The sequence below is a fragment of the Oryx dammah genome, unplaced genomic scaffold (genome assembly GCF_014754425.2).
Source record: "Oryx dammah isolate SB20612 unplaced genomic scaffold, SCBI_Odam_1.1 HiC_scaffold_23, whole genome shotgun sequence".
Taxonomy (NCBI): Eukaryota; Metazoa; Chordata; class Mammalia; order Artiodactyla; family Bovidae; genus Oryx; species Oryx dammah.
Genome location: NW_024070207.1, coordinates 75692402 through 75980759, shown reverse-complemented (window position 1 = coordinate 75980759; position 288358 = coordinate 75692402). Strand labels below are relative to the sequence as shown.

At 38.9% G+C, this 288358-nt stretch overlaps 1 protein-coding gene across 1 annotated transcript; it reads left to right on the top strand.

The window, feature by feature from the left end:
* The first annotated feature begins 67745 nt into the window (after nucleotides 1-67745).
* Nucleotides 67746-265685, top strand: AR (androgen receptor). Its single transcript, XM_040265774.1, has 8 exons — nucleotides 67746-70467; nucleotides 186899-187050; nucleotides 229299-229415; nucleotides 251157-251444; nucleotides 257509-257653; nucleotides 263624-263754; nucleotides 264575-264732; nucleotides 265381-265685. The coding sequence occupies exons 1-8, from the start codon at nucleotides 68939-68941 to the stop codon at nucleotides 265534-265536; spliced, it is 2676 nt and encodes an 891-aa protein (XP_040121708.1). The 5' UTR covers nucleotides 67746-68938; the 3' UTR covers nucleotides 265537-265685.
* The last annotated feature ends 22673 nt before the right edge of the window (nucleotides 265686-288358 follow it).

Below are 288358 nucleotides of genomic sequence, written 5' to 3'. Positions count from 1 at the left end.
TGAGTCAGTTGTAGTGAGGTGGATGGACCTAGAGCTTGTTACAGAGTTAAGAAAGTCAGAAAGAGAAAAATAAATATCATATATTAATGCATCTAAAAATGATACTGATGAACCTATTTTCAGGGCAGGAATAGAGACCCAGACACAGAGAATAAACTTATGAACACAGTAGGTGAAAGAGAAGATGGGACTAAATGAGAGTAGCACTGAAATATAAACTTTCCCATATGTAAAATACATAGCTAGTGGGCAGCTGCTATATAACACAGGGAACTCAACCTGGTGCTCTTTGACAATTTAGAGGGGTTGATGGTGTGGCAGATGGGAAGAAGGTTCAAGAAGGAGAGAATATATGTATGCCTATGGCTGATACATCCTGATGTGTGGGAGAAACAAACACAACATTGTAAAACAATTATCTTCCAATGAAAATAAATACATTTTTAAAAATCTCAAATAAACAATCTTTCATCTAAACCAACTAGAGAAGTAAGAATCAAAAATGCTCAAAGTTAGTAGAAAGAAAGAAATCAAATAAGACATGAAGAAAACAATTGCAAAAATCAATAAAATTCAAAGCTGGTTCATTGAGAAGATAAACAAAGTGGATAAACCTTTAAGCAGGCTGATTAAGAAGAAAGGAAGAGGACACAAATCAATAAAATTATAAAGGAAAAAGGAGAAGTTAACAGTGACATCACAAGAATAGAAAGGATCATAAGAGACACTGAAAGGACTTATGTGTGAAGAAAATGGACAATCTCGAAGAAACAGACAAATTGTTAGAGTGGTACAACATTCCAAGGCTGAACCAGGGTGAAATAGAGGAAAAAACGCACACAACAATCAGAAGTAATGAAACTGAAACTTTGATTTAAAATCTTCCAACAAAATCCAGGACGAGATAACTTCACAAGGAAATTTTATCAAACACTTAGAGAAAACCTAACACCCAATCTTCACAAACTCTTCCAAAATAAACTACAGAGGGAGGAAAATTTCCAGACTCATTCTATGAGGACACTATCACCCTGAAACCAAAACCAGACAAAGATATCACAAGAAAAGAATATTACAGACTTATATAACTGATTTATATAGACACAAAAATCTTGAGTAAAATACTAGCACACCGAATCCAACAATACATTAAAAGCATATGAAAGTGAAAGTGTTAGATGCTCAGTCGTGTGTGTCTGACTTTTTGTGACCCCATGGACTCTATCCCGCCAGACTTCTCTGTCCATAGAATTCTCTAGGCAAGAATACTGGAGTGGGTTGCCATTTCGTCCTCCAGGGGATCTTCCCAACCGAGAGATCAAACTCAGGTCTCCTACATTGCAGGCAGATTCTTTACCATCTGAACCACCAGGGAAGCCTGTATCATCCACCATGACCAAATGGGACTTTTCCCAAAGATGCAAGGATTTTTTAATATACACAAGTCAATCAATGTGATACAGCATATTAACAAATTTGATAAAAAAAACACATGATCATCTCAACAGATGTAGAAAAAGCTTTTGACAAACTCAACACCCATTTGTGGTAAAAATTCTCCAGCAGTCTTCATACAGGAAACCTACTTGAACACAATAAAAGCCATATATGAAAAACTCACAGCAAACATTATTCTCATGGTGTAAAACGAAAAGTATTTCCTCTAAGATCAAGGACAAAACAAGAGTGTCCACTCTTGCCACTAATATTCAACACAATTTTGGAAGTCCTAGTCATGGCAATCAGAAAAGTAAAATGAGTAAAAGGAATCCAAATTGAGAAAGAAATAACAATTTTAGTGTTTGCAGATGACATAATACCTTATATAGAAAATCCTAAAGATGCCACCAGAAAAATACTAGAGTTTATCAATGAATTTAGTAATGTTGCAGGATTCAAAATTAATGCACAGAAATCTCTTGCATTCCAATATACTAACAGTGAAAATCAGAAAGAGGAATTAAGAAAACAATTACATTTACCACTGGAACAACAACAATAACAACAAAACTAGGTATAAACCTACTTAGGGAGGCTAAAGAGCTGTTACTAGAAAACTGTCAGATACTGATGAAAGAGGTTGAAGTTGACACAAATAGGTGGTGAAATATATGTTCTTGGATTGAAAGAATCAATACTGTGAAAATGACTCTACTACCCAGAGCAATCTGCCGATTCAATGCAATCCCTATAAAATTGCCAAAGGCATTTTTCACAGAATGTATCAGATAAATGTATAATTTATATGAGAACCAGAATCAGAATACCCAAAGCAATCTTGAGAAAGAATACCAGATGAAGGAATTAGGCTCCCTGACTTCAGATTATACTACAAAGCTACAGTAATCAAGACAGTATGGCACTGGCACAAAGAAAAGAAAGAAAGAAAAAAGATCAATGGGACAGGTATGGAAAGCCCAGAGATAAACCCATGTACATATGTCACCTAATCTGTGACAAAGGAGGCAAAAAAATTATCTTATATAAATGGTGCTGGGGAAACTGGAGGGCTATATCTAAAAGAATGAAATTAGAACACTCTCTAATACCATACACAAAAATAACCACAAAATAGATTAAACACTTGAATGTAAGGCCAGGGAATTTGAAATTTTTAGAAGAAAACATAGGCAGAGCACTCACTGACATAAATTGCAGCAGGATCTTTTTTGACCTATCTCCTACAGCAATAAAAATAAAAACAGAAATTAACGAAGTGGACCTAATTATCTTATAAAGCTTTTGCACAGCAAGGGAAACCATAAACCTGACAAAAAGACTAGCCTCAAAATAAGAGAAAATATTCTATGAAATACAATGTATTTTATAATCTATAAATTACAACTATATTTCAAAAAATACAAATGAAGCAACCAACAAAGCATTGACCTCCAAAATATAGAAACAGTTCATAAAGCTCAATATAAAAGAAATTAACAATGGGCAGAAGACCTAAAGAGACATTTTTTTTTTCCCAAAGAAGACATATAAATGGCCCAGAGGAAGATGAAAAGATGCTCAACATTTCTCAGTATTAGAGAAATGCAAATCAAGACTACAATGAGGTATTATCTCACATACGTAAGAATGCCATCATCACAATATCTACAAGCAACAGTAAATGCTGGAGAGGGTGTGGACAAAAAGGAATCCACTTGCACTTGTCAATTTGAGAATGGAAATTGACACAGCCACTATGTAGAACACTATGCAAGTTGATTAAAAAAAAAAAAAATAGAACCCCCATAAGACTCAGCAATCCTATTACTGGGTTTATACCAAGAGAAAACCATAATACAAATTATATTTTCCCCCAATGTTCTTTGTAGCACCATTTGCTGCAAGCACACTTGGCAGCGAGGACAGGAAGCAATCTAAATGTCTATTAACAGAGGAATGGATAAAGAGGATGTGGTACAAACATACAATGGAAAATTAGTCCGCAAAAAAAAGAATTAAATTTTTCATTTGTGGAGACGTGCATGAACATAAAGACTGTCATATAGAGTAGAAGTAATTCAAAAAATGAAAAACAATTATTATATATTAACACATATATATGAATTTAGAAAAATTATATAGAATATCTTATTTGCAAAACAGAAAAAAAGACACATGTAGAGAACAAACAAGGATATCAAAGTGGGGAAGGGAGGGTGGAATGAATTGGGAGATGAAGACTGACATCTATACACTATTCATTATAGTTATAAAACTGATAACTAATGAGAACCTACTGTATAACCCAGGAAATCCTGCTCTATGTCCTGGGGGACCTAAATGGGAAGGAAACCCCCAAAACGAGGAGATATAGATATATATGCATATTGTTGATTCAATTTGTTGTACAGTAGAATCTAACACAACATTATAAAACAACTATATTTCAAAAAAATTAATTAAAATACACAACTGGATAGCAAGTATATGAATAGAGTTCAATATCACTAACCATTCAGTTCAGTTCAGCTTAGTTGCTCAGTCATGTCTGACTCTTTGCAACCCCATGAACCGAAGCACGCCAGGCCTCCCTGTCTATCACCAACTCCCGGAGTTCACCCAAACACATGTCCATCTAGTCAGTGATGCAATCCAACCATCTAATCCTCTGTCATCCCCTTCTTCTCCTGCCCTCAATCTTTCCCAGCATCAGGGTCTTTACAAATGAGCTACCTCTTTGCAACAGGTGGCCAAAGAGTTTCAGCTTTCAATGAACACCCAGGACTGATCTCCTTTAGGATGGACTGGTTGGATCTCCTTGCAGTCCAAGGGACTCTCAAGAGTCTTCTCCAACAGCACAGTTCAAAAGCATCAATTCTTCGGTGCTCAGCTTTCTTCACAGTCCAACTGTCACATCCATACATGACCACTGGAAAAAACCATGGCCTTGACTAGATGGACCTTTGTTGGCAAAGTAATGTCTCTGCTTTTTAATATGCTGTCTAGGTTGGTCATACCTTTCCTTGCAAGAAGTAAGCATCTTTTCATTTCACGGCTGCAGTCACCATCTGCAGTGATTTTGGAGCCCAGAAAAATAAAGTCAGCCACTGTTTCCACTGTTTCCCCATCTATTTACCATGAAGTGATGGGATGGGATGCCATGATCTTAGTTTTCTGAATATTGAGCTTTAAGCCAACTTTTTCACTCTCCTCTTTCACTTTCACCAAGAGGCTCTTTATTTCTTCTTCACTTCCTGCCATAAGAGTGGTGTCATCTGCATATCTGAGGTTATTGATATTTCTCCTGGCAATCTTGAATCCAGCTTGTGCTTCTTCCAGCCCAGCTTTTCTCATGATGTACTCTGCATAGAAGTTAAATAAGCAGGGTGACAATATACAGCCTTGACGTACTCCTTTTCCTATTTGGAACCAGTCTGTTGTTCCATGTCCAGTTCTAACTGTTGCTTCCTGACCTGCATATAGGTTTCTCAAGAGGCAGGTCAGGTGCTCTGGTACTCCCATCTTTCAGAATTTTCCACAGTTTATTGTGATCCACACAGTCAAAGGCTTTGGCATAGTCAATAAAGCAGAAATAGATGTTTTTTTGGAACTCTCTTGCTTTTTCAATTATCCAACGGATGTTGGCAATTTGATCTTTGGTTCCTCTGCCTTTTTTAAAATCAGCTTGAATGTCTGGAAGTTCACAGATCACGTATTGCTGAAGCCTGGCTTGGAGAATTTTAAGTATTACTTTACTAGCGTGTGAGATGAGTGCAATTGTGCAGTAGTTTGATCATTCTTTGGCATTTACTTTCTTTTGGATTGGAATGAAAACTGTCCTTTTCCAGTCCTGTGGCCACTGCTGAGTTTTCCAAATTTGCTGGCATATTGAGTGCAGCACTTTCACAGCATCATCTTTCAGGATTTGAAATAGCTCAACTGGAATTCCATCACCTCCATTAGCTTTGTTCGTAGTGATGCTTCCTAAGGCCCACTTGACTTCACATTCCAGGATTTCTGGCTCTAGGTGAGTGATCACACCATCGTGATTATCTGGGTCGTGAAGATCTTTTTTGTACAGTTCCTCTGTGTATTCTTGCCACCTCTTCTTAATATCTTCTGCTTCTGTTAGGTCCCTACCATTTCTGTCCTTTATCGAGCCCATCTCTGCATGAAATGTTCCCTTGGTATCTCTAATTTTCTTGAAGAGATCTCTAGTCTTTCCCATTCTGTTGTTTTCCTCTATTTCTTTGCATTGTTCACTGAGGAAGGCTTTCTTATCTCTCCTTGCTATTCTTTGGAACTCTGCATTCAAAATGGTATATCTTTCCTTTTTTCCTTTGCTTTTCACTTTCCTCTTTTCACAGCTCTTTGTAAGACCTCCTCAGACAGCCATTTTGCTTTTTTTGCATTTCTGTTTCTTGGGGAGATCTTGATTCCTGTCTCCTGTACAATGTCATGAACCTCCATCCATAGTTCATCAGGCACTCTCTCAGATCTAGTCCCTTTCAGTTCAGTTCTGTTCAGTCACTCAGTCGTGTCCTACTTTTTGCGACCCCATGAATTGTAGCACACCAGGCCTCCCTGTCCATCAACAACTCCCAGAGGTCACTCAGATTCCCGTTCATCGAGTCAGTGATGCCATCCAGGCAATCTCATCCTTTGTCGTCCCCTTCTCCTCCTGCTCCCAATCCCTCCCAGCATCAGAGACCTTTCCAATGAGTCAACTCTTCACATGAGGTGGCCAAAGTATTGGAGTTTCAGCTTTAGCATCATTCCTTCCAAAGAAATCCCAAGGCTGATCTCCTTCAGAATGAACTGGTTGGATCTCCTTGCAGTCCAAGGGACTCTCAAGAGTCTTCTCCAACACCATAGTTCAAAAGCATCAATTCTTCGGTGCTCAGCTTTCTTCACAGTCCAACTCTCACATCCATACATGACCACAGGATAAACCATAGCCTTGAGTAGACAGACCTTAGTCGGCAAAGTAATGTCTCTGCTTTTGAATATGCTATCTAGGTTGGTCATAACTTTTCTTCCAAGGAGTAAGCGTCTTTTAATTTCATGACTGCAATCACCATCTTCAGTGATTTTGGAGCCCCAAAAATAAAGTCTGACACCATTTCCACTGTTTCCCCATCTATTTCCCAGGAAGTGATTGGACCGGATGCCATGATCTTTGTTTTCTGAATGTTGAGCTTTAAGCCAGCTTTTTCACTCTCCTCTTTCACTTTCATCAAGAGGCTTTTTAGTTCCTCTTCGCTTTCTGCCATAAGGGTGGTGTCATCTGCATATCTGAGGTTATTGATATTTCTCCCAGTGAAATGCAAGTCAAAGTCCCACTGAGATATTACCCCGTACCCATTAGGATGACTGCTATCAGGAACAAAAGTGAATAAGTAGAAAAATAACAAGTGTTGGTCAGGATGTAGAGAAATTGAAACCCATAGGCACTGTTGGCAGTAATGTAAAGTGGTGCAACTGCTCTAAAATGCAATGTAGTAATTCCTCAAAAATTAAAATATGAAAAAATTAGTATTGTCACCATTTAACCCATGCAATACTGGCTTCCCTGGTGGCTCATCTGGTAAAGAGCTTGCCTGCCAATGCAGGAAATGCAAGAGACAGGGGTTCAATACCTGGGTTGGCAATATCCCTTGAAGAAGGAAATGGCAATCTGCTCCAGTATTCTTGTCTGAAAAATTCCATGGAAAGAGTAGCCTGGCGGGCTGTAGTCTATGGTGTTTCAAAGAGCTGGATATCACTGAGAATGTATGCATAGGACAGCACAACTCCTGCAATACCATTTATGGTTTTATATATATATATTTATATATAGGCACTGAAAGTAGAGTCTCAAAGAGATATTTGTGCATCCATGTTCATAAAAGCATTATTTACAACTGCCAAAAGGTAGAAGAAATTCAAAGTATATTGGCCAATGAATTGATAAACAAAATGTGCTACATATATACAGTGGAATATTAAATTTAAAATATAAACTACAAAGGGAGGAAATTCTAACATATGATACAATGTGAATGTATATTGCAAACATTATCCTAATTGAAATAACCCAGTTACAAAAAAGTCACGTACTATATTTCATTTATATGAGGTATTGAGTAACATCAAACTCTTAAAAATAGAAACTAGAATTGTAGTTGTCAGGAGCTAAGGGAAGGGGGAAATGGGGTGTTGATGTTTAATGAATAAAGAAATTATGTTTTGAAAGATGAAATTTTTCTGGATATTGGTTGCACAGTAATGCAAATTTACTTAAATTTCTAAACAGTACATTTAAAAATGGTTAAGATGGTAAATTTTATATGCTACATGTATTTTATCTCAAGTTTTAAAAAGAAGAAATGTCTCAAAACAACAACCTAACATTTTGCCTGAAGTAACTAGAAAGTGCAAATCTAGCAGAAAACAAAGAAAATAATAAATATAAAAAAAGAATAAATGGAAAAGAAAATAGACACAGAAAACAGACAAAAATCACTGAAATATAGTTAGTCTTTAGAAAGTATCCACAAAATTGATAAATCTTTAGTTAATTAAGTGTAAGATTTGTAGTTATGTCCCAGCTTTTCTAGTTTTAGTTGATTATGTTTTCTCCACCTATTTCTTAAGTCATTCTAAGCTAATTGCTCTACAATTGTGCTGATCTTTTCAGAGTCATCATTCTTTTTAACCCATTCGATTAGTATTATCCTAATACCAAAATCAGGTAGAAATGACACAAATAACAAACTACTGATCAATACTGGCTTCCCAGGTGTCGCTAGTTGTAAAGAACCCCTCTGCAAGTGAAGGAGATGTAAGAGATGTGGGTTAGATCCCTGGGTCAGGAAGATCCCGTGGAGGAAGGCATGGCAACCCACTCCAATATTCTTGCCTGGAGAATTCCCATGGACAGAGGAACCTGGTGGGCTACAGTTCATGACGTTGCAAAGAGTCAGGCATGTTTGAAGCGACTGAGCTCACACACACTGACCAACATGCTTTATGAACCCTTGAACAATATGGGCTTGAACTGCAGTATGGGTCCACTTACATGCAGATATTTTTTCAATAAACATTATAGTACTACTTTATTTGCAAGTGGTTGAATCCATGAATGCAGGACCATGGATTCAGAGGGCCAACTATGAGATTTAAGGCTTCATGGATTTTGGTACCTGCAGATTAATTCTGGTGCCTGAGGATTAGTTTTGGTATCTGAGGTTAATCCCCTGTGGATATCAAGGAATGACTGTGGATACAACAGTTCTTAACAAAATCCTAACAAATGGAATCCAACAGAATATTAAAGGATCATAAACCATGACAAGTGAGATTTATCCCAGCATTGTTAAGGTTATTCAAAATATGAAAATCAAAGTAGTATTTGACACTAATAAAAGGAAGGGAAAAAACACACAATCATCTCAACTGACACACAAAAAAGGCATTTGGCAAAATCCGACATGTCTTCGTAATAAAAACACTCAGAAACCTAGCAGAACCAAAAAAAAAAAAAAGTGAAACTTCTTCGTTGATAACAGACATTTTAATGAAAAGCACATAGCTAACATCACATTCAATTCTGAAAAACTAAAATTTTTCCCTCTAAAACCAGGAGCTATTAAAGGAATCCTGCTTTTGACACTGCTATTTGACATTGAAGGCAGAAGAAGAAGACAACAGAAGATGAGATGTTTGGATGGCATCACCAATTGAATGTACATGAATGAACTTAGGCAAACTCCAGGAGATGGTGAGGGTTAGGGAAGCTTGGCATTCTGCAGCCCATGGGGTCCCAAAGAGTCGGACACAAGTTGCTGACTGAACAACAAAATTTGACGTTGTACAGGAACTTCTAGTCACTGTACTTAGGCAAGATAAAGAAATGAGATATTAAATTTTTGAATGAAGAAGTAAAAACTATCTCTATTCACAGATTACATTGTACTATATATTTGAAATCATAAGGAATATACACACAAAAGTCTATCAGTGTTAATACCTGGATTCAGCAAACGTTTCAGGGTATAAGATAAACATGCAAAAATCAGTTGTATTTCAATACACTGACAATGAACAATCTGAAATGAAAACTAATAAAATAACTCTACTTACAATAGCATAAAAAAGAATAAAATACTTAGGGATACATTGAATAAATGAGGTGCAAGACTTGAAACTATAATACATTGCTGAAATAATTTAAAGAAAGGCTATTCAAATAAATTGGAAAACAATATTTTAAGATGGCAATTCTTCCCTAAAGTAATCTGCAGAGTCAATGTTCTCCCTATCAAAATTGTCAACTCAATGGACATGAGTTTGTACAAACTCCAGGAGATAATGAGGAACAGTGAAGCCTGGCATGCTGCAATCCACGGAGTTGTAAAGATTTGGAAATGACTAAGCTACTGAACAGTGACATCAAAATCCTGAAAATGTGTTTTTCAGAAATTAAAAAGTTGATTATACATTTATGTGAAATTGCAAAAAGATCCTAGGTAGTCAAAACATTCTTGAAAGAGAGGAACAAAATGGGAGGACTCATGTTTCCCAATTTCAAACTTTACTATAAGGACACAATAAAAAAAATTGACCTAAATAAAATCCTTTATGATTACACAGTGGAAGTGACAAATAGATTCAAAGGATTAGATCTGATAGACAGAGTGCCTGGAAAACTATGGATGGAGGTTTGTAACATTGTACAGGAGGTGGTGATTGAAATCATCCCCAAGAAAAGGAATTGCCAAAAGGTAAAATGGTTGTCTGAGGAGGCCTTATGAATACATGAGAAACTAAGAGAAGCTAAAGGCAAAGGAGAAAAGGAAAGATATACCCAACTTAATGCAGAGTTCCAAAGAATAGCAAGGAGAGGTTAAAAAAAAAAAAAGACTTCCTAAGTGAACAATGCAAACAAATAGAGGAAAACAGCAGAATGGGAAACACTAGAGGTCTCTTCAAGAAAAGGGAATAGTTAATGCAAAGATGGGCACAATAAAGAACAGAAATGGTATGGGCCTAAAAGAAGCAGAAGATATTAAGGAGAGGTGGAAAGAATATAAAGAAAACTATATAAAAACAGATCTTAATGACCCAGATAACCACGATGGTGTGATCACTCACCTAGAGCCAGATATTGTGGAGTGGGAAGTCAGTGGGCCTTAGGAAGCATCACTAGGAACAAAGCTAGTGGAGGTGATGGAATTCAGGTTAAACTATTTCAAATACTAGAAAATGATGCTGTTAAAGTGCTGCACTCAATATGTCAGGAAAATTGGAAAACTCAGCAGTGGCCAGGGGCTGGAAAAGGTCAGTTTTCATTCCAATCTCAAAGAAGGGCAATGACAATAAATTTTCAAACTACTGCACAGTTGCAATCATTTCACATGCTAGCAAAGTAATGCTCAAAATTCTCCAAGCCAGGCTTCAACAGTATGTAAACTGAGAACGTCCACATGTTCAAACTGAATTTAGAAAAGGCAGAGGAAACAGAGATCAATTTGCCAACATCTGTCGGTCATAAAAAATGCAAGGAAAAAAATTGAAGGCACTAGGAGAAGGGGATGACAGAGGATGAGATGATTGGATGGCATCCCCAACTCAATGGGCATGAGTTTCAGCAAGGTCTGGGAGATGGTGAAAAACAGGGAAGCTTGGCATGCTGCAGTCTATGGGGTTACAAAGAGATGGACATGACTAAGTGATTGAACAACAAAACCTAGGGTGGACATATAGATCAATAGGATAGAGAGCCCAGAAATAAACCCAAACATTGATGATCAATTAATTTTTGACAATGGTGTGGAGATACTTCAATGGGGAAAAATAGTCTTTTCAACAAATGGTTTTATGGCAAATGGATATCCAGATTGGAGAATAATGTTGGATCTCACCTTATGCCATATAAAAATTGAAGTAGATCAATTAATTAGAAGAGTTAAAATAATAAAACTCTAATACCACTAGAAAAAATGGGTGTCCACATGTAAAAGAATGATGCTGGACGCTGACATTACATCATATACAAAAAAATTCTAAAAGCTCTCAAAGTGGATCAAAATTCTAGACAAAAGGCTAATTTTATATATATATATATATATATATATATATATATATATATATGTATATCAGAAAAGGACTAAAACTATAAACTTTTAGAAGAAAATATAGTAATATGTTCTCATAACTTTGGATTTGTTGATGGTTTCTTAGATATGACATCAAATGAATAATGGGAATATCAGACCACCTTACCTGCCTCCTGAGAAATCTGTATGCAGGTCAAGAAGCAATAATTAGAATTGGACATGAACAACAGACTGATTTCAAATCAGGAAAGGAGGAAGTCAAGGCTGTATATTGTCCCCTACTTATTTAATTTATATGCAGAGTACATCATGTGAAATGCCACGCTGGATGAAGCACATGCTGGAATCAAGATTGCCAGGAGAAATATCAGTAACCTCAGATATGCAGATGACACCATACTTATGGCAGAAAGTGAAGAAGAACTAAAAAGCCTCTTGATGAAAGTGAAAGAGGAGAGTGAAAATGTTGGCTTAAAACTCAGTAGTCAGAAAACTAAGATCATGGCATCCAGTCCCACCACTTCACAGCAAATAGATGGGGGAAACAATGGAAACAGTGAGAAATTTTATTTGGAGGGGCTCCAAAATCACTGCAGATGGTCACTGCAGCCATGAAATAAAAAAACTCTTGCTCCTTGGCAGAAAAGCTATGACCAACCTAGACAGCATATTCAAAAGCAGAGACATTACTTTGCCAACAATGGTCCATCTAGTCAAAGCTATGGTTTTCCCAGTAGTCATGTATGGTTGTGAGAGCTGGACTATAAAGAAAGCTGAGTGCCAAAAATTGATGCTTTTGAACTGTGGTGTTGGAGAAGACTCTTGAGAGTCTCTTGGACTGCAAGGAGATCCAACCACTCAATCCTAAAGGAAATCAGTTCTGAATATTCATTGGAAGGATTGATGCTGAAGCTGCAACTTCAGTAATTTGGCCACCTGATGTGAAGAACTGACTCACTGGAAAAGACCTTTATGCTGGAAAAGATTGAAGGAGGGAGGAGAAGGGGAATGCAGAGGATGAGATGGTTGGATGGCATCACTGACTCAATGGACATAAGTTTGAGTAAACTCCTGGAGTTGGTGATGGACAGGTAGGCCTGACATGCTGCAGTCCATGGGGTCGCAAAGAGTCAGACATGAATGAGCAACTGAACTTAGTTGAATAAGTAACAAAGGAAAAATAGATAAATTGTGCATCCTCAAAATTAAATTTTTTTTGTGCTGCAAAGAATGCTACTGAGAAAAATAGAAGATAATGCACAGAATTGAACAACATACTTTTAACTATATATCTGATGAGTGTGTAGTACCCAGCATAAAGAACTCTTACCACTCAATGAGAAAAAAGACAAACAACTCAATTTAAAAATAAGCAAAAGACTTGAATTGACATTTCTCAGGAAAAGGTACAAGTGGCCAATAAATACATGAAAATATTCAATATAATTAGTCATAAGGGAAATGCAAATCCAAATCACAATGATATACCACTTCATGTACACCAGAATGACAATAATAAAAAATAGAAAACAGTGAGTATTGGCCAAGACATGAGGACACTGGAACCACAATATATTGCTGGTGGGAATGTAAAATAAAGCAGGTGCAATAGAAGACAGTTTGGGTTCTTCAAAGGGTTAAACACAGCATTTTAAGTGTTAAACTTAGGCTTCCCTTATGGCTCAGCTGGTAAAGAATCCACATGCAATGCAGGCAACATGGGTTGGGAAGATCCCCTGGAGAAAGGAAAGGCTACCCACTCCAGTGTTCTCGCCTGGGGAATTCCATGGACTGTATAGTCCATAGGGTCACAAAGAGTCAGACACTACTGAAAGACCTTCATTCAATCACTTAGCATTTCCACACTTAGATATATATCCATAAGAATTAAAACAGGTATTCAAGATAAATGTGTGCACAGATGTTAACTTCAACATTAGTCACAATTACCAATGTCAGAGAATGTTCAAACGATCACAAAATTGTTCTCTTCTCACATGCTAGCAAAGTAATGCTCAAAATTCTCTAAGCCAGGCTTTAATAGTACATGAACCAAGAACCCCCAGATGTTTAAGCTGGATTAAAAAAAAAAAAAAAACAGAGGAACCAGAAATTAAATTGCCAACATCCATTGGCTCATTGAAAAAGCAAGAGAATTCCAAAAGAACATCTACTTCTGCTTCATTGACTACGCTAAAGCCTTTGACTGTATGGATCACAACAAACTGTGGAAAATTCTTAAAGAGATGGGAATACCAGGCCACCTTACTTGCCTCCTGTGAGACCTGTATGCAGGTCAAGAAATGACAGTTAGAACCAGATATGGAACAACACACTGGTTCCAAATTGGGAAAGGAGTACATCAAGGCTGTATATTGTCACCCTGATTGTTTAACATATATGCAGAGTACATCATGAGAAATACTGGGCTGGAGTAAGCACAGGCTTGAATCAAGATTGCCAGGAGAAATATTAATAACCTCAGATATGCAGATGACATCACCTTTATGGCAGAAAGTGAAGAGGTGCTAAAGAGCCTCTTGATGAACATGAAAGAGGAGAATGAAAAAGCTGGCTTAAAAGTCAATATTCGAAAAATGAAGATCATGGAAATCGGTCACTTCATGGCAAATAGATGGGGGAACTATGGAAACAGTGACAGACATTATATTCTTGGGCTCCAAAATCACTGTAGATGGTGACTGCAGCCATGAAATTAAAAGACACTTGCTGTGTGGAGGAAAAGTTATGACAAACCTAGATAGCATATTAAAAAGCAGAGACATCACTTTGCCAGCATAGGTCCGTCTATTCAAAGCTATGGTTTTCCCAGTAGTCACATATGGTTGTGAGAGCTGGACCATAAAGAAGGCCAAGTGCTGAAGAACTGATGCTTTTGAGCTGTGGTGTTGGAGAAGACTCTTGAGAGTCTCTTGAACAGCAATGAGATCAAACCAGTCATTCCTAAAGGAAATCAACCTTGAATATTCATTGGAAGGACGGATGCTGAAGCTGAAGCTCCAAAACTTCAGCCACCTGATGCAATGAGCTGAATCATTACAAAAGACCCTGATGCTGGGCAAGATTGAAGGCAGGAGGAAAAAGGCATGGCAGAGGATGAGATAGTGGGATAGCATCATTGACATGACTGAGCAACTGAACAGCATCCAAAACCAACCCAAATACTTGTTAACATATAAATGAACCAAAAAATGTGGTATATTCAGGCAATAAAGTATTTTTTAATAGCAAGGAATTAAGTAATGATACATGCTTCAACATGGACAAACCTTGATAACATCAATATAAGTGAAAGAAATTGGATACCAAAAGCCACATATAAGATTCCACTTATGTGAAATATTCAGAATAGGTAAATCCATAGAGACTGAAAGTGGATTAATTGTATCTGGGGTCAGAAGGAGGGGGGTTGTTGAGTGACTAATTAATATGTAGTTTCCTTTTGGAGTGATGAAAATGTTCTGGGACACCATAGTTTTGATGTTTGCACAGCATTGTTGGTATACTAAGTGTACTCAATTGCACAATTTAAAATGGTTGTATGTGATTTTATATTGCAAATATTCAGCCATAACAACCAAAAATGTTAAGGAATATAGAAAGATTCACATGCTAACACTAATCAAAGGAAAGTTGGAGTAGCTACTTTAATTTCAGACAAAGTTGACTTCAGAGAAATGAAAATGTTCGGGGATGGAGAAAAATATTACATAATGCTAAAGGGGTCAATTCTCCAAGGAAATAAAACAATCCTTCATACTGTTCTCCTATGCTGGTAAAGTAATGCTCTAAATTCTCTAAGCCAGGCTTCAATCATGTGTGAAAGGCAGAGGAACCAGAGATCAAATTGCCAACATCTGCTGGATCATTGAAAAAGCAAGATAGCTCCAGAAAAACATCTATTTCTGCCTTATTGACTATGCCAAAGCCTTTGACTGTGTGGATCACAACAAACTGTGGGAAATTCTTCAAGAGATGGGAATACTAGACCACCTGACCTGCTTCTTGAAAAATCTGTATGCAGGTCAGGAAGCAACAATGAGAACTATACATGGAAGAACAGACTGGTTCCAAATAGACAAAGGAGTACAATCAAGGCTGTATATTGTCACCCCGATTATTTAATTTATATGCAGAGTACATCATGAGAAACGCTGGGCTGGATGAAGCACAAGCTGGAATCAAGATTGCCGGGAGAAATATCAGTAACTTCAGATGTACAGATGACACCACCCTTATGGCAGAAAACGAAGAAAAACTAAAGAGCCTCTTGATGAAAGTGAAAGAGGAGAGTGAAAAAGTTGATATAAAGCTCAACATTCAGAAAACGAAGATCATGGCATCTGGTCCCATCACTTCATGGCAAATAGATGGGGAAACAGTGGAAACAGAGGCAGTGAGAGAGTCTATTCCTAGCCTGGTTGATAAGAAGTCCAGGGGTCCCCAAGGATATAGGGGTCTGGAATTCCCAAGGAGAAGGAAAAGACAAACTTGTTTTTCCTCTACATTCCTTAGGGTTATATAACAATAATGTATCCTGCTTGAGGACGGTTTCTGGAAAAAACCTCCTGGGTAATCCTGTTATCTTAAAATGTAAATTATGAGAGTGGGTCTAGTAAGATCTTTACAACCTCCACACATTATTTTGATTCATTGTAATAGCTAATTAAAAGGTATATAACTCCATTGCTAACATGAGCAAGGGGGCACTTTTTCTGCCCCCTTCTGATGTCTATGTCAGAAGCTTTCTCTATCTCTTTTATACTTTAATAAAACTTCATTGCACAAAAGCTCTGAGTGATCAAGTCTCGTCTCTGGCCCCAGATTGAATTCTTCTCTTCTGGAGGCCAAGAATCCCAGCGACTTTCATGGTTCAGATGATTCAGCTGGTAAAGAACAACCTTTCAGCAGACTTTATTTTGGGGGGCTTCAAAAATCACTGCAGCCATGTGACTGCAGCCATGAAACTAAAAGATGCTTACTCCTTGGATGGAAAGCTATGACCACCTAGACAGCATATTAAAAAGCAGAGACATTACTTTGCCAACAAAGGTCCGTCTAATCAAATCTATGGTTTTTCCAGTAGTCATGTATGAATGTGAGAGTTGGACTATAAAGAAAGCTGAGTGTTGAAAAACTGAACTGCTTTTGAACTGTGTTGTTGGAGAAGACACTTGAGAGTCCCTTACACTGCAAGGATCAAACCAGTCCCTCCTAAAGGAGATCAGTCCTGAATGATCATTGGAAGGACTGATGCTGAATCTGAAACCCCAGTACTTTGGCCACCTGATGCAAAGAACTGACACATTTGAAAAGACCCTGATGCTAGGAAAAATTGAAGGTGGGAAGAGAAGCGGATGACAGAGGATGAGATGGTTGGATGGCATCACCGACTCAATGGACATGAATTTGAGTAAATTCCAGGAGTTGGTGAGGTACAGGGAGGAGGCCTGGCATGCTGCAGTCAATGGGGTCATAAAGAGTCAGACATGACTGAGCGACTGGACTGAACTGAACCACCACCAAAAAAAAAAAAAAATTACTTGAGAGAAAAGCTAATAGAACTGCAAGGAAAATATACAAAGCTACTATTATAATTCAAGTTGTCAGCATTCTTTTTTCAGTAATTAATATATCAAGCAAGCATAAAATTCATAAGTATACAGTTGAGCTCAATAGCCCCATTAATTAGCTGGATCTCATTGACATATCTAGAACATTTCATCCAACCACAGCAATAGCTGTTGAGAAGCATTTCTCTCAAGCTCACATGGAACATTCACCAAGACAGATCACATTTTGAACCATACAAAATACCTTTACAAATTTAAAAATTATACGTTCTTAAAGTACAAAGGAACAAAACTAGAAAGCAATAACAAGAAAGATAGCTGGAAATCCTCAAAATATTTCAAGATGAAAAAAACATTTTCAAATAATGTATGGGTCAAAGAAGAAGTATTTAAATATTTTTTTAAAAAATATTCTGAACTAAATGAATATGGAAATACAGCTTATGTGGGATACCAGGAGAAATAATATTTAGTGGAAAATTTAAAGCATTAAATTCATATATCAGAAAAGATAAAAGATAATAATAACCAATAATTTAAGCTTTCAACTATGAAACTAGAGATGGAAGAGCAACTTAAGCATGGAAGAAAAGAAATCGAATTGAAAACAGGAAGACAAAGAAACAGGAAAAGATAGAGAAACAGAGAAAAGTATAGTAAAATTGTCAACAGCTAGACAGGCTAACTCAGAGAAAGCAATGGCACCCTACTCCAGTACTCTTGCCTAGAAAATCCCATGGATGGAGGAGCCTGGTAGGCTACAGTCCATGGGGTTGCTGAGGGTCAGACACGACTGAGCAACTTCACTTTCACTCTTCACTTTCATGCATTGGAGAAGGAAATGGCAACCCACTCCAATGTTCTTGCCTGGAGAATCCCAGGGATGGAGGAGCCTGTTGGGCTGCCGTCTATGGGGTCACACAGAGTTGGACACGACTGAAGTGACTTAGCAGCAGCAGACAGGCTAACTAAGGAGAAAAGAGAAAAGACACAAATTACTAATATGACAAATAGAAAAGGGCACATCACTACTGAGCCCATGAGTTTTAAAAAGATAATAATGGAATATTATGAAAATTTATATGCCCACAAATATGATAATTTGGATGAAATGGACCAATTCCTTGAAAGACACAAATAACCAAAACTCTGAATAGGTCTATATCTGAAATAGTCCTATATCTTTTAAAGAAATTATCTGCATAATGTTTTATCTATTAAAGAAATTGAATGAAGAATTCATAATTAAAAGTAAATAATTTAAAACAATTAAACATTAGTTTTCTTTTTTCCTCCCCTCAAAGAAATCACTAGGCCCAGAGGTTTCATTGGTGAATTCTACCAAATATTTAAGGAAGAAATGATAACTATTCTCTACAATCTCTTCCAGAAAATAAAAGAAAACAAGTTTCTTACTCATTCTATGAAACCAGCATTACTGTAATACTAAATCCAGTTAAATGCATTGCAAGAATGGAAAGCTACAGACCAACATGTCTCAAGAATTTAGATACAAAAATCCCTAAAAATTATCAAAATTGAATTAAATGATGTAGTTTAATCATCATACACCAAAGCCAACCATACCCATACCACAACCAAGTGGGATTTATCAAAGAATACAAGGCTGCTTCAGCGTTTAAAGACCATTCAAGGTATTCAATAAGCTGAATAAGAAAAATTCTATAATCATTTAAATTTATACAGAAAAGCATCACAAAATCTAACATTCACTCACAGGAAAAAAAAAAACTTCTCAGCAAACTGGACACTTCCTCTACTTGATAGAGTATCTAAAGAAAACCTGCAGCTAGCATCATACTTAAAGGTAGGAAATTAAATGTTTTTCCCCCATGATCAAAACCAAGGCAAAAATGTCTCCTCTCATTACTCTTATTCAACACTGCACTGCCTGTCATATTTCAGAAATATGAGAAAAGTAAATAAAAGTTTACAGATTTGGAAGGAAGAAACAAAACTCTCCTTTCAGATTGCATTCCTGTCTATGTAGAAAATCCCAAGGGTTCTAAAAAATAAGTAATAATTCCAAAAATTCCTTCTCAGTGCATCATATCAAGAGGTTCATGATGTCAATATGCCTTACTGCTGCTGCTGATTACCTTTACCACTTGGTTAAGTTGATGTATTTAGTGTCTTTAAAGTTTTTTCCACTATAAATTTACTGCATTTCTCTTTGATATACTGTATAGTTGGCAAATATCTTGAAGAAAATACATTGATACTATGCAAGTCCTTTTTCTCTTCAAACATTCACCCACTAATTTTAACATTCATTAATGAATCTTTAGAGTCCCTTGTACTGCAAGTAGATCCAACCAGTCAAACCTGAAGGAACCCAATCTTGAATATTCATTGGAGAGACTGATGCTGAAGCTTCAATACTTTAGCTACCTGCTGAGAACAGCCGACTCATTGGATAAGACCTTGATGCTGGGAAAGATTGAAGGCAGAAAGAGAAGGGGATGACAGAGGATGAGATGGTTCGATGGCATCACCGACTCAATGGACATGAGTTTGAGCAAGCTCTGGGATATGGTGAAGGACAGGGAAGCCTGGCATGTTGTCCATGGGGTAGCAAAGAGTCAGACATGACTGAGAGTGGCTGAACAACAAAGTGGATCTTTTCTGCAACACCTATTACTGTGGTACTTTCTGGATGGTCATGTTCTATTTCTCTCTTCATTTCCATATGTAATAGTTAAAAGCTTGCTCTAAGGAGAAGGTAGTGATGGACACGGAAACCTGGTGTGCTGTTGTCCATGGGGTCACAAAGAATTGGACACAACTAAGTGACTGAAATGAACTGAAAGAGAAGATATTCCACCCATCCCATTTACTTAATTATTGAATTATTTATTTAAATCAGGGCTTCCTTGGTGGTTCAGCTGGTAAAGAATCCACCTGCCAATGCAGGCGACACAAGAGACATGGGTTCAGTCCCTGGGACTTGAAGATGCCCTGGAGAAGAAAATAGCAACCTATTCCAGTATTCTTCCCTCAAAAATTCCATGGACATGGAGGACATGACCGAGCATGCACACACATGCACATATATTTATATTGGTAAAGAATAATGGGTACTTAATGTATTCAATGGGCTAAAATCCCTCCCTCAGAGTGGTATAATATAACTCCTTACTCCTTAAGTATGGGACATCCTTCCAAAGTGGACAACATAGAGTCAGGTGTGGAAGTAACAGGGAGAAACCTGACAAATACTGCTCAAGACAGACGATCACAGTAAACATCAGTGAAAGTATGTATCATTGATATGATGTCTTGTGAATTGCACTTCATCTCTTTGCCTGCTTTACAAAACTTATATCACAGTTTAATCATGAAAACATGGTTTTCCAAACTTAAATTGAAGGACAGTCTATAAAATATCCAACTGATACTCCTTAAAATTACTAAGGTCATGAGAAACAAAGTCTGAGAATCTGTCATAGCCAACGTAAGGAGAAAAGACATATGTAATGTGATATCTTAAAGGAGGTCCTGGAACAGAGAAGGACATTACATAAAATCTAAGAAAATCTGAATGGACTTTAACTAATAATAATGTATCAATATTTGTTTCTTAATTGTAACAAATGTTCAGTGTTAATGTAGAACATTAATAATAAGGAATCCTGGGTGCTGGCTATACAGGAACATTGTATTATTTTCTCAATTGTTTGGAAATCCAAAATAGTTTAAAAATGAAGTCTAATGGGATAGTTAGGGAGTTTGGTATGGACATATACACACTGTTATATTTAAAATGGATAACCAACAAGGGCCTACTGTATAGCATACACAAAAAATAAAGCTAATACTCTGGAAAAAAATACAATCTAGTGGAGGTGGGGAATAAATGGGAAATCTCTGTACCTTCTGCTGAACCTTGCTGTTAATCTAAAACTGCTCCAAAAAATGTTCTCTATTAATTTTTTAAAGTCAAGTCAATCAAAAGAAATTACCTCAAGACCACAAATGAGTCTTCCCCATGGAAATGTATATTATGTGCCTAGGGTTTCTGAAGGCAGTAAGTGATAGTAGTTATCCTTAAGGAGCTTCCAATAAAACAGAAGAGAAACATGGTAAATACAATATAAGGCAGATTATGACAAGTTCTGGGTTTCCACATGTTGGAGAGAGAATAAGAGAGTAGTTTGACATAGACTGAATTTCAAAATATCTCTAGCTGAGGGGACAGTCCCAAGATGGTGGAGGAATAGGATGGGAAGACCACTTTCTCCCCAACAAATTCATCAAAGATCATTTGAATGTTGAGCAACTTCCACAAAAACAACCACTGAACGTTGGCTGAGGACACCAGGCACCCAGAAAGGCAGCCTGATTTCTTCAAAAGGAGGGATTTGATCACTGGCTCTATTGATCTCTCCCCTTTTGGCTCTCTTTTTTCTCCTCCAGGTCACCCCTATCTCCTTCCCTCTTCTCTTCTCTACATAACTCTGTGAATCTCTATGGGTGTTCCAGGCTGTGGAGAGCATTTAGGGATTTAATTACTAGCTAGAGTGTTCTCTCTTTTGATTCCCCCTTTTATCCTCCTGGTCACCTGTATCTCCCACCTCCCTCTTCTTTTCTCTATATAACTCTGTGAATCTCTCTGGGTGTACCTGGCTGTGAAGAATTGTTTCACCGTTAGCCTAGGAGTTTTATCTTCTGTACTGTATGGATGGATAAGTTTGAGGCTACTGTAAGAGAAGGGCTGAAAGCCAGAGGCAGGAGGCTTACCTCCAGAACTTTAGAACATCAGAGAATTCCTGACTCCCGGGGACATTAATTGATGAGAGCACACCTAAAAGTCTCCATACCAACACTGAAACCAAGCTCTACCCGAACGCCAACAAGTTCCAGTGCAAGACACACCACACTAATTCTACAGCAAAATAGGAACACAACAGTGAACATTAAAAGAAGGACTGCCAAAGGCCATGCCAAACCTATTGACACCACAAAACTCACTACTGGACACTTCATTGCATTCCAGAGAGAAGAAATCCAGCTCCATCCACCAGAACACAGATACAAGCTCCTCCAAACAGAAAATCTTGACAGGCCACTGCTCCAACCCCATCCACAGAGAACAGACTCCACAATTAAGAGGAACCAGAAGCTTCCAGGCTTCAGAAAGGGCACCCCAAACACAGAAATCTAAACAAAATGAAAAAGCAGGGAAATATTCAGCAGGTGAAGGAACAGGATAAAAACCCACCAAACCAAACAAAAAAGGAGGCGATAGGGAGTCTACCTGAAAAAGAATTCAGAATAATGATAGTAAAGATGATCCAATATCTTGAAAAAAAATTGGAATTACATAGACTAGAGACAAGGATTGAGCAGATGCAAGAAATGTTTAACAAGGACCTAGAAGAAATAAAGAAGAGGCAATCGATAATGAACAATACAATAACTGAAATGAAAAATGCTCTGGAGGGAACCAACAGTAGAATAACAGAGGCAGAAGAGAGGATAAGTGAGGTGAAAGATAGAATGGTGGAAATGAATGAAGCAGAGAGCAAAAAAGAAAAAAAAAGAATTAAAAGCAAAGAGAACAACCTCAGAGACCTCTGGGAAAATGTTAAACACCACAACATTCGAATCATCGGTTGGTGTCCCAGAAGAAGACAAAAAGAAAGGGCATGAGAAAATCCTTGAAGATGTACTAGTCAAAAACTTCCCTAAAATGGGGAAAGAAATAGCCACTCAAGCCCAGGAAACACAGAGAGTCCCAAACGGGATAAACCCAAGGTGAAACACCCCAAGACACATACTAATGAAATGAACAAAGATCAAACACAAACAACAAATATTAAAAGCAGCAAGGGAAAAGCAACAAATAACACACAAGGGGATCCCCGTAAGGATAATAGCTGATCTTTCAATAGAAACTCTTCAGGCCAGAAGAGAATGTGGCAGAACACACTTAAAGTGATAAAAGAGAAAACCTACAACCAAGATTACTCTACCCAGCATGGATTTCACTGATATGAAGGAAAAATGAAAAGCTTTACAGACAAACAAAAGCTTAGAGAATTCAGCACCACCAAACCAGCTCTTCAACAAATGCTAAAGGATCTCTAGACAGAAACACAGAAAAGATAAAAATGAACCTAAAACAAAAAAGTAAATGGTAACAGGATTATCAGTTCAGTTCAGTAACTCAGACATTTCTGACTCTTTGCAACACCATGGATTGCAGCAAGCCAGGCCTCCTTGACCATCACCAACTCCAGGAGTTTACTCAAACTCATGTCCATTGAGTTGGTGATGCCATCCAACCATCTCATCCTTTGTTGTCTCCTTCTCCTCCCTCCTTCAATCTTTCCAAGCATCACTTATCAATAATTACCTCAAATGTAAATGGGTTAAATGCTAAAACCAAAAGACAAAGACTTGCTGAATGGATACAAAAACAAGGCCCCTATATGTGCTGTCTACAAGAGACCCACTTCAAACCTAGGGTCACATACAGACTGAAAGTGTGTGTTAGTCGCTCAGTCGTGTCTGACTCATTGTGACCCCACAGACTGTAGCCTGCCAGGCTTCTCCATCCATAGAATTCTCCAAGCAAGAATGCTGGACTGGATTGTCATTTTCTTCTCCAGAGCAACTTCCCAACCAAGGGATCAAACCCTGGCCTCCAGCCTCACAAGCAGACTTTTTACCATTTGAGCTACAGGAAGTCCTAGCCTGAAAGTGAGGGGTTGGAAAAAAGATATTTCATGCAAATGGAGACCAAAAGAAAGCAAGAGTAGCAATACTTATATCAGATAAACTAGACTTTGAAATAAAGGCCATGATAAGAGACAAAGAAGGACACTACATAATGATCCAAAGGATCAATCTGAGAATTATAAATATATATGCACCCAGCATAGGAGTGCCTAAATACATAAAGTGAATGCTAACAAGCATGAAAGGGAAATTAACAGTAACAATAATAGTGGGGGACTTTAATATTCCACTGATACCTATGGATAGATGAAGCAAACAGAAAATTAGCAAGAAAACATAAGCTTTAAATGATACAATGAACCAGTTAGACCTAATTGATATATATAGGATATTTCACCAAAAAACAATGGATTTCACCTTTTTCTCAAGTGCACACAGAACATTCTCCAGGATCAATCATGTCCTGGGCCATAAATCTAGCCTTGGCAAATTAAAAGAAATTGAAATCATTTCAAGCATCTTTTTTGGTCACAATGCGGTAAGATTAGATGTCAACTACAGGGGAAAAATATTAAAAATACAAACGTGGAGGCTAGACAACACCTTTCTGACTAACAAACAGATCATGGAAGAAATCACAAAGAAAATCAAAGTATGCATAGAAACAAATGAAAATGAAAACACAACAACCCAAAACCTACGGGATTCAGTAAAAGCAGTGCTAAGAGGGACGTTCATAGCAATACAAGTTTATCCCAAGAAACAAGAGAAACATCAAATAAACAACCTAACTGTACACTTAAAGCAATATGAAAAAAAGAAAAGAAGAACCCCAAAGTTAGTAGAAGGAAAGAAATCATAAAAATCTGAGCAGAAATACATGAAAAAGAAACGAAAGAGACTATAACAAACATCAACAAAATTAAATCTGGTTCTTAAAGAAAATAAATAAAATAGACAAACCGTTAGCCAGACTCATCAAGCAAAAAGAGGGGAAAGAATCAATCAACAAAATTAGAAATGAAAATGGAAACACCTCAACACAGAAATACAAAAGATCATAAGAGACTACTATGAGCAGTTATATACCAATAAAATGGACAACTTGGATGAAATGCAAAAATTCTTAGAAAAGTATAACCTTCCAAAATTGAACCAGGAAGAAATATAAAATTTTAACAGACCCATCACAAACATGGAAATTGAAACTGTATGCAAAATTCTTCCAACAACAAACAAAATCCCAGGACCAGATGGCTTCACAGGTGAATTCTACCAAAAATTTAGAGAAGAGTGAATACCTATCACACTCAAACTCTTTTACAAAATTGACGAGGAATGCAAACTCCAAAACTCATTCTATGAAGCCAACATCACCCTAATAACAAAACCAGACAAAGATGCCAAAAAAAAAAAGAGAAAACTACAGGCCAATATCACTGATGAACATAGATGCACAAATCCTCAACAAAATCCTAGCAAACTGAATCCAACAACATATTGAAAAGATCATACATCATGATGAAGTGGGCTTTATCCCAGGGATGCAAGGATTCTTCAATATTCACAAATCAATCAATACTTTACACCATATTAATGAATTGAAGTATAAAAACCATATGATTATTTCAATAGATCCAGAGAAAACCTCTGACAAAACTCAACACCCATTTATGATCAAAACTGTCCAAAAAGGAGCCATAGAAGGAACATATCTCAACATAATAAAAGCTATATATGACAAACCAACAGCAAACATTATCCTCAATAGCGAAAAATTGAAAGCATTTCCTCTAAAATCAGGAACAAGACAAGGCTGCCCACACTCACCACTACTATTCAACATGGTTTTGGATGTCCTAGACAGAGCAATCAAAGAAGAAAAAGAAATAAAAGGAATCCAGATTGTAAAAGAAGAAATAAAACTTTTGCTGTTTGCAGATTACATGCTCCTCTACATAGAAAATCTTTAAATCCACCAGCTAATTACTGGATCTAATCAACGAATATGGTAAAGTTGTGGGATATAAAATTAATACACAGAAATCTTTTGCATTCCTATACATGAAAATTGAAAAAAGAAAAGAAACATTAAGGAAACAATAACATTCACCATTGCAACAAAAAGAATAAATTACTTAGGAATAAATTTTCCTAAATAAACAAAAGACTTATATATAGAAAACTATAAGACGCTGATGAAAAAAATTAAAGATGACACAAATAGATGGAAAAATATATCATGTTTGTAGATTGGAATAATCAATGCAGTGAAGATGGGCATACTACCCAAAGCAATCCATATATTCAAACCAATCCGTATCAAGCCAACAGTGGCATTTTTCACAGAACTAGAACAAATAATTTCATAATTTGTATGGAAACACAAAAAACTTCAAATAGCCAAAGCAATCTTGAGAAAGAAGAATGGAACTGGAGGAATCATCCTGCCTGACTTCAGACTATACTACAAAAACACAGTCATCAGGGCAGTATGGTACTGGCACAAAGACAGAAATATAGATCAATGGAACAAAATAGAAAGTCCAGAGATAAATCCACACACCTTACCTTTGACAAAGGAGGCAAAAATACACAATGGAGAAAAAACAATCTCTTTAACAAGTGGTGCTGGGGAAACTGGTCAACTATTTGTAAAAGAATGAAACTAGAACACTTTTTAACACCACACACAAAAATAAACTCAAAATGGATTAAAGATCGAAATATAAGACAAAAACTATAAAACTGCTAGAGGAAAACATAGGCAAAACACTCTCTAACATAAATCACAGCAAGATCCTCTATGACCCACCTCCCAGAGTAATGGAAATAAAAGCAAAAATAAACAAATGGGACCTAATTAAACTTAAAAGTTTTTGCACAACAGTGGAAGCTATAAGCAAGTGGAAAAGGCAGCTTTCAGAATGGGAGAAAATAATAGCAAATGAAACAACTGACAAAGAATTATTTTCCAAAATATACAAGCAGCTCATGCAGCTCAATATCAGAAAAATGAACAACCGAATCAAAAAGTGGGTCAAAGAACTAAACAGAAATCTCTCCAAAGAAGACATACAGATGGCTAATAAACACATGAAAAGATGCTCAACATCACTCATTATCAGAGAAATGTAAATCAAATTCACAATGTGGTACCATCTCAGACTAGTCAGAATGGCTGCTATCAAAAAGACTACAAACAATAAGTGCTGGAGAAGGTGTGGAGAAACAGGAAGCCTCTAACACTGTTGGGGGGAATGAAAACTAATATAGCCACTATGGAGAATAGTGTGGAGATTCCTTAAAAAAACTGGAAATAGAACTGCCATATGACCCAGCAATCCTAGTGCTGGGCATACATATTGAGGAAATTGGAATTGAGAGAGACACATGTACCCCAGTGTTCACTGCAGCACTGTTTACAATAGCTAGGACATGGAAGCAACCTAGACATTTGTCAGCAGATGAATGGATAAGGACGTTGTGGTGCATGTACACAATTGAATATTACACAGTATAAAAAATAACACATTTGAGTCAGTTCTAATGAGGTGGATGAAACTGGAGCCTATTATACAGTGAAATAAGTCAGAGTGAGAAACACCAATACAGAATATTAACGCATACATGTATAATTTAGAAAGACAGTAATGGCGACCTTATATGTAAGACAGCAAAAGAGACAGATGCAAAGATCAGACTTTTGGACTATGTGAGAGAAGGAAAGGATGGGATGATTTGAGCGAATAAAATTGAAAGATGTATTGTACCATATGTAAAATGACCAATGCAAGTTCAATGCATGAAGCAGGGCACTCAAAGCTGGTGCTCTTGGACAACCCAGAGGGATGGGATGGGGAAGGGGGTGGAAGGGAGTTTCATGATGGTGGACATATGTACACCCATGGCTGATCCATGTTGATATATGGCAAAAACCACCACAACATTGTAAAGTAATTAGCTTCCAATTAAAATAACTAAATTAATTTTTAAAATTCAAAATAAAGAATGATAATTGGAACTCACAGTACCATGTGTTTAAAATTATCATAGTGTTAAACATTATTATAATGTTATACTAATTAAAGACTTTTGATACTGATAAAAGAATACATAGACACAGTAAAAATACATAAAAAAAGACTAGAAACATACCTTTAGCTTTATAAAAATATAATATATGTAAATCTGGCATTTTGAAAATGCCATTAGAACAACTGTTGGTTAAATGTTCCCTAACTCAAATAATAAATCAAAATAAATTCCAGAGTTATTAAAAGAAACAATGAAATTTAAAAAAAGGTAAAAGAAAACACAGAGGAATATTTATTTAGTCATCAGAAAGTAAAGGAGAAACTTATAAAAGAAAATATTGATAGATTTAATTTCATGGTAAATTTAGATTTTCTAACATTAAAACATATCCTGAAGAAAATTAAATGGCAAATGACAAACTCACGGGGAAGGTTTTTCATATCATATACTATAGACAAGAGGTTTATATGAAATAAAAATCGATTGATCCATTTTACATGGAATTAATATTTATGTTAATCTTTATGAGACAAATGCTTCATAGATGAACTTTTTTGGAAGCACAGATATAATGTCAAGAAATTAAGATGGAAACTGAATTGCATGTCCCAAGCCAACCTTTAGCAACACTGATGCAGGGAAGTTTTGACAGCACCTTTGTCTTATCTATTGGTGTTTCTTCTCCTCACAGAAAGGACTCACTGTGTGCAATTTTGTAAGTTACTCACTGCACAAGGGAGCCTGGTGAAGAGCATGAGAGAGGGCTGGAATCCAGTTCCTTTTCCTCTTGTCCTATGTGCCCTGGTTTCAAGCTACATCATCTTCCCAAAGGAAGTTTTCTCTTGCATAACTGGGACTGTTAGGGGTATGAGGGGTCAAGGAGAGTGTGAGGATGACTTTTTCTAATTCACAAAATTTTGCCACATGGAGCAGCAGTCTCCCTATTGATAAACTATTAGAGAAAATTTTCAGAGATTTTATAGACTTGTTACACTATCTCACAGTTCAGGGTACTGCACTCTTCTGGGAGATAACTAGCTAATCTGAGAAATTATTTCCTACTTCCAGTACTAAATAAAGTGACGAGAAGAATGGTCCTCAGGCCTAAATATGAACATTGGTTAGACACGAGCCTAGACATAAACATTGATTAGAAGTATTTGAAACACAATGATATGAGGTGACTGTAAAAGAAGATGTAATTACTTAAAATGAGTTCAAGGCTCCTAAATCAGAAAAATCACATACCAAGAAATTGTGAGAAAGGTTAAACCAATGAGTATTAAACAGCCCTGGAGGATTGCAGAGAAGCTTGAAAGCTAAACATAGTTTACCAGAGTAAGCATTATCAGAAAGAGGAAGAGGGTGCTTTTGATAAAACACAAATGAACGTTTTGAACTCAGGTGAGATTCAAACAATGGCTTGTTTAAGGAATGATCCTTGAAAACTTATAAAAAGTATATACTTGAAGCCAACACACATTCACTAAAAACAACTGATGATAAATCAACTTTGTTTTTGCTTGTGTTATTAACAAGGTATCTATGCAAGAGAATAGAGTGTGAGACTTCAGTAAGCTTTCTCATTCTAATCTTTTATAGATAGAGGCTATAGTGGAATATGGCTCACAAATGACTCAGGGCCAACTATTAAAGGTGATGAGTAACTAAATAAAAGGCTGACATAAACATAAATAAAAAGCCTCATCCTTTTCCCATTCACTGATTTATCAATGGTCTAAGTGAAGAGTGGGAAGATATACTGGTATAATTTGCAACTTGGGATATGGTAAAAGGAAGCAAATGACTCAGTTTTTTTTTAGAACAGGCCTGATTTCAGATATCATCTTCCAAGACACCACCAAAATGGTCAAAATGTCCAAGAAATTCTGAAATTTTGGTAACCAGAATATACCCACCAGACTTCCATTTTACAACTGAACATAGCACAAAATACCTTTGTAGATTGTTTGTGCCAGTTCAGAATTAGGAAAATACCATTATTAGTAAGGAAAATGATCATGTCACCAGTTATGTGTCATGCTGTTCTTAGTCGCTCAGTCGTGTCTGACTCTTTGCAACCCCATGGACTGTAGCCTGCCAAGCTCCTCTGTCCATGGGGATTCTTCAGGTAAGAATACTGGAGTGAGTTGCCATGCTTTCCTCCAGGGGATCTTCCCAACCCAGGGAGCAAACTGAGGTCTCCCACATTGCAGGTGGGTCTTTACCATCTGAGCCACCAGGGAAGCACAAAGAAGCCCGTCACCAGTTATATGGAAGGACAAATCAGAGGAGCAATAGTGCCAGCAGGAAAGCTGACTTTCCTAGTGGTGATCGGGCAATGTTAGGTGGAATGGAAAGCTACTTGTATTGAATTTTCTCCATTGATTTGGTTTCTCAAGTTTCCCACCCTTTCTAGCTTGCAAAATCGGAGCTTACTTCATAATCGTGGAAATTTTACTTACATTTAAGGGCTTTATTTTAGTCATTGAGGCAGATATTGAGAAATAGATCAAGGAAGAGTTCAGGGATTTGGTGCTGGTTGGAGTTGAAAAGGGTGATCCAAGTCATTATCTGAAACTATGGAGAAATATGGAATTAACACGGGCTTAAAGGGTCAGACAGGCCCTGTTTCACATCCCAACTTTGCCATTTATTTAGCTATGCCACCTTGAGAAAGTTATTTAACCTCTCTAAGCCTTGATTTCATAATCTGAAAAAGACTAATTAGTGTAAAATTATAATGCTCATCTCACAGGGCTGCTAAATATTGATAATGCATACAAACATATAATATGATACTTAGCACATATTAATAAATCAGCAACAGAACTCATTTATTTTCCCTATGAATTACCTTCTCCATCATAGTTTTATTTACTCATTGAATGGTCTCATTATTCATCTAGTTACTAAAAGACTTGATTATTATCCTTAATTCCTCCATCTCTCTCATCACTACCTTTCTCACTGATAAATACACACACACACACACATACACACACACACACACACACTAAATTACTTAGCTCTTAAGCTATTTATTCAATTTCTACCTCTTGAATATTTCTCAGATCTATTCAAGTCTCTTCATTCCAGTTGATATTATGAATCCAGTTGATTCATTCCTTATTTCCAGTCACCATAACTTTCATCCATATATTGCCACTGCCTCTTAACTAGTATCTTTATTTCTAGCTTTCTCCCATTCTAATCTATTTTCATTTCAAACATGAATAGCACAGGAAACTCTACTCAGTGGTCTGTGGTGATGTAAATGGGAAGGAGATCTAAAAAAGAGTGTATATATGTATAACTGATTCACTTTTTTGCACAGCAGAAACTAATACATCATAAATCAACTATACTCCAATAAAAATTAATTAAAAAGTGACTTTTCCAATATACAAAGTTTATACCACTCACCCACTTAAAATATGTCAATGGCCTCCCATTTCTTTATGACAAAGATCAGTCTGTTTAAACCAGCTCTCAAGGACCTGGCATCACAAACTCCTACTGTTGTTTCAGAAGTGTCAACTTTCATGTCCCTTCTTTTAAAAAGGTTTCCCTAATGCAGATGTTAGCTTAATCATCACATCCTCAGGAATCTTTTCCTAAATTCCCAAACTAAGTTGTCCCTTCCCCTTGTTATATGCTATGTGCTTCCAAGTCTCACAGTATTTCTTCTTTTCTGTACTTTGTGCATAAATACCTATATATCACTTGCTATGGGCTAGGAACTATTTCAAGATTTTAGATTATTATTCAATGCAGTCTTCATAACAATCCAATGAAGTGGGTGCTATTTTTGTTCCCATTTTTTCAGATGAAGTACAAAGTACAAAGAAGTACAAAAAAAGTTATTTACATAAAGTCATACATCTGGTAAGTAGTAGAACTGGGAATTTGTAACCAGATAGTCTGGTGTTAAAATCCATGCTTTTAAAGCACTGTATTATGTTGACACCCACTTTTAATAAGTTACTTAATAACTTGTAATTATTCAATTATTTTAGACACTAAGTTCCATGTCTGTGTGATTTACTACTGAAACTCCAAATGTGGATGCCAGGAATATGATCAACATTTAACAATTCATCATTACATAAGTTGGTCAGTATTTATTGAATGAATATTAGAGAATAATAGTGCCTATTATCATCATTATCAAATCTGGCCTAAAATATCATCTGCTTTGTGAAGATTCTCTTATCTCACACCTCACTCTGGACATATTTAGTTGTTTCTACCTTTTTGCTTTCAAATTTATTATGAATAATTAGTCTTATCCAAGAGCATGAGGAGTCTTTGAAGGCAGCAGATATTTAATTCATTTTTGGATCTCTAATATCCACATCAAGAATGCCTGGTATACAGTAGGTGCTTGATTAATGTTAAGAAATAGGAAAAACAGAAAAAAAAGGTCACTTAAGTAGATGATACATGATAGATAAATAGATTATTATATAACCAACAGAGAATCCAAAAATAAGCTTAAATCTAATGAGATAAAATTTAATTGTAATAACTATATAGTTCTGTTGAGGAGTCCAATAACTAATTGCATGAGATGGCAGGAAAATGATGCTTTCCAGCAATACACACTAAAAGACTTGGTTTTAGTGAATAATGATAAACTGCTTGTTAATCAACAATGTGCTATTGCCGGCAAATGTAATGTGATGTTAGGCCATTTCAAAGGAAACAGTGTCCAGAAAGAGAGTTGACACCTATATCTTATGTGTTCAATCTGCCCATGAAAGAAAAGAAAGTGAAAGTGAAGTCGCTTAGTTGTGTCTGACTCTTTGCAACCACATGGACTGTAGCCTACCAGGCTTCTTTGTCCATGGGATTTTCCAGGCTGTACCAACATTATATGCTTAGTTCTGGGCCCCAACCTCTAAGAAGGAAGTTGCATGATTGGGAGTGTGGCTATGGCTACAGTTCTTCATAGCCACAGTTCTTCATAAACATAAACTCATTTTTGGAGACAAATAACCGTTCCTTCATTTAACTTTTACAAGTTAAGATTGTCATATCCTTTCTTTTTCTGTATAATAGCAATATAATAGCACTCCTCCATATAGGTGCTATAAGGAGTAAATGAGATCATATTTGTGGAACACTTTTGCCCATGCCTGGCTCTCTGACTCTAAAATTATTAAACACTACCTTGTATAACACAGATACATCATATTATTTGATTGTCACATCACATTCAATTGTCACAGCACATCTGTAAAATGCATCTTTTTTATGGTCACTTTTGTTGCTATTGTTCAGTCGCTCAGTCATGTCCAACTCTTTGTGACCCTCACAGACTGCAGCATGCCAGGCTTCCCTGTCCTTCATCATCTTCCAGAGGTTGCTCAAACTCATGTCCATTGAATCAGTGATGCCATTCAACCATCTTGTCCTCTGTCATCTCTTTCTCCTCCTGCCTTCAATTTTTCCCAGCATCAAGGTCTTTTCCAATGAGTTGGCTCTTTGCAGCAGGTGGCCAAAGTATTGGAGCTTCAGCTTCAGCATCAGTCCTTCCAATGAATATTCAGGATTGATTTCCTTAGAATTGACTGGTTTGATCTCCTTGCAGTCCAAGGGATTCTCAAGAGTCTTTTCCAACACCATAGCTCAAAAGCGTCAGTTCTTTGGCACTCAGCCTTCTTTACGGTCCAACTCTCACATCCATACATGACTATTGGAAAAACCATAACTTTGACTATACAGACCTTTTTTGGCAAAGTAATGTCTCTGCTTTTTAATATGATGCCTAGGTTCATCATAGTTTTTCTTCCAAGGAGCAAGTGGCTTTCAATTTCATGGCTGCAGTCACCATCATCTGCAGTGGTTTTGGAACCCAAGAAAATAAAGTCTGTCACTGTTTCCTTTGTTTTCCTGGTAAAAATGGGTCATTTTATTGATGATAAAACTGAGGATCAAAAAACACAAGGACACTCTAGTAAGTGATATTAAGTGATAGCTCTGAAATTCAAACCCAATTCCAGAGTCCATGGCCTTTCCGCTAAACCACACTGTCACCCTGGCAGATATGTAAATTGTCATTTAGAAATCCATTATGAAGGAGATAGAGAACATGTGCATCTATCCTTCATTCTCCAACTGAAAAAAAATTACAGCTCTATCAAGAATCACTGCTTTTCGTGAGTGAACAACATATCTATTGAGCAACTAGGAAGTCTCTTGCTTTTTGAGCATATGGGAAGATTACTTTTTGGTCTCTAGCCACAGGTATTCACAGAGTATTTTTTCAACAGTTAAACTGCTGTAGGCCTTTGTTCCAGGAATCATACACACACACACACACACTTACACACACACATAAGCCCCTTCACCTTCCCCTCATTGGAACTCCTGTTTCTCAACAGGTCACTACTTAAGTTTTGGAATTGTAAATCAATCTTGAGGAATCCTCGGGCCAAAGGAGTTTTTTCACTGAATAAGTGTTATTCAAGTCACTGCTAGTCTACACCCTTTAATATATAACAGTGTTGATTTTAAGTCCATAAAAGAGAGACTTCATTTATCCATCCTTTTATTTATTCAACAAATATTAATAATAATAGCTAATACAGATAGCACCTACTAAGTTCCTTTTCACCATTCTATGGACTTTGCACCTATTAACTCATTTATTTCATATAACAACCCTATGAGACAGGTACTATTATTATCTTTTTTTAAAGATAAAAACCTTAGGCATAAGAGAGGTTATATAAATCATGTAAGGTCACACAGTTTAAAAAAATGATAGCTAGGATTAAAACACAGGCTGTCTGGCTTTAGCATATGTCTCTCTAAACTTCCCTAAATACATGCTGAGCACTAGAATAGTTTAAGTGTTCAACTGACTCCAAAATAAATATTGAGCACCCAATATGTGCTTTACACAGTGCTAATCACTACATTGAGGATAAAAGAAACATTAGACACTTTCCTTGCCTTCAAAGATTCTACAGACTATCAAAGGAGAAAAAATGAACACATGTAAAACAACATATAAAAACATGGTCACTAGAGTACTGGAATTCAGGATAACACTGACTGTGAATAGTCTCTCCTAATATCTTTATAAACCCTTGAATTGTACCAGAAATTCAATATTTTATCATCCAAACTGTACCACCCAAACCACATGTCAACCCTTTCTCCCACATCTGAAGTGGCATAGAGCTTTGGTGACACATACATGCTCAAATACATCAATAACCTTATTTTGACTAATTTTGAGATAAATTCACAAATCATTTCCTGGACTGACCCTGGTGAGCCTCTCATAAGGAAATATAAAGCACAGTATTGCTATTTGGCCCGAATGAGCACCAGGAAATACCAAGGGTTTTTTGAAACTGATGTTATTCTTCTACTTTCACTTGGCATTCTGTGTAATTCATATATGCCAGAGCCTACAATAACAGAAGGATCGTGACACACAAGGCAAGACTAGGTATGGGTGTGTAAACTTTATCATAAATTATACCCTTTATCTATCAGGAAATTGTGTCAGAAGATAATTTAATTAAAATGCAGAATTGTTTCCAAAACTATACATTTAAAATATTTTCCCTTTTAAATGCTTAAAACTAAAAGACTTTGATGGTATTTATAACTACTGAGCATTTTGCTAAGTATTCTATGTTTTTAGAGTTTATTATCAACTATTTCAGGGTTTGGAGATCTACAGGCACTGCTTGTTTTATACATAAAGGTTCATTGGAATACAGCCACACTCTTTACATATTGTCTCTGACTGCTTTTGTGCTGCACTAGTAGTGTTGAGTAGTTGAAACAGAGACTGAACAGCCCAAAATATTCAAAGCCTAAAATATTCATTATTGAGCCCTATACAGAAAAGTTTGCCAGCTACAGAACTATTTAATTGAAAGTGTTATTATAAATCTAATAGTAACAGAGTTCAAGGCAGAAAAAGCATTGAAAATTTATCAGGATATATATATACACACACACACATAAATACTGACAGCTCATTTTTATTAAATAAATTTATTTGAAGGTTAAATCCTATAATATTGAACTGGGCAAACATTACAAAATGTGTCCATAGATGTTCAATTTTATTTTTTTTTAATATTATTGTACACTTAGGAAAAAAGTCTCAAATATTTTGAACACAGTTATTTAAATCAGTCTGAGTCCTACTCTGATTCTGGGCAGTGCTCACACATACACATTTACAGAATTACTCATGTACAGGTGAATTTTATGATCTACTTTCTTCATTTAACATTATTGCGCAAATTCAAAGGATGTCAGTGCTTAGAGGTATTCATAGATTCTTGAGTTCAACCCAACCCCACTCCCACTCCAGTGTCACAATGAGGACAATGAGGCTCAGAGAGGGGAAGGGACTTGCCCAAGACCTAACAGTAACAGACTGAAGTGAACTCCATGTTTCCACTGCAATTACCTCAACTCTGTTTATATATATATATATTCCTTATATTGATAAATCATTTGAATTTAGACTTTAATGAAATTTCATGCTTAACCATTCTCTTACTTTTGTAACACACTTGGTTTCCAGATGAGAAAAATAAAAGACCCAGAAAGGCAAAGTATCTTGTCCAAGATCTCACAATAAATTAGAGGTAGAATTGGGACTAATTGAATATCTATCATCTGCAGAAAATGACAAAAGGTGACATTTGGTCCAAGCCTGCTGAGAAGAAACTAGTGGCACTCTGGGACCCATCATGTTCATAAATGAATGTCTATTTTTCATGTGATATTAAGAAACTATAGATTGTACTACTCAACCTGGCTTCTTGCCTCCTTGTGGGCAGAATAAGTAAAGAACAGGTAGTTCCCAGGCAGTTTCTCTTGACAGACATGAGTGAAACAGACAAACAGAAGACCTGATGACTATAGGAATCATGAGATGGTACAGGATTACTATTGCTCCATGTTTTCTCTAAAGCCAGGGCTTCTTTCATAGCTCAGTTGGTAAAGAATCTGCCTGCAATGCAGGAGACCCCGGTTCGATTCCTGGGTCGGGAAGGTCCCCGCTGGTTAAGGGAAAGGCTACCCACTCCAGGATTTTGGCCTGGAGAATTCCATGGACTGTGTAGTCCATGGGATTGCAGAGAGTTGGACATGACCAGGTGACTTTCACTTTCACTTTCCTTAAAGCCAGGGATCCAGACAGTAAGAGAGAAAAAACTAGGTAGTTGAAGTTTTTGACATATTGGCTTTGGCTTTGGGACTTGGAACAAGTCTGGCCTTTCACTTTGTGCTCTGTTAGATCTGAATTGCCCAGTATTTCTCCCCACCCCACCCCCTCTCTCCCTCTCTCTTTCATTCTCTCTCTCTCACATACAGACACACACACTATCTGTGCTTTCCAGAAGAGCCTATTCTTTCCACAGTTACCCCTTGCCCCATCTTCTCCTGGATAACTCTGATCATTTTTCAATGTCAGCTTTAGTCTTCTTGCTCATGAAACCTTCCAAGATTCCTGCAGCTAAAAATAAGTTCTACTTCATGTGAAGCCTCATAGCTCTTTCTTCTATAATTCTTTATCCTTCAGCCCTATATTTCTAAGATTGTATCTTGTACATGTGCATGTGTGCTCAGTCACTTCATTCATGTCTAGCTCTTTGCAGCTCTATGGATTGTAGCCCACCAAACCCCTCTGTCCATGGGATTCTCCAAGCAAGAATACTGGAGTGGGTTGCCATGCCCTCCTCCAGGGGATCTTCCTGATCCAGGGATCTAACCTGAGTCTCCTGCATCTCCTGCATTGCAGGCAGATTCTTTACTGCTGAGCCACTGGGGAAGCCCCTGTATCTTGTACAACTAGGTCTAAATATTTATTGAAAAACATTAATGATAGTATTTCATCTTTACAAATACTGACATCATAGGTAGTACAAGGGTCATCATTCCCATCTGATAGATAACAAATTTGAGGTTTTGAGAGGTGAAAAGCCACATAGCTACTATGGGGCAGAGACTAGGCACAAGCCTACTCTTTTACTTTTCTTTATTGCTCTATCTGGAGATGAACAGAAATAAGGTTTTTCTCTTCAGCAAAACCTTTGTCAAGATTATCCCAGAACTCTGAACACACACTAAATCTCTTAAAATTTTGGAAATATGGCTTGGAACCCAAAGCTTGGGTATGGACTCAGGGATTTTTCAAGCCAGGTTGTGTTTTCTTGTCATTCTTTTTTACAGATAGTATCAGGGTTGCATGGCCTGAAATGACTCTCAAGGTTATCTAGGACAAGTTTGTAGACAGAAAAACTGTAAATTAAAGCTGACAAAAACTGAAAGTTGTGAGAGTGTTAACTGACTCTCCTCCCCCTTCCTGTTACATGTAATAAAGCCTATATAACTACACTCCCAGGGGAAAATACCTTCAAACTTCCACATGAATTAATAGTTCCACTCCAAGAGATGGGAATACCAGACAACCTTACCTGCCTCCTGAGAAATCTGTATGCAGGTCAGGAAGCAACAGTGAGAACTGTACATGGAACAACAGACTGTTTCCAAATAGGGAAAGGAATTTATCAAGGTTGTATATTGTCACCTGGCTTATTTAACTTATATGCAGAGTTCATCATGTGAAATGCCAGGCTGGATGAAGCACAAACTGGAATCAAGATTGCCAGGAGAAATATTAATAACCTCAGATACACAGATGACACCACCCTTATGTCAGAAAGTGAAGAAGAACTAAAGAGCCTCTTGATGAAAATGAAAGAGGAGAGTGAAAAAGTTGGTTTAAACTCAGTGTTCAGAAAACTAAGATCATGGTATCCAGTCCCATTACTTCATAGCAAATAGATGGGGAAACAATGGAAACAGTGAGAGATTTTATGTTTGGGGGCTCCAAAATCACTGCAGGTGGTGACTGAAGCCATGAAATTAAAAGATACTTGCTCCTTGGAAGAAAACCTATGACCAACCTAAACAGCACATTAAAAAGCAGAGACATCACTTTGCCAATGAAGGTCAGTCTAGTCAAAGCTATGGTTTTTCTAGTAGTCATATATGGATATGAGAGTTGGACTATAAAAAAAGCTGAGTGCCAAAGAATTGATGCTTTTGAACTGTGATGTTGGAGAAGACTCTTGAGAGTCCCTTGGACTTCAAGGGGATCAAACTAGTTAATCCTAAAGGAAATTAGTCCTGGATATTCATTCAAAGGACTTATGCTGAAGCTGAAACTCTGATACTTTGGCCAGCGAAGAACTGACTGATTGGAAAAGACTGTGATTCTGAGAAAGATTGAAAGCAGGAGGAGAAGAGGATGACAGAAGATGAGATGGTTGGATGGCATCACTGGCTCCATGGATATGAGTTTGAGCAAGCTCTGGGAGTTGGTGATGGACAGGGAAGCCTGGCGTGCTGCAGTCCATGGTGTTGCAAAGAATCGGACACGACTGAGTGATTGAACTGAACTGAACTGAAGCCTCTCATGCTGCTGCTTTGTTGCCCTAGGAAATAAGCCAAGCAGCACTAGTTTAACTAACAAGTTTAGAATGAACATTTTCTGATGAAGAACTATCAACCATTGAGGGGTCTTGTGGTCAAGAAATAAAAGCTATGCAACTGGCTTCCCAGGTACCTCTTTCTTCTGAGGCCTGTTTAGAATCAGAGCTGCATACTTGACAAAAACTAATTTTTGCAGCTGTTAGAAGCCAGGACAGCTGTGAAAAGAGTGAGCTGGATTGGGTTCTGCCTCGCGTACCACACTAAAACTCTGCCAACACCAGTTTCTAGAACCTTTCCCACAAATGAAAGTACAAAGAGAAAAAAGTCATGTGTGCTTTTCACAGGCCTGGCAGAGACTAGAAGCTTGGCACTTAGGTACATCTTGTTTCAACATGTACCCTGAATACATTCAAAATGGAATGGCTAGAGGTTAAATGTGAGGCACTGGGGTAGTCTTTTTTTTTTTTTTTTAAGATCCATTTTTTTGACCATCACTTCCCTAAATTGTATCTAAATTCAAATCACCAACACCTGTTCTCTTGGCAGCATGCAATTTGGGAGAGATTTACAGTGTCCTTAGACATGACTTTAAAGTTTCATAATACCAGTTCCTGTATTTCCCATGCCCTATGGACTCAGAATTGTCAGTATATGTTTTCAGAAATGCGAAAGAAGATGTGAAGCTGCCAGGAGTGGCAGAAGCCCAGTACTATATAAAAATGTATGAACCTTTCCTAAAATTATTACAATTTCATGATTGGGACTACAGATAATTAAGCCAATCCTAGGTCCTTCTAAATATAGGGTTCTTTGTGACTGCAGAGGTCACACACTCATGAAGCCATCCTTCAGTTCAGTTCAGTTCAGTCACTCAGTCGTGTCCGACTCTGCGACCCCATGAATCGCAGCATGCCAGGCCTCCCTGTCCATCACCATCTCCTGGAGTTCACTCAGACTCACGTCCATCGAGTCCATGATGCCATCCAGCCATCTCATCCTCTGTCATCCCCTTCTCCTCCTGCCCCCAATCCTTCCCAGCATCAGAGTCTTTTCAAATGAGTCAACTCTTCGCATGAGGTGTCCAAAGTACCAGAGCTTCAGCTTCAGCATCATTCCTTCCAAAGAAATCCCAGGGTTGACCTCCTTCAGAATGGACTGGTTGGATCTCCTTGCAGTCCAAGGACTCTCAAGAGTCTTCTCCAACACCACAGTTCAAGAGCATCAATTCCTTGGCGCTCAGCCTTCTTCACAGTCCAACTCTCACATCCATACATGACCACAGGAAAAACCATAGCCTTGACTAGATGGAACTTAGTCAGCAAAGTAATGTCTCTGCTTTTGAATATGCTATCTAGATTGGTCATAACTTTTCTTCCAAGGAGTAAGTGTCTTTTAATTTCATGGCTGCACTCACAATCTGCAGTGATTTTGCAGCCCCAAAAAATAAAGTCTGACACTGTTTCTACTGTTTCCCCGTCTATTTCCCATGAAGTGATGGGACCAGATGACCTAAATCAAATCCCTTATGATTATACAGTGGAAGTGAGAAATAGATTTAAGGGTCTAGATCTGATAGATAGAGTGCCTGATGAACTATGGAATGAGGTTCGTGACATTGTACAGGAGACAGGGATCAAGACCATCCCCATGGAAAAGAAATGCAAAAAAGCAAAACGACTGTCTGGAGAGGCCTTACAAATAGCTGTGAAAAGAAGAGAGGTGAAAAGCAAAGGAGAAAAGGAAAGATATAAGCATCTGAATGCAGAGTTCCAAAGAATAGCAAGAAGAGATAAGAAAGCCTTCTTCAGTGATCAATGCAAAGAAATAGAGGAAAACAACAGAATGGGAAAGACTAGAGATCTCTTCAAGAAAATTAGAGATACCAAGGGAACATTTCATGCAAAGATGGGCTTGATAAAGGACAGAAATGGTCTGGACCCAACAGAAGCAGAAGATATTAAGAAGAGGTGACAAGAATACATGGAAGAACTGTACAAAAAAGATCTTCATGACCCAGATAATCATGATGATGTGATCACTAATCTAGAGCCAGACATCTTGGAATGTGAAGTCAAGTGGGCCTTAGAAAGAATCACTACGAGCAAAGCTAGTGGAGGTGATGGAATTCCAGTGGAGCTGTTTCAAATCCTGAAAGATGATGCTGTGAAAGTGCTGCACTCAATATGCCAGCAAATTTGGAAAACTCAGCAATGGCCACAGGACTGGAAAAGGTCAGTTTTCATTCCAATTTCAAAGAAAGGCAATGCAAAAGAATGCTCAAACTACCGCACAACTGCACTCATCTCACATGCTGGTAAAGTAATGCTCAAAATTCTCCAAGCCAGGCTTCAGCAATACATGAACCGTGAACTTCCTGATGTTCAAGCTGGTTTTAGGAAAGGCAGAGGAACCAGAGATCAAATTGCCAACATCTGCTGGATCATGGAAAAAGCAAGAGAGTTCCAGAAAAACATCTTTCTGCTTTGTTGAGGATGCTAAAGCCTTTGACTGTGTGGATCACAATCAACTGTGGAAAATTCTGAAAGAGATGGGAATACCAGACCACCTGACCTGTCTCTTGAGAAATCTGTACACAGGTCAGGAAGCAACAGTTAGAACTGGACATGAAACAACAGACTAGTTCCAAATAGGAAAAGGAGTACGTCAAGGCTGTATATTGTCACCCTGTTTATTTAACTTATATGCAGAGTACATCATGAGAAACACTGGAGTGGAAGAAACACAAGCTGGAATCAAGATTGCCAGGAGAAATATCAATAACCTCAGATATGCAGATGACACCACCGTTATGGCAGAAAGGAAAAAGGAGCTAAAAAGCCTCTTGATGAAAGTGAAGTCATCTTTACTTCCTGTTTATACAGAAACCAGAACGTGTGATTCTCACATTTAAAATGTCCCTTGACAGAAAACCTGATAGGCATAATGGGTAATAAACTATCATCTCCTATGTGATGATTATATTTTGGAATGTTGCAAGAAGAGAAAATACAAGTCTCCTAATGATGCTGAAGAACCATTCAGAGACTTTGCTAGTTGAGACGGTGACTTCCTAGAGACAGAGGAATTGATTAAATGACCTTTTATCAATCTTTTAAAATGATACGATTTCTGTGACCTTCGTTGACTTCTGTGATACTGACAAAGCCCAGAATCTCTTTTGAACATAATTAATAGCTCATATTGGCTTCTTGCCACTTCACATTTATTCACTGGATCAGTGCATGGCTGCTCCTCTCATCCCACACAGTTGGGTCAAAGCCTTCACTAGTTAATATTTATAAAAATACTTTGAAGATGAATCCTTGGTGAAGAGAAGAAACACTAGAGTTGGATAGAACAGAGAGTTTTGGGGTGTGGACCTCCTCACAGAACTACCTCTACCACACAATGCAATCTTTGACAGATTTTTTGTAGCTGAGTGGCTGTACTTTCCTTTGGGTGAAATAGCAAAAGCCAAGTAAAGAGACTATAACAACTGGTGAGGCTTTCCCCAGCTCCAATACTGCATGCCTGGGTTGCTTTAGAAGAGAAGTGTTGGCTGTCTTGTCTCTCTGGCCCATAGTGCCTACCCCCTCCCTTTCCCCCACACACACCATATTCTGAAGATGGTTCTTAGTAGGGAAGTACTTCATATTATTAAGTGAAGTATACTCAGCAATACTTTGTCTGTGGGCTGGCATTTAGTCTTTGTCTACACACAGAAACTGGTTTGACTGAAACCTGAAAAAAACAAACAGACACAGATTAAAAATAATAATCACAGTAGTTTTACACATACCTTTGGTTTCGATGGCTAAATAATTGATTTAACTGATTTTGTTAGTATTTTCTATCTTATTATTCTGATGATGTGAAGGCACTTGCTAGAAGCGGTGCTTGTGGGGGAATTAAGAAGTTGATTCTGAGCTTATTTTCCCCCAGGGGACACTATCTTCTCCCCTGAAAGGAAGGAAAAGGGGATCTACACTTTTAATTCCATGTAAGGTATGACTGTGGGTTACTCAGAATGCCCCTCTTTGCATTAGTACCCTAACAGCAGAGAGCTGCAGCAGTATAAGCTAGACTGGGCTCTGCTTGGGGCTCTAGCTTCAGCCCAAGCCTTGGACTGGGAATATGTCCACTCAACTCTGGCTTGTCTCACCTCCCTGACCTGCCTCCTGTGTGAACTGTAGGCCAGGTTAAGCCAGGCCACCTCAGTACTTGTGTCATGGGGCAAAGGCGAGGAATCTTTGTTTCTTCAGCTCCTGGATTTTTAGCAATGTCTGGCTGCCTGCATACTGTTGAAATTCAGCTGCTAGCTGTACCTTAACCAAGACCAGTTGATGCTCTTAAAATAATCTGATTTCAGAAGCTCCTCGGGCATGGCTTAAGGTCTTATTTTGCCTTTGGCCCTTGGCTCTGGGGCACTGGAGACCTGAATTGATTTCAAAGTCATGAGAGCCTAAATAGGCTACTAAAGGCTTTTAACTGGCCAACTCACAGCCTAGTTCAACATGCACTTATGGAGCCAATTGCTCTGTGCCAAGGTCAGTACCAAGAACTAAAGGTACAAAATGGACTGGACCTAGTCCTTGCCCTTCAGGAGTTCACAGCCTATTTACAAAGCCAGAGGAGTAAACAGATTATTTCAATGTATTGTGATTAATGATAGTCAAGAGATGAGAACTTGATGTCTTGAAAGCACTGAGGAGAAGCACTCAAACCAGCCTAGAGGCATCAGGGAAGATTTCCTGATGGAGAGTTCAACATGTAGGTTTCAGAGGAGTTAGTGAGAAAAAAAGATGAGAAATAAATATTAAAGAATGGACAGCAATAGCAATGGCAAAGGAGTGTCTAATAACACTCTATGCTCAGGGAACCATGGAGAGTCAAGAAAATTAAAAGTACAAGATTTAGAGTGGTAAGAAATGAGAGTAGAGAGGGAGATGAATGGGGAAGTAGTCATGGAGTATTGAATATCACATTAAGGAGTTTAGCTTATATCCTAAAGGCAAAGGGAGTTAGGAGTGCTAAGCTGAGAAGATTTGTCAAAGATCACTTGGAGTGCACTGAATATATGAATGAATAAACACATCTATGTCACAACTTTACCTGAAAATGTGCAGTTTTCCCAGGAGCCCACAGAATAAAGCCAGAATTCATTTGCTTTCATTCAGTTTCTATTCTCAATTCACTCTGTTCTCTAGCCACATGAAAGTCAGTCTTTTTACTCATTTAAAGCTAATGCTATTCCTTATTACTAATTGGTACCTTTATGCTTCCCTTCTCAGGTGAATTCATAATAATTCTTTGAGAATAAGGTCAATTAATATTTTCTCTAAGAAGTATTCCTTGACTACTACTCTATTTTTCCTCTGTCTTCCTGTAGGACCCTACTCATACTTTATAGCTTTTAACACAAAGTGTTGTAACATTGCTGTTTCCCTGAGTATTCCCCACTTGGCATGAGCTTCCTGAAAACAAAGAAGATGCCTTAATTATTTCTACATTCTCGACTTTACATAATTATCACTCAATAAATGTTGATTGAAAGAATGTAAAGATCAACCAGTTAAAATAGAAGGTTAGAAACAAACCTTTCTAATCACTTTGGCACTGAAAGGATTTAATTGTGGGGTCTAGCAGAAAAAGCACCAATCACCAAGGTGTAAGGTGTGAGATAGGACTTGAGATTTCACTCCATGTCCCGATGTCTACTTATTGTAGTCATCTTTTTCTATCTCTGTACCTTGGTATTCCCAAGCTATGTATGTACCCCAACTGCATCCCTAAAAGTTTATCAATCTCTCTCCCAATCCAGATCCAATTCTCTAGGATTATATTACTCATATGATCCTCATTCCTATATCTTAGAGGTCTAGAGAGGATATGGCAAGAGGATATATAAAACACCTGGGTTGAGAAGAAAAAAATGTGAAGTACTGTGATAAATGAACACTAGGAAAAATATCTAAGAGATACTTTAGAAAGCCTCACTCAGAATGGAAACAGCTTCCTCTCCCTTCCTTTCTGTCACATCTAAAGAATGATGCACAGTGGCATTTAGAGTTGTGTTGAGTTGACTTTGCTTAGCTGCAGTAGCCCATGAAAGCCCATACAAAATAGTGTACAAAGTGAGTCTTGTAAATTAAATTCCAATAGGGTACATACTTTTTCATTTGCAGTTTTCTTACATCAAGAGATCTGCTGATATACTCCAGTCTAAAAAAGCTAGATGTTTTCCTGGATTTGGTTGTGAAATCAAAGCCACAGTAACACAAGCCAGGCAAGAAAAAAAGGAATTAAATATATTAACAGGACCTTTCCTAGCTGCCTGGAAGTAAAGGGGAAAAGCTTAATAACATTTGCAAAAGGATGGCTAATAGAATGTGTTGCTATTTAATTTGCATATTTTTTTATTTAATGTGAAAATGGAGTCCTGATTCTTTTCTGATTCCTTTATCACTACTTCCAAACTGTAACTCTAGCCATTTGTCCTCCCAAGTTTGGACAATATTGGTTTGGCTGAGCCCAGAGAAGTGAGTGTCAGGGTTCCAGGACAGAGTGTGAAGATAAATAATAATGACAATTTAAAATGATAGTATTTGCATAGTGCTTTACTATGAAAAATCCCTTTTTGCACAAATTATCTTAATTGATTCTTATAATAACTATGCTTAAGTGAACCACAGAGCTTTTGCACCTGCTTTTCTTTTTGTTTGAATAGTTCTTCCCACTTATTAATATCTTTGCCTAGTTGTACTAATGCTTCAGGTCTCAACTCAATGATTACTTTAAGGTAACTTTTCTCAACTTCATTGTTTATGTTAATCCTCTCTGTTACACACTCATGACAACTGGTATCTTTCTTTGTTTCTCTTATCATAATTGCAATTTTACATGAGTGGACATGATTATTTAATAATGATAAGTGTATAATATAAAGTTGTTGAGAGGTGGCTGCCTAGCCAGAGACTATCAGCTCTCCTAACATCCTGGGGAAAGGACAGGTTCGTATGACCAGTTCTTACTAATGCAATATGAACAGACATATGTCATTTCTGGGCCACAGAAGTTAAAAAGCAGGTATGCCTTCTTTATCTTCTCTTTGTACTCTTCCTGCCTAGATTCTTCTGAGGCCCTAGGGCAGTGGTTTTTAAAGTTAACTGCAATGTTAGAATCACCTAGAAACTTAAAAATTTCTGACAGCCAAATCAATTAAATCTCTGTATGTGGACAGCCAGGCATCAGTACTTTTTAAGCTCCTTAGGATATTCTAGTGGGTAGTCAAAGCTGAGAATCACTGCCTAGACATGGCTTCTGAATCACTGAAACACTTTGGAGAAATGCTGTCTGTTGAGTAAGAATATCTGTATTTCTCTCTTATGTGAACAAAAAGTAAGCTTATGTTGGTGGTGGTGAAAGTCACAGAAATTTGGGTAGTTTGTTATATCAGCTATTTTACTGTAGCTAATATGTTCCTCATTGTATCTCTAGTGCCTAGCACAGAGTCAAGTATAAATTAGTGCATAAGTTAAGTCGCTCAGTCATGTCCGACTCTTTGTGACCCCATGGACTGTAACCCACCAGGTTCCTCCGTCCATGGGATTCTCTAGGCAAGAATACTGGAGTGGGTTGCCATTTCCTTCTCCAGGGGATCTTCCTGACCCAGGGATCGAACCCAAGTCTCCCATATGAGAGGCAGACGCTTTAACCTCTGAGTCACCAGGGAAGCCCCTAAATTAGTGCATAATTACTATTTATTGAAAACAGGGTATTATCTTTCTCACCTTTACACTGAAGCTCAAAGTGGTTAAATAAGTTACCCAAGTTTGCATAGCTAGAAAGCAGAAGCCTGATTTTGAGCCCAGGTCTCCTTGATTACAAAATGGATATTCTTCCCACTTTATTATGATATTCTACTTTGCAGATGAGGAAACCATAAGTTTTCCGAAACACAGGCACTAACTTTACTATCCCTTATAAGTAGCAATTAGTGATGGCCTCAGGGTGGTGGGGCTACTAGTACTTAATTAGTGGTAAAAGAACAAAAAGACACTGATGGGAGTTGGCAGAAGTTGGTAGGTGTTAAGACCCTTATCTGGATCTTAGGTTGCCTGTTTCAAGATCAAGCCTGAAACTTCAAGACCCTTTTTCATGAGATGAAAAAAATTAGAATATAGTATTTTGTAGTAGAAAAACAAAGACCTTGGACCTAGACCAAATTAAGATCTGCTTAAATGATCTCATTGACTTCAGTTTCCCTGTATCTTCCAACTTTGTCTAACGTGGCTTTCTAAAGACCATGTGCATCCTATCACCTCCATAGCTCAAAAATAAGTAATAACTTCCTTTCCCTCCCCATATCAATTCCACATCATTCTGCCCAAACCACTACAAGACTCTTCATAAACTGTCACTGTCATATCCAGCCAACTTTTTCTGTCAGCCCTCCTCTACACAGACTTTTCTTAAGCAGAGTGCCCTTTTCACACTTTGTACCCCATCCATACCAACTTCAGCATTCTTTCAAACTTTTCTGTATGCTGAGGCTTGCTATCTACACCACTTTGCTGATGTTCCGTAACTCCAAGAAATCATTTTATACTACTCTGACCCATATAGTATTTTTCTAGTTGCTATGTTTTGTGTGTTGGTTCCATCTCCCTGAACGAGTTTATCAAAAACTTGGTTAGCCGGATACCATACCAAGTCTTCTTCATTTATGGAATTGTGGTCATTGATAATTTTCTTTACAAAGGTAGTTAGCAAGGCACTCTTTAATACATGATCCCATTTGACAGCTACACTCACCCTATGAAATATATATATATTGATTCCCTATTTTGCAAAATAATTACTGCAAGTCTGCTACCTGCCAGGCGCTGTGCAAGGAAGTTACTTCTAGCCTCTGTTTATAGATGAAGAAGCTGAAAACTTTGATAGAGACAGATAAATTCACACAGTTGAAAGACAACTGATTTAGGCCTCCTCAAGTTTATCACTATACATGCAAGGCTTTCTCTATTACATGTTAGATCTCCTCTAGAGTAAGCATTCAGTATTTCTTAATTGAAATGAACTAAATTTTATTTTTATACATTTGGGGGATCTCAGTTCAGTTCAGTCGCTCAGTAATGTCCAACTCTTTGTGACCCCATGGACTGCATCACACCAAGCCTCCCTGTCCATCACTAACTCCTGGAGTTTACTCAAACTCATGTCCATTGAGTCAGTGATGCCATCCATCCATATCATCCTCTGTTGTCCCCTTCTCCTCCCACCTTCAATCTTTCCAGGATCAGGGTCTTTTCAAATGAGTCAGCTCTTGGCATCAGGTGGCCAAAGTATTGGAGTCTCAGCTTCTGCATCAGTCCTTGGAATGAATATTCAAGACTGATTTCCTTTAGGATTGACTAGTTGGATCACCTTGCTGTCCAAGGGACTCTCAAGAGTCTTCTGCAACACCACAGTTCAAGAGCATCAATTCTTCAGCACTCAGCTTTCTTTATAGTCCAACTCTCACATCCCTACATGACTACTAGAAAAACCATAGCTTTGACCAGATGGAACTTTGTTGGTAAAGTAACGTCTATGCTTTTTAATATGCTGTTTAGGTTGGTCATAACTTTTTGTTGGGGGGGAAATTAATGGTATATTATTAGGAGCATTAGCAATATTGGACACCAATTGCTTGCTGGGTAGGAAGGATGTATACATAAAAATTAATAACATTGTTTATGCTCTGTTAAGTTCCAACTGAACGGCAGTTTCCCAAGCCTTCTGTAAAGAAGAAGAGCACTGTAAGAGCTTTAGAATGAATGTTCAAATCCTTGCCCTGTCACTTACTAACCATGAGAACTTATACTGAGGCTTGGAGAGAAAGAATAATCCCTACTTTGTAGAATTTTCATGAGGATTGAATAAAGTATGTATCTATAATGCCTGGAATGCTTCTCGCGTGTCAATTCTTATTTGGTTCTCTGGCATTATAGAGTGTACTTTTGAGGGTCAGAGAAGATATAGACCCAAGTGAAGAGAAATTCATTGAGAAAATTGCAATTAAGTTCCTCTTAAGTGTCAGGCTCAGTGCTAGGAGCTGGAGAAAGAACAGTGAACAAAGCAAACGATACTTTTATTTTTTACAGAGAGTACAAGCAAGGGCTTTATGAAATATAAGCTATGTGCCTATATTTAATTCCATTGAGCCTCAGTTTGCTCAATGGAATGGTAGTCATTCCCCAATATACTATATCAGGAAGTTGTGAGAACCAGATTAGATGATGTACATGGAAGCATTCTTGTGAACTGTAAATTATTGTACTAATAAGATTATTAGTATTTGTGTTCCTATTTGATAGCAAGAGGGGCTAGGAAAAAAAAAAAAAAAACATTAAGTTGATAGGTATAGATACCAGAGAATACATTATCACAAAATCCTGACCAGACTAGCAAGAGTTGCTACTTATGCATACCAGAGTGCATATTGTCATAGAATCCTGATCAAGAGCCTGACCAGACTGGAGTGACTATGAGAAAGTCATCAACATCAAGGGCCAGCTGTTGGAGGTACTCAGGCACTTTGTACAGGCAGGAAGGTCTGACTGTCTGTAATAGTGAAAGAGAAAGCCTTTGTCCTGGCATCTAGCCACTCTTTCTTATACTCATGTTCCCACTTTCCCTATCAGAAAGTCTATATCCCCATTGTCTTCCCAATTTTTCCCCTTTTCCCCACTCTAAGTGAATCTGCTGTAGGGACAATATCTGATCAATGAATTCATATCAATGCGTCAATGACTGAAAGGTCTTCATGGATGATCACTTCCAAGGAAAGGGACATTGAGTTGGGGGCTAAGTCTTAAGATAAAGAAATAGAATACTAATTGGTAGAATTCTCAGGAGTATCAATAAAGCTGGAGTTCCTCTGAAGTCAGGTGTATAGGAGACTTAACAATAGAACCAGAAAATATAGGCACTAAAAGATTTCTCAAGTATGTTCACTAAAACACTACTCATTCATCTGTTCTTCTAGAAGAGAATGGAGAAGTGATGCCTAATATCCCTGGAAATGTTCAAAGCATAGGTCTTTCAGGAATCATTGTTAGCAATGGGGAATGACACAGATCTGTCAGCACATAAAGAGAGAACCATCTTTAAATATCACTAGTAAGGAGAAGGCAATGGCAACCCACTCCAGTACTCTTGCCTGGAAAATCCCATGGAAGGAGGAGCCTGGTAGGCTGCAGTCCATGGGGTTGCTAAGAGTCGGACACGACTGAGCATCTTCAATTTCACTTTTCACTTTCTTGCATTGGAGAAGGCCATGGCAACCCATTCCAGTGTTCTTGCCTGGAGAATCCCAGGGACGGGGGAGCCTGGTGGGCTGCTGTCTATGGGGTCGCACAGATTCGGACATGACTGAAGCGACTTAGCAGCAGCAGTAAGGTCCTCAGGCTGCATTAGTTGGCAAAAATGTATATTCTTTGCTTCTGTAGAAAAATATATTCATTTGGTTGTTTTCCTGGAAACCCTCTTTGAAGGAAACTGTCACTTTTTCCAGAAGGAATATCCCAGGCACATGTTATTGAGAGCTACCATGCTCCTACAATGTGCCTTCTCCCTGGTAACATTTAACTGACCAAAGGATGGACATGTAACACAAGTTTTTACAACCAATCTTTATCTTGGTTTTTGTAGATTCCAAGCCAGTTTGGCTCTTAACTTTAATTGTAGAGATGTTATCAGTATCTGTTTTCTCCAGAGTGGACTTAGAATAAAGAAAGTGATTTATAGAGAGGAGGAGGAAGAGGAAACATGACAAAAGAAGCAAAGACAGTAAAAAGAAAAGAGACCTGATAGTACTGAATCTCTTGTTCTAATTGTTTGAGGCCCAGAAGAGTCCTGTTTCTGTAAGACATCCCTATACACTTAATTATTAATATAAATAGTTCTGTATGTTAAGTTATTCAAATTATCTTTTTTTCCTTATTGACCTTAACTAGGTTTCTATTATTTGCAAACATAACTCCTAAACTAGTAAAGCCTCATACTTATCAAAAGCAAAGGTAACTCATTAGTGAGCTTTTATATTTATACAATTCTACCACTGTATAGGCCTTTCTTGCTTTTATTTGCCTTTTTATGACTTAATCACATTTTTAATAGTTTTTATTCTTCAGTTTTTTGATGCAGTGTATCATAGTGATTGATTTTCAGATACTGAAAAATACTTGCTTCTCTGGGATAAATTCCACTTGATCATGGTTGTATGATAATATTAATGTATTATTAGATTCAGATTGCTGGCATATTATTGAGGATTTCTGCATCTATGTTTATTAGTGATATTGGGCTATAATTTTCTTTTTTGTGGTATCTCTGTCTGGTTTTGGTATCAAGGTGGTGGTGGCCTCATAGAATGAATTGGGGAGTTTTCGTTCCTCTGCGATTTTTTTGAATAGTTTCAGAAGGATAGGTGCTAATTTTTCTCTAAACGTTTGATAGAATTCACTTTTGAATCCATCTGGTCCTAGGCTTTTGTTTGTTGGGAATTTTCAAATCACAGTTTCAGTTTCAGTCCTTATGATCAGACTGCTCATATTTTCTATTTCTTCCTGGTTCATTCTTGGGAAATTTTACCTTTCTAAGAATTTATCCCTTTCTTCCAGGTTGTCCATTTTATTGGTATACAGTTGCTTGTAGTAGTCTTTTATGATCCTTTGTATTTCTGTGGTGTCAGTTTTTTTTTTTTAATTGATCTGACTTCTCTCTCTCTCTCTCTCTCTTTTTTTTTTTTTTGGTGAGTCTAGCTAAAGGTTTATCAATTTTGTTTATCTTTTCAAAGAACCAGCTTTTAATGTCCTTGATCTTTGCTATTATTTTCTTTGTTTCTATGTCATTTATTTCTGCTCTGGTGTTTATAATTTTTTTCCTTCCACTAACTTTAGGTTTTGCTTGTTCTTCTTTCTCTAGTTGCTTCAGGTGTAACGTTAGGTTGTTTATTTGAGATTTTCTTGTTTCTTGAGATAAGACTGTATTGCTACAAACTTCCCTCTTAGTACCGCTTTTGCTGTATCCCAGAAGTTTTGGATCATTGTGCTTTCATTTTCATTTGTCTCTAGGTATTTTTTTAATTTCCTCTTTGATTTTTTTCAGTGATCCACTGATTGTTTTGTAGCATATTGTTTAACCTCCACATGTTTGTGTTTCTTAGTTTTCTTCTTGTAGTTTATTTCTAATCAAATACTGTTGTGATCAGACTAAGCCAAAGCCTTTGATTGTGTGTATCACAACAAACTGTGGAAAATTCTTAAAGAGATCAGAATACCAGACCAACTTAACTGCTTCCTGAGAAATCTGTATGCAGGTTAAGAAGCAACAGTTAGAAGAACTGGACATGGAACAACAGACTGGTTCCAACTTGGGAAAGGAATAAGTCAAGGCTGTATATTGTCATCCTGCTTGTTTAACTTATATGCAGAGTACATCATGCAAAATGCCAGGCTGGATGAAGCACATGAGAATCAAGATTGCCGGGAAAAATATCAATAACTTCAGCTATGCAGATGACACCACACGTATGGCAGAAAGCAAAGAACTAAAGAGCTTGTTGATGAAAGTGAAAGAGGAGAGTGAAAAAGTTGGTTTAAAACTCAGTACTCAGAAAACTAAGATCATGGCATCTGGTCCCATCACTTCATGGCAAATAGATGGGGAAACAATGGAAACAGTGAGAAACTTTATTTTGAGGGGCTCCAAAATCACTGCAGATGATGACTGCAGCCATGAAATTAAAAGACACTTGCTCCTTGGAAGAAAATCTATAACCAACCTAGACAGCACAATAAAAAGCAGAGACCTTACTTTGACCACAAAGGTCCATCTAGGCAAAACTATGGTCTTTCCAGTAGTCATGTATGGATGTGAGAGCTGGACTATAAAAAAGCTGAGAGCCAAAGAACTGATGATTTTGAACTGTGGTGTTGGAGAAGACTCTTGAGAGTCCCTTGGACTGCAAGGCAATCCAACCAGTCAATCCTAAAAGAAATCAATCCTGAATATTCATTGGAAGGAATGATGCTGAAGCTGAAACTCCAATACTTTGGCTACCTGATGTGAAGAGCTGACTCACTGGAAAAGACTCTGATGCTGGGAAAGATTGAAGGCTGGAGGAGAAGGGATGACAGAAGATGAGATGGTTGGATGGCATCACTGACTCAATGGACATGGGTTTGGGTGGACTCCAGGAGTTGGTGATGGACAGGGAGGCCTGGTGTGCTGCAGTCCATGAGGTCGCAAAGAGTCGAACATGACTAAGCAACTGAACTGAACTGAGCTGTGGTCAGAAAAGAAGCTTGATATACTTTCAATTTTCTTAAATTTACCAAGGTGTTATTTGTGGCCCAGTATGTGGTCAATCCAGGAGAATGTTCCATGTGCAATTTAGAAGAGTATGTAGTCTGCTGCCTTTGGATGGAATGCTGTATAAATATCTAATGTGTCTTTTAAGGCCTGTGTTTCCTTATGGATTTTCTGTCTGGATGATGTATCCATCGATGAAAATAGGGTATTAAAGTTCCCCAGTATTTGTGTGTTACTGTCAATTTCTCTTTTTATAGTTGTTAGTATTTGCCTTATGTTCTTATGTTGGGTGCATATATATTTATCTTCTTTTATTATAACAGTCTTTATTTTAAAATCTATTCCTTCTTGTATGAGTATTGCTATGCCAGCATTTTTAAGTCTCCATTTACATGGAATACCGTTTTCCATCCCCCACATATGATTTTAATGACAGAACTTGTAGACCAGGTGCTATTTGAATAGTTAAGAAACCTGTAGAAACTGAGGCACATAGCAAGGCTAAGGCTTATCAAGGGTCAATATCAGAGCTAGAACAGATATAAAAGTGTTATGATTTTGGGTTATTCATTAATTTCATTGTCTCAGCCCAAATTGAGGGGACTTGGGTTTGCACTGGTGAAAAATGCCATAGAAATGGCAGAGTAAAAGCCAAAGATTTCCTCTAAACACCTGAGTGACAATCTATGAGCCTAAAGCTCTTAAAGCATGTGAGTATAGTCATTCTGAGTCCACAGTGGTTGGCATGTTCATTTTATGTACCATGGCACACAGTAGTTAAGAGATCACAATTTGTTGAATCAGAAGATCTTTGAATCTTGTCTATATAGCTTTCAAACTGTGTGGTTCTAAGCAAGAAACAAACTCTCTGAGCTCCAGTTCTCTCATTTGTGAAATGAGATGAAAAATACCTTCCTAGCTAAACTCACAGAGTTGTTATTGTTAAGCATAGGAAAAAACTCTAAAAGTTCTAAAAGTTAAACATGTCCTAATTGTTCTGACTTTTTAACAAAATAAAAGTTCATTCAACTAATGCTGAAAATAATATGTTTGGTTATTTTCTATTGAATATTTCTTGAGGGTATGCCTAACACATAGTGGGTACTGAGAAAAAAGTTAGTTACTTATTAAGACTTTCTGGCATTTTATCAATGGAAAAAGGACCATACAGATGATATACAAATATCATTTAGTAGTCAGGATAACATAAAGCAATGGTGCCAGGTTTCTAAACCTGACTCTATCACTTGCTAGCTGTTTGATCTCAGATAAGTTGCTGTATTTCTCCAAGCTTTATTTTTCTTTTCTAATCTGTAAAATAAGAGTAATAATAGTAGTTTTCTCATAGGATTGTTGTGAAGATTAAATGATTTAATTCACATAAAGCTGTTAGAAGAATGGCTGAATGCAGAGTAAGTACTCTTAGTGCTCTTAGTACTAAATGAATTAGTTCACGGAAGCTCTTTTAAAAGGATGGCTAGCACATAATAAGTATAATAAATATTAGTGGTATTATAGTCCATTCCATAGACTTCTCTCTGGTGAAGAGAGTCACAACCCAGTTGTTACTAGATGAGGCCCTTTTGTTTCAATTTTAACACACAATCCAAATGCTCTTGCAATACTATATTCTTTTAGGCCTATATCCCTGTCCTGGTTTACTATCTGTGATAGAGGATGCTTTTAACAGGTTTGCAGACAAGTTTTCCAAGCACTACCATAGCATATACAATTGCATTTTGGCCAGCATTGGAAAGCAGGTGACTAAGGAATGATAAAGTTGGATAGGAGACAAAGGACATATTGCTGATAAGCTAGTATTTGATCTTTGTTTTTGGATTTTCTTTAGTCCCAGGTTTAGGTTGATTCACAAAGGAAAACAACCAGAATTGGTATAGTTTGCAATTCTATGAGAATGTAATCTGTTTTGGTCTGTTGGAAAATAGTTTGCTCTTCTTTATGGCTTTGATCATAATAACTTATGATTCCAGTATACACAAACCTGAATCATCTATCTAAATAAAGTAATAAAATTTCAACTGACAAATATCAGAACAGTATTTGTGATTCATTCAACAAAGTATAAGAATTTCTACTAATAACTCTTTACTTTCCAAGGTAAAAGAATGATACCCTTTCCTTTCATTTTTTTATTGATTTGCATTTAAACTCAGCCAAAAAATAAAGAAACTGTCGATGTTCACAGATTGATTCATGATGGTCTAAGGAGTTAACTTCCCTGGTCAAAGGTAGAACTTAATTGGTTAGAACATTTTCTCAGGGACTTGTGAGATAATTCACACTTCTCTGAAAGGGAAGCATGTTGCAGAAGGCAGTAGCAAAGGATTGTAGAACTCTATCTATAACACAACCTCAGCTCTACCCCCTTGGGTCTTCACTCTCACTCATGCCCCAAAGAATCTGCCAGGAAAGTGGACGCCAGAGAATTTGTCCCAATTTCAAGATAGAGCTAGTCCAACTCTAACCAAAGTTTTCAGTTAGCTACAAATAATGTATGTCTCTGGGAAAAGGGGATCACTTGTTTATCACTGAAAATTCTGGTGTGGAAGAAAGAACTCTGACAAAGGAGAATGCTGTTCCCACATTTCTCTGCATCAGGATAGCTGAATGACCTTTGACCAGGTCACTTCAGGTTCAAAGGGTAGACTCCCTTTCTAATTAACAGAGTTAATTGTGCATGCTCTGCTTAACTCCAAAAGTTTCTATGAAAACTGGGGTATTATATGCATATATTTTTGTGAATCATATTTTCCTATGTAAAACTCACTGCTGTCAAGGCTTGAAGCTGCAGAGATATCATGAAGATAGGGTGAAGACACCCCTCTTTTGTTAACTACAGAAATAACATGGATATATGATAGCTGTTGTTCAGTGGTCCATCTTTTCTAGCTTTAATCTCTATATGGAAGCTCTGCTACTATGAAAGATAGCAATGATCTCAAGCACATCTTTTGGTCTTACTCTGATTTCCCCAAAACATTCCATTCTTAAAGGCCTATATGTGATATATGTTCTCTGATTGATTGTCATTTTTCCCTTCTGGCAGCTATTGATTCCTGCCTCTTTACAAGGTAAAGCAAAAATAAATTTGAGCCAAGATTCCCTGTATATTGCCGTCTACAAATGTGTCTTCCACAATAAAAGTTGTCAAGGACATTTCTAGAGTAGAATAAGATCAGGCCTTTTTGCTGGAGAAGGGTGAGATGTGAGTAGGAAGAAAGAAACATCTAGCTGAAATGATTTCCAACTATTGACCTCTGCCTCACATATTTTGAAACCTTTTAAATATGGAGTTTAAACTTTGAATCCCAAATGTTGTCCCTGGCACTTGAACTTGGGGTCAAACATCCTTAGGCATTTTGAAAAGTAAACAGCAGTATACAGATGATACCAGTAATTAACTGTTGCCTAATGCATGAGAGGCAATATGACATTCTGTTTTGTGTCATAGAGAGTAGGCTTCAAGTTCTAGGTCTGCCTAAATATAGTCATCTTTAAAATGGGAATAATAACAGCAGTGTTTCTCTTGAAGAGCTCTTGTAAGCACATAATGGACAGATTATTATAATAATCCTTATTGCATATTCTCTTTGAGTTTTTTTTGTTGTTGTTGTTTTCACAGCAAACTGTGAAGAATAAAATTATTATTTTCTCCATTCTAGAAAAAATAAAAGGAGGCCCAAACTGGAAGATTACCAGAGGTCACATAGCACATAAATAGGAGTAGAAAGTATTTTTATTCTTCATCAAATGTTGCTATGAAACCTATTATGAAATGTCTTGCTCTACCATAGATTCAGTACTGTTCCAGCTCATCTAATGTTTGGCTTGCATACTATGGATAGATAGGGCACCTCTCCAGAGTATCAGAGAGGCCACTGAGGCATAGTGGTAAAAGATCAGTTGCTTTGTGATAGAACATCTAAATTCATAGCTGTACTGGCCCTACCTGTTATCAGCTGACTTTGGAAAAATTACTAAATATTTCTGAGCCTCAGTTTCCTCCTCTACGAAATAGAATTAACTCCTAATCACGTGGTTTATTATACAAAAGTGATTAACAATGTCTTGTAAAACCAGTGGATTTCTACAGAATTATCATTATTAGCAGTTAAATAGCAGATGTGTGGAAAAACCTCTCTCTTTCTATGCTACTTTTGTAATCTGCATGCATTTAAAATTTTATACCTATATTTTGGCTAAACAGAACATCTAGAGCTCTTAGTCATAGTGCCTGGTAGAGTGTCTAGCACACAGTAAGAGTTCCACACATTTGTTGAAAAATTAATGAATGGGAATGTACAAGGCGTGGGATACTGCCTGGTGGAGGAGGAAGTTTTTATATCAGATATATGATATGTCAGGCTGTGATAAGTGTTTTAAAAGTGAAATAATAGAGTTATATAAATTAATTATGATTAATAAATCCAAAAATGCTTCCCATAAAGCTCAAGATTTGAGCTGTGCTTTGAAAGTTAAGTTGGATTTAGTCATGAGAAAAGCAAAGGAATAACATTTTTGTAAAAGCCAACAGCATGACCCAACGTAGGCTGGCCTGAGAGTATAGGATATTTTCAGAGAGCCCAGGATATCTGATATGGTTGAAGAGGTGGGTGATTGGCAGGAGAATGAGATGTGAGAAGGTGCAGGAGAGAGAGATTAGGACCTAACTGTGATAAATTTTAAAGGCTATGCTATGAAACTTGGACTTGAACCTGCAGGTCAGAGTTTGCAGATTGGTAGTCCACAAACTAAATTTTGTCCACAAACATGTTTTGTTTTTTTTTTTTTTTTTTGCTGAAAACAGTTGGCTTGGATGGCATTTTTAAACCAATTGAATTAGTTGCCAACTTTTTAAAAAATTAAGGAGATTTTACATTAAAGTCTGGAATGCTATTCTTAAAAATAATGTAACATCTGGAATACTGAGGTTTCATTCCTGCTTGGCAACAATCAGTTGGAGTTGAGTGAAGGCTGCTTGCTTGAGTTGGGACATATTTTTCTAGTTGGCCACACTCTCCATCACCACAACCTTTTCTCTCTCTTAATACCAGGTTTTCTTCACTCACTTTTGTTTAAAGAGGCTTTCAGGTCTGAAACCCCTCATATAGGCAATTAAAGTTTATAGAGAAGAGAAGCAATGCTATCAGAGTCATTTTTCAATAAAGAACCCTCTGATTCTGATTCTATTGAAGATAGCCTCGAAGAAGGTGGTCAGGGGAGAAGTTAGGGCTGGAGCTGTGGGGAAAGGTAAGATGGAGGTGTCACCATTTAGGGAGGAAGAAGAAAATATGAGTTGAGAAAGTAGTCTCTTATAACTGTCTAAATGGAGGAAATAGCAAACATCTACAAATCAGCAGAAGGAAAAACTCTGAGCATGTATTCATAAGCCCTACTCTTTCCAGCCTAACTCAAATATAGATATTTAAATGATTTTTCATTCTTGTTTTAGACTGTGAATAAGCTCCTGAAAGACACAGTCCACAGTATCCCATTTATCAGGGAATCCCAAGTGCCTAGCACAGGGCTTGCCAAGCAGTAAATGTTTAATACCCCTTCAATGCATGAATTAGAGAGATTCTCTGCTTGTAGGTGGAGAAAAGGCTTACTGCATGCCTAAGTATGCTGAAACCACAAGGGTTTCTGCAAACCCCCAAAGCCAAGCTGTCTTTGGAAATAGGATTCTATTTCAGTGGAAATAGATACCATCCATTTATTCAACAGATATTTATTAAGTAATGACTATGTGCCTATGACTAGGATTGGATGATGAACAGAATCAATAAGGTCCCTGCTATCAGGAAACAATCTTATAGTCTAGTGAGGAAAATAGATATTAAACAACTGAATGCACAATTAATATAATTGTATTTGCCTGAAGAACTATGGACAGAGGTTTGTAATATTGAACAGGAGGTGGTGAACAAAAAGAATCCCAGAGAAAAAGAAAAGCAAGAAGGCAGAGTGGTTATCAGAGGAGGCTTTATGAATACCAGAATAACGAAGAGAAGCAAAAAGCGAGGGAGAGAGAGAAAAGTACATCCAATTAAATGCAGAGTTTTAAAGAATAGCTAGAAGAGACAAGGCCTTTTTGAATGAGCAGTGCTTAATAATAGAAAAAAAAACAACAACAAAAGGGCAAAAACTAGATATCTTTTTAGGAAAACTGGAAACATCAAGGGAGAATTCCTCCCAAAGATGGGCAAAATAAAGGATAAAAATGGTAGAGACCTAGTAGATGCTGAAGAGATCAAGAAGAGATAGAAAGAAGACACAGAAGAACTACATAAAAAAGATCTTAATGAATGGGATTATTATGATGGTGTGGTTAGTCACCCAGAACCAGACATTCTGGAGGGTGAAGTCAAGTGGGCCTTGAGAAGCACTGCTGTTAATAAAGCTAATGGATGTGATGAAATTCCAGCAAAACTATTTAAATCTCTAAAGGAGGATGCCATCAAAGTTTTGCATTCATTATTTCAACAAATCTGGAAGACTCAGCAGTGATCACAGGACAAGAAAAGGTCAATCTTCATCCCAGTTCCCTAAAAGGTAGTACCAAAGAATGTGCTAATCATAGGACAATTGAACTCACCTCCCATGCTAGTAAGGTCATGCTTAAAATCTTGCATGCTAGATTTCAGCATTATGCAAACCAAGAACTTCCAGATGTCCAAGCTATGCTTAAAAAAAATGAGGAACTAAAAATCAAATTGCCAACATTCGCTGGATTATAGTGAAAGCAAGGGAATTTCAGAAAAACATCTATCTTTATTTCATTGACTACACTAAAGCCTTGACTATATAGATCATGACAAACTGTGGAAGCCTCTTGCTGCTAAGTCACTTCAGTTGTGTCCGACTCTGTGCGACCCCATAGACGGCAGCCCACCAGGCTCCCCCATCCCTGGGATTCTTCAGGCAAGAACATTGGAGTGGGTTGCCATTTCCTTCTCCAATGTATGAAAGTGAAAAGTGAAAGTGAAGTCACTCAGTCGTGTCCGACTCTAGCGACCCAATGGACTGCAGCCTACCAGGCTCCTCTATCCATGGGATTTTCCAAGCAACAGTAATGGAATAGGGTGCCATTGCCTTCTCCGGTAGAAAGCTCTTAGAGAGATGGAAAACCAGACCATCTTACCTTTCTCCTGAGAAACCTGTAGGCAGGTTCAAGAAGCAACAGTTAGAACCTGTATGGAACAACTGATTGGTTCAAAATGGAGAAAGGAGTATAGCTGTTTGCTGTCACCCTGTTTGTTTAACCTATATGCTGAGCACATCATGAGAAATTGCTGGGTGGATGGGTTACAAGCCAGAATCAAGATAGGTGGGAGAAACATCAACAGCCTCAGATAAGTGGATGATACCACTCTAATGGCAGAAAGTGAAGAGGGACTAAAGAGCTTCTTGACAAGGGTGAAGGAGGAGAATGAAAGAGCCAGCTTAAGACTAAATATTTAAAAAAACTAAGATCACAACATCTGCCCCCATTATTGCATGGCAAATAGAAGGGGAAAAGGAGGAAGTAGATTTCCTCTTCTTTGCATTCCAAAGTAATTGTGGCTGGTGACTACAGCCATGAAATGAGAAGGCGATTGCTTCTTGGCAGGAAAGTGATGACAAACCTAGACAGTGTGTTGAAAAGCAGAGACATTACTCTGCCAACAAAGGTCTGTATAGTCAAGGCTATGGTCTTCCCAGTGGTCACGTACAGTTGTGAGAGCTGGACCATAAAGAAGGCAGAATGCCAAAGAATTGATGCTTTCGAACTGCAGTGCTGGAGAAGACTCCTGAAAGTCCCTTGGATGGCAAGAAGATCAAACCAGTCAATCTTAAAGGAGATCAACCCTGAAAATTCACTGGAAGGACTGATGCTAAAGCTGAAGCTCCAGTATTTTGGTCATCTAATGCACACAGATAACTCATTGAAAAAGTCTCTTATGCTGGGAAAGATTGAGGGCAAAAGGAGAAGAGGGTGTCAGAGGATGAGATGGCTGACAGCATCACCGATGCAATGAACATAAACTTGGGCAAACTTCGGGAGATGGTGAGGGACAGGGAGGCCTGGCCTCCTGCAGTCCACAGGATCACAAAAAGTCAGACATGATGGGTGACTAAACAATTTGTGAGAAAACTTCTAACAGAGAAATACTGGGTACTGTTAAAACATGTAAAAAGGTGAATGAATGGAGAATTTGAGGTAGCCCAAGAGGTCTAGGATGTCTTTCTGGAAATGCTCTATGCATAGCGTTAGCTAAATGAGTAAGGAGAAAGATAAGCCAGCATTTCAGGTACAGGGAACAGCATATGAAAAGGCATGAAGAACTACTGGGCCTCTGAGGAACTCTGAGTAAAGGCCAGTGTGAGCAAGGCTCAGAAAACAGGAGAAAAAGTGTTATGAGATAAAATCAGAGAGGTTACAAGACACCAGATCATATAGCATCTGGTTAAAGATTTGGACATTTATACTAAGAGGAATGGAAAGCCAGAGACAGAATTTAAGTGATTAGACTCAACTTAAATGATTAGACTCAACTTAAATGATTAGACTCAACTTAAAAACAACTCTCTACAGAAACATATATTGACAATTGATTATTAAAAAGGTCTAAGGGCAATTAAAAGGAGAAAAAGTATTTTCAACAAATGGGGCTGAAACAACAGGAACTGGATATCCATATACAAAAATCAACTGAGAATGGATCATATTGAGTATAAAACTGAAAACTATACAACTTCTAGGAAAAAAAATACAGGCTTTTAAAAACATAGCTTTTGATGCTGGGTTAGGAAAAAATATCTTAAATTTGACACCAAAATCATAATCCATAAATAAATTGATACATTGAATGAGACGATGAAGACAAACCATAAATTGAGAGAAAATATTATTTCTCTTCAGAAATATCAGTCATATTTCTGATAATGAACTTGTGTTATACAAATAACTCTAAAAACTTCATAAAATACAAGTAGCCAAATATAGAAAAAAAATTGAGCTGTCTTTACCCAATAAAAAATACAAATGGCAAATAAGCACATCAAAAACTCTCTACATTATTATTCATTGGAGAAATGCAAATTAAATGAGAAATGCTTAGATATCAAATTAGAAGGCTAAATTTAAAAAACTGACCATACCGAGTGTTGGTGTGGATGTGGAAGAAATGCTGGTGAGAACATAAAATGGCACAAACACTTTGGAAAACAGCTTAGCAGTTTTTTTTTAAAAAATAAGGTAAATATATCCCTACTCTATTGAACGTAGTGATTCCACTACTAAATATAGAGACAAGGGGAACAAAAGTATATGTCCATACAAAGATGTATGTACGTAGTTTTATCCAAAAATTGTAAAGAACATCAGTTTCTTCAACAAGCTAATGGGTAAACAAGTTGTGGTACATCCAACACAATGGGATAATACTTAACAATAAAGAAGAACAAATTACTGTTACACATAAGAGCTTGGATGGATATCAAGGGTATTACATGCATGCATGCTCAGTTGCTCAGTCATGTCCACTCTGTGTGACCCCACACACTGTAGCCAGCCAGGCTCCTCTGTCTGTGGGGATTCTCCAGGCAAGAATGCTGGAGTGGGTTGCCACATCCTCCTCTAATCAAGGGTATTATGCTGAGTGAAAGATGCCAAACAAAAAAGATGATAATTTCATTGATATGAAATTTTGGAAAATGAAAATTAATCAAAATGCTAATAATTGCTTGCCAAAATGATAGTGTGTGAAGGGGTGGAGTGAGGAAGTAAAAGGGGCACAAAAAATTTTAGAGTTGATAAATATTTTCACTATCATGATTAGATGGTGATTTCATGAGTGCAGTACTCCCATGGACGTAAGAGCCTGGTAGGCCGCAGTCCCATGGGGTCACTAAGAGTCAGACTCGACTGAGCAACTTCACTTTCACTTTTCACTTTCATGCATTGGGGAAGGAAATGGCAACCCACTCCAGTGTTCTTCCTTGGAGAATCTCAGGGACGGGGGAGCCTGGTGGGCTGCAGTCTGTGGGGTTGCACAGAATCGGACACGACTGAAGCGACTTAGCAGCAGCAGCAGCTCTTGAAAGACAATGTCAAGAAAATGAGAGGACAAGCCAAACACTGGGAGAAAAGATTTGTAAAATATACATCAATAAAAGACTGTTATCCAAAATATGTGCTTCCCAGGTGGCACAGTGGTAAAAGAATCTGCCTGCCAATGCAAGAAACACAAGAGATGCAGATTTGATTCCAGGATCAGGAAGATCCCCTGAAGTAGGAAATGGCAACCTGCTCCAGTATTCTTGCCTGGAAAACTCCATGGACTGGTGGGCTACAGTCCATAGAGTCACAAAGATTCGGACATGACTGAGTACAACAACATACAAAATATAAAAACAACTATAAAACTCAACAAAGAAAACAAACAACTGGATTAAAATGGGCCAAAGATCTTGCTGCTGCTGCTAAGTCACTTCAGCCGTAGCCGTGTTCGACTCTGTGCGACCCCATAGACAGCAGCACACCAGGCTCCCCCGTCCCTGGGATTCTCCAGGCAAGAACACTGGAGTGGGTTGCCATTTCCTTCTCCAATGCGTGAAAGTGAAAAGTGAAAGTGAAAGTGAAGTCGTGTCCGACTCTAGCGACCCCATGGACTGCAGCCTACCAGGCTCCTCCATCCATGGGATTTTCCAGGCATAAGTACTGGAGTGGGGTGCCATTGCCTTCTCCAAAAGATCTTGACAGATAGGCAAATAAGTGTAGGAAAAATAATAGCACAGGGAACTCTACTTAATGCACTGTGGTGACCTGAATGAGAAGGAAGTCCAAAAGGGAGGGTTAGGGTTAGAGTGTGTGTATGGTTGATTCATTTTGTTGTACAGAGGAAACTAACACAACAAAAAGCAACTATACTTCAATAAAACTTAATTAAAAAAAGATGTTCCACATCATATGACATGAGGGAAATGCAAATTTAAACAGAAATGAGATACCACTACCAGAATGGCCAACAATGGAACACTGACAACACTGGGTGCTAGATGTAGAACAATAGGAATTCTCATCCTTTGTTGGTGGGAATGCAGAATGGTACAGCCACCTTAGAAGACAGTTTGATGATTTCTTATAAAACCAAATATACTCTTACTATATTATCCAGCAATTACGCTCTCTGGTATTTATCCAAACAAACTGAAAATGTATATCCACACAAAAACCTGCACCCAATGTTTACAGTGGCTTTATTCATAATTTCCAAAACTTGGAAGTAACTAAGATGTCCTTCAGTAAATGAATGGATAAATAAACAGTGGTACATCCAGGCAATGGAATATTATTCAGTATTAAAAAGGAACAAGCTATCAAGTAGCACTGCCTTTAAAAATAAAACATAACGAGGTGATCTTTCAGATTTATACAATACTTTCCTGTTTAAATTTTTACATACATATAATCTTTAATTATCAGCCTTTCAAAGATATGTATTATTAGCTGGAATTTTATAAGAAAATTTTGGAGATAATTTTGGTGCTGTGAAAGCAACATGAATTTTGGAATTTCTTCAGACCTGGGTTTGAATGTCTGTTAGGATGCCATTTATTCAATGGGCAACTCTGAGGAATTATTTCTGTTTATTTTTTTTCTTCAGGCTTCTTTATTTATAACTACCCTCCTCACTTCTGTCCACTGAATTTTTCACTATCACTAGTAGCCCCTTCCATACTCACCCTCTATGGAGTGTAGATAAGAAGAAAACTCAAGTGAGTCACAGCACTCTAAATTGTCAGTGTTTGAAAGACTGTCAGATCCAGCATCTACCTTCTCCCCACCCCATTTCACAGAGCAAGAAATTAAGCTTACTGAGAGGAAGAGATTCATTGTCAATCTTAAGACAAATTTCTGGCTTTGAGACCTACGTTATTTCCATTCCACTTTCCTGCTCTGATAGCTCAGTTGGTAAAGAATCCGCCTGCAATGCAAGAGACCCTGGTTCAATTCCTGGACTGGGAATATCCGCTGGAGAAGGGATAGACTACCCACTCTGGTATTCCTGGGCTTCCCTTGTAGCTCAGCTGGTAAAGAATCCGCCTGCAATGTGGGAGACCTGGGTTCGATCCTTGGGTTTGAAAGATGCACTGGAGAAGGGAAAGGCTACCTATTCCAGTATTCTGGCCTAGAGAATTCCATGGACTATAGCCCATGGGGTCACAAAGAGTCAGATACCACTGAGCGACTTTCACTTTCACACTTCACTTTCCTGCCAGTCCAATTTACTTTATTAACTTTGAGCAACCTTCCTTAAAAGCTTTGATGGAACTAAAGGTTGTGTTTATTATTTAAATAAGGTTTTCAAAGTATCTGTGCATTTCAGTTACATACTCCCATTTTCCATTACAATAAAGAATTGAGAATTTCGCTGTTACAACTGGACATCTTTAAGAATAAGACTGTGCCTTAACCATAAGAGTATCTTATGAGACTCTTTAACAACAAAGGGGGTATATCTGGGATGTTCAGTCATTGAAGTCCCAGAAGACAATTTTTCACTTCTTCAGATAAAAAGCTCCTCAGGCTTCTAGAAGTTTCATTTATAGCCCTTTTCCAAGTTCCCTTGATACTGATGAGTCTAGCTCAAATAGCAGTGAGATGAAAGACTAGTTTAGGGCCTACTAAAGTGAAACATAGAACAAATTATGTCCTTGCTTTACTGTCTTCATCCGGGAAATAGAGCAGATCATGCCCACTCATCCCTGTCTTTAATATTATTTCCTTTGGTCACTGTGAGTAAATTCTCATGATGCTTGGCTATGAACAAGATAAGACTCTGTAGAAACCTGCAAAAAGCAGAATAGGCCCATGTGAAAAACTCCACTAGCTCTCTGGGACAGACCGACCCTGCCCAGATCCAGAAGTCTAAGGATTTTAAAAGCTAGGAAGGCCCAGAGACCCTGCTGACACCAAGGGACACCTCCTTCTCTATAGATCGACCCTTTCATTTTCTCTACTCTTTGATTCCCACTTGCCTCCCCACCTTTACCCAGAGAAGATGAGACCTCTTCCATAAAAGAACAATCGTGATAGCCCACATCACCTTCCACTTCTGGCTGTCTATAAAAAGGAAGAAAAGCAGTCTTACACAGGTTCCATTCCTTGAATAATGCAGTTTGCAAGCTTAAAGTATGCAAAGGCAACTTGGAAAAGCAAGTGCCTGTATATAAGCAAATGTCTGCAAAACCCTGGACAAAATTGAGGTCTCTGTGTACACGACAAGTATTTCTAGTGTTCAGGTGTTTGCCTGCTCTTCTGAGTGATTTTCCTTTGTATGTCTGGATGAGTGAGAAGTGTGTGCTTAGAAGTAACTCTAGACAGGAAAAAAGGACGAGAAGAGGGTAGAGATTACCTTTGGTTCCCAGGCAGAGGGTTCCTAGAGCAACTGATACCATCCCACAAGGCCCAATCTACCCCTATGGAGAAATCTGAAAGGTTTCAACAAGCACAGGCTGACTTGGCCATCGTAGCTAGTTCCTCAGTTTATAGGAGACCGCCTATTTGCACTTCTTGGTGGGCCTGCCCTGAACATAGTCCCTCACTGAAGGAGATCCTCCTCGTATTTCCTCTATACTTCTATCTCTCTTTCCCACTCCCTCCGCCCCCACACGTGCACAGGGTCTGTTTTGAGATTGGACTTCAGAACCAAATCTGGTAAATGCTGGCCTCTGAGATCTCAGTGGCCCTGTCTTCAAAATAAAGCTCCGAGTTAAAGCTTAAAGAGTCAGCCCTGTCGCTTAAAATCTGGTCCAGAAAAGCAAGAGATAGTCGGGGAGCTGGGGTCCTACTAGGCTAGACCAATCGTTTTCTGCCCTCACCCACGCTGCGCCAGCACTTGTTTCTCCAAAGCCACCCGGCTTTCCTGCGCGTTCAGGGGAGGGGAGAAAAGGAAAGGGGAGGGGAGGAAGAAAGGAGGTGGGAAGGCAAGGAGGCAGGCCCGGCGGGGGCGGGACCCGACTAGCAAACTGTTGCATTTGCTCTCCACCTCCCAGCACCCTCTCCGAGATCCCGGGGAGCCAGTGTGCTGTGAGCGCCGGAGGGTCCGGAGCAAGCCTGGAGGCAGAGCCAGCGACCGAGGGAAAGCGAACGAGCTAGCTGCTTCCGTGCGGGACAGGAGCCTAAGGGACGCACCGCGTCAACCCCAGCGGGCTCTGGCGACAGCCAACGCCTCTTGCACCGCGGCGGCTTCTAAGTCGCCGCCCCGGAGCTGCTCTTTCTTCTTCGGTGAAGTTTTTAAAAGCTGCTAGAGACTCGGAGGAAGCAAGGAAAGTGCCGGGTAGGACTGACGGCTGCCTTTGTCCTCCTCCCCTCCCCCTGCCCCCCCCCTCCCCGCCAGGGTCTCCTCTACGGCTGCTGCCTCTGTCTGTTCCTCTCAGCCCCCTCAACCTCCCCCGCCCCCCGCTTCCAGTCAGTCCCGCGCGGCCAGCCCGAGTTTGCAGAGAGGTAACTCCCTTTGGCTGCGAGCGGGCGAGCTAGCTGCACGTTGCAAAGACGGCTCTGGGGTGCCAGGAGACCTGGGAGCTGCTTCAGCGCTGCAGCCAGAATCTGGCTGGTTAAGGCGGCACGCAAGTCAGACCCCCTGGTTCCTCTTACTCCCTTTCCACCTCCCCTGCACGCTGCTCCTCCTTCCCACCAGTTTGTGGGGCCAGAGATCAAACGATGAAAAGGCAGTCAGGACTTCAGTAGCCAACCCCCCCCGCAAAAATAAAAAAGAAAGAAAAGAGACAAAACATAACAAAGCCCCAACCAAAACCAAACAAACGAAACCCAACAACAAAGCCCAAAATAAACCAAAGAGAAAATAACCAGGCTCCTATTTGCACCTGCTTCAGTGGATAACAAATTCAGAAGGCGGAGGGTCCCCCCTACCTTCAAGAAGCATCTTTTGAATCTACCCTACAAGTATTCAGGAACAGATTGTGAGCCTACCAGGAAAGATTGTGTTCAGCGCGTGTTTCCTCTGCACTAGACTTTGAGGCTGTCAGAACGCTTTGGAGAGCTTATTCCTGCAAGTTTCCTTACCAGGAGCTTCCCGCAGGTGGGCAACTAGCTGCAGCAACTACGCACTGCAGCCTGTTGAACTCTTCTCAGCAAGAAAAGGGGAGCAGGATAAAGGAATTAGGTGAAAGATTGAGCCAAGCTTCAGGATGGAAGTGCAGTTAGGGCTGGGGAGGGTCTACCCCCGGCCACCGTCCAAGACCTATCGAGGAGCTTTCCAGAACCTGTTTCAGAGTGTATGCGAAGTGATCCAGAACCCGCTCCCCCGGCACCCTGATGCCTCGAGCGCAGCACCTCCCGGCGCCCGTTTGCAGCAGCAGCAGGAGACTAGTCCACGGCAACAGCAGCAACAGCAGCAGCAGAGAGAGGATGGCTCTCCCCAAGTCCAGAGCAGAGGCTCCACAGGCTACCTGGCCCTGGAAGAGGAACAGCAGCCTTCACAACATCACTCAGCCCCCGAGGATCACCCGGAGAGTGGCTGCGTCCCAGAGCCCAGAGCTGCCTCGGCTGCCGGCAAGGGGCTGCAGCAGCCGCCGCCAGCACCTCTGGATGAGGATGACTCAGCTGCCCCATCCACGTTGTCCCTGCTGGGCCCCACTTTCCCCGGCTTAAGCAGCTGCTCCACCGATCTTAAAGACATCCTGAGCGAGGCTGGCACCATGCAACTTCTTCAGCAGCAGCAACAGCAGCAGCAGGAGGCGGTATCCGAAGGCAGCAGCGGGAGAGCGAAGGATGCCACTGGGGCTCCCATCTCTTCCAAGGACAGTTACCTAGGAGGCAGTTCGACCATCTCGGACAGCGCCAAGGAGTTGTGTAAGGCAGTGTCGGTGTCCATGGGCTTGGGTGTGGAGGCATTGGAGCATCTGAGTCCTGGGGAGCAACTTCGGGGGGATTGTATGTACGCCCCGCTCCTGGGAGGTCCACCAGCCGCGGTGCGTCCCACTCCTTGTGCCCCCTTGGCTGAATGCAAAGGTTCTCTGCTGGATGATGGCCCGAGCAAGGGCACTGAAGAGACTGCTGAGTATTCCCCTTTCAAGGCAGGTTACACGAAAGGTCTGGACACTGACAGCCTGGGCTGCTCTGGCAGCGGCGAAGCAGGGGGCTCTGGAACACTTGAGCTGCCATCCACCCTGTCTCTCTACAAGTCTGGAGCACTGGACGAGGTAGCAGCTTATCAGACTCGAGACTACTACAACTTTCCGCTAGCCCTGGCTGGGCCGCCGCCCCCTCCACCACCTCCCCATCCGCATGCCCGCATTAAGCTGGAGAACCCGCTGGACTACGGCAGCGCCTGGGCGGCCGCTGCAGCGCAATGCCGCTATGGGGACCTGGCGAGCCTGCATGGCGGGGGTGCAGCAGGACCGGGCTCAGGCTCACCCTCAGCCGCCGCCTCCTCTTCCTGGCACACTCTCTTCACGGCCGAAGAAGGCCAGCTGTATGGGCCAGCTGTATGTGGTGGAGGCGGGGGCGGCAGTGCAGGCGAGGCAGGGGCTGTAGCCCCATATGGCTACACTCGGCCACCTCAGGGGCTGGCGAGCCAAGAAGGTGACTTCTCCCCACCCGATGTGTGGTATCCCGGCGGCGTGGTGAGCAGAGTGCCCTATCCAAGTCCCAGTTGTGTCAAAAGCGAAATGGGCCCCTGGATGGAGAACTATTCTGGACCTTATGGGGACATGCGGTAAGTCTCTCCTAAAAATGTTTTTAAGCCTAGAGTCAGCCCTCTCCTCCCCGCGCGAACATTCTGTTCCTGGGCGAGCTTAACAGAGTTTCACAGAAAGGGCCGCTTTAAATCTGGAGCCTTCCCTGGACTCTTGGCCTACCAAAGATTGACCTTTGCTCTCTGAACCCCAACAGTGTGCCCCAGCCCACACCGCTGTGAGTCCTGGATGCTGGTGCAAGCCTTTCTAGATTCCTTGACTTGACAACTCTCTACTAAGCCTCCTAAAATCTTCCCTGCCACTTGGTACTCCATGTCCTGCCGGCTCCAACTTTAAATCCAGTTCCAAGGGCCATTTTATGAAATAAACCCTTTTCAGCCCTCCACTACTTTTCCTCTCCCCTCCCCCCAATCAGAGACCCTAGACAAGAAATGTGGGCACTTTCTCCTCTTAAGGTCTGTTAGGGTTTGCCCCTCCAGCTTGTCGTGGCAGGTTAGAGGCAAAATGACTGGCCCAAGCTTTTCTCAACCCGCTTCCTCCAAAGAGATGAAAGGAAGAATGGGATTATGGGAACAAGGTGGTCTCTGGGTTGTGAGGCCCGCTGTGTGGGAAGAAGAGGTGAAGTCCTTTTGCTGGCAACAAGGAGGACTTGCCCCAGGGTTGGAGGTCAGGAGACAGACTCCAACCAGGCACAGTTAGAGCAGGCAAAGGTAGGGGAAAACCAAATGACAAATTTCCTCATAAACGATGGGTAAGATTTGCCCTCACAGTTTGACTATGTTGGAACTAGATGGAAGAGTTGGATTTCTCTTGTAAAGTGTTTATTTTCTGTATGGATTACAAAAAATCCACAATTCATACTTTGAGTTTGCATCAGATCTATAAGGAAGAGAATGTTCTTTTAATGAACAATTTAACCAGACTTGAGTCTGACTTACAAAAGTGTTGAGGGAAAAGTTTAAAAGGATTTCCTGCTATTGCAGTGTGCTCAGAAATCTGCTTTTGTGAAGGGAAATATTCTTCACTGTATTCCTTCATTTTAAGTATATACTTGGATTTTAAAACATAATAACAAATTGGGTAAGAACTATTAGGGACCTGTGAGCCTTACTCTTGCCCAAGAGTTTTAATTAGGATATGAAAAAAGTGGCAGTCAGTTTTATCTTGCCTGTTAAAATTTCTTCCTTACTACAACTGAGCTTTTTGGAGACCAAGAAGCTTTTTTAATTTTATAAAAAATTAAAGATTTTTTCCTGAGCAAACTAAGATATTAGTTTATCTCTGTGAGGGAGGGAATATTAACTGGGGAACTAACTCCTCCGAACTGCGGGGTGTTGATGTCTTCATGGACTTGAGTCTTGTTCTGAGTTTCTGTAGCTATTTTCTTTACCTGTGACATTTTCAGTTTATTAGCCTTTAGCATGTTTGTTTGGAGACTCAAACCAACAACTTGCTTCCTTTCACTGATGCTTCTGTTCTTGGAAGATTGATAGCACAATGTTAGAAAAGAAAGAGGAGAATAGGATTTCATAAAATATTATTTCCTGGGCTACTGAAGAAACAGCTTCTAACCAGGCTTTGCATTTTTTAGGTTTTTAAGGTTTGGCTTACAAGATTTTCAAAGGGTTCATTTATATTCTCAGTCTTTAAAAAATTTTTTTGCAAAGTGGGCATACTGTGGGACAAAAGGTCTTCATTTTATAAGAACAGATTCACTTGCTAGAGTATTTACCTCCCCCCCCAACTGCCCCAAGGCTGTTGCTTGTCGGCAGAGCTTTCTTTTTAATGTGAAAGGTTTGTTTGTTTTGTTTTGTTTTTGGCGGGGCGGGGGAGGGGGTGGAATGTATAAGGTGCTTCATGACTTGCCTAGTCACTGGAACCGTCCCTTTTCTGTATGCCTCCTGCAACACCCAAGTAAGTAACTCAATTAACAGGGAGAATATGAATGATTCCATGTTAAAGGATGTGTGTGTTTTCAAAGGCATAACCTGAAATTTTCAGAAAGTGGCTATAAAGAGTTTTTAAAAAGTTCTTCCCATCAGGTGTGCAGTAAGCTAGGTGATTTTATCTCAGATCTTCATGGAAAAACTTCTCTATTTCTAAAACCTGCATAAATTAATGACCTCAAATCGTGAGAAATCAGTAGTAACCTAAGAAAGCACAAGATTATTTATTCTCTCCTGGTTTGTGATTGCTGCATTGGTTATAGGAGTCTAGTGAGAGGTAAAACTGGTGTTTCTGTCTTGTGAGTTGACAAAGATTTTTCATTTGTAAGATATAGAAAATCTTCAAATTGGGTTTTTGAAAATTTATCAATTTTATCATAATTCAACCAGCCCCAATCTAAAAGTTGATATTTTTTTTTACTTTCTCTTTCTCTCTAACATTTTATAGGGCACAATTTGGTGAAGGGAAGGAATTTTTCTTAAGTCAAAGCTAGAGCTTCCACTCTCTTTGTATTACATACATTATATGCCATCTTTCAGTCAAAAATCTCAACATTCTAGAGACTTTCAATAATATGTTGGGTTCCTCCCTTTTCCAATTGTGTGTGAACTTCTGGAATAATTCTGTGTTCTTATACATCTACAATGTTTCTGTCAAGAGGAGAAAGGCCTTAGATGGTTGGTCCCTTTAAAAAATATATATATATATATTTTAGCATGTGGTTTGAGCTGCGGAAGGAATAATAAAAAGTGATAGGGTTGGTATGAAACCCTGATAATATTTTATGAAGTTGTCTTCTTTCAGAGATCAAACAAGACTACAACTTGTTAATTGACCACTGTCTCACTTGACAGAAGTAAGGCCCTTTATATCCCAGCAAAGAGCATAATAATATGACAAATATTTATTCTTGGGAGATGAAACCAAGGGAAGCCTATGTAGGAATTAAAGTTGGGGTTTAAATAAATTATCCAGATGCAAAAAGAACATTTTAATTTTTCTGTTGATAATTTGTTCTGGTCTTCATAATAGGTAGAATTTTAGTAATGCTTTAAAACTGGCAAATTCTGCCTTTCTCCATTAGTTATTTTAAAACAGGTCATTTTATTAATTCCCCTTTCTATCTACTTTCCTCCCTGCAGTTATCAAGCAGCTTTTTAATGACTATTTTACAAGGAGCAGTTTGTCTGTTTGGTAAATCTGAGTTTTGCTTTGGGAATGACGCTATCTGTCTATAGACCTTCAGGGTCAATATGTTGGAAAGAAGCATCCTTTCTTCATAGTCAGCAAATAACTGGTGAGATCTCTCTGGGTACCAGTAATCAGAACTCAAGCACCAGATAGTCACACAGGGTGGTACCCCATTTAGAAATATGTGCAAGATGTAGTGATACAATTCTCTTAGTTGTCTACAGAGTATCTCTCTCAGCTCTGCCGAAGGTTAACATCAGTGAGAGATATTTTTGAAAAAGCTTGTAGCTTTCCTGTTGCAGGGTCACTTAAGGGTGCTTTCTTGCCAGTGTTAATTTTATGTCATGAGACTTCCATTCTTTTTGAGCTGTAAACTTGGATGTTAATATATTTAATTTGCTGGCACATATGATTTTCTTTTAAAATGTTTCCCCCACCCTCACCCCAGTGGTAATCTTCTTATCTGGTATACATATGTGCATTTAAACCAAACAAGTCTTTGGTCTCCTGACTCTTACTTGTACTGTGTCTGCTCTTGGTGGGATTATGTGAGTTGGAGTTAGGGACATGGGCAATTTTACTATTATTGATATTTATGGTGATATCAAGACCACCAGTTTCATTCGGAACTCTGCTAAGCAGGGAGCAGAACACTGGCTCAGTGTGGTAAGGAAGGAGCTTATTTTATAACCAGACCTGAAATCATGATTCTGAAAAAATAGAGAGCAAATAAAAATCAAGTTTTGTGAGGTTGGTTGGAGAGGGAAAAGGAAACCTCTCCCCACCCACTACCTCCACCATTTTCTCTTTGTCTGCAGCTTCCTTAAGTGCTGCCTGTCCCTGATTTTCTTTCATTCTACTCTTTTCATGCTTTTGACATTGAAATATAGACTCTTCTTTCTACTTTTCAAGATATTTTTCTTATTATACCTGTGGCATGCTCCTAAAGAATATTTTTTAATCTAGAGAGTAGCAGATCAGATCAACCCCAGCACCTTTCTTTTAAGACTAGATGACTTGAGGAGATTGCAAAATGAATTACCTTGAGGTTAGAGCCTAATTCAACAGTTGTTGAGGGAGCTGAACTAGATGCTTGAGGACTTGGTGATTTAATGAAGAAATTTGCTGGCTGCTCTTTGTCTTTTGTTCTCTGTCTCTGTCTACTGGCTATTTTGGCAACCTTTCCTCAAAACTTGAGAAAAACTGGACCTCCACCTCTGAGACAGGTCTGTGTGGGTCAAATTTCTGCAGGGCTTTCACATGCCAACACCTAATCTGTATGTGATGGTGCTTGCTATAAGTGTCCGGCAGGGCTAATGTGGTGAAGCTATATGTAAATTAATCATTTAAAACAAAGAAAGGTATTAAGAAAGTAATCTGCCACAGAATTTGCCTGCCAGCGTTACATCAAGTTCTGAAATGTTGAACTCAAGAGTAAATTACTGTCATGCGAGACATAAAGTTGACCTTTTCCCCCGTCATTGCTTATAAAACTCCATACAGTTATCAGTACTTACTGGATTTTGTGATATTGAAGAGAATTATGAAATCTCATATTTATATAGCACTTTTTTCAGAGAAAAGACCCAGCATCTTCCAGTTTATAAACTAGCACTCATGTAAGTTTGAGTAAGCCAGAAAGGTCCTTAGTGAACATCCCTTTATTAGTTGAGGGAGTAGACTTTGTTGCATTTTCTATAACATTTGTTTATCATGTGGATAAACCTCTTTAGAGTGACACTTCCCAACTTTTTTTCTTAAAGTTTCCCACTTGACAGATGATATTTTTACTCAGTAAAGTCTACATTTGGTGGCTGCTGCATAGAGATTTATGCCCAATTTCTGTGTTTTATGCATAATTTCTTGCACACTCATGAGTGTTGCCATCCCTTCTCTCTCACACCGATTCCTGCTGCCATCTGACAAGGCAGAGCAGTGGTGAGAGTGGCTAATCTGGACAAGCATATGCTGGTTACTTGAGAATGCTGCCAATTTAGATCATGCAGTACTTGAGTTTTATTTTTTTAATCAACATCTTTATTGAGATGTAATTCACAATAAATAATGTAATTCACCCAAGTATATAGTTCAGTGGGTTTTTTTTTTTAATATTCGGAGTTGGGCAACCATCAACACAATCAATTTTAGAACGATTCAGTCATTTACCAGTCATACCCCACCCTAACCATGAGCAACTATCAACCACTTGTCTACTTTCACTCTCTATGGGTTTGGTTACATTTCTTATAAATGGAACCATGTAGTACGTAGTATTTTGTGACTAGTTTCATGTAGAATAAATATTTCAATGTTAATCTATGTTGAAGCACATCTCAATACTTTCCATTTTATGCATGTACCATACTATCTATGATGGACATTAGAGTTGTTTCCACATTTTGACTATTATGAATAATACTGCTATGAACATTTATGTACAGGTTTCTTTTTGTGAACAAGTTTTTAATTCTTTTGGCTATATACCTAGGAGTAAAGTTTCTGGGTAATATGATAACTCTTTGTTTAACCTTTTGAGACTCTCCCAAACTGTCTTCAAAAGTGGCTATACCATTTTACAATCTCATCAGCAATGTATGAGGGTCCAATTTCTCCACATCTTGCCAATTATTTTTATTTTTCAAACTTTAAACTTTTTATTTTGTATTGAGGTATAGCCAATTAACAAATTTGTGGTGGTTTCAGGTGAATAGTGAAGGAGAATAGAGAATAGGGAAGTGAATAGATACGTGTGTATATATGCATTATCCCCCATATATTCTCTGGATATATGCCCAGGAGTGGGATTGCAGGGTCATATGGTAGCTCTATTTTTAGTTTTTTAAAGAGCTTCCATGCTGTTCTCCATAGCGGCTGTACCAACTAACATTCCCACCAACAGTGTGGGAGAGTTCCCTTCTCTCCACACCCTCTCCAGCATTTGTTTGTGGATTTTTTGATAATAGCTTTTCTGGTTGGTGTGAGGTGATATCTCATTGTAGTTTTGATTTACATTTCTCTAATAACTAATGATTTTGAACATCTTTTCATGTACCTGGTCATCTGTATGTTTTCTTTGAAGAAATGTCTATTCAGGTCTTCTGCTCATTTTTTTGAGTGGGTTGTTTGTTTTGATGCTGTTAGGCATCCTGAGCTGTTTGTAATTTTGGAGACTAATCCCTTATCGGTCACATCATTTGCATTTATTTTCTTCCAGTCTGTGGGTTATCTTTTCATTTTGTTTGTCGTTTCCTTTGCTGTGCAAAAGTTTCTGAGTTTAAGTATGTACCAATTTTTTAACTTTTGTTTTTATTTTCATTATTCTGGTAGATGGATCATAAAAAATGTTGTTGTGCTTTATAAATGTCAGTGTTCTACCTATGTTTTCCTCTAGAAGTTTTATAGTGTCCAGTCTCACATTTAAATCTTTAATCCATTTTGAGGTTTTTTTTTGTGTGTGTGTGTATGGAGTTAAAGAATGATCTAATTTCATTTTTTACATTTGGCTGTCCAGTTTTCCCAGCACCATTTGCTGAAGAGACTGTGTTTCCAATATTGTGTAGTCTTGCCTCTTTTGTGATAGATTAATTGACCATAGGTGCATGGGCTTATTTCTGGGAGTTACTGTCTTTTTAATCCCTGTGTGAAGTGGATGTCAAGAAGTATCTCAGAGTGGCTTTGATTTGCATTTCATAATGACTAATAATATTCTAATAATATTAGGCATCTTTTCATGTGCATATTGACTGTATATACTCTTGTCTTTGGTCACTTTTAATTAGATTATTTGTCTTACTCTTATTGAGTTGTAAGGGTTTTAAAAAATATATTCTAGATACAAATCCTGTAACAAATTATGATCTGTGAATATTTTATCATATATGTGCATTGTCTTTTCACTTTCTTGATGATATTCATTAAAGAACACACAAACTTTTGAAGCCCAACCTATTTTTTTGTATGTAGCTTATGATTTTTGTATCATGCCTAAGAAGGCTTTGCTTAATCCAAGGTCACAAAGATTTACACTTAGGTTTCCTTCTAAAGAGTTTTATAGTTTTGGCTGTTAAATTTAGGTTTTTGTTCACTTTTGACTTAATTTTTAATGTAAATATTTAGTCACTACAGCACCATTTGTTGAATGTTTCCTTATATAACTATCTTGGCACCCTTTGTGTAAAATCAGTTGACTGTAAATGTGAAAGTTTATTTCTGGACTGTGGGCTATATTACATTGATCCTATACCAATACCACAGTGTCTTAATTACTGTAAGTTTTTAATAAGTTTTGAAATTAGTAAGTGTGAGTCTTCTAATTTTGTTATTCTTTTTCAAGATTGTTTTTGAATACTGTGGATTTTTAAAAATTTCTCTATGAGTTTTAGGATCAGCTTGTCAATTTCTACAGAAGTCATTTGGGATTCTAATAGAGGAGGCCAATAGAAGAGGTAGATAAATTTGGGAAATGTTGCATCTCCACATGAAGTCTTCTGATCCATGGCCACAGAATGTCTTTCCATTTATTTATGTCATCTTCACTTTTTCAATAGTGTTTTGTAGTTTTAAGAGTATAAATATTGCACTTCTTTTGTTTAGTTAATTCCTCAATATTTTAATTTTTGATGCTATTATGAATACAACTTTCTTAGTATCCTTTTAAATTGTTCATTGCCAATGTATAGAAATATAATTGATTTTTTGAAAATTGATTTTATATATTGCAAGCTCCCTGAAACTACCTGAGTTTTGAACACCTCTAGGATTTAAGAGGCAAAAGGTTTCTGTTGCTGTGCTGAAAATTAAAGCATACTTTGTTTCATCTGGTATGAAGGCTGCATAAGGACACTGTTTTCAACTTTCCTCAACTGTGAATTAGAATCTAAAATTTTCAGGTCATTAAAGAACAGTAGGAAAGGAACATATTAATAAGGTTTATGCAGTTAGTACTTCTCTTTTTTTGTATTTGGATTTGGGAACTACTAGCATTTGGATTTGGAGAAGGCAATGGCACCCCACTCCAGTACTCTTGCCTGGAAAATCCCATGGATGGAGGAGCCTGGTAGGCTGCAATCCATGGGGTCGCAAAGAGTCGGACACGACTGAGCGACTTCACTTTCACTTTTCACTCTCATGCACTGGAGAAGGAAATGGCAACCCACTGCAGTGTTCTTGCCTGGAGAATCCCAGAGATGGGAGAACCTAGTGGGCTGCCGTCTATGAGGTGGCACGGAGTCGGACACGACTGAAGCGACTTAGCAGCAGCAGCATTTGGATTTGGGAACTACAAGCAAGGGGGTGAGGAATAATAATTTCTATGCAGAAAACTAACATGAAGAGGTAACAGATGCAAACTAAACCAAAGAAATCACTAGCTAACTATATTTGGCTTATGTTTGAGTTTGTGTATTTATGTATTTATATGTTGTCCCTTAGATAAAGTAAATGCCACCACTCTTTCTGATGTGTATTTGTAGATGAAGAAGTGATTCATTTACTCTCATATAATTTGGACTTTTTTTTCAGGAATGCACTCCATAACCATAAATAAGAGATAAAATTTACCTATAAAGGGATTGAACTTTGGTCTCATTAACACTCTGGGCTAAGGGTCATAACTAATCACCCATAGCTATTGTGTCCTGAAAATGGTAAGTAAACTGCAGGCCACTTAAGAAGAGGTCCTATTGTGACCTAGTTGTCTTTAGAGATGACCTTAATAAACTGATCTTAAAAAGTATTCATCAATCAACCACTTTTCATTAAACACCTGCTATATGCCCATCTGTGTACTAGTTGGAGATCACGGCAAAGGGAACATAATTCAGTGAGAATCTCAAGATTGCTGCCCTCAAGGAGCTTATAGCTATTAAAACCAAAACAAAGAATAGCTACACCATGATACCAGTATGATGAGATGTTGGATTATGTGTTGTGTATTTTTTGAATGTAAATATTGAAAAAAGAAATGGATCGACATAGGTGGAAGTGGTTAACAGTATTATCTGTCATTGCTTCTTATCCTATATGAATTAGGTTGGGATATGGTTAAACTCAAGCAATAATTATAGATCTTGATGGATATTTCAGATACCAGAAGGTAGTATTTCTGGAAAGACAATGGTGAGTGAACTGGAGTAAGGGGTTGGAATCTATTTCTGTTTTTTCAATAGTGCCACACCAGTCAAAGTTATTTACTAGTTTCTTTCTCATTTTGGGCTATTTTGTTGCACTTGCTGAGAACATGTTTTGATGTCTTTAACTGCAATATATTAGGAATTAATTAAAATTGAGGGTGATGAAAAGGTCTAACTTTGGCATGAGAGGCAATAAAGATGCCCAGTGTGGTGATCAGATCAAGAATTATTATTCGGTTCTCAAGTTTTACATTTATCATGGTGGCTTGCTTTGAGGTTCTGTAGAAATGGAGTTTCAGGATACTGGTAAAGGGAGGGAAGCAAGAAGCACAAATCAAACAATTCTGGGAGTAAGGGGAATATGAAAATTTTTTTAATAAGGCTTTTGCTAAATCAGATGATGTAGTTTTAAAATGACACACTTCTTAATTATGGGTTTTGTTTTCTGCAAGTTGAGTAGTTTCTTGCTTGTGGAAGTGTAGTCCCACTATCTGGACGCTTGGGGGACTGCAAGTGTCCTGTGACAGATTTTCCCTGAAAACACTTGGACTCCTTTGGTGGATTCAGCATATCACAGGAAAACTTGAGCCAGAACCTCCCGGTACCAGACAATAAATAAGCTACAGTGGTACTTATTATTTAATTTGGGATGTTCTTTTCCAAAGTACAAAACATTTTAGTAGACTATTTAACTCCTGTCACCTTTCTCTGAATGTGGAACAGGAAATAGTGACAATGGACATATTCCAGTAACATTTCACAGTCTACAGAATGGTTTCATATACCATTATTGCATTTCATTCTCATTTCTATCCTATACAAGGAGTCAGATTTACTTTATTTTAATACTCTTCATGCTATTATAATTCTATCATTCCCATTGCAAATATTATGTTCAGAGAAGTTAAGTAACATGTCTAAAGTCAAACAGCTGCAAGGTAGCAGAGCCGGGATTTTGGCCCCACTCTTTGTTCCTCAAATCAAGTGTTCCTTTTTGTTCTACCACACAGATTGCTCACCTCATAGATAGGAAATAGGAGAGTCAGAGAGGCAAAATAACCTTAACTAGTATCACTAGAAATTTGTGAAGCTCTTAAGGCTCCTGGGTCTTTTATCCACTTGCTGGACTGATGGGTTGGGTTGTGTGGGCATTCAAGTCACTGACAGTCTTGCCATCCTACTTTATAGACTGCATTATTCGACAAATACTTACTGAGCTTTTTATATATCAAATTCTACAGTAGGCACCATTGACACAACAATGAACAAGGCAGATGAAAATTCCTCCCATCATGGAGTTTACAAATTAGTGAGAGGAGACATGTAGAATATATCTGATGGTGATAAATGTCATGAAGAATAATTTAGCAGAGTGTGGGGAACATATAATGATAGTGGAAAGAACTATTTTACATTTCTTAGGTAGAAAAGGCCTTACTGAGAAGGTGATATTTAAGCAGTGACCTGAAGGGAATTAGGAAGTGAGCCATAAGGATATTTGAAATTAGAACATTCCAGGCATAGGGAACCACAAGTAGAAAGGGCCAGAGGCAGGAGCATACTTTGTATGATGGAGAGTAGCATAGAGGCCTGGATGGAAGTTTAAGTAATAGAAAGTGATGAGATGAGATCAGAGTTAATGAGAGATTTCTCAGGTCTTGTTTAGGACTTCAGTTTTTACTCTGACATGGGGAGTCATTGGAAGATTTTGAGTAGAGGCATAGCATGAGCTGACTAATACTTTAACAGATCCTCTTCTTCAAAATATCTACCATTCTTTGATATTTTATACATTTGTTTGTTTACTTATTGTCTGTGTGGAGAAAATACCAAAAGAATGAAGGGGAAGCAAGGAGACGAGGCTGCTGCAGTGATCCAGGTGAGAGATTATGGTGGCTTAGACCAGAGAATATTGGTAGAGTTGAGACACTGGATTCTTGATTGGTCTTCATGGTAGAGCCTACAGTATTTACTAACAGATTAGATAGTCATTGTGAGAAAAAGAGAAAGGTCAATGCTGATTGTCAAGCTTTTAATCTGAGCACTTTGAAAAATGTGACTACCATTTACTGAGATGATGCAGATTGTAGGTAAAGCCGCTGTATGTGTGTGTTGGTGGGGTAGGAATCAAGAAGTTGATTTTTGATGTACAAAGTTTGAGTTATTTGGTGAACATCCTATTGTCTTCTTTTCAGTTTTCATGCAGTGCCCTTATCTTTCTGCTTTTCAAGAAAATTAAAAGAGATCTTAGAAATCATCTTTTTGGTGATGGACAGGGAAGCCTGGCATGCTGCAGTCCATGGGGTTGCAAAGAGTCGGACACAACTGAACGACTGAACTGAACTGAACTAGAGATCACCTAGACCTTTGTTGCCCCCTCCCTTCTCCCTTTTACTTTATACAGGGCTAGAGAGGAGTGGAGTCTTGTCTAGGGTTAAACAACAAGCTGGCAGGATAACTAGATCACAGACTCAGTTTTCCTGGATTCTAGCTTGGTCCTTTAATAAGTGTTATTCTGAAACCTCATTTTGGGGATACAGTGAGTTTCTTCTTCTTGCACAAATATTAAGCCAGGTAATTAAACTAAATAATGAATAAAACCTAGAACATCACACAAATTGGCTGCTGCCTCTAATCAAACCAAAATATTGCTATTATGTTTTTATTGAACCACATGTGAAAATAATTTATCTATGGTAAACACAGTAAGCAGATTTTAAAGGTCTTTGAACTTTGATCTGAGATGAAACTTACAGAGATCTGGAACATAAATGGCCTGAGATTGTAGGATATTAGAATTTATGAAACATGGGAGGCCATCTTGTCCAGTTTGGTCATTTTATGAATGAGGTTCCTGAGGCATAGAGATGGGAAATAATTGACCAAAGTCACACAGAAAGATCATTTCTTTGCTCAGAATCTATTCTGAGGGTTAGCTGTCTGTTGCTTCTTTGGAAAATTCTATGTTGGAAAAGTGCTTACACACACGCTCAGAACAAAGAAATATAATAGCAATAATAATGATAGTGCTTACTATGTGCCAAATTTTGGAGGCTTACATGGGTTAACTAATTCTCACAAAAACCTTGGCAAATAAGCTCAGAGAGGTTAAGTGACTTGCCCAAAGGTCATGCAGCTAGGAGTTAGCAGAAGTCTGGCTTGTAACTGTGAGGTTCTAACTACTGTTTAGTACTAACAGCTTCTCAGATTAGCTAGTCATTCACCTCAACTATCACAAGAGACTGGTGACTTGTCATTATGCACTGACCCTATTATAGTCTGCTGATCCTCATGGAATAGCTAAGTCTTGGAGATTAAAGTGGAGGTGGAGGGACATAATGGGGGTGATGGAAAGGGGCTAATCATTTATAATAGGGATTGGAAAGCAAAACAATAGAAATTATTGAAAAAGCTCAAGGTGGTTAAAAATCTCAGAGCCTACTAGAAACCTGGACAATTCAATGCCTTCTTAAATAGGAGAGAATCTGAGGTAAGAAAAATAAAATAGTTGATTTTTTGAAGTCAGGAGCTCTTTTATGTGTTTTACATGTGTTGATTCATATAATTCTCAAAATAACTTTCTGAAGTAAGTATGATTATCATTGTCATATTACTGGTGAATGAATAGGAACAGAACAATTAAGTAACATGCCCAAGGGTATAGAACACGTAAGTAAAGGAGCCTATATTAGAAGATAGGTGGCTCAGCTCCAAATTTATATAATTTTTTACTACATTTAGGGAAATGAGTGCTAGTCATATTATATAATTTTTTAATGCAGAAACATTGTGCCTGAGCTTCAAACATTTGAGCAACTCGTCCTTACAATACATTAGCTTCTTTTAAGGACTTTTAGGAGGAAAGGTACTTATCCAATGGTACATGGATAAGTACATGGTACATGGTAAGTAATTAGGGGAACCAGAGCTTAAAGTTGAGACTCCTGACTGCCAAACCTCTTTGCATTTTATCACTCTGTTTCCATTCTCGGGCTGACTTGTCTCCCTCTATTCTACCTTCTGTATTGCCCTGCTTCTCACCTTTCTTTAAAAATTAACTTTCTGCATCAGCAAGATTGGACAGAGAATAGGGAGAATGATCAGAATTCACGTCCTACAAGACATTGGACAAAAGGAACAAAAGCATCAGGAAAAAATGTCAGCACATGGAATTTGCCCTAAGTAAGAAAGGGAACTTCCCAGTATGAAAAAAAAATGCTACCTCTGTTCTTTTAGCCCAAATGGCTTGTGCAGCATCCCATAGGAACTCATGAATGTAGTTGTCAGGTGACTTTTTTGTTACTGTGGAGATGAAAGAAGGATACTGTGAATGTCTGCTTCTCTCCAGATGTTTTTAAAGGAAAATACAACTTTCCCACTCGTATAAATGACAACCAGTTAGGTATTTCTCTTGAAAATTAGCATTACATAAGAGAAAGCATCTTTCCAAAAGTGTCTTATTGGTCCGCTTCTCTGAAGCATTGACCAACTTCTAATTAGATGATGAGATCGCATAAACTGAGAGTTGGGAGTAAGATGGAAATTCTTGATATTTAACGTTTGGGTACAGATAAGATTCCAAAACATATTTTGAGTCTGTTTACCTAGCCCTCTTTCCCTTTCATTTTTGTTTAAAAATACAAAGGTTAGCAAGTGGGTAGTCTGTTGGAGTTTCCAGTTGTTCACTTGAAAGATTTGTTTAATTAGCCCTTTAAGTAAAAAAGACCAAGTTAGACTGAGATATTTAAGTCATCAACTACTTAACAATAAACCACAAACCTTAACCGTACTCATATTTTCATTCTCTTTGCTTTGGACACCTGTTAAGCCTTGCTGAGGTGCTAGATTGAGTTGAAATATTCTATCATCAAAGATGACCCCACAGTGTCTAGGAAAAACTACACTGGATGCTTTGGGGATTAAGGTGGTGAAATGATGTGTTGTTGTTTCCCAAAGCTTTCTCTGTCATTCCCCCTCCCTGAGTTCCAGTCTTTATCACCTTTTGCCTTGACTAGTGCAGCAACCTCATGCATGCTCTCCTTACTCCTCTGTGCTGCTCTCTGATTCATATTGTATTCATCCTACCAGGTTAACCTTCTCAAAGTTCAGTTATAATATTGTTAGTATCTTCCTTTAAACATCCATTAGTCTATAGGCTCCTTGAGGGTTAGAACTCTGTTTATCTCTGTATTCTCAACGCTTAGCACAGAGGAAATCTTGCTGAGCAGTTATGCAATGCATGTTTGAAATTGCAGCTCCTCTCCATTTGCTTATAGCTTAAAATACAGATGCTTTAAGTCTGGTGTTCAAAGCTTTTCATGATCTGGATTGCTTTTCTAGCCTCAATTCTTATAATTCCCCTGCAAAAATCTTTTAACTCCAGCCAAATAGATCTGTCACCTTAAACCATCCTCACTCTTTTTTTCTTTTTTGAATTTTTTGTTTTTCCTATTATTCTTTTGGCCTTGAAGGCTATCCCAACTTTAATACTATCCATTCTTCTAGCCTTAGCTCAGAAACAGTGTCATATGAGATGAAATTTCTCATCCCATAATCCATTGAAAATGTTATCTATATGACATAATATGGTTAAAAGAACATAGGCTTCAGTTTTGTTAATCTGTAAACTAAGACTCAAAATGTATAAATTATAAGACTTTTGTGAGGAGAGAATCAGATGACATGGGGGCAACTAGTGCTTAATATCTTGTAGATTCAGCCCTTTTTCCCTTCTCCATTGATATGGTACTCAGTTCTTAAATTATAATTATTTTGTGCTTCTCATATATCTTTTCAAATTGTGCCCTCTTTTAGGGCAAAAGTTGTTTCATGGATATATTTGTGTAAGTTATACAAAACACATAGCTTAGAGCTTGTTACATAGTAGGTATCCATAAATATTTATTTATTGAGTTTCAGTCAGTCAAACTAAATGCCAAAAACAAATATGGTTCATAAGTTCGATTAATAGAAATATAGAATCCAGAATAAAGGAAGTGAATTATGCTCAGACCATATTTACAATGTAGTGTTCAACCACATTATTCATGGGACATCTCCTCTTGTAAAGCATGGAAAAGCTGAGATGCTAAGTTGGATGTGGGAAAGGAGGCAGGGAGCAATGGATATAAATATTGTCTCAGTATATATGAAGAACTGTCATGGAATAAAAGGAGTTTAATATTTTCTGTAGTATCCCAAACGGCAAAACCAATGAAGATAGATTACAGTTCAGTAAAAGGAAGATATAGTAGATTCACCCTATATCAGAAGTTTTCAACAAATACCAAATGAGTTTTGGAGTGTGTGTGTGGGGGGGGGCGGTTTATCAAATTAGTTGCTAATATTTCACATAAAGATTCAGGTTTCCAGCTTTGGAAATGAAAATCTGGCATTATTGGAACCACATTCCTGCATGACAATGACCAGCTGCAGGTGAGGAGTGAGGTACTCCTCTAGATGGAGCGTTCATCCATATACTTTTCAGTTTGCCCAGACACTAGCTTTATTCATTTAGGTTACTTGTATTAAGTAACTCCTAGGCTTTTGAATTTGCCATCTCTGTGAGATCAAGGACATGGGCAAATTTTTACATCCTTCCTTACCCCAAGGGCTTTTCCTCCTCATTTAAGGGGAACTAAAGAAAAGTACAAGGGACACCACAATCAAATCTGACCTGGCTCTGAGTTCTGCCACAGCCATTTTTCACATGTATGACCCTGAGTGAGTAACTTAACCTCTGAACCTCAACTCCTTCATTTGTATTATGCTCTCCTCACAGTAAAGGGGCTTCACTGGTAACTCATCTGGTAAAGAATCCTTCTGCAGTGCAGGAGACCCCAGTTTGGAAGATCCCCTGGAGAAGGGAACAGCTATGCACTCCAGTATTCTGGCCTGGAGAATTCCATTGACTGTACAGTCCATGGGGTTGCAAAGAGTTGGACACAACTGAGCGACTTTCACACCTCACAATACACCGTTAAGACTAGATAAAACAGCTTAGATAAAGGGCATGTCATTTAGTAGGTGCTGAAATATTAGCTCACTTTTTCTTATTCATCACATTCTTTATGTCCATTGGGAGTATCACTCTTAAGTAGTAAATTCACTCTTATTGAAGGTGTACAAGAAGAAGCTGGAGTTGGTAGAAAGCATGTAGACAGGGAAGAGGTTGGGACTCACATTAGATGACTTCCATAGTTGCTTTCTAGCAATTTTAAATTTAAATTTAAAATCCCTATCAGTAACTCAAAAATGCCCATCTGGATTATTGTAGACATACCTCACAGAGGTAGGGATTTTTAATAAACAACAGAGGATTAGGACTCTTGAGGAAAAAGTTGAGGTCAGGGTTAAAGTATAATATATTGAGGTTCAGACATAGGTTTTGGCATCTGACAGATTTTAGTTTAAATCTCAAGCCTGACAGTTACCAACTTTGTGTTCTGGGCCACTTAATTTTATTTTCAGTTTCCTCATTCATATAGTGAAGATATTAATACTTCTCTCTTTGGGTTCTTCTGAAGATAAGTGAGATAATGCATTTAACAAATCTTGATCAGTGCCTGGCCCAGAATGAAAACTTGATAATGGTTTTCCTCCTCCTTGTCATTATTATTATTATTTCATTAGACCAGGAAAACTTTGGAAAACGTGTAGCTAGACTCTGACTAAATTATATGAACCTTTCCTCAAGCCACTGCTGCCCCTTCTTCCCCTCCACAAAGCTCTGTCTCCAAAATGCTTTGGCTGGAATGTAAGTGTGAGGTCATTGCAGATAACGGGAGCATGATTTGCTTTAGTAATGAGAGTTATTCAGTTACTTCCTTCAGCCCAGCTGAAATCTTTTACTAGTTGACACTTGTTTCAAAGTGCAAGACTGAGCTGGTCTGAGAACACAGGGAAAGTGAGAAGAACCCCCCTCTCAGCTAGAGGTCATGGTCTTCCACAGGGAACAGGACGACCCAGTGCAAAAGGTCTGGGCTCTTGGTGAGTTTGGAGCCCTTACATTAAACCAGTTGCCCACATAGGTCCCCATCCCCCACATAATCACTGGGCAGGAATTTCCTTGACTCTTTCCATGGCCTGGAACCATCCCCCTTCTCATCCTTGTGCTCTACACAGCTGGCAAACAGCAGACAGCAGAACAAAAACAAGCCTCTTACCATAGACAGCGAGCTCATAGCAATGCTGACTTTGCTTGGGAACCCAGTGTTAACAAAGGACCTTCCTGACTGCCTCTCCAACACCCCAAACAGATTAAAACTTTTTTTTTTTTTACTGTGTCTCAGAGCAGCTCCTTGCCTGGGTATATTTAAAGATATGCTGAGTCACTGAAGAGCAGGCTGGCATATCACAGGAGGCAAGGACTATACCCTAGTTTATGGAGGAGTAAGTTGAGAGGTGAAATCTGACTTCCTCCAATGGGGATGGGCAAGATCACCCACTTCTAGCCCCTATGACTCTAGAGAGCATCTATTAAGACTTCTTAGTCTATCACTTTGGGTTTCCTTCTCAGTTTATAAAAGCATAAGAATGAGAAGGAGGGAGCACAGGTACCAGTGCATCAGCTATCTAAAAATCATAAAGCTTCTTTCTGCTATAGGTAGCTGAAAGCAATGTATATCTGAAAACACCATTTTTATCTCATGACTTATATAGCCTCCCCCTCTCCTTCTATCATGCCTTCTCTCTCCCATCAGAATCTTCCTTACAACCCTTCGCTTTGCTGGTCATAGGAGCCAGAGTGGATACAAAGGGGCTGCTTCTTGGATGAGTTTAAAAGGTTAGCATTAAGATTTTTTAAATCAGTGGTAGCAATAGCTTGTTCAGGCAGCCATATCCAGAACATATAAGAAATCAGGTAAGCCAAAGTTTGTTTGAAGCTGACAGCAAACCTAGGCCTCTGCCTTCCTCCCTACCACCTTCTATTACTGGGGTATAATGTATTTATGCCCAGTTGCTCAGTCATGTCCAACTCTTTGTGACCCCATGGACTTTAGCCTTCAGAGCTCCTCTGTCCATGGGATTTCCCAGGCAAGACTACTGGAGTGGGTTGTCATTTCCTTCTCTGGCTGATCTTCCTGACCTAGGGATCGAACTTACATCTTCTGTGGTTTCTGCATTAGCAGGCAGATTCTTTACCACTGGGACATCTAGGAAGCCCCTAATTTATTTATACAGTTCAGTACAGTTCAGTCACTCAGTCGTGTCTGACTCTTTGCGACCCCATGAATCACAGCACGCCAGGCCTCCCTGTCCATCACCAACTCCCAAAGTTCACTCAAACTCATGTCCATAGAGTTGGTGATGCCATCCAGCCATCTCATCCTCTGTCATCCCCTTCTCCTCCTGCCCTCAATCCCTCCCAGCATCAGGGTCTTTTCAAATGAGTCAACACTTCACATGTGTGGCCAAAGTATTGGAGTTTCAGCTTCAGCATCAGTCCTTCCAATGGACACGCAGGACTGATTTCCTTTAGGATGGATGGACTTGTTGGATCTCCTTGCAGTCCAAGGGACGCTCAAGAGTCTTCTCCAACACCACAGTTCACAAGCATCAGTTCTTCGGTGCTCAGCTTTCTTTACAGTCCAACTCTCACATCCATACATGACCACTGGAAAAACCATGGCCTTGACTAGATGGACCTTTGTTGGCAAAGTAATATCTCTACTTTGCAATATACTATCTAGGATGGTCATAACTTTTCTTCCAAGGAGTAAGCATCTTTTAATTTCATGGCTGCAATCACCACCTGCAGTGATTTTGGAGCCCCCCAAAATAAAGTCTGACACTGTTTCCCCATCTATTTCCCATGAAGTGAAGGGACCAGATGCCATGATCTTCGTTTTCTGAATGTTGAGCTTTAAGCCAACTTTATTATTATTTTATTTAAATTTATTTATTTTAATTGGAGGCTAAGTGCAGGATACAGTATGCTTGGGGCTGGTGCACTAAGCCAACTTTTTCACTCTCCTCTTTCACTTTCATCAACAGGCTTTTTAGTTTCTCCACTTTCTGCCATAAGGGTGGTGTCATCTGCATATCTGAGGTTATTGATATTTCTCTCGGCAATCTTGATTCCAGCTTGTGCTTCTTCCAGCCCAGCGTTTCTCATGATGTACTCTGCATTTAAGTTAAATAAGCAGGGTGACAATATACAGCCTTGACTTACTCCTTTTCCTATTTGGAACCAGTCTGTTGTTCCATGTCCAGTTCTAACTGTTGCTTCCTGACCTGCATACAGGCTTCTCAAGAAGCAGATCAGGTGGTCTGGTATTCCCATCTCTTTCAGAATTTTCCATAGTTAATTTACATATGTTAATTTCAGGTTTACAACATAATGGTTCTATACTTGTATATCCTTTCCCTTTTGGTTTCAGTTTTACATGGTTTTCGGAGGATAAGGTAGCTGGGTTTGTTATATCCAATTGATATGAGAAATGGTAGAGGACTGGAAAATAAGAATGGAGCCATTGGATATGTTTGAGATTAAATGAGTCCAATTCCTAAGTAGTATAAAATGCTTGAAATTTCACGAAGTACTTTCAGGCACATTGTCTTCTTTGGTTTTCAAAACCAAATTGGAGGTAGTCACAACATGGATTAACATCCCCATTTCACAGATGAGGAAAGTGAGGCTGGAGGCACTTGAGGGACATTCCACAGTAATTTAGACAGTAAACGGAAGAACCCAGATTCGGACCATGATAGAAGAGTCTGGTGGGCTACAGAACATGGGGTTGCAAAGAGTCAGATACAAGTGAAACAACTGAACACACACACACACATTTCTGGTTGTAATTTTTTTCAAATTGACTGTAGAGATTTGCTATTGAATAAGTGAATGAATGAGTACATATTTGATTTGAAGCATTATTTTCAATTAAAATTTTTCCCTATTATTTGGGGATCAGCATTTTAATTCTCAGTAATCTCAGTGTGGTCAAATGAAAAATATTTCATTCATTAAATTGCTAATTGATTATTTTACTCACTAATACATTTCCTGAATGCCAACTTTGTAACAGACCCTGTGCCGGATTCTGAGGATAAAAAGAGAAATGAGACAACATCTCAGATTTCAAAGATCTCAGACACTGGGGACTGACATCTCAATAGTAAACATAAGAGCAGATACTTACAAAATGCTATTACCAAAATTTCAAGTCATATCCCTCTTGCATAGTGAGTATGGCCCTCCTAAAAATGGGCATGTCTTTCATTTTGAGTATTGAATATGAAGCTTTATGACTAACTGCTTTTTAATCTAATACTATTTTCCTAAGAACAGAAGTGACAGTTTCAGTCTGTGTGTGTGTGTGTGTGTGTGTGTGTGTGTTGTGGGTTGGTGTGTGATGATAGATTGGAACTTAAGGATTGCTAATTAGGGGCTATGACGGTGCTTAAGTTGTTCTAGTGAGTTCCAATCCTGTATGTATGTTTTATATAGAGGATTGGGGTGACAAGGATTGTTGTATAAGAGTTGATCTTAGTTTTTTCTTTTTTTTAAAGTAACTGGTCAGCAGAACTAGAGCATCACTATTCCACTTGTTTTGACAACATGATACTTAAGGCTGTTTCCTAGCATGGATAAACTAATTATGATCAAATATTATATTTTTGAGCATCTACCTCTCAGTGCTAAGTGTATGTTAGATGTTGTCAAATTATTTTCTTATTTAATATTTAAATTAAATCTTTAAATTAAAGAACTGTCTAGGATCAGACAGTTCTTATTAATTCCACTTTATAGATGAGGTTAATGACTTGTTCAAGGTCACACAGTGAGTACCTCGGTGGATTTGGGATTTGAATTTCAATTTTCAGCCTTTTGTCCTCTCGCCTCACTGCTGTTTTCGCTATTCTACAGACTTCAGCTTTATTTTTTTAGAGACCATTAAATCTACTCTCCATTAGCCAAAGCTTCTTGCCTCCCTTCAACATTATTCTTCTCTAGAATATTCTGAAGAAATCCTCAGAAAATGGTTTACAGCCTTCATGGATACTGTGACCCAGAGCTTAATCCAGGCTCTTAAGAGCCTTGGTTAACTGTAAAATGGAAAATCAAAGTCATAGCTAATTCAGGAAAAATTAGTCTGGGATGTGAATTTCCTGGGCAGCTTGTCATCTCTATTTTATTTCCTTAGCTTCATAAACTTACCCACAGTGTTCTCTGAGAACTAACTGTAATGAAAATGAGGGGGAAAGGCTTCCTTCCCTTCTTTTCCAAGAGCCCTTCAGCCAAGTGCCACATCCTCTCCTGCTTCCCTATTTTCTGTGCAGACATGATGATGGGAGTTAGACATGAGTTCCTTTCAGCCCTGAGTTGATGCCAGAGTTTTCTTTTCCTCTTGCTGGACCAAAGTGGAAGAAGACGTTGAATGATTTCCAGGAGGACTATGAATGAAGGAAAAGGCAGAGGTACATGAAAGAACAGTGAATGTATGTTTCAAATACCACGATTTGTATCCAGACTTTGTTGGTTACTATCTGTGTAACCTTGGACACGTTAACAGTTGTGAGTCAGAATTTTCTCATCTATAAATTAGAACATATATTCTAATTTTATAGATGAAAAGGTAAGTCTAAAATTGTTTCATATACTCAGAAATGGCTTATATATTCGAAGTGTTGCCTTTTATGATCACAAAATAATGCTATTCTTCAGTCATGAAACCTTGTCCTGTTTTTTGTAAAACCCTGAACACATGTTGCTTAAGGGGTAAGTCTGCCCCTGTACTAGCCACATTATAATTGGAGTAACTATGGGCTGAAGGCAGTGGACTACTTAAGCAGTGATAAAATATAAAAAGAGAGTTACACATTCAGGGGTCACCAAATAGCAGGTAAAGAAGATCAAGTCCGTCTCTCACTCTCCAAAGCCCCTCTTTATTTATTCAGTCTTAACATTTGAAGCTTGTTTCAAGTAGGCATATCTATCTGGGCTTTTTTTCTTATTTAGTATATAACAGGCATTTGTGGACTTGGTGAAAAACATTACTCTCCTTTCCATTTCTAAGGATTAACTGTGCTTCTCCTCTAAATATCAGTTAAAAACAGTGAGTTCAAGGGGGTGAGCTTATATCAAAGAATCAGAGATTATCAGAATTTAGAGGGGACTCTCAAAAGTCAGTATCTTTTTTTATGGATTGGGAAGGGAAAAGGATTAGACCTAGTTCACAAAACTTATTGTAATTCATTCAGGTTGGAAATCAAGGGCTGCTACTCCCACATCAGTACTAGATGCACTTTAAGGTCCTTTTCAGCTCAGATGTTCTGTAATCTCCAGATGTTCAAGCTGGATTTAGAAAAAGCAGAGGAACCAGAGATCAAATTGCCAACATCCATTGGATCATCAAAAAAGCAAGAGAGTTCCAGAAAAACATCTGCTACTGCTAAGTCGTTTCAGTCGTGTCCAACTCTGTGTGACTCCATAGATGGCAGCCCACCAGGCTCCCCTGTCCCTGGGATTCCCCCAGCAAGAATACTGGAGTGGGTTGCCATTTCCTTCTCCAGTGCATGAAAGTGAAAAGCGAAAGTGAATTCACTCAGTCATGTCTGACTCTTAGCGACCCCATGGACTGCAGCCTACCAGGCTCCTCGGTCCATAGGATTTTCCAGGCAAGAGTACTGGAGTGGGGTGCCATTGCCTTCTCCAGAAAAACATCTACTTCTGCTTTATTTACTATGCCAAAGCCTTTATTGTGTGGACCACAACAAACTCTGGAAAATTCTTAGAGATGGGAAAACCAGACCACCTGACCTGCCTCTTGAGGAATCTGTATGCAGCTCAGGAAGCAATAGAACTAGACATGGAACAACAGACTGGTTCCAAAAAGGAAAAGGAGTATGTCAAGGCTATATATTGTCACCCTGCTTATTTAACTTATATGCAGAGTACATTATGAGAAACATTGGGCTGGATGAAGAACAAGCTGGAATCAAGATTGCTGGGAGAAATACAATAACCTCAAATGTGCAGATGACACCACCCTTATGGCAGAAAACGAAAAAGAACTAAAAAGCCTCTTGATGAAAGTGAAAGAGGAGAGTGAAAAGATTGGCTTAAAGCTCAACATTCAGAAAACTAAGGTCATGGCATCTGGTCCCATCACTTCATGGCAAACAGATAGGGAAACACTAGAAACAGTGGCTGAATTTATTTTTCTGGGCTCCAAAATCACTGCAGATGGTGATTGCAGCCATGAAATTAAAAGACACTTGCTCCTTGGAGGAAAAGTTATGACCAAACTAGACAGCACATTAAAAAGCAGAGATATTACTTTGTAAACAAAGGTCCATCTAGTCAAAGCTATGGTTTTTCCAGTAGTCATGTATGGATGTGAGAGTTAGACTATAAAGAAAGCTGAGTGCCGAAGAACTGATGCTTTTGAACTGTGGTGTTGGAGAAGACTGTTGAGAGTCTTGAGAGTCCCTTGGACTGCAAGGAGATCCAACCAGTCCATCCTAGAGGAAATAGGTGCTGAATATTTATTGGAAGGACTGATGCTGAAGCTGAAACTCCAATACTTTGGCCAACTGATCCGAAGAACTGACTCATTTGAAAAAAACCCTGATGCTGGGAAAGATTGAAAGCAGTAAGAGAAGGGGATGACAGAGGATGCGGTGGTTGGATGGCATCACTGAGTCAATGGACATGAGTTTGAACAAGCTCTGGGAGTTGATGATGGACAGGGAGGCCTGGCGGGCTGCAGTCCATGGGTTCGCAGAGTCAGACATGACTGAGTGACTGAACTGAACTGAATATCCATGATTTTGACCCTTGCTGCAATACATTGGGTATGATGGGATCTGAGATTCCAGCTCTAGCTAAAGTGGAAATATGTCCCTCTCCTCCCCTCTGCTTTTTACAGGGACCTGGAAGTTGGAAGAACTGTGATTATCATATGTAATAGTTTCATACCACTGTCCTCATTAAAATCACGTTTGTGAATTTTGAATTAGCAAAGAAATGATTAGCATGGGGAGGGCATGTTTGTTTATCTGCTCCCTTCTATCTCTCACTTTCTGCATAACAATAAGGTTTTTCAGCTCTAATTTTCCAAGCTACTCTCTTTTCCTCTGGGTTAAGAGCAGAGAGGGATTCCCCAAGGTTATCTGTTTCATCTTATTGCCTATGCAAAAGTCTGCCTACAAGGTGCTTGAGGCCTCCTTTTAACAGGACCTTGTACAAGTACACCAGGGAAGTGAATGCAGAATGGTCCTGATATTTCTTTTCACTTCCTGGTATGATACTCTGGCCTCATATGTGCAAGGTTTTTGGCTGAAAACTTGAAATGCAGTGGTGAGTGTTGTAAGTTTTGGACCATGACCTGTAAGATGCAGCCACATCATTACTCATTAAGTACACAGATCAGCTTCCTTATTACGCTATCTTAGCATTCAGTGGTTTGAGGAAGATCTTCACGACCAAGATAATCACGATGGTGTGATCACTCACGTAGAGCCAGACATCCTGGAATGTGAAGTCAAGTGGGCCTTAAGAAGCATCACTATGAACAAAGCTAGTGGAGGTGATGGAATTCCAGTTGAGCTATTTCAAATCCTGGGAAATGATGCTGTGAAAGTGCTGCACTCAATATGCCAGCAAATTTGGAAAACTCAGCAGTGGCCACAGGACTGGAAAAGGTCAGTTTTCATTCCAATCCCAAAGAAAGGCAATGCCAAAGAATGCTCAAACTACTGCACAATTGCACTCATCTCACATGCTAGTAAAGTAATGCTCAAAATTCTCCAAACCAGGCTTCAGCAATATGTGAACCATGAACTTCTGGATGTTCAAGATGGTTTTAGAAAAGGCAGAAAGTGCAGAGGAACTAAAAAGCCTCTTGATGAAAGTGAAAGGGGAGAGTGAAAAAGTTGGCTTAAAGCTCAACATTCAGAAAACTAAGGTCATGGCATCTGGTCCCATCACTTCATGGGAAATAGATGGGGAAAGAGTGGAAACAGTGTCAGACTTTATTTTTTTGGGCTCCAAAATCACTGAAGATGGTGATTACAGCCATGAAATTAAATGAAGCTTACTCCTGGGAAGGAAAGTTATGACCAACCTAGATAGCATATTGAAAAGCAGAGACATTACTTTGCCAACAAAGGTCCGTCTAGTCAAGGCCATGGTTTTTCCAGTGGTTATGTATGGATGTGAAAGTTGGACTGTGAAGAAAGCTGAGCGCCAAAGAATCTATGCTTTTGAACTGTGGTGTTGGAGAAGACTCTTGAGAGTCCCTTGGACTACAAGGAGATCCAACCAGTCCATCCTAAAGGAGATCAGACCTGGGTATTCTTTGGAAGGACTGATGCTGAAGCTGAAACTCCAATACTTTGGCCACCTCATGCAAAGAGTTGACTCATTGGAAAAGACTGTGATGCTGGGAGGGATTGAGGGCAGGGGGAGAAGGGGACGACAGAGGATGAGATGGCTGGATGGCATCACTGACTCAATGGACATGTGTTTGGGTGAACTCCGGGAGTTGGTGATGGACAGGGAGGCCTGGTGTCTTGTAATTCATGGAGTCACAAATAGTCAGACACTACTGAGTGACTGAACTGACTGACAGTGTAGGTTGGGGATTGTGGTGGAGAGTGAGAAATTCATTATTATTACCATGAAAAAAGCACTGAATCTCCTAAACCAAGGCTAATTTTCTCATGCATTTTGGCCTTGCCTGCAGATCCCTTAGGGGCAGTAAGCAGCATACTTGTTGTCTTCCGGTTTTCAGCCTTTGTGCACAGAATAGATATGAGTTTCTGCCCATGTACTCTGACTTGATGATTGTATATAATTTTGTCTCTTTATGTGAATTCCTTTCTGAAGAGTTGTGGCACAGAAACCTAGAAGCAGCATCTAACTGTGCTTTGCTAGTGGGACCCTGTCTCTTCTTTTGTACTTGTGTCTACAAGTTAATCATGCATCTTACTGAATCAATGTGCCTCTGTCTCTTTATCCATCCTTCTCTTCTTGTGTCTCTGTGCTTTCCTGTATTTTTTCCTTCTGGGTTTGGACATGTATCTATCTTTGTGGGCATCTCTGACTCCAAGCCCGTGGGTCACTGCTTCTATGTATAGAGCTCTTTGTTTCTGTCAGTGTATGAATATCTATCTCTGACTATGTTGCCAGAAGGGGGCCCTCTTCGAGGGCCGGAGAGTGGGCTCCTGTCTAACACTCAGAAATGAATTGTCCAAGGAAACACATGTGCTGACAAAGCAAGATATTTTATTGGGATAGGGCACCCAGGCAGAGAGCAGTAGGGTAAGGGAAACCAGGAAAACTGCTCTGCCACGTGGCTCGCAGTCTTGGGTTTTATGGTGATGGGATTAGTTTCCGGTTATCTTTAGCCAATCATTCTGACAGAGTCCTTCCTGCTGCTGCACACTTTGTTCAGCCAAGATGGATGGCAGCGAGGATTCTGGGAGGTGGTCGGACATGTGGTCTCTTTGACTTTTCCTGAACTCTTCAGGTTGGTGGTGGCTTAATATTTCCATGTTCCTTACCAGGAACTCCTGTCGTAAAACAACTCATGCAAATGGTTACTATGGTGCCTAGCCAGGGTGGGGAGTTTCAGTCAATGTGCTTCCCCTAATAACTGGGATTTTGAGTGCCTATGCAAGCCTGTTATTGAGATGACCATTTCTGTTTGTCTATTAGCCCCTTTCAAAAGGCTAACAGAGTTCTACAAAATTCAGACTTAAAATAGAAGAAAGTAGGGAAAACTAATAGATGGAGAAACAGTTCAAACAGTGTCAGACTTTATTTTTGGGGGCTCCAAAATCACTGCAGATGGTGATTGCAGCCATGAAATTAAAAGATGCTTACTCCTTGGAAGAAAAGTTATGACAAACCTAGATAGCATATTCAAAAGCAGAGACATTACTTTGCCGACTAAGGTCCATCTAGTCAAGACTGTGGTTTTTCCAGTGGTCATGTATGGATGTGAGAGTTGGACTATTAAGAAGGCTGAGCACCGAAGAATTGATGCTTTTGAACTGTGGTGTTGGAGAAGACTCTTGAGAGTCCCTTGGACTGCAGGGAGATCCAACCAGTCCATTCTGAAGTAGATCAGACCTGGGATTTCTTTGGAAGGAATGATGCTAAAGCTGAAACTCCAGTACTTTGGCCACCTCATGCGAAGAGTTGACTCATTGGAAAAAACTTTGATGCTGGGAGGGATTGGGGGAAGGAGGAGAAGGGGATGACTGAGGATGAGATGGCTGGATGGCATCACTGACTCGATGGCCGTGAGTCTGAGTGAACTCCAGGAGGTGGTGATGGACAGGGAGGCCTGGCGTGCTGTGATTCATGGGGTTGCAAAGAGTCGGACACGACTGAGCGACTGAACTGAACTGAACTGATTCAGGTATGAACTAAGTCAAATCCCTTATGATTATATAGTTGAAGTGACAGATAGATTCAAGGGATTAGATCTGATAGACAGAGTGCCTGAAGAACTATGGATGGAGGTTCGTGACACTGTACAGGAGGCGGTGATCAAAACAATCCCTGAGAAGAAATGCAAAAGGAAAAATGGTTGTCTGAGAAGGCCTTACAAATAGCTGAGAAAAGAAGAGAAGTGAAAGGCAAAGGAAAAAAGGAAAGACATACCCATTTGAATGCAGAGTTCCAAAGAATAACAAGGAGAGATGAGAAAGCCTTCCTAAGTCATCAGTGGAAAGAAATAGAGGAAAACAATAGAATGGGCAAAACTAGAGATCTCTTCAAGAAAATTAGAGATGCCAAGTGAACATTTCATGGAAAGATGGGCACAGTAAAAGACAGAAATGGTATGGACCTAACAGAAACAAAAGATAATAAGAAGAAGTGGCAATAATATACAGAAGAACTATACAAAAAGGATCTTAATGACCCAGATAACCATGATGGTGTGATCACTTCCCTAGAGCCAGACACTGTGGAGTACATAGTCAGGTGGGCCTTAGGAAGCATCACTAGGAACAAGACTAGTGGAGGTGATAGAATTCGAACTGAGGTATTTGAAATCTTAAAAGATGATGCTGTGAAAGTGCTACATTAAATATGCCAGCAAATTTGGAAAACTCATCAGTGGCCACAGGAATGGAAATGGTCAGTTTTCATTCCAATCCCAAAGGAGGGGAATGCCAAAAGATGCTCAAACTACCACATAATTTCACTCATTTCATATGCTAGCAAAGTAATGCTCAAAATTCTCCAAGCTAGTCTTCAACAGTATGTAAAACAAGAACTTCCAGAAGTTCAAGCTGGATTTAGAAAAGACAGAGGAACCAGAGATCATATTGCCAACATCCACTGGATCATGGAAAAAGTAAGAGAATTCCAGAAAAAAAATCTGCTTCATTGACTACGCTAAAGCCTTTCACTGTGTATATCACAACAATCTGGAAAACTCTTCAAGAGATGGAAATACCAGACCACCTTACCTGCCTCCTGAGAAACTTGTATGCAGGTCAAGAAGCAACAGTTAGAATCAGACATGGAACAACAGACTGGTTCCAAATTGGGCAAGGAGTACGTCAAGGCTGTATATTGTCACCTTCCGTATTTAACTTATAGGCTGAGTACATCATGTGAAATGCTGGACTTGATGAAGCACAAGCTGAACTCAAGATTGCTGGGAGAAATATCAATAACCTCAGATATGCAGATGGCACAACCGTTATGGCAGAAAGTGAAGAGGAACTAAAGAGCCTCTTGATGAATGTGAAAGAGGAGAGTGAAAAAGCTGGCTTAAAACTCAACATCCAAAAAACTAAGATCATGGCTTCGACTCCTATCATTTCATGGCAAATAGATGAGGAAACAATGGAAAAAATGACAGACTATTTTCTTGGGCTCCAAAACCACTGCAGATGTTGACTGCAGCCACGAAATTAAAAGATGCTCCTTGGAAGAAAAGCTATGACAAACCTAGACAGCATATTAAAAAGCAGAGCCATTACTTTACTAACAAAGGCCCCTCTGGTCAAAGTTATGGTTTTTTCAGTAGTCACGTATGGATGTGATAGTTGGACCATAAAGAAAGCTGAACACCAAAGAATTGATGATTTTGAACTGTGGTGTTGGAGAAGACACTTGAAAGTTCCTTGGGCATCAAGGAATTAAACCAGTCAATCCTAAAGGAAATCAGTCCTGAATATTCATTGGAAGGACTGATGCTGAAGTTGAAGCTCCAATACTTTGGCACCTGATGCAAAGAGCTAACTCACTTGAAAAGACCCTGATGCTGGCAAAGATTGAAGGCAAGAGCAAAAGGGGTCGACAGAGGATGAGATGGTTGGATGGCATCACCAACTTGCTGGACATGAGTTTAAGCAAGCTTCGGGAGTTGGTGATAGACAAGGAAGCCTGCCATGCTGCAGTCCATGGGGTTACAAAGAGTTGTACAAGACTGAGCGAATGAACTGAACTGATTAGTCCTTCCCTGTATATTTGCTTCTCTGTATATCTTTTTCTTTGCCTCTAATATTCCTGTCTTTGTGTGTCTTTTTATGTATATATTTTGGTGCATCTGCCTAATTAGTTCATGCTTCTCTGGCCTTGTATACCTGAGTTTTGCTTTTCTTGGTCCTTGTATGTTTCTGTATGCATCATTTGGAATTGGCCTCATCTTTTTGTGCCTGTGCCTTCATTTAGTTTGTTTGGAAGAACTATCTTTGTCATCTGTTGTCTGTGGTTGTCTCTGTCTGTGTCCCTGGGTGTATATCTGACTCTGTTTAATGGTCTATGTATCTTTCTGTTTTTCTGTGACCAGACATTTCCATGTATCTCTCTGTGTTGGTGTCTGTTTCATGTATTTTAGCTATATGCCTGTTCATATGTGCCCATTGATTTCACAAGATGCCCATCTGCTTTCTGAAGGATCTACTGGACTGCTTTGTGAGATATCACAGATACGTTGAATTTACTTACTGCTTATTTTTGGGCTTGCCAGCCACCATGGTACATAGGTGTGCATTGTTCATGTATGATGTAATTGTTCATGTGTTATGTCAAATTGGTTCTCAAGGCAAGAATACTGAAGTGGTTTGCCATTCCCTTCTCCAGTGGACTGCATTCTGTCAGATCTCTCCACCATGACCTGTCATCTTGGGTGGCCCCACACGGCATGGCTTAGTTTTTAACCCAGGTCGGTCGGTGCCCAATATGCTACTGGAGATCAGTGGAGAAATAACACCAGATGAAGTGGTTGGATGGCATCACCTACTCAATAGACATGGGTTTGGGTAGAATCCGGGAGTTGGTGATGGACAGAGAGGCCTGGCATGCTGTGGTCCATGGGGTTGCAAAGAGTCGGACACAATTGAGCTACTGAACTGAACTGAACTGATGTCAAAGATTCATTTAAGAATTGTGCACGTTGTTTCTTTATTGACAGGACACCTTGTGTGGAGAATTATTGGTAAATGAGTGGTATTTAAATTGCAAACCTTTTCAAGCTAATTTCACTGTGTCAGTAAATTAAATTTGAAATGAGTAGCTATATAAGATATTATATCCTTTCAGAAAAACTCAGCATACTGATGGTAGAGAAAAGTTGTATTTGTACTGTGAAGTCTTATTTGTGATGTTCATTATTGGGTTAGAAGGTGTTACTTTTCTGGTTTTGTTTGGGTTTTTTGTCTTGAGAAGTTACTACAGATAGCTCTAAGGTGGACTTAGAGCACAAAGAGAATAGACACAGTGAAGAATGAAAAATGACAGATGGATGGACATGTTCTTCATCTGTATGAGTGAGATGGGGGCTCAAGATGGAATTCACAGGAAATGGAATGATGAGGACCATAGAGAGAAGCTTAGCAGGATCCCATCTTTCCTTGTCCTGGGCTCCTGTGTCTTTCCAACAAAGGCAGTGAGGGAGAAAGCATGAGGACGAGGCCAGTTCTCCTTTTTTTCTGGTAGAAGGTGATCTTGTGTATTTAAATTTTAAATTCTTTGTGTCTCTTTCTTTGTTTGATGTACTCTTTTTGGTGTTTGTTCTTCCACTGCAAAAAGGAAACTTCCAAACCCTGTTCACCTGTTTATTATACTTGTTTGTATGCAAGATATTAAAGAGATATTATTAAATGTCACCACCACTGTCATACAAACTTATCCACTGATAGGGGTAGGGACACTTTATGACAGTTCTGCGTGCATGTGTGCTAAGTTGCTTCACTCATGCCGAACTCTTGGTGACCCTATGGACTGTAGCCTGCCAGGCTCCTCTGTCCATGGGATTCTCCATGCAAGAATGCTGGAGTGGGTTGCCTTTTCCTCCTCCAGGGGATCTTCCCAGGGATTGAGCCCACGTCTCATATGTCTCCTGCATTAGCAGGTGGGTTCTTTACCACTAGCAGCACCTGGTAATACCCACTTTTCCCAGATTACCTGTGATCCTTTCTAGGGGCAGCCACGATTTTTCTATTACCCTTTGTTCATTTGTTTAGCGTATATGTGTGCTATGCTTAGTTGCTCAGCTGTGTTTGGCTTTTTGCAACCCTGTGGACTATAGCCCACCAAGCTCCTCTGTCCATGGGGTTCTCCAGGCAAGAATACTGGAGTGAGTTGCTGTGTCCCCCTCCAGGGGATCTTCCAACCTAGGTATCAAACCCAGGTCTCCTGCCTTGCAGGTGAATTCTTTACTGTCTTAGCCACCAGGAAAACCCATGAAGACTGGAGTGGGTAGCCTGTCCCTTCTCCAGGGGATTCCTTCTTGACCCAGAAATTGAACCAGGGTCTCCTGCATTGAAGGCAGATTCTTTACCAGCTGAGCTATTAGTGTATATGCAGAATTCTAAAGAGTACAGTTTGCTCTCAATTATGGTAAGCCTTGCCAAGGAAGTAGTCAGTAGCAGAGGACTAGGCTCAGTGGTAACAGCTGAGTTACCTAGGAGTATTTTAATCCAACCCTCTAAGATTATAGAAATTTTTACTGAATGTAAAATAATGCAAATAACAAAACCCAGGGGTAAAATCTGTCATATTTTATAATCCAGACGTGAATTTTTCTTTTGTTACATTGATTTGAATACAGAGAAGTCTGTCATCCTGGCTAGAATGTGCAGTCTACATATAAACCTCCATTCTTGCCAAACTTGATAACATCAAATCTTGATTTCCTCACTTGCATAATGGCCATAATAAAGACTAACTCAGTAACTACCAGATGATTGCACATGGCAAAATTATTTAGAGAAAAATAAGAAAAAATTAGGAAAATGGATAGATATTTCATAAAACAAAATTTATTAAAATAATATTCTGATATGGTCTTTCTCAGCAAACCCTGGTCATTTTGTTTTGTTTTGTTTTGTTTGGAAAAATACTGAATGGGTTTTCTAAGGAGAGAGAGTATTCTGTTGCGGGAGAATCATGACTTTTCTAAGATAATACATTCTAGATAAAAACAATATTTTATACATATGACATAAAGTGTCCAATTTTGTAAATCAACAAATATTTAAATGATAGCTGTTAGGACGTCAGGTGTGTAGGGACTTGTATTATTATTTTCAATCTTTTGTAAAAGAAAAATTCCAAATCAGAATATCAAGCAAAATGCCATTTTCAAAAATATTATTATAAATATACAGTATACTAACACATATATATGGAATTTAGAAAGATGCTAACGATAACCCTGTATGCGAGACAGAAAAAGAGACACAGATGTACAGAACAGACTTTTGGACTCTGTGGGAGAGGGAGAGGGTGGGATGATCTGGGAGAATGGCATTGAAACATGTATAATATCATATAAGAAATGAATCGCCAGTCTAGGTTCAATGCAGGATACAGGATTCTTGGGGCTGGTGCACTGGAATGACCCACAGAGATGGTATGGGGAGGGAAGTGGGAGGGGGGGTTCAGGATTGGGAACTCATGTACACCCGTGGCGGATTCATGTTGATGTATGGCAAAACCAATACAGTATTGTAAAGTAAAACAAAGTAAAAGAAAAAATATATATATTGTTCATATTCTTTAAAAGAATGGAGGTCTTAGGTGTTGGTCCAATTACTGACAGAATATTAAATTAAAAAAACTTAGTATGTAAAAGGAAAAGGGAAGCTTTTTGGAACTTATTTGATTTACCGTGAAACAATCCAAAAAATTTTTTTTTCTATTTTGTTTTCAGTTTCAGATCAGTCACTCAGTCGTGTCCGACTCTTTGCAACCCCATGAACCACAGCACGTCAGGCCTCCCTGTCCATCACCAACTCCCGGAGTTCACCCAAACACATATCCATTGAGTCAGTGATGCCATCCAAGCATCTCATCCTCTGTCGTCCCCTTCTCCTGCCCTCAATCTTGCCCAGCATCAGGGTCTTTTCAAATGAGTCAGCTCTTCGCATGAGGTGGCCAAAGTACTGGAGTTTCAGCTTCAACATCAGTCCTTCCAATGAATATTCAGGACTGATCTCCTTTAGGATGGACTGGTTGGATCTCCTTGCAGTCCAAGGGACTCTCAAGAGTTTTCTCCAACACCACAGTTCAAAAGCATCAATTCTTCTGTGCTCAGCTTTCTTTATAGTCTAACTCTCACATCCATACATGACCACTGGAAAAACCACAGCCTTAACTAGACGGACCTTTGTTGGCAAAGTAGTCTCTGCTTTTTAATATGCTGTCTAGGTTGGTCATAATTTTCCTTCCAAGGAGTAAGCATCTTTTAATTTCATGGCTGCAATCACCATCTGCAGTGATTTTGGAGTCCAGAAAAATAAATTCAGCCACTGTTTCCGGTGTTTCCCTATCTGTTTGCCATGAAGTGATGGGACCAGATGTCATGATCTTCGTTTTCTGAATGTTGAGCTTTAGGCCAACTTTTTCACTCTCCTCTTTCACCTTCACCAAGAGGCTCTTTAGTTCTTCTTCACTTTCTGCCATAAGGATGATGTCATCTGCATATCTGAAGTTATTGATATGTCTCCTGGCAATCTTGGTACCAGCTTGTGATTCCTCCAGCCCAGCGTTTCTCATGTTGTATTCTGCATATAAGTTAAATAAGCAGGGTGACAATATACAGCCTTGACATACTCCTTCTTCCTATTTGGAACCAGTCTTTTGTTCCATGTCCAGTTCTAACTGTTGCATCCTGACCTGCATACAGGTTTCTCAAGAGGCAGGTCAGGTGGTCTGGTATTCCCATCTCTTTCAGAGTTGTCCACAGTTTATTGTGATCTATTTTGTTAGTGTGATAGAAGCTGGATTTCAAGTTGAAAGTAGATCGTTAGACTGCAAGGTAAGCCTTGAGCCTTGAAGAACAAAAGTAATCAAACCAGTCTATCAAATCACTTTTCAAGAAGGAAACTCTGCCATGTGTTTGGCTAGTTTACTATGTCATGGGTATTCAAAAATAGTTTATATCCTCAAATCAGCATTCTGAAATTTGTTCCACTATGCTCAAATGCTTTCCAGGACCAACTTACCTTATTTATTGCAAAGTTATATATGTGTAAAGTGCTTTGACATTCTAATCCTCACAATAACCCAGTGAGGTGGGTAGTAATCTTAGTGTCTATTTTATAGAAGAAGAAATTAAGACTCAAAGATATAAACTATGCTAGGGTTCTACTGCTAGAATGTTTTGTAGTAAGGATTAGAACCTAGCTCATAGTCATTTTCCTATAAATATTAGTTTTATAATTATGTGGAAGTCTGTTCACCAACCATGACCTCTGCTCTCTGAGGTTAACCATTCTACAAAACAGAGACTGGAAGGTTATTTAGATGAAGTGTCTGGACTTTCAGAGGGCTGTGAACAATGACCAAGTTAAAGAAAAGCAAACAGAGACAACTGAAATACTGACACCTTCAGAAAGTACTTGTGTAACTTTCAACCTTAGATAAATTTGGCTTTGCATAATAAAGCTGGAGTAAGATGGAGGAACCAGTTCTTTTCTGGATCAGCGTCTTTTTATCTTGCTCTTCTGAAATCTGGGCCAACAGTCTTATTTGTTCTGAATAGCCCTGTAATGTTTCTCCATTTGAGGACAGCAGAGTTAGTACAAATGGATTGGTTTTCTGGGTAGCACATAGAGTACTGTACTGACTGGCTTTTATTTTTTTTTATTTTGTTTATTTTTTAAATTTATTTTTACTTTACAATACTGTAAAGTTCTTCCTAACTCTGAATCTGTGACGTTTTCTCAGGATCAACAGATCAGGTCTGTGATAACATCTCCATTGCCTTTGTTTTTAACTGTAAGGCTGCAAGCTGACCCACTGGGGATATAGACTGAGGTTCTCACCTCACCACCCTTTGACAGATGTTGTTAACACCCTCTCATTGTATATAAGGAGACATTGAGGCTCAAAGTGGTAAAGGGAATTTCCCAGGGTCATGTAGCTAGTTATTGCCAGAGTAAGTATCTATTTCAAATTTGTAGAATAGGTAGTTTTATCCCTGGTGTTTTAGCTTATTGTGAAAGTCTTAGAAAAGATCATTAGAAGTAGCACTTAAAGTATAATTGCTCCAATTAATGACTAAAGATCCAGTTAAAAGTAAGTTATTGTCATCTAGGAGCACTTTGAGAAGAAGAACTTTTCCATAGTATTTGTCAGTAATACTTTCTTATTTCATGCTTCTCTTGGGATTGTTGGTCTAGGGCAGTGTTTCCTGAAAATCATTCATTCTCAGTGAACTTCACCTTCACAGGTTTGACCCTGCATACCATTTCTACTCCTCTGTACTTAATATATTTTTTCTTGATTTGCCTTTTGCATTTAATAAATTTATTTAAAAAAAAACTTTCACATCAGTATTTTGCATGAGAAACCAATATTTCCTCCCCTACTTAAAAAACAGATTGTAGAAAATTTCAAAACTACATACACAAAATTAGAACAACCTAATGTACCTTTATGCACCTATCCTTAGGTTCAACGGTTATCAACATTTTGCAGTTCTTTTATCATCTATTCCCTACTCACTTTTTTTTCTTGCTGCAGCGTTTTAAAACCAATCTCAGACTTATTTCACCTGTAAATACTTCAGTGTGTATATTTAACAAGTAAGGACTTTCTCTTTTTAACATAACCATAAAATTATCAGCACACCTAAAATAATAATAATCTCCAAATATTATCTAATAGTCTGTGAGAATCTGTGCTCTTAACATGCTGATTAAAATAAATGTATAACTACTAAAAAAATTTATTGAGGTGCCACCTTAATTCATCTCATGATCTTACCACCAGTATACATTTCACAGCTGAGGAAACATTGCTCTGAGTATTACAACTATTGAAATGGATAAAATTCATTTCCATTCTCTATTTTCCTCATCTGTAAAACATGATGGAAATGTAGGAAAGATGAGTCAGTGATCTCTAAGGCTCTTGCCAGCACATTAGGACGTATGTTCTTCTCAGTGGTGATTTACTTCACTTTAGCTCTAGAAGGCCTATTGGACACCACCCATAGAAGGTAGTTTTAAAAACAAAACACAAAAAGCACTAGTGACTAAGTGTGTTCCTTCCTGACATGTCTTCTTGATGGTAATGAGTTCTACCTTTTCCTCAGAGTTGAATTTGGCTTTCATTTCATTCTCTACCCACCTTCTCAAACAACAGAAGCAGCACCCATTTATATACTTTCCCATAAGATGATATTCCTGAAAACACCTTTTGTCAAAATGGAAATATATTCAAGTGCCTCAATGACCCACTTGACTAGTTAAGATGTGTGTGTGCTCAGTGCTCTCAGTTTTTGCTTAGGCCCACTCCCTAATCTGCTGAGGACTTCTGTGTCACTAAACCAGGAAATATCTGTCATAATAGCTCACTTATTGCCTCTCAATTTTCCTTCACTGACTTTGTAGCAGAGGCTCTCATCTTCAGAACCTTGGCAATAGTGTTGAGTTATAAAAGCTTGAATCAAATGTAGTATTTCTAGACATCTCCCTATTAGTTCTCAAGCTTTAGAAGATAAAGTCTCTTACAGAAGCTCTACAGTTAATCCAAGTAAAGGAAACAATGTCAATAAAGCGTTCTTTATTCTTACAGGTGTGGGAATTGCTGGGATGGAAACAATTAGCCTAAGGCCTTGTGATTACCAGCAAAACTCAGAGCTGAGTATTTTACTCCTCAATATGAGGCAAAGGCTACAAGCTTAAGCTTCTGATTTTTTGGTAGTGCCAAAAAATATTAAGCGAAATAAGGTAACTAGAAAGATAAATCCAAATAATAGAGCCTATTTTCTTTCTTTCTTTGGGGATGATGTCTGACTCGTGACATTCAGAAAGATAAAGGAAAGACTTTTTGTAATCAAAAAAGTACAGACAGCATGGATTTCTACTAATTGCACTGACAGGGTCCTTATGGGATCTGGGTCTACTTTCAAGTGCATTGGATGTAGGTAGAGGAGGAAGATCTGCTGAGATTATAACAATTGGGCAAAGAATTAACACATTTTTGAAAATCAAAAAAATAACTTATTGGACAGTGCAGAAGGCATGGTGAGGGTAGTGAGAAGTATTTGTGATTATTTTTTAAAAGGAGAGGGAGCAAGAAAAGGAAAAACTGGGTCATCCATCCATTAAAAAGAAACCTTGAAAGAGATCCAAATATCCTTGGCTTCTTAAACATGATAAGTGTTTGTTTGTTTTTTTCCCCACTGACAGTTGTAAAGGTCAGAGAGTAAAGTTCTCTTTTCTATTGCAAAATGTTGAGAGGATGTAGAAATAATTGTAGGTAGCTTAGCTCTTGCTGTGGGCAAAACTTTTACACTATGACTTCAGAATCTGTTTGAATTTATGCAATATGTGCCTATGCCAAAAACTGTGAATTATCAAAATGGGATAGCATTGCAAATGATAATGCTTTTGTTTAAAAGAAGAAATGAAATACCTGTGGTTAGATACCTAAAATAAGGCAGTAAAGACTTCTAAAAACTTCGGTGCTAAACTGAGATACTGAGAAGGGCTTAATATGGAAGAGCCATCATCTCTTCCTTCCTTATAAGTCAGTTGAGAAGACACTCCCATTAGTATCTCAGAAATGTATCAATAACTTCAAATGTTATCTCCTTTACCCCTTAGACTTGGGTATCTATTTGGAATGGGCTATTATACTAGCCATTCTGTTTATGTGGTTTGTTTCTGTTTATACAGAAAACTATGTGCATTGTTTTGGTAAATACAAGCTCATTTTTTTTTTTCAACTAAAGCTTTATTTGTTTAAGTTTCACATGAATTGGCAAGGAAAAGAACACCTTGTCGAAGCAGAATGAAAAAACAAAAAGAGTCAAAGAATCATATTTGAAATGTCCAAGAAACTTGTGGGGTTTTATGTATATTACACAGGAAAAAATTTTCTGTTGTCTGGTTGCCAAACCATTGAGATCAGGAGACTTCGAATGTATACCAAAAAATGTTTGCTCTATCTGAAAGAGAAATAATTGCATTTCTACATCAGTAATATGGCTGCTGACCATAGTCTTCATGGAGAATTGGAATATGGGTATTTTGGAATCTCTGGTTAGAGCAGGTTTTTAGTTCAGCCCTCCACTAAATTTTCTTTTTCCTTTGGGACTGTTGATGTAAAAAGTGATGACAGCCATGTCCCTGTTTGGTTGCATTGTGTAGTTTACAAATAGAATTCACTATAAACTGAACCCAGCCCTAACTTCCTTGGCATTATACGCATCTTCTCCTGTGCCTGTTGAGGAGCTACCCTATTAAGCATGTGCTGTGCTTAGTCACTCAGTCATGTCCAGCTCTTTGCGACCTCATGGACTGTAACCCACCAGGCTCCTCTGTCCATGGGGATTCTCCAGGCAAGAATACTGGAGTGGGTTGCCATGCCCTTCTCCAGGGAATTTTCCCAACCCAGGGATCATACCCAGGTCTCCTGCATTGCAGGTGGATTCTTTACTGTCTGAGCCACCAGGGAAGCCCCCATGTTAAGTATCAGTTCAGTTCAGTTCAGATCAGTTGCTCAGTCGTGTCCGACTCTTTGCAACCCCATGAATCACAGCATGCCAGGCCTCCCTGTCCATCACCAACTCCCGGAGTTCACTCAAACTCATGTCCATCAAGTCGTTGATGCCATCCAGCCATCTCATCCTTTGTCGTCCCCTTCTCCTCCTGCCCCCAATCCCTCCCAGCATCAGTCTCTTGCAATGAGTCTTTTGCATGAGGTGGCCAAAGTACTGGAGTTTCAGCTTTAGCATCATTCCTTCCAAAGAACACCCAGGACTGATCTCCTTTAGAATGGACTGGTTGGATCTCCTTGCAGTCCAAGGAACTCTCAAGAGTCTTCTCCAACATCACAGTTCAAAAGCATCAATTCTTCGGCACTCAGCTTTCTTCACAGTCCAACTGTCACATCCATACGGGACAATAAGGCCAGGGAATTGTGTTCATAAATCAAATAATCAGCTGGTACCTTGGAAGATATGCTTTAAACACCTACTATTTCCCCTTCTTAATGAAATTTTTCTTTGAAAATAAAAACATATAAAAGTGGAAAAACAGGCTGCTCAGAACCCTCCTCCCAATACTTAGCCAAGTTGAGGTACTCTGGTCTCAGTCTCAGAGGTCATGTTTTCAGCAAAGTGGCCACCAATAGTGGATGATTTTATTTTATAGAGTTTGGTTTTTGGAGCTGGTGTGCTGAGAGGCAATAAAGAAGGTTATTCTCAGGCAAATGGGCTAAAAGGGATTGATTGTTGGTGGAAATTGCAGTCCTTCTGTAGTTCTCTTTTCATTGTAACATCTGGCTGTTCAACCTTTATTTTCTTTTCTACTTTTTCCTCTCTCTCTTTATAAAAAACGGTGATATATTTTCATACAAGGCATATTGCTTTTTTATAGCTTTGTTGATATAAAATTTATATACCATAAAGTTCACCCATTTAAAGTGTACAGTTTTTTGATATATTCACAGAGTTGTGCAACTGTTATCAAAGCTAATTTTAGAATATTTTCATCACTGCCCCCAAAATTCTATACCTATTCGTGGTTACTTTTCCCATTTCTCCTATCTTCTCCAGCCCTGGGTGATCTCTATTGATTTGTCTTTTCAGGACATTTCATATAAATTGAATCATGCAATATGTGCTGTTTGCATCTGGCTTCTTTAGGTTGGCATAATGTTTTCAAGGTTTAGCCACAGTGTATTACATAGAATGTATCATTTTTATGACTGACTACTATTTCATTGTATGAATGCACTACATTTGTTTATCTTTTCATCAGTTGATGGACATTCAGGTTATTCCCACTTGTTTGCTATTATAAATAGTGCTGTTATGAAAGTTTGTGTGTATTTGTGTGAGCATATGTTTTCATTTCTCCTGGATATATACCTAAGAATGGAATTGCTGTGTCATATGGTAATTCTGTGTTTAACCTTTTGATGAACTGCCAGACTTTTCTTAAGCAATTGTACCATTTTACATTCTCACCAGCAATGTATGAGAATTTCAGTTTCTCCACATCCTAGGCAACACCTGTTATTGTCCATTTTAGTTTTTTGTTATTGTTAATAGCTATCCTAGTGGGTGTGAAGTAGTATCTCATTGTGCTTTTGATTTGCATTTCTCTTTTTTAATATAAATTTATTTATTTTAATTGGAGACTAATTACTTTAAAATATTGTATTGGTTTTGATTTCTCTTGACAGTAATGTTGAACATCTTTTCATGTCCTTACTGGCTGTTTATATATCTTCTTTGAGGAAATGTCTATTCAGATCTTTTACTCATTTTTAATTGGGTTACTTTTCTTTTTATTATTGAGTTGTAAGATTTTAAAATATATTTTGGATAACTTTTGTCTTTTTAAGGATGATAACTTACAGTTATATGATATTTTTTAGCTGTTATTTGTGTGGTCCTACTGGTGTTACATATTTTAGCTGCATTAGCCACTTTGCTGAATATGAATGTCAGCAGAATCTAAGTGACCTTGGCTGAGAATGCAGCCCAGGAGCAGAAATTTATCAGAAATGTATCAGAAATGTGCCATTTAAGCCCCCACCCCACCCCCACCCTAATCTGGGACAAGGAGAATCTACATTTAAAAGTCCATGTCTTTGGTTGTTTTATTATTTGCTTTAGCTTGGTTGAATCTGAGATCTTTTCTTTTTATTTTGCCTTGTGCAGACTTGAACAGGGAAGGAAGGGCATAAGAAATTGTGATAGAAAAGTGTGTAGGTTTTACAGGTCAGTTGGCTGAAAAAATCTCTCATTTTAAGCACTGAGGTACTGATTAGACATACACAAATTCATTTTTGCTTTGTGTGTGGTTTCTATGTACAATAAAGTGAAAGTGAAAGTGGCTCAGTCGTGTCCAACTGTTTGCAACCCCAACCCAGGGATCCAGGTTTCCCATGTTGCAGGCAGATTCTTTGCCAGCTGAGCCACAAGGGAAGCCCTCTATGTACCACAGACATGAAGAATACCCCCACTTTCTTTTAGCAATTTATATTGGTGATTTAAAAATAAAATAACCTTTCTGGCTTACTTCACTCTGTATAATCAGCTCCAGTTTCATCCACCTCATTAGAACTGATTCAGATGTATTCTTTTAATGACTGAGTAATATTCCATTGTGTATATGTACCACAGCTTTCTTATCCATTCATCTGCTGATGGACATCTAGGTTGCTTCCATGTCCTGGCTATTATAAACAGTGCTGTGATGAACATTGGTACAGTATACTAACACATATGTATGGAATTTAGAAAGATGGTAACGATAACCCTGTATGCGAGACAGCAAAAGAGACACAGATGTATAGAACAGACTTTTGGACTCTGTGGGAGAGGGAGAGGGTGGGATGATTTGGGAGAATGGCATTGAAACATGTATAATATCATATAAGAAATGAATCGCCAGTCTAGGTTCAATGCAGGATACAGGATGCTTGGGGCTGGTGCACTGGGATGACCCAGAGAGATGGAATGGGGAGGGAGGTGGGAGGGGGGTTCAGGATTGGGAACTCATGTACACCCGTGGCAGATTCATGTTGATGTATGGCAAAACCAATACAGTATTGTAAAGTAAAATAAAGTAAAACAACAACAACAAAATAATAATAAAATAACCTAAAGTGGAAAGTCATGGAACTCCACATAAGAAAAAATTTGGGAATCACACAGACCCGAATTTCAAATACTGGTTTTTCTATTTCTTAGCTGTGTCCTTACACAAGCTACTTAGCTTCTCTGAGTCTCCATTTCTTTATTGGTGAGGTATATGAAAACCTACCTTCTCAAATTGCTGTGAGGAGGACTAAATTAGATGATGTATGTAAAGTGTCTACCACATATGAAGGGCTTCTCTGGTGGCTCAGATGGTAAAGAGTTTGCTTGCAGTTAAGGGGACCTGGGTTCAAGCCCTGGGCCGGAAAGATCTCCTGGAGAAGGAAATGGCAACCCACTCCAGTATGTGTATATACCAGTATGTGCATGTGCCACATATGTGCTCAGTAAGCTAGTCATTATTTTTTGTATTTGAGGATAAGGACAAGTGGGTTTATTAATGGGCAACTGTATATTGGTGGTGGTTTAGTTGTGTACGACTCTTGTGATTCCATGGACTATAGCCTGCCAGGCTCCTCTGTCCATGGAATTCTACAGACACATTTGAGTCAGTTCTAATGGGGTGGACAAAACTGGAGCCTATTATAGAGAGTGAAATAAGTCAGAAAGAGAAACACCAATATAGTATATTAACGCAAATATATGGAATTTAGAGAGATGGTAATAATGACCCTATGTAGGGTCGTCTCTAAAGAGACACAGATGTAAAGAACAGACTTTTGGACTCTGGAGGAGAAGGCGAGGGTGGGCCGATATGAGAGAATAACATTGAAACATGTATATTACCATATATAAAATAGATGACCAGTGCAAGTTTGATGCATGAAGCAGGGCACTCAAAGCTGGTGCTCTGGGACAACCCAGAGGGATGCGGTGGGGAGGGAGGTAGGAGGGGGTTTCAGGATGGGGGGACACCTGTATTCATGTCGATGTATGGCAAAACTGCCACAATATTGTAAAGTCATTAGTCTCCAATTAAAATAAGTTAATTAATTAAAAAAAGAATACTGGAGTAGGTCTATTTCCTTCTCCAGGGGGGATCTTCCCGACCAAGGGATTGAACCTGGGTCTCAGCTCTCCTGTATTGCAGGCAGATTCTTTACCAACTGAGATTCAAGGGAAGCCCCAACTGTACATTGGTGGTACAATTTAATCTGGAATGGTAGCAGAGAGTCCATAAAACACAATAAGCTGGGAAAATGAAAGGACTTTGAGCATTTATTTTCTCCTTTATCTAGGCATATGTGCTCTGTAGCTTTGTTGTTCAGTCGCTCAGTTGTTTGCAACTCTGCAACCCATGGACTGCAGCATGCCAGGCTTCCCTGTCCTTCACCATCTCCAGGAATTTGCTCTAATTCATGTCCATCGAGTTGGTGATGTCGTCCAATCATCTCATCCTCTGTCGTCCCCTTCTCCTGCCTTCAAGCTTTCCAAGCATCAGAGTCTTTTCCAGTGAGTCGGCTCTTCGCATCAGGTGGCCAAAGTATTGGGGTTTCAGCTTCAGCATCAGTCCTTCCAATGAATATTTAGGGTTGATTTTCTTTAGGATTGACTGGTTTGATGTTCTTGATGTCCAAGGGACTCTCAAGAGTCTTCTCCAGCACCACAGTTCAAAGACATCAGTTCTTCGGTACTCAGCCTTTTTTATTGTCCAGTACATGACTACTGGAAAAACCATAGCTTTCACTATATGGACCTTTATAGGCAAAGTAATGTCTCTGCTTTTTAATATTCAATGACTGGAAAAATGAAAGGACTTTTTGCATATATTTTTTCCTTCATCTAGGCATAAGTGCTATGTAGCTATTGACAGTTTGTTCTCCTGGTAACTTCACTTTTTTAGGAGACTATTAGCCAGCAGAACTTTCTCCTAGTGATAATCTCTTACATTTGTAGATTGTTTTGTGTTTTTAGAAGTACTTAATGTTCCTTGTTTCATTGTCCTCTCATTAACAGCTTCTGAAGCAGATGTGTGGTCCATATCAATTCCATTTTTCAGATGAGATGACTGAGGCTGAGAGACACTTAGAGATGTGTTTAAATTCACCCCGCAGCTCAGTGACAGAATCTGAACCAGAATCCAATTCTTATTTCCCAACATAACCCTTTTTTGACTCATTATGTTATACATAGTAGGAATGCATTATTTTGCCAGCTTGTTATCTTGAAGATCTTTTCAGTGGCTTACCTTGGGCAAAAATTTTCACGGCTCTGAAACTATTAATGTACCTATAGAATTGTCATTGAATATCTTAATACCCCAGGTGGTCCTGGTGAATAGTTTTGCCTTCAAAAGGACACTGAAAACTGGAAAGAACTGCAGAAGAGTAGGTGCACAGATCTCATTTTTAGAGCTGATAGATTTCCTACGTAAGCTATTTGTAAGGCTACTTTGTATTTCCTAAAAGCACACTTCAGAAGAGTGTTGTGAGATCAAAATGGACATTTTGAATGAAGAAAAGGCTTTAAGCATGTGTGTGTGTGAAAATGTAGATGATTGTCTTGCACTATTTTTTTAATGTCCAGCAAACAGTCCTTGGAATGTCATTTCAACAAATCTTGTATAATGTAGAAGATACTGTTACAGATTTCTAACACAAAGCTCATAAATCTGCAATTTTCTGTTGTCCTGGGCATATGAAGGAAAATTTATGAGCTTCAGGTTTCTATGTAGCTGTTAAACAAGGCATATTTAATCCAGTTAGAGCTCACACTGTCTCTCACTTGCATGCTTGTGCTGTTCTCTCTCTTGCTCTCACTCTTCTCCTTTTTGGTTAAAAACAATAAATAAGTTTGTTTTCCTTCAGATGTCATCAATGCAAACATTGTAATTTTTCATTTATTAGCTCAACCCCTTTAAAAAAATGGCAGATTGGAAAAGTTGAATTAGTTCCTTCTGTGAGTGTTGCTGTAGGTCTCTATGTAGGTTTGCTTCTCTTTCTTAAAGGTGGCACATGACCCTGACAGCAAAAGTGGGGTGGTCATTTTTTTTTTTTTGTCATTTTTGATCTTGCCTCAGCCACAACTCAACAGTTCTCACACATAGTTTTCATAGCCTACTCCTTAACTCCACAAGAGTTCTTAATTCATCTTAAGCAGATAGATGTCTTTTTCCTAAAGATCCCGAAGGAACAAAAAGCCATCTCCAGGGGGAAAACTAGTACCTCAGAGTCCTGACAGAAATCTGTTCCTAAATGCTAACTGAAACTCTTTCTTTTCCATTTTCCTTTTATAGTGCGTACTGGGGATTTTGGAGAAGAATATATAGTGTATATTTCCACTGTTCACCCAGACCTCTTTGCCACTCAAGAAATCCTGTCTCCACATTCATAGATCCAGGGGAAAGTTCATGGAAAAGGGAGAAGTTGAGCTATACCTTAAAGTTTGTAGATAGATGTCAAAACAATAGGTATAAGAGAAGCTCAGGGTCTTTATAGACCATGGCTATGGCTTATATAGATGAAAGTGAATCACATAGGCTCTGGAGATTTTGCATAAAGATTCTGGAGATGACATTGCAGAAAAGTAGGCTGGAATCTTGTTTCTGAAGGAACTCCTGTGAACTCTTATTGAGAGAGTACTTGACTTAGGTTCAGACAGATCTGCATTTGACTACAGGCTTTGTCACTTACAAGAACTTAGGTAAGGATTGTTTCAACATAACAGATTATTTATGGGACAAACACTTAATAAATGCTCAAATCCAAGAAAATTAACTGCCCTGCTTTCCTGTTAGATGGTTCCCCTTCATTGAATAACTTTGGAACTGTTGATAACCTTTTCCTAGGAGTCAAGAGGTAGGTTAGGGAAAATGGAAGAAACAAAGAGGCATATTCTTATATTCTCTCATATTGTCTTTCAACTCTCTCAGCCTTATTTGTTGGCAAGTTTGGTTTTGTAATTCTTTTTGTGTTGAATAGGTTTCTTTTTCTATGCCTTATGAGATGTTCTGTGAGCAGCAGTATTTCTAGATCTCAGATGACTTTGTTGTTCATTGTTCAGTTGCTAAGTCATGGCCAACTCTTTGTGACCTCATGGACTGCCAGTCTTGCCTGCCCTTAATTATCTCCCAGAGTTTGCTCAAACTCATGTCTATTGAGTCAATGATGCCATCCAGCCATCTAATCCTCTGTTGCCCCCTTCTCCTTCTGCCTTCAACCTTTCCCAGCATCAGAGTCTTTTCCAATGACTTGACTCTTCGTATCAGGTAGCCGAAGTATCGGAGCTTCAGCATCAGTCCTTCCAATGAATATTCAGGACTGATTTCCTTTAGGATTGCCTAGTTTTCTTGCTGTCCAAGGGACTCTTAAGAGTCTTCTCCAGCACCACTATTTGAAAGCATCACTTCTTCGACACTCAGCTTTCTTTACAGGAGGCAGTGACTAAAACCATACCAAAGAAAAAGAAATGTGGTTGTCTGAGTAGACCTTACAAATAGCTGAGAAAATAAAAGAAGCAAAAGGAAAGTGAAAGATATACCCAACTGAATGCAGATGAATTTGGAGGGCATTAACTCATAGTTGTACATTCATGATGGCTCAGACAGTAAAGCGCCTGTCTACAATGCAGGAGACCCAGGTTCGATCCCCGGGTCGGGAAGATCCCCTGGAGAAGGGAATGGCAATCCACTCCAGTACTATTGCCTGGAGAATCCCATGGACAGAGGAGCCTGGTAGGCTACAGTCCATAGGGTTGCAAAGAGTCGGACACAACTGAGCGACTTCACAACTCATAGTAGTCACACTAAGGTCTCTTCAGCAGTGAGAAATTATTTCTCCTGTGAAAAAGTGCAAGAGTTGATAGCAAAATATCCATCTGTATTATGCATCTCAAAATTCTTTATCATTTAGAATCAGCAATATTAAGAATAACAACAAGCAGTATGGATTGAATTTCTGAGGGGTAGAATAGTGAAATGGATCATGATGTGATATAACTAGTTATTTGGCTTCTTTTATAAACATTATAAATTACCTTAACTCTAGCAATCAGTTGGCAATCCATGATGAACATTAGTATGATTCAAATGACTGGCCTGGTCAGTTCATTGTCCATGTAAAGGCATATCCCTGGAGTGAAATATCTGAGTCTGAGGTTTCCTCACACTGAGGTAACAATGCATTGTTTAATGAAGCCAGGGTCATTCGAGACTTTGAGTCCTGCCTGAGATACTTCACTCCTTTTTCTCCATGACCGCAGTCTACACCTACCACCAATAATCAGCTTTAGAAATCACATACAGTTAATGGTCCCAAGTATTTAGATATGGGGAAAAGATGTGAATGAGTCACAGTAGCCTATGGGCAGTGATTAGCCCACAGTACAGCCTGTTGTACAGCTCTGTTGTACTTAAAACATAGGAATAAACACCTATATTATATTGATGATAACAGACACTCTATAATTCTGCATCCGAGCTTGTCTTCTGTGAAGAATTGACACTGTTAGTGAAGGGCATCTTTGGTATCTATATATATGCCTACCAGATCGCCAAGACATTCCCTTTGTTCCCTTCTTGCAAGTCCTCCTTGAACTCAGCTGACTATCCACTATTCCTATTACGGCTCGTAGTGGCTTCTCTCCAGAGAAGGTAATGGCACCCCACTCCAGTACTCTTGCCTGGAAAGTCCCATGGACGGAGGAGCCTGGTGGGCTGCAGTCCATGGGGTCCCTAAGAGTCGGACGCGACTGAGTGACTTCACTTTCACTTTTCACTTTCATGCACTGGAGAAGGAAATGGCAACCCACTCCAGTGTTCTTGCCTGGAGAATCCCAGGGACGGGGGACAGAGTTGGACACGACTAAAGTGACTTAGCAGCAGCAGCAGCAGTGGCTTCTCTCAAAGGCACTTGCATTTTAATAGGGGATTCTTAAAGGATAGAGGAAACTCAGAATCCCAAATGGAATTTTTGGAATTAGCAAGTGTATAAGGGTAGATATTTTGAGAGAGAAGAATCTTCCATGTACCACTCAAATCATGGCTGGAGATGATAGCTCTTCTACCTCCATATAAGAGCATTTTATTTCCTTCCAACTGATCCTCCTTCCCCATAAGCATCTAAACATACACACACAGTCTGCTTCAGTCACATGAAACTTTTATTTCCTTTCACTTCTCTGTGGGTTTGCATTTCTTTTCCTTCTGCCTAGCAAGTTCTTTCCCCTTTTTCACCTGGCAAAATCCTAGTTCAGTGTCACTTTACTTACCTATGTCATATTTTTAAAACATTTTCATTTATTTATTTATTTGGCTGCTCCAGATTTTAGTTGTAGCATGTAAAATCTTTCATCTTCATTGCAGTGTGCAGGATCTTTTAGTTGTGGCATGTGGGATATAGTTCCCTGGCCAGGGATCAGATTTGGGCCCCCTGCATTGGGATCTTGGAGTCTTAACCACTAGACCTCCAGGAAAGTCCCTAAAACACCTTTCATACTTCTCTTATCACATCTCTGCTGTTGAGTCTATTCACTCATCAGTTATACTCTACAAGAAAAGAAATTGACCTCTCTACCTCTGGGCCTCATATCCTTGACATATACAATGCACTCTGTGAATGGTTGAAGGTTAAGTGAATTAGTTAATGAATGACCTTCACTCTTTCAGGTGCCCAGCTTTCCCCCTGAAAAGAAGAGCCAAACAAAAATTAATTTTGAAGGATGAAGTTAGATTGTTAATACCTGCATACATAAACCATCTATTATTAAGGCATTATGGAGTTACATAGTTCTTATATACTGCTCAAATATAGTAAAGCCTGCTCTAGATCCAATTGTTATAGAGTTAATCCTCACTGTATTGCTTCTCTTTAAGGCCAAGGTTAAAAATGACACTACCCTATTTTATGCCTTGTTAAAAGGGTAGAAATTCACCACTTTCAATTCCAGCTCATTTGTTGATTTCTTGGACTTGCCAAATGAAAATATTAACACCCCTGCACTCCTCTGTAGCTCTGTCATTTACAAGATCCTTCCATACTCATTATCCTGCTTAATACTTAGAATGACTCTATAAAAAGGCATTCTCATTTTTTTAGGTGAGGAAACTGAGGTTAAACTAGGTGAAGTTACTTCTCAAAGATAATGCAGCTGGGAAGTGGAGGAGGCAGGAGTTTAACCAGGTGTTTCTACCTCTTTTTTTCTACCATTGCTCTTTTTATTAGACCACTGTGGATCACCAAGTAGACAGTAAAATCAGGTGAGGAATGGAGTGCCATGTGTGATGTTTGCCTAAATGTGTACATCCTTGCTGGAAGGCAGTAATGATTTATGCTTAGTAAGTATTCAGTAATGTTCATTTCATTTTTTGGCTACCCATATGCTTCCCAGCAGGAAGGCAAGCTAGGGCAAGTGTAGACAAACAGCCATAAAGTTTGAATGCTTTCCTTCAAAGTGGGCTGCCTACTTGAAAAACATAGTTCTTGGTGATGGAATATGACTCTAGTATATATTTTATTTCATTACTGCATCTATATGAATGGCATTTTCCAAAAAAGTCTCTGAAAATATTATTGAGCCCCCAAATATTTTCTGATGTAAAGACTAATGAGCATCATCACCACATTTGGCAGTATAGGGAATTCTACTAAAATACTTCTGGGAAGGTGGCATGGTACAATGGAAAAAAACAGTGGACTCTGAAAATAATTAGATTTAGTTCATAGTCACTCACAGTGTGACCCTATGTACATTATTCAGCTTCTCTGAACTTCACTTTTCTTGTCCTTTGAGTGGAATTATAAAACCCCATCTTGCTTGACTGTTGTGAGAATGAAAATGAGATGCAGCACCCAGCACAATGAAGCCACTTGGTAAACCATTTCTTTCCTACTCCACACCACAGCCCTGTTCTCCCAGCCATTAGTTACCCAACAGTATACATTTAGAGGCTGGCCTACTGCTTTATGCTGAAATGCACAGCTCTTGCAAGGACTGATTATCTAATTTTCTTTCTTCCAGGGCTCCCTAGGCACCCCCCCTTGCTTCCAGGGACTCCCAAAGTGGGTAGGTACAGGATGTTCTGAAGAGTATCAGAGGCTGTTACTCAATCTCCTGGCTAGAACTCCTAATTGCTCTTTGCACGCTCCATATGAAGGCACACTCCAGGTCTTGGAGCCCATGTGTGCGTCATGCATTGCACTGCCTCTTGTACCCAAATCCATCTCAAGGGTGAAAAGACCAGGCTCAGACTTGTCCAGGGAGTAGATTTCTCAAGCTGCCATTGTCCCCACATCATTTGATTTAAGGGGGCACTTTAAACTCACTGAGCTTTGTTTATACAGACTAGAATCAGAGTGATTGGTAGTGCCTTCTGTTCTCAAAGTATCCCAAAGGGCTTTGCAAGGCAATATGACGAGCACCAAAGCCACACAGTCCAGTGCAGCGGCCGCCACCCAACACAATTAGTCATGCCCAGCCTGGGATCATCAAGCCTGTTTTTATTGGACGAGCCAAGAGGGAGGGAATGTTAGCTGGCAGTTTCCCTATGTATCCTTTGTGAAAGTGCCCTTGGCTCTTCAAATTTCACCTGAATAACCAGCTCAGGCAAATTTGTTTCTATCAAAAAGTAGAATGTGATGATGCCAAGCTGATGCCATAGTAATGCCTCAGCTTGACCAAATAGGGTAGACATGGCCTCACAATTGGTTTTTGTCCTTTACTTCCTTTTCTCTCATCTGTTCTTTTTCCATCTTTCTTTCTTATTCTTTCTCCTTCCCTGTCTCCAATATGTTCTCAGGAAAAGATCAGACAAGTGGTAGATGGTGTGTCATTTTAGAGTGATCCCTATTCTGTCCATCTTTTTTCTTTCCTCATTATCACACCATTGCTTTTCCAGCAAGGAAGCTTTGGAAGTGAAACTGCAATAGCTCCCTGGGCTTCTTTCCCTTTAGTAGCACTCAACACACTTGTAACTACTTGTTCAAATTTTCTTATTACACTAAGGTTCATGAAGGCAAGAGCTATGTCCTCTTGTTCACCTCTCTATCTTCAGTACTTCATAGGCACATAAAATAAACCCTCAAACAATGTTTCTTAACTATAGTTAAAAAGTTTTCAAGTGCTCCATTGTTTACATCTTATCTCCTAACTCTCCCCACAATTTGTAGGTTACCTTGTTCATTTCCATATCCCACAGAATACACTTTCACTCATGGCCTTGCAAAGAGTATGTATATTAAAATGAAATAAATTCCCCTCATCTAGACCTTCTAATTGGTTTGTGTTTGAGACTTGACTTGAATTGGCTTTTGTTCTGAATACCAGTCAAGTCCTCTTCCTGTTGTAGTCACCTCTGTCTTCCTTGGGAGTCCAAGAGGGAAAAATTAGTCATTGATAACTTTTTGAGAGCAGACTAAAGTTAAATGAAAAAGTGAAAGCATTAGTCATTCAGTACTGTCCAGCTTTTTGTGACCCCACGGACTATAGCCCCTCAGACTTCTCTGTCCATGGAATGCTCCAGGCAAGAATACTGGAGTGGGCTGCCATTCCCTTCTCCAGGGGATCTTCCTGACCCAAGGATAGAACTGGGTCTCATGCACTGGCAGGCTGATCCTTTACAGTCTGAGCCACCAGGGAAGCCCTTGAAAACTTGAATTAGTTCAGTTCAGTTCAGTCGCTCAGTCGTGTCCAACTCTTTGCGACCCCATGAATCGCAGCATGCCAGGCCTCCCTGTCCATCACCACCTCCTGGAGTTCACTCAGACTCACGTCCATCGAGTCAGTGATGCCATCCAACCATCTCATCCTCTGTCGTCCCCTTCTCCTCCTGCCCCCAATCCCTCCCAGCATCAGAGTCTTTTCCAGTGAGTCAACTCTTCGCATGAGGTGGCTAAAGTACTGGAGTTTCAGCTTTAGCATCATTCCTTCCAAAGAACACCCAGGGCTGATCTCCTTCAGAATGGACTGATTGGATCTCCTTGCAGTCCAAGGGATTCTCAAGAGTCTTCTCCAACACCACAGTTCAAACGCATCAATCCTTCGGTGCTCAGCTTTCTTCACAGTCCAACTCTCACATCCATACATGACTACTGGAAAAACCATAGCCTTGACTAGACGGACCTTAGTCGGCAAAGTAATGTCTCTGCTTTTGAATATGCTATCTAGGTTGGTCATAACTTTTCTTCCAAGGAGTAAGCGTCTTTTCATTTCATGGCTGCAGTCACCATCTGCAGTGATTTTGGAGCCCCAAGAAATAAAGTCTGACACTGTTTCTACTGTTTCCTCATCTATTTCCTATGAAGTGATGTAAACTTGAATAGGTTGAGCCTTTCCCATCTGCTTAGCAGTGATCACTGCTGGTGCCTTGCTAAAATGAAAATTATAGGACTGCCCTCAAGGCAGACAGGCCTAAAATTAAACATGCAAGCTGTGTTTTTGCTGTGCAGGCAGGTGGGATTCAAGCAGCCATTTTCTCCTCTTTTTCCTCCCTTCCTTACATAGCTGAGAGGTGGAGCCAAGCTTCTGGGGAAGGAGCTGGATTGTGGAGCATGCCCAATGATTCCTGGCCCTGGCTGGGTGACTATTTGCTATTCCCAGGTTGTGCTAGTGGTAAAGAATGCACCTAGCAATGTATTAGGCATAAGAGAGGCGGTTCTATCCCCAGGTTGGGAAGATCCCCTGGAGAAGGAAATGGCAACCCAGTCCAGTATTCTTGCATGGAGAATCCCATTGACAGAGGAACCTGGCAGGCTGCAGTCCATTGGGTTGCAAAGAGTCATACATGCCTGAAGCGACTTAACACACACAGAGAGAAACTTAGAACACATTGGGACTGACAGCCTCATTTAAAGTTTCATATTTTTAAGAGAAACTTGAGGCTTGAAGGAACCTTTTTCCCCTGCTTAAGTTGATTTTTGAGTTTTCTAAAGCTACAGTTTTCACACTATGAAACTCTTGTTCCTTTCTTGTTTTGTTTTCTTCCTCTTCCCAGGTGTTTGATGATCTGCAGTTGTCTCATAATTGCTCCCCCCCGGTCAGGTGTTTGGTTTAGGTTGTAAAGCAATATGGAAATTCAAGAACTAAGTTGCAGTTGGGGAGGTAAAGTCTTCTTTCCTTTCAGGGTTAAGCAGAAAGAAGAACTAAGAACTCAGAGTGAAAAGCCTTGAATTGTCACAGATATCACTGGCAAAGAATAATTCTTTGCTGTAATAAGAATTGCCCAGATCTTCTCATCTGAAGATTTTGGTTCAAGGCCTTGCCACACCATTTAATGATCTCAGGCATGTGATTTAACCTTTGAGTTTTCTTAATCTGTGAAATGGAAATTATGACAATAATTATTACCTCTTAGGAGTTGATGATAAATAAATAATTCAGTAGGGAGAGAACTGAATCAGATTATGAATGAGGAAATACTTTGTAAATGACAAACTGGTATTATGATCTAAAAAGCTATTCTTATTTTCCCTTCATACTCTCCTCCTAACTGTCAATTTCCTTGCCTCTTGTACAGCATGGATGATTTAGGTGTGATTGTGGACAGAGGAACGGACTAGGTGACTTCTTAGGCTCTTTCCTAGTTTAAGAGTTTGTAAACTATACTTTTGTCTACCCTTCCAGACTAACCCAAGTTGAAATATCATCTTTGAAGACAGAGTAGAAATATGGAACTTATAAATCTTGATAATGTCTCAAAGTGTAATTGGAGATAGTGCTCCTCCGTTAAGTTCTGTTGTCTGACCATTGTGCAAATAAATAATAAAATGCAAATGACAGGAAACTGGCTGCGTTCTGAGTCCTATTCCTGCTTGGAGTAATGATAAGCCTGTAATAGTGTGACATTTGATTTGCTTTTTTGCCAACTTCACACTTATCCCAGAGTTCTCCTTTTGCATTTTATGTTGGAGTTTCTTCCAGGTATCATATTAAACTTTAAGCCAGCCATGTGTATCTGTATGGGCCATGGCCTTAAAGAAACCATCTTGAAAGGGAAAACTCAAAGCTGTGGGCAAGAAGTAAGCATGACATTAAAAGTATTTACTCTAAATGCAGCAAATTTGGTTCCCTTCTGTGGCAGATGAAAGTTGAATCCTTAAGGTGGGCTTGTTGGGATAGGTTGTACCTCTTACTGAGCACCATGAACCTTCCACATCCCCAGAAATGCTTAACAGGGCTCTCTGAGAAGGAATGCTCCTAAAGATACATGCATATTACATGGAGGTAGATAAAGAAAATAATCTCTTAGAATCGATTACATAGAGTCCCCAGAGGGGCTTGCTTCAAAACGAGCCATGAGATGAAAACTGCAACCTAAAAGAGCATCTTTGCAGCAGTGCCAACTCCCCAACTTCCTTTGAGTTGCCATCACCCCTCCTTTGTTTCTACTGTTGACACCGCTTGTAAAATAATGTCTTCCTCTAAATAAGCAGAAGGTATAATCCTTTAAATGGCTAAAGAAGAGCTCTCTAGAAGAACCCACAGTGGGAGTATTTTCTTCATGTAAGGGGTGATTCTCTTTACAGAGGTAGATTAGAGGATTTGGGAAGAGCCATATTCCATATAGAGCTTCCCTGGTGGCTCAGATGGTAAAGAATCAACCTGCAATGCAGGATACCCGGGTTTGATCCCTGAGTTGGAAAGATGCCCTGGAGGAGTGCATGGCAAAAAGTTTACTAATAAAGATAAGTTGGGTTTTCGTTGACTATAAATTCCCTCATAGCTCAGTTGGTAAAGAATCTGCCTGCAATGCAGGAGACCCAGGTTCAGTTCCTGGGTTGGGAAGATCCCCTGGAGAAGGAAATGGCAACCCACTCCAGTATTCTTGTCTGGAGAATCCCATGGACAGAGAAGCCTGACAGACTACAGTCATGGGGTTGTAGGAGTTGGACATGACTTAGCAACTAAACCACCAACCACCACATGCTGCTGCTGCTGCTGCTAAGTCGCTTCAGTCATGTCCGACTCTGTGCGACCCCATAGACAGCAGCCCACCCGGCTTCCCCATCCCTGGGATTCTCCAAGCAAGAACACTGGAGTGGGTTGCAATTTCCTTCTCCAATGCATGAAAGTGAAAAGTGAAAGTGAAGTTGCTCAGTCATGTCCAACTTAGTGATCCTATGGACTGCAGCCTACCAGGCTCTTCCATCCATGAGATTTTCCAGGCAAGAGTACTGGAGTGAAGTGCCATTGCCTTCCCCGAACCACCACATAGGTTTATTAATAAAGATATATCGGGTGTTTTTCATTCAGCCACTTTAACTTTATGTGGAGATGTGTGGATATGTGTCCATCACCTGCAGCCTCCATTGCAGGTTGGAGCTGGCAGAGACATTGGCTAAACAATATGTAAGGGTACAAACTATAGGTACTTCTCATACTAAGCAAACACAATAAAAGAAAGTGAAGATTACACAAATAATTAATTAGGAAACGATTATCCTCATTTTCATTTCCTTAAAAGATTTTGAGTAAGATTCCTTTTAAATAGGAAGCTCCCTGAATACATTTCAAGAATGGCTGGGAGTATATACATTTACCTTTCTAGGAACTGTATTAAAAATACATATTTCTGCAATGTATAGAGGAAATGTGCTTCCATTTGTATAGATTTGGCATTTTTGAGAGACTGTAAAATTAACTTATTGCATATAACATCATTTTTCTTGGTGATTTCTTGTCTTATTCCTAAGGAAAACTTTCTGTAGTGTGCTAGATGTGATGGATAAGACTAAAGATAAATTTATTTAAATTAGGTCATTATCAACTATTTATAAAGATTCTGTGATATTCTTATCACTGGAGAGTTTTGAGCATATCCTAAGGGAAATAGTTACACACTGTACAAACTGTGTGTCATTGAATCCTAACTAGTAACTGATTTTGATGCCTCTGGTTTTGATAGCTTAGCTGTGTGCATAAGTGAAAACTAAGAAAGCCCAAGGAAATGCCACTCTAGCATTTCTATTAAAAAAAAATAAAATAAAATAGTACCAGGGAAAATGAATATAACCTAACTACCCAAAAGTCTATAACTCTTTTACTTTGATACTTATACTTCGGGTGATTCCCAGATGATTTAGGAATCAAAGTTCTAATGTTTCATTACTGTTAAGATTATTCTTTTTTGTTTACTTTTCACTTTAGTTCTTTAAATGTACAGCACCTTCATTTTCCTTACTCAGCCTTTTTCACATTTGATTTCTTTCAAATCTTTCACTTTTTCATTGAAGGTTAAATCATCTTTTTGGAAATGCACCTTTATCTTTAGTTTCTTTTGATCAATTTCCTTACCTGAATTTCTGAACTTCTTAGACTGGTGGCTTTGGGTCTCCTACAGTTGTTTCCAGTAATAAGTTTTCTTTAAGTGATTTCTTAGTTGTTCGATTTTCTTTTTTTAAATTTAAACTGTTTTGTTAGGCGATGTTATGAATGTTAAGTAACAAATGTAACAAACAATGTTGTTTGTTATGAATGTTAAACCATTTCATAAAACAATGGCACATACACATGTATTTTTCTTAAGTTATGTTTTTTCCTCAAAAAGTCAACTAATGTCTTTATAACATTGAACATATTTTTGCAACTAGTTGATCAGTTCAGTTCAGTTGCTCAGTTGTGTCCGACTCTTCGCAACCCCATGAACTGCACCACGCCAGGCTTCCCTGTCCATCACCAACTCCCAGAGACTGCTCAAACTCATGTCCATCAAGTCAGTGATGCCATCCAACCATCTCATCCTCTGTTGTCCCCTTCTCCTCCTACCTTCAGTCTTCCTCAGCATCAGGGTCTTTTCCAATGAGTCAGGTGGCCAAAGTATTGGAGTTTCAGCTTCAACATCTGTCCTTCCAATGAATATTCAGGACTGGTCTCCTTTAGAATGGACTGGCTGGATCTCCTTGCAGTCCAAGGGACTCTCAAGAGTCTTCTCTAACACCACAATCAATTCTTCAGCACTCAGCCTTCTTTTTAGTCCAACTGTCACAGCCATACATGACTACTGGAAAAACCATAGCTTTGACTAGATGGACTTTTGTCAGCACAATAATGTCTCTGCTTTAATGCTGTCTAAGTTTGTTGTAGCATTTCTTCCAAGGAACGCTAGTAGAGAGATGATTCTAAATTTAGAAGGCACATAGTATATTTAAGGAAGTAGTTAATTTTTTTCATATTAATTTTCAGAAAGGTAGCTGATTCTATTTGCTTAAGTCCAGGCATCAAAAGCCTTTAATCAAAGAAAACTGAGGAAAGATTCATTTCTTTTAGATCTTGTGACTCTTTGGGAAGAGAACAATTTCCACAATAATGGACAAATTATAAATAATTGGAGCTATTTTTGCCATAATTTATGTAGTAAACAGCAGCTACCCCCAAAAGGATGGTCTTTGTAATATTTTTGTTTAATGGAAATGGATAAAACATTTTATTTTGAACAACAGACATAAATGTTTCAACCAGGGGAGCAAACAGGAATATGTTAATAATGTTAATTTCAGCATTAACAAACCAAACAAAAACCTTACAATTGAGGTTGTTTTCTAAATTATAATAGCAACAAAAATCACTACATAAATTTCATCCAAATTGGTGTGGAAAACTTAAAATATTGGCTTATGGGACCAATTTAGTCATCATCTTCCTCTTCCTGTATACTGATAACTAGGAAGTGAAATACTTCCCTATTTTTCTAAATTCCTAAATAATTTCGCAATTTAGCATGTGGTAGATTCCAAACGAAGACAGTTACTATTTCAAATCTGCACACGTTGCAGTTTTGATTTAAACTAGAATATCTGTTAAATTACAATGTGCCTCATCAGAGCTTAAATCTGCCTTTCTTAAAACATTCTGAGCAAACAGATTACTTGAATGGTCTTAGCTTGAACACTGCACAAACTACTGTAGAAAGATTGTTGATGGGTATTGTGTCACAACTAACTCTGGTAATTAAAGATTTAGAAAACCCTCATACTGATTATTAAAAAATTCAGCATGAGTTTGAGGGAAAAAAAATCATGGCCTGCCACAGCCTGTTTTTTTTTTTTTTAAGAAACTTTTTAAAAAACTAATGGACCATATTATTTATAAATGCTATGGAATGGTGCTAGTTATAATCCTAGTTTCATAATTCTATCTTTATACTTCAGTCTAACTCAGATGAAGTTTATTTAAATCTAAATGATCTTTTTTTTTTACCTTTGTTTATTATTTTATTGTAAGCTTTCCATGGAACTTAAAAATTCATGAGAAGGGCTTTTGATTTCACTAGGTCATGAAATTTCTGATTTGGTGATGGATTTAAGAGAGGAGACTGTTCCATCTATTCACTTAAATTCAAACAGTGAAAGATTTCATCTGTATAACCTAATTACTGTATATAAAATATTTTTCTTATGCTTTACTAATCTTATGGATTTGGGAAACCTCCACTGTTTTTCCTCTTTGCTCCGGGTACTCTTTTCTTTCTTTCTTTTTTTTTTTAGTGTCTCTAATTTGTCTTCAAAATGTAAAAATAGGGAATAAAGTGCTATTAACTTGCTATCAGCATAAGTTAAATAAATCAGAAAGACAAATGTATTTGTCATTTATATGTGGAATATAAAGCTAAACTCGTGGAAACAGAAACTAGAATGGTGATTTCCAGGGACTGAAGGGTGGGAAGAATTGGGAGATATTGGTCAGAGAGTATAAACTTCTTCCAGTGATAAGATGAATAAGTTCTAGAAATCTAATGTACAGCATGGTGACTATAGTTAATAAAACTGTATTATTTACCTGAAAGTTGCTAAGACAGTAGATCTTAAGTGTCCTCACTAAAAAATAAAATGGTGAGGTGATAGAGGTGTTAACCCTATTGTAGTTATCAATTCACAACATATACATGTATCAAATCATCTCATTGTACACCTTTAACATACACAATGTTATATGCCAATTATGTCTCAATAAGTTGGAGAAAAATATTACTAGTTTTATCATGTAGCTTAGTGATTCTCATTGAGGCCAATTTTGCCCTCCTGTTCCCAGGATATTTGGCAATGTCTGGAGACATTTTTGGTACAACTGGGATGGGAACAGTGCTCTTGGCATATCCAGAGATCCTGCTAAACATCCTATAACGCACAAATTAGGCCCCCACAAAAAAGAACTACCTGGCCTCAAATGTCAATTGTGTGGAGAATGAGAAATCTGGGTATAATTGAATCCAGGAAACTTGGAATGTAGTCTCAATTCTGCTACTAACCACCAAGTCATTTAACACTTCTCTGGGCCTCAGTCTCCTCATTGCAAAATGATAAATTGAGTTACATGATCTTTAATGAATTTTTCAGCATCAAAAGCTTAAAAACTTATGAAACCTCATGATTGTCTCTTTGTTATCAAAAAGAAGGGTTCCTTGGTGACTCCAAGTTTTTCTTTGTTTGGGTAGCCTTCCAGATGATGTATTTACTTTGTTTTTCAAGTAATTTTTTTTTTTTGTCAAACTAATATGTAGAGAGATATCTATATATCTAGATATCTTTAAAGCCTTTTAAAATCTGTTTTACACAAATCAGATTAAATATAAATCTTATTTTATTATTTTGAATATCTGATTTTTAAGGTGGTTTAAAAATCTTCTGTATCATACTTATGCCATTAAGCAAACAGCACACTTTAAGCGTATTGTTTACGTTGAAAATTCTGTGTGTGTTCGGGCTATGTGTATTCAGTTCTCCTTTACAACCCTGTAAGAAGCTAGTCAAAGGGATAATTGGATTATCATGGTACATGATAATCTTCACACACTCATTTTAGACATATATAGATTAGTGAACACCACACATTACATGTCATTTCTCCAGAGAAACTGGTTGTATCATTCCTGCAGAAATCTCACTTAAAAAAACACATGTGGGGATGTTTTCTCAGGCAGTTCAAGCAGTAAAGTGGTCCTTACTTTGTACTGAAAAGTAATGATTCCTTTAAGAGCAGCTGTTCTGGTTCTTCCTGTCTGTCTTGGTACTGTATGCCAATCATTGTTCTATGCACTAAACCAATAGCTAGATTTTATATTGTGCCTTACAGCCACATCACACCCATTTTACAGGGGAAGAAACAGAAGTATGTGAATTGCTCCAAATTACATAACTGAGAAGTAGTTTGCTCAGTGTGGAAAGTTATTCAAAATGTCATTTTATCGATTTGATATTTGTACACCTGAAAGTAATATAATAGTGTGTGTTAATTATAACTCAGTTTTTTAAAAAAACATTTCATCAAAATATTGGAAAAATCTTCTGGCATCTCGTGAGCAGGGATCAGCAAACTTTCTGCTGTGTCCCAGATACTAGATGTTTTAGGCTTTGTGGGTCTGTCACAGCACTCAAATTTGCTGTTGCATCACAAAAGCAGCTATAGATAGTACATAAATGAATGAGTATGGCTATGTTCCAGTACAACTTTAGAAAAAAATATAGCAACCTGAATTTTGGCATGTAGGCCATAGGTTGTCCATCCCTGCTTTTGAACATTCCTTAAGGTTTTATGACCCTGCTTGGTATATACATTTGCCCTCCTTTTTGCCCTTTGGGAGCATAGCTAATTTAAAACTTGCATTAGATACTTTAGTAAGAGCACACTTAAAACTGTGGGCTCTTCAGATTACCAGAAATTAACCCCCTGAATTATTCTACCACAGCCTAGGCACTGATCTGATTTGCTCTATTCTAGCCCCACCTTTGGCCCTTTCACAAAAGCTGACACACAGACTTTCCAGAAAGCTATTTGATGTGGAATGCAGAACAGTTGGCTTATAGTGGCCTATGACTATCTATTCACTGCCCTGGTAACTTTTTCCCAGGTGAGTAGGTGCCCTGCCCTTCCTTCATAGAACTTTTTGCTAGTCATGGCATAGAAATTGTGGATATCCTTTGCTTTTGGAATAGATATGTTCCAGCAAGCCTGGCTAGAAAAGGGAAAAAAGAATTTTCCAACTATCACTTTGTAATTGGACATGGATTCATTTGGATAAAAATCATCTTAGCAGACCAAATACACTTTTGGTGAAAGACAGCCTGTTGCAGGAAGAGAACACTTGGGCAAGATTTTGAAGTCTTAGCTGTCATTACTACCAACTTAACCACAGTGTTTATGGCTTTGGGCAAGTCACTTCCCCTCTGTGAGCCTTGGGTTTTTCATCTTTGAGATGGAGCTAATGGTTACAATTATTCCTCAGGGTTCTTCTGAAAACTAAAGGAGATAATGGATATGAAAGTGGCCCAGCACTGCCACATGTAAAAATGATGGAATAATTGAGATGAGTGGACCATTAGTCCAAAAAAGTGCTGAAAATCTACTGCTTTCACTTTTATTGCTTTTTTGCAACACTTTGTAGTAATTAGTTTCTATTATAATTAGAAAAGTAATCCTTGGCTCTTTGATGAGTTTACCTATAATAAGGGTACCAGTTTACCCTTAAAACATTAGTTCAAATTTTTTTGGTAATGCAGAATTACTTGGGTCTGACTGGAACCACAGTCCTCATAGCCGCCTTTCTTAGTCATTCTGTCCTTCATCTCATCTTTTTTATACTTTCTTTTCTACCCAAGACAAAGTTTAAGGCAAAGAATATCCTGCTGTGATCTTAAGACAAGGATGATGATAACTTACCCACAAGAAATTTCCTGAGTGCCTAATTGTGTGAAGAACAGAGTAGAATCCTTGGTCTCAGAGAACTCAGTCTAGATCTATGCTGTCCATTATGTAGTCACTAGCGACACACAACTATGGATCACATGAAGTGTCACTAGTTCTAATAGAAATGTAAGGGACGGTGTAAGAGGTGAAGAGAATTATCCAGTGGAAGGTATTCAAATAGATGAGGGTTATATGTTTATTAAAAAAGAGGGCTATAAATCATTAAGGAAAGTAGTATGTGTGACATTACTTGCTCCTATATTCTTTGCTTTTCACCTATTTGTGGCATTGATGAATGTAATCTCATCTCTGTGTTATATAGGTAAAGTTGCTATGTAGATACCATATTTTTTTCACTTTCACTTCTCACACTGAATACCTACATATCCATAAGAGTACAGGACAATGGGGGACAATATGGTTCTTTTGCTACATGGAAAATACAAGAGGTTCAGTGGATAGATTCATGTCACAGTGAGTTCACTACTGAAATTAGACCCTGAGAATGGGTTTGATTTAAGTGGCTAATTAGGAAGCTGGATTTATTTCACTTAATTCAGTAAGCTCATTTGGACAATTTCTATGTCACCCATAGTGTGATTGAATGCAAGAGCCTATATTTGTCTTCCAGTTACTACAGTGTAAGAGCCTTGAGGAGGGAGACAGATTTTTGTTCATCTCTGTCTCTCTCCTCCTGTGCATAGCACCAAACAGGTGCTCAATAAATACTTATTTATACTATGAATAATAGGAGTCCATGAAGTTTACTATTTGACAAAGGGACATAATTGTAAAGGCAATTTTTACTACTTAGAGCTACATGTCAATTTTCATTTTAGAGATTCACCGTATTGATTATTTCAAAATAAGTTTGAAACTAAATGACAAGTCTGAAAGATGAAATGATTTTACTTATTTTATTTTTCTCAAACATGATTTTTGCATGTCATTGTGCAGAGAAATTGTTAAATTATGGTATACTTGTAATATGGAATGTTATATAGCCATTAAATCAGGAAGATATGCATATACTGACACACTGCATTGTTGAGTATATTACCATATGTAAAATAGTGCGTGAAGCAGGGCACCCAAAGTTGATGCTCTGGGACAGCTCAGAGGGATGGGGTGAGGAGGGAGGTGGGAGGGTGGTTCAAGATGGTGGGACACATGTATACCCATGACTGATTCATGTTGATGTATGGCAAAAATCACCACAATAGTGTGAAGTAATTTACCTCCAATTAGAATAAATAAATATATATTTTTAAAAAGAATATTTCAAATCAATTTGTTAAATATCATCTGAGTTTGTAAAAAAATAAAATCACTACATTTGAATGTACATATGTACATATGTTTATATGTATATAAGCAAAGCTTTGGTAGAATATATCTCACGTTTTTCTTAAAGTGGATCCTCCTGAGGAGTGGGATGGAAGAGAGCTGGGTCTCAGTGTTTATATTATACACCCTGTATTGTTTGAGTTTTAGAATAATGATTATGAATTACTCATGTAATTTAAAAAATTGTTTTAAAATTCTGGTACTAAAATTAGAGCAGGTCAATGCAAGTTTTAAACAAGGCAAAAGTAATTAGGAGGGAACAAATAGATCTCCGATTGAATTAGGCATTTGGGGTACATGTTTGTCTATTAGTTCAGTGATGATCACTTACAAAAGAAGATTCTTCAACAAATTCTGCCTAGTTCTTTAAGATAATTTTTCTAATGACATTGTTTTTGGGTAAAATGATGTATTATGTATTTTTAGTTATTTAAGTTTGAAGTAGGCGCGCTGCGATTCATGGGGTCACAAAGAGTCGGACACGACTGAGCCAGTGAACTGAACTGAACTGAAAGTAAATCAAATGGATATTTCAGGCAGATAATCATCAAAATACATGGAATAATAAGAGATTATATAGGAGTTCACAGTCTGTATCTTTTTCTTGTTAATTATTCATCACTTAAGGAATAAAAGCACATTTTGGGCACCCTGTAAGTTTTTTGAACTAAAAGCTATGTATCTTGTAAAAATTTATTTATATCTTAGAATTAATAATTTAGGATATAGAATTTAAATCACGGTATTTCAGAGTTGAAAGAAATCTTGAACACCATCTACTCAGTCCAACCTATATGACACTTGAAATCTCCTTGCGGTAGGAAATAACAAATACAGAGTAGGCATTCAACAATGTAGTTATTTAATTATTCAGAGAAGAGATTTTTTGAGTCTTACTGTATAGTAGATGCTTTTAAATTATTTATAATAAAAATTTAAATTATTGCTTTGCTCTTTATAGACCTGCAGAAAATTGTTTTTAAAAAGTTTCTTTTTCAGATTCAAATGTTTACACTGTGGACTCCTTCATTGGATTCATTTTTTAGCTCTTTATCAGCAAGTGTAGTTTCTTGAAAGGTACACCTTTAACCCACAAGAATAGTATAGAGAGGTGAATGAGAAGTAGAGCCATATGCAGATTCAAATGAATGGGAGCTTATAGGTAACTCAGTCCAACTCCATTTTATCTATGGGTGAGCCCACAGACTGGCAGAGACTTGCTGAAAGTCACACAGTATGTCAGAGGAAGACTTAATTTGGTCTGTTGCCTTCTACTTTAGTGAGCTTCTTGTGCTGATATTCACAGAAGTTTCAAGTCCCCTTTTGCATTATGCCTTGACCATAGTAATTTGTCCTGAAAAATATGGCAATAAGTTATGTATGGATACATTGCATGAATATGTATCATTCCCATGATTATGTTATATGGCATGACTGACTTTAAGAAGGGTCTAATCATACAAACTTTTTAAAAGCAGAGACTTTTATTTTCCAAATAATAGAATAGAAAGAGATTTGAATCTTAAAAGTGATTTTATGCTATTCTCTCAAATCATCCCATCCTCGCCTTCTCCCACAGAGTCCAAAAGACTGTTCTATACATCTGTGTCTCTTTTGCTGTTGAAACATGTATATTATCATATGTGAAACAGACCACCAGTCCAGGTTCATTGCATGAGACAGGGTGCTCAGGGCTGGTGTACTGGGATGACCCAGAGGGATGGTATGGGGAGGGAGGTGGGAGGAGGGCTCAAGATGGGGAATACATTTATACCCATGGCTGATTCATGTCAATGTATGACAAAACCACTACAATATTGTAAAGTAAGTAGCCTCCAATTAAAATAAATAAATTTTAAAAAGTGATTTTATGGGCCAATACTGGCTTGAAGATAGAAAGAGCCACATGGAGAGTAAAGTGGCTTTTAGGAATGATCTCCAGCTGACAGCCAGCAAGAAAATGGGGACCTTCAATCTAGAACTACAGAGAAATGAATTCTGTCAACAACCAATGACATTGCAAGTAGATTCTTACCCCAGAATCTCATATAAGAGACCAGTCTGGTTCACCTTGATTTTGGCCTTGTCAGACCTTGAGCAGAGAACCCAACTGCTCCCACCAGGACTTCTGACATACAAAACTTTGAGATAATAAATGTCTGTTATTTTAGTCTTCTAAGTTTGTGATAGTTTGTTATGCAGCAATATAAAAATTGAAACATGTACCATGTGGTCTAAGGTAAGCCATTTATCAAATTTATGTGCCTCAGTTTCCTTTTGCCTGTCATATTGGAAGTAATCTATACTGCTTTGAAATTGTAATTGTGAAGCATGACTCCCACAGTAATGAGACATATTATTTATTTTAGTGGTATTACTAAGAACAATTTTATTCTCCCAGGCCTGTAAAAATGCTTTTCACTCATGAAAAAAAAAAAGTAAAGGAATATAATTGAACCCTACGTAGAATTTCCCACAATGTGATCTTAGGATAACCAGATCATATACCTGCAGTTCTACTGTAGCAGAGAAAATATGGAACCTGTAAAACTGTTCATTCATATCATATACTTATTGAGAACTCAGGCTGTACCTCTCACTGTAGTAAACTCTGTAGATGATATAAAAGGGAAAAGAATAAGACATGGTCTTGGCTTTCAAGTAACACATAAGGTAGTAGAAGAGAGAAGATATGGAGTCATACTAGCTATACTCCAAGTTAGGCATTGCTTGATGCTTTGAGATGAACAAACAAAGTTTGTTGAGAGTTCAGAGAAGGTTGCTTATGAACTAACTGGGTCTTGAAGAACAGTGAGGATTTGAATAGCAAGGGACAGAGAAGGAAAAGCATTCTAGCTTGAGGGGAGAACATAAGCAAAGATAGGAAATAACAAGTAGTTCAGTATAACTGAAGTGTAAGAAGCATAAGTATAATAAGCAATGAGTTTAGAAGAATATATTGGGGTCAGATCATAGAAGATTGTGATTTCTGTGTTAAAGAATCTGGATATTATCATATGTTTTTTGAACAAAAGAGTGAGCTGATCAGATTTATAATTTAGAAAGAAAATTCTGTCAGCCATGGGAATAAGGGTTGCTGGTGAAATTTAAAAGGCAACTAGGCTGACTAGAGAAAGGCAATTTAGGAAAGAAAGAAAGGAAAGATGATAAAATCATGACTTAGGAGAGTGGTTAGAGGAGAGAGGAGTCACTGAGGGAAAATGGACACAGCAAGGAGGCAATGATCAAGAGGTTTGTAAAGTGCTGAGATAGGTAGAAGGCACACAGCTAGGAAATATCAGTCAGGATGATGGTGGAGAACAGAAAGAGTCAAAGAAAAGAACACTTTTATATGCAATGTGACAGGAGCAGCACTTGCATCCAATATCCAGCTGCTCTTTGTTTGTTTATTTGTTTATTTAATTGGAGGATAATTACTTTACAATAAAATTTGTACAATAATTTGTGATTTTTTTGGCCATACATCAATATGATGTATAGGTATAAATGTGTCCCCCCATTCTGAATTCCCCTCCTACCTCCCTCCACACCCTATCCCTCTAGGCTGTCACAGACCACCAACTTTGGTTGCCCTGCTTCATGCATCAAACTCACACTGGTCATCTATTTTACATATGGTATTGTACATGTTTCAATGCTGTTCTCTGAAGTCATTCCACCCTCGCTTTCTCCAACTGAGTTCAAAAGTCTGTTCTTTATGTCTGTGTCTGCTTTACTGCCCTGCATGTAGGATTGTCTGTACCATCTTTCTAAATTCCATGCTGCTGCTGAGTTGCTTCAGTCGTGTCCGACTCTGTGCGACCCCATAGACGGCAGCCCACCAGGCTCCCCCATCCCTGGGATTCTCCAGGCAAGAACGCTGGAGTGGGTTGCCATTTCCTCCTCCAATGCATGAAAGTGAAAAGTGAAAGTGAAGTCGCTCAATCGTGTCCGACTCTTCGCTACCCCATGGAGTGCAGCCTACCAGGCTCCTCCATCCTTGGGATTTTCCAGGCAAGAGTACTGGAGTGGGGTGCCATTGCCTTCTCCACTAAATTCCAAATATATGGGTTAATATACAGTATTTGTCTTTCTGTTTCTGACTTACTTCACTCCGTATAATAGGCTCTAGGCTTCACCCATCTCATTAGAACCAACTCAAATGCATTCCTTTTTATAGCTGAGTAATACTCCATTGTGTACATGTACCACAACTTCCTTATCCATTCATCTGTCAATGGACATCTAGGTTGCTTCCATGTCCTAGCTATTGCAAATAGTGCTGCAGTGATCCTTGGGGTACATGTGTATTTTTCAATTCTTGTTTCCTCAGTGTTGATTGAAGGCTAGGAATTGGGGTGTAGTATAATTGTGTTTCAGGCCAGTCAGTTCAGTCACTCAGTCATGTCTGACTCTTTGTGACACCATGGACTGCAGCATGCCAGGCCTCCCTGTCCATCACCAACTCCCGAGGTTTACTCAAACTCATGTCCATTGAGTTGGTGATGCCATCCAGCCATCTCATCCTCTGTAGTCACCTTCTCCTCCCACCCTCAATCTTTCTCAGCATCAGGGTCTTTTAGAGTTTCAGCTTCAACATCAGTCCTTCCAATGAATATTCAGGACTGATCTCCTTTAGGATGGACTGGTTGGATCTCCTTGCAGTCCAAGGGACTCTCAAGAGTCTTCTCCAACACCACAGTTCAAAAGCATCAATTCTTTGGCGCTCAGCTTTCTTTATAGTCCTACTCTCACATCCATACATGACCACTGGAAAAACCATAGCTTTGAGTAGATGTCTGGACCTTTGTTGACAAAATGATGTCTCTGCTTTTTAATATGCTATCTAGGTTGGTCATAACTTTCCTTCCAAGGAGTAAGCATCTTTTCATTTCATGGCTGCAGTCACCATCTGCAGTGATTTTGGAGCCCCCCCCCCCAAAAAAATAAAGTCAGCCACTGTTTCCACTGTTTCTCCATTTATTTGCCATGAAGTGGTGGGACCAGATGCCATGATCTTCGTTTTCTGAATGTTGAGCTTTAAGCCAACTTTTTCACTCTCCTCTTTCACTTTCATCAAGAGGCTCTTTAGTTCTTCTTCACTTTCTGCCATAAGGGTGGTGTCATCTGTATATCTGAGGTTATTGATATTTCTCCCGGCAATCTTGATTCCAGCTTGTGTTTCTTCCCGCCCAGCATTTCTCATGATGTACACTGCATATAAGTTAAATAAGCATGGTGACAATATACAGCCTTGATGTACTCCTTTTCCTGTTTGGAACCAGTCTGTTGTTTCATGTCCAGTTCTTTTTTTTTTTTTTTTCATGTCCAGTTCTAACGGTTGCTTCCTGACCTTCATACAGGTTTCTCAAGAGGCAGGTCAGGTGGTCTGGTATTCCCATCTCTTTCAGAATTTTCCACAGTTTATTGTGATCCACACAGTTAAAGGCTTTGGCATAGTCAATAAAGCAGAAATAGATGTTTTTTCTGGAACTCTCTTGCTTCTTCAATGATCCAGCAGATGTGGGCAATTTGATCTCTGGTTCCTATGCCTTTTTTATGTGTGTGTATATACACTGCTTCTGGGAGTGAAAGTGGGCTGCAGATAAGGCAAGGCCACTGCAGTGAAATCTGAGCCATCAGCACTCACCTGCTCTATGGAGAGGCCTTAGAAATTTGGATCAGTTCCCTGGGCTTCACCCCATTATAAACAGTCATATAAGATGACTGTTTCAAAATGCCTGAAGGTTATTTTTCGAACCCACATTTATTTGTTCTGAGTCTATTCTAAAAGATTTTCTAATTCTCTGCTTGACACATGGCATGTATAGCCTGATCCATTGGAAAATAGGTAGCACTTATAGGATAAAGCCTTGGGAGACTTCCCAAATAAAATAGTCTATTGAAGGATTTGTAACATATGATCCCAGGACTGCCTATATGGTCTCCTGTGTGGCAAATGCAGATTCTTGGGCCCACCTTCAGTCTTAGTGAGGCTCAGGAATCAACATTTGTATCATACACATATCTGTTTTCAGTAAACATAAAAATTCTTTGTTTTATTTATTTTATTTGTTGTTTGAAATCTCCAAATAAATTAGTCATTGTGCCAGAACAAAGCAATTATGATACTGAATATATTTTTCTGAATGACACCTTCTCTCAGAGATTCTGATATATATATATATATATATCTCCCTGCATCTATCCCGTTTGATAATTAAAGTCTAGACTATTTACCTAAACAATGAGAATAGGATCCCTTACTGCTGTTAAAAATTCTTTCTTGATTCTCAACAAATTATGTGTGGCTAACAATAGATCGAATTAGCCTTAATGTTAGCATATTCAACCACTGCCTGAAGAAATTTGGTCCTGACCTTAAAAGAAACTAAAGGAAAAAAAGAAAGAAAAATTATCCTTTACATTTCTCTTTTTTTTCTGTAAAATTTTTATACTTGTTCAGTTGCTGAGTCATGTCCAACTCTTTGTGATCCCATGGACTGCAGCATGCCAGGCTTCCCTGTCCTTCACTATCTCCCAGGGTTTGCCCAAACTCATGTCTACTGAATTTGTGATGCTATCCAACCATCTCATCTTCTGTCACTGCTTTCTTTTCCTGCCCTCAATCTTTCCTGGCATCATGGTCTTTTCCAATGAGTTAGCTCTCCACATCAGGTAGCCAAAGTATTCAAAGAGATCAATTTTTATACTACTAGTAGAACAATTGTCACTGCGAGTCACCATTGTCTGCTTTCAGAGAAAGAGGCCTGACCTGGTGATGGTAACCATACCATGTTTTCTGAACATTCTTTGCAAGGTTGATTGTCATGGCCTCTTTAGAATGGTTTTCTTCACTTTAGTTCCTCAGGGACCAGGGTGGATAAGGGAATTTTAAGGATTGGAACTGGTTAAGTAAAATCCTGAAATAATTAGGATAGGAGCTGTTTCTTTCAGATTGAGTTAGGTAAGAATCTCAATGCACTGGGAAGCACCAAGGCTTCAGCCTTAGGCATTCCCAAAGGATTCTTCTAGTGACCTGTATTATAGGGGACACTGTTAGAATTGCCTGTTAATTTTAAGGGAAGATGTATGCCGAGTTTTGGGATGACTCACCCTTTTTGCTTGGATGGTTTCACTTTCACTGTGGACAGATAGACTCTGAATAGGGCCAATTTGTTGTACACGTGTGTTCATTCCACCTTGGAGCCTTCTTTATGAGAAAGCATTTGTGGAGTGATTTGGCGCTTTGTTTTACAACCACTCTGCAGGCTGCAAAATGGTAACCTGGCCTCTTTATTTGTCTAAGAAAATCAGTTTTTCTCCTCCTTGTCTTCATTGGCTACCAAGCAGCAAAAGACTAACTCAAGGAAGCCTTATGATTTTCTTCCATCTGTCTGTCTTGAGACCATTCAGGAATTGTGCAGGAACACCAAATCTAAATTTTATCAGTTTGTATTTGCCCCAACTGGACATGTGATTTTCTGTTTGTTTGGTTTTTTTTTTTTTTTTCCAGATAGCATAACTGACAGATAATTGGTACTTCTTCACTGAGGTGAATTAATCCAATGAGCTTGCTTGCCATGTAACAGGCACCTGTGCTAGGCATTCTCTTAAGGGAGATGAGACAAATTTCTGTCCTCCTAGTATTTTCAGTCTGACAGGGTACACAAACATAAACAAATAGCTACTTTTTAAAAAGTGTATGTGGATATAACATACTGAAAATGTGAGGGGAACATACTGAGGGAAAGAGTGATAATGGTATGTTTCCAGAGGGGGTCAAGTTGAGGGAAGAAGGGTACTCTAGACAGAGAAACTAGCAGAGAATCATGCTAGTACATTGAGTTTGAGGGAATGGCAAATAGCCCAGTGTTTCATAAGCAGAATGCTGGTAGTTATTAGGTTATAAGGGGCTTTGGATGTCATCATGAAGGCTTTGAATTTATCATGTGGATACAGTCTCAGAAGGACTTAAAATAATTTTTTAATTAATGCAAAAAATAATTTTGAGCAATTCTTATGTACAAGACACTGCATGAAGTGAGTATTACCTTCTAAGACATTAGTTTTCTCCACTGAGGTTGGGTTTTTTTTAGTTTGCATGTCCTTAGAAAGATTTTAAGTAGAAATGTGACCCTGAGATTTTGCACTTTAGAAAGATGACAGTGGTGAAACTAGAGGTAGTGAGGTCATTCAGGAAGTTACTGCCCACACTAGTCTGTATATGGGCAGAAAAGGATGGGCAGTATGTTTTTTTTTTTTTTTGGATGGTTCTAGAGATTTCAAATACATAAAATTTGAATAAAATAGTTCAGGCATATAGTTAACATATATGAATACAAAAAAAACTACATGTTGTTTTTGAAAAAACTTGAAACTTGGAATTGGAATATTAGAGTTGAAGCCCTGACACTATTGCACTACTTGTGAATCCATAGGAATCTTGCTCTTCTTTTTTTTTTATTCAATATAAATTTATTTATTTTAATTGGAGGTTAATTACTTTACAATATTGTATTGGTTTTGCCATAACCTTAACTATAAAATGAGAGTTTGAAATTTGCTGGTTACTTCCTAGAGTTATGGGGAACAATTGAGATAATACATGTGAAAGAGTGTACTTTACAAATACTGGTTATTGAGGTAATTGTTACTAAATATACTGGATATTGTGCCTATCTCACAGAAATGTTAGGAGCATCAAAAGGAATAATGGATTTGAAAGCACTTGGTTAACTTTAAATGTGATTCAAATGTTAAGAATCAATGAAACTAATAAAGCAATGCATTCTACATCCAGATGTTCTGTCTCCACTGTGACTCATGTACTCATTCAGAACTGTGCAGATGAATCTTTACTTAATGTTCACAGGCTGGATCTCACATGTAACAGAATCAAATGGGATCAAAAGATTCTATGCATTAGCTTATCTCCTGTCAAAGTTTGGCTCTGGGATTAACAGAGCACCTATTCTACATGGAGAAGGAAATGGCAACCCACTCCAGTATTCTTGCCTGGAGAATTCCATGGACAGAGGAGCCTGGTAGGCTACAGTCCATGGGGTCACAAAGAGTTGGACATGACTGAATGACTTCACTTCACTTCACTATTCTACATGAGCTGTCACAGACATTGTGCTCACATTCAGTTACCTTACCTGTGTACATGCTAAATTTGGGTACAGGCCCTCATGTTCAACAGAAATTCCAAGTTTCCTTATATTCAAATTGACCAGATACAAATCATCAAGTTTTGTACCTAGCAAGGCCACAGGTTTTTCAACAGATAGCAATCACCATTGAAACCAGGCATAATCTGGAAATCCAGTTTCATATTGCTTATGATCAGTGGAAATACCTTACCAGGCAGACCTCACAATGGTGTGCTGTTTCCAGTGAAATTAACAGTCACTTGGAAATTCTGCCTTTATCTATGAGATTACAGATAGAGGGGAAAAACCAGAGCAGCTTCCATCGTTACTTTTAAAATTCTTAGATAAAAACACTTTCAAACTCTTCTATTCCACTGTTCATTTCACCAAGTCAACAGAAGCCCTGCAGTAATTCTCTCTCCATTCTCTTTTATTTTAATTTCATTGGAACTTAAGTTACTCTGGCTTTTGGTTCTCCTTGTTGTTCAGCCGCTAAGTCATGTTCAACTATTTGTGACCCCATTGACTGCAGCACACCAGGCTTCCCTGTCCTTTATTATCTCCTTGAGTTTGCTCAAACTCACATCCACTGAGTTGATGATGCCATCCAATCATCTCATCCTCTCTGCACCCTTCTCCTCCTGCCCTCAATCTTTCCCAGCAACAGGGTCTTTTCCAGTGGGCCGGTTCTTTGCATCAAGTGGCCAAAGTATTGGAGCATCAGCTTCAGCATCAGTGCTTCTAATGAACATTCAAGATTGATTTCCTTTAGGATAGACTGGTTTGATGTCCTTGCTGTCCAAGGGATTCTCAAGAGCCTTCTCTAGCACCACAATTCAAAAGACTCAATTCTTCAGCGCTCAGCCCTCCTTATGGTCCAACTCTCACATCTGTACATGACTACTGGAAAAATCATAGCTTTGTCTGTACGGACCTTTGTTGGCAAAATGATGTCTCTGCTTTTCAATACACTGTCTAGGTTTGTCATAGTTTTTCTTCCAAGAAGCAGGCGCCTTTTAATTTCATAGCTGCAGTCAGCATCTGCAATGATTTTGGAGCCCAAGAAAAGAAAGTCTGTCACTGTTTCCAATGTTTCCCCATCTATTTGCCTTGAACTGATGGGACAGGCTACCATGATCTCTCTTTTATGAATGTTGAGTTTTAAGCCAACTGTTTCACTCTACAGTTTAACCTTCATCAGGAGACCTTTTATTTCCCCTTCACTCTCTGCCATTAGAGTGGTATCATCTGCATACCTGAGATTGTTGATATTTCTCCTGGAGGTCTTGAAACTAGCTTGTGATTCATCCAGCCCAGCAGTCCGCATGGTGTACTCTGCATAGAAGTTAAATAAGCAGGGTGACAATAGGTAGCCTTGATGTGCTCCTTTCCCAATTTGGAACCAGTCCGTTGTTTCATGTCTGGTCCTAACTGTTGTTTCTTGACCTGCATACAGGTTTCTCAGGAGACAGATAAGTAAGGTAATCTGGTATTCCCATCTCCAGAAGAATTTTCCACAGTTTGTTGTGATCCACACAGTCAAAGGCTTTAGGATAGTTAACGAAGCAGAAGTAGATGTTTTTCTGTAATTCCTTTGCTTTTTCTATGATCCAGTGGATGTTGGTCATTGAGCTCTGATTCCTCTGCTTTTTCTAAATTCAGCTGGTACACCTGGAAGTTCTTGGTTCACATACCTTTGAAGTCTAGCTTGAAGGATTTTGAGCATTACCTTACTAGCATGTGAAATGATGTCAATTTTATGGTAGTTTGAACATTCTCTGGTGTTGCCCTTTGAATTTTCCATATTTGCTGACATACTGAATGCAGTCTTTAACAGCATCATCTTTATGATTTTAAATAGCTCAGCTGGAATTCCATCTCGTCCACTACCTTTGCTTGTAGTAATGTTTCCTAAGGCCCATTTGACTTCACACTCCCATTTGACTATCATTGATCATGTCATATTTTTAAACTGTTACTTTTGAGGACAAGACAATGTGAAGAATATGATTGTCTGTCTCTTTACTCTTGACAAAGAAAATTAGATCATTTAAAGAGATACTCTATTGGCTGAATTGATGAGTCAGTATTAGTGAATCTAATGCATATTCAAGAATTTTGTACCATAAGAGTTGAAATTCCAAGCTGTAGTGTAATTTTTAAAAAACGTTTAAGATGGAAAAATAACAAAAGAAAATTAAAAATAGGTAAAAGTTGTCACTAGTTACCTAATCACCCTATTAAAATTATCTTTCATGTTTATACAAACATTTATCCTTTATAATTTTGTGTATTTATCCATGTAACCTGTGTTTCTATATCTGGTTTATATAAAACATGTTTTTGTCATGGTTTAATTCTTTTATATTTTGTCTTTTAAAATTTCAGTTCCACAATCTCATTAGCCACAAATAAGAGCTCAATAGTGTCTTAGATACTGTTTTGGACTGTGCAGATATATAACATGTCAATCAACAGAGAAAGTTCTATAGGGGAATCTGTGTTGCCAATGTTTAGTCACTAAGTTGTGTCCAACTCTTTTGTGACCCCATGGACTGTAGCCTCCCAGGATCCTCTCTCCATGGGACTTCCCAGGCAAGAATACTGGAATGGGTTACCATTCCCTTCTCTAGAGGATCTTCCCGACCCAGGGATCAAACCTGTGTCTCCTGCATTGGCAGGTGGATTCTTTACCACTGAGTGACATGGGAAGACCATAAGGAAGTATGAAAAGTGAAGTCACTCAGCTGTGTCTGACCCTTTGCCACCCCATGGACTGTAGCCTTCCAGGCTTTTCCATCCATGGGATTTTCCAGGCAAGAATACTGGAGTGGTTTACCATTTCTTACTCCAGGGGATCTTCCCAACCCAGGGATTGAACCCAGGTCTCTCGTACTGCAGGCAGACTCTTTACCAGCTGAGCCACCAGGGAAGTACAGCAATAGAGTAAATTTGCCATAATATGCTAAACCATTTTTCTATTACTGAGTATCTACCCTCCAGAGACGCTTGGAGGGCTCAAACAAACCTTGTGTGCACCAGGACCCAGAGACCCCAAAGAGAATGAGCCAGAACTGTGTCTGAGTGTCTCCTGCAGAGGTATGGGTCAGTAGTGGACTCATGCAGGGGCAGGGGCTCTGGGTGCAGTAGACTTGGGTATGGCATAAGCCATTAACCCCACCATAGAACCGCCAGAACTTACGCAGGACTGATGAAACAGACCCTTGGAGGGCACAAACAAAAGCTTGTATGCACCAGGACCCAAGAGAAAGGAGCAGTGACACCACATGAGACTGACCCAAACTTGCCTGTGAGTATACAGGAGTCTCTGGTGGAGGCGTAGGTAAGCGGAGGCCTGTTGCAGGTTAGGGGCCCTGAGTGCAGCAGTGCCTGCATGGGACCTTCTGAAGGAGGTTGACATTATCTTCATTACCTCCACCACAGTTTGGCCTCAGGTCAAACAACAGGGAGGGGACACAGCCCGGCCCATCAACAGAAAATTGGATTAAAGATTTACTGAGCATGGCCTTGTCCATCAGAACAAGACCTAGTTTCCCTCTAAGTCAGTCTCTCCCATCAGGAAGCTTCCATAATCCTCTTAATTTTCTCCATCAGAGGGCAGAAAGAATGAAAACCACAATCACAGAAAACTAACCAATCTGATCACATGGAACACAGCCTTGTTTAACTCAGTGAAACTATGAGCCATGCCGTGTAGGGTCACCCAAGACAGACGGGTCATGGCGGAGAGTTCTGACAAAACGTAGTCCACTGGAGAAGGCAATGGCAGACCACTTCAGTATTCTTTTCTTGAGAACAACCCCATGAACAGTATGAAAAGGCAAAAAGATAGGACAATGAAAGATGAAATCTCCAGGTTAGTAGGTGCCTAATATGATACTGGAGATGAGTGGAGAAATAACTCCAGAAAGAATGAAGAGATGGAGAGAAACCAAAAATAACACCAAGTTGTGGATGTGACTGGTGATGGAAGTGAAGTCCAAGGCTGTAAAGAGCAATATTGCATAGGAACCTGGAATGTTAGGTCCATAAATCAAGGCAAATTGGAAGTGGTCAAACAGGAGATTGCAAGAGTGAACATTAACATTTTAAGAATCAGTGAACTAAAATGGACTGGGATAGGTGAATTTAACTCAGATGACCATTTTGCTACCATGGGCAAGAATCTCTTAGAAGAAATGAAGTAGCCATCATAGTCAACAAAAGAGTCTGAAATGCAGTACTTGGATGTAGTCTCAAAAAAGACAAATTGATCTCTATTTGTTTCTAAGGCAAACCATTCAAATCACAATATTCCAAGTCTATGCCCTGAACAGTAATGCTGAAGAAGCTGAAGTTGAATGGTTCTATGAAGACCTACAAGACCTTCTAGAACTAACACCCCCAAAAGATATCCTTTTCATTATAGGGAACTGGAATGCAAAAGTACAAAGTCAAGAGCTACATGGAGTAACAGGCAAATTTGGCCCTGGAGTACAAAATGAAGCAGGACAAAGGCTAACAGAGTTTTCCCAAGAGAATGCACTGGTCATAGCAAACACCTTCTACCAACAACACAAGAGAAGACTACACATAGACCCCACCAGAAGGTCAATACCGAAATCAGATTGATTATATTGTTTGCAGGCAAAGATGGAGAATTTCTATACAGCCAGCAAAAACAAGACTGGGAGCTGACTGTCGCTCAGATCATGAACTCCTTATTGCCAAATTCAAACTCTAACTGAAAAAAGTATGGAAAACCAGTAGACCATTTAGTTCAGTTGCTCAGTCATGGCCAACTCTTTGCGACCCCATGAATCGCAGCACGCCAGGCCTCCCTGTCCACCACCAACTCCCAGAGATCACTCAGACTCATGTCCATTGAGTCAGTGATGCCATCCAGCCATCTCATTCTCTGTCATCCCCTTCTCCTCCTGCCCCCAATCCCTCCCAGCATCAGAGTCGTTTCCAATGAGTCAACTCTTCGCATGAGGTGGCCAAAGTACTGGCGTTTCAGCTTTAGCATCATTCCTTCCAAAGAAATCCCAGGGCTGATCTCCTTCAGAATGGACTGGTTGGATCTCCTTGCAGTCCAAGGGACTCTCAAGAGTCTTCTCCAACACCACAGTTCAAAAGCATCAGTTCTTTGGCACTCAAAGAAGGCTGGCGCTCAGCCTTCTTCACAGTCCAACTCTCACATCCATACATGACCACAGGAAAAACCATAGCCTTGACTAGACGGACCTTAGTAGGCAAAGTAACGTCTCTGCTTTTGAATATGCTATCTAGGTTGGTCATAGCTTTTCTTCCAAGGAGTAAGCATCTTTTAATTTCATGGCTGCAGTCACCATCTGCAGTGATTTTGGAGCCCCCAAAAATAAAGTCTGACACTGTTTCCACTGTTTCCCCATCTATTTCCCATGAAGTGATGGGACCAGATGCCATGATCTTTGTTTTCTGAATGTTGAGCTTTAAGCCAACTTTTTCACTCTCCTCTTTCACTTTCAAGAAGCTTTTGAGTTCCTCTTCGTTTTCTGCCATAAGGGTGGTGTCATCTGCAGTTCTGAGGTTACTGATATTTCTCCCGGCAATCTTGATTCCAGCTTGTGTTTCTTCCAGTCCAGCATTTCTCATGATGTACTCTGCATATAAGTTAAATAAGCAGGGTGACAATATACAGCCTTGACGTACTCTTTTTCCTATTTGGAACCAGTCTGTTGTTCCATGTCCAGTTCTAACTGTTGCTTCCTGACCTATACAGATTTCTCAAGAAGCAGGTCAGGTGGTCTGGTATTCCCATCTCTCTCAAAATTTTCCACAGTTTCTTGTGATCCACACAGTCAAAGGCTTTGGCATAGTCAACAAAGCAGAAGTAGGTGTTTTTCTGGAACTCTCTCACTTTTTCCATGATCCAGCGGATGTTGGCAATTTGATCTCTGATTCCTCTGCCTTTTCTAAAACCAGCTTGAACATCAGGAAGGTCACAGTTCATGTATTGCTGAAGCCTGGCTTGGAGAATTTTGAGCATTACTTTACTAGCATGTGAGATGAATGCAATTGTGCAGTAGTTTGAGCATTCTTTGACATTGCCTTTCTTTGGGATTAGAATGAAAACGGACTTTTTCCAGTCCTGTGGCCACTGCTGAGTTTTCCAAATTTGCTGGCATATTGAATGCAGCACTTTCACAGCATCATCATTCAGGGATGACCTAAATCAAATCCCTTAGGATTATACAGTGGAAGTCATAAAGGGATTCAAGGGATTAGATCTGATAGACAGAGTGCCTGAAGAACTATGGACAGTGGTTCTTGACATTGTACAGGAGGCAGGGATCAAGACAGTTCCCAAGAAAAAGAAATGCAAAAAGGCAAAATGATTGTCTGAGGGAGCCTTACAAATAGCTGAGAAAAGAAGAGAAGCACAAGGCAAAGGAGAAAAGCAAAGATATACCCACTTGAATGCAGAAGAGCAGGAAAGATAAGAAAGCCTTCGTCAGTGATCAACACAAAGAATTAGAGGAAAGCAATAGAATGGAAAGACTATAGATGTCTTCAAGAAAATTAGAGCTACCAAGGGAATATTTCATGCAAAGATGGACACAATAAAGGACAGAAATGGTGTGGACCTAACAGAGAAACCCAAGATATTAATAAGAGGTGGCAGGAATACGCAGAAGAATTGTACAAAAAAAGACCTTCATGACCCAGATAACCACGATGGTGTCCTCATTCACCGAGCCAGACATCCTGGAATGGAAAGTCAAGTGGGACTTAGGAAGCATCACAATGAATAAAGCTAGTGGAGGTGATGGAATTCCAGTTGAGCTATTTCAAATCTTAAAAGATGATGCTGTGAAAGTGCTGCACTCAATATGTCAACAAATTTGGAAAACTCAGCAGTGGTCACAGGACTGGAAAAGATCAGTTTTCATTTCAATCCCAAAGAAAGCAATGCCAAAGCATGACCAAACTACTGCAAAATTGCACTCATCTCACATGCTGTCAAAGTCATTCTCAAAATTATCCAAGCCAGGCTTCAGCAGTAGGTGAAATGTGAATTTCCAGATGTTCAAGCTGGATTTCGAAAAGGTAAAGGAACCAGAGATCAAATTGACAATATCTGTTGCATCATCAAAAAAGCAAGAGAATACCAGAAAAACATCTGCTTCTGCTTTATTGACTATGCCAAAGCCTTTGACTGTGAGGATCACAAGAAACTCTGGAAATTCTTCAAGAGATGGGAATACCAGACACCTGACCTGCCTCTTGAGAAATCTCTATGAAGTTCAAGAAGCAACAGTTAGAACTGGACATGGAACAACAGACTGGTTCTCAGTCGGGAAAGACTACATCAAGGCTGTATATTGTCACCCTGATTATTTAACTTCTATGCAGAGTATATCATGGGGAATGCTATGTTGGATGAAGCACAAGCTGGACTGAAGATTGCTAGGAGAAATATCAATAACCTCAGGTATGCAGATGACACAACCTGTATGGCAGAAAGTGTAGAGGAACTGAAGAGCCTCTGGATGAAAGTGAAAGAGGAGAGTGAAAAAGCTGGCTTAAAACTCAGCATCCAAAAAACTAAGATCATGGCATCTAATCCCATCATTTCATGGCAAAAAGATGGTGAAACAATGGAAACAGTGATAGACTTTATTTTCTTGGCCTCCAAAATCAATGCAGATGGTGAGTGCAGCCTTGAAATTAAAATGCACTTGCTCGTTGGAAGGAAAGCTATGATAAACTTATACAGTGTATTAAAAAGCAGATTGATAACTTTGCCGATAAAGGTCCATCTAGTCAAAGCTACGGTTTTTAGTAGTTACGAATAGGTGTGAGAGTTGGACTGTAAAGAAAGCTGAGCACCGAAAAATTGAAACTTTTGAACTGTTGTGTTGGAGAAGACTCTTGAGAGTTTCTTGGGCTGCAAGGATATCAAACCACGCAATCCTAAAGGGAATCAGTCCTGCAGATTCATTGGAAGGATTGATGCTGAAGCTGAAACTCCAATATTTGGCCACATGATGTGAAGAACTGACTCACTGGAAAAGACCCTGTTTCTGGGAAAGAGGAGAAGGAGATGACAGAGGATCAGGTGGTTGGATGGCATCATCGACTTGATGGACAAGAGTTTGTGCAAGCTCTGGGAGCTAGTGATGGACAGGGAAGCCTGGCGTGCTGCAGTCCATGTGGTTGCATGGAGTCGGACAAGACTGAGCAACTGAACTGAACAAGAATTTGAATAAACATTTCTCCAGAGAAGATATACTAATGAAAAATGCTCTATATTACTAGACATTAGGAATTGAAAATCAAGATCATAGTGAAATATCACTTGGAATCCACTAGGATGGCAGTAATAGTCATAATCATAATTCTAGTCATATGGAAAATAAGAAGTTGTTCAGTTGCAAAGTCGTGTCTGACTGTACCACCTAATGAACTGCAGCATGCTAGGCTTCCCTATCCTTCACCATTTCCCTCAGTTTGCTCAAACTCATGTCCATTGAGTCAATAATGCCACCTAACCATCTCATCTTCTGTCACCTCCTTCTCCTCTTACCTTCAGTCTTTCCCAGCATCAGGAGCTTTTCCCAGTGAGTCAGTTTGTCGCATCAGGTCGCCAAAGTATTAGAGCTTCAGCTTCAGCATCAGTCCTTCCAACAAATATTCAGTGTTGATTTCCTTTAGGATTGATTGGTTTGATCTCATTGTTGTCCAAAAGACTGTCAAGAGTTTTTGCCAGCACCACAGTTCAAAACCATCACTTCTTTGGCACTCAGCTTTCTATAAGGCCCAGCTCTCACATCCATACATGACTCCTGGTAAAACCATATCTTTGACTATACAGATCTTTGTCAGCAAAGTGATGTCTCTGCTTTTTAGTACACTGTCTAATTTTGTCATAGCTCTTTTCCCAAGGAGCAGGCATCTTTTAATTTCATGGCTACAGTCCCAATCCTTAGTGATTTTGGAGCCCAAGATAATGAAATCTGACACTATTTCCACTTTTTCCCCATCTGTTTGTCATGAAGTGATGGGACGGCATGCCATGATCTTTGTTTTTTGAATGTTGAGTTTTAAGCCAGCTTTTTCACTCTCTTCTTTCACCTTCCTCAAAAGGCTCTTTAGTTCCTCTTCACTTTCTGCCACTAAAGTGGTATCATCTGCATATCTTACATAGTTGTTATTTCTCCCGGCAATCTTGATTCCAGCTTGAGCTTCATCCAGCCTGACATTTCACATGATGTACCCTGCATAGAAGTTAAATAAGCTGTGTGACAATACACAGCCTTGATGTACTCCTTTCCCAATTTGAACCAGTCTGTAGTTCCATGTCCAGTTATAACTGTTGCTTCTTGTCTTGCATACAGCTTTCTCAGGAGGCAGTTAAGGTGGTCTGGTATTCTCATCTCTTTAAGAATATTCCACAGTTTGCTGTGATCCACATAGTCAAAGGCTTTAGTTTAGTCAGTGAAGCAGAATTTGATGTTTTTCTGGAATTCTCTTGTTTTTCCTATGATCCAGAAATTGTTGGCAGTTTGACCTCTGTCTGGTTCCTGTGTCTTTTCTAAATTCAGCTTGTACATCTGGAAGTTCTTGGTTCACACATTGATGAAACCTGGCTTGAAGGATTTTGAGCATAATCTTGCTGGCATGTGAAATGAGTCCAGTTGTATGGTAATTTGGACATTCTTTAGCATTGCCTTTCTTTGGTATTGTAATGAAACCGACCATTTCCAGTCCTGTGGCCACTGCTGAATTTTCCAATTTTGCTGGCATATTGAGTACAACACTTTAATAGCATCATCTTTTAAGGTTTGAAATAGCTCAGCTGGAATTCCCATCACCTCCACTAGCTTTGTTCATAGTAATGCTCCCAAAGGCCCACTTGACTTTACACTCCAGGATGTCTGGCTTTAGGTGATTGACTACACCATTATGGTTGTCTTGGACATAAGAGCTTTTTTGTACAGATCTGTGCATTCTTGCCACTTCTTCTTAATCTCTTCTGTTTCTGTTAGGTTTTTACCATTTTTGTCCTTTATTGTGCCCATCTTTGAATGAAATTTTCCCTTGGTATCTCCAGTTTTCTTGAAGCGATCTCTAGTCTTTCCGGTTCTATTGTTTCCCTCTGTTTCTTTGCACTGTTCACTTAAAAAGGTTTTCTTATCTCTCCTTGCTATTCTCTGGAACTGGAGTCACAAAGAGTTGGACACAACTGAGTGACTAAGCACAGCACACACTGCATTCAGTTGGGTACATCTTTCCCTTTCTCCTTTCCCTTTGCATCTGTAAAGTATTACAGCTTTTTTTGGAATACTTTCTGGAAATTTCTCAAAAAATTAATAAACATGACAATTCACTCTTAGGTATATATGTACAAGTATATAGGAATTTCATTATTAGGTATATATCAAGATAACTGAAAGCATATGTCCACTCAAAAACTTGTACATGTTCATAGCAGGTTTATTAATTTTAGTTAAAAAGTAGAGATGATTCAAATGATCAACTAATGAATAGATAGATAAAATGTGATATATCTGTTTAATATATTACTCATCCATAGAAAAGAATGAAGTACTGTTGTTTGTTACAACTTGATGAACCTTGACAACAGTAAGTTAAGGAAACAAGTTATGAATAGCTACATATTATATGGTTTCACTTATATGAAATATCTGGAATGTGCCAATCCATCAAGCCATAAAGATTCAAAGAGTCTTTGATGAGGGGATGATGGAGAGTGACTGCTAATGGGCATAGGTCTTGTTTTGGGGTGATGAAAGCATTCTGGAATTAGATGGTGATATTTGTACAATTCTGTAAATGTGTTATAACCATTGAACTCTATACTTTAAATGTGTGAACTTCATGGCATGTATATCTCAGTAAAACTGTTAAAATGACTGTGTTCCTACCCCTCCCCATACCATGTTTTTATTGCATCATTCTGTATTGTTCTCACTTATGAATTTTTTCAAGTGACATTTTACTATTTGCCAGTGATAGCCTCAAAAGACAAGGTCTGCAGCCTGATCCTTTCTGTTGCCCTGACTCATAGGATTCAGTTGCAACCTTTTGAATGGATATGAAGACTTTGATAAAGACAATGAGTTATAGCAAGTATAAAATATGGCAATTTTGTTATATATGGAATGGATAAACAACAAGGTCCTGTGGGCATAGCACAGGTAACTATATTTGATATATTGTGATAAACTGTAATGGAAAACAAAATGAAAAAGAATATATTTATGTATAACTGAGTGACTCTGCTATATAGCAGTAATTAACATAACATTGTAATTCAACTAAACTTCAATAAAAAATAAAATTTAAAAGAATATGGAAGTTTTGTTAACTATATGTAAATCTATAAGATATCAGTTCCATGGTAGAGGGGCTCATTGTAGGAAATGTGCTTTGTCCATTATCATAAGTGAAATTCAGCATATCTTATATTAAAAGTGTCAATTTTTATTACATTTTATAAAAGTATGCTTTTTTTCCCTTCTAAACCCCAAGCAATATCTTTCATATTTTTTTTTCAATTCTAGCAACCACCCCTAGCTTATCAAGGAATAAAAATGGAGTTTCAAGATATAATTACATTTACTTCTAACAATGACATGCAGATGGAATTAGTGTAAGTCTTTCAAAATTTCTGACCATCAGTGACCACTTGATGCCAAGCTTTATTTTGGACTTGTGAGATACAATGAAGGAATAGTCAAATAAATCTAGCTGCTACTTTTTGCTGTGTTTCTTCCAAGTTGCAGGACCTTAGGCAAGTTACTATGTCTCAGTGTGCTTCAGTTTCCTCTTCTATCATCTCTACCATGCAGTGTTGTAGAGAGGATGCTTATGATGATTGATATGAAAGCACTGAAAACATTTGCTGCACATAGATGATGGTGACAACGATGGCAGTGGAGGCTCATTTTGTTAATGCATATTACATGCCTGACATTGTGCAGAACATCTAACGTGGATTAGTTTACTTAATCCACACAACAATCAGGTGGGTAGACATTGATATCCCAGTTCATACATGGGAAACTGTCCTTACCCAATGTGTATGACTATAGGTATCACAGTGCTGGAGTGTGGTGAATCCTAAGTAAAATATTGGCTTCCTTTTTTCCATAAGCTTTTTTTTTTTTGCTGTTTTTTAAAATTAATTAATTTATTTTAATTGGAGGCTAATTACTTTACAATATTATGTTGGTTTTTGCCATACATTGACCTGAATCAGCCATGGGTACATGTGTCTACCATTCCAAAACCCCATCCCACCTCCCTCCCCATCCCATCCCTCTGGGTTGTCCCAGTGCACTGGCTTTGAGTGCCCTGTTTCATGTATCGAACTTGGACTGGTGATCTATGTCATATATGGTAATATACATGTTTCAATGCTATTCTCTCAAATCATCCCACCCTTGCCTTTCCCCACAGAATCCAAAAGTCTGTTCTTTATATCTGTGTCTCTTTTGTTATCTCACATATAGGGTCGTCATTAACATCTTTCTAAATTCCACATATATGTGTTAAGATACAGTATTAGTGTTTTTCTTTCTGACTTACTTCACTCTGTATAATAGGCTTGTTTCATCCACCTCATTAGAACTGATTCAAATGTGTTCTTTATAATAGCTAAGTAATGTTTCATTGTGTATATGTATCACAATCTTCTTATCCATTCATCTGCTGATGGACATCTAGGTTGCTTCCATGTCCTAGCTATTGTAAACAGTGCTGCAATGAACATTGGGGTACATGTGTCTCTTTCCATTCTGGTTTCCTCAGTGTGTAGGCCCAGAAGTGGGATTTCTGAGTCCTATGGTAGTTCTATTTCCAATTTTTTTAAGGAATCTCCACACTGTTCTCCATAGTGGCTGTACTAGTTTGTATTCCCACCAACAGTGTAAGAGGGTTCCCTTTTCTCCATACCCTCTCCAGCATTTATTGTTTGCAGACTTTTTGATAGCAGCCATTCTTACCAGCGTGAGATGGTAACTCATTGTGGTTTTGATTTGCATTTCTCTGATAATGAGTGATGTTGAGCATTTTTTCATGTGTTTGTTAGCCATCTGTAAGTCTGTTTTGGAAAAATGTCTGTTTAGTTCTTTGGCCCATTTTTTGATTGGGTCATTTATTTTTCTGGAATTGAGCTGCAGGAGCTGCTTGTATTTTTTTAGATTAATTCTTTGTCAGATGCTTTGTTTGCTTATTATTTTCTCCCACCCTGAAGGCTGTCTTTTCACCTTGCTTGTAGTTTCCTTCATTGCACAAAAGCTGTTAGGTTTAATTAGGTCCCATTTGTTTATTTTTGCTTTTATTTCCATTACTCTGGGAGGTGGGTCATAGAGGATCTTGCTGTGATTTATGTTAGAGAGTGTTTTGCATATGTTTACCTCTAAGAGTTTTATAGTTTCTGGCCTTAGATTTAGATTTTTAATGTATTTTGAATTTATTTTTGTGTATGGTGTTAGAAAGTGTTCTAGTTTCATTTTTTTACAAGTGGTTGACCAGTTTTCCCAGCACCACTTGTTAAAGAGATTGTCTTTTCTCCATTGTATATTCTTGCCTCCTTTGTCAAAGATAAGGTGTCCAGAGGTGCATAGATTTGTATCTGGGCTTTCTATTTTGTTCCATTGTTCTATAGTTTTGTGCCAGTACCATACTGTCTCAATGACTGTAGCTTTGTAGTAGAGACTGAAGTCAGGCAGGTTGATTCCTCCAGTCCATTCTTCTTTCTCAAGATTTCTTTGGCTATTTGATGTATTTTGTATTTCTATACAAATTGTGAAATTATTTGTTCTAGTTCTGTGAAAAATACTGTTGGTAGCCTGATAGGGATTGCATTGAATCTATAGATTGCTTTGGGGTAGTATACTCATTTTCACTATATTGATTCTTCTAATCCATGAACATGGTTTATTTCTCCATCTATTTGTGTCCTCTTTGATTTCTTTCATCAGTCTTTTATAGTTTTTTATATATAGGTCTTTTGTTTCTTTAGGTAGATTCTTTTCATTGCAATGGTGAATGGGATTGTTTCCTTAATTTCTCTATTTTCTCGTTGTTAGTGTATAAGAGTGCAAGGGATTTCTGTGTAGTAATTTTATATCCTGAAACTTTACTATATTCATTGATTACCTCCAATAATTTTCTGATGGTAGAATCTTTAGGGTTTTCCATGTAGAGGATCATGTCTTCTGCAAACAGTGATAGTTTTACTTCTTCTTTTCCAATCTGGATTCCTTTTATTTATTTATTTAGTTTCTTCTCTAATAGCTGTAGCTAAAACTTCCAGAACAGTGTCTAATAGTAGTGGTGAGAGTGGGTACCCTTGTCTTGTTCCTGACTTTAGGGGAAATGCTTTCAATTTTTTGCCATTGAGGATGTTTACTGTCTGTCATATAAGGGTTTTAATATGTTCAGGTATGTTCCTTCTATGCCTGCTTTCTGGAGAGTTTTTATCATAAATGGGTGTTGAATTTTGTCAAAGGCTTTCTCTGCATCTATTGAGATAATGATATGATTTTTAGCCTTCAATTTGTTAATGTGGTGTATCACATTGATTGATTTGTGAATATTGAAGAATCCTTGCATCCCTGCAATAAAGCCCACTTGGTCATGAGATATGATCTTTTTAATATGTTGTTGGATTATGTTTGCTAGAATTTTGTTGAGAATTTTTTCATCTATGTTCATCAGTGATATTGGCCTGTAGTTTTCTTTCTTTGTACCATCTTTGTCTGGTTTTGGTATTATGGTGAAGGTAGCCTTATAGAAGGAAATGGCAACCCACTCCAGTATTCTTGCCTGGAGAATCCCAGGGATGGAGGAGCCTGGTGGGCTGCCATCTATGGGGTCACACAGAGTTGGGCACGACTGATGGGACTTAGCAGCAGCAGCAGCAGCAGCCTCATAGAATGAGTTTGGGAGTTTACTTTCCTATGCAATTTTCTGGTAGAGTTTGAGTAAGATAGGTGTTAGCTCTTCTCTAAATTTGTGGTATAATTCACCTGTGAAGCCATCTGGTCCTGGGCTTTTGTTTGTTGGAAGATTATTTATTATAATTTCGATTTTTGTGCTTTTCCCACTCTCTGTCTAAGTCAGTTGCAGATGCTGAGAGACCACTCTGTTTTTATGTGTGTATAGCACAATCATCTAGGCAAATTATGACTAGCACATTTAATGAAAGTCCCAGGCAACCTGGTATTACTAGCCCTATCAAAGCTCCCCAGGTGACTCTAGTCCTCATTGGCTAGAATATTGTCCTTTTCAGCATTCAAAATGTGCAGAAAGCAAGAACCATCACATTTCAGATCTACTATTTCTTCATCATGTAGGAAGTACAGAAAATAAATTTTATCTCTCCAGGGCTAAGAGAAGAAAAAAATCATATCACAGCCCTGTCCAAATGACTTCTTAGAGGATGCAGTTAATTTTCAACTGACCTGATTATGTTTCTTGTAGCATGATGTTCCTTTCTTTTTCCTCTCAGATGCCAATTCCTATGTATCTCCTTGCCATGGCTGTTTGTTGCTGGGAGAAAACAACTGAATCTTGCTTTCAGGTGAAAGTCAAGGGTAGTTTAGCTTCTTTTCCAGGAATATACAAACCTAGGTTTCTAAAAGCTGTGTTAATGTGTTTTTTCACTTGTTTGTGCACTCATTCATCCATTCGTAGATACACGAATACATAGAATATATAGAATATATATATATATTCATAGATATATTTGATAAACAATATAAGAGCCAAGTCATGGGAACAGAAGAGTGAGCAAAGCAGAGTTCTACTCTCAAGGAACTGATAAAGTGAACCATCATATACCCTGGTCCTCGTTCGAAGGCTAAGTGTTTGGTGTTCTCAGTGTTATGATCAAATAACATCTAGCCCAAGTTTCATCCTCCTTCAGAGATAGAGCATTATTAAACCAAGTACTCAAGAGTTAGTCATTTGGAGACAGAATCACAGAAGATTAGAAAACTAGTGCCAGGATTGAGGCAGCAGAAAGGAATGAGCATGGAACATACAGTCAGAAGTTATTGTGCCTAGGCCCAGCTCTCCTGTTCACTGGCTAAGACATTTAGCTTCTCTGCCTCTTTTTGCTCATCTGGAGAATGAAGTTAATGAAAATCTCTCCATATCAGGGGTATTGGGAAATAAAATACTTCTTAGTCACTCTGTATCCACATACTGTGCTGTACTTATCAATATCTGAAATTATTTTGTGATTCTTTATATACTTGTTCATGTACCTCTGCTAAAATGGAAACCTTCAAAAGGCAGTCAGTGATTTTGTCTGACTTGTTCGTCACTATATCCCTAGTCAGATTGTGCCTGGTATGTACTGGTTTATGGTAGATACTGAATAAATTTTTATTGACAAAATTGATGATAATGAATGTGAAGATATTTTTGCATTTATTAAATGCTATACATATAATCATTGGTAAAAAAAAATCTAATCCAACCACTATGTTTAATAGATCTCCAAAGACAATTGGGTATATAAGAGAGAGTGTTGGATTAAGAATTAAAACCAGAGTTCAATTTACAATCCTGCTACTTTCTAGCTGTTCCACTTCAGACAAGTTACTTAACCTCCCTAAAGTTCCCTTAACTCTTTCATTTTCCTCACTGAATGGCTATGCAGATATCATGAGATAATGCCTGTGCTTTGCATACTTAAAATGCTCTGCAAATATAGGTTTATAAGATGAGAAAACTGAGACTCAGGAAAAAGGTAACTGGTCCAAGGTCATGCAACAAGTTAGTATCAGAATTTATAATGGACTCTCAGGCTCCCAACTTCTATTCTATTATACTGAGAAAGATTCAAGAGCAGAAACAGTGGAGGAAAGTAGATAGTGGTCAGGGATAAGGGAAAGCAGGGTCTGTCTGACTGACTCTTTGTCTCTTCATCATAATGGAAAAGTGGAACTTAGAAGGTAATGTGTGAGAGACCACATGATTATTCTGCAGAACAGAAAGAGCTTGTTCATCAAATTGAACTCTTTATCTATGTTTATCTAACAATGATAGTTCCATCAACTCTTTACCTCTTCACTTTTACCTAGTTCAAAAAGATGTCAAAACTGACACATTTTCTTTCTCAGGTTTTACCCTAGATTACATTTTGTTTAGCTTGTGTTTACCTGTAATATAGCAAAAGAATAAGCCAAGGTAAGAGTATGTAGAGATACCAATGGAACATTTCATACAAAGATAGGCATAATACAGGATATAAATGGTATGGACCTAACAGAAGTAGAAGATATTAAGAAGAGGTGTCAAGAATACACAGAAGAACTATACAAAAAAGATCTTCATGACCCAGATAATCAAGATGGTGTGATCACTGACCTAGAGCCAGACATCCTGGAATGAGAAGGCAAGTGGGCTTAGGAAGCATCACTACAAACAAAGCTAGTGGAGGTGATGTCATTCAAGTTGAGCTATTTCAAATCCTAAAAGAAGATGCTGTGAAACTGCTGCACTCAATATTCCAGCAACTTTGGAAAATGCAGCAGTGGTCACAGGACTGGAAAAGGCCTGTTTTCATTCCAATCCCGAAGAAAGCAATGCCAAAAAATGCTCAAACTACCATACAATTGCACTCATCTCACACAATAGCAATGTAATGCTCAAAATTCTCCAAGCCAGGCTTCAATAGTACATGAACCATGAACTTCCAGATGTTCAAGCTGGTTATAGAAAAGGCAGAGAAACCAGAGATCATAGCCAGGACATGGAAGCAACCTAGATGTCCATCAGCAGATGAATGGATAAGAAAGCTGTGGTACATATACACAATGGAGTATTACTCAGCCATTAAAAAGAATACATTTGAATCAGTTCTAATGAGGTGGATGAAACTGGAGCCAATTATACAGAGTGAAGTAAGCCAGAAAGAAAAACACCAATACAGTATACTAACACATATATATGGAATTTATAAAGATGGTAATGATAACCCTGTATGCAAGATAGCAAAAGAGACACAGATGTATAGAACAGTCTTTTGGACTCTGTGGGAGAGGGAGAGGGTGGGATGATTTGGGAGAATGGCATTGAAACATGTATAATATCATATAAGAAATGAATCGCCAGTCTAGGTTCGATGCAGGATACAGGCTGCTTCGGGCTGGTGCACTGGGATGACCCAGAGAGATGATATGGGGAGGGAGGTGAGAGGGGGGTTCAGGATTGGGAACTCATGTACACCCGTGGCGGATTCATGTTGATGTTTGGCAAAACCAATACAGTATTGTAAAGTAAAAGAAAGTAAAATTTTAAAAAAAAAACTGTCAACATCTGTAGTATCATTGAAAAATCCAGAGGTTTCCAGGAAAACATCTACTTCTGCTTTATTGACTATGCCAAAGCCTTGATTGTGTGGATCACAACGAACTGGAAAATTCTTCAAGAGATGGGAGTACTAGACCATCTGACCTGCCTCCTGAGAAATCTCTCTGCAGGTCAAGAAGCAACAGTTGGAACTGGACGTGGAACAACAGACTGGTTCCAAATTGGGAAAGGAGTACATCAAGGCTGTATGTTGTCACCCTGCTTATTTAACTTATATGTAGAGTACATCATGCAAAATGCTGGACTGGATGAGGCACAAGCTGGAATCAGGATTTCCAGGAGAAATTTCAGCAACCTGAGATATGCAGATGACACCACCCTTATGGCAGAAAACAAAGAAAAACCAAAGAGCCTCTTGATGAAACTGAAAGAGGAGAGTGAAAAAGTTAGCTTAAAGCTCAACATTCAGAAAACGAAGATCATGGCATCCAGTCCCATCACTTCACGGCAAATAGATGGGGAAACAATGGAAACAGCAAGAGACTTTAATTTTTTGGGTTCCAAAACCACTGCAGATGATGACTGCAGCCATGAAATTAAAAGGCGCCTACTCCTTGGAAGGAAAGTTATGACCAACCTAGACAGCATACTAAAAAGCAGAGACATTACTTTGCCAACAAAGGTCCATCTAGTCAAAGCTATGTTTTTTCCAGTAGTCATGTATGGATGTGAGAGTTGGACTATGAAGAAAGCTGAGCGTCAAAGAATTGATGCTTTTGAAATGTGGTGTTTGTGAAGACTCTTGAGAGTCCCTTGGACAGTAAGGAGATCCAACTCGTCCATCCTAAAGGAAGTCAATCCTGAATATTCATTGGAAGGACTGATGGTGAAGCTGAAACTCCAGTACTTTGGCCACCTGATGTAAAGAACCGACTCATTTACAAAACCCTGATACTGGGGAAGACTGAAGGTGGGAGGAGGCAGGGATGACAGAGGATGTGATGGTTCGATGGCATCAGTGGCTCAATGGTCATGACAGGGAAGCCTGGTGTGCTGGAGTCCATGGGGTCACAAAGAGTTGGACATGACTGAGCAACTGAACTGAACTGAACTGACTAAAGAGTATGTAACATTTGCTATTTTTATTGAGGACAAAGGAAAAAGTAATCTGAGGAATTTAGATTAGATATGAAGAAGACTTTCTGGCTAGGATGTGAGCTGTACTGTGATCAAATTGATACTGTAAAATCCTTGGTATATTTTAAAGAGCTTTTAGTGCATCTGACATAGGCCATGTGCTCAGATTATAGCCTGCTATGCTCCTTTGTCCATGGGATATTCCCACCAAGAATAGTGGAGTGGGTTGCTATTTCCTTCTCAACTGATATAGGTTCAGTTCAGTTCAGTTCAGTTGCTCAGTCGTGTCTGACTCTTTGTGACCCCAGGAATCGCAGCATGCCAGGCCTCCCTGTCCATCACCAACTCCCAGAGTTCACTCAGACTCACGTCCATCGAGTCCGTGATGCCATCCAACCATCTCATCCTCTGTCGTCCCCTTCTCCTCCTGCCCCCAATCCCTCCCAGCATCACAGTCTTTTCCAATGAGTCACCTCTTCGCATGAGGTGGCCAAAATACTGGAGTTTCAGCTTTAGCATCATTTCTTCCAAAGAACACCCAAGGCTGATCTCTTTGAGGATGGACTGGTTGGATCTCCTTGCAGTCCAAGGACTCTCAAGAGTCTTCTCCAACACCACAGTTCAAAAGCATCAATTCTTCGATGCTCAGCCTTCTTCACAGTCCAACTCTCACATCCATACATGACCACAGGAAAAACCATAGCCTTGACTAGACAGACCTTAGTTGGCAAAGTAACGTCTCTGCTTTTGAATATACTATCTAGGTTGGTCATAACTTTTCTTCCAAGGAGTAAGCATCTTTTAATTTCATGGCTGCAGTCACCATCTGCAGTGATTTTGGAGCCCCCCAAAATAAAGTCTGACACTGTTTCCACTATTTCCTCATCTATTTCCCATGAAGTGATGGGATTGGATGCCATGATCTTCGTTTTCTGAATGTTGAGCTTTAGGCCAACTTTTTCACTCTCCTCTTTCACTTTCCTCAAGAGGCTTTTTAGTTCCTCTTCACTTTCTGCCATAAGGGTGGTGTCATCTGCATATCTGAGGTTATTGATATTTCTCCCAGCAATCTTGATTCCAGGTTGTGTTTCTTCCACTCCAGCATTTCTCATGATGTACTCTGCATATAAGTTAAATAAGCAGGGTAACAATATACAGCCTTGACGTACTCCTTTTCCTGTTTGGAACCAGTCTGTTGTTCCATGTCCAATTCTAACTGTTGCTTCCTGACCTGCATACAGATTTCTTAAGAGGCAGGTCAGGTGGTCTGGTATTCCCATCTCTCTCAGAATTTTCCACAGTTTATTGTTATCCACACAATATAGGTTAACAGTGTCTTAATTAGAACTCAAAAGTTGTTCAGGGTCCATCTTGGCCTTCAAATTAACATGCTACTTGAAAGGCAACATTGGTGGTTTTCAAACTTTGGTCTTTGGCCAAAAAGTAAGTGGAACAGAAAAGAAAGAGAGAAGAGAGTTAATTAGGAAATTCTCAGGCAGCATCTGGGCTGGACACTGGAAATTCATCAATGAAGGGCATATGAAGAGTGGGAAAGACATACATAAATGTATTATTTGTAGTATAAAACATTACAAATATTCTGAAAGCTGTAATAAGTTGGGGACATGATCATATTCCATGTAAGGGATGCAGGATCATGAAGGGCTTCATAAAGTAGGTGATGGCCTCTTGAGCTGAGACCTGAGATGTGCCAAGGGAGAGAGATGGTTGGGGGGCAAGATAAGGTCATTCCAGATAGAGGGAATGGTAATGTAAGCAAAGACACTGGGGTGTCAAACAGCAGGTTAGACTGGAGAACTGAAATAAGGTAGTACTGTTGGGAGGTCATTTGGATAGTGTTGTGGAAGTGGTGAAAGAAAGAGATAGAAATAAGCCTGAATACCAAGCTATTGCTTTGAATGTGTATGCTGTAGGATAAGCATTTTTCAGTGCCTACCCAAGAGGATTGCTTAAGCATTTAATAAAATTATAAACCCTTAGGTCTTACCTGTAGCTGCAGATTCAGAAGACTCTGGGCTAAGTAAGGGTGGTACAAAATGTCTGTAAAGTTGTCCCTCACTGTCCACAGAGGAATGGTTCTAGAGCTTCTGTGCATACGAAAATTCATAGATGCTCAAGTCCATTATATAAAATGGCATAGTATTTGTATATAACCTATGCACATCCTGAAGTATACTTTAAATCACGTCTAGATTACTTATAATACCTAATGCAATGTACTGTGTTACTGTTTGTATGTATGCTTAGTTGTGTCTGATCTTTGTGACCCCATGGACTGTAGCCCACCAAGTTCCTCTGCCCATGGAATTTTCTAGGCAAGAATATTGGAGAGAGTTGCTGTTTTCTACTCCAGAGGATCTTCTTGACCCAGGGATTGAACCAGCATCTTTTGTGTTTCCTGCATTTGCAAGTAGATTCTTTACCACTGTGCCACCTGGGAAACAATATGATGTAAATGTTATATAAATTGTTGTACATATAGTGTAAATTCTGTATCAGTGATTTCCAGCATGCAGCAAATTCAAGTTTTGCTTTTTGGAACTTTCTGGAATTTTTTAAAGAATATTTTTGAGCTGCAGTTGGTTGAACCTATGGGTGCAGAATCTGAAGATATGGAAGGTCAATTGTATTGCTAAGTAGCTACTCAAGGAATTATGATACATCAGTGAATAAGGCCACTACTGTAAACTATGGGGAGTTCTGAGAACTCTTAAGAAGAAGGAGTTACAGAAACAAATATTTTAGACAGGATTCCTTTGTGATCCAGTGTGTTTTGTGGATTGGAGAGCATCAGACAGTAGGCAGAAAGACTCGAGTAAGAGCTGCAGTTATTTTGAAGGTTAATGTGTGTGTGTGTGTGTGTGTGTGTGTGTGTGTGTGTATATTTGTGTGGCAGGGTATGACTTAGGTAGTAAAATTAGCAGATACTAGTCACTGATGACTGGATATGGATAGTTCATGCGATACAATGAGGAAGTGTATTACATTAAATACAAGATGGCTTGTAGTTTTCTGGGTGGAATCATTGGAGACTACCATCCCCTGTGAGAAACTAAGGTCTAATAATTGATCTTGGAGTTAGAGAGACCTGAGTTCAAACCTTACAACCATCATTTACTGTCTATGGGTCTTGAGCAGCACGTGTTAACTGTTATTATTATGCCATATGTTGGGATAGTATACTGGATTGAGATGAGGTAGGGGATTTTTATTCCCTGCCAATGACACCCTCTCCTCACAATCAAAATCAGTATTTTAGGCTGGGGAGCAAAGCACTTTCCCAAGTGTCAAGTTAATACCTAGCCTTGTCTTGCCTTGGGGCAGGCCTTGTTCTTTGTGTGTTTAAGAGAACAGGGTAAGACCTGTTGCTGGTGAGTGTCTCAGTGAAGCTGTTTTCTTGGAGCTTGTAGGTTCTTTTGGCCAACATGAAATGCCTAACCTTGGATTTCCCAGTTGTGAGCTGAGCTTGGAATCTCATCAGCATTTCATTCCTCCCAATGTTGTGCCTGCTCTCATCGTGCTATCTTCCTTCTTTGGGTTTCTGAAGCCCTCAGACACTGCTGAACATTTTCACATTTCTTAAGCTACATTGTATTTTCGCTGCCTCAGACCAAGTCACAAAAGTACTTTAAAGATAAAGTTATTTTTTCAGTGCTTTCATAAGTTTTTCACAAAGGATAGCAGTGATTGCTTCTTCTCTGCCTTAACCAGTAGTATCTGACAGTGTAGGAGGCAGTATGGTGTATTTCAGAGCTCACTGAACTAGGAGTTAGATATCCTGGACTCTAGTCCTGAGGAGAAGTTGTGATGGCATGAGAAAATTGGGGATAAATGACCTTTTAAGTGTTCCAGGCCCTTTTCCATGTTATCTGACATTTGTCAGAAAGCTCCTTTGAGGCTGGTGTATTGTTTTCCCCATTTTATAGATAATGAAACTGATGGTAGGGCATTAGGTTCATTTTGTGCCCAACATCACATAGCTAATGATCAGTAGTGTATGTGTGTGTGTGTGTTTGGTCAGTCATACAGTCATGTCAGACTCTTTGTGACACTATGGACTGTAGTCCACCAGGCTCCTCTGTCCATGGAATTTTCCAGGCAAGAATGTTGAAGTGGGCTGCCATTTCATACTCTAGAGGCTCTTCCTGACCCAGGGATCAAACCCACATCTCTTGCATCTTCTGAGTTAACAGATGGATTCTTTACCACTGCATCACCTGATAAGCCCCAGTGATCAGTAATAGATTCAAATCCAAGTTTCTGGGCCCCCAAAGCCTTTTTTTTTTTCTTGTGACACTGCAACTTACTATAAAACACCATTTACCCTGAGCTTTAAAAAAAAAATTTGTAAAATGGATGCTGTGACCTTTGCTCTGTATGATGATAAATCTTGTAAAACAAGACTTAGGATATGGGACAGCAGTATTTGTATCTTTGAGTCTTTAATGTATTTTAAGTGCCTCTCACAGTGTCTGCCATATTGTAGCATGCATGTGTCTGTGTGCTAAGTTGTTTCAGTTATATCTGACTCTTTGCAATCCTATGGACTGTAGCCTGACAGTTTCCTCTGTTCATGGGATTCTCCAGGCAAGAATACAGAAGTGGGTTGCCATTTCCTTTTCCAGCCACAGAGTAGAGCACTCAATAAATATTTGCTGATTCTTTCTAATAAGAAGAATGTAGTTTCATAATGGATGAAATACATTTTGGGAGCTGCTATACTGTTTAATGCTATTACCATTTTTTGAAGTGTTCCGGAATATAGCTGAGTGACTGATATTGGTCATTATATAGATTTTTCATAGGTTGACTATTCTATACACTAGGTCCTATGAAAACTTAGTGTGCAGAATGTAACTAGAAATATTGTTCTACATCAGAATTCTGGCATAGGAATCATAATATTTGGGTTCTAGTCTCAAGCCCAGCTCTGAAAATTTTTTTCTCCAGGTCAGTTCTCTGTACTTTCTCAGCCCCCAAATTTTCTCTCTGAACAATAAGGGAGTTAAACTACAGGAAGGAGTTTCAGCCTCGATTGGAAATTAAATTACTTTGAGGAGCTTTGAAAAATTTGGATTCCCAGACTCCACCCTAGTTAAATTAAATCAAAATTGGGATTGTGGGGAGATGCATTGGCATCTCCATTCCCTGGGAAACTCCTCTAGCAATTTTACTGTGTACCCAGGCACCCCACTCCAGTACTCTTGCCTGGAAAATCCCATGGACAGAGGAGCCTGGTGGGCTGCAGTCCACGGGGTAGCGAAGAATCAGACACGACTGAGCGACTTCACTTTCACTTTTCACTTTCATACATTGGAGAAGGAAATGGCAACCCACTCCAGTGTTCTTGCCTGGAGAATCCCAGGGGCGGGGGAGCCTGGTGGGCTGCCGTCTATGGGGTCGCACAGAGTTGGACACGACTGATGCGACTTAGCAGCAGGAGCAGCAGCAAGGATGAGAAACACTGGACTAGATGATCTCTCAGAGCCATCCAGCCCTGACAGTCACTGAGGAGCAGTGCCATATAGATAGCACGGTGAACAAAGTATAGGTTTTGAAGTTAGTCAGATATGCATTCAAGTCCTGACTTTTCTACTTTATTAGCTGTGTGATCTTGAAGAAATTGTTCAATGCCTCTGGCTCTTCTTTTTAAAATATATTCTACATATTCTGCAGTTGTGGTTGTGGTGATTATGCACTTTCAACAGTGCTTAACACACAGTATGCTTTCAGTAAATAATACTTTTAGTATCAGATTTCAAATGGAGGCTATGAGGAAAATATTGGTCTAGTAATATTTGACAGGTAAATTAAAATCAAGTTGTTTTCTCATTTTCTGCTTTCTTGGCAATGGATTCTGGAAACAAAGAATGTGGAAACAGCTCTCAGCCCTCAGATTTGATGACACTGCAGAAAGGAATCTGGCTAGTTCTTATGTGACCAATTGGCTCTGATGGCTCAGAAGCCATTGGGAAGATTTTGGCTCACAGAATACTGCAGATGTAACTTGGGAATTATAAGGACATGACTGTAGTAACGAGTCACTGTTCAGCCCCATTTCTGAGAGTGATTTATGGGGAAAAGGACAGCCTTGACATTTTGGTGGGACACACTGATTTAAAAAAATGTGTTGCTGTCTTAGCATGCTCATCAGTGATAAAAACTGCAGGGAAATGGAAATCACAAGTAGGCCTATAACTGCCTGGTGCATAGTGAGGTATTTTTCTATTTGTCATTGTGTATTGTGCAAAGCAGTCTCTGAATGTCAGGTTTGAGACTTGAGTATGCATTAGAGCTATGGGCATCTGATCTATTCTAAAGTAACTGATGAATATGTAAAACATATAGTCTGGTTAGTAATTGGATATAGTAAGTGGTAGGCTTTACTCCCTGAACCCTTCAGGCAACACACACATTTCCTGATTCTATAGTAATCACCATCTTGGCCCCTTTTATAGTATTTCTCTTGCTATATCTTGCATTGATCATTCAGATACTTGTCATGGACCAAAATGAGCCCATGAAAGCTCTTAGAGGACACGGGCTGTGTCTTTCTCATCTTCATGTAACCACCATTTAGCAGAACTCTCCATAATATATGAATGTTATAAATTTTTGAATGGGTGAAAGAAAAGAATTAGCAACTTCTTCCCCCCTTTCTGATGTATGATGAGGATTAGTGTGTGTGTGTATTGGAGGAGCAGTGATTCTTGTATCACATGAAATATAAACTGACTTGGAAAACAAGGCTTCAAGAATGTTAAAGTGAATACTGCCATAAATCTACTCTTTCTTAAAATCAACATACACACTAAAAAAAATTGTGAATATTAACTTTTCCAGAATTCTGGAAAGGAAAAAAAGGCTTGCAACTAATTCGAGGAACATTTATTCAAGTAAATCTGCTGTATGTTCTCTGATCATAATAGAAGTAACTAGGTATCACTACCAGAAGGAAAGCTGTGAAACACAATCCTAGATAAACAATGGGTCAAACAAAAAAAATCACATCAGAAATAAGAAAATAATTGAGGTAAATAAAACAAAATTGTAACATTACTAAATTTATGGGATACACATATGCTAAAGCAGTATTTAAAGAGAAATTTATAGCTATGAATGCCTATTTCTAAGGTCTGAATATTTTTATCCCCACATAAATCCATACGTTGAAATCCTAATGCCCTATATGATGGTATCAGAAGTTGAGACCTTTAGGAAATACTAAGTATATGAGTGTGGCACCCACATTGAGTGGAATTATTGCTCTTATAAAAGGCCCCAGAAAGCTTGGTTGTCCTTCTGCCATTTTGTAAAGGAAATCAGTCCTGATTATTTATTGAAGGACTGATGCTGAAGCTGAAGCTCCAATAATTTGGCCACCTGATGAGAAAAGCTGATTCATTGGAAAAGACCCTGATTCTGGGAAAAATAGAAGGCAGGAGGAGAAGGGGACGACAGAGGACAAGATGGTTGGATGGCATCACCAATTCAATCAACATGAGTTTGAACAAGCTTTGGAAGTTGGTGAAGGACAGGGAGGTCTGGCATGCTGTGGGGTTGCAAAGAGTTGGACATGACTGAGCAATGAACTGAACTGATTACCAATCCTTCACAAACTCTTCCAAAAACTACAAGTGAAAACACTTCCTCCAAAATTCTGTGATTCTCAAAAACTAAAGATATCACACACACACACACACGCACACACACACACTCACACACACACACACAAACTAGAGATCATTTTTGAACATAGATTTTAAAAAAGTTCCTCAACAAAATAATAGCAAACCAGCATCAAATAAAGAGCAGTATAGTGACCAAGTAGGGTTTATATCAAGAATGTAAAACTGAGATTTATCTCAGGAAGGTAAGATTAGAAAATTAACTGATAAGTATAATGCACTATGTTTAAGAGAACAAAGGCATCATGATCATCTCAATAGATGCTGAAAATAATTGGAAAAGTCTCTAATACTTTCTCATGATTAAATTAGTAACAAAGAAAAGTAAAAAAAACTTGCTCTAACTGAAAATGGATATCTATGAAAAACCAGCAGCTGTCTTAATTACAGGGATTCCCTGGTGGCTCAGTGGTAAAGAATCCTCCTTCCATGCAGGAGCCACAAGAGATGTGGGTTTGATCCCTGGATCAAGAAGATCCCCTAGAGTAGGGCATGGCAACCCACTCCACTATCTTTTTTTTTTTTTTGAGAATCCCCTGGACAGAGGAGCCTGCCAGGCTACAGTCCACAGGGTCTCAAAGAGCAGACACGACTGAAGCGACTTAGCATGCATGCATGCATCATATTTAAGAGTGAAGGAATGAAAGATTTCCCTATAAGAGCAAATCGAGGCAAAGATGTTCGCTGTCACCATTTCTATTCACCAGTGTATTAGAGAATATAGCCAGGGAAAATAGACAAGGAAAAGAAAGTAAAAATCATCCAGATTGTAGAAGAAGTAAGAAAAACATTTTTATTAAGATGACAAATTTCTAGAAAGATTCAACCTGCCAAGAATGAATCAAGAGGAAATAAACAGTTTGCACAGATCAATGACTAGAAGTGAAAGTGAGTTTGTAATAAAAACAAAAATCTTCCAGCAAACGAAATCAGGACTGGAGGACTTCATAGGTGAATTGCTACAAACATAAAAAGAAAAATTAATACTATTTTCAAAATATTACCAAAAAATTGAAGAGAATGAAAGACACCCAAATTCATTCCAAGAGGCCACCTTTACAATGATACCAAAAAACAGACAAAGACACTATAAAAAAGAAAGTTCAGTTCAGTTCAATAGCTCAGTCATGTCTGACTCTTGGCAACCCCATGGACTGCAGCGGGCCAGATTTAGGATGGACTGGTTTTATTTCCTTGCAGTCCAAGGGACTCTCAAGAGTCTACTCCAACATCACAATTCAAAAGCTTCATTTTTTCAAGTTCAGCTTTCTTTATGGTCCAACTCTAACATCCATACACGACTCCTAGAAAAACCATACCTTTGACTAGATGGACGTTTGTCTTCAAAGTAATGTCTCTACTTTTTAATATGCTGCCTAGGTTGGTCATAGTTTTTCTTCCAAGGAACAAAGTCTTTTAATTTATAGCTGCAGTAACCATCTGGAGTGGTTTTGGAGCCCAAGAAAATAAAGCCTCTCGCTGTTTCCATTATTTTCCCATCTGTTTGCCATGAAGTGATGGGACCAGAAGCCATGATCTTCATTTCTTGAATGTTGAGTTTTCAGCCAACTTTTTCACTCTCCTCTTTCACTTTCATCTAGAAGCTCCTCAGTTCCTCTTTGCCTTCTGGCATAAGGGTTGTGTCATCTGCATGTCTGAGGCTATTGATATTTCTCCTGGCAATCTTGATTCCAGCTTGTGCTTCATCCAGCCTAGCATTTCACGTGATGTACTCTGCATAGAAGTTAAATAAGCAGGGTAACAATATACTGCCTTGATGTACCCCTTTCCCAATTTGGAACCAATCTGTTGTTCCATGTCTGGTTCTAACAGTGCTTCTTAACATGCATATAGATTTCTCAAGAGGCAGGTAAGGTGGTCTGGTATTCCCATCTCTTGAAGAATTTTCCATAGTTTGTTGTCATCCATACAGTCAAAGGTTTTGGTGTAGACAATAAAGAAGTAGATGTTTTTCTGGAACTCTCTTGCTTTCTCAGTGATCCAACAGATGTTGGCAATTTGATCTCTGGTTCCTCTGCCTTTTCCAAATCCAGCTTGAATATCTGGAATTTCATGGTTCATGTACTGATGAAGCCTGGCTTGGAGAATTTTGAGCATTACTTTACTAGTGTGTGAGATAAGCTCAGTAGTTTGGTAGTTTTAACATTCTTTGGCTTTGACCTTCTTTGGAGCTGGAATGAAAACTGACCTTTTCCAGTCCTGTGGCCACTGCTGAGTTTTCCAAATTTGCTGGCATATTGAGTGCAGCACCTTAACAGCATCATCTTTTAGGACTTCAAGTAGCTCAACTGGAATTCCATCATCTCCACTAGCTTTGTTCATATCGATACTTCCTAAGGCCCACTTGACTTCGGACTCCAGGATGAATGGCTCTATATGAGTGATCACACCATCATGGTTATACAGGTCATGAATATCTTTTTTGTATATTTCTTCCATGTATTCTTGGCACATTTTCTTAATATTGTCTGCTTCTGTGAAGTCCATACGCTTCTGTCTTTTATTGTGCCCATTGTTGCATGAAATGTTCCCTTGATATTTCTAATTTTATTGAAGACAACTCTAGTCTTTCCCATTCTCTTGTTTTCCTCTATTTATTTGTATTGATCACTTAGGAAGACTTTCTTATCTCTCCTTGTTATTCTTTGAAACTCTGCACTCAGGTGGGTATATCTTTCCTTTTCTCCTGACTTTTGCTTCTCTTCTTTTCTCAACTATTTGTAAGGCCTCCTCAGGCAACCATTTTGCCTTTTTGCATTTCTTTTTCTTGGGGATAGTCTTGATCACTGCATCCTGTACAATGTCATAAACCTCTGTCCATAGTTCTTCAGGCATTCTGCCTATCAGATCTAATCCCTTGAATCTATTTGTCACTTTCACTGTATAATAATAAGAGATTTTATTTTGGTCATCCGTGAATGGTCTAGTGGTTTTCCCTGCTTTCTTCAATGTACTTCTGAATTTGGCATTAAGGAGTTCATGATCTGAGCCACAGTCAGCTCTCAGTCTTGTTTTTGCTGACTGTATAGAGCTTTTCCATCTTCTGCTGCCAAGAGTATAATCAATCTGATTTTGGTATTGACCATCTGGTGATGTCCATGTATAGAGTTGTCTCCTGTTAACCTTTGTCTTGCTTCATTTTGTACTCCAAGGCCAAATTTGCCTGTTACTCCATGTATCTCTTGACTTCTTACTTTTGCATTCCAGTCCCCTATGATGAAAAGCACATTTTTTTTTTTTTGGTGTTAATTCTAGAAGTTCTTGTATGCTTTCATAGACCTGTTCACCTTCAGCTTCTTCAGCATTACTGATCAGGGCATACACTTGGATTATTGTGATATTGAATGGTTTGCCTTGGAAATGAAGAGATCATTCTGTCGTTTTTGAGATTGCATCCAAGTACTGCGTTTTGGACTCTTTTGTTGACTATGATGGCTACTCCATTTCTTCTAAGGATTCTTGCCCACAGTAGTAGATATGATGTTCATTTGAATTAAATTCGCTTATTCCTGTTCGTTTTAGTTCCCTGCTTCCTGAGATGTCGATGATCACTCTTGCCATCTCGTTTCACCACTTCCAGTTTACCTTCATTCGTGGACGTAACATTCCAGGTTCCTATGCAATGTTATTCTTTACAGCAACAGACTTTACTTCCATCTCACATCTACACCTGGGCATTGTTTTAGCTTTGGCTTAATCTCTTCATTATTTCTGAAATTGTTTCTCCACTCTTCTCCAGTAGCATATTGGGCACCTACCAACCTGGGGAGATCAGCTTTCGGCTATTGGTCAATTCTTTGATGAATATAGATGCAAAAATTCTCAATAAAACGTTAGCAAACCGAATCCAACAATATACAAAAACCATCATGCACCATGATCAAGTTGCATTTATTCCAAGAATGCAAAGATAGTTCATCATTCACAAATCATTCATTAACTTAGGAAAACAAAAGGATGAATAAAAAAGTAAAATTGTCACCATTTGCAGATGACATCGGAGAAGGCAATGGCACCCCACTCCAGTACTCTTGCCTGAAAAATCCCATGGATGGAGGAGCCTGGTAGGCTACATTCCATGGGGTCTCTAAGAGTTGGACATGACTGAGCAACTTCAGTTTCACTTTTCACTTTTCACTTTCATGCATTGGAGAAGGAAATGGCAACCCATTCCAGTGTTCTTGCCTGGAGAATCCCAGGGATGGAGGAGCCTGGTGGGCTGCCGTCTATGGGGTCACACAGAGTTGGACACGACTGAAATGACTTAGCAGCAGCAGCAGCAGCTTTCTTTATGGTCCAACTCTCACATCCATACATGACTACTGGGAAAACCATAGCTTTGACTAGATGGCCCTTTGTTCGAAAAGTAATGTCTCTGCTTTTTAATATGCTGTCTAGGTTGGTTATAGCTTTTATTCCAAGGAGCAAGTGTCTTTTAATTTCATGGCTGCATTCACCATCTGCAGTGGTTTTGGAGCCTAAGAAAATAAAGTCTGTCATTGTTTCCCCATCAATTTGCCATGAAGTGATGGGACCAGATGCCCTGATCTTCGTTTTTTGAATGTTGAGTTTTAAGCCAGATTTTTCACTCTCTTATTTCACATTCCTCAAGAGGATCTTTATTTCTTCACCTTCTGCCATAAAGGTGGTGTCATCTGTGTAACTGAAGTATTTATAGTTCTCCTGGAAAACTTGCTTTCAGCTTGTGCTTCATCCAGCCCAATGTTTATCATGATGTACTCTGCCTTTAGGTTAAATAAGCATGGTGACAATATACACCCTTGATGTACTCCTTTCTCAATATGGAACCTGTCTGTTGTTCCATGTCTTGTTCTAACTTGTTTCTTGACCTACATATAGATTTCTCAGTTAGGCACATAATGTGATCTGATATTCTCATCTCTTGAAGAATTTTCCACAGTTTGTTGTGATCCACACAGTCAAAGCTTTGCTGTAGTCAACAAAGCAAAAGTAGATATATTTCTGGAACTCTCTTGCTTTTTTCTGTGATCTAACAGATGTTGGCAATTTGATCTCTGGTTCCTCTGTCTTTTCTAAATCCAGCTTGAACATCTGGAAGTTCATGGTTCATGTATTGTTGAAGCCTGCCTTGGAGACTTTTGAGCATTTCTTTGCTAGCATGTGAGATGAGTGCAACTGTGTGGTAGTTTGAACATGCTTTGGCATTGTCTTTCTTTGGGATTGGAATGAAAATTTATCTTTTCCAGTCCTGTGGCCACTGCTGAATTTTCCAAATTTTCTGGCATATTGAATGCAGCACTTTAACAGTATCATCTTTTAGAATTTGAAATAGCTCAGCTGAGAATTCCATCACCTCCACTAGCTTTGTTCACAGTGATGCTTCCTAAGGCCCACTTGACTTCAGACTCCAGGATGTCTGGCTGTAGGTGAGTGTTCACACCATCTTGGTTATCTGGGTCATGAAGATCTTTTTGTATAGTTTTTCTGTGTATTTCTGCCACCTCTTCTTAATATCTTCTGCTTCTCTTAGGTACATATCATGTCTGTCCTTTATTGTACCCATCTTTGCATGAAATATTTCCTTGGTATCTCTAATTTTCTTGAAAACATCTCTAGTCTTTCCATTCTCTTCTTTTCCTCTATTTCTTTGCATTGATCACTGAAGAAGGCTTTCTTATCTCTCCTTGCTATTCTTGAAACTCTGCATTCAAGTGGGTATATCTTTCCTTTTATCCTTTGCCTGTAGCTTCTCTTCTTTTCTCAGCTATTTGTAAGGCCTCCTCTAACAACCATTATGCCTTTATGCATTCTTTTTCTTGGGGGTGGTCTTGATAAATCTCTGCAATGTTCTGAATCTCCATCCATACTTATTCCTGTACTCTGTCTATCAGATCTGATCCCTTGAATCTATTTGTCACTTCCACTGTATAATAGTAAGGGATTTGACTTAGGTCATACCTGAATGGTCTAGTGGTTTTCCCTACTTTCTTCAGTTTAAGTCTGAATTTGGCAATAAGGAGTTCATGATCTGAGCCACATTCAACTCCTGGTCTTGTTTTTGCTGACTGTATAGAGCTTCTCCATCTTTGGCTGTAAATAATATAATCAATCTGCTTTTGGTATTGACCGTATGATGACTTCCATGTGTAGAGTCATCTCTTGTGTTTTTGGAAGAGAGTGTTTGCTATAACCAATGTCTTCTCTTGGCAAAACCCTGTTGGTCTTTACCATGATTCATTTTGTACTCCAAGGCCAAATTTGCCTGTTACTCCAGGTAACTCTTGACTTTTGCATTCCATCCCCTATGGTGAAAAGGGCATATTTTTTCAGTGTTAATTCTAAAAGTTCTTATTGGTCTTTATAAAACCATTCAACTTCAGCTTATTCAGCATTAGTGGTTGGGGCATAGACTTGTATTACTCTTATATTGAATGGTTTGCCTTGGAAACCAACAGAGATCATTCTGTCGTTTTTGAGATTGCACCCAAGTATTGCATTTTGAACTCTTTTGTTGACTATGAGGGTTACTGCATGTCTTCTAAGGGATTCTTGCCCACAGTAGTACATATAATGTTCATCTGAATTAAATTCACCCATTCAGGTCCATTTTAGTTCACTGATTCCTAAAGTATCAATGCTCACTTTTTCCATCTCTTGTTTGACCACTTCCAATTTACCTTGATTCATGGACATAACATTCCAGATTCCTATGCGATATTGTTCTTTACAGCATCGGACTTTACTTCCATCACCTGGATCTTTTACCATTCATTTGTTTGGGACTTTTTGTATTTTCTGGACCTTACTGTCCTCTTCCTTTCCCTAATTAAGGTAGTTTTCAGGTTTTTTTCTTCAAATAAGCTCTATGCCCATTTATCTTTGTCTTCTCTTTCTGAAATCCCTATAATGTGATTAGTTGTATGCTTTATGTTTTCCCATAGATCTTTTAAACTTTTCTCATTTAGATATTTAAATTTAAATTAATTTTTTTATCTTCAGCCTGGATGATTTCCACTAGTTTATATTCCAGTTTGGTGATTCATTCCTTTGTACCACCTAATCTATGGTTGACTCCTTCTAATCTATGTTTTATTTTAGTTGTATTCTTCAGCTCTGTTTGATTTTTCTCTATATTTTCTATATCTTTTTTAAAATTCTGTTTAACCATTCTTTTCCCAAGTTCATCGAGCACCTTTATTATCATTAACTTGAACTTTTTTTTGGATATATTGTTTATCTCCATTTCATTTAGTTCATTATCTGAGGTTTTGTCTTGTTCCTTCATTTGGAATATATTCTGTCTCCTCATTTTACCTAAATTTCTGTTTTTATTCTGCTTATTAGGCAGATCAGTTATTGTGTTTCACAGTCTTGGTGAAGTGATCTAATATAGAGAATGTTCTATGAGACCCAGAAGCACTTCCCCTCTGTTCATCAGAGAAATATGTTCTGATGGTGCCCCCTTATATATGTGTGTGCCCCCTTATATATGTGTGTGCCCTTCTGTTGTGACAAGGCTGACTACTGTGGGAATGCTGGTAGGTGTGGTTGATTTCTAGCTTGGTTGGCTGCCAGGTCTTCCTTTGTGCAGTGGCTCCCAGCATGATGGTGGGTGGGGCTATATCCTGACTCAGCTGGCAGTGTGTCCAAAGGCTTCCTGGGGCTAGTGCCAATCCCTGATAGGCAGAGCTTGGCCCTCGTATGGCTGGCTTCACATCCTGTGAAGTTCCAAGCCTGGTACCAGCTTGTGGATGGGGACGGCTGAGGCTTGGTGCAGCTTGTTTTGTGGCCCCAGGAGTCTTGGTGCTGTTGCTGACTGACTGGTGTGTGGAGTTGGGTTCTGTTGTGAGAATATTTAGCATTGTTAAGATGGTAATGTTTTCCATGGATTCAAGGCATGTTTCTCAAAATCTCACTGTCTTCTCAGCAATGATATAAGCTGCTTTACCTCCAGAATATCATGGAATCTTCATAGCAGTCTTGTGAGTTCCATATTTCTTTATACATTTTGCACATGAAGAAATTTAAGCAAAATTATTTATTCAGTGACTTATAAAATGGCAAAGATAACCATGAAAACCATATATTCTACCTGTTTATGTTCCCATTTCAACAAATGGCATCACTAAAGAGAATTTGAGAGATATAACATAAACTCATAATACTTTTAAAAGAAACCATGACTGTTTTCTTGAACAGATATTCATCAAATTTCAAATCTCAGGCTGTCAGGGGGAAAGAGGCTTACTACTGAAATATCCATTATACCCTCAAAAAAGTAGGTTCAAGCCATCTGTGAAGAGAAAATAACTTTGAACTCTTTTTTATCTTAGAAACTCATGTAAAGTTTTCATTATATTCCACAATGTCATTAATAAAAACATTTTAATTATTCCACATAAGGAAAATATGATGCTCTGTAAAGATATTTGGTGGTTTCCTAAATCCTTTCTTGTTTGAAAAGTACAGAGGTACGTACAAAAATGATACAGTTTCACATATATAGCCTTTTGCTCTTCTCTCTCCATCTGTATTTGCTATTCCTTAAACACTGTATTGGATTTCCCTGGTAGCTCAGATGGAAAATAATCTGCCTGCAATGCAGGAGACCCAGGTTCAATCCCTGGGTTGGGAAGATCCCCTGGAAATTGGAATGGCAACCCACTCCAGTATTCTTGCCTGGAGGATTTCATGGACAGAGGATCCTGGCAGGCTACAGTCCATGGGATCTCAAAGAGTCAATCATGACTGAGCTAGACTAACACTTTCACTAAAAACACTGTATAGCCAAGAACAATTGTCCTATTTATTTTAAGACTATAAGAGATTTCATTTTTTATGGCACGACACAAGGTAATGGCACCCTAGACTTACAATACAGCCACCATGTGACAGACATAGAGGGAAGGGGTTAACATTTGTTATTCAATATAAGTCTCACAAAAGCCCTAAGGGTAGAAAATTTCCTCACTTTTTAGATAAGGCAAGTTGATCTCAGAGAGCCTAATTACTAAGCCCAAGGTTCAGCGGTGGAGGCAAGGTTTTAACCCAGGTCTGGCTTGCTCAAAAGCCATACTGATTTTACATTCTCTCCCAAACAGGGAAGACTGGTCTGTGACTTTTACATTTCATCCTGGTTCCATAGTCATTGAGGATCTTTGCTTACATTAGTCAGACTCCTTAAGGTATCTAAAGTATTCTCAAGTCTGAGAGACAAAGAGAAAGAAAGAGACAGAGAAAGGCAGGGAGACAGAGATCCAGAGAGATAGAGAAGGAGTGAAAAAGAGAGGAAGGGAGAGAGACACAGGGAGGGAGAGAGAGAGAGACTGAGATTATAACTAGGTGCTAAGGGTTTCTGAGCCCAAGTTTCTCATGGTTGAGCTGGCGTTTGTAAGCCTATAGCTTTCTAGTAATCCACTTTCATTTAATTAATTGTGAAACCATTGGAGAAAAGTAAATCATGTTCTTGTTTGGGAAATTTCCATTTTATGTGGCAGGACTTTTGTTTCAGACTTCATAAAACTAAATGTCGCACATTGGGATAATAAATGAGCACATAACCCAGGGGTGGTGGGAAAAAACACAATGTTGTGTGCAAATTCTGCCCTTACTTATTCTCAAAGGAAACCTCTGCTGTGCTTCTAGTTAGAGTTATTTAGGGATGTGTTAGAAATTTCAGAGGTTGTTCATTTAGTCTTTTATTTTTTAAATTATGTTATAGCTACACAAAGGAATACATGTAACATTCAAGTTACTTATATAGTATGATAATAAAACAACATTCATGAACCCCAATTAAGTAATGAGAAAATTAACATTTTTATTGTCCCCAACCTAACCCTTGGACCTAGAATGGTGCCTAATATGTAACGGGTGCTTAATACATGTTTTTTACTGAATGCATAAATCAGTTTGTACCTCCCTTCATTATATCATTACCTCCTCAGGGATAACCACTATGCTATATTTGGGGTTTATTACTCCCTGGCATTTTTATGTTTTTCACATATATATTCCCAAATTACATATTGTTTGTTGCTTCTACTTCTTTTTAAACTTTATCCAATTGAGTCATATTGTATGTAGGCTATTATGAGTTATGTTTTTTTCCTGCAACATTAGTTTGTGAAAATTCACCTGTTTGTAGATGTACTCTGTTTCTTGTCATTGCTGAATTGTATTTCATTGAATGAATATGATATAATTTATTCACTCTTTCTCCTGTATCATGTCTGCTTCTATAAACAAAGCTGCAATGTCCATTTCTGCATATACTTCCTGGTACAAACATGCATGAGTTTCTCTAGAATACAAACATGGGAGAAAGACTGCAATCGAAATTTTCATTTCCAGTGCCAGAAGATCAGTCCATGAGACGGAATGGCAGTATTCCCTTTGTCAGTGTCAGTGGGAATCCTACTGGCATGGTAAGGTCATATCTCAGGCTTCTAGCCAAAGTGGGTTTTAATTCTGAAAAATTCAAATTGTAAAATTAACTTCATTATTTCTCCTACTCTTCCACATCCTTTACAGTTTTTTTTTTACATTTTAAATTTATTTAATTTTAATTGAAGGGGACTTGTTTTACAATATTGTGTTGGTTTCTACCACACTTCAACCTGAATCAACCATCAGTTCAGTTCAGTCACGCAGTCGTGTCCAACTCTTCACGACCACATGGACTGCAGCATGCTAGGCTTCCCTGTCCATCACCAACTTCCAGAGTTTGCTCAAATTCATGTCCATCGAGTTTGTGATGCCATCCAACCATCTTATCCTCTGTCATCCCATTCTCCTCCTGCCTTCAATCTTTCCCAGCATTGGGGCCTTTTGCAATGAATCAGTTCTTCACATCAGGTGGCCAAAGTATTGGAGTTTCAGCTTCAGCATAAGTCCTTCCAATGAATATTCAGGACTGATTTCCTTTAAGATTGACTGGTTTGATCTCCTTGCAGTCCAAGGGACTCTCAAGAGTCTTCTCCAACACCACAATTCAAAAACATCAATTCTTCAGCACTCAGCTTTCTTTATAGTTCAACTCTCACTTCCATACATGACTACTGGAAAAACAATAGCATTAACTAGACAGACCTTTGTTGGCAGACTGCTTTTTAATATGCTGTCTAGGTTGGTCTCATAGCTTTTCTTCCAAGGAGCAAGCATCTTTTAATTTCATGGTTGCAGTCACAATCTGTAGTGATTTTGGAGGCCAAGAAAATAGTCTGTCACTGTTTCCACTGTTTCCCCATCTACTTGCCATGAAGTGATTGGACTAGATGCCATGATCTTTGTTTTTTGAATGTTGAATTTTAAGCCAGCTTTTTCACTCTCCTCTTTCAATTTCACCAAGAGGCTCTTTAGTTCTTCTTCACTTTCTGCCATAAAGGTGGTGTCATCTGCATATCTGAGGTTATTGATATTTCTCCCAGAAATCTTGATTCCAGCTTGTGCTTGATCCAGCCCAGTATTTCGCATGATGTACTCTGCATATGTTAAATAAGCGATGTGACAATATACAGCCTTGACATACTCCTTTCCCAGTGTGGAACCAGTCTATTGTCCCATGTTCAGTTCTAACTGTTGCTTCTTGACCTGCATAGAGATTTCTCAAGAGGCAGGTAAAGTGGTCTGATATTCCCATCTTTTTAAGAATTTTCCAGAGTTTGTTGTGATCCACACAGTCAAAGGCTTTGACTTCGTCAATAAAGCAGAAGTAGATGTTTTTCTGGAATTCTGTTGCTTTTTCTATGATCCAACAAATGTTGACAATTTGATCTCTGGTTCCTCTGCCTTTTCTAAATCCAGCGTGAACATCTGGAAGTTCATGATTCACATACTGCTGAAGCTTGGCTTGGAGAATTTTGAGCATTACTTTTCTAGTGTGTAAAGAAAGAAAGAAAAAAAGTGAAAGAAAGAAGAAAGTGAAGTCACTCAGTCATGTCCGACTCTTTGTGACCCCATGAACTGCAGCCCACCAGGCTCCTCCGTCCATGGGATTTTCCAGGCAAGAGTACTGGAGTGGGTTGCCATTTCTTTCTCCAGGGGATCTTCCCGACCCAGGGATCGAACCCGGGTCTCCCGCATTGTAGGCAGACGCTTTTACCGTCTGAGCCATGAGATCAATTGTGCAAGTAGGTTGAACATTCTTTGGCAATGCCTTTCTTTGGGATTGGAATGAAAACTGACCTTTTCCAGTCCTATGGCCACTGCTGAGTTTTCCAAATTTGCTGGCATATTGAGTGCAGCACTTTCACAACATCATCTTTTAGGATTTGAAATAGCTCAACTGGAATTCCATCATCTCCTCTAGCTTTGTTTGTAGTGATGCTTCTTAAGGCCCACTTGACTTTGCACTCCAGAATGTCTGGCTCTAGGTGAGTGATGACAACATCATGGTTATCTGGGTCATGAAGATCTTTCTTGTATAGTTTTAGATATACATATGTCCCCTTTTTCTTCAACCTTCCTCCTACCTCCTACCACCATCCCACCCCTCTAGATTGTCACAGAGCTCTGTGTTGAGTTCCCTGAGTCATACAGTAAATCCCCATTGGCTATCTATTTCACATATGGTAGTGTATATGTTTCCATGTTACTCTCTCCATGCAACCCACCCTCTCCTTCCTCCCCACTCCCCTTGTCCGTAAGTCTGTACTCTGTGTCTGCATCTCTATTGCTGCTGTGCAAACAGGTTCATCAGTACCAACTTTCTAGATTCCATATATATGTGTTAATATACGATATTTGTTTTTCTCTTTCTATCTTACTTCACTCTATATAATAGGCTCTAGATTTTTCCACCACATTAGAATTGACTCAAATGTGTTCCTTTTTATGGATGAGCAATATTCAATTGTATATATGTACAACAGCTTCTTTATCCATAGTTATTTTTATCTGAGATATGTTTCATTATATTCATATCTTATAAATCAAGTGTTAGTTACTCAGTCATGTCCGACTGTTTGTGACTCCACGGACTGTAGCCCTATAGGCATCTCTGTCCATGGAATTCTCCAAGCAAAAGTACTGGAATGGGTAACCATTTCCTTCTCCAGAGGATCTTCCGAACCCAGGAGTCGAACTTGGGTGTCCCGCATTTTTGACAGGTTCTTTACTGTCTTTATTTATTGGGAAGCCCCAATAAATAAAATGATTTTTTTCAGTCTTGGAGTATTGACTATAAATTTGATTGATTAGATTCTTTTAAATAGCTTGTATTTTAAATTTTAATATGGATGAAATTTTCTATTTTTAAAGTCTCTAAAAGGACCACTTATTTACTCTATGCAGGCTCCCAGTTTGTTTATCTAATATTTACTTTTCAGTCATATAATAATAGCTACTGTCATTATTTTATATATACATAAATATATATATGCATGTATATACATATATATTTTGTTTATCTAATATTTACTTTTCATTCATATAATAATAACTACTATCATTTTACATATGTAAATATCAGTTCAGTTCAGTTCAGTCACTCAATGTAAATACATATATGTATTTGTATATACATACATGCATATGTTAATACTTTTAAACTTGGACAAATTCTGGGAGATGGTGAGGGACAGGGAAGTCTGGCATGCTACAGTCCATGGAGTCACAAAGAGTTGGACACAAATTGGCGACTAAGCAACAACAACATACCTTTCAAAAAGCATTTCTATCTTTGAGGTACTTTCTCATCTGTAGCAGTACACACTTTGCTTTATTATATAATCTGCTATGTTATTATACAGTTCTTTTCTTCCTGTCTTTCTTCTGTAGTAGATAGTAAGTTGCTTAGAAGCAAAGTTCATATCTTGATCATTAGTATATTCCCAACACCTAGACTTGTACCTGGTCCATAGGAGTTGAGTTGAACCTATCTACCTAATTTAGACCTTCAGTTTCATAATATGGTTAGTCATTGGTTACAAATCTATGCTTTGCAGTTGGACTTACCTAGGATGGTAACCTGGCATTTCCACTTACTAGAACAGTGATCTTGAACAAATTTACTGAGTTTTCCTGAGCAGCAGCTTCCACTCTTATAATATAGGGATGATATAGAACTACCTGGCACAGTTGTTGGGAAGATTAAATGTGATGATATATATGAAATGGCCTGGCACATAAACTGCCTTAATATTACATGTCCTTCTGATTTTATTTGAACTGTTTTTATTAGTTAGAGAAGTCATGAAATGTAAGAGGATGAATAATAAATTAATTTTTTTAAATGACAATTTTTACCCAAGGAAATGACATTTTTAGCCAAAGGAATGATGTTCTTAGCTTTTGGCTCATTCATATCTGGGGACTGAGCTCTTTTCCTGTGGAACTCATGGCCTTCCTAGTCTTATTTTGGTGGATAGACTCCTGCTGGCTTGGGATGAATTATGGGGGAAAAGATAGGCCACCATAAGCAGCTGCTGGGTTTGCATATCAGCAGAAGTTTCTGAGTGTTTTCTGTTGTATTTTGGCTGTGAATAAAGGCTAATATTTGTCTCTTAGAGATAAAGTGCTTGTCAAGTGTAGCCTGAGTGAAAGCCTTCTTTGCTCTTGCCCTGCCAAGGTTTCTCACTTAGAGTTGAGAGGAGCATAATATTTCATGCTTTTTGGGGGATTCTGATGATTCTGCTGAGTATGATAACCAAAGAATCATGGGTAGAAAGTGAAGGTGATTACTGAGAAGACAATAGGGTAATGGATGCTGTGTTAGATTTGGAGTCAGAGATTCCTGTACTTGATTTCAAGTTTTGTGCTTCTCCACTCTCAGTCTGAATTTCTTCATTTGATATAATAATAATAATAAATGTTTCACAGTGGTGTTTTGAGGAGTTGAAATCATGCAACACAGCAAACAGGCTATCATTAGAGCTATTTTCCTTCCTTCTTGCCTTAGTAAGAAAGAAGTACTCATAAAAATGGTGACTTACTCTAGGTCCATCCACATTACTATAAATGAACCAATTTTGTTCCTTTTATGGCTGAGTAATATTCCACTGTGTATATGTATCGCAGGTTCTTTATCCACTCATCTGTTGATGGACATTTAGGTTGCTTCTATGTCCTGGCTATTGTAAATAGTGCTGCAGTAAACATTGGGAATACATGTGTGTTTTTGAATTATGGTTTTCTCAGGGTATATGCCCAATAGTGGGATTGCTGGGTCATATGGCAGTTATAGATTCTTAGTTTTTTAAAGAACCTCCATACTCTTCTCCACAGTGGTTGTATCAATTTACATTCCCACCAACAGTGCAAGAAGGTTTTTGTTTTCTCCACATTTTCCTCAGCCTTTATTGTTATACAGAGTGGAATAAGTCAGAAAGAGAAAAACAAATATATATTAATGAATATTATGGAATCTACAAAGATGGTACAGATGAATCTGTTTGCAGGGTAGGAATAGAGATGTAAACATAGAAAATGGACATGTGGATACAGTGGGGTAAGGGAGGGTTGGATGGATTGGGAGAGTAGATTGACATGTATATAATACTATATGTAAAATAGATAGCCAGTGGGAAGCTGCTGTATAGCACAGGGAGCTCAGCATGGTGCTCTGTGAGGACTTAGAGAAAGTGGGATAGGGGGCAGGGAGGTTCGAGAGGGAAGGGATATATGTATTCATATAGCTGGTTTACTTTGTTGTACAACATAAACTAACACCATATTATAAATCAATTATACTCCAATAAATAAGTAAAAGCAAAAAAAGTAAGTAAAATAGTGGTTGCATTCTTGTGGATAAGAGAATAGGCAGTTGTCACCTACCTGTAGCAGATTAACCGAGGAAACCACATATGTTTTGTTTAATGATTAGACATGAGACATAGGAGAGAAAAAAGTTGACCTTTGAGTAGTATGAACCATGTTCCCTTTATTTAAATTTTAATTTATTACTGTGAGAGACTAAGATCTACCTTTCCATTAAGGCTTTAGGATTGGGTTTCTGGCTGTCTCTTTCAGGCCACCTGGAAAGACACAGACATAGATCCTCTTGAATATAGACAGTTAACTAGGTGACCTTTGAAACTCTTAGACCAAGGAACATGAGTATTCTAATGGCTAAGTGTTTAGAGGGTTGCCTGAAAGATTTCCAGCATCACTGTGCATTAATGCATCCAACATTAACTGCTACTTTATGTTATAGAATGGGAATGGGGAAATGTCCATGTTATCTAGATAGACTCCTAAGGAAAGAAAGGGAATGGAAAAAAGAAAAAAAGACTAGCATGAAAATACTAATTGTAATTCCTCACTTCTGTATTCATTACAAGAGCTTTTTATCCTTTTGGCTTATTTATACTTCTGCTCACACAAGTAGTTCAGTAGGCTGGGTAATATTATTCCTACTTATAGATGAGAGTAAGGCTCAGAGAACTAGAACAAAGCACATCAAACTGCTTTGATGCTTAGTCTGGTATCGCCATAGGTCTCCCTTTGGATAAGTAAGGTTTTAGGACTGAGTTCATACCATTTAATTACTCTGAAATTGTTTCATGACCACCACCTTAAGTTAGAGACGTTTACCTCAGGTTTCTACCTTCATCCGTCCCTCATGCAGACATAGCCCAAGGGATTGGCTGGTTTCAGAAAACTTCTCAGATCCTTTCATAGGACCCAGAAGGGCCCTGTCCACATGATAGGAAACCCTACAAAAATAATCCATAGGAGAAGTCCAAGGAAAATTCAGCTTCACACTGACTCTGTTAAGCAATAAATAATAATTTACACATGCAGTTTAATCTTGAAGATTCAGACTTCTACCTTCTTGTTTCTGCCAACTACTGACATGTGTTGCATTATTTCTCTTGGGTCTTTTCAGTTTGGAGACCACCAGGGACCATGTTCTGCCCATCGACTATTACTTTCCACCCCAGAAGACCTGCCTGATTTGTGGGGATGAAGCTTCTGGCTGTCACTATGGAGCTCTCACTTGTGGAAGCTGCAAAGTCTTTTTTAAAAGAGCCGCTGAAGGTAAAGGATCTTGGACACTCACTTTTTTCTCCCTTTCTCTTCTAAAAAGAGACACCAGTCTATCAGGACTCAGGATTTTATAATCTCTGGGACAAAGTCACTGGCAGTGTTGGTTCAAAGAACCTAAGAGCCTTAAAAAGTCAATTTTCATACTTGCTGGACCCCTGTCTTTGGCAGCCATGTTAGTACAGGCAATGAAGTTGGTCCCAGCTGGTGCTTGGAGCTTGGTGGGTCCTAGGAACAAAAGAAAAAATTAATGATTTGAAAAGATTTAATTTCCTCCTTGCTTGTGTTCCATTCTCCTGCCTAGTGAGGGAAAAAATGTCCTTATTAAAGAGGTTAGAAGTGGAGAAATCCAGACCAAGTCCCCAGCCTGTACTCTGTGGTAAATACAAGACTATTCCTTAGTGAAGGCTTCCTGGCCTCGGCCCCAGAAAGGAAGTGTTCTCACTGTTCAGCAGACCATCAGTCTATGCACCTGCTCCCTCCTGCTGCTGCCTCCTTGGGGCCTTTTTGCATTAATAGCTCCTAGGTAGATAAGTATCCAAAGTGATAAGAAAGTTTTATTCTCTCCCTCAGACCCTGTCCAATAGCCCATAACCCTAAGCTAAGTTGTATCTTATATTTGGCTAAGTGGCCTCAAAAACTGGCTCCTTAGTATGATTTAGCTTAAAATAATTAATATCTGCTTAGCCCCAAGAGGTGCTCAGGTTACATCTTATAGCAGGAAGACCTCCTACACTTCCAAACCTCCTATATATGCTATTGCCTCCTTCCTTCCCAATCTCCCTAGGCTTAAGCCTCCTACCCATACACTTCACTCCCCATCCTGTACTAAGTATTCCTTCTTGAAAGCACACTAATGAACAGCTTCTAGACAGAGATGCTCTGCTCTGGGAGCAGACTCAGTTGCTAAACACCAGTATCTATTCCTGCCTCCACTTCTCACAAAGGAAGTACTTCTGCCAAGACATTTTTCTTCCTTCTCACTGGCCTGGAAATTTTAAGTCAGAAGTGAAAGAGACACCCTTTCCTTATATAAAGCTATAATCTCTGAGGACAGTCTTAAAAGTGGCAGGTATATTGGCCACACGTTTCAGCAGGAATGTGGTGACACCCATCAGAGGACAGCAGAAGCACCACAGAGTTCTTGGCAACTAGAGAAAAATTAGAAAGTGTGTGCTCTTTAACTGGTCTCCCTATTGATAGCCAATTGGAATGATGATTATCTTTTCACCATTTTGGCCAGGTGGAAGAAATATCTATAAAATGGAAACCTATTTTGTTTTCTTCTAGTTCCCCAGGCAATAAGCAGACAGATACCATTTAGCATTAAAGAAAGTATGCTGCATGTTCCACCCATAACTCTGAGTGACACATTGCTACTGCTTAAACTGAGCAATATAAGGTCCAGTGCCCCAGTGCCCAGGCATAGGCCGTTTGGAAAGAGAGAGAGATCAGTGTCTTCGTTCCTTAAGATTACTCACAAAAGGATGGTTGTCAAAAAAGAAAATGAGGAGCAGCGCCAAAGGCTTCAGATCACCCCAATATCTCCAGTGAGAACCTGCCTCTTTCCCATACCTTGGCTTCAGTTAGGCCCTATCTATAGAGCAGAAAATGAACCATAGCACCCATCAGAAGCAATGTGTCAGTAAGCCCAGGCACCACAGTAATAGCAACTATATCCGATGGGAAAAGAGTTCAAGAAAGTAAGCGAAAAGCAAATTCAATAGTTAGATAGATTAGATTGTATTTGATGCTGCCTCTGGGTTTTAAAAATCTGGGTCACGATATTGTTGTTTTTGGAAAACTGTGGAAATGATCAACTATATTGTGAAAGGGAAGATTTTGCTGTCATAACATATTCCACATGGGAGCTTTCTACAGAAACTAGGGCTGAAGGAGGGAGGCAGGCAGAAGGGCAGCTGGCAGGGCTGCTTGGGAGGAGCTCTACTATTATGTGGATCTTGGACTATTTGAGACCAAGGAAGCTGGGAGAGGGGTAATCACTCAAATTGCCAAGCATTTGGAAATCCAACAAGGTTTCAAAATTCTTCAGACCCTAGAATCACTTGTTAGAGAAACTTGGTAATATTTTCTTTGAGAAAATGAGCCTCTGTGAGCTCATGGAGCCAAATGCTCTAAACTCCTTGAAATATTAAAATCTTCAGTGGGTTCTTTACAAAACTATGGAGCCCATTGGTTCCTTTGGAATGCGAACCCCAGCTTCCATTCCTGAGCCCTTTGAGAGACAAGAGAAATTGATTTAAAAAACATGAAACAAAGCAAAAAGAAAAAAAAGTATTGGTGTTTTCTTTTACCTTTAAAGTTTGGTGGCTGCAGTTTACTGCCATTATTATCTCTATTTGAAGTCAGGGGGGCTGTCTTATTACCTGCAGAGCATTTATTGATTTTTTTTTTCATTTTTACGATGCATCTTTATTGTCCAATTGGCCTTTCTAAAGGTGATTCTGAATCTGCCTTGTTGAAACTTGGAATTCCACCTGTCTTGGAGGGAGTGGGAGAACAAATCTTTTCTTCCTAATTTGTTTGTTGTTGTCAGTTAACTCAGATGGAGTATTCAGAGTGTTGATTACCACTTTATTCAGGGTTTCAGAAATCTTTGGACTGGGCACAGGTACAAGATTTAAAAGCCTGGCACGTCAGAAAAAAATCCATTTCTAGCTTTGGTAGTTCATAAACCATGAGGCTTTAATGCTGTCATTGGTGCAAGACTCAGCAAAGAGTCGATTGTAATCTAGCCAGGTTTTCTTGTTGAGGAAGAAGAGAAGAGAGCCTCACATTTTCTCATTGTCAGTATTGCTGGGAGTTTAGGGTGAAGGTGAAGCTAGTCGAGGAAGAAGCTGCTTATTTGGGATTAAAAATGATGATAAAAAACAACTGTAGGCCACGGGGGTTAAAATCATTAAAACCTGCTTGATGGAAACTTATTAAAAGAATGTGTGTGTGTGCATGTGTGTGTCTAGGTATGTGCTGTTGAGAGGATGGTCTCTGGGTTTGAAACAAGCATGTAGAGAATTAGCTAGTGGTGGTGGGTGGGATGAGTGGGAGGGTGAAAGGAGAAGGCATGTTGGATGTTATCAAAAAGACCAAGAAGTCAAAGGAAGGTGATATCCTTGAGCAGAGCTCAGTGGGGGTTTAGTTTTGTGACATTGGCTAAGAAAATTTCCCTGTTGGGACCTCAGTTTTCCCTGTCTGTAAAATAAGGGAGTTAAACTAAGATACTTTTAAAATGCCCTTTCAGCTTAGACTTTTTATGACAATTCTACAAATAACAAACACCATCACTGTTATTTCAGAAAACATGTACGTTTATACCTGTATGCACATTTGGTTTTGCCTTCCTAGAAGATGGTGAATCCTAGCTCCCATCTCTTACAAAAACCAATCTTCAGATGAGGATAGAGCCAGCTCAGAGAGTGTACTGTGGATGGGCTGAGTTAAAAGTCAGGACTCAGATTCCCTCTTCTCCCGGCACTATGACCATGGCTGGATAACTTCCTTTCTTTTCCATTTTCTCATCTGGAAAATCAGGATATGAATCCTCATCTCTACCTCATCATGTTTCAAAGAGGGTTAATTAATTCATCATGTGCATTATGTGCTCAAGAATTTACTATTTTTCAGACATTTTCTAGTAAAACATTGGAGATTGTACATCCATTTGTTTTGTACGCATGGAGCACTGTTTGGTACACATCATAAAATTGAAACTGTAGTTTACATTCTGAACTCAAAGAATTACACCATCCTCACTGATGTTTACAATATGTCCCAATTTAGTATCCTTGGCAAATTTTATATAAGTATGGCTTTGATTCTCTCTCTCTCCCCAGGTTTCTGTGAGGGAAGAAATGTAAGTGAACCCTCATTGAACTCTTTCTGTCCTTTAAATCTACTCTTTCCCACCTCAACTCATGTGGAATTGAATGTTACTTCTTGTTTGGAGTCTTGCAGAGAGTTTTTGGTGCATATCAGTGTCCTCTTCACTCCCTGACTTTAGGAGTAACATTTCCCAGGGGCAAGTTAGCTATGTTAGGAGGATCTAATTGCAACTTTGTGTGTGCATGCTAAGTCGCTTCAGTCCTGTCTGACTCTTTGCGACCTTATGGGCTGTAGCCTGCCAGGCTCCTCGGTCCACAGAATTCTCTGGGAAAGAATACTGGAGTGGGTTGCCATTCCCTCCTCCAGGGGATCTTCCCTACCCAGAGATGGAGCCCAAGTCTCTTATGTCTCCTGTATTAGCAGGCGTTTTTTTTTTTTTTTTTTTTTTTACCACTATCTCCACCTATAAAGCCCTACTTGTATCTTCAAAAGGGCCTCCATCGGGTGTCTTTGGCAAAGAAGTTGACTGATCCTTATTGCATGAGTCTTAGAGATTTTTTTTCACAGAGCTCATAGTATCTTTTATCTGTTTCTGACTTTCTTAAAATATCATAGCTGGACTTTAATTAGGGGTCAGCAAACATTTTTCTGTAAAGGGCCAGATAGTAACAGACTTTGTGGCCTATATAGTCTCTGATGCTATTATTCAACTCTGCCTTTGCAGCATGAAAACAGTCCTAGACAAAACCAATGGGTGTGGCTGTGCTCCAGTAAAACTTTATGGGCACTGAAATTTATATTTCATTCAGTTTTCACATGCCTTTAAATACTATTTTTTTTAATTTTTTCAGCTCTTTTAAATCTAAAATTCATTCTCAGTTCTTGTACCACACAAAAAGAAAAAGCACATTAAATTTGGCTTGTGAATTTTTGCTGTTTGTCGACTCTTGCTTTAGATGGTCACTGGTCTACTTACAAATCTGCATAGTAAATTTGGCTCTTTCTGATCTTTGGTGTCTTAGTAACTCTCTAGATTATCTAATTTTAAACATTCTTCTAATATGGCCAGTGAAAGTTTGTATACCTTGCTTCCCTAGAATGCTTAGGTCCTGAGCATTTTTTTCACTAAATAGGGAAAAAAAAAAAAAACATTCTTGGAATGCTAGAAAAAGATACTTTTTTCTGATGATCTGGTATATCACTCAACCTTGCAATACCCAGAGGAGAAACTGAAAATATTCCACATAATTTTTAGGTTTTTGTACTGTAACCATGTGGATAATTATAAAATATGTATGAGTGAATTTGCTGGATGCCACATAGTAGTAGTAGTTAAGTCGCTAAGTCGTATCCAACTCTTGCAACCCCGTAAACTGTAGCCTGCCAGGCTTTTCTGTCCATGGGATTCTCCAGGCAAGAATACTAGAGTTGGTTGCCATTTCCTTCTCCAGAGGATCCAGGAGTCAAACCCGGGTCTCCTGCATTGCAGGTAGATTCTTTACCGACTGAACTATGAGGGAAGCCCTCAGGTGCCACATATAGCCCAGATAGTATAGAAGAAGGTAGATTTGAGGACTATCTGGTATGAAGTGTTATGGAAAAGCTCTCTGTCTCAGAGAAAGTAGGGCCCAGGTGGCCAGCTGAGTTATGAATTTACCATATATTTCCCTATGATTATTTGTCTTTACACATTTGTTGGCTTAATTCTGGTCTTCCTCATAATAGGACTAGACCACAGGCCTGCAGAATAAATAATTTAGCTCTATAACTCATTCTAGTTGATGCCCACCCAAGTCTCTTATTAGAGCCCAATTTGGGGGCCATGTCAAGAATTTGCCATTGCTGATATATAAGGCCCTGTGGCTGATAATTTATAGCAAATGCATTTAATGAAACAATGATGAACAAGAAGTTTCTATGTCACCTGCAAGGCCGCATGAGTCCATTGTCTCCCTTTACCTTGCCTTACTATTCCCAAATATGTTATATTTTTAAAGCCCATCGATATACTGCAGCCAGAAGTTTTTTTTTTTTTAAATCCCCAGAGAATCTCTTGGTAATTATGAAACTCTGGGTGGTAGATTTTAGCAGTTGGCTGCTATTGCACAGGTAAGTGTTAGACCCACTTTTTCTTCAGAGGTAGGAGTTACTTCTTATTTCTGTAGTCTCTAGTCTAGTCCCATGGCAACCAACACACTGTCCCTCATAACAACTGAATTCTGGGAGAATTCATTATTTCAAAAAGCAATCTCTTCAGTTATAATAGCCATGTGTGCATACTTCTGGAAGCTATTATTCAAGTGTTCACACTCCTCTTCAGAGCTAGCAACTGCTCTCAGAATTCCAAGGAGGCAGGTAAGCTTTGTACCTTTCAGAAGAGAGCACAGAAAAGGGAACTTCCCTCTATCCAGAAAAGGAAACTGAGAGTTGGGGTTAATGATTCTTTAAAAAGGGAGCAAGGATTAGAATTCTTAGTCCATTTATTTCCAGTCCATGTTGTGGCTCCTGATGCATCCCATTGGAATCACCACAGCTTCTGGCTACACTGGTGCCTATGTTTTACTGAATACTTCATAAGAACTGGCCTGGTGGTAATCTATCTTGCGTTCAGTCAGTATACATTTGCTGGATAATTACTACACATGGGATATTAGGCTCACATACTCAAGATACAGATCCTTCCTGAAGGAACCTATTGATCATAACCCTGGACATCTTTAAATTTCTTCAGTCATATTTCATTTCCATCTGAACTTCCCAACCACCTGGAACAGGGGGAGAGGTCATCCTCCTGATTTTCCATGTAAGCAAACTGATTTTTTTTTTCAGTTAATCAACAGTTAGTAAGTGAAGTGGTGGTAGTTTATTTGCTAAGTCCTATCCAACTCTTTGAGACCCCATGGCCTGTAGCCTGCCAAGCTTCTTTGTCCATGGGATTCTCCAGGCAAGAATACTGGAGTGGGTTGCCATTTCCCTCTCCAGAAGTAAGTGGAGCATCTGGATTTAAAGCCAGGTCTTCTGGGTCCAAAGGTAGCAGTCACTCTCTTATGGCACAGCTATCTCTCAAATATATAAACATACTAACCTAAAGCAGAAGGAAAGTGCAAACAAGAAAGACAACAGTGTAGAGAAACAACAGAATCAGAAATTAAAGAAGAAAAACTTTAAGTACTATGGGGAGAAACCAGTGAGTAACACTAACATCACAGGCAATGTTCTTCCTTAAAACAAACAAACAAACTTATAATAGCTAGTGGTTCACGAGAAACTCTTCATTAGTTAGGGCTAGCGACAGGCACTCCAGTGTTCTTGCCTGGAGAATCCCAGGGATGGGGGAGCCTGGTGGGCTGCCATCTATGGGGTCGCACAGAGTCAGACATGACTGAAGCGACTTAGCAGCAGAAGCAGCAGCAGGGGCATGTGAGTGATAGTCTTTCCACTAGCTCCTAATGTTCAGAGGGAAAGTTCTGATTCTGATGAAACCAGGCTCAGTATCTCCTTAATTCACTCTCATCACAGAACCACAGAACAGGGAGCATGATTTAACTCCCAGGCTCATGAGAATTTTAATTCTCATTGCCAAGCTGAAGAACTCAGACAGTATGTATTGATACAAATGTTAGAATCATGTTCCTAAACTCTTTGCTTTGAGCCTACTTGGAGAAGTGTTCCACAGAATGTTTTCTATGGGGCCAGGAGAAAGAAAACTCCATTCCCCTTCTCTTTGATGTCATAAACCAAAAAATATTGTCTTTCAGGACAGCTAAAAATTCACAGAGACAAAATCGTGTTCTCTTTTATCAAGGTTTTTATTGTCCTTCCTCTCTTGGGACACCTGATAGTGTGGATGGACCATGATTTCACTGTGGTACCTGGATGTGGGCCCTGGAGACTGTGGACCTCTTAAAGGTTCATAAGTTAAATAATCACATTTCTATAGTTCCATGTTCACAAGTTCCTTCACTTTCTCAGCATTGATTCAGCCAAGAGATATTTAATGAAAAGACTTAAAAGATTCAGTGCTTTGAACCACAGGATCTTTAAATGCTAACCTGCTAAAAATTAAAAGAAGGGAACTTAAAAATCTAAAAATTTGACCAAGCTATTTTGTAAAGAGGAAACTGAAGCCCGGAGAGAGAGGAAGTGACTTTCCTAGGTTCATAGAACATATAAATGGCAGAAATGAAGGTTTTCCAGTAGTTTCTTATTTCTTGTCTGAGGGGTTCTCCAACCTCACAGCTTCAGAGATTGTTGCCTTGGCACCTCCAAGAATTATGTGAGGCAACAATAAATCTTTATCTTGACTGCAGGGATAGCTAAAATGACTATTTGATGACTGGCACTTTCCCCAGATAACATCCGTTTATTCAACACGGTCGGTGTTTATTTGTTGTGTGCACTAGACCTACACAAGGCATTGGAAATAAGAGATAATAACAAAAACTAGTTATTGCATACTCAGTAAGTATTAGTTGTTTTTTAGACATTTTCTCATTCAGTCCTCACAATAACCCTATGAAGTGGGTATTATCATTTGTCCCATTTACAAATGAAGGAATTTAGGCACAGAAGAGTTAAAGTGACTTGCCCAAAGTCATATGACTTTTTAGTGACCATGGAGTGAGCACGGCACAGAGTTTCCCATATAATGGGCTTCCCAGGTCGCTCAGTAGTAAAGAATCCTCCTGCCAATGCAGGAGATGTGGGTTTGTTCCCTGAGTCAGGAATATTCCTTTAGAAGGAAATGGCAACCCACTCCAGTATTCTTGCCTGGGAAATCACATGGACAGAGGAGCCTTGTGGGCTATAGTCCATGGGGTCACAAAGAGTCAGACACAACAACTTAGTGACTAAACATCAACAACAACAATAGTCTGCCAGGTACAAAAGATAGGAAGTGAACTTTAGGAATATTGAACAGACTGCCCAAAGACAGGGCTGCATGAAAGCAGGATACTTGTTTAAGGAACATTCTGGAGTCCAGAGATGGTTGAGGGGAACCTCATCAGATGCAACAGATCCCTTGATCAGCCATCAGTTGGCCTTTTATGCCTGTTCCCCACCCCCACCTTGTGCCAATGCTGAGTTGTACATCACTATCCTACTCTACTTTCTGGGCTTTTTGGAAGCATGCTTCTATCTAGATAGTGGAATGAAATGCAGTGAAAGAGAAGCAGATTCTATCTACCATTCCTTCTTTGCACTTCAAAATTCCATTTAAATAATAAAAGTGTTGAGCTAAATGATCTTGAATATTTTAGCAATAAATCTATAACAGCCTAAATCTTTCTAACAATAAATCTCTAAAATTTTATGGATACTCCAGACATTTCCATTGGCCAGCCATTCACTTATAAGCATCAACCTTGTAAAATAGACCCGAGTTCAATCCTTGGCTCCAAATTAGATAGATATTGGGCCTTGAGCAACTCGTGTTACTTTGTGCCTCTGTGAGGATAGTAATAGGTCACAGGGTTATTGTAAGAGCTAAATAATATGTAGCACAGCTCATATTAGCACAGCCCAATAAGTTTTTATTCCATCTACTGAAATGGAGCTATGGTCATTAGTAACGCATACACTTATGATGTCCCTTGGGTAGCAGAGAGGAGAGGTGGCAGATAGTATTTATGGCAGTTCCCTGGTAAAGAAGGCCTTGGGTTGGTGTAAGGTTCTCAAACAACCTCTTATCTTCAGTGTTACTTAATTGGTGATCTAAAGGTCCAATTGCATTTGTATAAGAACATAGCAAAAGTTAATCTCTTCCTCTTTCCTCTTTGTCTCCCAGGGCACTATAAATAACATTTCCCAGAAAGCCCAGCATGCATGTGTCCATTGCCTCTCTTGACTTTTGGGCTTTGGACATGAAAGTGTCAGAGCTCTCTGTGTATTTTTGTCTGCAACAAGATTTGTCTGACCTCCCTGGTAAATTCAGATCCACAGCCACAGGCCAGGAGAAAAGCTAACAAAGTTCATAAATTATCCTCCACATTCTTCAGCCATTGGTTTCCCTCATCTAGCCAGAGGTGTGTCTTAAAAGTATGTTGGGGCCAGATTCAATAGAAACCTGAGCCAGCACCTGTGTAAATACAATTTTAAAGCTTTTCCTGAAGCCAGATGGGTATTTTTTAAAACCAAGCTGGGTTGTATTTTATCTAGAGTACTGTCTCCTACATTCTTAGTGCTTTGGACCCTTTGGAGAAATGTAGTCTGGTTGTACTATTATTGCTTTGTTATTTGTGAGGGAGGGGCATTTCTTTCAAAAATCAGATAATGCTTTAGTGTGGCCTGTGACTTTACTGTGTATAAAATGAAACTCTGCTCATGATTCATCATTCATTCTGCTTCCCATAGATTGACATCCATACCCACTCTTCATTATCAGTCCTATTAAAAGTCAGCCAGACCACATGTAACATACTGCTGCTGCTAAGTCGCTTCAGTCATGTCTGACTCTGTGCAACCCCATAGACGGCAGCCCACCAGGCTCCCCTGTCCCTGGGATTCTCCAGGCAAGAACACTGGAGTGGGTTGCCATTTCCTTCTCCAATGCATGAAAGCAAAAAGTGAAAGTGAAGTCACTCAGTCATGTCCGACTTTTGCAACTCCATGGACTGCAGCCTACCAGGCTCCTCCATCCATGGGATTTTCCAGGCAAGAGTACTGGAATGGGGTGCCATCACCTTCTCCAATGTAACATACTACTTATCACTAACTCCTAACTGAATCATCTTTAGATCTTGTCCCAAACCCTATATATAGAGAAGGGAGGTTAACATCTTGCCTAGGGCCTGGAGGGGGCTCATCAGTAAGTGGGTATCCAATCCTTGACGTCCCTTAGCTCTGCTCAGCTTCAAAACAGAGACAGGATCCTTCATTTATGTTGCTCATGATTAAAGGCTTCCTGCTTCCCAGTGTCCTGCAGGGCCTCTTCTGCCACCCCACCTCTATAGCCTCCATGGCTCTCTAGAAACTTCTGTAATCTTGTCACTCAGAAGATTTTCTTGTCTCTTTTGCAATTTCAAGAGGACTAGTCAGCAACATTTGGTTGCTAAATAATCTGCCTGCAGTGCAGGAGATGTGGGTTCAATCCCTAGGTCAGAAAAATCCCCTAGAGAAGGAAATGGCAACCCACTCCAGTATTCTTGCCTAGGAAATCCCATGGACAGAGGAGCCTCATGGGCTACAGTCAATGGGATCACAGAGAGTCAAGCATGACTTAGCTACTAAACAATAGTTAGCAAGTTTAGGTTAGATTGTGCTTCCATGAGAGCAGAGATAGATGCAGGAAACAATAGAAAGGACTATCGAGATGTGGAATAATTTCTCACTTAACTAGTTAAACCCTGCAAAAATAAAGTGTTTTTTACTCAGAAGCCTTATTGATATAGGAGTAAAAGACTTGATTTGAGTCCAGTGTTTGTTAACTCTGTGATCTTGGGAAAATGACATGTCATCCTTGAGCTTTAGTTTTCTTGCTTGTAAAATTGGGATAATGATGACCACTAGAAAAATTCTAAGGATTACATGAGATAAAGTAACTAGAAGTTTGCTTACATAGTGCCAGACTTCCTAAAAAGGTGAATCAAATAATGTTGACAATGCCTCTTAATGTGTGAATGAGAAATCAGCTCCATGTCAAATTTCTTCATGTGTTCCAGTGGTCCTATTATTTCACTCTAGAAATGTAGGTATAAGTTAAATAATTCACCTGTTGCTATTTGCATGGATAGTTTGATAGTAATTATTTTTAAACATATGACATATTTCAGACATAAATCAGACTGTAATAGTTTTGCAGCTTTGTAGACATATTCATGCCCAAGTACCAAAGACCTAAAAGGAGTTCGCTAGAGCTGTGAAGGATAGAACAGATATAGGCAACACAGGGCTCCCTGGTACCTGTCTCTTAGTTAGAAGGGACTTCAGACTATAGGCATTTGTGACTCCAGTGTCAGGGAAGAAGAGCTGGAGGTAGACTAGAAGAGGAGGAAGAAGAGGAAGAGTAGCTTTTACTCACTCATTTTGTTAAAAGCATGCATATATTGTATGAGGCCCTGTATGAGTCCAGAGATGAGTGTGAGATGGCCCCGTCCTCAGAGAGCTTCTGGTCTGATGGACATACCCTCCAAGGTCAGCTAAAGTTTTATACTACAAAGGGTATTTGAGTGCAGCAGAAGCAGTATGATGGGACAGGGGAGAGAAAAATCTACAGGCACAGCTCCCCATACCTAAGGACAGCTCTGACCAAGATTGGCACAGTTTGAGGGGCCTATTCCCATCAGCAGGTCTGGAAGCCTTATCAACAACAACAAAAGGTAATGATGATAATAATTATAGCAGCTAATATTTATTGAACATTTTCTTTGTGTTAGATGCTATACTAAATGCTTGCTTAATCACAACAATGTTATGAAGTAATAGATATTCTTACAACCCTTATTTTACAAATGGGGAAACTAAGACTCAAAGACTAAGAGAACAGGGAGGGAACTAACTCATCTCAATTCAACAAACATTCAGCATCTACTGTATGCTAGGCCTGTGCTAAGTGCTAAGGAGAGATGAGTAAAACATATTCTCAGTCCAATGGGAGCAGACCAATACGTACACAGTTAGGTTAATATGTTTCAGGCCTTCTGCTTGATGCTGGAAACTCACTGATGAATGACACACAGTTTTACCTGCAAAGATCTCAAAGTTTACTGGGGGATATCAGTGTGGAAACAAATATTATGTTCTGCTGAGAGAAGTGTCATAAGAAGGGTAAGTGCAAAATGGAAAAGAGATTGTACAACAAATGATTGGTTTAAATCAGAGCCCCAAGGAAGCATGCTCACACTTTCCCCTTCCTTACCTTTACTCAGACTTCTCCCCCCTCTGCTTCAAGTGCCTTTTCTTAAGTCCCACCTTCCTTCAAGCTTCACTCAAGTGCCCACTCCTCCATGAAGCCTCCACCCCATCAAAAGGCATCCTATCCTTTCCTGTACCCCTCTCTTTTATTCATGTCAACTTGACGCAATCTTTACTTGGTAATCCTTCTTCCTTGTTAATCTATCCATTATGCTCCTATGGGGTCATAGGGAAATACCAAAAATTTAGACACATATCCAATAAGAGGAAGGTCAGTCTCTAAGAGCAAGCTCTTTTATAATTCTGTGAGCATTTGACATCCGTGTTGCTAGAAACACCTGTGAATGACCTGATCCCTCTTTGGAGCAGAATGTGATTGGTGTATTGCTTCAAGGAGACTGTCATTGTTCTGGAAAATATTCCAAAGTTTGCTATCACCAGTGAATATGTACAAAGAATAGAGCCTGCAGATAAGCTGTCCTCTGATTAGCTTCAGACATGTTCCAAGCAGCTAGGATGTGGTAGATTTAGCCTTAGGAAATTCACTTGACCTTTCTAAGCCTCAGTTAATTCATCTATAAAATGGAGGTAATATAGTGGTTGAAAAAGCCAAAGGAAATGATGCTTGTGAAAACAGTGTGCAAACTGAAAATTATTCTTTGAGTATTAGTTTCTGGGAGATCTCCTTATCATCATTCAGGACAGTCATGCCTATGTTATATAATACTTGCCTCTGACATCTCTGAAAACCCTTTGCAAAGAGTTGTCTGTAGGAGAAACAGTTTAATTTGCAAATTGCTCCTTTATTTGCATGTACATAAAGTACATCTGCAGTCACACCAGAATGATTACCTCTTTGAAATACCTCTCAAGGATCCTCAAAATGAATTTTATCGCCGCCCGCGCCCCCGCCCCCCTGCAAATAGTCTACCACAAAGATAACTTCCAAATTCACTGACAGTATGTCCAACCACTTTTACAAGATATATGGTTAGGTAGATAATTTTATTTATACAGGTAATTATTTTCTTCCAGCAAGTGAGTAGTAGCTAGAAGATGGCCAAGAGAGGCCATGAGGAGTGCCTTTCTTTTACAGCTCATTTTTTGGGTCTTACTTGCAAGGTTACTAAAGGTCTGTGCAGATAAGTTGCAGTGTTTATGGCAAAAGCAAAACTCATTCTAAAAGCAAGTCCTTGTTTCATTGCTTAGTGTTTTTAATCCCCAGCAGACATGACTTTGATCTGGCACTTGGTAGCATGGCAGGTTCCTAAGCTGCTGTATACAAATTGCAGGGGAACAGTGATATTATCTGAATGAATTCATTTGTTGTAAATTATAAATATATGGGCTTTTTCTATTTCATCACCCTCAAAATTTTATCTGTTTTTCCCAATGGAGCCATCTCTTGGCCTTTAATATGCTCCCTTTGAGCTCATGGGCATTGCTGCATGGCTAACATAGGAACCTTGAGAAATTGCTTCCAAGGTCCTTTTCTTTATTTTATCTTGATACTGAAGCTACCAGAGTCAGTAGTGACTGTGGTGGGCTGACAGTGAAGTGGCAGCAAACCAAGCTTTGTCCTCTGGCTTCCCTTGACCCCTTCTATCCATCATCCAAGAGGCTCCACGCCAGCATTCCACAGAGCAGCCTCACCAAACTCACTAGGACTGAAGGGAAACCAGGATTTCAAAGTCATTATAGAAGGAAGGAATGGAACTTAGCATTTATAAAAACTACAGTTCTCTCTTTGTGGATTCTTTCCACTCCAGAAAGATAACTACTCTTTTTAGGAGACTTTCAAAACCTCATAAGCTTCTAGGACTTGGGCTGCTTCCTTAAGAAGCACATTTCAGAAAGATGTCATGGCCAACAAAATATTTAAAAAATCAATCATTCATTCACTCATGCATTCAATTAGTGTAAATTGATATTTTTTTTTATTTGCCAGACACCAGGAATGACAAAAAAGAGTACTTTTAATCCTTGTCCCCTTCACAATTTAATAAAGATAGCCATTCTTTCATTTTATAACGATCTGTCACATTTCATGCACTGCTGCATGTCTTTACATGGTAATGACACAAGAAAATGATAGAAAAGCTGAGTGTGGATCTAACCACTCTCAAGGCCCCATTATGAAATACTGGATTTGCAATTTTAAAGAACTATTTTGAAATGTTACCCCATGGCTAGTGCCAGGTTATAGAATCTTGCTGTCACAAAAGGCAAGAACATAGGTGATAATGACATGAATTAGATGAGAAGTTGGGAAGAGTTCATTTTCTTTTAGAAAAGAGTGGTGGCACTAATGTTAAAGAACTGACCAGCCAATGCAGGAGACATGAGATCCCTGAGTTGGAAAGATCCCCTGGAGGAGAGCATGGCAACTCACTCCAGTATTCTTGCCTGGAGAATCCCATGGACAGAGGAATCTGGCAGGTTACAGTCCATAGAGTTGCAAAGAGATTGACAAAACTGAATTGACTTAGCACACATCTGCACACACAGAGACACACAGAGACACACACACTTTATGCATGCATCATGGCAGAGTAAACCACTACTAGAAAAAACAAAGCTAGCATGTGACCCTAGGAAGTCACTGAATATCTCTGGACGTCTGCTTCTGTATCTACAAGGCTGTTGATGGTATTTGCTTTTTCTACTTCATGAGTATGTTGTGAGCAATGTATAGAAAGGGATTTGCTCATGTTACCACATTTTACACTGTATGAGATTGATTTCAGGACCTTATAAAGGTAGACCTGCCTTCATTAATGACTTCCAGTGTCTTTAAAGACCTCTGCAGACTTTATATTAGATCATTTGAGGTACAATTTACAAGACACTCTTAATCTTCTTTTCTGACTCCTATTATTGCCACCAAAAAGCATGGTAGGATTTTTTTTTTTAAGAGCCTTCCCTTGTGGCTCAGATGGTAAAGAATCTGTCTGCAATGCAGTAGACCCGGGTTTGATCCTTGGGTCGGGAAGATCCCTTGGAGAAGGGAATGGCAACTCACTCTAGAATTCTTGCTTGGAAAATCCCATGGACAGAGGAGCCTGGTTTTTTTAAAGGTAAAATTCATATGCTACAATACTCACCCTTTTTAACTGTTTAATTCCATGGTTTTAGTATGTTCAAGAAATCATGAAAACATTACTATTATTTGATTCCAGAACATTTTCATCATCTCAAAAAGATACTCTGTACCCATTAGTACTTACTCCCAATTTCCTCTCCTCTCAGGCCCTGGAAACTGCTAATATTTTCTGTCTCTATGGATTTATAAATTCTTAACATTTACCTCAGTGGAACATTACATGACATTTGTGTCTGGATCCTTTCACTTAATATGATGTTAATCCATGTTTTAGTATGCATTAGTATTTCATTTTTTTCTGATTGAATAATAATTGTTGGGTTATATGGGGCTTTCCTGGTGGCTCAGATGGTAAACAATCTGCCTGCAATGCAAGAGACCTGGGTTCCATCCCTGGATTGGGAAGGTCCTTTGGAGCAGGGAATGGCTACCTACTGAAGTATTCCTGCCTGGAGAATTCCATGGACAGAGGAGGCTGGTGGGCTATGGTCGATGGGGTCGCAAAGAGTTGGACACAACTGAGTGACTAACACTTGCACTTTCATGGTAACTCTACGTTTAACAGGGACTAAGGGTTTTCTTTCTTTTTTTTTTTAATGACATTTCACCATTTTACATTTCCATCAACATTGTATGAGGGTTTGAATTTCTTCACATCTTTACCAACTCATTATTATATTGCATTATTATTTTTTTATTATTATACCCATCCTGCTGCTGCTGCTGCTGCTAAGTCACTGCAGTCGTGTCTGACTCTGTGCAACCCCATAGACGGCAGCCCATCAGGCTCCCCCGTCCCTGGGATTCTCCAGGCAAGCACACTGGAGTGGGTTGCCATTTCCTTCTCCAATGCATAAAAGTGAAAAGTGAAAATGAAGTCGCTCAGTCGTGTCCGACACTTAGCGACCCCATGGACTGCAGCCTACCAGGCTCCTCCATCCATGGGATTTTCCAGGCAAGAGTACTGGAGTGGGGTGCCATTGCCTTCTCCATATACCCATCCTAGTGGGTGTGAAGTGGTATTGTATTGTGGTTTTGATTAGTGTTTATATAATAGCTAATGATGTTATGCATCTTATCATATGGTTTTTGGGCATTTGTGTATCTTCTATAATCAAATTACTATTCATATCCTTTCCCGTGTTTTGATTGGATTATTTCTTTTTTGCTATTGACTTGTAAGTATTCTTTGTGAGTTATAGATACAAGTCTCTTATCATATATATAATTTGCAAACATTTTCTACCATTCTGTAAAACTGTCTTTTCATTTTTTTGATGGTATCTATTAAAGAATAAAATCTTTAATGAAGTTCAGTTTATCTGTCTTTTTCCTCTATTGCTTGTGTTTTGGTGTCTTATCCAAAACTTTATGCCTAATCCAAGGTCATAGACATTTACACTTATGCTTTCTTCAAAGAATTTTGTAGTTTTAGCTGTTCCATTTCGGTTTTTGATCCATTTGGAGTTGATTTTCTTTTTTTTTTTTTAGATGATGTGAGATGAGAGGCAAACTCCATTTTTGCATGTAGATAACATGCTGTCCCAGAATTATTTGTTGAAAAGAGTATTGTTTCTCCATAGTCATTTTAGTATCCTTGTTAAAAACTATTAATCATAAATATATGCACTGATATCTGGACTTTCAGTTCTGTTCCACTGAACTATATATCTTTCCTTATGAAACCAGTACACCATCTTAATGACTGTAGCATCATAGTAAGGTTTGAAATTGGAAAGTGTGAGTCCTCCAAATTTGTCCTTCATTTTCAAGATTGTTTTGGCTATTCTAGGACACTTGCATTTTCATATGCATTTTTGGAAAACCTTGTAATTTCAGGAAAAGTGATAGTTGGGTTTCGGTAGGTCAGAGTGGGGAGTTTTGTCATGTTAACAATATTAAATCTTCACATTCATGAACATAAGACATCTTTCCATTTATTTAGTTGTTCTTTAATTTCTTTCAATTATGTTTTGTAGCTTTCCATGTACAAATTTCATAGACTTTTATTAAATTTATCCCTAAAGACTTTATTCTTTTTGATGCTTTTATAAATGGAGTTGATTTATTAATTTTATTTTGGATTACTCATTGCTACTAAAATGTAACTAATATGTATATATTGATCTATTATACAGCATTCTTGCTGAATTAATTTATCAACTCTAAGTTATTTTGCATATTTTTAGAATTATCTTTGTATTAGATAAAACAGTTTGTGAAAAGAGATAGTTTTCTGTCTTCTTTTCCAATCTGCATGCCTTTTATTTCTTTTTCTTGTCTAATTGCCCTGACTAGAACATCCAGTACAATGTTGAATAGAAGTGATGAGAGCTGACATCCTTGTTTTGTCCCCAATCTTAGGGGGAAAGCTTTCAGTCTTTTACCATTAAGTATGATGTTAGATCTGGGTTTTTCACAGATACCCATTATCAGGTTGAGGAAATTTCCTTCTAGTCCTGGTTTATTGAAATATTTTTATCAAGAAACATTGCTGGATTCTTTTAAATGCTTTTTCTGTGTCTATTTAAATCACATGTGGTTTTTGTCTTTTATTCTGTTAAAATGTTATATTACATTGATTGAGTTTTGTTGTTGTTGTTGTTGAACCAACCTTACATCCCTGGGATAAATTTCACTTGGTTATGGGGTATAAACCTTTTTATGTATTGCTTTTTGGTTTGTAAGTATTTTGTTCAGATTTTACCTCCATATTCTATTCATTAGAAAACGTGATCTGTAGTTTTCATCTTGCCCTATCTTTGTCTCATTCTGTTATCAGGGTAATAATACTTTCAAAATAAATTGAAAATTGTTCCTTCATCTTTTTGTTCCTCTTTCAGAAGTATTTGTGAAGAATTGGTATAAGTTCTTCTTTAAACATTTGGTAGAATTCAGTAATAAAGCCATGAGTCCTTGGACTGTTCTTTGTGAGAAATTATTATTATTGCTACAATTATTATTATTATTCAGTATCTTTGTTATAGGTATATTCTGACTTTAGTTTTGAGTCAGATTTGACAGTTTGTTTCTTTCTAGTAATTTTCATTTCATCTGTGTTACTCAACTTGTTGGCATATAGTTGTGGCATTCTCATATAATTTTTTTTTTAATTTCTGTAAGATTTTGTTTGGTTAAAATGATTCAATAAATTACCTTTATTTCCATAGTATTCTCTCTTCTTTCATTCTTGATTTTCATAGTTTGAGTCATGTTTTTTTTTTTTCTTTCTCTTGGCCAGCCTATTAAAAGGTTTGTCAATTTGTTGACCTTTCCAAAGAACCAAAATTTGGTTTTGTTCATTTTCTCTTTTGTTTTCTGTTGTCTATTTAGTTTATTTATGTCTTTATTTTTTTAATTTATTTATTTTACTTGGAGGCTAATTACTTTACAATATTGTATTGTTTTTGCCATACATCAACATGAATCTGGCACGGGTGTACATGTATATTTTTAAATCATTTTTCCATCTGCTTTTTCTTTTTTTAGTTTACTTGCCTTTTTCTAGTGTCTTAAGATAAAAGATCATGTTACTTATTTGAGCTGTTTCTCAGCAGCTGTAAATAATGTAAATGTACTATAAATTTTCTTCTAAGCACTGCTTTTATTGAATTCCAACAGCTTTGGAACGTCGTCTTTTCATTTCAATTTATCTGAAGGTATTTTCTTATTTCACTTGTAATTTCTTCTTTGAACAATTGATTGTTTAGGCTGCATTAACTTTCACATATCTGTGAATTTCTCAAACTTCCTGATTGCTAATTTAATTCTATTAATATTTTTTTAAAAGAGAACATCCTTTGTATGATTTTGGTCCATTTGAACTTAAAGATATTTGTGTTATGGCCTTAACTATGTTCTTTCCTGGAGGATGTTCAATGTGCATTTAGAAATATGTATGATGGTGTTTTGGGGTAGAGCATTCTATAGATATTTGTTAAACCTGATTTTTATAGTGTTGTCACTACTTCCCTTCTCTTATGTTCTGCTTACTTATTCTATTCTTATTGAAAATTAGGTCTTTAAATTTCTATTATTTAACCATCTATTTTTCCATTCAATTCTGTCAGTTTGTACTTTATGTTTTTCGGGCTCTGTTGTTAGATTCTTATATGTATAACTGTATGTCTTCCTAGTGAATTTGACTTGATACTGTTACAACATGACCATCTTTGTCAACAGTCAACAGACTTTTATCTTCATGTCTATTTCGTCTGATAGTAGTATACCCACTCCAGCTTTCCTTTGGTTACTGTTTACATAGAATACTTTTTCTGTTCTTTTACTCTCAAAGTGTTTGTCTCTGAATCTATGGTGTCTCTTGTAGACAGCGTGTAGTTGTATCTCATGATTTTTTTCCAATTCATTCTTCAAATCTCTGTCTTTTAATAGCAGTGTATAATACAATTACACTTAATTACTTATTAGGCAGGATTTATACCTGCTAAACCTCATAGTTTGTTGTTGCTGCTGTTTATTCTTGTCTTTGTTATTTGCTTGTTTAGTGCGTTTTTAAAAACTAGTTCTAAATGCCTGGGAATATGTTGAAGCTTTTCAAAACCTCCAGTGGATATTTCATTTCTTTACTTCTTTTTTTAAGCTCTTTGGTTAGCTCATTGTTTGCCACAGTTGTTACCACCAACTCAGCCAGCCTTGATGTTCGGCATTTGTCTCTGATTATTTTCTACAAACTCCCCCAGGGAAAAAGCTATTCACACTGGCAAGCTCTGAGTCAGGTTAAATAAACATAGTCTTGAAAATGGAGTCTTTCAGGGAATCCTCAGACAGGTCAAACAGTAACAGTTCTTTGAGAAAGGGGCTTTAAAGGAGTTCCAACCCCTTTCTGTCTCCTCCAGTGATTACCAATCTGCTCGTTTTTACCATCATTGCAGACTGTTGGTTTTCATGGTAACTATGGAGCTGGGAGGGGATGATGGGCAATAGGGCAAATTTAAATATCATAAAGCTTTGAATAAATCCTCTTCAGATTGATACAAGCATTTGTTTAATTTCTAGAGTTCTGAAAATGTTTATTCTGACAATCTTTTGGCCAGTTTTATAATTTATTTCTTGGAGGAGAGAATTTTAGGAGTTCCTCACTTCATCATTTACTCTCACATTACTCCAGTCTAAAATGGTTTGATCGAGCACTCCCCAACATGTACACCCATGGCTGATTCATGTGAGTGTATGGCAAAAACCACTACAATATTTTACTTAGCCTCCAATTAAAATAAATAAATTATTTCTTTTAAAAAAGTGAATATCTACAGTGTCCAGTAAAAAGACCCTGAAAGTTATTTGGATTTTCAGGATCTTTCTGCTGTTACTGAGGTCACTACCCCAATGTTGTTTTTTGTTTGACAAGCAAAAAGAAAGATGTTTTATGCATATGATATAAAAATATAAGCCAGACCATGTTCTCCCTCTACTCAGAATCCTCCATTGTATCCCAATCTCACTCATGGTAAGAGTATCTGACCTATAAATTAATTACCTTTATGATCATAAATGATCTCTTCTGCTGTTAGCTCTTACAGCTGTAGCCACACTGGCTTCTTTGCCAGTTCCCAAACGTGATAAGTATCCTCCCACATCAAGGACCTACATCATCTGTTCCCTTAGCCACGAATGCTCTTCCCTTTAATACTTGTGTGGCTCACTTTCACTTTCTTTAAGTTTTGGCCAAGCATCACCCCAATGAAACCTGTCTTCACCACTCAAAATCATTGTCACTAAGCACTCCCCATTCCCTTTACTATGTTTTTTGTTCATAGCACTTGGTGCTTTCTAACATACAAATTAATTTTTTCTAATTTATCATGTGCATTGTTTATTGTCTGCTTCCTTCCCTCTTTCACATCCCGACACACATTAAAATGGATATTAGTCAAGATAGATTTGTGATTATTTGTTCAGTGATATATCTCAAGCATCTAGAATATTGCTTGGTATAAATATTTAATAGATATCCAATTAATTAATTCTGTCTTAATATTTTATCTGTCATATGGCAAAGAAAACAATGTTTATTATATATTCTGCTACTTAGTAGGTGTTTAGCCATTTTTCATTGAATGACACAATGAATACCATGCTCCATTTATAACCCTTTATTTTTCTAATATTTTCAGGTAAGTGAAAGTGAAAGTCATTCAGTCATGTCCAACTCTTTGGGACCCCATGGACTATAGTCCATGGAATTCTCCTGGCCAGAATACTGGAGTGGGTAGCCTTTCCCTTCTCCAGGGGATTCTTCCCAACTCAGAGATCAAATCCAGGTCTCCCACATTGCAGGCAGATTCTTTACTAGCTGAGCCACAAGGGAAGCCCAAGAATACTGGAGTGAGTAGCCTATCTCTTCTCCAGCAGATCTTCCCAACCCAGGAATCAAACCAGGGTGTCCTGCATTGCAGGCAGATTCTTTACCAACTGAGCTATGAGGGAATGTTCAACCTAAATGAATTTTCCCAGATAATTGATCTCCAAAAAGTCTAGGTTTTAATATTTTTATGTATCTCTTCATGTAATGGGTACAGTCGTTTTCATGCCATCCAGAACATAGCAGAGTGACTGTAATTTAACATTTTTGTTGAATTTTGGAAAACTATGGAAAAATAATCAAAATGAGAGAATATACTGTGAGGCAAAGATTTCATCTCTTACTTAACTGTATAGGCTTCTGCAATTCTGTTAAGCATTCTCAGCTTCAATTTCATCATTTGTAAAATGATAATAATAACTTCTCTGAATTGTTGTGAGGTTCAAGCAAGATAATGCATAGGGACACTACCTATAAGTTTTAAAGCTACCAACAAATGCAAGGTGGAGTTGATATAAATGTTTATGATTTAGTAAGATGAATACATGTAAACTGTTTCCTAGTGGTGAGTGCTTAGGAAACAGAAGGAGTACAGTCAATATGAGAACAACTAAACCTGAATAACATCAGCACTACCTGTCATTAGTTGAAAATTATTTTACATTCCTAATGTTCTAGGGTGAGCCTCTTTCAATACTGGAGTTTTGCAAGTCTTTTATTGTTAAGAGTTTTTGATGTTTTGCATGCTTTGGAGCCAAAGATGACTCCCATGTTTCCTAGGAAAATCTCTGATGCCATTGGTGCTGAAAATGTACTCCAAAATGCATAGACTCTCAGATACCTAGAGACCTCTGAGACAGTGAAAAAAGAACAGAAAGTTAAACTTGGTTGTCAGCTCATGTTCCTCAAGTTGGCCAGGCTGGGATTTTTTTTTTTGTTTGATTGTTTTGTTTTGTTTTGTTGTTGTTGTTTGGTTTTGGTTTGGTTTTCATTAAGGAATGCCTAGCAACATTTACCTTTGGATTTTTCTGACTTTCCAAATCACAAATGTAAAGGAGTAATGTATTTGTTTCTTTTTAGAGGAATTTTAAGATTAATGACAGATTTCTCACATTGTCAGTGACCATTATTTTTGTTTGTAGTTCAGTTGATTTCAACATTTTCAGTGAGAATTGTTTGGGGGAACTCTAGTATATGGCAGGAAAATACATTATCTTTATGGCAGATTGATGGCACGTGTGGACCTTTCTTAATGAATGTAGTCTCCCTGCTTTCTTGTTGGAAGGTTGGAAAATAGAGCTTTTAAGTAAGCACTCAGTATTCCTTCTACAAAGGGTTCATCTAGTCAGAGGTGTGGCTTTTCCAGTAGTCATGTATGGATGTGAGAGTTGGACTATAAAGAAAGCTGAGTGCTGAAGAATTGATGCTTTTGAACTGTGGTGTTGGAGAAGACTCTTGAGAATCCCTTGGACCACAAGGATATCAAACCAGTCAATCCTAAAGGAAATCGGTCCTGAATGTTCATTGGAAGGACTGATGTTGAAGCTGAAACTCCAATACTTTGGCCACCTGATATAAAGAACCAACTCTTTGAAAAGACCCTGATGCTGGGAAAGATTGAAGGCAGGAGGAAAAGGGGACAACAGAGGATGAGATGGTTGGATGGCATCACCAATGTGATGGACATGAGTTTGAGTAGGCTCAGGGAGTTGGTGATGGACAGGGAAGCCTGGCATGCTGCACTCCATGGGGTCACAAAGAGTCGGACACAACTGAGTGACTGAACTGATTCCTTCTACTGCCCTGTGAGCCTCCAGCTGTTATTTTCCTGATCAAGTCAAACTCTTTTGGTAGTTATAAAAAGAAAAAATACTTTGTTTTTAATAGAAAGGTAAAGATAGAGTGGAATGGAGCCAACGTATTTGGCTCCATCTAAGGCAAATAATCTGGCTTCCCTGATAGCTCAGTTGGTAAAGAATCCACCTGCAATGCAGGAGACCCCAGTTCGAGTCCTGGGTCAGGAAGATTCGCTGAAGAGGGATAGGCTACCCACTCCAGTATTCTTGGGCTTCCCTTGTGGCTCAGATGGTAAAGATGAGGCCTGCAGTGTGGGAGACCTGGGTTTGATCCCTGGATTGAGAAGATCCTCTGGAGAAGGGAAAGGCTACCCACTCCAGTATTCTGGCCTAGAGAATTCCATGGACTGTATAGTCGGTTGCAAAGAGTTGAACATGACTGAGCGACTTTCACTTTCATAGCAAATAATTCAGAGCAAAATGACTTTAAAAACTCCAGTGTTGAAGGAGGCTCACCCTAGAACATCAGGGATGTACAATAAGTTTCAACTAATGACAAGTAGTGCTGATATTTTAAGACTTAACTGAATATTTTAGTCTTTGATGACAAACAAGTCATTAATTTCACACTTTGTTTCATCCATTAATCTTGGCTCTTTCCAACCAGCATGCCTTTCAAATGCATCATTTCCTTTACTTGGTATTCTCTACCTGTGCTTTGTTAACTTAGTAAAGTTCTTTTTTCATAAAGATTACTCCTTAATTCTTTCATTTTAAGAGTTTAACAACATTCGCAAGTTGCATTTCTCTTACTATACAGTTTGCTTTGTTATTTTTCAATCGTTAAGTCATGTCCGATTCTTTATGACCCCATGGGAGAGCACACCAGGCTCTCCTTCACTTTCTTCTGGAGTTTGCTCAAATTCATGCCCATCGAATCAGTGATGCTATCTAACCATCTCATCTCGGCCTCCTCCTCCTCTCTTTGCCTTCCATCTTTCCCAGCATCCTAGCATCCCATTATTTTTCTTCTGGTGATATTATATAAAAACTGTTATTTTGCCCCATTCATTATACATATTCTAGGTCCTTTTTTTTTTTAATTTACTCCTTGACTCCTCTCTTTTTCTCTTTCTCTTTCAATATTTAGTGAATGCCTATGAGGGCCAGCCATTGTGTTAGTTGTTTTGCACACTTTGTTTCATTTACATGTCCCAGCAGACCTGTAAGTCTATTTTACTGTGAGCAAAACTGAAGTCCAAAGAAATCAAGTTACTTGCTCCAAGTCCCATCTAGTAAGCAGGGATTTGAATAAAATCTGTGGAACTACAATGCCCTATTTTTTCTCTACTATACTATACTGGCTCCTTTCTCTATAGTTTCCAGTGTTTTCTGAGTGTCCCATGTCAATCTTTTGGTACATTTGTGGGGCTTTCCTAGAGTCAGAAAGGAATTTCAGCTTCTTAGTGCTCTGAGTCCATCACAGGGTGATTTCCTAAAGGGAAGTAACTCAAAACAATGTTTGGGAGAGATTTGGAGAAGGTGGCTATGAAATAATTGGGATACAAGCTCGCATCTTTCCTCCCGCAACCAGGAATGCTTCCACCATCACAGGCAATGTTGAGCCCAGTGAGGCAGCACTTGGTGGGGGGTGGGGGATGGTAATGGCCTCTCCAGCTTTTCTTGAAGCTGTCACATAGATCAGTAGGTCTTTAGTGGGGCCCAGGATAGGGTTTTTTTTTCTATAAACCTTTTATTTTCTTTTTCTTTTCTTCTTGTCTCTTTTTCCTTCTAGTTCCTCCCTCTTCCCTGACGCCTTCCACTTATCTTCCTCTTCCTCCCTTTCTTCCTTCTCCTCCTCTCTCTTCTTCCTTTCTTCCTTTTGTTTCCCTTCCTCCTCTCCCTCTCCTTCTGCCCCTCCCCATCATTACTTTTGTCAAGAGGCATGTGTTTTGATATAGGATAATCTTGATGATTATCAATGGTTTTTTTTTAAGTTTTAGTAAATCAAATCAGAATAGCACTCATAAAGGGAGTATAATGAAGGTGTGCTTGAGCTGCAGATTAAGTTTCAGTTTTCAAATTTGATCTTAGGTGACTGTTATTTCTAAAACTATATAGTAAGAAAACTCTGAGGTATTTTATTAAAATGCTTTATTATGGAGCACTTGATAAATAAATAACATTAAGCACAGTCCTTGAGTGCTGTACAATAAAGATTTCAGCAGTAACCTCAACTTTGATCTGCTCTTTCCACATTCCATATGATTCCAGCAAAGTCATACCATTCAAACAACTCATGTTTACCAAGTACCTAGAATTTCCCAGATGTTTTGCATATATTATTTTAAATGTCCATGGCTTCCCAAAGGTGGATGTTATGATCCCCATTTTACAAAGGGGAAAATAGATTCAGAAAGGTTTATGCTATTTGCCAAAGTTTATGCTATGACCATGGGCTTCCCTGGTGGCTCAGCAGTAAAGAATCCACCTGCAATGCAGGAGACACAAGAGATGCTGGATCAGTCCCTGGGTTGGGAAGATCCCCCACAGAAGAGCATGGCAACCCACTCCAGTATGCTTGCCTGGAGAATCCCATGGACAGAGGAGCCTGGCAGGCTAGTGGCCACAGGGTCACAAAGAGCTGGACACAACTGAGTGACTGAGCACACATGCACATGCTGTGTCCCTAACTAGCAAATGACATTGCTGGGACTCATAATGCAATCCCTCTGATTTCTAACTTCCTGTTCTTGCCACCACACCATATTTCTTTGCCAACTAAGAAATAGCTAAGAAAGGTAATAGAAGCTTCATAGTCTATGCCTATAGTCTCTTAAACTCTGGGGTGAGAATTAATTTATTGAGAGATTATTGAATTCTCCTTATTGTGCTCCTCCATCATTTTATATATGAAGAAACTGAGTCTTAATAGAAAGTATTGACTTGCCCAGCACCTCACAGTGAGCCTTTGTAGTCAAGCCATGACTTACACCTCCTTGCCTCATTCCAGAATTCTCTCATCCTCTTTTGTATTATTGCTATTTCATGTGTATTCATTTTATCACCCACTAGATTGCAAGCTTCTAAAAGGCAAGTGTTATGATTTTCTTTTTCTCTTCTACAGACTCAGCACAGGGCTTGACTATTGGGTTTTCAGTAGACATTTATTAGTAGACTAACTTGTTGTTGTTCAGTCACTCAGTTGTGTCCAACTCTTTGTGACCGCATAAACTGCAGCACACCAGGCTTCCTTGTCCTTCACCATCTCCTGGAGTTTGCTCAAACCCATGTCCACTGAGTCAGTGATGCCAATAGTATTATAAAGTTATTGACTAGCTTATTTTGTCAACAGCAGGAGTACTGTCTCTGGCCTTATTAGAGTAGCAGCTTCTCTAGTTATACAATATGGTGAACAGGCAACCACACTTTGTGAGTGGTGACTCAATAAACTGGGAACTAGGATGTGCTTGGTGGCACCTCGTTTTGGTTTCCTCTCTGAACAAGCCCCTTGTGTAAGTAGGGATACCGAAACCCAGAGAGTATAAGTGATTTATCTCAAGGCAACAGGGAAGTTTATAACAGAGGTTTGACTATTTTAAGTGTATTATTTATTTAAATTAAACAATACATGCACATGATTCAAAAATGTTAAATCAAAAAAGGTTAAAGAGTGAAAAATAATTCCAACTCCCCATCATTCAGGCATGCAGTTCTCTTCTTCAGAGGCAACCAATAATTTTTAGTTTCTTGTATACATAGTATATTAATTTATAAGCACATAAAAATATGTCCATTTTCCCCAGAGAATTTGTGTTCTGTGTTGTTTTGCATCTTTTTCCCACTTTACTATGTATCTTGGAGATTATTCTACTCAGTGTATACAGAACTGCTTCATTTTTAAATGGCTGCATTATACAACTCTATCTACTGATGATCATTCATCTTGTTTCCAGTCTTCTACTATTATAAACAATGTTGCAGAGAATATTCTTGTATATATGTCATGTCACACATGTATGTGCTGGGTTAAAGCATATATACATTCTAATTTTGAAAGCTTTAGTCAAATTATCCTCCACAAAGATTGTAAGATTATGCAAAATGTGAATTTGATAAAATTTATAAATGAAATAGTTACTGTTGATTTTACAAAATAATTATTATCTTGACCTTACAGGACTATTCAATACCAAGTTTCTTTAATCAATCCCCACTGTATACTCAAATGAGAATTCAGTTAAAAAGAAATATGATTTATACACTACTGTCCAGGAAAACTTCTATTGGGTAAAGTATGTGAAGATAGCAATGTTTTTAAAATGCAATTGAGACTATATAAACTGTACTTTTAATCATATTACCAGGCCCCAGAGATGTGTTCAGATGAAAGTAAATGGAGAAAAGGACAAGGGGGTCAGACTCAAGTAGAAGAAAGTAAAGCTACCATGAGGTCAGGACTGGTATTGTGCCAATAAACTAGATTTCTGACTGTGAGGGAGCAGAGTCAGTGGGAAGCTTTGATATTTGTAGTGTTCATTAGTATTCCATAATATAGACATTCAGCATAACAAACATCATCTTCCAACAATACAATAGAAGACTCTACACATGGACAGCACCAGATGGTCAATATCAGAATCAGATTGATTATATTCTTTGTAGGCAAAGAAGAAAAAGCTCTATACAGTCAGCAAAAACAAGACTGGGAGCTGACTGTGGCTCAGATCACAAACTCTTTATTACCAAATTCAGACTTAAGTTGAAGAAAGTAGGGAAAACCACTAGGCGATTCAGGTATGACCTAAATTCAGTCCCTAACGATTATAAAATGAATGTGACAAATAGATTACAGGGGGTTACATCTGATAGACAAGAGTGTCTGAAGGACGATGGACAGAGGTTCCTGATATTGTACAGGAGGCAGGGATCAAGACCATCCTTAAGAAAAAGAAATGCAAAAGGGAAAATGGTTGTCTGAGGAGGCCTTATAAATAGCTGCGAAAAGAAAAGAAGTGAAATGCAAAGGAGAAAGGAAAGCTATAACCATCTGAGTGCAAGATTCCAAAGAATAGCAAGGTAAAATAAGAAAGCCTTTCTACGTGATCAATGCAAAGAAATGGAAGAAAACAATAGAATGGAAAAGACTAGAGATGTCTTCAAGAAAATTAGAGATGCCAAGAGTACATTTCATGCAAAGATGGGCATGATAAAGGGCAGAAATGGTATGGACCTAACAGTAACAGAAGATATTAAGAAGAGGTGGCAAGATCACTCACCTAGAGCCAGATAACCTGGAATCTGAAGGCAAGTGGGCCTTAGGAAGCATCACTACTAACAAAGCTAGTGGAGGTGATGGAATTCCGGTTGAGCTATTTCAAATCCTAAAAGAAGATGCTGTAAAAGTGCTACACTCAATATGCCAAGAAACTTGGAAAACTCAGCAGTGGCCACAGCACTGGAAAAGATCAGTTTTCATTCCAATCCCAAAGAAAGGCATTGCCAAAGAATGTTCAAACAATTGCACTCATCTCACACGCTAGCAAAGTAATGCTCAAAATTCTCTAAGTGAGGCTTCAACAGTACGTGAACCATGAACTTTCAGATGTTCAAGCTGGATTTAGAAAAGGCAGAGGAACCAGGGATCAAATTACCAACATCCATTGGATCATTGAGAAAGCAAGAGTTCCAGAAAAAAAAAAAAATCTACTTCTGCTTTATTGACTATGCCAAATCCTTTGTGGATCCTGTGTGGATCACAACAAACTGTGGAAAATTCATCAACAGACAACCTTACCTGCCTCCTGAGAAATCTGTATGCAGGTCAAGGACCAACAGTTGGAACAGGACATGAAACAACAGACTGATTCCAAATTGGGAAAGGAGTACATCAAAGCTGTATAATGTCACCCTGCTTATTTAACTTATATGCAGAGTATATCATGCAAAATGCTGGGCTGGATGAAGCACAAGCTGGAATCAAGATTGCTGGGAGAAATATCAATAACCTCAGATATGGAGATGACACCACCTTTATGGCCAAACGGGAAGAAGAACAAAGACCCTCTTGATGAAAGTGAAAGAGGAGAGTGAAAAAGTTGACTTAAAACTCAACATTCAAAAAACTAAGATCATGGCATCCGGTCCCATCACTTCATGGCAAATAGATGGGGAAAAATTGGAAATAGTGACAGACTTTATTTTCTTGGGCTCCAAAATAGCTGCATATGTTGACTGCAGCCATGAAATTTTTTTTTTCTTTTTTTATTTTACTTTACAATTCTGTATTGGTTTTGCCATACATTGACATGAATCCACCACAGGTGTACATGCGTTCCCAAACATGAACCCCCCTCCCACCCCCCTCCCCACAACATCTCTCTGGGTCATCCCCATGTACCAGCCCCAAGCATGCCGTATCCTGCATCAGACATAGACTGGCGGTCCTATTCTCACATGATATTATACATGTTTCAATGCCATTCTCCCAAATCATCTCACCCTCTCCCTCTCCCTCTGGGTCCAAAAGTCCGCTATACACATCTGTGTCTTTTTTGCTGTCTTGCATACAGGGTCATCATTGCCATCTTTCAAAATTCCATATATATGTGTTAGTATACTGTATTGGTGTTTTTCTTTCTGGCTTACTTCACTCTGTATAATCGGCTCCAGTTTCATCCATCTCATCAGAACTGATTCAAATGTATTCTTTTTAATGGCTGAGTAATACTCCATTGTGTATATGTACCACAGCTTTCTTATCCATTCATCTGCTGATGGACATCTAGGTTGTTTCCATGTCCTGGCTATTATAAACAGTGCTGCGATGAACATTGGGGTACATGTATCTCTTTCAATTCTGGTTTCCTCAGTGTGTATGCCCAGCAGTGGGATTGCTGGGTCATAAGGCAGTTCAATTTGCAATTTTTTAAGGAATCTCCACACTGTTCTCCATAGTGGCTGTACTAGTTTGCATTCCCATCAACAGTGTAGGAGGGTTCCCTTTTCTTCACACCCTCTCCAGCATTTATTGCTTGCAGATTTTTGGATCACAGACATTCTGACTGGTGTGAAGTGGTACCTCATTGTGGCTTTGATTTGCATTTCTCTAATAATGAGTGATGTTTAGCATCTTTTCATGTGTTTGTTAGCCATCCGTATGTCTTCTTTGGAGAAATGTCTATTTAGTTCTTTGGCCCATTTTTTGATTGGGTCATTTATTTTTCTGGAATTGAACTGCATAAGTTGCTTGTATATTTTTGTGATTAGTTGTTTGTCAGTTGCTTCATTTGCTATTATTTTCTCCCATTTGGAAGGCTGTCTTTTCACTTTGCTTATATTTTCCTTTGTTGTGCAGAAGCTTTTAATTTTAATTAGATCCCATTTGTTTATTTTTGCTTTTATTTCCAGAATTCTGGGAGGTGGATCATAGAGGATCCTGCTGTGGTTTATGTCGGAGAGTGTTTTCCCTATGTTCTCCTCTAGGAGTTTTATAGTTTCTGGTCTTACATTTAGATCTTTAATCCATTTTGAGTTTATCTTTGTGTGCAGTGTTAGAAAGTGATCTAGTTTCATTCTTTTACAAGTGGTTGACCAGTTTTCCCAGCACCATTTAAAGACGCTTGCTCCTTGGAAGAAAAGCTATGACCAACCTAGACAGCATATTAAAAAGCAGAGACATTACTTTGCTGACAAAGGCCCATCTAGTCAAATCTATGGTTTTTCCAGTAGTCATGTATGGATTTGAGAGTTGGACCATAAAGAAAGCTGAGCTCAAGAGAATTAATGTTTCTGAACTGTGGTGATGGAGAAGACTCTTGAAAGTCCTTTGGACTGCAAGGAGATCAAACCAGTCAATCCTAAAGGAAATCAGTCCTGACTATTCATTGGAATTACTGATGCTGAAGCTGGTACTTCAATACTTTGACCACCTAATGCAAATAATTGACTCAGTGGAAAAGACCCTGCTTCTGGGAAAGATTGAAGGCAAGAGGAAGAGAGGATGACAGAGGATGAGAATGTTGAATGGCATCACCGACTCAATGGACATGAGTTTGAGCAAGCTAAGGGAGTTGGTGATGGACAGGGAAGCCTGGTGTGCAGTCCAAGAGTCGGACATGACTGAGCAGCTGAACTGAACTGAGACAGTCTTATGAGGACCAGTTTTAAGCTACCAGTATGTCAGTATTGAATGTAAAGTTGTGAAGAGATGCTCAGAATTGTTTCTAATGAATCGCTACAAGCCAACTCCAGCATAAGACTGGACAGAACTTAAGGGAAGACAGCTTGACAACATAAAACTTGGGTTTGACCAAATCTCAGATGACCTTGACAGAAGTGAACTGCCTATTCTTCATAGTGTTTTCCTTGATGAGGTTGGAACCTGTAATTCTCCAAGATGGTCTTTCCAAATCCCATATGAAGAACATCATCTGTTTGATGCTCCCTACACTGTTCATCTGAGTGGACTGAACTTCAGCAGTCTCCTGAGAAGCAAGAAAAGAAAAAGAAAAGTGTTTTGTGAGTTGTCAAATGCTATTTCAATGTCAAACATTCATCCAGTTATTTTACCTGGTGTCACCTGCAAAACTACATAAGCAATCAACTCACTGTCCAAGGCCAACATCAGCTGTTCTCTCCCTTAGCTGCACATTAGATAAAATAGGGAAGTGTTTAAAAACATCACAGTGCCTACCCTTACCCCCAGTCAATTGAATCAGAACTATCAGGAGTGAAACTGGGCATAAGTATTTTGTAAAATCTCCCTAGGTGATTCTGGCTTGTAGCCAAAGTTAAGAATTACTGCCCTGCACAACCTGGTTCTACAGTCAAATCAACTTAACCTACCACCTCCCCTTCCTTACCATATGCCAGCCACACAGGCCACATTGCTGTTCCAACAACACATCAAATTCATTCATGACTTTAAGGCTTTTATTTGCTTACTTCTCTTGAGAATTTTGTATGTCTGTCTCTATTATTCAAGTTTCATCTCAAAACCTCATCCTCAGATAATCTTTTCCCACTGTACAAAATAAGCTCTCCTGTTCTATCACAGCACCCTGTTTTATTTCTTTCATTTTATGTAGCACCATCTGAAAATATCTAAGTTATTATCACTCATTTATTGCTTGTCTTTTTCCACCAAAAGTTCACCTAGCTTAAGGGTGTATTGTTCACTGTTGTTTTCCTAGTTGCCTAGAGTTATGTTTGAAACGTAGTACATATACACTCAAAGATTGTCCTTTAACTATCATAGGATAGTTATTAAACATCTTCTATGGTTGAGTTCAATGATGTCTTCAAATATTTCATTATATTAAGGGTTTAACTGCATAGCATTGTGTTCAAGGCTGTTTATGACCTAGCCACCATCTAATTTGTCACCTTCACCTTCTACTTCCTGTATTCTTGAAGCAGGAGGTCTATATGAAATACAGTAGACAGGAAAGATGGTCTAGAACTGAATATTACAGGGTTTTCTTTAACAGAGAAATATGTGTGTATGTACTGCGGGCAGGAAGCAGAGGTGGAATGCTTGTGACCAGGGGAGGGGCCAATGAAGAGAACAGCATAGTCATAAGAGAGTTGCTCTTGGAGTGAAATGAAAGACAAGATAGAGTCAGCAACATTATACATAACTCATCTCACGTATCTAATACTTCCCTACTACAAATCACTTTCACATACATTCTATATAATTTGTTTTGTAAAAACTCTAGGATGTAGACACTGCCATTATTTTTATCCTCATTTGTTTTAGAGAGTAATCAAAGCTTAGACTTGCCTTAGGCCATTTGGAGCTGGGATTTGACACTTACTGTTCTGATTGCCAGTCTAGTACTCTTTACATTTCTGTTTTGTGGAGCTTGGGCCAGATTGTGGAAGATCCAGAAAGCCAAGAAGAGAAGTGTGGGCTTGATTCCTATCACCCTCACTAGAGCTAACCATAATGTTGAAAAAATCAGTAATGATCATGGCTTTATAACCACTCCCAAGAAGCCTTCCCATTGAGCAGTGGCTGAGGGGCCTCGCTGAGGGCCCATTCATGGTACTGGTTTAATGGCCCTCTGTGTTTCTGGGCCGGTTGGACAGGTAAGGGAATGGTTAAATCCTTAGAATCACAAGGACTCAGCTACCTTATAAGTCCTTCTCATAAAAGACCTGCCCTTTGGCAGAGCACAGACCGTGTTGTTTAGAGTCGTCTAACCTATTCCACAGGCCCAAAGATAGTATTCTAGGAGAAAAAAAAAGTACTAGAAAACAATTATGCTTGGGATTACTTTTCATAGAAGAGAGCCCTTGAGTGATTAGGTCAGAGGTTCTACACTGTCTCAGCCCCAGAGAAATAATGTCCATAGGATACGTGACTATAAACAGGAGCTGGTCTCCCTTCAGTCTATGTAGGTCACTCAAGAAAGAGACACTTAGCTACTTGTTTCTATAAAGTGTTTTTGTTTTTCAGACAAAGCCTTTAGGGTCAAGAGAGTTGAGACTGGAAAAACAAGACAGAAATGCAGACTGGCTTTAGCTCTCCTTGAGTCACACTCAGGTGGACTCTGAGACTCTCAGCACAAGTTCTAATATGAATAGAAGACTTCTGAGCCTACCTTCCATAGTCTTCTACTGTTCTCTTATGACTAAGATTCCCTTCTAGTTATAGATCAGGGGTGGGGGGGTGCAGGGAAGATCAAGAGAGAAGTAAAAACATACAGCTGGTCACATAGTGATTCAGTGATACAGCAGGGCTGGTCCTTAGGTCTTTCTCCTTCTTGCTCTGTGCTTTTTAACTATTCCGTGCTACCTCTTTCTTTTAAGTATAGCATCAGGGCCCATATGAGAAAAGATACCACATTGACAAAGACAAACATCTATATCACGGGTCATACAGACCTGGCTTCTGATTCTGCTTCTGCCACTTATTAGCTGGTGACTGTAAGTGAGTCATTCAGCATCTCTGAGCCTTATTTTCCTCAACCTTAAAATAATAATAGCAGTTATCAAAAAGAATTTTTACAAGAATTAAATGAGGCAACATCTTTGAAGTCACCTAGAATAGTACACAAAGCACAGTGGGTTACCTCCTCTCTCCATTGCTTTCCCCAGGAACTTCAAGTGTTACTCTTCCTTGACACTAGGAAGAGGCAGTGGGTATATGGAGAAAATACAGGACAAATAAGTCATATGAGAGGCAAATAAAATATTTTTTTGGTTATAGTGGTTCAGTAGAAAGCATATGGTAACCTGTATTGAAACTGGGATATATTCTTTGGTATCAATAGGCACTCTGTATCTTAGGTTTCCTCATAAATTTAAGATAATGGCCTGTACCCTCCCTACTCTGAAGGAAGGTTCAGCCAGATAATGAATATGAAAATGACTTTGAAGTAATAAAGGAAATGTGCAAAGAATATTGTGGGCAAAAACCCAAGTTTTAGTGCTATCATTGTCATTGACTCATTTAATCTTGGTCAAGTCCACTCTGCTTTCTGGATCTTGATTTCCTCATCTGTAAAATGAGATGTGAGAGTTGGACTGTGAAGAAGGCTGAGCGCAGAAGAATTGATGCTTTTAAACTGTGGTGTTGGAGAAGACTCTTGAGAGTCCCTTGGACTGCAAGCATATCCAACCAGTCCATTCTGAAGGAGATCAGCCCTGGGATTTCTTTGGAAGGAATGATGCTAAAGCTGAAACTCCAGTACTTTGGCCAACTCATGCAAAGAGTTGACTCATTTGAAAAGACTCTGATGCTGGGAGGGATTGGGGGCAGGAGGAGAAGGGGACGACCGAGGATGAGATGGCTGGATGGCATCACTGACTCGATGGACGTGAGTCTGAATGAACTCCGGGAGTTGGTGATGGACAGGGAGGCCTGGCATGCTGCGATTCCTGGGGTCGCAAAGAGTAGGACACGACTGAGCAACTGAACTGAACTGAAAATGAGAGCGTTGGACTAGATGATCTCAGCAGATGTCATTGCCTCTTCTGATATTCAAGGGGTATATTATTTAAATAATAATAGATAAGATCTACATAATGTCTTATGCTTTGTTATTTTATCTACTTATCTACTACCAGTGTGAGGATAGCACTGAACTACTAGAACTGCTAGACTTGAGATAGACATGAATTCTTGTTTCTTGTCCTTACTTTGACATTGACTCACTGTATGATCTTAAGCAAGTTTTTCCCCCCCACCCCCCCTCATTTTCGGACTCTAAGTTTCTTAACCTGTGAAATAGGAGATAGGAAGATTGGACTAAGTCAAGTAGATTTCTAAACTTTTCTGCAAAGCCTTAGGGAGTAAAAATGATACCACTAGATGACATAATGATACTATCATTAGATAATGATCAATAGATAAGATCTGTATACTGCTTTATGCTTTGTTATTTTGTATCTACTATCATACCACAGTGATAAAGCTACAGGGAAGGGGAGAAATGGAGATATCTAGCTGGAGTTTTAAGTTTCCTAAGCTTGCTTCAGATACATTAGATTTAATTTTCATCTGTTATGTATATGGGGCCTGTACATAATGTTTCATTTGTGAAAAAAAAAGGTTCATTGCAAAAGAAAAAATAATTTAAATAATTTCTAATGTATTAAGTTTTAAAAGTTGGATTCAATAAAATACATTGTTTGATAACACCATTTTGTTGTTTTAATGAAATAGCATATTGTGAATATCCTTCGAAATTAAAAAAAAAAAAAGACATTGACTGCACAGTGTTCCCTTGCATGAATATGGAATAATTTATTTAATCATTCTCATAATGTTGGACATTTACATTTTTCCAATTCATTTGTCCCTTGGTATCTGCTGGAGATTGGTTCCAGGAGCCCCAGTGGATGCCAAAATATGTGAATGCTCAAGTACCTTATATAAAATGATTTAGTCCACCTGAAACCATAAAACTCCTAGAAGAAAACAAAGGCAGTACACTTTTTGTCATCAGTCCTAGCAGTTCTTTGTTGAATCTATTTCCTTGGACAAAAACAACAAAATAAAAAGAAAATACAAATAAGACTACATCACACTAAAAAACTTTTGCATAGTAAAGGAAACTGACAAAACAAAAAGGCAACTTACTGTCTGGGAGAAGATATTTGCAAATGATATGTCAGATAAAGGATTAATATCCAAAATATATAAAGAACTCACACAACTCAACATACATTTTTAAAAAGCAATTTAAAAATGAGCAGGGGACCTGAGTGTACATGTTTCCAAAGAACACATATAGATGACAAAAATGCACATGAAAAGATACTCAGCATCACTAATTTTCAGAAAAATGCAAATCAAAAACACAGTGAGATGTCACTTCACACCTGTTAGAATGACTATTACCAAAAAGACAATCAAAAACAAGTGTTAGAAAGGATGTAGAAAAAAGAGGACCCTCATGCACTATTGGTGGGATTGTAAATTGATACAGCCACTATGCAAAAACAGTATGGTTAGTCCTCAAAACATTAAAAATAGAACTACCATATGACCCAGCAGTTCCACTTCTGGGCATTTATCCAAAGGAAAAGAAAACACTAATTCAAAAAGATATATGTATCCCTGTGTTCATTGCAGCATCACTTATAATAGCCAAGGTATGGATGCAACCTAAGTGTCCATCAATAGAAGAATGGATAAAGAAGATATAGTGTATATATACTTAGCCATAAGGAAAAATGAAATCTTACCATTTGCAACAACATAGATGGTCTTGGAAGGCATTATGCTAAATGAAAAAAGTGGACAGAGAAAGGTAAATAACATATGATTTCACTTATATGTGGATTCTGAAAAATAAATGAAACAAAACAGTACCAAGAGCAAACTGGTGGTCACCAGAGAAAAGGAGAGTGAGGGATTGGGAGAAATAGGTGAAGAGAATTAAGAGATAGAGACTTCCAATTATAAAATAAATAAGTCACAGGGCTGTGATGTACAGCATAGGGAATATCATCAATAATATTGTAATAACTTTGTATGATGACAGATGGTTACTAAACTTATCATGGTGATTAAGTCCTAAACTATATAAATGTTGGATCACTATATTGTACAACTGAAACTAATATAATTCTGTATGTCAACTGTGGGGTTTCCCCAGTGGTCCAGCTGGTAAAGAACCTGCCTGCCAATGCAGGAGACACAAGAGATGTGGGTTCGATCCCTGGGTCAGGAAGATCCCCTGGAGAAGGAAATAACAACCTGCTCCAGTATTCTTGCTTGGAAAAATTCCATGGACAGAGGAGCCTGGAAGGCTACATACAGTCCATGGGGTCTCAAAGAGTTGGACACAACTGAGCATGCACGTGCAAACATGTCAACTGTAGGGCAATAATAAAGAAAAAACCTTGAAAAACAAATAATAAAAATACATTGTAGGATAAATGCAGTTAAAATTTTGATCCATGATTGGTTGAACCTATGGATGTGAAACATGAATATTGAGGGCTGACTGGTTTCCCTTTTTATATAATGATAAATGGAACTACATTTTGGTGGTTAACCTTGCTATTTTCTTGTAAAAAATTCCAAAAGTGGAATTAATGATTGAACTTTGTGTGAATTTAACTTTTCAGATATATGGCAAAATTGCACTCTAAAAAGTTTACACACCCACTAACAATACCTTTTCACCATTAATTAGTAGTAAATGTTCACCAATCTTCCTTGTGAAAATGATGTCTTATTTCATATTTTATAATTACTAATAAAATTGAAATTGTACAATTTTCATATGCTTATTGATCTTTTGTGTTTCTTCTTTTATTTGTCTGTTCATGTCTGTTGCCCATATTTTCATCATACTACTCATCTTTATATATCAAGGAGATTAACCACTGCTTTTACATACTTGATACCAATATGTATTTTTTAGTTCATGATTGCCTTCAGATTATATTATTATGTTTGTTTCATGTAAGAAAACATAAATGTTTTCAAGTCTATCAGAATTTTCACTTACATATTCTTTATTGTCATGTTCTAAAAATCTTTCAATCTTCAAAAATTAAAAAAAAGTTCACCTACAATATTTCAACATCTAACAATATTTCAATAATTCCTTTTTTTTTGTTTTTCTATTGACATATTTAATCCATCTGGAATTTATTTTGGTTTCAACTGGTAATTCAACTTTATTATCTTTTCCAAATGAGTAACCAGTTGTTCTGACACCATTTAATGAATAAATCATCCTTTCTTTGCTGATTTATAATGATGTATTGCATATCCAGTCTGTTTTTGACTTCTCTGGTCTGATCAATCTATGCTGGAATGAATACCAAACTGTTGTAACCATTATGGAGTTATAATACTGGTAGGAAAAGTCTCATTACTGTTTTTTTTCAAATAATATCTTGGCAATATCACATATTTTATCCCTTTAGATAAACTTTAGGATTATTTTGTCAAAATTTTGTTCAGGTTTGTTTAAATTTGTAGATTTGACTGGGAGAAAAGCTGGCATCCTCGAAGTATTGCATTTTCCCATCCAGGAACACTGTACATCTTTCCATTTAATTCCAGTCTTCATTTACATACCTCAATAAAGGGTTTGGGGGTCAGAGCTACAAGGAGACAGATACAGAGTTTCCTGGAAGTAAGAGCACTATAATAGAGTCTAGAAATGAAGTGGGCTAAAGTTTAAGAAAAAATGGGTCAAGGATGCTATAGAGGAGATTCAAGCTTTGTATGGAGTAGAGATGGTGTGACCAATGCTTAGTTATTTCTGATATGTGAGATTCATAGCCTTATGCACTCTGATATGGAACAAATAAATGGTGTGGTGCCAGGCTGGTCAATTTCATTTTAATGAACATCATTTTCTTCAGCTGTATAATGAGGTATGTTGTAATCCCTGTTATACTTAATTTGTGCAAAATTGTTATTAACTTTTGCAAGCTAATCAAATGGGATGGATTTTTATTTCATATTATTAAATTTATATATTTTATTATTACTTTATGTTATATGTTATTTGTGCTTAGTTGCTCAGTCGTGTCCTACTCTTTGTGACCCCATGGACTGCAGCCCATCAGGCTCCTCCGTCCATGGGGATACTCCAGGCAAGAAAACTGGAGTGGGTTGCCATGCCCTCCTACAGGTGATCTTCCCAACCCAGAGACTGAACCCATGTCTCCCCCATTACAGGCAGATTCTTTACCATGTGAGTCACCAGGGAAGCTGTATAATATAGTAGATTGTAGATGTAACCTTTACATGCACTGAGAAACTGAAAATTCATGTTTACTCCCTTTAATGGCATATTTGCTTTATTGCAGTAGTCTGGAACCGCACCTGTAATATCTCTGAAATGTCTTCAGGATTTCAGGAACACTGATTCTGTGAGGGTGTTCCAGTTCTAGAACATTCACAGCACTAGAAATGAACCCACTGGAACTGGTACAGGGCCTGCCTTCTAGGAGTTGGCGCCCAAAAGCTGTATGGTGGTTATCATAGCACCATCCTTTCTGTACACATTACCATCCTCAGTTTGAAGCACAAAGAAGCTGTTTGCAAATTATGTGTTCTGTTTATACAAATAAAATTTTGTAGTATGGTAGAAAGATTGTTGGCCTAGAGGCCTTAATTTTGTCATTGTTGAATGAAAGTGATGATAGTACCTACCTCAAAGCATTGCTGAGGTGATTTATTTAAATAGCACATGTAAATCCCCTCACATAGCCTTGTGCATAGTAAATGCCTATTAAATGGTAGTTTTTCTTCCTTCTGGTGCCTCTAATTCAGTGTTCTTCAGTCAAGTCACCTCCCCAGAACTCATCCTTGGAATGAAAGTGTTGTTTTGGGGTGAACTTTAACAGTTCCTTCAAGCCCAGCATTTTGGAGTCCTTGGACAAAGGGAAGAAGAAAAGAGAGGGAGGAGGGAAAAGGAAATTTTGTAATCTGGTTACACTGGATCTCCAACATAAAATAACCTACTACAATAGATGAGTTTTCTGTGAAAGTTATGTACATTTTAGGCTGCGTGAAGAGGGAGGAAAGCTGAGCTATAGCTAAATTTGTGGATTCCCCCCAATATCAAATAACAATTGTTCTTCAATTTTTTTTTCTTTTCCCTACAACAAACATTCTTCCACTGCCAAAAGAAGCCTCCTGAAAATCTTGATCTATTCCATAAAGTAAAGCATGGCAGCAAATGAGAAAAAAAAAACAAGGACTTGGGGAAAGAAAGGGATGGGATGAGGGGAAGAAAAATTTCAGGCTGGGGACAGGACAAAGAGCATAAGTTCTGCATGTTTTAGATTTCTGCTAATAACTCTATGTGCCTCTAGATCTCTCCATTCAACTTCAGCATTCATTCAGTCAGTGTTTATTAAAGACCTACTGTGTGCCAGGCCTGTGTGAGGAACAAGGAATGAAGTATGTGTTTTTGAGTGGAACTTCATGTTTTTCTTTAAACAGCTACGATCCTAGGATTTCTGAGTGTGAGAATGTGTATGGTGTGTTTGTGTATATATATTTCTGTGTATCTCTCACAACTTCACATGTACATGACAGTGATTGTTTTTCTTCTTCTATCTTCAGAAGACTTCCTTTCATTTGCTGTGTTTACAAAGAGTGGGCTTTATCTCTTTGATTTTTATACTCTGAAAGCTTGGTGGTATGATAATTAACTTTTTAAAAAATTAATTTATTTATTATAATTGGAGGCTAATTACTTTACAATATTGTGGTGGTTTTTGCCATACATTGACATGAATCAGCTATGGGTGCACATGTGTCCCCCTGTCCCAAACCCCCTTCCTACCTCCCTCCCCATTCCATCCCTCTGGGTTGTCCCAGTGAACTCACTTTGAGTGCCTTGTTTCATGCATCGAACGTGGACTGGTCATCTGTTTCACATATGGTAGTATATATGTTTCAATGCTATTCTCTCAAATCATCCCACCCTCACCTTCTCCCACAGAGCCCAAAAGTCTCTTCTTTATATCTATGTCTCTTTTGCTGTCTCACATAACAATTAAAAATCACATGGAGTTCTCTTTTATAGAAGGATTATCTGTACTTGTATTATGAAAAACACCCATGTTGTGTCATCCTAATAAAGGAGGTATTTAGCAGGACCTGAACTGTCCATCCCTTTGAAAAACACCTATGAAAATCAAACAATACAGCATTGAATTAAATCATCCTGGTTTAATAGAGTTTTGTGATTGAATGGTATGGGACCATTCCCTATCCACCTCTCTCATTGGTCAGGATATGTCTTCACACCTTTTCTTTCTAGAAATACTTTACAGAGAGGCTCTAGTGACACATTAACAGGGCTGTCTACTCTTATATTTGTTCTCCCAGGAAAACAGAAGTACCTGTGTGCCAGCAGAAATGATTGCACCATTGATAAATTCCGAAGAAAAAATTGTCCATCTTGTCGTCTCCGGAAATGCTATGAAGCAGGGATGACTCTGGGAGGTATGATACTTTTCTTCCTCTTTTTCTTTCTTCCTTTCCCTCCCTTATTCTCTTATTCTCTCTTTAAACCAGATTTCCTCTTTGATGCTTCTAAGGAGGCCAGCCATGCTCTAAAAACAGGCTGACCCCTTCACATCCAACGTGGCCATCAGTCAGCTGGTGCTTTTCTTTATCCTTAAACATGCTACACCACACTGTGGGGCTCATCATAGGAGCAGGAGGTGTGAAGCAGGGATCAGGACCCATCAGAGGATGAGTGAGTATGGGCTTGAATTGAAGGGCTTCCCAGGGGACAAAATGGTACTGACCTTATGTTGTTAAATGATGGCTAGGATGAGAGAACTAAGGAATTCAGAACAGTCACAGGCGCAGGATGACCCAGGCACAGGCTGGCCCTGAACACCCAGGAATATTCCTCGGTTAACTGCTGCCTGTGTTGTGGAGCTAGCCACCTGGAATGAAAAGCTGCTTTTCTTTGGAATCAATGACTAGGCTGCCAAGCAGAGCCAATTTCCTATCCCACATCTTCCAGGGATGAGCAGGCCTTTTAATCATTTCCCTTTCTTTGCAAATCTATTGACAAATTCCAAAAGGTTTTTTTTTTTTTTCAGTAACAGAGTAGTTTGACAGAATGAAGATACAGCTCTTTCAAGGGTAATCCTCCATCAAAATGCTCTCTGTCCTCTAGTCTATGTCTACCATGATTGTTGTCATCATTACAGAAAGATTTAACTGACACTTACATTTTCCCCCTTCAAATTCCTATTTCTTCATGTTTGCATCTGCTCACTGCCAAGTTCCTTCCTACCACTTGCCACTTCCCAAAAGATGCACCTTTCATGAGAAAAGTAAGCTTATTAGTTTACTTTGATTTGGAAATTTGAAGAAGGACAAGCCTGTTTTTGAACACCTGAAACTGTGGCCTCATACCTGATTACTTATTATCGTCCTGGAAAATCCAAGTTCTTATAATTCTGCCCTCTCCCCTCCCCTTCTCAAGACTGATTTAGAGTACTTGTTATTCATTGGCTTTCTGCAAGGCGCTCAATACCTTGTCTGCCTATGTGCATATTTACAGAAATCAATATGGTAGTTTTCTAATTTCATGTGGGTAGCTGTTTCCTTGCCTCCTTGAAGGCTAGTAATATTCTTTAAACAGACCAAAGTATTAAAAATGAATTTATGCAGGCTCAGTTTGAGACAACCTTTCAACTAGTGTCTAGTACTCCTAGACTTAGCATATAGATGCTTTACAAGTGGTTTTCCAGGCAACCACATCAAATGAGATTCAAATATTTGAGAAAAATAAACTTAATTCTTCTTTGCTTGGCCTACTACAGAGAAATCCTTCAATTATGGTCTAGAGTGAGGAGGAAAAAACAGGGCTGGGAGTAGAGGGAAAGTGCAGAAGGATAGCCAGGAAAGTTGTCAAAGGAATTGTCAAGATGAAATATTCTCCATATGAATCTTGTCACAACATTCATGATGATGGGATCACCCCAGGGTGAGGATTCTGATACACTCAACTCTCGATTATTTCGCCCTCTCTGAATTATGTATAAGAGATGGAGGCTTCCAGATGGAGAGCCCCTTAGTTTTCCATTTGCTGATACAAATTGCAAACCTGCTTTAACACAGGTAAAGTTTAATGATAATAAAAGTCTTCATAACATTTGGGCCCAAATCCTAAAATTAGTTTCATGTGTCAGCTAATATCGTCCACTGTAAAGCGTCTATAACATGATTATAGTGAATCTCTTGTGAAAAGAAGTATATATATAATAGACAATTTCACTAGTCCATATAGTAGTCTAACATAAATCTATAAATTAATTTCTTGAAGAGAGTGGTAAAGTAAGTTTTCAAATTGATTTATTAAGGTATTCAAATTTGAATGAGCTTGGTCAACACAATGAAAAGAAGCTGAGAAGTGCTGTGGTTGGCTCTGGTTTCGGTTCCCTTTTTACATTTACTGAGTGTCTCCTATGTACAAGGAACCATGCTAGGCAATAGGGCTTCAGGCAGGCAAACTTCAAGAAATGTCCACAAGATACAAGGATTCTTGATGTTTTGTAAATGGTCTTGCCTTGGGAGTAAGGCAGACCTAGGTTAAAGGCCCAGCACTATTATTCACTGTTCCCCATCTAAGCTTCAATTTCTTCATCTGTAATTTAGACATACCATTCTCACGGAGCTGTAATAGGGATCTGATGACATGATGAATGTGAATATCCTTGGTAAATGAAAAAGTGCTAGACAAATGTAAGGACTTATGATAGTAAGGTCAGTGGTAATTTAGCTAGTAAAGCTGTTCACAGCACTTCCCAGTTGGCTTTAATCCTGAGTTACTCGGCATGCCCTATAATATGTAATAGCTCCAACAGACAGAACATTACCAGAAATCATCTCAAAACAAAAGTGTTATCAAGATCCTGCTTGAAAGCCAATTCTAGTAATTAAGGGACTCATATAGTATATTCAAGTACCACGTCAATGAAAACCTAAGTATATACCCTCTTAGATACTATTGTTTGGGAAACAAACCTTTCCATTTTGCTAAACTTATCTTCATATTCCTTGCTTCCCTGCTGAAAACCCCTCCCAAGTTTATTTTTATCTTGCAATTTCAGTGTATACTACAACTTTACTCAAATAATGGAAAAAAGAAAGCAAACATCAATACAGTGATCCTTTTGAATATTCTAATAATAGACTTCCTTTTTCATAAGATGTGGGTTTAGCATCAACATTTTGATCACCTTGAAGGAGGATTTATATAATTTTGTTTAATTTTTCCTATCACTCAATTCAAAATTATATAATATATTCCAAAATGGCAACTAAGAATGTGGTTTTGGGTAATTCCTTTCTCCCCTCTGAGGCTCGTTTTTCTCATCATAAAAATAAGGTAATGAGCTTCACCAAGGACCTTTTAGGAACTACCATTTTGTGATTCTGTGTCTAAGCTCACAGAGAAAGAATTGTAGTTGTGACAGTCCTTTTTTTTTTTTTTTTTTGGATTGTCTATTCACTGTCCCAGAAATATAGATTAGTCTAGACTTGTGTACTTTGACTTGCATAGTGACTTTAGCTACCTCTAGTCACACCTAAGTAAGATATATCATGTGTCTAGACTGTATGGATAGGTCATTGATGGAGTGGAGGGCAGAAGGGCTGTCTTTGTATCTTAGAGAAGCTGGCACTCTGCAACCGATGGCTGCTTGATCTTGATGCCTCAAGGTCTCTAATTTAGCTTTCTCTGTAGTGTTTGGTAATGGAATCTCCTCAGCTCAGAGATACTTAAAACATACGCTTTTGTTTTTGCTTCCAGGCCTCTGTACCTGTCGATTCTTATTGTTTTAGCTGTTCTTACTGTTACTGAAAGGATCCTGGAGGTGGTTGGATTCTCAGCATGGTTCACTTAAAGACTACTTCTAGGCTCTCAACTGCCCATCTACAACAGGGATAGGCTTTTCTTTGAACATGATTTGTTTCTTCCTGCTTTGGAAACACCACATGTCACTAATTGCTTCAGTAATCTAACCTTCTTGCCTACTCTTCATTTAGGAATTTTTTTAAATGTAACTGTCCAAAGATGCACTTTCTTTCTGATAAATTAACTGCTGTTTTTTTCACAGTTCATAATTTAAGTAAATAGAGTCACCTCACTTTTCTCTGTACTCAATAATATACTCCCAGATTTCAAGATGGAATGAGAAAGAAAGAATTACCTTTACCACCATATTCTTCCCTGGCCCTTCTTTCTTTCTCATTTGCTTTCCTTTTCCTCCCAAAACATTATTTATTTCTGTGTTAAGCAACTCTGGAATTCTCAACTTTTAATAAATGGCATTGGACCCTGCTTATGCCCTCCTCTCCTGAACCATGGAAGATGGTAGGCCTTTTAGGAATTTCAGGTAACAGCCAAACCCAGATGTGGAGAAGAAACATGAAGCCCCAGAACTTGTGAGAATCAGAAGTATGCAGCATTTTCTTGGGGTTACTCTAACATATTTGAGAAGTCTCATTCCTTCTAAGGGGCTAAACCCCACACCTGAGACTCAAAACTATTAACAGATCTGCAGGTTTTAACAACCTCCATGATTCTCTAGTTGAGAGGATATCCTGGTCTGATGTTACCATGAGCACTACAAAGATCCTTATCATTTTCCAGTGTTGACAAGAGTCTTGATATCAGCTCTTTCATCATTCCCCATGCTCATGGGCAGCCCACCACTGCTACTTCTGGATCAGATGCCTTGAATGCAATAGAGTGATTCCAGTCCTGAAATACCACTCATAGCCTGATTCTTCAAGAGACAAGTTTCACATTTATTCATCTGTCTATCCATTCATCCTTCCAACCAGCCAACTAGCTAGGCCTTTCATATTTCTATCCTTCCATTCATCTAGTTATCCATTTAACAAATATTCCTTGAGTGCCAGCTATGTGCCAGTTTCTGTAGTAGGCATTTTGGGGGAACATAGATGAATAAGATACAATCCCTGCCCTCAAAAAGTTAAATAATTGGAGACAGGCAGTGATCACTAATACAGCTTAACCTTAAAGAATAAATAGGAAATTACTGGGAAGAAGTTGAGTGAGGTGGAATAGATGCAGAGAGACATTTTAAATAAGCATTGAGTTTTTGAGGAATAACACAAGTATTAATAGTTTAATATAGCCAGATCTGGGCTTCCCTGGTGGTTGAGATGGAAAAGAATATACCTGCAATGTGGGAGACCTGGGTTCAATTCCTGGGTTGGGAAGATCCCCTGAGGAAGGGGATGACAACCCACTCCAATATTCTTGCCTGGAGAATTCCATGGGCAGAGGAGCCTGGTGAACTATAGTCCATGGGGTCACAAAGAGTTGGACACGATTGAGTAACTTAACACTTTCACTTTTACTTTCATGGCCAGATCTGGGGAAATAGGGAAGGCAAGCTGAAACCACACTGAAAATATACTTGGTTATTATGCTAAAAGGTTTGAACTTTAGGCAGTTGAAGAGCTATGACATGAGATAGACATGGTCACATATCCATTTTATTTGCATGTTTGTTTTTAAAGAGAATTAGTGAGGGCTTAAGTTTTATAAAAGGAGATAGTAGCCCAGGTAGTGAGAGAGAAAGAAATTTCTAGCATCAGTTTTGTTAAACATCTAGGATTACAGCTTTGGTTCCTGGAGTTAGTTGCCTCAGTTCAGATTGATACCTGCCAGTACTGACCACATGCATAAGCGCTTCCCTTATACAAGCCTGTTGCCTTGATCTAGGCCAGTGCTTCTTGGTGTAAGTTCTGAGAAAAATAGTTCTGTAACATGATACATGAAAATTTATTTTTATGATTGAATAAGTTAGGAAAACCTGTATATTATAGTATTGATCAGAAATTTATAGTGCATGTTATCACATCACAGACCTTGTCAAATATTGCAGTAAAATAACCTGAGGAGCTTAGTAACTCAGGATTCCCAAGTTTATCTCACACACAGAAACCTGTTTTTATATAACACCTGCTAATATCCTATAAAACTGATGTTTTCTGGAATGTACTTTGGAAAACTTGGTTATAGATAAATACTCTATCCTATAAGGAGATGATACCACTAGCCCAGGTCATGCATTTATAGATGTATATATCTACATGTATATTGCTCACAAGGAGAATCAATTAAGAATGACTTCATGACCAAGAGCCAACAGTCTTCACCACATCTCAAGAGTATGCACCAATGCCTTCTAAAACAACTAAAGCAAACCATGTTGGGTATGTAGTATTATTGTCATACACAAAGGATAAGATATAATTCAGGCCAAAGCAGGGTTACTAAGTAAATTATCTAATGGTCATAGGTACATATTCCTTACCCAAGGAGCATGCTAGATACATTATTTCTGAGAAACATGATGACTTCTACCATCATGCAAAGTGATCACTAAATATTTTGGCTATCTACCCTAAAGTTTAATAGTTCTTTTTCTCTGACTAGCATTCCAACATCCACTCAGAACCTCATCATGGTGCTACCACATACCTTCATTATTCATATCAGAGGACAAGAAATCACAGATTTTAAGACTTTGGGTCCCACTGCCCACCCAATGATTGAATCCCCTCAAAACCCCTTTCAGCAAGCAGCAGAGTATTGGGTATCATACTCAACAATGTAGAACTCATTTAACAGAATTTCTTCCCTTCTACTTTGACTCTTTGGATTAGAGCCCCAAAAGTCTCTAGGTTGGAGATGCAAGCAGTAAGTCTCAATTCTGAGAAATGCTACTCACCACACACATTTCTTAGATACTTAGATAGTCCTACAGATCTGTATAATTGAGGCATGCACAGAGGAGTATAATTGCTATATAAATTTTTTAAAATATAAATTTATTTATTTTAATTGGAGGTTAATTACTTTACAATATTGTATTGGTTTTGCCATACATCAACATGAATCCACCACAGGTATACACGTGTTCCCCATCCTGAACCCCCCTCCCTCCTCCCTCCCCTTGACATCAACATGTACATGTGGCTCAGCAGTTAGTTTCTGGTTTTCTTTTTTCTTTCTTTGTTTTGGTTTTGTGTTTTAGGAGGTCCTCTGTATAGTGGAAATAGCTTGATGGACTAGGATACAGACAGGCCTTATTTCTCGTCCTAGCTCTGCCACTTACTATCTTGATGACCTTGGGTAAATCATTAAATCTCTCTGAGCCTTACTTTCCCCAACTCAATTTCCTAACTACATTATGGGAACAATAAAATCTTCCTTACAAAATTGTGGTAAATTTGTAAAGAAACTAACACATAGTAGGTACACAATAAATATCACTGCATTTCCTTTTTCAGATAAAAATTCGTCTGTGTGCTCCCAGTCACCACTGGAGCCTGTACTCTTTGCTATAGCAGTGTGGATTTTGGCACTGGTTGCTTGGTTCTCCAGTCTCTGAATTTCCCTTGAATTAACACTTGTAATCTGTCCTCCAAAGCCAATATTGCCATCTTCCAATTGGTTACATACATATTTGGTGGCATATTGGAGAGTAAACGGTATCTTTCTCTCTAACTGTAGTTCTCAAGTGAACTTTTATATGGAATTACCTCCAAACCACATTGTCTGGGACAGCATATATATGCTGTAGTCTGTCTCTGAATATTTGTTTTTATAGAACTATGGTTAGAAGTAAATAATTTTCTCTGATCATCAAAATTGATGATATCTGGTTCTGAATAAGTATCTCACTTCTAAAATCACCACTTAAAATCCTTGAGTTTTTAAAGTGTAATAGCAGCAGATTTTATTGTTGTTTACTCTTGCTGTGAGAGCTCCAAATTCCCTCAGTTGCTTTGGAGAGAGTAAAATGATGTCATAGGCAATATTTTTTGAAGGTACTATGCGGAAAACTAAGAGTACACAGCACACAATAGGTCATATATACAAAAACAGGTATTTTCCAAATATAACAATTTAGAAAAAAAAGCTTTATATGAGCTGATAACATAACTGTTTGTATGAAAATCTTCTACTTTTGAATTAAGAAAAGTGCCACTTGTTCTTACAAATTGGAGAATGTATTCCTTAAGATCAACAAAAGTGTTTAGAATATTTTCTTATTGTCCTGAACTTCTATATAGACAATTTACCTGGGAAAGATACTTTTTTAGAGACTTTTGTACATCCTTTGGGATCATGTTTATATGAAGTAGAACTAAGAGGAAAATACACAACCATTCAGAAACCAGTAGAGCCTTCAAATTGTCTATTACCGATAATATTTCCATGACAACGGGTATATAGAAAGTAAACTGCAAATGGCGTGGCTACCCTGAATCACCTCTTTTAGAACCAAGTTCCATTCTCTTCAGTCCATTTCATCCTTGCTACAGTTTTTAGATCTCTTAAGCCTGGCATAGAATGTATTTCTTTCCACTGTTTAATACCCCATTGGACCAGTGGTTCTGTGGCTGAAGTGAAAATTGATTGTTGAGGGACATTTCAGACTTTTAACAGTCAGCAATTAAAAAAAAAATGTAAGCACCAATCCTGAAGAAATCACCTGCGAAAAACTTGGACTGGCATTTGGAACTAAAAAGAAAATCTGGATTTTGACCAAGACAAAAGTTCACCAGCCTGGGCCTGCACAGTGAGGTGTATCATGCTGACCACAGTGAAACTGGAAGAGACTGAGGACTCTCACCAGGGTGGAAAATGAGGCATAGAAGCTTTGATTAGTGAGCTGTTAGGTGCAGAGACATTAATTTTGAAGCACTCCCATCTCTAGGATGAGTAATAATGCTTGTAATATTATGGGATTGTTTGGCTACTACAAGAAATTCAGAAGACCAAATAGGGAGTCTTTGTTGGCCTCTGAGTGGCTATAAGGAGACTGTTAAATTTCACCTCCCTTCTCTCCCTCCATATCCTTTCCTCTCAACCACAACCACCACTTAATTCTTACTGAAGAGGCACATACAAACACATATATGCCCTTTAGTATATTGATCAATAAAGCAGAAAAGAAAGAGAAAGAAGAAAAGCCCCCAAAACTCCAAATAAATAATTTCCCATTTCCCAGCCTCACTTCTGTCTTACAGGTAGATAGGAAATGAGAAGAAAACCTCTAGTCCAAAATGGCAGGCACTCCTTCTCCCCAACTTTGCATTGCTGCCTCCTACATCAGAGGATCTGACTCAAGTATCTGATTATGGAGCCAGCTAACATGCTAACATATCTTCAAGTTGCTACGTTCACCATATTAGAAAAATTCCAGGTTAGATATTGCAAACATCTCATAATAACCAGACACTGAAGAAAGGCTGACCTGAATTGCCTTGTTCAAAATGAGGGTTCTAGAGGATTTTATTGGATATCCCAGAAACACCTGGAGCGAGACTTGGGGACTTAAGCCCCTGCTCCTCAACTCTGATATTGGGGCTGAGGACTACTCTCTTAGTTGATTCTCCTCCCAGTGAAGCTACCTCATAGCTATGTGAGGACTAAGTAGTAGAGCTACCAATTCATGTAGCCATGACTATTATGATTGTTGTTTTCTATAATATGACTTGGTATTAGCAGAGGGCCCTTTGATTGTTTTTGATCATATATGATGGCATCAGGCACTGACTCAAGTGGATGCATTGAAGCTCTGGTGCAGGTGCTTGCTTTCCAGTGTGCTACTGCTGCAAAGAAGCTTAGCTAACAGGACTCAAAGTGCTGCTTTGAACAAGAAGCCACTGTCCCTATCTGAGGCTCCTGTAGTCATTTTCACTTGGTTATTTTATAATTCACAAGTTTCCTCTTACCTCTATTTTGCTGGACCTCTGCCATGGAGCTTGATCGTAACCTTAGGCTCCATCATTGAGCTGAAGGTAGTAGCTGATCCGTACAAGCTCAGTAAACAAAGACCATATTTCTGACTCCCCTGTAGGAACACCTCCAAGAAGCCAGCCAACAATCTCTTCAAACAGACCAGGAGAGTACAATAAGACATTCGTTTTCTCCCTATTCTCAAAGTTAATGTGACTTCCCTTTTAGCAGTGCACACACACTTGAAATTTTCATAAAGTGAAAAAAGGCAAAATCTAAGAACCAGTGCCTACTTTCTTGTTTTCTATTGAAGTTAAGATGATGGAAGAAAGTTGATAAGATTTTATGTTTTAACTTCAAGCTTTAATGCCCCACACTATTCACTTACATCATACACTTGCTTCTCTATCAAGTGTGATGCTTTGTTCTTCTCCCAGGCCAGCCTCAAACTTTGCATTGATGTAAGAGGAGAGAGCCTTAGAGTTTACAATATTTTGCTATGCTCTGTCTCTGCCTCAGAGACTTCATATTGAAGCTAGCTTCCTTCTGGTGGATGTAGAATCTTTGAGGCCAGGGGCTGACAAATGTGAGGGTCAGAAGCACTCTTCCAGCCTTACCTGGAGCCTGCATTTTCCACCCTCTTCCTTCTCCTCTCTCCACCTACACACACACACACACACACACACACACACACACACACACACCTCTCTCTCCTTCCCCTGACTAAACAACATTCTGGAGAAAAACCAAGGAAAGACTTCAAGGAGGGAAGAGAATTAATTTCCCCCTCTTTGGGGCAGAATTTTAATCTCCAGGCCAACAAGAGTTCCCCTAATGTGAATTGAAAGGCTAATGTGGTTTATTTTTTAACTGCTTTCTATTTGTTTGAATGTTGTGTATTTCTGCTAGCGAATTTTCCTTTAATAAAGCCATTAATACAGCAATGGTATTTTCTTATTTACAACAGACTGACAGAATTAGTGCTGTTAACATTGGGCCTTTTTTCTTTTTCTTTTTTCTTTCTTTCTTTCTTTTTTTTTTCTCTCGTTTGCTTTCCAGGTCATGCTGACCTGTTCGGCTTGGACTGTTTCACATTTGTTTTTAATGTCAGTTTAAATGTAATTGTAAAAGCATGTATGCTCTAAATTCATGTCGTTACTTTTTCCAGTAGAAAAGCCTGATATGTGAAACCATTTCCAGGCTCTGCAATTTCACATGAGCAGGTTTTCGGTAATGACCTCGTGCCCCTCACCCAGAATGGTATCTGAACAGTGAACCTCTTTCTTCTGGCTCAGTAGTCAGAGAGAGGAGACTTGGAAATATTTTCTGCCAGATCCTGTGCTTTGGCAAGCATGTGCAGCATTGCATATCATTCTATTATTAATTACGTTTACTCCTTCATGAACTAAAAAACATTAGACTAAATTGTCCAACATAAACCTTGAAAGATAAAATTTGGTATTCTTTTCCCTGGCTATCCCTCTGACTCAGGATTGGAACTGGGAGAATGGGGGCATGAGCGGAAGGACCAAGAGCCTTCTTGCCTGGGAGAATTTGGCCTATACTTGTTTGTCTACACTTACACTTGGATGCAGCCCCTACTAATCTCTCACTCCATGCCTGCCAAGAACTGGCTCTGTTCCCTGTCTCTTATCCCTGTCCTAGTTATTCCCCACTCATCTCCAGCTGACCCTTCTCCCCACTAACGTGCTACCCTACCTGATAAAATTGAAAGAGTACTACCCGAGAAGTCAGGATACCTGATTCTAGTTCCTGCTCTGCTACTATCTAGCTGTGTGACCTTGGGAAAGATTTGGCTTTGGCCTCCAGCCTACTCATCTCTAAAATGGGGATTAGTTTCAATAGGAAAAGAAGAAATAGACAAGATTTGGGGCCTTCAAGCATCTTGTTAGCAATGGAATCTTTTCTTCAAACAAAATCTGATGCAGAGCCCCAAATGAAGATACAGAATAAAGCACTGCTTTGAAAGAAGGCAGGGTTATTGGAGTCACATGATCACCCCACTTTGCTTCCTCTCGGGGCCCTTTAAAAATCTTTGGGGCTCCATTACTGCAGTAGATTTATGTCTGGGGAAACTTCCAATTTGTTTCTCTCTCCTAATTGGTTTAAATCCCTGTCAAAACTCTGTATGTTTCATAAGTTAGCTTTTTCAGAGAGAAATTCATCTACTTGAGATAAAGGAAATGACATGTAGTAATGTAGGGTTTAACAACTAGCAAGAGAATAAGAGGCATCATGTATTGTCTTACAGAATATATTCTGTGCTAAGCACCTTACGTGTATTCTCTTAGGTAAAGTTATAACAACTCTGTGAGGTAGATCTTATAATTATCTTAGGATTCTTAAACCTGTCAGTATGGCCCTCAATCTTTGGCTTGAGACCAGTTGCCCAAGATGAAAGGCAATATTTTATAGGTTGCTCCCCTAAACAGCTTTTCAGAATGTTGTCTAGCTAGAGATTCATTCTTGGAAAATGTCATAGCCTGCCCATTGGGATACACTTTTATAAAATTCAGAGCACTTTCATTGAGATCATCTCACTTTCTCCTAATAATAGTCTTATGCAGTAGTGTGATCTGATGAGAAAAGTGAGGTATAGAAGGAATCAAGGTATATGTTCAAGCTCAGATACCTCATAAGACTGTGACTACCACTACCAATAATAAAAGTCCCTATATTGTAAGTACCATTTTAGAATTCTGATGTCATCATTGCATTCTGCCTCCTTTAAGTTCAGTGAAATTTTTCACCATGCTGTGGTCTTGGAGGGTTCTTCTGGTGGTGCTGAATCTTTCCTTTACTCTCAGATACCACCACAGTGTCTATATTCCTCATTAGCAGCCTTATTAAGTAGGTGCTAATAGTTTTCCCAATTTATAGATGTGGAAATTAGTGTACAGAGAGGCTAAGTCTTGCCCAAAGTCACATAGCTAGTGAACAGTTGAGCCAGGCTTAACCCTGAGGCAGTGACTCCAGGTTATTTGCTGTTAACTACTACACTTTATACATATATCAAGAAACTGAAAGCAAAAGAAGGAAAAGGATATTCTGGAGATCATACAGTGGGCTTCCCTGGATCTTAATCCAGTGTTCCTCTGAATACCTAAGCCTAAAGTTGTACAATGAGATCCCGACTCTAATCCTAGTGGATGGAAAGATGGTTGGCAAGATTTAAGCCAGAGGGCACAAACTGGTTTTCCACAGGCCAGAACTAACTTGCAGAATTTTGTTTGTCTAGCATAAACAGACTTAGACTGCCCCTAGGCAGGGCATCAATCACTTTCACTGTCGCCAACCCACCCTATTTATGTTTACTAGGTTGTTTTAACTCATTTATGTATCTGTCTGACTAGTGAAGATATTGAAGCTCATGACCTATAGATTTAAGTATTATAATATATAAGCACCTGTGCACACACACACACATGCACGCGTGCACACACACACACACACATAATTGCAAACATTCACATAAGTACAGCCTAGTCTGGTTTCACAAAGAATTTGAAGCTCTGCACCAAGTGTACCTTTGTGTTTAGTCAGCATTTAGAATTACTCTTAAGACCTGAATTCAGTTTTATAGGCAATTATGTGCTGAATAAACTCAGCTACTTTTTTTTTTTTTCATTTCATAATGTGTCACTCTTCCCTTCTCTGCCATTTCTGGTACTCTGTTAATCCTTCTGTCCCTCCTTTCCCATACCCAGTTTTTATTTCTTGTAGTCCAGTCATTCTCTACTCTTCAGGAATGGATGGAGAATTAAGGAAATCATTTTGGAGGGCTCACTAGAATGTGCCAGGCATTATCTCTCATTTAGTTCTCATAAATGTCCTAAGAAGTAGGTGGTGGTACCCCCATTTTACAAATGAGGAAACAGAATCTCAGAGAAACTAAGCAATGGGCTCAAAGTTATTAACCTAGTAACTGATGGAGCTGTGGTTTGAATCTAAGATTGTCTGATTCCAAAGCCTATTACCTTGCCAATACCACACTTTTTGTAAAGAAAGTGTATTAGTTTTCCACTTCTGCGTAACAAGTTACCTCAAATTTAATACCCATTTATCAGCTCACAGTTTTGTAAGTCAGAAGTCTGACACAGCATGACTGGATTCTCACCTCATTGTCTCACAAGGATGAAATAAAACTATTGGCCAGGCTTCATTCTAATCTGGAGTTCACAATCCTCTTTGAAGCTCCTGTGATTATGTCAGGATTCAGTTCCTTACAGTTGTATGATTAAGGTTTCTGTTTGCTTTCTGGCTGTCCATCAGAGGCTGTTCTTATTTTCCAGAGGCTTCCCTCATTGTTTTCCCTGTGAACCCCTCCAGTGTCAAAGCCTGCAATCTCCCATATGTAGAGTCACCTTGAGTCCATGAACATCTCTCCAAAAAGAGGCCAGTACCTTTTAAGGCTTATATGATTAGGTCAAGCCCATGAAGCATAATCACCTTCAAAATTTAACTGACTTGTGGCCCTAACTATATGTATTTATTTCACAACAGCACCTATATTAGCGTTTGACTAAATAACTGGAAGAGGGCATGTGTACACCAGGCATGGGGAACTTGGTGGCCATCGTAAAAGTCTACCTATCACAGGATGTCATTATTTTCAAATTCCATGGTGAGATCCTAGGAAGAGAAACATCCTTGACCTTAGGGAGAGGAACTTGGACTTTCTAAGACTTTGGAAACTTCACCTCACCTTGCCTGTTCTCTGTCCATAGATGAGAAAACCTCTATCTTGAGGTACTAAGGAATGAGGCTATAATAGTGCCTAATGGTCACAGTGGCTTAGAAGCTACAGATTAATCACATCTACTTCTTCTGGGGAATGTACCTGGTTGGAAAAATTCTCTGTTGTTGTAGAGACAGCCCTCATAGGGGTCTAATGCCACTAGGCTGAAAAGTGAATTCCCAATAGGTTCCAGGCAGCAGGATCCAGGCATCATTTAAAGGACTCCAGTCCCCTAAATATCAGGTACAGACAAAGACATGCCTTGCCAATGTCCCTTTCTTGTCACTGTTTTGATCTATGATTGAAAGATAGGGAAGAGATGAAAAGCAGCTCACACACTATTAGAACTACCCACCTTTACTGTCCCCTTTATCCAGGCTTCACTTCTCAATTTGAGCAAACCAATGGGTCTCTGCCACAACACAGGGGCCTGTCGAGCCTGTACCTGGCATGCCAGAGTTAGATCTGGCTCTGGGGCTCAGGTGCAGTAGACACAAAGGGTGTGGGGGCAGCCTTCATGGATGAAAACAAGGCCTTGGGCATTGAGTAACAGCTGAGACTAGCAATCCTCATTGTCCAGCATTCCAAGTCGTCTAGCAACATGCTGGCCTCTGCTGCAGACAGAGAACAGAGGATCCCCAGGCAGAATGAATGGAATCTGATTTCAATTATGTTCAGTACAGTCACTCTCTTTAGGCAGAGAGGCCAGAACACCTGGTGCAGCTTGGGCCACTGTGGCCGCAGGGACAGCACATTATACAGGTCCTGGAGGCAAGTGGGAATGCAACTTCTCTTCCTCAAGCAGATGCCCTATAGGTCTAAAGGAGGAAGATATGAGAATACCAGCCAAGTTTTCATTAGCACTATGCAGAGAAGGGGAATTATTTTATATTGATGCATTCCCCCTCCCCCAGAGTCTCTACACATATTGAACTGGCTTGTAATGAGTTTGCTTAGGTCCACGAGTCATCACCCCACTGAGATCTGAATCATTGGTGGGAGAGTCAAGGTGACAGAGTGTGTACCTTGCTAATTGCATCAGCACCAACTGTTCCATGTGTCCTTCCACATTTTAGAAAAACCATGGATTCATCTATACACTGTTCATGTGATTTTCTTTTATCAATAACATGAATAGGGCATGACAAATGAGACAGCTGCCCCAGAGTACAGTCTAGATTCACAGCACTATTCTGTAGAACTTTGTAAGATGAAGGCTATATTCTGTATCTGTGCTATCTGGTGTAGCAGGCCGCAATCAATATGTGACTTTTGAGCACTTACACTGTGGCTAGTTTCCCATCAGGAAGCTTCCATAAGCCTCTGATCCTTCTCCATCAGAGGGCAGACAGAATGAAAACCACAATCACAGAAAACTAACCAATCTGATCACATGAACCACAGCCTTGTCTAACTCAATGAAACTATGAGCCATGACATGTAGGACCACCCAAGAATATGGGTCATGGTGGAGAGTTCTGACAAAACATGGTCCACTGGAGAAGGGAATGTCAAACTACTTCAGTATTCTTGCCTTGAGAACTCCATGAACAGTATGAAAAGGCAAAAAGATAGGACACTGAAAGAGGAACTATCCAGATAGATAGGTGCCCAATATGCTACTGGAGATCAGTGGAGAAATAATTCCAGAAAGAATGAGGAGATGAGCCAAAGCAAAAACAACATCCAGTTGTGGATATGACTGGTGATAGAAGTAAAGTCTGATGTGGTAAAGAGCAATATTGCGTAGTAACCTAAAATGATAGGTCCATGAATCAAGGCAAATTGGAAGTGGTCATACAGGAGATGGCAAGAGTGAACATCGACATTTTAAGAATCAGTGAACTAAAATGGACTGGAATGGGTGAATTTAACTCAGATGACCATTATATCTACTTTTGTGGGCAGGAATCCCTTAGAAGAAATGGAGTTGCCATCATAGTTAACAAAAGAGTCTGAAATACAGTACTTGAATGCAATCTCAAAAATGACAGAATGATCTCTGCTCATTTCCAAGACAAACCATTCAATATCACGGTGATCCAAGTCTATTCCCCAATCAGTAATGCTGAAGAAGCTGAAGTTGAACAGTTCTATGAAGACCTCCAAGACCTTCTAGAACTAATACTCAAAAAATATGTGCTTTTCATCATAGGGGACTGGAATGCAAAAGTAAGAAGTCATGAAATACCTGGAGTAACAGGCAAATTTGGCCTTGGATTACAGAATGAAGTGGGGCAAAAGCTAGTAGAATTTTGCCAAGAGAACACACTGGTCATAGCAAACATCTTCTTCCAACAACACAAGAGAAGACTCTAAACATGGACATCACTAGATGGTCAATACCAAAATCAGATTGATTATCTTTTTGGCAGCCACAGATGGAGAAGCTCTATACAGTCAGCAAAAACAAGACCAGGAGCTGAATGTGGTTCAGATCATGAACTCCTTATTGCCAAATTCAGACTTAAACTGAAGAAAGTAGGGAAAACAACTAGACCATTCAGGTATAACCTAAATAAAATCGCTTATACAGTGGAAGTGATAAATAAATTTAAGGGACTAGATCTGATAGAGTGCCTGAAGAATGATGGATAGAACTTCATGACATTGTTCGGGAGGCAGGGATCAAGACCATCCCCAAGAAGAAGAAATGCAAAAAGGCAAAATGGTTGTCTGAGGAGACCTTACAAATGCAGAGTTCCAAAAAATAACAAGGAGAGATAAGAAAGCCTTCCTCAGTGATCAACCCAAAGAAATAGAGGAAAGCAATAGAATGGAAAAGACTAGTGATCTCTTCAAGAAAATTAGAGATACCAAGGGAACATTTCATGCAAAGATGGGCTCAACAAAGGACAGAAATGGTATGAACCTAACAGAAGCAGAAGATATTAAGAAGAGATGGTAAGAATACATGGAAGAACTCTACAAAAAAGATCTTCAAGACCCAGATAATTATTATGGTATGATCACTCACCTAGAGTCAGACATCCTAGAATGTGAAGTCAAGTGGGCCTTAGGAAGTATCACTATGAACAAAGCTATTGGGGGTGATGGAATTCCAGTTGAGCTCTTTCAAATCCTAAAATATGATGCTATGAAAGTGCTGCACTCAATATGCCAAGAAATTTGGAAAACTCAGCAGTGGCCACAGCACTGGAAAAGATCAGTTTTCATTCCAACCCCCAAAAAAGCAATGCCAAAGAATGCTCAAATTACCACACAATTGCACTCAACTCACACATTAATAAAGTAGTGCTCAAAATTGTCCAAGCCAGGCTTCAACAGCATGTGAACCATGAACTTCCAGATGTTCAAGCTGGATTTAGAAAAGGAAGAGGATCAAATTGCCAACATCTGTTGGATCATCAAAAAAGCAAGAAAGTTCCAGAAAAATATTTGCTTCTGCTTTATTTACTATGCCAAAACCTTTGTGTGGATAACAAAAAACTGTGGAAAGATTCTTCAAGAGATGGGAATACCAGACCACATTACCTACCTCTTGAGAAATCTGAATGCAGGTCAGGAAACAACAGTTAGAGCTGGACATGGAACAACAGACTGGTTCCAAATAGGGAAAGGAGTATGTCAAGGCTGTATATTGTCACCCTGCTTATTTAACTTATATGCAGAGTACATCATGAGAAACGCTGGGCTGGATGAAGCACAAGCTGGAATCAAGATTGCTGGAAGAAATATCAACAACCTCAGATATGCAGATGACACCACCCTTATGGCAGAAAGTGAAGAAGAACTAAAGAGCCTCTTGATGAAACTGAAGGAAGAGAGTGAAAAAGTTGGCTTAAAACTCAGCATTCAGAAAACTAAGATCATGGCATCTGGTCCCATCACTTCACGGCAAATAGATGGGGAAACAGTGGAAACAGTGACACACTTTATTTTTTTTTGGCAGGGTGGGGGGGCTCCAAAATCACTGAAGATGGTGACTGCAGCCATGAAATTAAAAGACGCTTGCTCCTTGGAAGAAAAGTTATGATCAACCTAGACAGCATATTAAAAAGCAGAAAGGTCCATCTAGTCAAAGCTATGGTTTTTCCAGTAGTCATGTATGGATGTGAGAGTTGGATCATAAAGAAAGCTGAGCGCCAAATAACTGATGCTTTTGAATTGTGGTGTTTGAGAAGACTCTTGAGAGTCCCTTGGACTTCAAAAAGATCCAACCAGTCCATCCTAAAGGAAATCAGTCCTGAATATTCATTGGAAGGACTGATGCTGAAGCTGAAACTCCAATATTTTGGCCACCTGATGGGAAGAACTGACTCATTTGAAAAGACCCTGATGCTGGGAAAGATTGAAGGCAGGAGGAGAAGGGGATGACAGAGGATGAAATGATTGGATGGCATCACTGACTCAATGGACATGGGTTTGAGCAAACTCTGGAAGGTGGTAATGGACAGGGAAGCCTGGTGTGCTGCAGTTCATGGGGTTGCAAAGAGTTGGACTGGACTGAGTGACTGAACTGACTGAATGACTGAACTGACTAAGTGAGACTAAGGAATTTTTTTTTAATTTAATTTTATTTTAATTCATTTAAATAGCCACATGTGTCTAGTGGCTGCTGTGTTGGACAGTGCAATTCTAAAAGGAGCTCAGAGAGGCAGGTACTGAGATATAGTAGAAATGACTTAGTCAAAAAGAGGGCTAATATGGCACAGGGAACTCTGGATTAGGAATAAGAGCCTCTGTTCTGCCACTTGGTGACCTCACTCACTCTGGCCTCAGCCGCCCCATCCTTGATGTGAAATGTTGGATTAGCAACAGAAGTCCCAAAATAAAGGCTATGACTTGAATTTAACTTTGGGACACAGATGAGTTTTTTTTTTTGTTTTTTTTTTTTTACAGATGAATTTTAGGAAAATTTGTAAATATTATATGAATGCCTTCTAACAGTATGTGTATATGTATGTATATGTGTACATGTATTGTAGGTCAAGCATTCACTTTAGTTCACCAGAGTTCCCACCATTCTCCTATAAACACATACCCAGAGAGACAGAAACAGACATACACAATGTATTATATGTGTAGACACTGAAGGTTCACATTTTGTGAACCCCCTGGATGTGATGAGTTCTAAGGACCTTTCCTATTTTGTTATTTTACGAATCACTAAGCCACTATAGTTACAGTCACTATATGTTCCCCAAACGTATTTCTGCTTTAGGCACCCAGCCAGAGGAATCTCATAGCTTTCTACCTTTTCCTTTCTGGATTTGATGCTATTATAGTTACTGAAGTTTAGGGTCAAGGGTGAGGGAAGAAGGCAGGGAGGATATAACCCTAGTCCCACTCCTCAACTTTATTAGGCCAGAAGTAGAGTTTAAGGCTCCTTGGGGTAGGCAGTATTATATAGTAGAAAGAACATTGGCTTTACAGTCAGACTACATTAAGATTTTTAGATTCTGTTTCTTGATAGTTGTGTTAGCTCAATTTACTCACTTGCAAAACAGAGATAGGAAATATTCCTCACCTCCTAAGATCATTGTGGAGTTAAATGATATAATACGTGTTTATGAAGTAAGGTATATAGAAGGCTGAGAAAAAGTACTTATCCTTATATCTCTTAGTTTGCTCAGGCATAGGGCTAATTATATTTCTGTCCTTTCCCAGGCTAAAAGGGGAACTACATGGCTTGGCAACTTCTAAGCCCACAGTCAGAAAGTGCCAGTGATGGGAAAGAGAGTATCTACAATGGTTTCACCAAATGACAAGATTACTGTGGGGGCCAAGCCTCTGGCTCTGGGGCAAGATAAGCTTAGCCCTGCCCATACCTTCCAGCTTGTGCCCTTGATGGGAGGTGGGAGTTGACAGTGGGTGTGCATATCTCCTTATTACTGACTGTGCCCAAGCCTTGCAGAAATGATTGTTGGACAAGGTCATCTTGAACTCTGTGTTAATTTTCCAGGCTCCCTTGTTATTTTACCCTGAGTTCTTCATTGTGCTCCTCTTGTAGCACCAACTCCTCTATTTTCTCTTCCTTTATCCTGGTTGTTAATCCAAACATGTGATTCATTCTTTCATTGATTTACTGAGTTGCACTATGATTGAAGTTTGCATTGCAAGACTTATTTTTCTAATTAAAGCTGAAAGCCAGTTCCAGCTAAGTATCTTTTTTTTTTTTTTTGCACGAGCCAGAAACAGATCAGCAACAGGTTTTGTTGTATTCATCCATTAAAACTGAGCAATCAGCTTCTCTCTTTGTTGTATACCTTTTAAAATTTATTATTTTTATTTAAAGGGATTAGAGATAAAGTGGTTTATGATCTGCCCCAGTGCAACTGTCTATGCTAGACATCAGAGTTATGACCTTTTCAATTATTTATATTTCTGCCAATATAAATGCTAAGGAAAATAGCAGAAAGTAAACATCAGGATGCTCAAGGACCTCTAAATTATGTGTATGAGAGCATGGAGGGGGATGGTTCTTAAAATTTGGATTTTAGATTATTGTTGCTTTTTAAAATAACAAATGGATGCTTCCTAGTATGGTTCCCATTTTACAGGCAGATTATAAAGGCAGGGACATTCTGTTATTTCTTTAATACAGCTGGGGATTTCAGACTTCAGCTTCCCCCTCTCTCCTTTACTAAAGAAAAAAATCAATATATGTGTTGCAATGTATGTTCAACTATGAGTGTAAATATCTAACAATAACTTGGGCTGTTTCAGTTGAAATGAAAAATGCTGCAACACCAGAAAATTCCCATTTATTTACCCCAAAGTGGGATGATAGAACAAGTCTAGTCCTTCTTCAATAGATCTGCCTTTCTGGTCTCCTTTCCTAGCAATCTGCTAGACATGATGGACATAGACACAAGTACATCATTCTCTTTTTTAAAAACATTCCATATTTGTTTATCACCATGTGTGATAAGGCCCAAATTTCTTAATATGTTACACATGTTCCTTCAAAGTCAGATGCCATCATTATTTTCAACCTCATTAATAGCCATTCTCCCCACACATAAAATATACACTCCAGCCACACTGGTATCTTTTTCCCTTAAACCTTCAGTGCTTTTGTTTATGCCCTTTGCATCCCTCTCTGCCTGGTGAAGTCCTTGCTATTCTTCAAGGTCCAGGTCAAATATCACCATAATCACATCCTGACCCCACCTATGCACAAAGATTGTTACCTTCCTCTTTTGTTAATACCCCTGTTATAACATTCACCAGTTTGACGTTTTCTAACTGATAGATATTTTAGTGGGCATTTAATTTTCCTCTCCCAAACTGGTTAGGGCCTGTGTTCTTTTTGTCACTCAAAAGTAAGCCTTAACAATGGATATCTGTTGAATGAATGAGTGAACCATGAATATGTTAGTAATGATTTAATTAAAGATTCAAAGTATGAATACTGGAGACGGTATTTAGGCAGAGCCCAATCCAAAGATGTACTAGGTATATCTGGCAAGAGGATAAAGGAGAAAGCAAGATATGAAGGTTTGAGTTTAGTAGGAATTTAGAATGATGAACCATTCATTCAACCAGTGGTTAAAATGTACACTTGTCCTTAAGGAGTTTAGAGTCTGTGATCAGCAAAAATGATCATACTTGTTTTCTTAGCTCAAGCAGCTTTTCTAACAGGGTAGTTGTGCTGTGTGTTTTTTGCCACTGATAATAAATCCAACTTTCCCTTCTTTCCCAAAAGCCCGGAAACTGAAGAAACTTGGGAATCTGAAGCTACAGGAGGAAGGGGAGGCTTCCAGTGCCACCAGCCCCACTGAGGAGCCAGCCCAGAAGCTGACAGTGTCACATATTGAAGGCTATGAGTGTCAGCCCATCTTTCTCAATGTCCTGGAAGCCATTGAGCCAGGGGTGGTGTGTGCTGGACATGACAACAACCAACCTGACTCCTTCGCAGCTTTACTCTCTAGCCTCAATGAACTGGGTGAAAGACAGCTTGTACATGTGGTCAAGTGGGCCAAGGCCTTGCCTGGTAAGTGGGGGCATGGGATATGGGATATCATATTTAGTGAATGTTCCTTTGGGCCATGCACCACATCTGTTCCTTTCCCATCTGTTAACCACCATAACCTTGTGAGGGGAGAGAATGGTAAAAATCCCCATGTTTAAAATAAGGAAATTCAAAAATCAAGAAGAACAGCATTACTGAGTATCCCATATGCCTCACATCAGCACACAACAATCATGTTCAACCCACAGATTTAATCAGCAAATTTCCTCATAATCATGGATCACACAGACATATCCTTATATGCCTTAAGATGCTTTTCTACATGTGCATACACAAGTTCACTCCAAAGATAATCTTGAACCTAACTGATAATCTGTTTTCACTATTAGTTAGGACCCATACCATGGGAACTCTTATAATATGGTATGGTAGAAGGAACATGGGGTTGGAAGTCAGAATACTTGGGTTCTAGCCTTAGCTCTGCTGGTAACTCATTATGTGACCCCTTCCCTTTCCTGGTCTGTTTTTCCATATGTATAATGTGTGAAAAGTGGTTTGGACTGCATTAATAATTTTCCAGTGTTACTTCAAAGGAATTCCCTGATAAGTGCTCTTAAAACTATCTTAGGGAATTCCCTGGAAGTCCAGTGGTTAAGACTCTGTGCTTTCACTGAGGGCATGGGTTCAATCCCTGGTTGAGGAACGAAGATCCCACAGGCTGCAGGGTGTGACCAAAAAAGACAAAAAATAAAATAAGGATTTTATTAATCCTTAATAAAATAGGATCATCATAGTGGAAGGGTATATTAAGTGATAGTGAAAGAAATATGAAGTGTTTGTCTAACTTCTGCAAGTTTACCTCCAGTGATGAGGAACTCACTTCCTCCCTTGGCCATCTGTTGTTTGAAAAGAAATAATTATTCAAATATTAGAGTTTAAAGAAGCCTCAGAGATCCTCTATCCCATATGCCTCACATCACATCCAATGATTCACAAATGGTCCTTTAGCAGCCAAACTCTTTATTTCTCAAAAACATGGTACACATCCAAGTGGAGTTGGTTGATTTAGAGCCAGTGCCTCTCCCTCACTATGCCTAGAGAAGCCTCAGATCACTCTTGCAGAATCTTAGAGCTCTAGGGAACACAATGTGGAAACAAGTGAAGCATAAACTCTTTAAGGATTCTCTTAATCATAAACTTCCATGATTGAAAGATTCTTCTGAATCATCAACAACCAAACCTATTCTTGTAGAATCAAAGATTAACCCGCCATTTAATAATAACTGCCAAACAGTTGGGAATTTATATTAAACAGAGCAGTTTCATATATATTACCTGATTTGATCCTCATAAGAATTCTTTAAAGTAGGGATTCTTTTCCCTATTTTATAGATAAAGAATGAAGCTGTGAGAGTTGATGTTTGCCCTGCAGTTGCACATTCAGAAGATAGCAGGGCCAGAACTTGAGCCCAGGTCTCCTCCTAACTCCAAATTCCCTCCTCATCAAATTCTACCCAATAGTCTGTATAGCACCCTTGTAGATCTCTAGCCTTGGGTTTTACAATGAGGGACCAAGTTATCCAAAGCCAGTTGGGTCATAATGTGAAAGACATTGCATGTTGACTGTCAAGCTCCTTTTTTGTCTTTCCAATTCACAAGGCCCAGATACAACCACCAGATTTATGGGGTCACTGAGTCGGGCACGACTGAGTGACTTCACTTTCACTTTTCACTTTCATGCATTGGAGAAGGAAATGGCAACCCACTCCAGTGTTCTTGCCTGGAGAATCCCGGGACAGAGGCGCCTGGTGGGCTGCTGTCTGTGGGGTCGCACAGTCAGACACGACTGAAGCGACTTAGCAGCAGCAGCAGCAGCAACACCTTCTTAGCTTGGAAATCTGGGGTTGACTAGCCAATAAAATCCCTGCGAAGAAGGCCCAAGGATACTGTCTGTGCCAAAAACAGAGTTCACACAGGGAGGAAAAATACAAATAATAATAATAGTAATAACAAAATTAAAAGTTGCTTTAATTCTTATCAGTTATTCAGCTGAGTGTCTTGATGTTATATGCCTAACAGAGATTCTGTTAGACAATACTTTGGCCACCTGTTGCAAAGAACTGACTTATTTGAAAAGACCCTGTTGCTGGGAAAGATTGAAGGTGAGAAGAGAAGGGGATGACAGAGGATGAGATGGTTGGATGGCATCACTGACTCAATGGACATGAGTTTGAGTAAACTCCAAGAGTTGGTGATGGACAGGGAAGCCTGGCGTGCTGCAGTCCATGGGGTTGCAAAGAGTCAGACATGACTGAGCGACTGAAATGTGCTGAACTGAACAGAGATTCAGTTTAATCTTTCCAAGCAGTTGCCAGACACCTAATTGTACCATGTTATAGGCTACAGACTTTTTCTTACATATGATTCCACTTAATCCTTATAGCAGTTCTATGAACCATAGGGGCTTTTACTCCCATTTCATATGACAAGATTCATAGTGGTTAATTAACTTGTTCAACTTGGTGACTTAACAAATACAGCCATAGCTTGAGCTCACACCCTCTGATTTCCAGTCTTAGCAATAACCTAGTGCAAATCATTATGACAGAATTTGTGTGACTTGAAGTCACTGGATTTTCTCAGCCCAACCCCCAGGATGAGAAGCTGTTTCCTTACATTAACAAGTCTGCAAGTTAATATCAGTTCACCATCCATCTTGTCCAAGGAAATGAACTCTGATCCTGAGTCATTTAAAAGAATAGCCTCAAAAGAAAGCCAAGTACCATATTCATTAGAACTGTTATTCCTGTTATCAATAATCACCTACTAATTCAAGTTATTTGCTCATTGAACAGACTGAGCTCTTGTCCTTTGAGAGGCATTATGCTGGCACCTACTCATATAATTTTGATATGACGTTTCTTTGATAGTGATAGTACATGTAAATTGCTTTGTTTTGCACCAGCACATTAATAAATGATAACTATTGAGAGTGAGTAGATTGTATGTACACAGTATATTTATAATCAGATGTATCTGGCTTGGCATCTTAGCTATACACTAGCGTGACTTTGAGCAAATCACGTGTCTGCACATGCTTCCATTTCCTTGTTTGTAGAGATGATAGAGCAGTTGCTACCTTGCAGATTGTTATCAACATAGAAATTATGTATAAAGAGTACAATAGCTGGAACATAGAAGAGTCTCTGTAAATAGTGGGTCATTATTATAAAGCTTGAGAACTAAACCACTAAAATCATTTTAAACTGCCACTAACTTTGTCTAGAAGTTCATTCATAGGTCCCAAAGATAAATTGTCTTCTTTGAAGACCTTGGCTGTCAGGTGCACTAAAGCAGCAAAGATTTCCTAATTGACCTTTCTTTAGACATGTTCTTCCAGAGGTTTCTGCTCAAGATTGCTAAGAAGTGATGTTGATTGGATTCTGCTGAGAAAACAGTCTCCAAGAAACTGTCTCTGCTCCCTAACCTGTGTGGTGTGTTTCAAAACTTGAAAATGACTTCTCTCTGTTTTTCCAAAACAGCCTGATGCACTGCCAAATAGCAGTTGAGTTGAAGGAAACCTGTAGGCTGAAGCTAGTGTTTCCTCAACTCATGCCTTGACAGCCATACTATCTAAGCAGGTCTTTTCAAAGGCTGGACATTGGAGAACAGAGTTAGGTATTATAATGAGATTAGACCTATAGGAAACTTGGCCTGCTATGTTGCTGATGTGTACATAGTAATTAAGTTTGAGTTCTAAGCAGCACTCACTAAGGATCACTAACTAGTATTAAGCCAAACTAAGCTATCCCATTTTTCTTCTATGTTAGTTTTCTGACATCTCAGTGAAGGAAAAAATCATTAGTATTGATGACTTCCTTCGTACTAGTACAGTTTAATCCTCATACCTCCATGAACCCTCATATTCACACCGTCACCATCCAAGGCTTTCTTTGATTCCCACTGTCACCCACCCCAGAGGTTCAAGGTTCAAACTCCTGGACCCCTCCCAAAGAGATTCTTGGATGTTATGTGCTTGACCCTTGCTTTTTGCCTCCTACTGGAAAGAGTCCATCCCAGACATTCTGTTCTACACAAGGGCTTCAGGCAGGAAATACTCTGGTGTCTGAAGCTGCAACTAGTCTATTAGCATATCATTACCAGTGAAGGTGGGAGGCACTTGCCTGGGAGGTAATATTGCAGTCAAGGGTAGTGCTGTGAGGAACTCTGGCATCCTTGATGTCTGGTAGACTTGGGACCTAAAGGGAAATAGAGTGTGTGTGTGGCAAGGACCAAACAAACCGAACAATGTATCTTGATAGCTTAGATTTCAGACCTGACCGTATGGCTAAGAAAAACTTGTGACCTTGGTAGTTTCGAGCTGTGACTTCTCTGGCCCTCAGTTTCCTTATTGACAAAATAAATGTCACATTGCCCACACTCCAGGGTAATTGTGAGAGCTAAATGAGGTCATCATCAGGAAAGTTAGAAGCATTATCTAAATTCATATAAGCATTCCTAATGAGGTATAGCAAAACAAAATTTTAGATAATTCTGGATCTGTCAGGGAGAAGATAAATGGGGTACTGTTAAGAGATAAGCTCTGATGTGATACTCTAAGTATCCAACTGTTTGGAAACCTCCAAGAGAGCAGAGCAATATCTGTTCTACCTATGTACTATTTGTGGAGGCAGCATTTGGGAACCTCTGTTCTCTGAGTTTAAGGGAGTAATTTGAAGATCATCTAATTCTCATTTTATAAAATGAAAAAAAAAATGAGAGTCCTTAATCCATTTAATTAATATTTCTCAAACTCCTACTCAAATACCTGAGCTGTATTATATACTAGGGAGGAAAAAATGAAAAAAGGGGATGGTCCCTGTCTTCAAGAAGCTCTAAGTCTTGTGGAGTAGACAGATATGTGCACAAATAAATTCCAGTGCAGTGTAATGAGTACTATAATTAGATAGAACTACTTAAGATTCATTAGGATGGTAAAAGAAGAATCAGTAGGTCTTCTGCTTAGATGTGTTGAAAGAGGCTTCACAGAGAAGGTAGCCTTCCAGTGAATACTTGAAAGATGAGTAGGCATTTATCAGATGGAAAGTATGGGAAGGGAAGAATACATTCGAGGGAAAGACAACTGCCTGTGCAGAGACAGCAGAGATTTAGAGGCATGAAGTATGTTATGTGTTTCAGCAAGTTGTGGGTTTTTCAGAATAGCTAGAACCTAAGTTATGAGAAGGTAAATGATAAGAAGTTAGTCTAAGAAGGGAGGTCATAAAGAGCCTGTTTGTGCATACATAATGGCAGTTGGCAGGAATGGCAGTAGGGTAGGAAACTAGCAGTGCCAGGTACTTGTTGAATAGAAAATAATGGAGAGGAAGTAGGAGGCAGGAGAAGGATTGGAGAAAAGAGATGAAGCCTGAAGGTGAAGAAGGAGAAGGTGTGGCTGTCAAAGGCATTTCACCATATGCTGATATGTAATAGTATCCCTTGTCCAGGGTTGTTGTTAGAGGGTAAAAAACAAGATTATAGCTAGAAAAGAGCTTTGTAAAATGAAAAATGCTGTTCATGTGAAAAAAACGATTATTAGACTGCATCTTCTGAAGATCAAGAGCATGGGCTTTGGAATCAGACCGGCTTTGGAACTTGATCTGCCAGGTACTAGCCTTATGATCTTGGACAAATTCTTTAACTTTTCTGTGACTCACTTTTACTGATTTACAGACTGGGCACGATAATATACACTGTATTGGATTGCTGTGAGTATTAAATGAATTAATATAAGTAATATAATAAAGTTAATTCATTGTAAGCAGTCAATGTTAGATTATTATTCTCTTCCAATGGGGAGTGCACTTTTTGCCTCAATTACCATCTCTTTCGAGCAGCTTGATGAATTAGGGAGCACAAATAATTATCCCCACCATATACTTTTTTCTCCTCTTACTCCCCATCATTGATGGTCCCTGGATCTCCTCAGGGGCAGCCCGAGTACCAGAAATTCTCAGTCCAGCAGAGTCCCAGACTTCACTTAGACCATCAGTACTCAGTCTGACCATTGCCTCTGTTCTAACTCCAGGCTTCCGCAACTTGCACGTGGACGACCAGATGGCAGTCATTCAGTACTCCTGGATGGGGCTTATGGTGTTTGCCATGGGCTGGCGGTCCTTCACCAATGTCAACTCCAGGATGCTCTACTTTGCCCCTGACCTGGTTTTCAATGAGTAAGTGCTTATGGGCCCAGAACTCACGTAGACACAGACCTGGTTCGTGGCGACGATGATAATGGAAGTAATGGTGAGAGTTATTTCATTTGACCTTTATATGAGGCAGTAGAGGCCTAGCCAACCTATTCAGTCTAAAGTGGCTTTGCCTGGCTGAAAGGCCAATGGATAGGAGGGAAGGAGGGAAGGCCATCACTTTTCCTGATCAAGACACAATCCTGGTAATTTGGCAGTGCTTCTGACCTGCTTTTAGCTTATCTCAGATCCTCATGTCAGGGTCCTTCTCCACTCTGGGCAACATAAGGAGTGAACAGAAACACTCTAGATCTGAAGGATGAAGCTCCCTTGGTCCCTTTGCTACCACCAAAAGTTACTGCCAGTCACCTTTTGTTGAGAAACTCCTGTGTGCCAGGACTATACTAGATATTTTCCTAATTCTTTCTCATTGAGCCCACATTTTAATGGTGAAATCAAGTTATGATAACTTGATTTCTCTTTTAAAATATTTTTTTAATGGATGGGGGAAATTGGGCTCAACAAAATAATGATTCATCCAACAATGTTAAACAGTGCATGTTGACAACAGAATTCACAGTGCTGCTAAGTCGCTTCAGTCGTATCCGACTCTGTGCGACCCCATAGACAGCAGCCCATCAGGCTCCCCCATCCCTGGGATTCCCTAGGCAAGAATACTGGAGTGGGTTGTCATTTCCTTCTCCAATGCATGAAAGTGAAAAAGTGAAAGTGAAGTCGCTCAGTCGTGTCTGACTCTTCGCGACCCCATGGACTGCAGCCTACCAGGATCCTCCATCCATGGGATTTTCCAGGCAAGAGTACTGGAGTGGGGTGCCATTGTGACTGTGTAACTCCCAGCTTTTATACTGCCTCCTGATGGTAAGTGATGAAGAAGAGCAACTCCACCATTTTCTGGCATGTGACCTTGGCCCAATCAGTTTCTTCTTCTTAAAAACAAGTTTAATTAATACTTGCCCTGCCCACCAGCTCTATTTATCCTTCATAAATTTAGCCAAGAGCTCAAATTTTAGAAGCATACTTTTCTTAACTGAAACCTCTGTTGTATTATTTCCTACATCATTGTCTGATTAACAGTTTCCTCAGCTGTTAATAAAATAAAACTTTCTTCAATGGTTTGTTATGACAACTAAAATAGGAGCTAATGGATGTGAAATGTCTGGCTCAAAATGGGCAAGAAATAAAAAGAAGTACCTTTCCAATATTCTCTTTCCTAGTAGTGATAATCTTTTCTGTGTCTCTATTTGAGGTCCCCCATGGTATTGTGAATGTTGTTGTTCAGCTGCAGGAGTCGTGTGTGACTCCTTGCGACACCATGGACTGAAGACTCCCTTGTCTTTCATTATCTCCTAGAGTTTGCCCATCTCATCTTCTGCTGCCCCCTTCTTCTTTGTCTTCAGTCTTTCCCAGCATCCGGATCTTTTCCAGTGAGTCAGGTCTTCATATCAGGTGGCCAAAGTATTAGAGTTTCAGCTTCAGCCCTTCCAATGAATATTCAGGGTTGAAAAGAGACACAGATGAATAGAACAGTCTTTCAGACTCTGTGGGAGAGGGAAAGGGAGAGGGTGGGATTATTTGGGAGAATGACATTGAAACATGTATAATATCATATAAGAAACTAATCGCCAGTCCAGGTCTGATGCAGGATACAGGATGCTTGGGGCTGGTGCACTGGGATGATCTAGAGGGATGGTACAGGGAGGGAGGTGGGAGGGGGATTCAGGATGGGGAACATGTGTACACCCGTGGTGGATTCATGTTGATGTATGGCAAAACCAATACAATATTGTTAAGTAATTAGCCTCCAATTAAATAAATTTAAATTTTAAAAAAGTAATAAATAATTACAAAATATGGAAATATTGGGAAAAAAAAAAGATTGATTGGTTTTATCTCCTTGCAGCCAAAGGGACTCTCAAGAGTCTTCTCCTGCACCACAATTCAAAAGCATCGATTCTTTGGCTCTCAGCCTTCTTTATGGTCCAACTCTCACATCCGTACATGACTACTGGAAAAATCATAGCTTTGACTAAACAGACCTTTGTTGGCAAAGTGATATCTCTGCTTTTAATATACTGTCTAGGTTTGTCATAGCTTTCCTTCCAAGGAACATCATCTTTTAATTTCATGGCTTCAGTTACCATCTGCAGTGATTTTGGAGCCCAAGAAAATAGTCTGTTGCACTGCTTCTACCTTTTTCCCTTCTGCTTGCCATGAAGTGATGGGACCAGATGCCATGATCTTAGTTTTTTGAATGTTGAGTTGTAAGCCAGCTTCTTCACTCTCCTCTTTCACCTTCATCAAGAGGCTCTTTAGTTCCCTCTTCACTTCCTGCCATTAGAGTGGCATGATCTACATATTTTAGGTTGTTGATATTTCTCCCAGCAATCTTGATTCCAGTTTGTGATTCATCTAGACTGGAATTTTGAATGATGTACTCTGGATATAAGTTAAATAAGCATGATGACTATATACAGCCTTGTCATATTCTTTTCCCAATTTTGAACCAGTCTGTAGTTCCATGTCTAGTTCTAACTGTTGCTTCTTGACTTGCATATAGGTGTCTCAGGAGACAGGTAAGATAGTCTGGTATTCCTATTTCTTTAAGAATTGTCTGCAGTTTGTTGTGATCCACATAGTCAAAGGCTTTAGCATAGTCAGTGAAGCAGTAGTAGATGTTTTTCTAGTATTACCTTGCTTTCTCTGTGATCCACTGAATGTTTGCAATTTGATCTCTGGTCTCTTACCATAGAGAACCCCTTTGGTCCAGGAATGAATTGACCTTTCCTTTCCTCCAGCCCTCTAACCCAGAAGAACCTTAAAATAAAATCTACAGGCCAGTGGTTCCTCCCATTACAGCAATGCCATATGGGGGAAAATAAGTGTCCCCAGCTGCCCTCTTCCAACTCAGCCAGCCCTGGTAGTCAGAAGCTAAGAATAACCAATGAGCTTTTGGCACAACCTGCTTTATGGTTTCCAGATATCCAAAGAGGTACCTATGATGCCATCTTCTGGGTCGGGCCTTAAAAAGCCCTCTTCCTATTCTCCTTTTCCTGTGCTCCAGTGATTAAACCAACTACTGGGCACCTACCCCATCCAGAGCCCAAAGACCTTTGAACCTTTGTAAGGTGATAATTGGCTATTTTCTAAATCTTCATTTCCTCTTCCACCTCTGTATATATATGTGGCACCCTACCTCAGCTTTCTAGTCCACTTCCATGCACCTCATCAAAAGGTACTATAGGATTCCACACAGAGTCAGGGTCCTCCATGAAGGCCCAAGGCTCCTGAAATATCAGGTCCCCTTCCTCTTATAGGAACTGACTATGTTAGAGTTGTTAAAATCCCTAGAATCATCTAAACCATTGCTTCTCAATGGGGATTGACTTTTCTGAGAAATGGTTTTTCATTGTGTAGTACATTTTTGCATGTTGGAATATGTTTAACATCCCTGGTACCTGACTCAGTTCAGTTCAGTTCACTCAGTCGTATATGACTCTTTGCGACCCATGGACTGCAGTATGCCAGGCTTCCCTGTCCATCACCAACTCCTACAGCTTACTCAAACTCGTGTCCATTGAGTTGGTGATGCCATCTGACCATCTTTTCCTCTGTTGTCCCCTTCTCCTCCTGCCTTCAATCATTCCCAGCATCAGGGTCTTCCAAATAGGATCCTAGTCACTGTGACAGCTCATACTGCCCACACGCACTAAGGTGGCAGTACCCCTCTAATTAAAAGCCATCTGTTACTGCTAAACTCCTCAAGGTACTAATGGGGAAACTGATACCCAAATAAAGAGACAGGGACTCTGGGCCAACTCATTTGTTGATCTCTCTGACACCAAACTTGTCATCAACCTCGCTTTCTTCTTTTCTCCTCTGCTTTTTGTAGAGAACATAGTCTGTGAGAGTAATGGGCCTGAACCCTAGCTGTGCAACCTTGGGTAAATCACTGAACTTCTCTGAACCTTATTCTCCTCATCTGTAGAACAGTGAATAGTATAACAATGGGTCCTTCCAAAGTATCATTTTTTGAGCAATTATGCGCCAGGCACTGTGCTCCATCATTTTTTCTAATATTCATCTACTCTCTTTTAATCTCACCTACCTCTGCTCACCTCCTGGATTCCATCCCTGCACCTTGTTTTCTACCTTGCACTTTTTATCCCTTTCTTTCCATTAGCTGTCCCCCATTCTATTTGCTCTTTCTCCTCATGTCTTATTCCTTTCTCCTTTGAATTCCCTCCCTTGACTTTCTTCCCTCCTTTCCCTACTGTCTCTGTTCCTGGGGCCTTCAGCACTGTTATAGCAATCCTTCATGTCAGGATCACAATTTCAGTGGTAAAAATACTGCAGTGTTATAATCAACAAAGGCTTGGAAGTGCAGTAGAGCCCAGATCAAGGCCATACCCCAAAACTCAGCAGATCTTATTCAAAAATTCTCTAGGAAGAAAGAGCTTGGAGCAGCACTGTTCTGGGCAATGATTTGTGATACTACCCGAGGTGGCTCACATGGTAAAGAATTTGCCTACAATGTAGGAGGCCTGGGTTCAATCCCTGGGTCGGGAAGATCTTCTGGAGAAGGAAATGGCTACCCACTCCAGCATTCTTGCCTGGAGAATCCCATGGACATGAGGAGCCTGATGTGCTACAGTCCATGGGGTCACAAGAGTCAGACACCACTGACTAACTAACTTTGTCTGAACACTTCCTTTTTCTAGTTGGGCTCCAGCCTGCATTAAATGCTTCTACATTATCTGCTCCTTCTTTTCCCTCTTTCTCTAAGCCAGCCAAGATCTCTCTGAGATAGGATTCTGAGCTTCCACCCAGCCAGTATCAGGCCTGCTCAGCCTGTCGATGAAGCTAATGGTTTGAGGACCAAAATGTCAAACCATAAGCTTTAGGCCCAATCTCAGTGGTCTTTTCCCTCACTACTTAAGTGTCAAATTCCCTTTCCTTTCTCTATAAGATATAAAATCAAATTCTCTCTTTCCTCCTCCCTGCCTCTCTCTCTCTCTGTCTCACACACACACACACTCATACACACACACACACACACACACACACACACAAATTCTGATGTGTTGAAGACTAGGAAGTTCTACTAGCAGAAGAATGGCGTATCTGTGTATCTTCTCTTACAGGCTTGTCACAGTCAGTCATGGAACAGAGATGTTGCTCTCCCAAAGAAGCTATCTAAGCCGTGGCTACTTCCCTATATAATTTATGGGTGATAATGTGATGATCTGTTCACAAGTCACTATAATAAAGGCAGCTCATACATTTTTATAACTCCCAAACTGTGGTAAGGAACAGCTAGTATATGAAAGAGTAGGCTCCCCTTCAGCAGGGGATATTTAGATTGGATATTCAGAAATACTTTATGGCTGATTTGATAAGCATTGGAACTCATTTAAAGGGGCAATGGGGAATCTCCTTTTCTGGGAGTTTTTAAAGAAATAATGACATTTCTAGTATAGTATGTGTGGCCACTTGGGAATCCTGGTGTCCTTACGTCAGGAGTTGATTTCTAAGGCCTGTCTCTTAGAAATCCTTCAAGTTTGAATGTCTGGGAGGCAGGTTCTGTCTCTGGCTGTAGCTCCAATATTAGAACTGTAGTCAGGGAGACCATGTGCCATTGTATTCATTTGGTTAGGCTTTCCTTTCCCTGTCTCAGGAAACAGGAGGGGTATGGGGACTTGAAAACTCCTTGTGCTAACCCATATCCTGGCCAGGGAAGATGAGTAGTTATCAAGATATCATGATTTGGGGGGAAAAAAAAGAACAACCTGTTCCTTGTCACTAAAGCACTAGCAAGAGAAACATCAAGCTCTTCTTGGAGAAACTGGAAAGGGGAGGGCACCCACAGACAGTCTCTCTGGGTTTATTCTAAGCCTTCTCTTACCCCTCTTTTTTCTCTGTGTATTTCCTTCCTAGGTACCGCATGCACAAGTCCCGGATGTACAGCCAGTGTGTCCGAATGAGGCACCTCTCCCAAGAATTTGGATGGCTCCAAATCACACCCCAGGAATTCCTGTGCATGAAGGCACTGCTGCTCTTTAGCATTAGTAAGTGCCTGGAAGGGTAGAGAGTGCCCCTAGGGGGTATAGGGGATCAGAGGAAAGGTGCTTTTTCATTAAAGGATTATCAGGAAGAAGCCAGATCCTGAATATTTCCCTTCTTTCACCCTCCCTCCTCCACTCTCCCTTAGCGTCTTTTTCCCTAACAAGGATGAATTTCGTGGCTAGAGACCAATTTCTTTGCTTCAATTCAAAACCTACCCCCAATCTTTCTCTGGGACAAGGCCTTTTTGGCTAGTTCTATCAGGTCTCTGAATTTTTCCATAGCTTCTACCATAGAAATAGGCAAGGACTACCTTATATTTCTTGTAGGGTAGAAAGAATTTCTTCTTTTGCCAAAAAAGAATAGGTCTATGTAAGCAACTCAGACAAGGCTTATTTGGCAGCCAAGGAATATTTCTTTAATATCTTTTCTAAGCAGAGTGCTGTCTTAGCCCCTATGGGGGAGAAAGGAGATAAAATTTGATATTCAAGGCCACATATTTTAATTGTCTAATTCAAAACTGGACTGTGGATAATGTAAAACCAAGAAATGTATAGATGTGAAGACTAGAGAAAGGAAAGGCTCAGTAAATTTTATTTACTTGATGCCCTACAGACTGGGTCCAGCTAGCCTTCTCCCTAAGAACTTCCTGGCAGACTTCCTGAAGGCCCCAGGCATATAGACCTCAAGTGACAGGAAGCCAAGTCGATGGCTCCCTCCTTGTGGGGGTGGGGGTCAAGTTTGTGGTCAGAAAACTTGGTGCTTTGTCTAATGCTCCTTCGTGGGCATGCTTCCCCTCCCCATTCTGTCTTCATCCCACATCAGTTCCAGTGGATGGGCTGAAAAATCAAAAATTCTTTGATGAACTTCGAATGAACTACATCAAGGAACTTGATCGTATCATTGCATGCAAGAGAAAAAATCCCACATCCTGCTCAAGGCGCTTCTACCAGCTCACCAAGCTCCTGGACTCTGTGCAGCCTGTAAGCAAACAATGGAGGGTGCTTTGTCAGGGAGAGTAGCCTGATAGAGCCAAGTGATAATATGCTCTTCTAGGATCTGGCACCACCTGTTGGGAGGTGCTTCCATTCCCCTCTGGCTTTGAGTGTGGTCCAGGAAGAAAATCCAATGAAGAAGAAAGGAACACAGGTCACAGTGTCCCAGCTGGATGTTGTGAAAGAGGTGGAGGAGTTGAGAACAGAGCAACTGGGACTCAGAGAAGGGGCTTAGAGTAGATAAGTTCTTTAGGCAGACAAAACAGACCTGGATGTTTCCCCCTCTTCCTTGAGTCATGTGCATGTACGTTTGTGTGTGTGTGTGTGAGAGAGAGAGAGTGTGTGTGCGCGTGTGTGTGTGTTTGTGTGTGTGTGTGCTGGGGAAAAGGAACACCCAGTCCTGAGTCAGAGAGCTTGCAGTGGTTTAAGAGATCTCTTGGGACCTCTCAGTGACTCCCTGGAGACAATTTAGTGCATATGTGTGTGTATGCACTCACGCACACAAACACACATACTCACAGAGGCCCAAGGACATGAAAGGAAGGAGGAGGAAATCAAAGGCTGTGGGGGAGACCCTGACAAGAAGCCAACTCCTTGTCAACCCTGTTTTCTCTCTCTCTTATTGTCTCCCTGCAGATTGCACGAGAGCTGCATCAGTTCACTTTTGACCTGCTAATCAAGTCTCACATGGTGAGCGTGGACTTTCCAGAAATGATGGCAGAGATCATCTCTGTGCAAGTGCCCAAGATCCTTTCCGGGAAAGTCAAGCCTATCTATTTTCACACTCAGTGAAGCTTTGGAAGCCCCCATTTTCTTACCCCACCTCACTCCCTTTTTCAGATATCTTCTGCCTGTTTTAACTCTGCACTACTTCTCTGCAGTGCCTTGGGGAATTTCCTCTATTTATGTACAGTCTGTCATGAAGATGTTCTTGAATTCTATTTGCTGGGCTTTTCTTTTTCTCTTTTCCTCCTTTCTTTTCTATCTCTCCCTATCTGACTCTCCCATGGCACTTTCAGACTGTACTCCCTGCTGTGGCTCTTATCTGTGTTTTGAATGCTGTTGTATTTCTTTAAATCTGTGATGATCCTCATGTGGCACAGTGTCAAGTTGTGCTTGTTTATAGCACCATGCTGTGTGCCAGCTACACAAACGTTTACTCACCTAATGCCACGTGAAGTTTAGAGAGCTAAGAGTATCTGGGAAAACAAAAGACAAACAAACAAACAAAAAACACACTAGGGTTTTTCCCTCTTGAAAAATACTAAAACAGAAATTACCAAAGAGGCCAACAGCAACTAGAATAAGGTGAAAATTCCAAGCCCATGGGGAGTCACTGCTTTTTTTCCCCAAATCCTCTCTCCCTGGGAGACTTTATTTTCTGCCGATGGCTATTGCCATTAGAGGGCAGGCTGACCCCAGAACTGAGGTGGATGGGGGGCAGATTTAAACTAGGACAGATGGATCACCAGTACCTGCCCACAGCCTTGGCCCCTGAGAGCTAGGCTGTTCAACTGCAGCACAATTCATGGTACTGAAAAATATGCTTCATGTTTGAAAACCTGTCTGTTCGGAATGCCTCTCCACACCAGTCCCTTTTCTCTCGCATCCTCTGCCTCCGCCCTCAAATTGACTTTCAATATCTTTTCTAAGAGCTTTGAACTGAATGTTCTCTTTAGCCGAAACTTGGCCACTTCCACTGAAGAATCAGACCAGCAAGAAGGAGAGGGAGATCTGACCTTTCGTAAGGCCCCATTCTGATCCAGGTCTGCTTTCCCATTTGTGGCCCAGGGAGGAGCCTGGGGCTAGAGTCAGAAGAAAAGGAAGTGGTGGCTTGACTGTTCTGCTTAGGACACTGAAGATTTGATCCTTCTTTGCCTCTACCTTTAAGAGACCTGAATGTTTTCTTCCTGACTCCATGCAGCTGCAAGCATCATCCATCCTCCCTTCTGTGTTTTCGGAGCCTGAGCTTCACCAGACTTCATTACAGCCACAATGGTGAAACTTGTCCACTCCTTGGGCATGTTTAGACTCTCTGCTAAGAACTCCCGCCCTCAAGAAGGCTAGCAAGTCAGCAGTCTTGATGTCTATCTCTAGATACCAGTAGGCTCAAAGACTTCTTACCTTATGTCTCTCATCAACTGAGCTCTCAGAACTCTGAAGACCTTAGACAAACTGGAAAGAAGGCATCAACGGGATTGGACAAGCTGGGCGTCTTGCCCTTGTCCCCCAGAGATGACACCTTCCCACCAAGTGAAGAATGCCACTTCCTCCTTCAGAGCAGCTAAAGGGGCTACCCAGATCTGTGTTGAAGAGAAAACTCTGTTACCAAGGTGAGAAAAAGGAAGGCACTAGAAACAGAAATCCTGTAAATGCTCTCCTTTCCATCCAACACATCCACCTGCAGAAGTCAGAGAAAGAAGAGAGAAGAAATCAAGAGAATACTAACTAATAAATTAAAAGTTTTCAGAAGCAAAATCTAAAGCCAGATGGGCACCATCTGGTGAGTTTATTCACCGTCCTTCTCTGCTGCTGATTCTGGGCTCTAATGTTGGCCATACTCACTCAGCCACCATTGTTGCTGCCTCTCGGCCAGAGGAAGCTGAAATATTGAAACTACCAAACCATGGCCTCCTTTGGAAAGGTCTGGTTGATGTGGCTCTGATGGGCTGCCACCTATGAACTTGGTGTGTTCCTGGGACACTGGTTTCATATAGTCCTTTGGCACTCCTTTGTTCTGTTGACTTTGTCCCCCAGTCACGAGTACTGGGGAATGCCTACCTACTTTCTCATCTTGGCCACTGCCTCTTCACATAGCTCTTAAATTCATCTGCTAAACAGCAAATTAGAGGCCAGTTACCAAGCTGCCCATTTCAGCTAGTTCACTCTACTTGTTGAGAAGATTGTTTCTGAGTGACATGATATGATCTACATGGGTTTCCTCCCCTGATTTCTGCTGATATTAATAGCCAAATGAACCTGCAAAACAGCTTCTTTAAATAACAAGGGAGAGGGGAACTTAAGATGTGTGTTACACCAATCCAAGTCTGCTGGACAAAACTAAAGCTGACAGGTTCTCTTTATAGGGTAGGATAGAACAATTCTATTTTTCTTTGTTATGACACCATTTGGTTTATATAGGCTTATAGGATCACTTTTAGCTGTTTTAAAGAGAAAAAAAAATCCACCACTCTATTCATTTAAACTAGGTTATTTTTTAATAGTTCCTTTACATCTGTTTTGAAATGATCCTCATCTTTTGTGGTACATGGATTTGAGTATATTATTCTAATACCTCTCCTTGTAAATACTAGATGCTCTCCTTTCCATTTCTCTGGCTATCAAGGTTTTCATCTTTATAGATTTCCCAATCGTGACTCTTGTCTTTATGAGTATATGTTTTTCACTTGTGAAAGCCAAAAATCAGTGAAATGGCAATGTAATTAAAAACAGAAACAACTAGATTACTCTGAACTCCCAAATGGCAAGACAAGGAGAAAATGGCCTAAACAAGTATTTAGGTGTACTGTTTTTGCACTGGGCTTCCCTGGTGGCTCAGACGGTAAAGCGTCTGCCTGCAATGTGGGAGACCCGGGTTCAATTCCTGGGTCGGGAAGGTACCCTGTAGAAGGAAATGACAATCCACTCCAGCACTCTTGCCTGGAAAATCCCATGGACGGAAGAGCCTGATAGGCTACAGTCCATGGGCTCGCAAAGAATTGGACACCACTGACCGACTTTACTTTCACTTTTGGCTTCACTTTCAGTGAGCAAAAGAGATTTTAGCTTAGCTTTGTCTCCCACAGATGAAAGGGGGATTTTTATTTTCTTTTGGCCATTGTTGTTCCAGCCAGCGTAATTGACAGAAGTCTCATTTTGCATACACTCTGCTCTACAAACAGAGTTGATATGGTTGGTACATTGTGCTCACCTTTGAAGGATCGGCCACCCACACCCATTCACCTGTAAAGATGAGGATCACTCACCAGACAAGCCATGGAGACTATCCCCAAAAAGGTTTGCGGTGCTCAATGGGGATGGAGAGTGAGGAAGAGAAAAAGAAGGAGCACCAGGGAGAAAGTCCCATCTGTGCTGGGCAGCAGACAGCTGTCAGGTTCATAAATTCTGTGGTCAAGGAAAAGAGTCGTGTGGCAGTTTCAGCTCTTGCTCATTGGGCAGCTTGCCCAGGCCTGGCCTCTGAGTTGAAATGAGGGTTGGGTTCTTTGTTCCATAGCTTTTCTATGCCACAGACAGTATCTTTGTTCTTGGAGAGTTCATTATTTTTTTAACAAAAAATAAGATTTTTGAAGGATTCTGTCATATATCTTTGAAAAAAAGAATCAGTAATACATATATTTTTATATATGTTAACTGGCACTTAAAAAGGTTGGGGGGAAAGAGTTTCACTCTGTCCTTTGGGTAGTTGCTGAAGTGAATTTCCAGGTTGAGAAATAACACGCTGATGCTAGAATCCCTCTCTGTTCATACTCTACTTCTATATACATATATGCATATATAGCAAGAAATATTCTATTTGTACTTCAAGAGAAAATAGGTCCACCATCCACATGATATTGATACTACACAAATGATCTAGTGTTAAGCATCAAGTAGCTTCTGAGTGTTTGTTTCATTAGGCACAGCACAGACATGGCCTTGTCCTCTTTTCTTTCTTGATACTGGGCATGACTCAAAAGTACAAGCCACTCCCTCTCAGTCTTGTGCTAGGGTTGCACTTCATGAGACTCTCTTCAGACAGCTTAGTAACTGTCCCTGCATGGTTCCTACATGGCCCTGGGAAGACAAGAGGTTGAATATTAATTATTTTATGGCAGTTGCCCAGGTGAGAGGACACTGGGCCCAAGGGAGGTGATGTTCATGCTCAACTATATGTAGGGGGTCATGAGAATCAGGAATGCTAAAACACAAGATCCAATCCCAAACTTAAAATAGTCCATTTATCATGTGCACTATCTTATAAAAGGAAGTTTCTACCCTTGCTGCCTTTTATAGGCAGGTCTGTTCTCACCACTAATTTCTTTGAAAATCTGTGAAAGCAGTTTAAAAAAAAAGATATAGAGACCAAAAAAAAAAAGAGAGAGTGCATCACATTATGTAACCAAAGATTACATTGTATCTGCTAATTTACCAAAATTTTTAAGGGCAGGGAGGGAGCAAACTTAGTGCCTGTTTGGTAACCTATCCAAAAACAGACTAAAGGACTTTGCTGGTGACTGACTTATAAGAGTTTTGTGAGGTTTTCCCCTCCACAATATACATGTTTAGAACAGTGATAGATAATTTTGAAAAATAATGGGATTATGGGTCCTTCAGTAAGTGATTTTTATAAACAGTACTAGCTTTCCTTTCATGTAGTAGTTGCTGAGCAAATTCTTAAAGCTCCGTCATTGAATGGTTGGATATGGAGCTGTCTTGGCCACTGTGTTTGCTAGTTCTGATGTTAGCTTATCTGAAGATGTGAAGCCCTTGCTGAGAAGGGAGCATTTAAAGGATTAGATTTTGCACTAGAGGGACAGCAGGCAGAAATCCTCATTTCTGCCCACTTTGAATGGCACAAAAATTTCTCTGCAGTTTAAGGCAGAAGGTTGAAATATATTGTAAATGAGTATTTGTATCCATGTTTCAAAATTGAATTATATATATATAGATATAATGTGTTCTAATAGCTTTACCTCTCTCTGCACCTTTATATTTGGTTCCAGGTCATAGCTGATACCATGTACTTGTAAGAGAGGCCACAGCTACATTTTAGAAGCTCTCTCAGAATGGAAAGGACACCTGGGTTGATCAGATAACCAAAAGATCTCTGTTCCTATTGAGGCCTGATTCACAGGCCTTGCAAAGGAGCAGAGAAGGGAAAAGGGTAGGGTACATTATGTGTTGCACTTTACTAGCCCAAGACAGATGAATGTGTAAAGGGTGGTGAAGTCCCATTGAAACGGACTGGGATTTACCATAGGCAAGGCCCATACTTGGGGGCAAAGGCCCACCCAAACGATTAGCCAGTGGCCCCCTAATGGGACCTGTGCAGCTGGAAGAAGAAAGGGTATTCTTTGTTCTTCATCACCCCATTGAGAAAAGGGCAGTTTCCTGCACTTGGGAACCTGGAGCAAGTGCTCCATTTCAAACAATTCACTCACCTGCGATTGAGGTGCTCTTGCTACTGGGTGTCTATGTGCTCTAATTCTGATTTTGGATATGTTCTGTAAAGATTTTGACAATGAAAATGTGTTTCTATTTGTTAAAAAATTATCAGTGTACTAGAAGTAGTATATCTGTAGGTACAGGTCCATCTCTGCCCACAGGTAGGGATGTTTTTCTTCAGAGATTGACACTGGGGTCTGTTGCCCAGAGCCTCCCAATCCTTAACCTTTTCTGGGTGAAGGCAGAAAAATCCACAATTAGTCACTCCTCTAAAAACACTTCAGCTGAGGTAACAAACCATTCAGAATGTTCCCATTCCAAAAATAAGTGGTAAGTATTTTAATTTAACAGGTAAAGTTTTAAGGGGAAAAGTAGCCTTTGACTCATCTTTGATTTTTCCTCATTAGATTTGGCCATAAAATAAATGATACACGTTGATTGGTTTCCAACCCCAATTCAGTTGAGCAAGAGTACTGGTTCCTTTCTTTATCCCACTTTTCTCTTAGCTTTTTATGGAATTAAATGAGAAGCTATGGTCTGAGTAGCACTTGTGGTTTAAAACAGTTTGCACATGCATTACTTTAAAAGGCTGTCACATAGCTACAGATTCCATTGGCCACCAATACTGGAACTCACACCCGTTCCCAAAGGAAAGGAAATTCTGGAATGATACTGCTTCTCTGATGATGCCCTCCTGGGATAATGCTTCACATTTTGGAACTCTGTTCCTTGCACAGTAGATAAACCAAGCCTGCAGTCTCTCCCAGCTTTAGCCCTTGGTGTTGTACTGCAGTGATGTGCCTGTGGGGTTGTTCAATCCCATAAGCCACTCAGGTGCTGAGAGTACCCACCATTGGGATGACCCAAGCTACAAAAATAGTTTCTCCCCCCATTCATTGACACCTTTCTGCTTTTCCCTAGACTGGAGTATTGATTAGGGAGTGCCTCAGACATGACATTCTTGTGCTGTCCTCGAGATTAATTTGGCAGCAGAAGAGAGCAGATTATGTAACCAGATGTAATAATTTACTTTATGCTGAGGGAAAATTTTAAAAGAAAGAAAGCATCATATAAAGTTTTTTTTTTCTTTTAAAGAAACATTCATTTTGCTTGAAACGTCTTTCAATGGGGCTTCAGTTCTCACAACGACACTTGGCCTCCACTGGGCAGCAGAACCAGCCCCAAGCACTAGTGTTCTATTCTCTTTTTGTAATCTTGGAAATTTTTGTTGCTCTAAATACAATTAAAAATGGCAGAAACTTGTTTGTTGGAATACATGTGTGACTCTGGGTTTGTCTCTGTCTCTGCTTTCAGAAATGTCATCGATTGTGTAAAATACTGCCTTGCTGGCCTGCCAGCTAAAACTTGGCCACAGCCCCTGTTGTGACTGCAGGCTCAAGTTATTGTTAACAAAGAGACCCAAGAAAAGCTGCTAATGTCCTCTTATCACCATTGTTAATTTGTTAAAACATAAAACAATCTAAAATTTCAGATGAATGTCATCAGAGTTCTTTTAATTAGCTCTTTTTATTGGCTGTCTTTATTGAAGTCGAGCTGGTATCATGCCCAGTGACTTTTTAATGCTACTTTGATTTTCATATATTTTTAAAAATCTTTGCTCAGGGGTTATAAATTTGTCCTGCTTTGGCCTTTAGCATAGTTTGACCTGGGACCACCAAAATATCAAAGGGTCTGTGCTAGCAAGTACAGATGGACACTGGCTGCCCATTACAACATCTCATCAGAAAACCTGACTTTGTCAGGAGAAAGCTACACAAAACCCAGCTGTTCACCCTCATTCTCATCTTTGTGGGAGCATAAAATGAGTGGAGGCTTCACAGCCCAGTTCTTGCCAAACTTCAGATTAAGCTGGGCATGTTCACATCCTCAGTGGTTTTCAGGGCCAATATCATCCTTGACCACCAATGTAAAACCTGAGCCAGCCTTCTCTAGGGTTTACAAAAGTTCAAGCAAAGCCTCCTCCCATCTCCTCTCAGTGTGAATACTTAACGAGATTCTAAATTGAATTCTAGGCTTGAGATACAGGCCATCAATGAAGTGTGACAGATGTGTTAAGGAATAATCAGAATAATCTCAGTGTCCTCACATATAATAGGAGTTGTCACAGTGCCTCTTTACTAGTCCAGCTTAGGGATTCAGTAAAAATATATATGATCCAACTGGTGGGCTTATTGCTGAGGCTTTGATCCCTGCTAAAGTGCCAGAACCCCTGGGGGGGATCTTACATTGAACCATGTTTATCATTACCTCACAGTAGATGTATTTCTCAAACTTTTATGGAGAGCAATGCTTGATAGAGAGAAGAAAACAAGAGGTTCTTAGGATGTGTATTTGTGTGTGTCTAAGTAAAGAGAGAGAATATGAGTGTTTGTGGGTTGTGTGTGGAAGTCAGAGTCTGCCTCCAGAAGAGTCCCATCTGACCATTGCTTAGTTCCGCTTCTCTTGGATCTACAGAGAGTGACCTAACAGCCACTGGTTTCATTGACCACTCAGCTTGTGATACAGTAGTTATCATCATCATAGATTTTCCAAAATTATAACAGCACAGAGGTCAGGGGTAAAAGGTCACCTAGTGGATTAAAAAGAGCCTGGAGGCAGGAGTCTTATATGTGACTTAATCATGATCATATAGTGTATAGCTAGGATTCTGGCCTGCTGATTCACTATATGATACTGGGCAACCCTCTGCCCTTTTCTGTACTTTAGTTTTCTCATCTATAAAATGAATGTGCCTGAAGATATGAAATAGAACTAGAAGAGATGGAGAGCCCCTTCCAGTGTAGATACTATAGTTATTGCGAACTACAGCAACACTTTAAAAAATTGTAACATAAAGGGGAAAGCAAAGGGCCTTTTATTATCCCTAGAACACATAGTTTTGTAACTAGAATTCCTATGTTTGTACTCAATAAAAATTTACCAAACACCTGGGGCAGGGGGATCAAAAAAAAAATTGAACCCTGTGTAATAGATGCTGTCAACCCCCTTGATGGATGGGGATACTACTCAAAAGTAAAATAATTTGTTTACCATTTAGATAATCTCATAAATAGCAGAGATAAGTAGGATTTAAGCCATGGTCCATGCTTTCAGTGAGTTTACAGTCTATTAAATACCTTAGACCAGGCCGTTCCAGGACTTAAACCCATCACATCCATCCCAAACCCTCCCACATCTATCCTCCAAACAAGATTGGACTAACCCTTGATTTGTAATTACTGCCTTTTAGAGCTAGAAGGGATCTTAGATAGCATCTAGCCCCAATTTTACATTCTTCACATGAGAAAGTCCAGGCACAAAACTGTGGCAAAGGACTAGCTCTAGCACACCCAGCTCACAGCCCCTTCATGTGCCTGCAGGCACATCCCCTTGCATACTGGTGCAGAGCCTTGGTTAAAGAGCCTCCACTTCTCATCTGTGGTTCCCATGTACACAGCCCAAGGATCTCTACTCCAACTGCAGTACCTACTTTACTGACTCTCAGAGGTTTTCTTCCTATCACTGCAGGAAAGAGGGAGAGGAGAGAATTACTGGGAAAGCTGGAATAGGAACTGTAGAAGCAGTGAGAAACATTCAAAAGACACACTGAAGTATGAAAACCTAGTTTTCTGAGTTACTAGGCAGATGCTGACAATTTGAACCCTCAGATTCTTCTGCCACCATTTTTCAGGCCACAACTTCCCCTATTCCTTCAACTTCTTTCCCAAGGTGCTTCAAGCAAGGAGAAGACCATTTGCAGAACTTTGAGTGCCAATCAGCAAAACTACCCAAAAAACTGACTTAAGCCAGACTCTATGCAAATAGTCCCCCAGTCCACATTGGAGCACTTCAAATCTAAGACCAAAAAAGAGGTCAACAGAGCAGAAAGGTGCTGTGGGTGTCACACATTTACCACCTGAGCAGAGATGCTTGTCCCCAAAGGAAACAAGTCCTGATGCTTAAACACAGTGCCAAGAGTAAATAATTTCAAAGTTGGACTAATCCCACCACCTCAAAAGACTCCTGGGACTCTTCTCAAGGGACAATATAGTTATATGATACATTTGTTCTTTCATTTATTCAACAATCATTTGTTTAACCACTATGTAATTGACATAAGAACAAAATAGACATGGTCTCTGTCCTCATGGAACTTCTAGTCTAGTAGGACAGACAGACACAGACAATTGTAATGAATGCTATGGTAAGAGAAGGTATGCTAAGGTATGCTAAGGTATGCAATATTCTGTTGGGGTGCAGAAGAATGGTGCCTAGCCCAGTCTAGTGGGAAGGTCAGGGAAGACTCCTTAGGCTGTGTCCAGGCTGTGATTCAAGTTCAATGAAGAAAGGGTTAAAGGGGAGAAAGGGGCATTCTTTCTCAGGCAAGAGACAGCAACCTTGCAAGGGAAAAGACAAATAGTCTAGCCTGAGTGAAAAAGTTTGAAAAAGAGGGTGATTGTGAGAGAAGAGAATAGAGAAAGAGGCAAATGCAAAAGTCAGTGAGTGCACATGTGTCACACTGAAGAGTTGAGCCTTTATTTCAAGGTTAGAGGAGAGCTATAGAAATCCTTGCCACCATTTCAGTTCCCAGACAAATGATTTCATCTGTTCCTCATAACATCCTGAATTCAGGCCGACCAGAGATCGAGCCTATTTTGCAGATAGGAAAACTGACACTCAGAACAGTGATGTGATTGGCCCAAAGGCTGTTCCTGAATAATTAACAGTCCTAAGTCTGAACTGAAAGCCCTGAATCTCCTGATTTCCAGTTTTAGGCTGCTCACATTAGAACGATCTATCAAAAACCTGGAGCTGGTATAACTCTTTGAATGTATTCAACAGTCTCTGTGGTGACAGCATGCACTGTTTACTATGCCACATATACCTGCCATGGCCTTCCTGCATGCATGCTAAGTCACTTGAGTTGTGTCCAACTCTGTGCAGCCCTGTGGACTGTAGCCTGCCAGACTCCTCTGTCCATGGGATTCTCCAGGCAAGAATACTAAAGTGAGTTGCCATTTCCCTCTCCAGGTGATCTTCCCGACCCAGAGATCAAACCAATGTCTCTTACATCTCCTGCATTGGCAGGCGGGTTCTTTACCACTAGCAACACCTGGGAAGCCATGGTCTTCCTGAGGTGACACTCACTGGCACTAGTTTTCAAGATGGCAGACAAGACATCCCAGAGAGGATTATTAGCAGTTTCATAAGGGATAGTTGATGCTGTGGGAAGCCTGCCAATTTGGTGCTCTATGGATGTGGGGCCCCATTCATTCATCCAAATAGGAATGTCAAAGAAGATGCTGGAGAAAAATATATAACATTTCGCCTTCCTAGAGGTGATGATATCTGACTTAGGCCTTGAACAATGACATGAAAATTAACAGGAGGAAATGCAGCTGAGCAGGCAGGAAAGAATATATGTATTCTGCTTTGGAACAAAGCAAAAGGAACTAGTAAGAAGTAATAGTTGGATGAATCTGAGCAAGGGTCCATTGTGAAAAGCCTGCATGTCCTGCAAAGAAATGAAATTTCTTCTGTAGGCTAGTCATTCTCAGTTAAGACATGTGAAAGATAATGGCCAGCCTCCAGGATTATATGCAATACCTGATACATAACTATCATTTAGTCCCTTTCTCTCCCACTTAAGAAAGCAAATATGAATACAAGTGAGATTGACAATATTGAAAGGAAAATCTTGAACTTCCTATAGTATAAGTAAGAAAAAATTCTACCAGTTTCAATGCTTAGGATATTATCAACATGTTACTTGCCACACCTAATAAGTAATGAGAGAACACCAGTTGAGATAACTAAGGACTTTTGAACAAAGCTATAACATACTTAGTTTCAGGAGTTGAAACTTATGTTAAACCATATTGTATAAGAATACGATAAAAGGTGACACAGAGATTGACTCAAGGGAATAGCGGTAGTAGTAGTAGTGGTAAATGTATTGAGCACACACTATGTGAAAAGAAGTGCTAAAGCAAAGATCTTTATATTGTGTCTTACATAATTCTTACATTAACCCTATGAGTTGAGCACAATTACTCCCATAATATAAATGAAGAAACTGAGTCCCTGAGCCAAATTATTTCTGGCTCAGACCCAAGATTACTTCTAAGTAATAAATCCTGAACTCTAAAGTACATTTATTGTCAAAGCCTACAGTTTTGATCACTGCCATATAGTTTGCTTGTTTTATTTTTTTGTGATTTTCTCAGTCTTTGCATAGAGGCCCAAAGAACTGAAAGCAGGCTGCATTACAGATAAGAATAAGGAAATAACAAATGGAATTGTCTTTACAACTACCCATCTCAGGAGTGAAACTGTTGTCTGGTATGAACCCATGATTTCTTCAGAGCAGCCACCTACTCCCCAAACTTCAAATGAGTACTTTTGGGATGAAAAATTGTCTTCTCCAGCCCTACCATCTCCCAAATGTCTTTCCAAGCCTCTTGCTTTCATTTCTGTCTCTGGTTAGAGATCGCTGGAGTACAGCAATTCACTGGGTGTCCACAAAGCCTATGAGCATATTTGTCTATAAAGGCATAATGGCATTGGATAAGAAATCAGAATACCAGCTTCTGCCATTAACCAGCAGGTGAACTTTAGCAGTCCTCTACTTCTTCTGGTCCTCAGTGTCCCCATCTGTAAAGCAAGGGAGATAAAGACTAGGCTGGTTTCTTCTCTTATATGCCTTCTTAGAGTCTGTGAAAGTTTTGATTAAAACCAGAATTTTGTCAGTCTGGGAATTTCTGGCTTTATCTCACTCCAATGCCTGTAATCTTATTCCTATATTTTAGAATTTCTACCATAGAAAAAGCTTATAGTTTTTGCTGTACTTGCAAATGTCCAGTTATCAGAATTTTTGGCAACACACTCAGTATTACACTGCTTGTGTTCCACAACAGCCTCCACCCTGCAGCATGCCACCTTGCCTAAGACACCTGCCAGTCTCAGTGATAGTACATTTCTACTAACACTTCTTGGGTCATTCTGTACCTGGACAATTTTGATATGGACCAGAGACTCTGATAGATATATCTCTTATCGAGAATAAACATGGGCAGTTGTGACTGTCTGGGGAGTCTCTGAGGTGGAGGTGGTATGGACTTTATTAATGGTTCAGATCAGAAACCAGTGTACAGGCAATGCCACTGTTGTTGTTCAGTCGCTAAGTCATTCCCAACTCTTTTGAGACCCCACAGACTATAGCCTACCAGGCTCATCAGTCCATGGGATTACCCAGGAAAGAATACTGGAGTGGGTTTCCATTTCCATCTCTCACAGATCTTCCCAACCCAGGGATCGAACCTGTGTCTCCTGCATTGGCAGGCAGATTATTTACCACTGAGCCACCTGGGAGACCCTAGGCAATGCCATTATATAAGCACTAATGGACAAGAGACCAGACCAATGTCCTCCCTTTGGGAATAGAGCAATGTATTCTATTAGTCTTCATTTTTGTGATTCCCTTCATGTGAAATGATAGCCTACTTTTCTGCCTAAGTTAATCTTTCTTACCCATTAAGGGCTCAGCTCAAAAGCCGAATCCAGTATGTTTTCCTGATTTCCTCACTGGGAAATCAGTTCTCTCTCCTTTTAACTTTCAACCTCCTTCCCTTAAGCCCACACTATTGCTTTGGCTTGCACTTAGTTGTAACAATAGCAATCCATTGTCATTTAAATAGTGCTTTATACATAATAGAACTTTGATATCAGCTATCTCATTGGAGACTCACATGAACCCTATAAGGAAAATGCAGCAGGAATTATTAATATTCCAATTAATTATGTGACAGGAAGAAAGCATTGTTATTTTATAAGCTGGCTAGAGACTTTTTATTTCTAGCAGTGTGTTTTACTAGATACCCTGAATGACCATCCCAATGAAATCAATTAAAATGTAAGTTAAAATATAAAATGAATATTTTAAAATAATATTTTAAATTTTACTTTTTAATTAGTAAGATAATTTTAAAAATCCATGGTCAAAAAGGAAGTTAAAGCAGGAACTCTGGAAGTAATTGAGTATCAAAGCCAAATTTGAATTTCTACATTGATGACTGTAGTTTTTAGTCCTAATTCAAGATACTAATGACATCTGAAAACCAAAAGATGAGATCCCAGATTGGCAGTTCTTACAGATGATTGGCACAAGCAAATCCTCTGTAGAAGAATGCAACTTTCATTTAAGCCTCAAAAATTTCTATGTATAAAATTCCAAAGAAAATGAACATCTCACAGTAAAAATTTACAAAATATACAAAGAAACAAGACACCCTGTGTAACAACCTTCAGAAACAACAAACATCATAATCAGACCCACAGACCAGAAAATATAAAACCATTTAGAATATAAAATTTACTTTACTTAAAGTGATTAAATGTCTTTATAAAATAGTTAAAATAGAAATAAGGAAGAACAGAGTATAAAGGGAAAAAAAGCATATTAGAAAAAAATATATAATCTCTCAAACTAAAAAATAGAATAGTAGAATTAAATATATACTGTTAAATTAGAGAACATGTATATACAGCTAGAGAGAGAATTAGGGAAATGGAAGATGGATGCAAACAAAGTATCCATAATATATAGCATAAAAAGTGGAAAATATCAGAAGTTAGGAGATAAGAAAGTAGTGCAGATAAACCTAATATATATCTAACTAGATCTAATACATATATCTAACTAGACTTCCAGAGCACAATCATGGAGCAGGAAAAAGGCAGCATTCAAAGACAACTGAGAATTTGTCAACATTGTTGAAAGACATTCATCTTTAAGACCGACAATCCTGACAAATCCCAAGCTAGACAAATAAATGAAATTCACATGAGACACATCACAGTGATGTTACTATAGAATGCTAAAGAAAAAGAATATTACAAAATCAGTCAGTGAGGAGGGGAAAACTTGAACAAAACACTAAAAATAAATTACATTAAGTATCAGTTAGAACTGGACATGGAACAACAGACTGATTCCAAATAGGAAAAGGAGTACATCAAGGCTGTATATTGTCACCCTGCTTATTTAATTTACATGCAGAGTACATCATGAGAAACGCTGGGTTGGAAGAAGCACAAGCTGGAATCAAGATTGCCAGGAGAAATATCAATAGCCACCACTCTTATGGCAGAAAGTGAAGAGGAACTAAAAAGCCTCTTGTTGAAAGTGAAAGAGGAGAGTGAAAAAGTTGGCTTAAAGCTCAATATTCAGAAAACTAAGATCATGGCATCTGGTCCCATCACTTCATGGGAAATACATGGGGAAACAGTGTCAGACTTTATTTTGGGGGACTCCAAAATCACTGCAGATGGTGATTGCAGCCATGAAATTAAAAGACGCTTACTCCTTGGAAGGAAAGTTATGACCAATCTAGATAGCATATTGAAAAGCAGAGACATTACTTTGCCAACAAAGGTCCATCTAGTCAAGGCTATGGTTTTTCCTGTGGTCATGTATAGATGTGAGAGTTGGACTATGAAGAAAATTGAGTGCAGAAGAATTGGTGTTTTTGAACTGTGGTGTTGGAGAAGACTCTTGAGAGTCCCTTGGACTACAAGGAGATCCAACCAGTCCATTCTAAAGGAAATCAGTCCTGGGTGTTCATTGGAAGAACTGATGCTAAAGCTGAAATTCCAATACTTTGGCCACCTCATGAGAAGAGTTGACTCATTGGAAAAGACCCTGATGCTGGGAGGGATTAGGGACAGGAGGAGAAGGGGACGACAGAGGATGAGATGGCTGAATGGTATCACCGACTCGATGGACATGAGTCTGAGTAAACTCTGGGAGTTGGTGATGGACAGGGAGGCCTGGTGTGCTGCAGTTCATGGGGTCACAGAGTCGGACACGACTGAGCGACTGAACTGAACTGAATAATAATAGTAGCAGAGGAGAGTGGTAAATGACTTTTGATATACTGAGAAAACTCTCTACCCAGCAGAACTATCATTCAAGTTAAAATAAAAATGTTTTAAATCAGATCTTCCATAAAGGCAATTTTAAGTGACGTACTTCAGATATTTGGAGAAAGATCTTAGAAGATTTGAGACCCTAGAGTTAATAGTGAACAAATGTATTCATAAACATGGATAAATCTAAACATACATTGACTATAAGCAAAAATACTGTGATTTCTATCTAATATTGTGAGAAAAGAGCAAGATAGAATTAATTTGAAAACTGCATATATATTGATAGGGAGTTATTACAGTTATAAAAATTAAGTCCTTAATTTGCTAAGAAAGAAGATAAAGATACTCACTAACTTCATTTTAATCCAGTTATTTTATTTTTCCAATTTTATTGAGATATAATTTACACAAAGAACTCTGTAAGCATATGGTGTACAGTGTAATAACTTGAGTTTCATATATTGTGAAATGGTTAACACAGTAAGTTTAGTTAAGATCCATCATCTCATATAGATACTAAAAACTGCTTTTTCCTTTATATGGTGAGAACTCGTAAGGTCTACTCCCTCAACAATTTTCAAATATACCAAACGGCAGTCTTACTATAGTTATAGTATAGTCATACATCCCCAGTACTTATTTATCTTATAACTGAAAGTTTATATATTTTGAACATGTCCATCCAATTTCCTTGCCCCTCACCCCTGCCTCTGGTAACCACAAATTTGATTTCTTTTTCTTTGAGTTTGGTTGGTTTTTGTTTGGTTTTATTGTCTTTTTTTTTTGTTTCTTGCTTTGTTTTATTTACATTCCACATATAAGTGACATGTATTTGTCTTTATCTGACTGATTTCACTTAGCATAATCCCCTAAAGATCCATTCATGTTGTCACAAAAGGCAGGATTTTCTGTAGCTGCATAATATCCATTGTCTATATATACCACAACTTTTTAATCCATTTATCTGTCAACAAATAGTTAAGTTTATTCATATCTTAGCTATTCTAAACAATGCCTCTATGAATGTGAGGGTGCAGATATCTCTTCAACATAGTGTTTTTGGATATATCCCCACGTGTAGAATTGCTGGACCATCTGATAATGCTATCTTTAATTTTTTGAGAAATCTCCATACTATTTTTAATGTTTCGTATATGGGACTGTTTTCTTTATTTCTTTTCCAGATTTGTTGTTAGTGTATAGAAATTCTGATTTTTATATGCTAATTTTATATCCTGCAACATTATTGAACTTGATCAAATACAATGGCTTTCTGTTGCAGTCTTTAGGGTTTCCTATATAGAAAATCAGGTCATTTACAGAGACAATTTTACTTCTTCATTTCCAATTCAGATGCCTTTTCTTTCTTTTTGTTGCCTGACTGCTCTGGTTAGGACTTCCAGCACTATGTTGAAAAGTGGTGGTGACAGTAGGTACCTTTGTCTCATTCCTGATCTTAGAGGAAAAGTTTTCAACCTTTCGCCACTGAGTACAATATTAGCTGTGGGCTTGTCATATATAGCCTTTATTATGTTGAGGTATGTTTCTTCTATATCTAATTTGTTAAGAGCTTTTATCATGAATGGATGCTGAATTTTGCTCCTTAACTTTAGACTTTATTGAGTCAAATATCTACATAATATTATTGAAAATAATAATCAGAAAGTTTGATAGTCACAGAATGGAAAATATACACTAGGCCAAATACCAACCAGAGAAATCTTATTTATTTATATTATTGATAGACAAAATTATACGACAAAAGCATTACTACAAATAGATAAGTTTGTATTGATAAAAAGTCCAGTTTACCAGGAAGATGACATCATTTAAAATTTGTATGCCTCTCATAAAAAGGCCTCAAAATACATAAAGCAAAATGTGAAATGACACAGTTAACAGTCTTAATATATAGTAGGTGATTTTAACATATTTCAGTCATAAATTGACAGATTAAAGAGACTAAACATAATAAGGATAATAATAAGGATAAGTTTTGAGCTACAAAATTAAAGAAAAAGATTTTTTGTCATATGTAGAGCTTTAGACTCAACATTGGGGACTGTATATTCTTTTCAAGCACATGTAAAACATGTTTGAAAATAGTCCATGGGCTAAGCCAAGGGTCAGGAAACCATAGCCCTTTGGTGAAAATCAGCCTGCTGTATGATTGCTTTTTTTCTTGTTTAATAGCTTTATTGAGATACAACTTACATACCACACATTTCTCTCATATAATTCAGTAGATTTAATAGATTCACTGAGTTGTGTGTCCATTGACACAATTATGAAACAATTTCATTGCACCAAAGGAAGCCCCATACCTCTTAGCTATCACCATCTGATCTCCCCATACCCTGTCCCTCCAGCCTAGGCAATCAATAACCTACTTTTCTCTTTGTAGATTCACCTACTCTGTACATTCTATATAAATGGAATCTTAAAATGTTTGTCCTTTATGACTGACTTCTTTCACTTAGCTTAATGTTTTTAAAGTTCATCCATATCGAAGAAGGTATCAATGTCATTAGTTTTATTGTTAACAGGATTTCATTACATGGACAAACTGCAGTTTGTTTATCCATTCATCAGTTGATGGATAATTGGCCTGTGTATACTTTTTGGCAGCTATGATGAATGCTAACAACACTTATGTATAAGATTTTGTGTGGACATGTTTTCATTTCTCTTCAGTATATGCCTATATGTGAAATTGATAAATCACATGGTAACTCTTTGTTTAAAATTTTGAGGAACTGCCAGCCTATTTTCCATAGTTGCTGCAACAGTTCACATTTCCACCAACAGTGTATAAGGGTTGCAAATTCTCCATATCCTCACCAGCATCCATTAACTTTTTTTTTTTATCATTGCCATTTTGGTGGGTATGGAGTAGTAGCTCCTTGTGGGTTTGATTTTAACTTCCTTGATGGTTAATGGTATTGGCCATCTTTTCATGTGCTTGTTGTCCATGTGTACATATTCTTTTGAGAAACATTCATTCAGATCATCTGCCCATTTCAAACTGACATGTCTTTTTATTATTGAATTATAACATCCTTTATATATTCTAGATATAAGGCCCTTATCAAATATATCATTTGCAAAAATTTCCCCGTATCCTGTAGAATATCGTTTCACTTTCTTGATAGTGTCCCTGAAATGCAAAAGTTCATTGTGATAACGTCCATTTTATTACTTCTTTTGTTTCTTTTGCCTTTGGCATCAAATCTAAGGTATCATTACCCTAATTCATGGTCCAAAAGATTTATGCTTATCATTTCTTTTAAGAATTTTACAGTTTGAATTGTTAAATTTAAGTCTTTGAGTTAATTTTTATACATAGTGTGAGGTGGAAGTCCAATTTCATTATTTTGTATGTGGATATCTGGGTGTCCCAGCTCCATTTCCTGAAAAGATTATTTTTCCCCATTGAATTTATTTAGTACCCTTGTCAAAAATCAATTGAAAATATATTTAAAGGTTTATTTCTTGACTCTCAATTCTATCCCATAGCTCTATATGTCTGCCCTTAAACAAATACTATATTCTCTTGATTACTGCCACCCCATTATATCACCATATGAATGAAAATCCTACAACATGCCTTCTGTCAAAATCCCCTTAATGACTCCTTTCCACCCATTTCTTCTCTAGGGCTCAGGATAAGATATGCCCATATGGCAAATTAATTTAGTTGGTTCCAGGTCCTCATTCATTTTCATTATCCTTCCTTCTCTAATTTTATCTTTCATTCTATCTTTGTCTCTTTTTCCTATCTGTCCCCTTCCCTCTCAGTTGCCCCACCTATCTCCTTCCCTCTTTTTTCTCCCTTTCCTTTTATTTTTTCCTATCTATCTTTTTTCTCTCTCTATTGTTTTCCCTTCTCTTGATGTTCTTTTTCTTTATCATTTTGCTGCCCATTCTGCTCTCCCCGTTCAGTCTTACTCTCTCTCCAATCTCAATCTCTCTCTTCCCCTAGTCTTCAGCTGTGAGCTCTCCTAGGTCCCGTCTTTTAGAATCTTGCCAATTCCTGCTAGGTGCCTGTGCAAAACCATCCAAAGAATGTAGTTAGCTTTGAATTGTACTAGGGCCAATCTCTACATCAAAGAGATCTCAAACATTGCTCCAAATATTTCAATTTAGCAAATATTTATAGAGAAACCACATATATCAGACATTATGCTCAGTTTCATTATGCATAATTTCATTGACTCTTCACATCAAATTTGCAAAGAAATAAAGAGCTATTATCCCCATATTACAGAAAAGGAATCTGAAGTGAGAGTTGAAGTTCATTGAAGAAAAGAGGCATGACAAGAATTGCATATGAGAATGAAGATTTGTGTCTGGTTCCATAATCCATGCTATTTTCACTGTGCTGGGCTGAGAATGATCACTATCTATCCCCAAGAGCTAAAACCGAGAGTATCAGTAGAGCACAAGTATAAAGATAGGTTGGAAGGGAGAGGAATAGACAGGTGTTGTATAACCCCTAGCTCCCATCCTGCCCAAGTTTCCAACCAAATTTTGCCACATCCTTGACTTCATTCTCAGACCTCTTACTGCCATAAGGCCTTAACCAGTCTTGATCAAGGGAGAAAGAGTCTTAGAATTTTTATTCCTTTCAGTGAATGCAGCCTGGAAAGAAGTTACACTCCTCAAACTGAGACCTGACATTGGGTTACTATGTTATATCTACCACTTCCACTAGCCTTTTGCTGCTAATTAAATTTGACACTTGGTGGGTGAGGAGTAAGACAGAAGCATCTGTGTAACCCTTAAGATTCAGTATTCTGTCCCCTTACCTCATGCTTGTCCAATGCATAACCTTGGCCTCTTTCCTGGTTATCTTGCTTCATGCATCTATAGGCCTGGAACGCTGAACACATGGTCATAGCTACCTCCCAATCCAGCCTTCCTCCTCTTAGAGTAGTTTTCACTCTTGTGCCTTCCATTCTTCCCATCTGTTACCCACAGCCAGGTCTTTCATCACTTATCATGCAAGATGTGTAGTAGCCTACACCACTTCCCTGCACTGACTTGTCAAGACCAGGCTACCTGTATCTACTAGGCCCTAAAATTGCAGTCAAGATAGTCTTCCCTTAGGTTATCTTCTTCCTACCAGGCCCACATCACCAAGGTCTTGGGGACCCTGGAACTCTTGCAACTAAGTCATGAAGAAATCAGCCTTAAATGAAGGTTTGAGCCTGATCTCCTCCCCCACCACATTATCTTGCTTCTACAGCCACAATCCAGACTGGAATTAATTAGGTAGTACATGTTTTTCAGGTACAGCATAACCTTTCCATGGGGAACTCTGACTGACAGATTCTAATTTATAAGCTTTATTCCAGTGCATAGGCAAACACTGCCATGCTCAGACTGTATCTTTTGAAGGTTATAGCATTTAAATCCTAAAGCTCTTAATTTTATTGGAAATGGGAGAAAAAATGTCATACAAATATTTCATTTTGAAGCATAATGATTTCAACACACACCTCTTACTGCAGTAATTGCCACCCACCCATTTGCATCATAATTTGATAGTCAGTTATAGAAGGGCCCAACTCCCCATTATGTCTGTTTTTGGTGTCTTAAAGCAACAGAAGTGGGCTTCCTCTACCCCATGACAGTTTTCAGAATATTAGCTTCCCTGTATACACATGGGAATATTAGCTTCCCTGTATACACATATTGGGGGTGAGGGAATTCCTTTTGATGCAAGTTTAGCATTTCAGTATATTAAGTGTAAACTGGAGTATCCTTCCAAATATACTGCAGCCATTGAAACTTATTCCTGGGTTAGAGTTCCCTGGTAGGCTAGCTGGCAGAAATGCTTTGATCATTCCATCCTAGATGAAGTAAATGTTGCCTAGAAGGAAAAGAAGAAAGAGAAACCAACAAGCAGAAGGGCACAAAGAGTTTGGAACTAAGAGAGCTGAAGGGAGAGAGCTTGGAACCCTAAGAGGGCCACTGGACAGAAAACTCCAGTGAGAAAGGCTGAAAAGTGAGATTGGGGGCAAAGACTATGCTGGTTAAAGCAGGAATGATATGAGAATGGAATAGGAAGTAGTGGAGCAGATGTCTGGGTAAAACATGATTCAAGAGAAAAGGCTGGAACAAGCAAACTGGAAATGATAGAATAGATATCAGAGTTGGAAGAGCTGCCTGAGGAGCAGTTCTAGCCAAAATTCTGGTGGTGGCATTCAAACCTACAATGAGTAGCCATATTTCTTGGAAAATGACAGGGGAAGAGTGAACCACTCAACTAGAGGTTAGTTTTTAATAGTCAGAAATTTGGCTTGAACTTCCTATCAGAGTGTATACACATGTGTCACTACAGTGGCAGAACTTATCCTTGTCAGTGCAAGAGGCCCTGGATTTGTCCACTAAAACTTTGGCCAAAGGGGAGGTTGTAAATAATGACTTAAGCCAACTATTGAAGAGAAAAGGGTTGGAGATGCCTTTCTTACCTTTTAATTCCATATGGAGTCTTCTCTTTGGCACCCCTTCTCTTCTTCACCCCAAGAAGTCTTCATTATAGTCAGACATACCCATCTTCCAGTTCCATTTTCATCACCAGATGACAGTGGATGAGTCACTTTATAAGCCTTAGTTTCCCTTTCTGGAAACTAAAAATAATATCACAATGTTATCATTGAGGTTTCTCAGCATTAAGTGAATTTAATGCAACCCTCTCTCCTGCTGACCAGGAAAGAGCAGTACAGTGAATCCCAAGATTATAACACCTCTTATCCTTTGCTGCTGGGTGGTCTGGGCTTTGGGTCAAATTGTTCTTCTATTGGACAAGTGGAGCAAGGGTCTGATAACCCCTGCCACATTGAAGATAAGATAGATGTTAGGGTAATGGAAAAATTACCAGAGTGAAGGCCATCCTCAAGTGGAAGTGGAAAAGAGATAGCAGCTATAAGTATGTCCAATTCAGCTGAGAGCTCAGCCTCTTTACTACTTCTACACTGAAACAGAAAGTGTCATTGATCTATATCAGGTGGGAGTTGTCTGGTTCTGAGTCATCCAGTTTTTCTGACACCTGGCACAAATCCTTCTCCCTCCCTCTTCCCTGGCTCTACTCCACTCTTTGGAATAGCTGTAGGAATGATTCTTTCTGGGGCTCTACTAGGCCTCCAGATTTCCACTTTCTTTACCAACATTTGTGGCCACATTAGTGAGGGTGCATGTGTGCATGCTAAGTCACTTTAGTTGTGTCTCATTCTTGGCCACCCTATGAACTGTGGCCTGCCAGTCTCCTCTGTCTATGGATTCTCAGACAAGAATACTGCAGTGGATTACCATGCCCTTAGCCTAGACTTTAGTAAATATGGGAGAGGGCACTAGAATTTGTAGAATGCTGAGCATATTCTGAACATAGCCAAATACATTACATTTGTTATCTCATTTAATCTGTGCAAAGGTCTTTCAGTTCAGTTTCACTTTCAGTTCAGTTTATATCACTTTCAGTTCAGTTCAGTCACTCAATCATGTCCAACTCTTTGCA

What these genes read in the sequence shown, in the direction of transcription:
- AR (XM_040265774.1), top strand. Translation starts at nt 68,939, where the DNA reads ATGGAAGTGCAGTTAGGGCTGGGGAGGGTCTACCCCCGGCCACCGTCC. An exon ending in TTTTAAAAGAGCCGCTGAAG is followed by an intron (nt 187,051 to 229,298) that starts GTAAAGGATCTT and finishes TTGTTCTCCCAG; the next exon opens with GAAAACAGAAGTACCTGTGT. An exon ending in AGCAGGGATGACTCTGGGAG is followed by an intron (nt 229,416 to 251,156) that starts GTATGATACTTT and finishes CTTTCCCAAAAG; the next exon opens with CCCGGAAACTGAAGAAACTT.